This window comes from Cetorhinus maximus, chromosome 1 (genome assembly GCF_964194155.1).
Source record: "Cetorhinus maximus chromosome 1, sCetMax3.hap1.1, whole genome shotgun sequence".
Lineage (NCBI taxonomy): Eukaryota > Metazoa > Chordata > Chondrichthyes > Lamniformes > Cetorhinidae > Cetorhinus > Cetorhinus maximus.
Window position 1 is genome coordinate 47,312,693 of NC_135879.1, and position 288,358 is coordinate 47,601,050.

Sequence of the window (288,358 nt, forward strand, 5' to 3'; positions counted from 1 at the left end):
TTTGGGCGGTTGTTCTCACTTCCTCTGTGTGTCTCCTGCAGGCAGAGGACATCACACTGCAACTCATTGCATAATGTAGCGAGGATGTTTTGTTTAGCTACAGAGAACCCTTCAACGTTAGCAGATATAACAGTCAATGCCGGTCTTGAAAAAGACCCTTGTTTCTGACACCGACGACTTCCGTCTTCAGGCATGATGTTGGTACTTGATCAAATCAGCAGTACGAAAATGTTGTATACACTACTTGCTGTGTGTGGTGGTGGTAGAATTGGTTGAAACAGGGCCGCGACGTGAATGCTTCTACCTTGGCCCCGATGAGGAAATTAGGACAAACCATGCACCATTTTGCAAATGTCTGGAAGTTTTCTGCAACTGAGTGGGCGTCTCAACCACTGATGTGTGTAGGCCTAAATTTTTATGCTGACACCATCCGTTAACCATGTTATCAGACAAAAATATTTTAGTTCTGGATTCAGGGCCTGAGCCAGACTGTGAAACAAGCTCCCAATTATTGTGATAGAGGAACTTAGGCTTGGCTTATTGCTAAGATCATGGTTGATGGATGATTAATATTCAGAGAATTAAGAAGGTAATGTGTACAGAAGCCTTCATATTTAGGACAAGGCGAGCCCATTTTCCTTTTGTACAGATATGCTTCCTATCCCAGAGAGAGCTGAGAGCACGAATAATTCTCTGACAATACATACAGTTAATAAACAGGAATACTTATTTAAATTTATTCCTGTTCCAAATGTATTGGCCTATAAGTTGGTTGATGCCAGATGCATTTTAAAGGCGTCCATTCTGAGATGGATGTACACTGCCCACGGCAGTAAAGACTCAAAACATGGTTTCCAGAGCCTCTGCAATGATCTTCCCAGATTTGCACTAAGTGCAGTAGTGGGCAGGAAAAAGAACGTTTTTCGCACCATACCATTCCAAACCTGCCTCATTAATTATACATTCCGGGAAACACGCCATTTCGATGGCAGGTGGTCTCTCATTCGCCCACCATGCTGCCACCTCACCGCTTCATCACACCGGGAGCCATATTTAAAGTGCAGCCACGTGCACTCCTCACAATGCTTCTAGCCCAGGAGGGCACCGGTGAAGACATGGCCCCAAAAGCCAAGAAGAGTGCAGCCCTGATTCAGTGACTCATCCCTGGGACACCTTCTGGACACCGTTGGAATCCACCATGATGTCCACTACCCCTGCTCCAGCCACAGGAGGCCCATCAGTGTCACCACTCCAGCTTGGTGGCAGAGGTGGTCAGTGCCAATACTGCACAGAAAAGATTCACCATCCAGTGCAGAGAGAGGATGAATGATCTCATCTGTGCCACAAGGGTAATGCAACCATCTCATCACTCTATGCTCACACACTCACAAGCCCATCACACATTCACTGGCATCTCTTGCACTGCCAGGTCAAGAGATATCACCACTCCCTCTTTCTCACACTGTCACAACTCCATCTGGCCTCATTTGCTCTGGAGACTGCCTCCTTAGCCTTCACCATCTTGAGGCCACTTGCACAGATCAACATATGTCCCCACACACACCCTGGGATACCCCACTTCCCCAGTAATGCACTAGCCCTTCAGCCTCTTCCCTTGCCTGAGGCCATTTCTGCCCCTTCCCCAAGCAAGCCTCAGCCCTGCAGCCATTGAAAAGCCAATCCCGCCTTATGGCTGGTCTTGTAAGTACAGTATTGCCCGTGAGCCCCCTAAAAGTGATGTGGTGCTGCCTGCGAAGGCTGGCACTGATGTCCATGAGTGCTGCCCAAAGCAAGGTAGACAAACAAACCTTGAAGTTCCGAGTGAAGTGCAACCTGCCAGGTCCACATCGCTTATGTTCAGTTGTGAAACACACGCCGACGTGCTCGGATAATCCAGCGTGAGGGTGATTCTGATGCACTGGGCTTATAATGATATGCAGATGCATTACAATGAGGTTCCCAATGTCCGACAGCGGGAAACGCGGCCTGCCATTGACGGGTAGAGTAGACGATTGCAAACTGGTTTCACGGTGTCATGAAACCAATTTTTGGCCTTCTCACCATATTGTCCATTCACGCTGCCAAACTCGCCCGATGCCAGTATGCACGGAAAATTCCACCCCAGGGTTACCATTTTTGGAAAACTGAACCTAATGGCCACAGCACACCATACGCCCACCACCTCCCTCCTGTTACTCCATTTCCCCAGGGATTCCAATCAGGTCCTACAGTTACAGCAAGTGATTGGAACAATCATGGAAACAGCTGATTGAATCTTCGAAGGGGTGTACTCCCAGAGTGAAAGGAAATAGTGGAAACCATCAGTACTGAAGATTCGCACATATAAGGGACAATTTGCTGAATGCTCCAGAATGCTCCCAATGCAGCATTTTGCCCTCCAGGAGCACATAGGACGTAATCGTCCCAGATTTGCACAAAATGTGGTCACGGGGGAAGAAGGATGTTTTACCCGCCAGCAACAATGGCGGCTTTTCGAGCCAGATCATCCCATTCCCGGCATGTCCTACCTCATTAATAATGCACTCCCGGGAAATGCGCCAGGTCGCTGGCGGGGAAGTCTCTGATTTGTCCACCCTGCCATCACCTAAGGCCTTCCATAATCCGCGCGCCATATTTAAAGGGTGCCTTGCACAGAGCTAGCTCTCCCCAAGGCATCGGAAGCTGCTGGAAAGTCATGGCTGACAAAGGGAGGAAACATGCTGCCCCAAATTTAGCGATGCCTCCCTTGGGTAACTAGTGGACGTAGTTGGGGCCCACCATGAAGTCCTGTTCTGGGTAAAGACCAGCAAGCAAGGTCACCAATCCAGCATGGGTGGTGGTGGCAGCAGTGGTGAGCACCAACGCTTTGCAAAAGAGAACAGCCACCCACAGCCGAAAGAGGATGAATGATCTCTGTTCCACCAGGGTAAGTCACTCTTCTCATCACTCTCAACTTACACACTCATAAGCCCATAACATATCCATGATGATCTTACTCACTGCCAGTTCAAGGGACATAACCATTCACTCTCTCACTCACACCTTCACCTGCCCTGCGGATCGTGTCCTCATCCCGTCCATGGCACCACTCACCAACTACACATGCCAGACATCCTTCTCACCTGGCCCAGAAGGCCTCCTGCTTACATTCTCTCCATCTGTACTCATGCAGGACAAGCTGGCACACAACAAAAGGAGTGGTCGCAGACTAGTGTCTGATCCACAGCAGGAAGTAACAGGGACTTCCCAGGTTTCTGGCACTCAGAGGACCGCTGGAGGCCAGAAATCTGTTGAGTTTGAGTCAGATGAGGAGCCTCTGGACCTGGTCATCAAGGTCCTCACAGACTTTGAAAATAGGGTCATCCAGCTGGTTGACGACGATCTGGACTGTTCATGTGCTGACAGTGAGGTTGACCATGCTCATCCATGTGAGGATCCAGTAGTGCAACATCTATCAGATAACCATGCTGTGAGTGAGTTCCCCTGTTCCTCAGTCCCCTGCCATGCACTAATTATCTCTCGTTACAAACACATTTGGGAAGCAGCCGAGGGGACCATGACCCAGGTCCCCAGCTCAAGCCCCGAAGGCACTTCAGAAGAAGAATCTGATGACACCCTAATTGAAGACCCATCACAGTGCTCACCCACACCATTCACCAGTGCAGAGACACACGGTGGGACCTAGTTCTAGAGTAGCCTCGGGGTTACAATCTGGTGAGCACATCGCAGGAAGTGACAGGGACTTCCCAGGTTTCTGGCACTCAGAGGACCGCTGGAGGCCAGAAATCTGTTGAGTTTGAGTCAGATGAGGAGCCTCTGGACTTGGTCATACCTCAGTTGCTGGGGATGTAAAAGCAAGCTCGGGAACATCAGGAAGGGATGCCTACTGCACTGTTCAGATTGCAAGGCACAATGGAGGAACCCGTTCACCTTCAAACTGAGGTGATAGCGCCGACATGCCAATGCATGGAGGTCAAGACTGGTAGGATGGCAGTTGCCATGGAGATCTCAGTCCAAGACATTGGTCCTGCACTGCTGCCCAGGCTAAACTCCATCACTGATGCCATAGTTGGCCTTCAACATTGTCAACGCAAGAGGGGTGAGGGGCAGCTCGATCCCCCTCAAGATTCCCCTTCTCCTTGAGGAGTCAGCCAGTGTGGGCACCCATAGGGAGGAGGGTCAGCAAGTGCACACCCCAGGGCCATCCCCCCAGAAGACTCCACGAGTGTCCAGCCCGCCTGAATCCCCTCTTCCTGTGACCCCACCAACTCCAGTTCCACAGGCCAAGGAGGCCACTGCCACACAGCTGGACCCTGAAAGCAGGCCCAGGCCCTCCAGGTCTTGGTCCTCCAGAGGACACCTGTCAAGGTCATCATAGACAGGGCATATCAGTCAGTTGGCTGCCTCCACCCCCGCTGTGGATGTCGGGGGAACACCAAGACCCAAGGCAGGGTTAGGAAGGTTAAGAAGATGTAGTTGCACAGCCTGGGCACAGGTGTTAAATCACTTGTACTTAATGTTCACTATTGTAAATAAACTCCAAAGAATGTCTCCCTGCCTATGGCTCCTTGTTCTGATGAGCAGTGTTCATGTCACTCAGATTTGAAGCCTTGGCTCCTGCACAAGATAAAGGCAAGTGTCTCAGTCCAGGGCCTCTTCCCTGTGCAGTGTGTACCCTTCGGACCAAAGTAATGGTCCATCTTAATACTCATTGGACACATTAGTGATGCCTGCACCTAGATGGTGCTTGCCATTGTTGTCAGAATGTCGTGAGCAGGCATCATAAAGTTCCGTCATTCTCTCCGTGTGCTCTCAGCACCTTTGAGGTGGGGCTGGGCCCCCCATCTCTTCATCATCTGTGACCAGTGACGGTGTACTCCTGAAGGGAACAGGTGTTGAAGGTTGACAAAGGATCAGTTTCACGGCTGCGTCTCTATGATATGACCCTGATCACAGAGCACCAGCGAGCTTCCTTCAGCCAGACAGGAGTCAGACATTTACAGAGGCAATGTGAAGATCTATGAAGTGTCCTCACCACATGTCATCATCACCTCCTGGAATCTAGCAATTATTACGGCCTCCACTGTGTCTCCATGACATGAGCCTGAGCACTGAGGGTACGTGTGCTGCCATCAGCCACACAGGGAGTCAAACATTCACAAATACAAGATGAGGATGTCAGCACTGTCCTCACTGCATCTCGTCATCATGCTCCGCGAATCTTGCGCCTATGAGGGCCATCCGAGTGCACCTGCTTCGTCTGGCCAGTCATCGCTGGTATCCTAGCCTTCGAGGGCCTCATCACCGTCATCCCCTTTGATGTCCTCCTCATTGGAGGATATGTGCTGTTCCTCCATCTGCTCCTCAGCCAGGTCCTCCCCCGCTTTGCAGCACCAGGTTGTGGAGCACGCAGCAAGTGAAGATGCAGTGCTCCACCAGACCTGTCGAGGCACCGGAATCTCATTTTCAAAATGCCTATAGTTTTCTCCACCACAGTCCAGGCATGAGCCTCATTGTACCATCGCTCTGCTGCAATCTGTGGCTGCCGCACAGGCCTCATCATCTACATCCTCTGTGGGTAGCCCTTGTCCCCGAGGGGCCAACCCGGCAGCGTCTTTGGACTCTGGAAGATGTCAGGGATCTGAGACCTGCTAAGGATGTAGGAATTGTGGAAGCTCCCTGGGAATCATGTGCAGACCTGCAGGATGTGTTTGTGGAGGTCTCACACCAGCTGAACATTCAGTGAGTGGAAACCCTTGCGGTTGACGTAGTCGACTGCTTGTTGCCACTGAGATCGAAGTGCCACTTGGGTGCAGCTGATGGCACCCTGCATCTGTGGAAAATCTGAGATCTGCGCAAATCCCAGTGCTCTTGCTTCCTGGCTGTTCTGATCCTAGGGGAAATGTACAAAATTCTATGCCTTTGCAAAGATGGTGTCTGTGATGGTGGTGTAGTAGTAATGTCACTGGACTAGTAATCCAGAGGCTGCACTAATGACCTGGGTACGTACATTTCAAATCCCACCATGGCAGCTGACGGAATTTAAATTTGGTTAATAAAATCTGGAATTGAAAGATAGTCTCAGTAATGGTGACCATGAAACCCATCTGGCTCACTAATGCCCTTTAGGGAAAGGAATCTGCTGTCCTTACCTGGTCTGGTGACTCCAGACCCACCACAATGTGGTTGACTCTTAATTACCCCCTGAAATAACTTAGCAAGCCACTCAGTTCAAGGGTAATTAAGGATGGGCAGCAAAAGCTGACCTTGCCAGTGATGCCCACATCCCATGAAAGGGGGTGTGGCCTCCTTGAATCTGCTGGAGCTGCACTTCACTGAGGCCTGCGAGGAGTCTTTTGATGCAGGCCCCAAGTGGCTCTGGTGAATTGAAGGGTCAGCATAATTTTCAAGACCAGGTAAGTATCCTTTTACTTCTTCTAATTCCTGCGGGCCAGCACTTTCTGATGCTAGTTGGAAGTTACAGCCCCATGGTTATTGTTGTTGAATTACAAATACTGAACAGTTAGTACCTAGTTATCAAAAAATAGAAAATTTCCTCTAAATGTGCAGATAGACTTTTAGCAACTCAACATATTGTCACACGAAGCCTTATTTGAGGTTGTTAAGATACCTTCAAAGAACAATGGGAAGATATCCTTTATCTCAAATTGTAAACACAGATATAAAGAATGTGTTCCTCAATTTTGCTGCAAATAGCAAACAGAAAAATCTTCTTATCGACCTTTGACAGCATTATAACAACCTTAAATTAAACTTTTTATGACTAGACATTGGTTGTGAAAGCATACTTTGTGGGTTAGTGGTGTGATGGTAACACTACTGGACTACTAGCCCCTAGGTAGCAGCAACCATAAATGTTGGAATTTTACATTCAGTTTGAGGGAGAGAGGAGTGGGTCTGAGACTAAGGTTTTAAATTTAAATAAGGGCAATTATGAGGGCACTAAAGCTGAGCTGGTGAAAGTGAATTGGCAAATTAGGTTAAGGGATAGGTCAATAGAAATGCAGTGGCTAATATTTAAGGGGATATTTCAGAATACACAGAATAGACACATTCCAATGAGTAAGAAAAAGTTCACGGGATGGACATACCATCCGTGGTTAACTAGAAAGGTTAAAGAGAGTATCAAACTTCAAGAAAAAGCATATAATTGTGCAAAGTTAGGCGGAAGGCCAGAGATTGGACAGAATATAAGGAACAGCAAAGAATGACTAAAATACTAATAAAGGGGGAGAAATTATAGTATGAGAGAAAGCTAGCCAGAAATATAAAAACAGGGAGTTTTGTATAAATATTTAAAAAAGAAAGGAGTTAACAAAGTGAGCATTGGTCCTGTAGAAAGTGAATCTGGAGAACTGATAGTGGAAAACAAAGAGATGGCAGATGAATTGATCAGGAATTTTGCATCAGTTTTCACTACAGAGGCTACAAGTAACATCCCAGAAGCAGCTATAAACCAGGAAATAGAAGTGGGGAAGGAAGTCAGGAAAATTACAGTCACCAGAGAAGTGGTACTGAGTAAATTGTTGGAGCTGTCAAGAGCCCGGGACCTGATGGGTTTCATTCTAGAGTCTTAAAAGAAGTGTATAGTGAGATAGCTGATGCATTGGTTTTAATTTTCCAAAACTCCCTAGATTCAGGGAAGGTCCCATTATATTGGAAGATAGTAAATGTAACCCCATTATTTAAAAAGGGAGGGAGGCAGAAAGCAGGAAACTACAAGCCAGTTAGCTTTACATCTGTAATAGGGAAAATGTTAGAAGCTATTATTAAAAAAGTTACAGCAGGGCACACGAATAAGCTCAAGATCAGGCAGGGTCAGCATGGTTTTGTGAAAGGGAAATCGTGTTTAACCAACTTATTGGAGTTCTTTGAGAAAGTAACCTGTGCTGTGGATGAAGGGGAACCGGTGGATGTACTGTACTTAGATTTCCAAAAGGCATTTGATAAAGTGCCACATCAAAGGTTATTGCAGAAAATAAAAACTCATGGTATAGTGGGTGACATATTGGCATGGATAGAAGATTGGCTGGCTAACAGGAAACAAAGAGCAGAACATTGCAGTCGGCATGTGGGGGAGGGCCCGACATGCCTACATGTAAAATGGCACAGGATGACGTCGGGCATGCGTCCCAACTTCATTGCGTGTCATTTTGATATTTGGTTCAGCGGCCGTGCCAAACTGTCAACGGCCCATTAAGGCCAATTAAAAAAGTAATTAAAGTTGTTAGCAACTCTGCCCGTCCAACCTTAAGGTTGATGGGCAAGCTAAGAGCCCAAGCGGCCTTCATGTTTTTCAGGAAATCTCATCCAAGGGCGGGATGAGGTTTCCTGAAGGTTTTAAAAAACAAATAAATAAATTTTACTTACTTCACAAACATGTCCCAGCTCATGGGGCACTGTCACATGAGGGGACATGTTTCAATAAATTTTCACTTTATTTATCAAAAGGTTTTCACAACCATTCAATCTCCCCAAGGCAACTCCATGCCTCAGGGAGATTGCTGTGCTCTATTGCGCAGTTGCAGGCTCTGACTCTCCCTCCTCCCCCCACCCACACGGATAGCGCTGAGCGCTACCGGCCGCACATTACGCTGGGCGGGCCTTAATTGGCCTGCCCGTGTAAAATGGCAGCACGCAGCCAATCTCGGGCAGCAATCTGCACCCGCCCCTGCCCAGCCCATCCACCAAAGGAAAAATTCTCCCCAAAGAGTGGGCATAAATGGGTCTTTTTCAGTTTGGCAAAATGTAACGAATGGCATGCCACAGGGATCAGTGCTGGGACCTCAACTGTTTACAATTTATATAAATTACTTGGATGAAAGAATTGAAGAGATGGTTGCTAAATTTGCCGATGATACAAAGATAGGTAGGAAATTAAGATGTGAAGAGGACTTAAGGAGGCTACAAACAGATATAGATAGCTTAAGTGAGTGGGAAAAGATGTGGCAGAAGGAATTTACTGTGGGAAAATGTGAAATTGTCCATTTTGGCAGGAAGAATAAAACAGAAGCAAATGGTGAGAGATTGCAGAGCTCTGAGGTGCAGAGGGATCTGGGTGTCCTAGTGCATGAATCACAAAAGGCTAGTATGAAAGTACACCAAGTAATTAGGAAAGCTAATAGAATGTTATCGTTTATTGCGAGAGGAATTGGATACAAAAGTAGGGAGGTTATGTTTCAGTTGGGCAGGGCATTGGTGAGACCACATTTGGAGTACTGTGTACAGTATTGGTCACCTTATTTAAGGAAGGATGTAATTGCTTAAGAAGCAGTTCAGAGAAGGCTTACCAGGCCAATACCTAGAATGGGTGAGTTGTCTTATGAGGAAAGATTTGACAGACTAAGCTTGTATCTGCTGGAGTTTAGAAGAGTAAGAGGCAATGAGTGAAACATTTAAGATCCTGAGGGGTCTTGACAGGGTGGATGTGGAGCAGATGTTTCCTCTTGTGGGAGAATCTAGAATTAGGGCTCATTGTTTAAAAATAAGGGGTTGCCCATTTAAAACAGAGATAAGGAGATTTTTTTTCACTCAGAGGATCGTAAGCCTTTCAAACTCTCTTCCTGTAAAGGTGGTGGAAGCAGAGCCTTTGAATATTTTTAAGGCAGGGGTGGATAGATTCTTGGTAAGCAAGGGGTGGCAGGTTATTGGCGGTAGGTGGGATGCAGATTTCAGGTTATTATCAGATCGGCCACAATCTTATTAAATGGCAGAGCAGGCTCGAGAGGCTGAATGGCCAACTTCTGCTCCTTGTTTGTTTGTTCATTTGTTCATATACTTGCTCCAGGGCTGCGGACTCTTCTGCATTATTTCCTGCCCAACAGGGAGTAAAGCTACCAATCACAAAAACAAAAATACCTGGAAAAACTCAGCAGGTCTGGCAGCATCTGTGGAGAGGAGCACAGTTAACATTTCGAGTCCGAATGACCCTTCAACAGAACTAAGTAAAAATAGAAGAGAGGTGAAATATAAGCTGGTTTAAGGGTGGGGGGATGGTGGGACAAGTAGAGCTGGATAGAGGGCCAGTGATAGGTGGAGATAACCAGACAAGATGTCACAGACAAAAGGACAAAGAGGTGTTGAAGATGGTGATATTATCTAAAGGAATGTGCTAATTAAGGGTAGAAAGCAGGACAAGCAAGGTACAGATAGCCCTAGTGGGGATGGGGTGGGGTGGGGTGAAGGAATCGAAAAAGGCTAAAAGGCAGAGATAAAACAATGGATGGAAATACATTTAAAAATAATGGAAATAGGTGGGAAAAGAAAAATCTATATAAATGATTGGAAAAAACAAAAAGGAGGGGGATAAATCGGAAAGGGGGTGGGGATGGAGGAGAGAGTTAATGATCTAAAATTGTTGAACTCAATATTCAGTCCAGAAGGCTGTAAAGTGCCTAGTCAGAAGATGAGGTGCTGTTCCTCCAGTTTGTGTTGAGCTTCACTGGAACAATGCAGCAAGCCAAGGACGGACATGTGGGCATGAGAGCAGGGTGGAGTGATGGAATGGCAAGCGACAGGGAGGTCTGGGTAATGCTGCAAAGCGGTCACCCAGTCTGCGTTTGGTCTCTCCAATGTAGAGGAAACCGCATTGGGAGCAACGAATGCAGTAGACTAAGTTGAGGGAAGTGCAAGTGAAATGCTGCTTCACTTGAAATGAGTGTTTGGGCCCTTGGACGGTGAGGAGAGGGGAAGTGAAGGGGTAGGTGTTGCATCTTCTGCAGTTGCATGGGAAGGTCCGGTGGGAGGGGGTTGAGGTGTAGGGAGTGATGGAGGAATGGACCAGGGCGTCGTGGGAGGGGGCCGGAGTAGGACTGGAACAAGGAATGTTCCACATACCCCATAAAGAGACAGGCGTAGCTGGGGCCAATGCGGGTACCCATAGCCACACCTTTTATTTGGAGGAAGTGAGAGGAGTTTAAGGAGAAATTGTTCAGTGTGAGAACAAGTTCAGCCAGACGGAGGAGAGTAGTGGGGATGGGGATTGTTCGGGCCTCTGTTCGAGGAAGAAGCGGAGAGCCATCAGACCATCCCGGTGGGGGATGGAGGTGTAGAGGGATTGGACGTCCATGGTGAAGAGGAGGCAGTTGGGGCCAGGGAACTGGAAATTGTTGATATGATGTAGGGTGTCAGAAGAATCACGGATGGAGGTGGGAAGGGACTGGACAAAGGGAGAGAGAATGGAGTCAAGATAGCAAGAAATGAGTTCCGTAGGGCAGGAACAGGCTGACACGATCGGTCTGCCGGGACAGTCCTGTTTGTGGATTTTGGGTAGGAGGTAGAAGCGGGCCGTCTGAGGTTGGGAGACTATCAGGTTGGAAGCTGTGGAAGGAAGATCTCCAGAGGAGATGAGGTCAGTAACAGTCCTGGAAACAATGGCTTGATGTTCAGTGGTGGAGTCATGGTCCAGGGAGAGGTAGGAGGAAGTGTCTGCGAGATGACGCTCAGCCTCTGCAAGGTAGAGGTCAGTGCGCCAGACAACAACAGCACCACCCTTGTCAGCGGGTTTGGTAACAATGTCAGAGTTGGACCTGAGAGAACGGAGTGCAGCAAGTTCAGAGAGAGACAGGTTAGAATGGGTGAGGAGCAGAGAAATTGAGACAACTAATGTCATGCCGACAGTTCTCAATGAAAAGATCAAGAGAAGGTAAGAATCCAGAGGGAGGGGTCCAGGTGGAGAGGGAGAATATTGGAGGTGGGTAAAAGGATCCGTTGAACAGGGAGAGGACTCCTGCCCAAAGAAGTGAGCACGAAGACGAAGGCGGCAGAAGAAGAGTTCAGCATCATGCCGAGCCCGAAATTCATTGAGATGAGGGCGTAAGGGTATGAAACTAAGTCCTAACTAAGGGCGTAAGGGTATGAAACGAAGCTACCAATCAGGCTGGCTTCTGAGGAGCCATTAATAAAATACACCATGGAGTTAAAACTACATGGCATTTGGGAAAGTCAGATTGGAAATCCTGGCTCAGTAAATATAGGGGCCTCAATGTCTTGTAATAAGCTACGTGTTGGGAAAAGTCTGCATTTTCTTTTGTACATTGTGCCTAGGAGGAGAATAATATGAAAGAGGATTAATAGGTTTCCTGATTATGGCATTGGTAGGTTCCAAGAAATGCCCATGTAAGCTGAGGTTGCCATGGGGGTGAATAGCTAAGAAGCAAAGTGTAGATAGAAAGCTAATTGTAGTGGAGTTGAGTCAGCCTATGTTTTTTGTCTGGCAGTTCAGAACACATTGAGAATTTGTGCAGAGGAAACAAACAAGCTTCTCTCTGAAAGGAAAAGTTTTCTATTTGGCAGTCTTTGAACAAATCCTGGCATTGAAGCAGGTCTCTGAGAATAGAGCTGGGACAACGTTACTGTATGTTTCCCAGTTGGAAAGAGCAGAGAGCTGAAGATAAGAAGAGCAAGAGGTTGTGGGTTGGATAACACACATTGGTGCTTTTTCAGTGTTGCCAAAGCTCACGAGTTTATTTAAACGTAAAGAGAATGGAGTATCTTGGGATTCTGTGTCATCAGGACTGTTGTGACCTGAGTGAGTGTGGATTGGAACTGTTTGCCTGTCGGTGGTAACCATGTCCATGGACTTTGGATAGAATACAGATGATAGTGAATGCAAATCAAAGGCTGAGATGATTGTGTGGGTTAATGGGAGACCCTAGATAGCGGAAGCTGAGTTAGAAAGACTGTGAGATTGCACATGGTCCTACATTTGTGTGAAAAGTAATGTGAGTCCTTGCAGCTACGTGAGGCATTTCTTTGTTGTATCGACTATTTAAAGTGAAATTTACCTCTTTGTTTGAAATATCCCTTGCCTGTTAATTAATTTTGAATTACATTTATTTCAGTTGGTTTGTTACAGCAGAGGTCTTAAAAAGTGAAATCTCATCTAACAGTTTTCTTTCTGTTGGCATAGTGGGGATTCCTTCTTTTCACAAAGTCATTGGTCTCTACCTACAACTTAAAGGTCTAAATGGGGTACAGGGACAGAAGGATCTAAGCACAGATACACAAATCATTAAAAGTAATGCAGGTTAATAAACCCATTTTAAAAAAAGCTCCTGAATGTTGCATTCTTTGCTTCTGGGGTGGGTGCAGATGAAATTGGTCATGTCAATCCTGGGAGGAGCATAGGTGGCCACAGAGGAAGCCGAGTGCCGAGGTGGGCTGGTTTGAAGGCCCACCTCAGTTCTCTGGGGCTTTTTACCAGTTCTGTTATAAGATTTTAGGCCCTTTAGCCCTCATCCCTCACCCACCTCACATTCACCCACCCTCCCATGGCCCCTTACGCCCTCCATGTCAAATCATGCCAACTCATGCAGCCTCCCACACCCTCACCCCCCTCAATGGTCCCTTACAGCCTCCAGGCCAACTCATGCCCCACAGCCACCTCCATGGCCTCTTATACCTTCCATGCTAACTCATGCCAACTCAACCAGTATCCATAACAGCCAAATTCTTTAATAGGTTCCCTTTAACTGTAAATCAAACTATGAACTCAGCACCTCTGCTGAGATAACTGTAGCTTTTTGAAAGTCAGCTAAGCAATCATAAAGATTCCTTAGGGAAATGTCAACAAGTAACTATTGAAACTACTCAAACAGATATTATAATCAAAACAGTCTAGCATATTATGCTTTTTAAACTCTCACTGACAGCTGTAGCCAATTATTTTTTACAGCATAAAGAGTGAGCGATTTAAACACTTCAAATCCTGACAGTTAAACTTCCTTCAAGAATGTTTGTCTATTCCATAAATTTGTGATTCCCACATTACAGTTTAAGTCCCTTGCCAGAGTCAAATTGGAGTTAGTTGAACTCAGCACTAAGTTCAAATGGTCCTGCTTTGTTTGGGTTTCCCTCCTGTGTGATTTAAGCTCCACCCCTTTTCCCCTATGGGCAAAAATGGGACCTGTCTGAAATGTGGGCAGGACTTCTGCATCTGGATCCCGCCAGCCATTTTATAATGTCCCGGACGTCTTCCCAACTCTGTGGCAATCCAGCCCATTGTTCATAAATCATATTGGGATATAATAGCCCCATACAGTTGAAACAAGTCTTCCTATTTTTATAATCCACCCCCTTTGTAATTAAAGGCCAACATTCCCTTTGCCTTCCTAACAACTTGCTGTACCCATGCTGATTCATTTGATGGTACATTTACAAGGACACCGAGGTCACTCTGTACTGCAGCATTCTATGGTCTCTCTCCATTTAGATAATATTCTGCTTTCTCTTCCTACCAAAGTGGACAACCTCACATTTGCACACATTATGCTTCATTTGCCAAATTTTTGCCCACTCACTTAATCTATCCAAATCCCTTTGCAGATTCTTTGTGTCCTCCTCACAACTTGTTTTCTTACCGGTCTTTGCATCATCAACAAATTTGACTACAATACACACCGTCCCTTCATCAAAGTAATTAATATTAACAAAGTAAATTGTTGAGGTACCAGCACAGATCCCATTGACACTCCATTACTTAAGGTTTTCCAACCTGAAAATGGCCCATTTATTCTGACTCTGTTTCCTGTTAGTAAGCCAATCCTCTATCCATGCTAATATATTACCCGAACTCCACGAGCTCTTATCTTGTATAGAAGCTTTTCTGTGATACCTCATCAAATGCCTTTTTGCAATGCTAATACATCTACTTGTTCCTGTTGATCCACTTGCATGTGCACCCTCAAAGAACCTTAACACATTTGTCAAACATAATTTCCTATTAATAAAACCATGTTGACTCTACTTGATTGTATTATGATTTTCTAAATGTCCTGCAACTATATTCAAAATAATGGATTCTAGCCTGTTACCAATGACAGATGTTAGGCTAGCTAGTCTATAGTTTTCTGCTTTCTTTCTTCCCCCTTTCTTGGGTAGAGGTGTTACAGTTGCAGTGCTGCAAGAACTTAATGCAAATTCAGTTTGGGAAATTCCAATCCAGTTTATTTTATTTATTCTTTCACAGGATGTGGGTGTCACTGGCTAAGCCAGTATTTGTTGCCCATCCCTAATTTCCCTTGAGAAGATGGTGCTGAGCTGCCTTCTTGAATTGCTGCAGTGCATGTGGTGTCGGTATACCCACAACATTCTTAGGAAGGGAGTTCCAGGTTTTTGACCTAGTAGCAGTGAAGGAACAGTGATAAATTTCCAAGTCAGGCTGGTGTGTAGCTTCGAGGGGAACTTGCAGTTGGTGGTGTTCCCATGCATCTGCTGCCCTTGTCCTTCTAGGTGGTAGAGGTCACAGGTTTGGAATATGCTGTTGAAGAAGACTTGGCAAGTTGTTGCAGTGCATCTTGTAGATGGTACACACTGCTGCCACTTTGCATCAGTGGTGGAGGGAGTGAATGTTGAAGGCGGTGGATGGGGTGCCAATCAAGTAGCTATTTTGTTCAGGATGATATCAAGCTTCTTGAGTATTGTTGGAGCTGCACTCATCCAGGCAAGTGGAGACTGTTCCATCACACATCTGATTTGTGCCTTGTAGATGGTGGACTGGCTTTGCGAAATCGGTTGGTGAATTACTTGCCACAGAATTCCCAACCTCTGGCCAGCTCTTGTAGCTACAGTATTTATACAGCTGGTCCAGTTAAGTTTCTGGTGAATGGTAACCACCCCCACCACCACCACCCCCCACCCCACCCCCACCCCCCTCAGGATGTTGATAGTGGGGGATTCAGCTATGGTAATGCCATTGAATGTCAAGGGGAGATGGTTAGATTTTTTCTTGTTGGAGACAGTCATTACCTGGCACTTTTGTGGCACGAATATTACTTGCCACTTATCAGCCAAGCTTGAATGTTGGAGGGACAGCTGAAGATGGTTGGGCCTAGGACACTACCGTGAGAAACTCCTGCAGCGATGTCCTGGTACTGAGATGATTGACCTCCAACAACTGCAAACATCTTCCTTTGTGTTAGGTATAGCTCCAATCAATGGAGGATTTTCCCCTTGATTTCCATTGACTCCAGTTTTGCTAAGACTCCTTAATGCCACACTCGGTCAAATGCAACCGTGATATTAAGGGCAGTCACTCTCACCTCACCTCTTGACTTTAGCTCTTTTGTCTATGTTTTGACCAAGGCTGTAATGAGGTCAGGAGTCAAATGGCCCTAGTGGAACTTATACTGAGCATCAGTGAGCAGGTTATTGCTGAGTAAGTGCCAATTGGCGGCACTGTCATCGACAGCTTCCATCACTTTGCTGTAGATCGAGAGTAGACAGATGAGAGGCATAATTGGCCAGGTTGGATTTGTCCTGCTATTTTTGGATAGGACATCTTTGGGCAATTTTTCATATTGTCGGGTAGATTCCAGTGTGGTAACTGTGCTGGAGCAGCTTGGCTAGGGATGCGGCCAGTTCTGGAGCACAGGTCTTCAGTACAATTGCCAGGATGTTCTCAGGGCCCATATAGCATTTGGAGTATCCGAAGCCTTCAGCCATTTAGCACATTGAATTGGCTGAAGACAGGCATCTGTGATGCTGGGGACCTAAGGATGGCCAAGATGGATCATCTACTCAGCACTTCTGGCTGAAGATAGTTTGCAAATGCTTCAGCCTTATCTTTTGCACTGATGTGCTGGCCCCCCATCATTGAGAATAGGTAGATTTGTGGAGTGTCCTACTCCAGTTAGTTTTTTAACTGCCTACTACCTTCTATAACTGGGTGTGGCAGGATTGCAGAGATTTGATCTGATGCATTGATTGTGGGTAATGAACTGCTGCAACACAGTATGAGTTTGCAAGTCATTTGTGCAGGTTTAAAAGTTATCGGTGGGGCAAATGAAACAAATGCCACATTTGTGTCACACAGAGTGACTTTCCAAGACTGTGCTGAGGCATATTGTTGGAGCTGAATAGGGGGAACTTTGTTCTGCATTTAGCAATGCTCTATCCAACTTGGTGCTGACACTGGGAGCCTAAATTAGAAGGTTGCCCATTCAGCAGTAATAACATCCTTCATCTTGTCAAGCACAGGGAAATAAACATAGAGGAAAACAATTGTGCTAGACTTACAATGCATCAAGGTGCAATGGTATGCAATCTATAACAATTAACAACTTGGAATGTTTCATGCTTTGATCAAGGTGATAACTTTACATGTGTATGGTTCAATGGTTTCATCTAGGAATAAATGGAAGGTAATTGTGATATATTGTCATTCAGAAATTAAGTTTCACATATTTCTAGGTTCATCAATCTTAGTAGTACAACAGTTGCTAGTTTAAGAGCTGTGGTTTATGGTGATGGAGTGAGAATGAATGCTTTAAAAGTAGTGTTGAATCATTATATAACTGTAACTTTCACCATATGTGCTCCAAAAAGCTATGTTAATGGTGGTAAAAACTTAACATGTGAGAAAGAACCAGAGTTAACATTTCATCAGAACTCAACTGCTCTCTGAAATGGCCTAGAAAGCAACTCAATTATAATAAACCATGTCTACAATGAATAAAAAGGTGCGGCCCTCCCAGTATTGAACTAGGCATCGAATTTAGACATGACAAAGGTACTCCCTGTCCAATCAAAATCTAACTCACTAACACCTCACTAACTTATGTCAAAACTGAGGGAGATGTTGATCAGTCAAGCAATAAAAAGAATCAGCTAGACTCATAGATGTCTACAGCACAGAAGGAGGCCATTCAGCCCATCGTGTCCGCGCCGGTCCACAAAGATCTGACTACACTAATCCCATTTCCAGCGCTTGGCCCATAGCCCTGAAGTCTATGGCAACACAAATGAATATCTAAATACCTCTTAAATGTTACGAGGGTTTCTGATTCAACTATCCTTTCAGGCAGTGAGTTCCAGACTCCCATCACACTCTGGGTGAAAAAATTTCTCCTCAACTCCCCTCCTAGCCTTCTACCTCTTACCTTAAATCTTTGCCCCCTGGTTGTTGATCCCTCTACTAATGGAAAAAGTGCTTTCCTATCTACCCTATCTATGCCTCTCATAATCTTATACACCTCTTTCAGGTCCGCTCTCAAGCTTTGTTGCTCCAAGGAAAACAACGTCAGCCTATCCAACCTTTCCTCATAGCTCAGACCCTCCAGCCCAGGCAGCATCCTGGTAAATCTCCTCTGCACCCTCTCCTGTGCAATCACATCTTTCTTATAATGTGGCAACCAGAATTGCATGCAGTACTCCAGTTGCGACCTAACCAGCGTTTTATACAGTTCCAGTATACTCTCGCTGCTCTTGTATTCTACGTCTCAGCTAATAAAGGCAAGTAACGCATATGCCTTCTTAACCACCTTATCTACCTGCCCTGCTACCTTTAGGGGTTTATGGCTATGCACACCAAGGTCCCTCTGATCTTCAGTACTTTCCAGGGTCCTACCATTCATAGTGTCATCTGCGAACTTCTTGATCATAGCCCCAACATTTAAGTCCTAATCCTTTATGTACACCACAAACAGCAAGGGCCCCAGCACCAAGCCCTGTGGAACCCCATTGGAAACAGACTTCTAGTCACAGAAACATCCCTCTACCATCACCCTCTGCTTCCTGCCTCAGTCAATTTTGGATCCAACATGTCACTTTGCCTTGGATCCCATGGGCTCTTACTTTCTTGACCAGTCTGCCACGAGGGTCCTATCAAAAGCCTTGCTAAAGTCCATGTAGACCACATCAAATGCATTACTGTCATCAACACTCCTGGTTACCTCCTCAAATAATTCGATCAAATTTATCAAATACAACCCTCCCTTAGCAAATCCATGCTGACTATCCCTGATTAACCCATGACTCTCCAAGTGCAGCTATATTCGGTCCCTCACAATTCTTGCTAGTAACTTCCCCATTATCAAGGTTAGACTGGCTGGCCTGTAATTTCCTGGTCTAATCCTTCCTCTCTTTTTTAATAATAGGACAACGTTAGCAGTCCTCCAGTCCTCTGGCACCTCACCTATGAAGGTTTGAAAATTACTGCCAGGGCCCCTAATATCTCTTCCCTTGCCTCCATCAACAGCCTGAGATGCATCTCAACCAGTCCTGTGGATTTATCCACTTGTAAGGCCACTAAACCCACTAGTACCTCCTCTCCATTGTTGTTAATTTCCTCTAATATTTCACAGTCCTCCACCCTGATGTCTATAGCTAGAATCATACTTTTCAGCTATAGTCCCAGACTCCTACATGACCATCTTTCTGCGTGTCCTGTCCCATCAGCAGGACCGATGCACTAGAATGGTTGTACAGTGGTACAGTTGGCATGGAGGGGCTGGGGGAGCTCGCAACATTGACTTCTGATCCCATGAAGTCTTATGGCATTAAGTCAAACATAGAAAATGAAACTTCCTGCTAATTATCACTTATTGTCCTCACTCAACTGTTAAATCAGTTTTCCTCCATGGGCTGAATTTTACATTCTCCCACTGGTGGGTTTGTAGGTGGGGGTGGCCATAAAATTTGGATGGCCCTCCTGCCAGCCCTAACCTCTCCACAATTTTACGCTGGGACGGGCGAGACCTAGGCTGGACTGCCCACTCTTGCCCCAGTTGAGACCCTTAAGTGGGCAATTATTGACAACTTAAGGGCTATTTCCCGGCCAGCCTCAATTTTCAGACTGGCAAGAAGAGATCAGGGGCAGATGGGAAGCCCAAATGTTCTGGCCTCGGGCAGGAAGGTGGGGGGGTGGGGGAGGGTCACCTCCATCAGCAGCCTCCTTTTAACATTGGGCACCCCGCCCCATAAAAGATCTGGCCCCTGAAGCTCCTCCTTCTCACCTTGGCCTCTCCCCCAACATCCCAACCCCTGTGTCCAGCCCCCTGGGGCTCACCTCCTCAACCCATCCTAAGACCCCCAAAACTTACCTGGTCCTGGACCTTGGGACTTAAATCTCTGGGGGCTGCTTGCATTCCAGTCCTGTTCACTTCAGCTTCTGGCGCTGCAGGCACTAGAGAGCTGCTGGCTAATCAGATTGGCCAAACCGCAACCCACCACCCCCCTCCAACTCCAGTGAAGGGCAGCAGTCCCTCCTCCAGCCAATTCATGCTTGTTGGAGCTTTAAGCAAGGCAGGCAGTATCGGCGGAGATGTGTTCACAGCTGACCCCTCAGATGGCGGGATGGACACCATCTAAAAAAGCCCTGGCCTGTGTTACATAACATTTGGAAGAAGCACTGAGGGTAGCACCATTACAGATCAAGCTGGCTGAGTCCTGAAGGACATTGTTCCCAGATTGAGCCTGTGACAGGTGGTGAGAAAACAACACAAGGGAAAACCTACTTGACCTTGTCCTCACCAATCTACCTGTTGAACATCTGTAGTCCTTGTGGAGACAATTGAGGAGCCAATTGTCAGCGATTTTACTCGGCCTGTCCACTTTTACAGTTGGTGGACGGACCAATTGGCCAGGCGGCCTTCACGTTTTCACTACAAACTCCATCCAGGGTGGGATGCAATGTCCGGGGTTAAATAAAATAAGACATCTGAGGGTGAAGTGTAATGTAGTTTGCTGTCAGGTGCTTGAATTTGCAGTATTGACACAGATTGTAGCCGTTTATTAACTACGTTTCATTTTTACAGTGCTGCAGCTCCCTGAGGCAGCTCCATAGCAGCTGTCAGCCTCCAGGGAGCGCCTGCCTGCACCCTCACTTTTCTCGGCTCCCACTCTGTTCCCGCTCGGTGCCCACCCTCTTCCCGCACCCCCCAGCAGCACTGAGCCTTTCTCAGCGTGCATTTCACGCTGGCTGCCAGTTAATTGGGCAGCCAGCGTGAAATCGTGGTTGGGGGCGGATTGCAGCTGTAAGCGCATATCACATCCATTTTCAGGCCCACCGATTGCATGCGTCCGACAAGCACAAGGTTCAGGCCAATGTTCCATTTTCACACTGATGGCAACCTTTACAGTGTTGTTTGTCACTACCACTATGCTAAATGGAATAGATTCAGATCAAATCTATCAGTTTAAATCTGGGTATCCATGAGGCGCTGAGGGAATTAGCAGCAGCAGAATTGTATCCCACCACAATCTGTAACTCATGGCCCAGCATATCCCTCACTCTACAATTGGCAACAAGGCATATTTTGACTGAGCATGGCACCAAGCAGCCTGAATAAAATTGAAATCAATGGGAATCAGGGAAAACTCTCCCCTGGATAGAGTCATATTTAGTTCAAAAGAAGATGGTTATGATTGTTGGAGGCCAATCATCTTAGCCCCAGAATATCACCGCATGAGTTCTTCAAGGTAGTGTCCTCAGCCCAACCAGCTTCATCAATGACCTTCTTTTCACCATAAGGTCAGAAGTGAAATGTTCACTGATGATTGCATAGAGTTCAGCACCATTCATAGTTCCTCAGATACTGAAGCCCACCAAGGTCTGGGCAACTTTCAGGATTGCAATGATAAGTGGAAAGTAACATGTATGTGTTATAATCCTGGACTAGACCCCAAGTTTTTGGTATGATCCAGTTAGGGACTAGTAATTTTTAGTTTAATGTAGACAAAATTGGAGATCCCAGGCAAGAGAATGAAGACACAAGATTCCACGGTTTCTGAACAAACAAAATAATCCTTACTATACAAAGTCAGGAAATTTACAGTATCTATCTTATACTCTAACATTTAGAATTAACATGAGGTACATGTGAATTAATAGGCAAACTGCGGTTGAACACTCTACACTGCACAATACATGGCAAATGCGGCCAAGACAGATCCCGTGGATTTCTCAGCAACCCACCCAGATGTCAGTAACCACTATGAGTTACCCAATCCTGCTAAAACTCTGTCTCCCTCACAAGAGATTTCCAAACTTTTCACTTTCATACGTCAAGTCCCTGAATTCCCAAGTCTGCACTCTAGCACCACTCACAAGCACAACTCCAACTCTTCAGCTAAGCTGAGCAGAATATCACTGCTTCAAAAGATTACCAGTGGCCCAGAACACAGAGTCACCAATCTTCTGCTGCCTTCCCAGATCTCTAGGACCTCTCCTGAGCCCTCACTAATTGAAGCCTGCCAGCCTCAGCACTTTTACTTCTTGGAGCCTACTTCAACGCTCCTCTGCCCAATGATTTCTCTCCCTGGTTGTTCCAACCGAAGGCCTCCTCCTTATGGTGGCTTTCTCCCCGTGGCTTCTTCTCCCGTCCTTTCTCTCTCTCTCTCTCTCTCTGGGACCTCTCCCTGTTCCCTATCACAGGACTCCACAGTGTTATGGCGCCATACCTTGGGTTTTGTGATCGGGTTTTCACATCATTTTTCCACTTGACCCCAGCCCGAAGATCTCACAAAGGTGAACTGTGCATGCACCAATCCATGCATACACAAAAATCACAGGTGCATGTTGAGACTTGTAGGTGAATATCTGCTATCCTGGTAATGGTCATGGTGCATTGACACTGCATCACTCCACCTTTCCTCAGTTTTTGAGCCGCCACATCAAATCAGAGAACTCATAACTCCACTGCGCAGCCCAACCACATGTAGGCACCGTACATTATAATGAAAGCTATGCTGGCACACAAAACATTATAGAGTAGTCCATTGGGGTGCTCAAGGAATAATCCTGCTGCCTGGACTGCTCTGGAGGACCCTGCAATATTTTCCAGAGCATGTGTCTTGATTTGTCATCATCTGCTGTATCCTCCCTAACCTGGTCATCATGATGGCACAGTCTCTGCCTCCAGGGATACAGTGAGCAGCTGAGGAGCAATGGGAGGAAAAGGAGGTGGAGCTGGAGGAAGATGGGGAGCTGCAGGAATGGAACCAGTACCCACAACCATGAACCATCCCTCTTCCCCTCCCCTCACTGCAAACCTACCCTTGTGCCTTTCTCTTTTTAGATATCCAAGATCTCCCACCTGGTCTGGCATTGGTGCAGAGTTGTGAAGTCCAAGAGGAGCAGGACACTGATAATGAAGAAATACCATAATTTGATCTCAAACACAATAACAACATCCCCTTGCCAACCTGGCTCCCGTTCTTGGTCCATCCAGCTATGGTTCAATTAAACAAAATGCCCAATTCTCCATTATAAAATTATGCATACTTTAGCTTCCTCTGCCACTGACCATCAAAGCATCCACTCAGGCACAAATGCCTGAACTAAATGCCACCACAAAACAGCCATTTCAGACCATCTTTGTCAAACAAACCATCATATGCATATAAAAGCTATCTAATCACTCTTGTGTTTTCCCTTCATGCCTGTCATGCTTCTATGCAATGCTAGCCCAGTGGCTAAACCATTGCTGTGGAAGGTTGCTGACTTTCAGTGGCAGATAGCCTTGCAGGAAGCAGCTCTGGATGTAGAAGGCCTGGCTTTGGGCTGCATCATTTCGGCATGGGTGACTGACTAGCAACATCAAGCACACTGACAGAGTAGCAGCGCTGGGAGGACAAATGCTGCCACCCTGAAAAAGGGCAGCGGGCTCATGCTCCATGGAGCCACTGCCATACCTTTGGGGTGATGCCTCAGTAATCCTAGCCATCTGATGGAACATATATTACTGCATTGCTGTGGGACCCTGCAGGCTCCTTTGAGTACTGGCATCTGCAGCTATGATGGCTGCATGGCAGCAAGCTGAGATTTTATAACCTCAGTCTGAGCTTCCAATGCAGCTCTCAGAGGTGGGTGGCTCCTGCTTCTGTTTCAATGGAAGCTGAGACATCGACAATAAAATTCTGTATCACGGCTGGACACACAAGTGCCGTCATGAGGTTATCAACCGATTCCACACTGGAAAGAACGGGCTCCAAGCTCTGTGCAGAGCCCTGTGTCAGCTGGACTCTTCTATGCTCCTTGACAATGTCAGCAGGCTTTCTGGCTGGCCTTTCATTGTACAAACATATCATTATGCATAGCCATCAGCCTTTCTCTGAACGTTGCCCCTTCAAAGTCTTCAACTGAGTTGTTTGCAGCAGAACATGCGTGTGAGTTCATCTTCCAGAAACTGACACCTGCACAATCCTTTTCCCCTGCCCTAGTAGCAGTTTACTTGTGCCCAACTGCTCATCACAGATAGGTACCACCTCAGTGCTATCCTGGGAAGTTGAACTGGTTGTTGGGACTGTGAGAGCAAGTGATGGTGTTTCTTCATCATCGATGTCCAGCTCCTCTTGGACCTCACAGTCCTGTACCAGTTCCTGACCAGGTGGGAGTTCTTGGATATCTGAAAGGAGAAAGGCACAAGGGTAGGTTTGTGGTGAGGGGACTGGGTGGTGCACCACGGGTGATAGTGCAGGCGGACAGCAAGAGCTGCATGCTTAGACTGCCTTCAGCTTGTAAATCAGAAGAGATTGTGGAATAAGAGGGAAGTGGGATGTGAGAAGGTGGTTAGGCAGGAGCACAGTATCATCTTCTTTCATCTTCTTTGGTTTCAGCCTGGCCACATCCTCAGTCGAGGCTGCTCTAGTAATGGCCCAAACCATCTCCTCCGTTGGGTGAGAACATGCAATCATACATGTTCCTCAATGATTAAATGTTTCTGCCTTCAGTTATATGCCATCTTGACCTGAAACAGAAAGGGAAATATGCTAGTGATTGTACTGCAATGTGTTAAGAGGATATGCCTGTCATTGTTGAATAGCTAGCAGTGTGTGCAAGCTGCAGGATAAGAAATCAAAATATTGAACACTTACTACGCCAAAAGAGGCCATTCAACCCATCGTGTATGTGTCAGCTAAAAAAGAGCTATTCAGCCTAATCCAACTTTCTTGCTTGTGGTTCTTTAGGTTAGGGCACTTCAAGTGCCTATCCAAGTACTTTTTAAATGCGATGTGGATTTCTAACTCTACTATCCCTTCAGACAGTGAGTTCCAGCATCCTCTAGTTGAAAAAGATTCTCCTCAAATCCCATCTAATTTTTCTGCCAAATACTTTAGGAACATATGACTTTAGAGCAGGAGTAGGCCATTTGGCCCTTCGATCCTGCTCCACCGATAAGATCATGGGTAATCTGGTTGTGGTCTCAACTTCACTTTCCTGTCTTCCCCCCATAACCCTTGACTCCCTTGTCTATCAAAAATTGATCTAAATCAGCCTTGAAAACATTCAATGACTCAGCTTCCAGTGCTTTCTGGGGAAGAGAATTCCACAGATTATCAACCCTCTGAGAGAAAAAAAATTCTCCTCATTTCCATCTTAAAAGGGAGGCCTCTTATTTTGAAGCTGTGTCTCCTAGTTCCACACTTCCCTACAAGTGGAATCATCTTCCTGGTATTCACCCTATCAAATCCCCTCAGGACCTTATATGTTTCAATAAGATCAACTTTCATTCCTCTAAACTTCCATGGGTACAGGCCCAACCTGTTCAACCTTTCTTCATAAGATAAGCCCCTCATCCCAGGAATGAGTCAAGTTAACCTTCGCTGAACTACTTCTAATGCAATTACATTCTTTTTCAAATAAGGAGACTAAAACTATACACAGTACTCCGGATGTGGTCTCACCAAGGCCCTGTACAGCTGTAGTAAAGCATCCCTACTTTTATATTCAATTCTCCTTGCAACAAACACCAACATTCCATTTGCCTTTTTTATCAGTTGCTGCACCTGCATACTAACATTTCCTGATTCATGTACTCCCAGATCCCTCTGTCCCACTAAGTTCTGCAATCTCTCGTCATATAAATAATATACCACTTTTCTATTCTTCCTGCCAAAGTGGACAAGTTTACATTTTCCCACATTATACTCCATCTGCTAAATTTTTGCCAATTCACTTAACCTATCATTATCCCTTTGTAGACTCTTTACCTCCTCTTGACAACTTACTTTCCTACCTATCTTAGTGTCATCGCCAAATTTAGCTACTATACATTCAGTCCCTTCATCAAATAATTGATGTAGATTGTAAATAGTTGAGGCCCCAGCTCTAATCCCTATGGCACTCCACCAGTTACAGCTCGCCAACCTGAAAAAGACCCATTTATCCCTACTCTCTGCTTGCTGTTAGCTAACCAATCCTTTATCCATGCTAATATGTTACCCCATACACCATGAGTTCTTATTTTGTGTAGTAACTTTAGATGTGGCAATAGGTCAAATGCTTTTTTGAATCCAAGTATACCACATTTACAGGTTCCCCTTTATCCACCTTGTTTGTTACTTCCTCAAAGAAGTCGAATAAATTAATTAAACATGACTTCCCTTTCACAAAACCATGTTGACTTTGCCTGTTCTCACGATGGTTCTCAGAGTATCCTGCCGTAACCTTCTTCATAATGGATTCTAGCAATTTCCCTATGGCATGTTAGGCTAAATTGTCTATAGTTTCCTGCTTTCTGTCTGCCTCCTTTCTGGAATAAAACATTTGCTATTTTCCAGTCCGCTGGTACCCTTCCAGAATCTAAGGAATTTTGTAAGATTATAACCAATGCATCGACTATCTCTGCAGCCACTCCCTTTAAGACCCTAGGATATAAGCCATCAGGTCCTTGGGACTTGTCTGTCCAGGTCTAATAGTTTTCCCAGTACCCTTTACCGGGTGGTGGTGATTGTTTTAAGTTCCTTTCTCTCTCTCAGCTCTTAATTTTCAAGTATCTTTGGAAAGTTTTCTAAGTCTTCTGCAATGAAGGCAGACATAATCTATTCCCCCTTGTCATCGACCTCTCTGCTAAGGGAAAAAAGTTCTTCCCATCCACTTTATCTAGACCCTTCATAATTTGATATACCTCAATGAAATTTCCACTCAGCCTCCTCTGTTCCAAACAAAACAACCCCAGCCTTTTAAATATAAAAGCAAAATACTGCGGATGCTGGAAATCTGAAATATAAACAGAAAATGCTGGAAAAACTCAGTAGGTCTGACAGCATCTGTGGGGAGAGAAACAGAGTTAACGTTTTGAGTCGATATGGCTCTTCTTCAGAGCTGAAACCTTTTAAGTATTTCCTCATAACTAAAATTTTCCAGTCCTGAAAAGATCCTTGTGAATTTCCTCTGTACCCTTTCTAATGCAATTGTACTCTTTTTGTAATGCAATGACCAGACTCTAGCTGTGGCCTAAATAGTATTTTACACAGTTACGGCATAATCTTCCTGCTCTTATATTCTAAGCCCTAGTTAATAAGGGTATGCCATATGCCTTCTTAACCACTTTGTCTATATGTCCTCCTTTCAGGAATCTGTGGACATGCACTCCAAGGTCCTTTTGTTCTTCTACACTTCTCAGTATCCTACTATTTATTCTGAACGCCCTTGTATTGTTTCCCCTCCCCAAATGCCTTACCATATCTTTCACTGGACAGAATTTCATTTGCCACTTTCTGCTGACATGACTGTTTGACCATTCCATTAATATCCATTCACATTTAGCCACAGTCCACGAGGGCCATGGCCATCTCCCTCTGTTCACTGCAACTTTGCGTGCCACTGTCATTCCTTCATCCACCCAAAACCTTAAATCTGTCCCTGTTAGTCCTTGCACGATCAACTAATGGAAACAGTTTATCTTTGTTTACCTCATCAAAACCTGCCATAATCTTGTACACTTCCATGAAACCCCCTTTCAAGAAGAACAACCTCAGCTTCTCCAACCTAATATTGTAGCTAAAATCCTCCATTCCTGGAACCATTCTGGTAAATCTCACCATCTCACATCCTTCCTAATGTGTAGTGACCAGAAATGGATGCAGTACTCCAGTTGTGACCTAACCTGAGCTTTATAAAGATTCAGCATAACTTTCCTGCCATAATGCTTTTTGATGGGAAGAAAGGGGGAAAGTAATACAAACTAAATGGTACAATCTTAAATGAAGTATTGAAACAGAGGGAACTGGGGTTTTGCATATGCAAATCTTTGCAGGTGGCAGGACAAGTTGGGAAAGCCATTAAAAAAGCCAACTAGACTAATAGCTTTATAAACAGGTGTCGAGAACAACAGCAATAAATTATGCTAAACCTTTATGAAATACTGGCTATGCCCCAGCTGGGGTACTGTGTCCAAATTTGGGCACTACACTTTAAGAAGGATGTCAAGAGAGAATACAAAGGAAATTAATGGAAATATACTAGGGGTGAAAAACTTGATTTACATGGAGAGGCCATAAGAAGGTGAGTTCTATGTAGACCTCAAAAAATCAAGGCAAGGTTTAATAGAAGTGTTCAGAGTGATGAAGGATTTTGATAGAGTAAATAATGAGAAACCTTCAGTTGGCAGAAGGGTCAGTTACCACAGGATATGGACTAAAGATAATTGGCAAAGAATCAAAGCCGAGATGAAGAGACTTTGTTTTCCATAGTGAGTTGTTATGATCGGGGATGCACTGACGAATGGGTGATGGGATACAAATTCAGTAATAACTTTCAAAGAGAATTAGATAAATATTTGAAGGGGAATAAATTGCTGGGTTATAGGGAACAAGCACAGGCACAACATGATGAATGATCTCCTTCTGTGCTATAAGATTCTATCATAATGAAAAGCTAATACAGATCCCTGGGTGGCAGTCACATACTGCCAATTGAAATACATAACCATTATGTATAACCTGAAATGCATAACCATTACTCCTACTTTCTGCCACCTATCTCCAAGCCAATTTCCTACCCATGTCAATAGCTTGCCTTAAATTCCACCATGTCCGAATGGACAACTTTATTATCTGAGGAGTTGCAAATGGTACTGAATCAACACTGTGCAATTATCAGTGAACATCCCACTTCTGACCTTATGATTGAAGGAAAGACAGTGATGCAACAGCTGAAGATGGCTGAGCCTACACTGGGCAACTACCCTGAGGTACTCCTGCAGCGATGTCATGATCGTTAGGATGATTGGCCCCAAACAATCACAACCATCCTCATTTGTGCTAGATATGACTACAAACAGTGGAGAGTTTGCCCATGATCCCCATTAATTTTAGCATTGCTAGTGCTTCTTGGTGCCATACTTAGTCAAATTCTGCCTTGATGTCAAGGGCTGTCACTCTCACCTCACCTCTGGTGTTCAGCTCTTTTGTCCATGTTTGGACCAAGGCTGTAATAAGGTCTGGAGCTGAGTGCCTGGCGGAACCCAATCTGTGCTTCGTTCAGCCTGCTATTGCTGAGCAAATGCCTGATAGCACTGTTGACTGCATCTACCATCACTTTGCTGATGATTGAGGGTAGACTGATGGGGCAGTAATTGGTCAGGTTGGATTTGTCCTGCTTTTTGTGGATAGGCCCCGGTCAATTTTCCACATTGTTGGATAGATGTCAGTGTTGTAACTGTACTGGAACAGCTTGGCTAGTGGAGCCCCTTATTCTGGAATATACATCTTCAGTGCTACAGCCATGATACTGTCAGGGCCCTTAGTGTTTGCTATTTCCAGCTCCTTCAGCCGTTTCTCGATATCAAGTGGTGTGAATCAATTTCCTCACACGTCTTAATGGGCTCCATCCTGCGCTCAAATTCACCTATGAAATGGAGCAGTCAAATGAGCTCCCTTTTCTTGACATACTAGTTGAGAAATCTGCTAGGGGATTCTCTACCATGCACTACTGCAAGCCTGCCTTCACTGGTCAATATATGTGTTGGGATTCTTATAGTTCTGCATGCTATAAGATTGGTCTTATCGGCAACCTTGTAAATAGGGCCCAAGCCATTTGCTCACCATGCAAGCTTGGCACTGAAATAGGGCGCATCTAAGGCATCCTGCAGGATAATGATCAGATCGTTTTGCACCATATATCATGCAGACTCATGAACTGGCCTAAGGCCGTCACTTTCGGCTGTGAAAAGTGCCCAGTCTACCTCAGATTATCCTGGGAGGGCAAGGTATCTCAAAATTTTGAGCAACAGGTAAGCTAGCTGCTTCATTCTGCTACCATGCAGTAGCAATGTGAGTGGTATTCGCCACTAACAGGATGCTGTCGTCAAGCCAAAAAGACAATCTGCATAACACACAAATGAGTAATATGGTATTTGAATTTCAGTGCCAATGTAATGCTAGGTATGTAGGCCGTACGTCCCAAAGAGTGGTGGATTGTATCAAACAGCATGCCCCAGCCACTGTTCGCAATGGAGAGGGCACAGACCGTACCCAATCAGCCCATGCTTGCAAAACTCAAAATACAGTGTTCAACATTAAATGTAATTCTGTGATTGGACAACATAATAATCCTCTCTGTGCTAAGAATTACGCTGACAACCAATTTAAGATTATCAATCGGGCTTGCATTGTGACACATTTGCGTGTACTGAAAACTACATATATTAATGTACAGGGTCCTGTTCTTTGCAAACAGAAAGAACATGTATGCACATTGCGCCTGTTTCAGGTAAACAAAATAAGTGACAGTAATTCACTGGTTCATTCTCCATGGCAATGTCTCCACCAATCAGAGTCCACTTGCCAACTCTCTTCACGGCCTGCCACCACTGTGCCCCGACACCTGCCCTCATTAGTCCATCAGACGGGAAGCCCACCAGCCTCTAATGCTGTTGAACAGCAACCTGCCTGGCAGCCATTAATTGGCCAATTTGTGTATTCTGAGATGTTTTCAACACACATACACTGAAATTGCCCAGGATGTTTAAACTTCTGATGGACTGATGTGTGCTGCTTGGAACACTATGCAAAAGTCTCTTACGTTGATTTCAGTGTCAGAGTCTTGGGCCAGATACATGAGGCTTACCTGGATACTTACCCTGGAAATGTTATGCTGGTGAATACCTGGTCTAGCTCAGTGATTAGCCATTGTAACTGAACTGAGCACCACAACCGACCCCCCAATCAACCTCCCCCAATCTGAGCCAACTACTCCTGACCCAATCTGACTACCCCTCCAACCTGACCTGACTACCACCCCAACCCGACTACCCACTCACTCATCCGCTTACTAACCCACTCACTCATTGAAAGACTTGAGAGAGTCTGTGCTGGCCAAGACTTGAGAGAGTCTGTGCAGCCGGGATTGGAAGCCTTAGCTGATAAGGTGTAATATTGTCAGACTGCAGCATTGTCGCTGACAGACAGATCTGGACCTGTGTTTCTTTGGCTCTGGTAGGAAAATTCTGGTAGGAAGGCAAGGAGGAACTACGAAATTAAATTATCAAGGAGCAACTAAAAGAAAAAGTAAAATATTTTACCGACACTGAATAAAAATGAAGGCTATGATGGGAAGAAGACCATTAAGAAATAGACAGGATAATATCACCGGTAAAGGTAGAGAGATGACAGAAATATCAAATAATTGTTTTGCCTCAGTAGGGAGATGGAACACATAGACATGACATTGAATGATAAGGTGAGGTGAGTAATGGGATAAGTGCATTTAAAATAAAAAAATTCAAACTCAAAGAGGAAAAACATGATCCGTATGGATTGCAACCACATATTTTAAATAATCTAGGGAAGAGATAGCATTTCTATATGTAATTAATAATCCGTTAGAAAAAGGTGCAGTGCCAAAGAACTGGTGATCAGCTAATGTAATTCCCATATTTAAGAAGGGAGACAGAATATGTCCAGGGAATTATAGACCAGTTTACCTAACATCAGCGGTAGGAAAAATAATGGAATCCCGATTAAAAGAGATAACAGAAGACCATGTATAACAATAACAACAATAACTTATATAGTGCCTTTAAAGTAATTAAACCTCCCAAGGGGCTTCACAAGAGCAATACAAAACTAAGAAACACACCAAGACAAATAAGGAGATATTACGTTAGATGACCAAAAGGTTGGCCAAGGAGGAAGGTTTTAAGGAGAATGTTAAAGGAGGAAAGCAAGGTAGAGAGATGGAGAAGTGTAGCGATGTAATTTTAGAGCCTGAGAACTAGACAACTGAAGGCATGGCCACCAATGGAAATCATTTGGAAATGGGAAATATAACGATGAATACTCAGCGTGGATTTCAAAAGGGGATATCCTGTTTGACCAACCTTATTGAATTTTTTTAAGGAGATACAGAGTAGACAATGGTAATGCAGTAGATGTAATTTATCTGAATTTTCAAAGGCCTTTGATAACATGGCCCATAATAGATTAATGAATAAGGTTATAGAAAGTTGAGTCAGAGGACAAGTGGCAAAATGGATAGCTAGCTGACTTCAAGTCACAAAGCAGAAAGTGGAAGTAAAGAGTGGCAGAAGGTGAGAAGTGGTGTTCCATAAGGATCAGTGATGGGAGCACTGCTGTTTACAAAGTACATTAATGATTTGGACTTTGGAATCAAAAATACAATTTCTAATTTTGCAGATGACATCAAATTGTGGGATTGTGGGATGGAGGGGCAGTGGTCAGAATGGTCAATACTGAGGAGGATTGCAGAAAATTACAGGATTACATTAATAAGTGTGCAGGATGGGTAAAGAATTGGCAAATGAAGTTAAACAGAGATGAAAGTAGTAGTACATTTTGATAGGCAGAACAGGGAGGTTGCTTATTACTTGTAAGGTGCAAGTCTAGTTGGGGTGGATGAACAAAGGCTGTAAAAGTTTTGCCACAGGTTAGCTAGGTCATTAAAAAAATCTAGAGGGATAGAATTGAAAAGTAGGGAACTTTTTTTTAAGTGATATCTAACCTTGGTAGGGTATTGTATATGATTCTGGTTGCCATTTTATAAAAAGAATGTGAGGCACTGGGGAGGGTGCAAAGATGATTTGCAAGGATGATACCAGAAATGTGCGGGTATACATATCAGGAAAGGATTGGCAGGCTGGGACCCTCTTCTCTTGAAAAAAGGAGGCTGAGGGGTGAATTCATAGAGGTTTTTAAAATTGTGCAATGTTTTGATAGAGTGGATACAGGGTAATGTTTCCTCTTGTGAGGAAGGACATAACTGGAGGCCATCAATATAAGATAGTCACCAAGAAATCCAAAGGAAATTCAGAAGAAATTTCTTTACCCAAAGAGTGATAAGAATGTGGAACTCGCTGCCAGGGTGAGTGGTTGAAGCAAATATTATTATACATGCATTTAAGAGGAAGTTGGACAAGAATTTGAGGAAGACGGGTCTAGATGGTTACAATGGTAGAGTTAGATGAGAAAAGATGGAAGGAGGCTTGAGTGGAGCATAAACATTGGCATGGACTAGTTGGACGGAATAGTCTGTTTTTTGCAGTAAGTAATACATCCTAAGTAATCCCATGTATGCAATATACGTAATCCCTCACTCCCTTTGTTGCACCTTTGGTATCTGTCTGTTCAGCCCTATCAGCTCTGGAATTCTTTCTTTAAATGTTGGTACCTTTGTTTCCCCCTTTAGCACAGTCCTGAAAAGTGTCCCATGTGACCATCCTTGCAGCCACTCCTATTAATATTTCCTTCTTTGACTTGGTGTCAATTGATATCTAATTGTGTTACTGTGAAGCACATTGTGGTGTTTTAATATCTTAATGGCACTATATAAATGCTAATTGCTTTTGTTGCTATCCTTTCATTATTTTAAATAATTCTATCAAATCACCCCACCTCTTCTTTTTCTTGACTTTTTCAGTTTCCAATGCAAAATGCCACAAGTGCTCTACCTAATGCTTTAGATAAAGGAAAAATCTACCATAGTAGTGAATCTAACAATGTCTGCTGTTAGTCCGACTTGTCTTTGCACATCTGGGTTTTTAAATTTTACTGAAATTGTGAGCTGCTAACATCGCAGCGACACAAACCAGGCATCTAGGACCCAAGTCATCAGTGCAAACAAATGTTTATCTCCTTACACAATCAGAGTGAAGGATTCTAATATAAACAATGCAAGGACTGAGAACAGAGTGTAAATTAGAGTGAATGAATTCAATGTTAATGAGGCTTTGTGTTAAATTCCTTCGACAGCCTCAGGCTTGCTGGGTTTTTCAGTCACTTTCAGCTCCCCCACACACACTTCCCACCTCCCAATAAGATATGAGTTTACGATTCTTTGATTCATTCTGGAAAGTGAACATGATCGCCTTCCAGCTCCATTTCACTTTACATTCTTGTGATGAGTATTGTGGCTTTGTGGTATTGAAAATAGCCGTTATTGACTCAAAACACAGCACCATTCTTTTACAGCCATTGTTAGATAAATTGATCTATTCCATTCAATAAACTCGCAGAACAACTGGTGATGTTCCGCCAACTCCAGCATGATGCCACCACCAAACACATCTTCCCTTCACCCCCCCGGTGGCATTCCGTAGGGATCATTCCCTCCGGGACACCCTGGTCCAATCCTCCATCACCCCCTACTCCTCAACCCCCACCTATGGCACCTCCCCATGCCCACGCAGAAGATGCAACACCTGCCCCTTCACTTCCTCTCTCCTCACCGTCCAAGGGCCCAAACACTCCTTTCAAGTGAAGCAGCATTTCACTTGCATTTCCCCTAACTTAGTCTACTGCATTCGTTGCTCCCAATGCGGTCTCCTCTACATTGGAGAGACCAAACGTAAACTGGGCGACCGTTTTGCAGAACACCTGCGGTCTGTCCGCAAGAAAGACCCAAACCTCCCTGTCGCTTGCCATTTTAACACTCCACTCTGCTCTTTTGCCAACATGTCTGCCCTTGGCTCGCTGCATTGTTCCAGTGAAGCCCAACGCAAACTGGAGGAACAGCACCTCATCTTCCGACTAGGCACTTTACAGCCTTCCGGACTGAATATTGAATTTAACAACTTTAGATCTTGAACTCCCTTGTCCATCCCCACCCCCTTTCCGTTTCTTCCCCCTCCCTTTTGTTTTTTCCAATAATTTATATAGATTTTTCTTTTCCCACCTATTTCCATTATTTTTAAATTTGTAATGCCCTGAGCTGTACCTTGAGTGTCCTGCCATCCATTCTTAATTAGCACATTCTCTTAGATAATATCACCACCTTTAACACGTCTTTGTTCCTTTGTCTGTGACATCTTTTGATTATCTGCTCCTATCACTGCTTGCTTGTCCCTACTACCCCCCCGCCCCCACCCCCACCCCCCCCAAACAACTCCCCCCCCCGCACCACCTTAAACCAGCTTATATTTCACCCCTCTCTTAACTTTACTCAGTTCTGCTGAAGGGTCATGAGGACTCGAAACATCAACTCTTTTCTTCTCCGCCGATGCTGCCAGACCTGCTGAGTTTTTCCAGGTAATTCTGTTTTTGTTTTGGATTTCCAGCATCCGCAGTAGTTTTTTGTTTTTATCTTGGTGATGACAAGAAGCTTAGTTGGAATTTCCAGAGAGTGGTGGCTAAAATGTTAGATAAAGCATTGCACAAACACTGAATCATGTGGGGAATCAGTATAGGCAGGATTTTAAGTGTCACCTTATGATGCACAATCACAATAATTAGAACTTAAGTAACAGAATGACAAAATGCAAATGGAGTGACTAAATGGATCAAAGCATCACTTAAAAACCTTAAACAAAAACAGAAAGTGCTGGAGATGCTGCCAGGCCTGCTGAGTTTTTCTAGCGAATTGTTTTTGCTTCAGATTTCAAGCATCTGCCATATTTTGCTTTGACGTTAAAAATCTTGCCCTCCATCTTTCATGCTTAAAGTTGAAGACAGTTTCTACGCCTGGCCTCGTGAAAGTCTCCTCAATTTTGGTGATATCAGTCAGCAAACTGACTGAAACTGTGCTAGAATGTTGCTGAGGTCTGAATGGCATCATTACACTCTGACTTTTGCTTATCGATTAGGATCTTGTCTATTTGAAGATGAAGCCCAGCATACTAACCAAAGGAAATGGGGAGGGTACAGGCTCAACATGTTCCCTCCAGGGTGATAGGAAGGAGTAACAAGCCCAGAGAACCATGGATGACCAGAAATATTCAGGATACGACGAGAAGAAAAAGAGAGGCTTTTAGCAGGTACAAGGGGAGCAAATCAGCGGAGGCATTAGTGGAGTACAGAAAGTGCAGGGTGGAGCTTAAGAAAGCAATTGGAAAGCAAAGAGGGGATATGAGAAAACTCTGGCTGGTAAATGTAGGGAAGATCCCAAGGTATAGGTATATCAATGGGAAGAGGATAACCAGGGAAAGAGTCGGGCCCATTAGGCACCAAGGGGGCAATCCAAGGATGGAGTCGGAGGACATCGGTAGAGTGTTGAACAAATACTTCACATCTGTCTTCACCCAAGAGAATGAAGGTGAAGGTATGGAACTCGGGGAGAGAGACTGTGAGGTTCTTCAGCAAATTGATATAGGGAGTGATAAGGTATTGGAGGTGTTGGCAGGCTTAAAAGTGGACAAATCTCCAGGTCCGGATGATTTCTGTCCCAGACTGCTGATGGAGGCAAGGGAGGAGATCGCAGGGGCTCCGACCCAAATTTTTCATTCCTCTCTGACCACGGGGGAGGTGCCAGAGGACTGGAGAACAGCTAATGTGGTTTCGCTATTTAAGAAGGGTTGTAGAAATAAGCCAGGGAACTACAGACCAGTGAGTCTCACGTCAGTGGTAGCGAAACTATTGGAGAAAATTCTGAAGGAGAGAATCTAGCTCCACTTGGAGAGGCAAGGTTTGATCAGGGATAGTCAACATGGCTTTGTCAGAGGGAGGTCATGCCTAACAAATTTGATTGAATTTTTTGAGGAGGTGACCAGGTGTGTAGATGAGGGTAGTGTAGTTGATGTAGTTTATATGGATTTCAGCAAAGCCTTTGACACGGTCCCACATGGGAGACTTATAAAGAAGGCAAATGCACATGGGATACAGAGTAATTTGATATGGTGGATTCAAAATTGGCTTAGTTGTAGAAGACAGAGAATGATGACAGAAGGATGCTTTAGTGACTGGAAGCCAGTGTCCAGTGGCGTATCACAGGGATCTGTGCTGGGTCCCCTATTATTTGTCATTTATATAAACGACATAGATGTCTATGTGGGGGGTAGGATTAGTAAGCTTGCGGATGACACAAAGATTGGCTGGGTGGTTAACAGTGAGGTTGAGTGTCTTGGGCTACAGAAAGATATAGACGGGATGGTCAAATGGGCAGATAAGTGGCAGATGGAATTTAACCCTGAAAAGTGTGAGGTGATACACTTTGGAAGGAGTAATTCGACAAGGAAGTATTCAATGAATGGCATGACGCTAGGAAGTTCTGAGGAACAAAGGGACCTTGGTGTGTGTGTTCACAGATCTCTGAAGGCAGAGGGGCATGTTAGTGGGGTGGTGAAAAAGGCATATGGGACACTTGCCTTTATCAATCGAGACAAAAGTAGGGAGGTCATATTGGAGTTGTTTAGAACATTGGTGAGGCCACAGCTGGAGTACTGTGTGCAGTTCTGGTTGCCACATTATAGGAAGGATATGATTGCACTGGAAGGGGTGCAGAGGAGATTCACCAGGATGTTGCCTGGGATGAAACATTTAAGTTATGAAGAGAGGTTGGATAGACTTGGGTGGTTTTCGTTGGAGCAGAGAAGACTGGGGTGGGGGGGGGGGGTTGGTGGGGGGGCAACCTGATCGAGGTGTACAAGATTATGAGGGGCATGGACAGGGTGGATAGGGAACAGCCGTTCCCCTTAGTTGAAGAGTCAGTCACGAGGGGACATAAGTTCAAGGTGAGGGGCAGGAGGTTTAGGGGGGATGTGAGGAAAAACTTTTTTAACCCAGAGGGGGGTGACAGTCTGGAGGGTGGTGGAGGCAGGTTGCCTCACAGCCTTTAAAAAGTACCTGGATGAGCACTTGGCACGTCACAACATTCAAGGCTATGGGCCAAGTGCTGGTAAATGGGATTAGGTAGGTGGGTCAGGTGTTTCTCACGTGTCGGTGCAGACCCGATGGGCTGAAGGGCCTCTTCTGCACTGTGTGATTCTGTGAAATTAGTTTAACTAGTAACATTAGCTCAAATGAGATTTTCACCCTCTCCATTCTCAGCAGGTGCAGAAGATTAAAATCAAGGATTAAGTGTTAGATTTTCCACTCCTGCATATGCCCAAAAAAAGGAAAAGAATAACTAAAGTGAGAGTTGATCCCTCAGAGAGTGAGACTGGGGAATTAATAATGGGAAACAAGGAAATGGCAGAAGAGTTAAACAAGTATTTTGGGTGGAATCATCCAGTCCTGTTGGCAGTGGGCGTCATGGCAGGTGGGGTCAAGGGGAGGGACAATTTGACATGAGGGGCAGAAATCGGTTTCACCCTGGCGTGAAATCACAGCGGGATCATCCGATGGTATCGCAGGAACACAAATCCCACTGGAGGCCAGCGTGAGCCCGATTCAAAGTAAGGCCCAACCAGAAACATCTCCCCACGTTCTGATTTGCAGTTACACTGGTGGGAAAACATGCTGGCCCATAAAATTTCAGGACAAGTGTGAAGTACAGAAATCAGCCATTACTGTTAGTGCCTTGCTCACATCGCAAACATTGAGGAGAAGAGGATGCTGGAGTCCTACAGCTACCGGACTCTGGAGGAACATGTGCATCGCACGCTGGGTGGATCATCATGCACATGGCTCCGCCGTGAAGATGGGAGGTCTCCGTTGATGCTTCAGGTCTGCCTTGGAACATCACGATCTAGACCATGGGCTGCTATGGATGATCAGTGAGGCCGGGGGGAGGCCTAGCCTGTGAGTGGGAGAGGAAGGTGTACTGCCGGGGTGTGGGGGTGATGGGAGTGGGAGAGAAAGTCTAGGTGTGAGGAAGGTGGGGTGAGTTTGGGGGGACAATGAAGGTGTTCGGGGGTGAGGTGAGGGGGGAACGAAGGTGTCAGAGGTCTGTGAGGTTGGGAGAGGGAAGGGTGGTGTGCAGGAGGAGGGGGACTATGGGGGGGAGGGTGTAACGAGGGAGAATTGCAAGTAGCGAGGTAGCTGTAAGGAGGGAGGATGGTGTAAGAGATGGCATTCAGAGGGGAGAAGGTGTCCGGAGGTAAGAGGGAGTTCGGAGGGGGAAAGCATCCGGGGGGAGGAGGGAGTTCGGGGCGGGAAGGTGTCAGGAGGGAGGAGGGCATTCAGAGTGGTGAAGATGTCCATGGGGAGGAGGGAGTTCGAAGGGAGGAAGGTGGCCGGAGGGAGGAGGGAGTAAGGATGGAGAAGGGAGTAAGGGTGGAGGGAGGGAGTAAGGGGGGATGTCCAGGTGTACAGGCAAGGGAGCGGTGTGTGGAGTCAATGAGTGCCTCTTGGGGAGCTAACTGAAGGTGGACATGGTAGGAGGGAATGGTGAGTGTGAGAGGGGGCAGAGGGGGCCGGTAAGTTGGGAGGGTGAGGGTATGTAGGTAGCGGTAGAAGGGACAGTGAGGGCGGTTGGTGGGGACTCAGAGGCAGCCGCAGACCTTGGCAGTGGGAAGGAGGAGGTTAGGGAGGTCAATGTTGATGGGGGTGGGATTTTCAGGAAGGTAGGGAATGTGCAGTTTCACCTGGACATCCTGGAATGACAAGGGTTCGGATTGGTTGGTGACAGTTGGGAAGAGTGTCCTGCAGTCAGCATCATGGTGAGGCAGTCTGCGAAGAGTGTCCTGCAGTCAGCATCATGGTGAAGCAGTCTGGGAAGAGTGTCCTGCAGTCAGTTCTTGTTGAAAATAACAAGAGTGACAGCACAAGACAGCAAGAGAGAGCGGCAGAGAGATCAGAACCAGCGCGAGTGCGGGGAAGCTTCTAAAAGTGATGTCAGCACAAAGGTGGGAGCTGATTGGTGAGTAGTGGGTAAGTGGGTACATAACACAGGACTGAGCTGCCCTGCCATGCCTCTAATTGAAAAAAAAAACCCTCACTTTAAGTTAAATACAGTAAAAAAACATTAAATTATTTATGTACTTTAAATAAAAACTAGAACTCTTACCTTTCCTTAGCTTAATCTATTTTAAACTGGAGTTTTTCCAGTTTAAAATAGATTAAGCTAAGGAAAGGTAAGAGTTCTAGTTTTTATTTAAAGTACATAAATAATTTAATGTTTTTTTACTGTATTTAACTTAAAGTGAGGGTTTTTTTTTTCAATTAGAGGCATGGCAGGGCAGCTCAGTCCCGTGTTATGTACCGCCTGCAACATGTGGGAAGTCTTAAACGCTCCTTGTGCTCTGACTGACCACGTGTGCAGGAAGTTCCATCAGCTGCAGCTACCTGAGCTCCGGGTTTCGGAGCTTGACCGGCAGCTGGAGGCACTGAGGTGTATCCGCGATGCTGAGAGTTTTGTGGATTGCACGTTTTTAGACGTGGTCACCCCACAGCTTACAGAAGTGCAGGCAGAGAGCGAATGGGTGAGCATCAGTCAGAAAAAAGGTGTCAGGCAGGTAGTCAGGAAATCCACAGGGTGAATCTCGCTCGAGAACCGTTTTTCTGTGTTGGAAAACGGTGAGAGTGACAGTTCCTCTGGGGAGTGCAGCCACGCTGTGAGTGGCTCAGCTCCACAGTGGGGGAGGGAAAAGAGGAGAAAAGCAATAGTGGTAGGAGACTCAATACTAAGGGGAACAGACAGGCGTTTCTGCGGCCGTAGACGTGACACCAGCATGGTATGTTGCCTTCCTGGTGCCAGGGTCAAGGATGTCGCTGAACGGCTGCAGGGCATTCCAAAGGGGGAGGGCAAACGGACAGAGATCATGGTACATACTGGTACCAACGACATAGGTAGAAAGAGTAATGAGGTCCTGCAAGCAGAATTTAGGGAGCTAGGAAGCAGATTAAAAAACAGGACCTCAAAGGTCCTGTGGATTACTTCTGGTGCCATGCGCTAGTGAAAGAGCAGGGCCCATTAAGGACCATAGTGGTAATTTGTGTGTGGAGCCGGAAGACGTAGGTGGGGTTTGAAATGAATATTTTGTGTCGGAGTTCACAAGTGAGAGGGACGACATGGGTCTGGAAATCAGGCGGAAGGACTGATATAATTAAAGGGATTAGCATAGAAAGGGAGGAGGTTCGAAGTGGTCTGGCACGCTTAAAAGTAGATAAATATCCAGGCCTGGATAAAATATATCCCAGGCTGTTGAGTGAGGCAAGGGAGGAGATAGCAGGGGCACTGACAATAATTTTCAATACCTCTCTGGCCACAGGAGAGATGCCATAGGACTGGAGGACAGCCAATGTGGTACCATTATTCAAGAAGGAAGGAAGGGATAAACCAGGGAACTACAGGCCAGTCAGTCTAACCTCAGTGGTGGGGAAACTATTGGAAGCAATTCTGAGGGACAAAATTAATCTACACTTGGAGAGGCAGGGATTAATCAAGGACAGTCAGCATGGTTTTGTTAAGGGGAGGTCATGGCTGACCAATCTGATTTAATTTTTCGAAGAGGTGACCAGGTGTGTAGATGAGGGCAATGCATTTGACGTGGTCTACTTGTACTTCAGCAAGGCTTTTGATAAGGTCCCGCATGGGAGACTGATAACGAAGGTAAGAGCCCATGGGATCCAAGGCAATTTGGCAAATTGGATCCAGAATTGGCTGAGTGGCAGGAAGCAGAGGGTGATGGTCGAGGGCTGTTTTTGTGACTGGATGCCTGTGTCCAGTGGGGTTCCACAGGGATCGCTGTTGGGTCCCTTGCTGTTTGTGGTATATATAAACGATTTAGACTTGAATGTAGGAGGGCTGATCAGTAAGTTCGCGGATGACACGAAAATTGGTGAAGTGGTAAATAATAAGGAAGATAGTCTTAGATTACAGGAGGATATAGACGGTCTGGTCAGATGGGCTGATCAGTGGCAAATGGAATTTAATCCGGACAAGTGTGAGGTGATGCACTTGGGCAGGACAAACAAGGCACAGGAATACACAATGAATGGTAGGACCCTGGGAAGTACCGAGGATCAGAGGGACCTTGGTGTGCATGTCCTTAAGGTAGCAGGACAGGTAGATAAGGTGGTTAAGAAGGCATATGGGATACTTACCTTTATTAGCCGAGGCATAGAATATAAGAGCAGGGAGGTTATGCTGGAACTGTATAAAACGCTGGTTAGGCCACAGCTAGAGTATTGCATGCAGTTCTGGAATCCGCATTATAGGAAGGATGTGATTGCACTAGAGAGAGTGCAGACGAGATTTACCAGGATGTTGCCTGGGCTGGAGAGTTTTAGTTATGAGGAGAGATTAGATAGACTGGGGTTATTTTCCATGGAGCAGAGGAGATTGAAGGGGGACATGATTGAGGTGTGTAAAATTATGAGGGGCATAGATAGGGTAGACAGGAAGGAACTTTTCCCCTTGGTGGAGGGATCAATAACCAGTGGACATAGATTTAAGTTAAGAGGCAGAAGGTTTAGAGAGGATGTGAGGAAGAATTTTTTCACCCAGAGGGTGGTGGGAATCTGGAACTCTGCCTGAAAGGGTAGAGGCAGAAACCCTCATAACATTTAAGTATTTGGATGTGCACTTGCGATGCCATGGCATACAAGGCTACGGGCCTAGTGCTGGAAAATGGGATTAGAATAGTTAGGTACTTGTTTGACCAGCGCAGACTCAATGGGCCGAAGGGCCTTTTTCTGTGCTGTAGACTTCTATGACTCTATGACAGTGGGGAGGGGAAAGTGATGCCAGGGGATCCACAGCATTGGGGGAAAGGACATGGGTGACTGGGGGAGGGGAAAGGATGGGGGAGCTAACAATCAGCTTGACAACTACCATTTCTCAGAAATCGAAAGTGAGTGAAACCTTGTGTTGGATGGGCACAGGTGCTGCATGGTAATATAATCACTAGGTGGGCGGAGATGCAGGTCAGCTCAGATTGTTAACTGAAAGAGAACGGCAGAGAGCCAGTGAGATGCATGTGATGGATGAAGGCTCCATGTGCATGGGAGAGTGCTTGTACGAGGATCGAAAGGCCCTGCCACACACACGCTCTTCCCTGCAGAATCACTCATGGGCCAGCTGTGTGCAGCTGAACTGCTAGTGGGGGAGTGGTGGGAGATGCAGGGTGAGGACTCGCGAAGCCTGTCAATGAAGCTGAAGGACAACATTACACATTAGTCAGTGAAAGTGAATATATTTTCAGATTATAAAGTGACAAAATGTGTTCACAATGCAACCACCTGTGATCAGAATTTCTTATCTTTTCTAGGCCTACCATTTCTTCTCAGTGTTGCCCTAACATCCACAGCAAGGGTAGAGATGGCCTGCGAAATGGTTGGCCCTGTTGCCTCTGATGACATTGGCGTGCGTCCTTTGGAGATCCGAGGTCTTGAGGGCCCCGGCTTGCTTTGGCTGTCCTCCTGTGGGCCAACTGCTCCCTTTGCAGTGACAGAGGACAAGGTTCAGGGGGTTACAGGCGAAGGGGACTTAGAGGGAGTGGACAACCTCTGAGATTCCTGACTGGATGACCCATGCCACTCCACCTCCCTTTGGGTTCCCGAGGGACCTGGCCTGACTCCTTGAGAGGAAGAAACACTTGGAGGGACCTCGCGGAGCCCCATTTCCATCTTGCACTGCCACTTCAGGAACTCAACCTTGGCTACTGCGATGGAGTTCAGGTCTGCGCACATCTCCGCATGCTGGACCAGGGTCTCCATGGTGTCTAGCATCCTTTTCATGGACACTTCCATATGCACATATGTGGGCACCACTTCATCAGAGAGCAGGCAGTATGTACTCCTCTGGCTTGCGTGCCACACTGTTGAGGGCTTCAAACAGCTCTATGTGATGTTCCCCCGCCTTCTGCTGAATCTCCACGCTGAGTTGGAAGGCTGAATCCAGAGGTTCATCATCTAACTCGGACCTCACAGATGCCTCTTCCTCAGCAGTCCTCTGAGTTCCGTGAAGCTCGGCTGAACCTGCCTCCTCCTTCTGCAGACACATATCCATGCGGTGACCACCAGATCGCGAACTCGAGCCTGCTCTACACTTAGATCCAAATGAGGTGTGTGTCTCTGCGCTGGTGGAGGGTGTGGGTGAGCTCTGTGGCGGGTCTCCCAGGCTGCTTATTTCCAGCTCTTCAATGGAGTAGGTGTCCTCTTGGCTGGAGGCATTGACCTGGATGGAGCTGAGGGATTGGCTGACTGAGGGTGCCGGTTGCTTGGCAGAGCTCCCTGTGAAACAAAGTAGAGATAATTAGTAGATGGCAGCAGAGTCAAAAGCAGGAGAGGGAGCACTCACAGTTGCATTGAGAGAGGGATGATATGGTGCAGAATCCTCATGTGGGTGTTCACTGCTGACCTCACTGTCACCTCAGGAACAGTCCACGTCCTCACCAATCAGTGCGATGGCACTATCCTCAAAGTGAGTGAGGGGCCTAATGTGGTCCACTCCACCCCGGTCTGGGACCTCTCCCTGCTGCTGTGAGCCAGCTTCTCCTGCATGAAAACAGATGGAGAGTGTGAGCAGGACGCATGGCACTGCATGAAATGTGGTGAGCGGAGGCATGGATGGGATGAGGACGCGGGGTCTGGAGGATATGAGCCTGATAGAGATGTGAGGGTGTGTGTGAGAGTTAGTGGTGTTGTGCCTTGAGGTGTGAGATCCCTGTGGATGTACGATGGGTTTGGGAGTGTGTGTTGAGAGTGATGAGGTGATTGACTTACCCTGGTGGAATGGGTGAGAGCATTCATCCTCTTCGTGCACTGGATGGCTGACCTCTTCTGGGCTCTGGTGGCGCTGATTGCTGCTGCCACCACCTCCCAGGCCGGATTGGTGACTCTGGTGGATCTCCTGCAGCCAGAGCAGTAGAGGACATTTCAGCGGCCTTCCACTGCAACCAGCAGGCACCCTAGAGAGGTGTCACTAAATTTGGGGGCTACCATCTCCTTTGCTTTCAGGACCATCTGTCACCTCGAGTAGTCCTGGTCTGTAGACATGAAGTAGGCTTAGCTCTGGTGCACTTTAGATATGGCGCCCAGAGCGAGGAAGTGAGGTGATGGTGTGGCGGGAAAATCCAAGCCCATCCACCAGCAATCTGGCGTGTTTCCTGTGAATGCATTATTGATGAGATGGGATACCCTGGGAAGGGGACGATATGGCACAAAAATCCGCCATTGCGGCCAGCAAGTAAAACATCTTTTTTCATGCCCACTACCATGCTTAGTGCAAATTTGGGATTATACTATAATATAATATATAATAATATAATATCACTCATTTTGTGTCTATCTTTGCTGTAGAAGGCACATCTGAATGCTATGGTCTTATGCATCAGTTATGCAACTTAAGTAAGTTTTCATCAATTGTTCCTGTTTTAGGCTCTGACCCTCTTCTGATCTTGTTAAAATTTGGGAGTTCACAAAAGGTGGTAACTTGAGTCAGGAATATAATATATTAACTTGCGTCAGTGAAAGGGTCTTTGGAAATATCCAAACATTATAGTGTCATAAATCCCAAGCTCTTTCCTTTCCAAAGGAAAGCTGAATTTTTGTGGTTAGCAAGGTGAAGGCCGTTAGAAATTGAAACGTTTTCTATTTCAGGCACAATTGTAATCATTAAAGTACTCCCAAATCAGATATGACTCAGGCAGCTGTGGAGTGAGGCTGCCTCCTCCCTAACCCAACAATGGCCCTGAAATTAGAATGTGAGATACTAACATAGGAATGCTTAACATGTTTGTCAGAAATTCCTTTCTCTATGTTGAAGTGAAGGCATTAAGTTATCATTGGATCACAATTTGAGTGGATCAAGCACATTCAGGGTCCCTCCACATCCCTCTCATGACCCCTGCCTGCTGCATTAAAACATAAACAGTTTTACCAGGGTATCTATAATTGATTCCCTGGGCATGGGCTTCACTTCTGCAATAATTTGTCTCTGTCTAACGAGTCATGGGGCCACAGAAGTTTGTGAAACAGAAGAAGGCTATTTGGCTTATTGGCTGGAGTTTCTGGGTGCTGCAGGACACCCAACACGGGACCAAATGGGATTCCTACAACCACACTTGCCGGCTGTAAAACTGGCTCGGTGATTTTACCAGAGGCTGCCTCCTGATTGATGACCTTCAGGCCCACTGTCCAATTAAGGATGGCAGACAGACTCTTGATGCTGCTGGCTCAATCACAGGGTAAGAAGCTCTGAAGCCTTAGCAGCCCCACTGAGAGAAGTGGGTGCTGCTCAGGGGGCAGGAAATCTCAAGCCTCAGGCAGATAAATTCAAATAAAAATATTAAGAGATCTAGGAAGACCCCACTGATCAGAGGGGAAAGCCCGCTGTGGGAATCACTGGGGACACAGAGGCTGACTTTCCTGCCTGTGACCTCTGCTGTGGTGCTGTGAGCCATGGGGCTCCAATGGCACACCCTCCCAGCTCCCAAGCTGCTGCATGAAGGCCACCTCCATGAAGTTGGTAGTGTTCTCATGTGATGGGGGAATGGCTGTCCTGCTGATACCAAATCCTGGCAGCCCTGCTTAATGGCCTCTAATTGGGGCCTTTATAATAAAATATGCCTCCATGGAGGTGGGCAGCCAATTCGCACCCAGATCCATCTCCTGCCACTATTGGGAAACTTCTCCATTGGTAGGAGTGTCAGATGCAGTTCTGACAAGGCTCCCCACTGTTCTACCATGCTCCACACCTCCAATCCTTCCACCCAGGGGCCAGTAAAGTTCAGCCCATTAAGTCTGTTCTTTGCTAAATCAATTCATAAATAGACTGATGTCTAAGCTAAAGTAGCAGAGTGAGTAATTTCAAGTAAACGTAAGAGTACTGGTATGTCAGTAAGATGGTTTTCATGTGAGTTCTGAAAGTCATATCACCTGCAACCATCAGCTTGTTGAGGCTGTCAGTTATCAACTGAGTCAGTGGATGGAGTTTCAGCTTAGGTATAAGCGAGGAAATGAGAAACACAGTCGACATTGCCTTTCTCCCTCATCCCCCTACTTCCCCTCTTAGATATTCTTTGTGGGAGGCAAGAAAGGTGTGAGATGAAATTCATCTTGATCTTGCTTTGTATCTACCCACCAGCACTGGAATTATCTGCTTTTGTAAACTGTCCTTTCTTGACAAGTTATTATTGTACAGTTAAACCAAATGCCAGGGTGGCCACTGAGGGAGCTCAAGAATATCAAAGACTAGGCCAGCTGAAAACCAAACTGCCCAGTAGAAAACCAGATGAATGGCCACTTTAAGTCTGTCTCTGCCCATGTAGCCAGTTTACCCCATCATTCAGATCTGCCAATTTCCTGTTTTTTCTTACTCATTCAGGCCAGCATTTATTGCCCATCAATAATGCCTTTGAGAAAGTGGTGGTGAATTGCCTTCTTGAACTACTGCAGTCCATGTGGTGTAGGTACACCCGCAGTGCTGTTAGGGAGGGAGTTCCAGGGTTTTGACTCAGCGACAGTAAAGGAACAGCAATGTATTTCCAAGACAGGATGGTGAGTAGTTTGGAGGGGAATTTCCAGGCGGTGGTGTTCCCTTGTGTCTGCTGCCCTTGTTCTTCTGGATGGTAGTGGTTGTGGGTTTGGAAGGTGTTGTCTATGGAGCCTTGGTGAGTTCCTGCAGTGCATCTGGTAGATGTTACACACTGCTGTCACTGTGCCTCGGTGGTGGAGGGAGTGAATGTTTGTGGGTGGGGTGCGAATCAAGCAGGTTGCTTTGTCCTGGTTGGTGTCGAGCTTCTTGAGTGTTGTTGGAACTGCACTCATCCAGGCAAGTGGGGAGTATTCCATCACACTCCTGATTTATACCTTGTAGATGGTGGACAGACTTTGGGGGGTCAGGAGGTGAGTTACTCACCGCAGGATTCCTAGCCTCTGACCTGCCTAGATGTTATCCACAAAGTCACAGTAAAAGTCCAGGCATAAAAGAAAGATTGCTCGGCTTGGCTCAGGGTGGGGTCTTGGTCTAGCTGGGCAGGTTCAGGATTGTGGCTGGGACAGAGTGGTGGGCTCAGTCTTGGGCTAACACTAGCACTACTCTGACAAAAGCTCCAAATCGCCTGCTAACCGCAGCACTCAAACTGCAGAGTTTTCCATGCAACGGCTGTGACATGCGTGCATTCTCTGAGTCTCAGCAGCATTGTGGACCGACAAGGTCCAGGGCCAAGCCTCTGTGGATCTGGGCGGCAGGTGAGTGAGTTCAGTGTGCCAGACTTGCTGAGAAAGAGCACAGGCCCTTGCTGTTGTTTCACTGCAGCAGAGTGGGCTGCGTGGGGCTAAAGGAGAATCTTATTCAGGGCACCAACTGTTTGCATTGTTAGTGACCTCAAAATAAAAGTATTGGACATAAAGATGCCTGCTACAAGACAGTGACAGACTAGCTGAAAACTGGACTGTCATGTATAAACTGAATGAATCAACATCCTATCAACTGCTATTTCAATGTACGGTTTTCAGACTGAGCTAAAGAGCATCACAGAGCAATTTAAGAATCAATTTTCAAAAATGTTAATTATAAGTCTATTTGAAGAGCTTAGATTTCATTATTTTCTCTTGAGGGCTGTTTTGATGTCAGAGATACAATCTACATTTTCAGATACCTATATTGTACTGTTTTAATTCAGATATTGTAATTAAAACCCATCAGTGTAAGTGAACTGGTATTAAACATACGAGCATATGAATTAGGAACAGGAATAGGCCACTCGGCCCCTTGGGCCTGCTCTGCCATTCAAGAAGATCATGGCTGATTTGAATGTAACTTCAACCCCACATTCCAACCTACCCAATAACCTTTTACCCCCTTGTTAATCAAGAATCTATCTAGCTCTGCCTTAAAAATATTCAAAGACTCTGCTTCCACTGACTTTTGAGGAAAAGAGTTCCAAAGGCTCACAACCCTCTGAGAGAAATAATTTCTCCTCATCTCTGTCTTAAATGAGCGACCCCTTATTTTTAAACAGTGACCCTAGTTCTAGATTCTCCCACAAGAGGAAACATCCTCTCCACATCCATCCTGTCAAGACCCCTCAGGATCTTAAAGCTTTCAATTAAGTCGCCTCTTACTCTTCTAAATTCCAGTGGATACAAGCCTAACCTGTCCAGCCTTTCCTCTTTCCTCATAAGACAAACTGCCCATTCCTGGTATTAGTCTAGTAAATCTTCTCTGAACTGCTTCTAACGCATTTACATCTTTGTTTAAATAAGGAGACAAGTCATTTCAAGCCCTTATTTAAATTTAAAATACTAGTCTTGGACAGACTTGTTCTTCCCTCAAAATGAATGTAAAATGCAATCATATTATGATTGCTGCTACCTAGGGTTGCCTTTACTAGGAGGTTATCAATTAATCCTATCTTGTTGCTCAATACCAGGTCTAGTATAGCCTGCTCCATGGCTGGCTCCAGAACGTGCTGTTCTAAGAAACTATCCCGAAAACATTCTATGAACTCCTCATCTATGATACCTTTGCCCATCTGATTTTTCCAGTCCATATGTAGATTAAAATTCCCAATGATTATTGCTGTACCTTTCGGACAAGCTCCCATTATCTCTTTTATACTCTGTCCTACTGTCTAGTTACAATTAGAGTTACACCACTTATGGTTGGCAGGCAGGCGAAAAGGCCAAGCAACCATTGCACCTTTTAGGAAACTGCATCCACGGGTGGGGTGAGGTTTCCTAAAGCAAATAAAAATAAAATAAAAGTGTTAAAACTTAATTAATAACATGGCCCTGCTCACGTGACAAGAGTTACATTAGGGGACATGTTTCATTACATTTTTATTTTCTTTATTTTTTTTTATAGCCCTTTATCTTCCTGACGCAACTCTATCCCTCAGGGAGATTATGAAGCCTGCACTCGTGCACATGCATGAAGTTCGCGCTTGCCCTACTCGCACTCCCCCCGAGCGCTGTCGCTCACGTTTCATGCTGGGCGGGTCTTAATTGACCTGCCAGCGTGAAATCGCGGTCCGGCCCCGGTCGCAGGTGGCAGTCGGCTTCCCGACCACCCCCGCCCGCTGAATCCACCCGACATGGGTGAAATTCTGCCACTGAACTTAGGTCATCCCTTCTAATATGCTAATACCATCACTAATTAACAGAGCCACCCCTCCACCTTTTCCTAACTTCCTGTCCTTCCTAAATATCACATATCCTTGAATATTCACATCCCAATCTATGTCATCCTGTAGCCATGTGTCTGTAATGGCTATCAAATCGAACTTTGTTTTAGTCCTTTTACTATTTTTGCAGCATCTAGCCTGTCTTCTGATTTACTCTTAGATTTGTACTCTCTGGCCCTTCCTGTCACAGTCCGTTTATCATTTCCCAAAGAATACCTTTCTCTCTGGCCTTGTCTTTACTCTTTGATTTACCAAATCTTCCCAATCTGATCCCAAAATTGAGTGCAAATGGAATCAGTCAGCACATGTGGGCCATTCTCCTGGTATTTGAATTAAGCAAGTGCTAATGTAAAGCAGTTTAAGGGTCTAAGCCTGACAAAAGCAAAATAGATTGTTAACCGCATGCAGTGACACTGGATAGTGGCTAATATTGAGACAAAGAAGAAAAGCCCTATTAGCACTTGTCCACAAGGAAGTACAGAGTCATTTTTGTTATTGGCTCCATTGCCTGACAGTAACCATAGTGATAAGGCAGGCTGCTCCATGTGGCCACCGAAGGACTGTTGAAAATTTTGGTAAGAGGGGTCAGTGAGTTTAAAGTTTCTGTAGGGGACTAGTCCTCCAATCACAGCCTGTTTTTCTCCTGCGTTTTCTCCCGTCAATAGTGAGTCTAATCAGCAGCAAACATGGGAGAGAATCAGACTGTGATTGGAGGAGCAGCAAACACTGGCAACTGTGAGCTTGTGAACATAGAGAGACTCTAGAGCAAGCGGGGCCTCCGGTCACCAAATTTTCCCATGGCTCTGGCCACTTTTCCCCAGCTCTGGTGCTCTGGCCCAGTTGAGGCCACGTTCCCCCAGCTGTCTCTGGTTCTTCCCGCATTCCTCCAGCTATCCCTGGTTCTCCCCTCATTCCCCCAGCTATTCCTGGTCCTCCCCGCATTCCCCTGGCTGTTCCCTGCATTCCCCCAGCTGTCCCCCGCATTTCTCTGGCTGTCCCCAGTTCTCATGTTCCCCTGGTTCTTGGCCTTCCCCTTGGTGGGCACCCATGTTTGGATGCAGCTAGGCCTCAGGCCTAAGCTCTAGATCGCTCTTCCGCTCTCAAACTATTGTTTGCTCTATTCATTTAGGTCCTATATATCCCATTTATCTCACTGTCATTATCAGCTTACACCTTCAGTAACTTGTTACTTAGAAATGTGAACATAAATGGGCAGGTATAACTTATGTGTAACAGAGTTAGATACCCTGTTACAGATTCTGGGTCGCTATTATATATTGTGCCAAGGAAAGGCATGTGACAGCAGGGAATACAGGAAGAAAATACAAAGCAACTTACTGTGAAAAAGATGTATTGAAGTATAATTATCCTAGATTACTTAGTTAACTCAATAATATTTCCACATATTCCAATATTACTTTGAAGGAAAACTGCCTGTCAATATATTCGACATTTGTTGCTGTCCTATTTTGTTGACACTAATCAATGGATACTTTCTCAATGTAATGTTCTAACACTCTGGTTGCACTTTATGACTGGAGAACACCTGCCTATATTTACATTTCCTGTGCTGCATCGGGAACTGTTTGATTTGCTTTCAGCTGGCTTTCCCAATGGATTCTTGGCTCTGTTTACAAGCAAGACAAAAACATATTTCACCCTCATAAAAGAATTCAACACAATTTTCCCCTTAGTTTTAGTAGATTTGTTTCATAAGCGTTTACCTTCAAGCATCAAACTCATCTCCCAGGTCTCTGGCATTGACAGTACTGCCTGCTAGGGTTCTCTTTCAGTTGTCCAGCTAGGATGACCTGCATCTCCACCAACCCATGGTGGAGTCAATAGTTGACCCCACTGTGGGTGGGTTAACTCTACCGACCCCTCCCTGTGAGCTCCTTCACATGGACATAACCTTCCCACCCCTCACACACCTGGACATAACCCCCGTTCTCACCTGGCAACCAACATTGCCCTTTCCATCGTCCCCCCTTCATTCCCTCTGCCACCTTGCTACACCCCTGTAAAACCCTTTTCTGCGCCCCCAACTGCCAACGCCCCCCTCTAAGCCTCCACACCCCCATCGCATCTGCAGCGCTCATAGCCTTCTATAACACCCCCCAACACTTCATCACCACATAACTGTACCTCCTGCTGCCTTCTATCCTGCAGTTCGAGGAACTGAGCCCATGGCAAAGTCCCTGGAAGAAGGTCCGAAGCCTGAGCAATGTCCCTGAAAGAAGGCCCGAAGTGTGAGCGATGTCCCTGGAAGAAAGTCCGAAGCCTGAGTGATGTCCCTGTGAGAAGATCCAAAGCCTGAGCGATGCCCCTGGAAGAAAGTCCAAAGCCTGAGTGATGTCCCTGTGAGAAGGTCCAAAGCCTGAGCGATGCCCCTGGAAGAAAGTCCGAAGCCTGAGCGATGTCCCCGGGAGAAGGTCCGAAGCCTGAGTGATGTCCCTGGGAGAAGGTCTGAAGCCTGAGCGATGTCCCTGGGAGAAGGTCCGAAGCCTGAGCAATGCCCCTGGAAGAAGGTCCGAAGCCTGAACGAGGTTGTTGTGAGGAAGCTGCTTCACGAAGGAGCCACATGGATGAAGCTCCACCCACTCTGTGCTGCATGTGGTGCTCCAGGGTTCGGTAGCTGTTGGTTGTCCGTGAGCTGACCAAGGACATTGGTGCAGGCATGTTCTGGATCAGCATGTTTTCCCGCTGGTGTCACAGAGATTCGGATGTGGGGGAAGATTCTTGTCAGACCTTTATCTGCATCCCATTAACAGGTTGCAAATCGGTTTCACGCCTGCCTCTAGCGGGAATCATGATCCACCATGGTGGGCAGTATCGGAAGATCCCACTGTCATTTCACGCTGGTGTGAAACCGATTTTTGGACCTCCTGTCAAATTCTCCCTCCCGCCTGCCATTGATCCCACTGATAGGAGCATGGGGGGAAATTCCTCTCATGGGAGGTAAATAGAAGAGGGAGGGATTTTTGAAATGTCACTAGTTACATAAACTGATGTTTTTAAAATTCCCGTATACAAGGAAGCTCAATTTGCACACAAGAACAGCCCAATGAGTTAATAGTTGCTGTGCATTCATTATTTTATCAAATGCACAGCATGGAGCTCAGGGAAATGAAGCACAATTAACGTTACCATAGTAACACAATTTTCAAGTACAACTAGAATATCACAAGAGATATGTTTAGATTCCATGGGAGAGATAGTACTCACAACATGCTGAATAGCGCTTGTCATCAGTGTGCACTCGTGTAGCCTTCTTTCTAGAGAACAAATAGCAATTACACTTAGGGTTGTGGATTATTACCTTTATTTTGCGATTTTAACTATTAATGAGTAGCTGAATCATTCAAATGTTAACAGGGAAGAAATATGTGAGACCCACTGGATATTTATTCTTTCATTACTAAAAACAATGTAGATAACATTAACTAGAGTTTACAGGTTTTTTTTATTATTTATTCATTCATGAGATGTGGGTATCACTGGCAAGGCCAGCATTTATTGCCTATCCTTAATTATCCTTGAGAAGGTAGTGGTGAGCTGACTTCTGAAACCACTGCGTTCAATGTGGTGAAGGCACTCCACACTGCTGTTTGGAATGGAGTTCCAGGAACTTGACTAGAGAAGCCAATATGTTTTCAAGTCACAATAAAAGCAAAATACTGCAGATGCTGGAAATCTTAAATAAAAACAGAAAAAGATGGACAAACTCAGCAGGTCTGACAGCATCTGTGGAGAGAGAAACAGAATTAACGTTTCGAGTCCATATGGCTCTTTTACAGAGCTGAAGAGAAGTAGAAATGTGATGGAATTTATACTGCTGAGCGGGGCTGGAGCAAGTAAAACAGGATAGAAGGTCAGCGATAGGTGGGGACTAAGGCACATGGGCACAAGACAGAGGGGATATTAATGGTAGTTGTGAAGACTAAAGGTGCTGATAGTAGAATAGGCATAAGGAAGCAGAACGTGTTAACAGCAGAACAAGGGTCAGCACTCTGTGAAAGAACATAACTGGAACAAGTGACAGATGGCCGTTTTGTGGGGTGGTGAGGGGAGGGGGCAGTGGTTGGGGAAAAAGGATGGAAAAAGGGATTTAAAAAGGGATAAAACAACGAATAAAAATAAAAATAAGCGAATAACAAAGAAAAATACATTTTAAAAAAGGGGGGTTAAAAAGGGGTGAAAATGTGGAGAGCGTTCATGGTCTGAAGCTGTTGAACTCAATGTTAAGTCCGGAAGACTGTAAAGTGCCTAATCGGAAGATGAGGTGCTGCTCCTCCAGTTTGCATTGGGCTTCACTGGAACATTGCAGCAGGCCAAGGAAGGACATGTGGGGCACGAGAGCAGGATGGGGTGTTGAAATGGTAAGCGACAGGAATGTCTGGGTCATGCTTGCGGACAGACCGAAGGTGGGGTGTTCCGCAAAACAGTCACCCAGTCTGCGTTTGGTCTCTCCAGTGTAGAGGAGACCACATTAGGAGCAGCAAATGCAGTAGACCAAATTTAAGGAGGTGCAAGTGAAGTGCTGCTTCACCTGAAAGGAGTGTTTGGGCCCTTGGGTGGTGAGGAGGGAGGAGGTAAAGGGGCAGGTATTGCACCTTCTGCATTTGCATGGGAAGGTGCCTTGGGAATCTGTTAGGGGTGATGGAGGAGTGGACCAGTGTGTGACAGAGGGAACAGTCCCTATGGAATGCTGACGGGGTTGAGGGGAAGATGTGTTTGGTGGTCATGCTGGAGTTGGCGGAAATGGTGGAGGATGATCCTTTGCATTTGGAGGCTGATGGGGTGAAAAGTGATGACAAGGAGGAACCTATCATGGTTCTGAGAGGGAGGGGATGAGGTGAGGGCAGAGGCATGGGAGATGGGTCAGACATGGTTGAGGACCCTGTCAACAACAGTGACGGGGGGAACCTCAGTGAAAGAAGGTTTTGGAAGGTGGCATCATCAGAACAGATGCGACGGAGGTGAAGGAACTGAGAGAATGGGATGGAGTCCTTACAGGAAACAGGGTGTGAGGAGCTGTAGTCGAGGTAGCTGTGGGAGCCGGTGGGCTTGTAATGAATATTGGTGGACATTCTATCACCAGAAATGGAGACAGAGAGGTCAAGGAAGGGATGGGAATTGTCGGAGATAGACCATGTGAAGGTGATAGAGGGATGGAAATTGGAAGCAAAATTGATTATTTTTTCCAGGCCCAGACGAGAGCGTGAAGTGGCACCGATACAGTCATCAATGTACCGAAATAAGGTTGTGGGAGGGGGCCTGAGTAGGACTGGAACAAGGAATGTTTCACATACCCCATAAAGAGACAGGCATAACTGGGGCCCTTGCGGGTACCCATAGCCATACCTTTTATCTGGAGAAGTGAGACAAGTTAAAGGAGAAATTTTTCAGTGAGAGAACAAGTTTAGCCAGAGAGAGAAGAGTGGTGGTGGTTGGGGACTGTTTGGGTCTCTGTTCAAGGAAGAAGTGGAGACCCCTCAGACTATCCTGGTAGGGGATGGAGGTATAGAGGGATTGGGCGCCCATGGTGAAGAGGAGGTGATTAGGGCCAGAGATCTGGATATTGTTAATAAGATGTAGGGCATCAGAGGAATCGTGGACGTAGGTAGGAAGAGACAGGAAAAGGGGAGTGTAGTAATTATAGTTTTGATAAACGTAGGACTGTAGCTTTAAGAATAATCCTGTGCTGTAACATCTCATGATCTGTGTAAACCAATCAGTTTGCAGCACAGGGAACGTCTAAAATGGAGTTCTTTTTCAGTTATGGAGTTAGATGCACACATGTAGCTGCTGCTGCTATCTTGTAAATAAAGTTTAATGTTTCCACCAAGAAAAGTTGCCTGGAAAATCAACTGTATAACAAACTGGTGATGAGGATAAATCAGGTCCGGTGCTGTTCCTCGCCCAGCGATACTGCGTATCTAAGATAATTAAAAAGTATGGAAGATATACTCATCTGAGATGCCAGATTTTGGCAGAATTGATCTGTTTTGGCCAGCCACAGGTGACTGATCTCAATATATAGAACATCTAACCCAAACCCTCAGTCAGAATGCAGAGGGTAAGGTTCAATTCACAGAATAGAGCCCCAGGGGAGGCCATTCCTACCTACGTGGCAAAATTAAAACAACTAATGAAATATTGGTGATTTCGGTGAAACCTTGAATGATATGCTCAGCGATCATTTGGTCTGTGGTGTGCAAGATGATGCTATTCAGCAAAGGTTGCTAGCTGAAGTAGATCTTGATTTTAAGAAAGCGTTAGAAATAATGCTTGCGATGGAAAGCGCTGTAAGGGATTCACAAGTGGTTCAAACTCTTTCGAGTTATCAACAGTCACAGATTGCAACTCTTTCGAGTACAATCACAGTTCTTGGTTTTCCGGGAGTGGGACATGAACCCACAACCCTCTGATTCAAAGGCGAGGGTGCTATGAACTGAGCCACAGCTGACACCTCCCGCAAGTGGTTCAAGGTGCACAAAATGGCACCATTTTCCAATTGGGTTGGAACAGTCAGTCGAGAGTGGCATGAAAAGCCAGGACTCTGTCACGAAGCGGGAAACAGACCCTGCTAACTGAAAATTTAGAGAAAACAGCTCAGCAGCAAATTCAAAAACTAATTGCTATCAATGTGGAAACAATCATACTCCTAACAATTGGCAACTTAAAGAGGTGGAATGCTATTTTTGTCACAAAAGAGGGCACATATTGAAACGTTGCAAAGCGAGATTAAAACAGTCTTCCAGGCAACAAACGAAGTCAAATTAAGTATATACTGTGCAAGAACCAGAAACAACATTTATTCCTTATTCAACATGAAAGTAGGGAAGACAGAGCCAATCACTGTCACTTTACAGATGAATGGAAAATCCTTAAAAATGGAAGTAGACAATGGTGCTTCTTCCACTGTAATAGGAGAGCACACTTTCAGATATTTAAATAAAGGTGCTCAACAATTAAATTTGGAACAGACTTCTGCCAAGCTGAAAATGTATACAGGCAAAGAAATCCAGGTAAAGGGTATTACCGGTGCATCTGTTTATTAAAGATAATAAAGAGCTCAACTACCGGTGATGGTGGTAGAAGGCAAAGGATCAAGCCTTCTAGGTCGTGATTGTTTTAAAGAGGTTAAATTAACCTAGTCCGAAATCTTCCAGTTGCGAGTAGGAGGACAGCCAGAGCTGCTAAAAAATATGACACCGACTTCTGGGATGAATTGGGAAAAATCAAAGGCCTACAGGCCAAGTTTTACGTGGACTCAGAAGCAACTCCTCGCTTCTTGAAAGCAAGACCCGTGCCCATACACTCTGAGGGAGAAGGATGATGATGAGTTGAACTGGCTAGAGAGGCTGGGTGCCATAAAAGTGGTTCAGTTCTCGGAGTGGGCAGCACCTTTAGTCCCTGTCCTAAAACTGGGCCAGACCTTCCGGATCTGTGGGGACTATAAGCTAATGGTCAACAAAGCAGCCAAACTGGACTGGTACCATATTTCCAAGATTGAAGACCTCTATGTCAAACTAGCAGGAGGGACAAAGTATACCAATCTTGATATGAGTCACACATATCAGCAACTGGAATAGGATGATGCCTCCAAAGAATTTGTGACCATAAATACCCACAAAGGGTTATATCAATACACACACCTGCTCTTCGGTGTTTCTTCGGCCTGTGCCATTTTCCAGAGGAAGATGGAAAGCTTACAACAAGGACTACCTCAAGTTGTGGTCTACTTGGACGATGTACTAATAAGGGGATTCATGGAAATGGAACACTTGACTAATCTGGAGGAAGTCCTGAAACGATTTTTAGAAACAAGGGTGAGCCTAAAGAAGGAAAAATGTGCCATTCAGGCAATTGAAGTCATTTATTTAGGCCACTGGGTAGATGCCCAAGAGTTACACTCTGTTGAAGAGAAGGTTAAAGCTATCAGAGAGGCACCTGCACCTAAGAACATCTCTGAACTTAAATCATTTTTAGGGATGGAATATTATTATGGCCGTTTTCTGCCAAAATAATCAATGGTTCTAGTCCCTCTAGATTCACTGCTAAAGAAAAACCAGCATTGGGTTTGGAAGTCACCCCAAGAAGCCTTCATGAAAGTAAAACAGCTCGTGCACTCTTCGAATTTGTTAGTGCACTATGATCCGTCAAAGGAATTGGTGGTAACCTGAGATGTGTCCCCCCAAGGAGTGGGAGTGGTACTACCTCACAGGGTGGACAACGGTGCAGAGAGGCCGATATGTTATGTATTCAGGACACTTACCACAGCTGAGAAAGGATATTCTCAGATCGAAAAGGAAGGTCTGTTGAACATTTTTGGTGTAAACAAATTCCACCAATACGTGGATGGGTGATACTTCATGATAGTATTAGACCACAAACTACTCTTGGGTCTGTTTAGCGAAGAAAAAGCTATCCCTCCCACAGCTTCTGCACGAATTCAAAGATGGGCCCTAATTTTAGTGACATATGAATACACTTTTGTGCATAGAACAGGGATTCATATAATCAATGTTGTTGCCCTAAGTTGCCTTCCTTTGCAAGAGAACAATGAATATGTCGCAATTCCCCAAGAGATTGTATTAGTGATGAATTTCCCGGATCCTCACCAGTCTGTGTCAGGCAGATAAGAAACCGGACAAATCGTGACCCAGTCCTGTCTCGAGTGAGAGACCAAGTGTTAAATGGATGGTCCCAGGAACCAGTCTCTGATGAATTGAAGCCATTTTTCAACCAATGAGCAGTCAAGATGGTATTCTATTGTGGGGTGCATGGGTAGTAGTTCCTTCACAAGGAAGGGAACTGCTTTTAGTAGAGATACACAGTGCCCATCCGGGAATCTCAAGAATGAAGATGGTTGCGCAAAGTTATCTTTGGTGGCCGGGAATGAATGGCGATATTGAGAAGGTGGTTAACCACTGTGTGCAATGCAAACTGCTACAAAAGTTGCCAGTGGCAGCCCCATTACACCCATGGGAGTGGCCTGAGTGAGATTACACATCGATTACATCAGTCCTTTTCTTGGAATCATGTTTCTACTGATTATAGATGCTCATTCCAAGTGGTTAGACAAATATGAGGTTAAGTCGCCAATGTCAGCCGCTACTATAGACAAATTTCGCCATAGCTTTTCTATCCATGGATTGCCAGAAGTAATCATCTCAGATAATAGTGCTTCATTTACTAGCGCTGAATTTCAAAGATTTGTCAGCCTAAATGGTGTCAACCACGTAAAGAATGCACCATACCATCCGCCTTCTAACGGACTGGCGGAAAGAGCAGTACAAACTTTTAAGGCAGGAATGAAAAAGTTAACAGATGAATCGTTGGGAACTAAACTTGCTCGTTTTCTATTTCACTACAGAACAAACCCCCACACTACTACAAGTACAACAGCTGCGAGTTGCCATCTTCAAACAAGACTAAGCCTGATACTTCCCAATTTTGAGGGGAAGGTGGAGAAAAGTCAAGGGAATCAAAAAGCGACTCATAGTTTGCACAGTCGTGAGTGACATTCACTATTGGTGAAGCTTTATAAGTAAGGAGTTTCAGTGGAAGATTGAAGTGGTTAACTGATAAAGTAAGCTCTGTGACTGGACCATTGTCGTACCAAATAGATGTGGAGGACCTGGTCACCCATCAGCATGTGGATCATTTAAGAAGAAAGGGCACACACCAACAAAATGATGTTCCACTTGTAACAATTGCTGAGCCTGTGGTTCCTGTTGAAGGGGGAGGAATATAGCAATTATAGTTTTGATAAACGTAGGACTGTAGCTTTAAGAACAATTCTGTGTCATACGATCACATGATCTGTGTAAATCAATTAGTTTGCAGTGCGGGGAACCTCTAGGATGGAGTTCTTCTTTAGTTGTAGAGTTAGATGCACGCATGTAGCTGCTGCTGCTGTCTTGTAAATGAAGTTCACTGTTTCCGCCAAGAAAAGTTGCCTGGAAAATCAACTCTATAACAGGGAGAGAAAATGGAGTCAAGATAGGAAGAAATGAGTTCTGTTGGGCAGGAACAGGCTGACACAATGGGTTGACCAGGACAGTTCTGTTTGTGGGTTTTGGGAAGGAGATAGAAGCAGACTTTGTGGGGTTGGGAGACTATGAGGTTGGAAGCTGTGGAGGGAAGATCTCCAGAGGAGATAAAGTCAGTGACAGTCCTGGAAACAATGGCTTGATATTCAGTGGTGGTCCAGGGAGAGGTAGGAAAAAGTGTCTGAGAGTTGGCGCTCAGCCTCCGCAAGGTAGAGGTCAGTACGCCAGACAACAACAGCACCACCCTTGTTGGCAGGTTTGATAACAAAGTCAGGGTTGGAGCTGAGAGAACGGAGTGCAGCAAGTTCAGAAGGAGTCAGATTGGCGTGGGTGAGAGGAGCAGAGAAATTAAGAAGGCTGATGTCACTTCAACAGTTCGTGATGAAAAGGTCAAGTGCAGGGAAGAGGCCAGAAGAAGGGTCCCAGGTGGAGGGAGAATACTTCATGCAGGTGAAAGGATCCGTTGAACAGGGGGAGGACTCGTGCCCAAAGAAGTGAGCACAGAGACAAAGGCGGTGGAAGAAGAGTTCAGCATCATGCTAAGCCCGAAATTCATGGAAGTGAGGGCGTAAGGGTATGAAACTCAGTCCTTTGCTGAATACAGAACATTCAGCAGCAGAGAGGAGAAGATCAGAGGGTATGGTGAATACACAGCAAGGGCTGGGATTAGAAGAAGGGATAGGGTCAAAAGAAAGGGACGGGGTGGAGGGTCCTGGATGGGTATTGGTATCTATAAGTTGTTGGAGTTTGGGACCGTTCACTCTGTGACACACTGATCCACTCCTCCATCACCCCAACACCTCATCCCCTTCCCACACACCTTCACTTACAAGTGCAGAAGCTGCAACACCTGCCCCTTTACCTCCTCCTTCCTCACCATCCAAGGGCCCTAACATTCCTTACAGGTGAAGCAGTGCTTCACTTCCACCTCCTTCAATTTGGGAGCATTCAATGCTCCCAATGTTGTCTCCTCTACATTGGGGAGACCAAACGCAGACTGGGTAGCCACTTTGCGGAACATCTTCGGTCTGTCCGCAAACATGACCCAGACCTTCCTGTCCCTTGTCATTTCAACACACTACCCTGCTCTCATGCCCACAAGTCCATCCTTGGCCTGCTGCAATGTTCCGGTGAAGCCCAATGCAAAATGGAGGAACAGCACCTCATCTTCCGATTAGGCACTTTACAGCCTTCCAGATTTAAATTGAGTTCAACAGCTTCAACACATGAATTCTCTCCTGCCCCTTTTTAAAAAATTATTTTTATTTACTTATTTTTATTTTTATTCATTGTTTTATCCCTTTTTAAAAATCATTTTAAAATCCCTTTTTCTATCCTTTCTCCCCAACCACCACCCCTCCCTTCACCCTCCCCCAAAAGGGCCACCTGTCAGTTGTTCTATATTGTTCTTTCACAGAGTGCTGAACCTTGTTGTGCTACTAACACATTCTGCTTTCTTACCTTCATGCCACCATCAGCACCTTCTTTAGTCTTCATCAATATCATTAATACTCTTTGTTTTGTGTCCATGACGTCTTTTGTCAATCTCGCCTTAGCCCCCACCTATCGCTGACCTTCTATCCTACTTTACCTGCTCCACCCTCCTTCAACAGTGTCAATTCCATCACATTTCTACCTCTCTTTAGCTCTGAAGAGTTATACGGACTGAAAACATTAACTCTGTTTCTCTCTCCACAGATGCTGTCATGCACCTTGTAGATGGTACAAGTGGCAGGCATGTTGTAATAGCAGCGAAGAGTGTAAAGGTTTAAGTTGATGGATGGGGTGCAAATCAAGTGACCTGATATTTCTTGGATAATTTTGAGCTTCTATTGGACCTTTAGTCATTCTGGTAAATGGAGAGTATTCCATCGCACTTCCGACTTATGTTTTGTTGGTGGAATGGCTTTGGGAGGGCAGAAAGTGAGGCAATCAACACAGAGTACCCAGCCTCTGATCCTTTCTTGTAGTCACAGTATTTATATGGCTGATCCAGTTAAGTTGCTATTCAATGGTGACACCCCAGGACGTTGATGGTCAAATATTCAACGAGCCTAATGTCATTGACTATCAAGGGAGATGGTTATATTCTCTCTTGTTGGAGTTGGTCCTTATTGCTTATTGTTGGTCATTAATGTTACTTGCTGCTTAGCTGTCAAAGCATGAGTAATTTCAAAGTATTTTGCTGCATGTTGGCATGGACTGTTTCTCTGAGGAATTATGAATAGAATTAAACTGTGCAATCAGTGACCATCTACACTTCTGACCTTATCATAGAGGGCAGGTCATTAATGAAGCAGCTGAAATTGGTTGGGCCTACAATGCTACCCTGAGGAACTCCCACAGCAATATCCTTAGGCTGGGATGATTGGCCTTTGACAATCACACCCATCTTCCTTTGTAAGAGGCATGGTTCCAGTTAGTGGAGATTTTGCCTTTGATCCCTATTGACATAGGGCTTGTTGATGCCACACATGGTCAACTCCTTCTTGAAATCAAGGATTAGGTGTCAGCTGTGGCTCAGTTCATAGCACCCTCACCTTTGAATCAGAGGGTTGTGGGTTCATGTCCCACTCCTGGAAAAACTAAGAACTGTGTTTGTACTCGAAAGAGTTGCAATCTGTGACTGCTGATAATTCGAAAGAGTTTGAAATCAAGAATAGTCACTTTCACCTCACCTCTAGAAAGCAGGGCCAGAATCTTCTGTTCAGAATCTGGGCAGGCCAGCATGCCAATGTGTCAAATGACACGTGGTGACGTCGGGCATGCGTCCTGACATCACCACGTGTCATTCTGATCTTCTGTTTGGAGGGCACGCACCGGAGTTGGCTGCGTGCCTGCAGAACTGTCAAAGGCCTGTTAAAGCCATTAATAAAACAATTAACCTAATCACGGAAGCTTGGGCTTGGGTTGGTGGGCAGGCATTTTTCATGAAACCTCATCCATGGGCAGGATGAGGTTTCATGAACGTTTTATTAATTAACCAAAAATTTGGATGAAAATTCATAAACATGTCCCAGCTCATGTAACACTGTCACATGAAAGGACATGTTTGAATAATTTTATTTTAAAATTTTTTCCAACGTTGAAACTGAACTTAATCTCCCCGAGGCAGCTCCGTGCCTCAGGGAGATTTCAGCGCAAACCGCAACTCTACCTCCTCCTCCCGCCCGCACAGGTAGCACTGAGTGCTACCGGGCCCGTATCATGCTGGGCGGGCCTTAAATGGGCCGCCCACATAAAATGGCGGCGCGCAACCGAAAGCAGGCAGCGATTGGCTCCACGCCTGCTCCTGACCGGCCCACCTGACGGGTAGAAAATTCTCCCCCAGGTCTTTTGTCCATATTTGGGCCAAGGCTGTAATGTGGTTTGAAGCCGAGTGGGCCTGGTGGAACCCAAGCTGAGCATGGTTGAGCAGGTTATTGGTGAGTACGTGGCGATTGAATGCTCTGTTGGCACCACCTTCCATCACTTTATTGATGATTGAGAGTAAGCTGATGGGTCGAAAATTGGTTGTATCAGATTTGTCCTACTTTTGTGACATACTTGGACAATTGTCCACATTGTTCTGTGGATGCCAGTATTGCAGCTGTGCTAGAGCAGCTTGGCTAGGGGTACAGCTAGTTTTGCAGCACAGGTCTTCAGCACTGTAGTTAGGATGTTGTTGAGTTTCACAGCCTTTGCTGCATCCAGCTTGCTAGCTGTACCTTGATATCATGAGAAGTGAATTGAATTGGCTGGAGGCTCACATTTTGTATACTAGGACCTCAGCAGGACACCAAGATGGATCATCCATTCGGCATATTTGGTCAAAGATGGTTGTGAAATTACAAGATTGCAATTTAAACAACATAATAGTTAAGAAAAAGACTTGTATTTATGTAACATTTTTCATGGCCACCTGATGTCTCAACACACTTTACTTTTGCAGTGTAGTCACTGAGTAATTTAAGCAAAATGTATGAAAGACTATATAAACTGAAAGGAGAAACTTAAGCAATTCCAGACCAGTCCTTCAACTTCTTTAAATCTTCTGCCAATTTATTTTTGCTTGAATGGGTGAATTTAAGTTAATCAACATGGGGATATCGGTGTGAGGGGATAGAACATATTGTCTCTTTTTCTATAACTTGGTGAGGTGAAGTTTTTATTTTTGCACTTAGGTTGTTATGATCTCCATGGAGACCATTAACATTTAAAAAGAAACTCGAAGTCCCAGTTATGGGGAGGATTTTCCCCATGTCGGGCGGGCCATGCGGACTGGGCGCGGGCAGGCATGGACCCGATTGCTGTCCGCGATCGGGTCCGCGCCGCCATTTCATGCAGATGGGCCAATTAAGGCACGCCCAACATAGTTCACGACTCCCGAGGATAGCGGGAGTGGGTGGGCAGCGATGTGTGCGCACAGATTGCCGGGTCCAATGGCGACCCGGCGGCCTGTTTAAATGAAGGCTTGGCAGCCTTTGCGAGGCTGCTCAGAATGGCCAGGAGAAGAGCACATCAGAGGGGCAATGTGCATCACGCAAGATTGGAGGGTAGGTCATCAGGGCAGGCCAGGTTGGAGGGTAGGGCAGCGGGGCAGTGTGCCCCTTGTTTTCCCGATGAGTGCCTAGCTGCCCTCCTTGAGGGGGTGGCAGTGTGGCGGGAGGTCCTTCTTCCGAGGGACGGGAGGCGGAGGCCTCCCCACCTGACCAAACATGTGTGGGAGGAGTTTTAGCTCCTATGATGTGGTGCGGCTCACGTGGGTCCAGTGCCGCAAAAGATTCAACGACCTCCTGCGCTTGGGAAGGGTGAGTACCACGTTGCCTCAGGTCACTTAATGCAGCCGTCACCCTTTCCCCCCAGCATCCCCCCGCCAACACACCCAGCCCCGCCCACCCCCCCCCCCCCCCCCCCCCCACAAGCCCCCACCCCCCCCGGCAACTCTGAGTACAGTAGCAGCATTGAATTCTTCCTGGCATGTATCCCTCGCTGGGTGTGCCAGCAGATATTGCCCATGCCTAGTTCACCCTGAGAGGGTTGAGCTTGGGTGTGTTCTGCATCCGCAGCATGTGTGATACTGACACCCAAAGTATAGAATGGGGTTGAAAGTCAAGGATCTGCACCTAGGCAATGTGCTGAAACTGGAAAGCATGTCAAAGTCAGGGTGTTAACATGCTGAGAGGGGAGCTTCCAGTTGGTAGGGCACCAATCCATCTGCTGGTCTTTGCGCTCCACGTGCTTGTGCCTCCTTGCTTAGCAAAGTAACACCTTGTGGTGCCACATGTGAAGGAGGCAGCATTTGGGCATTGAGGAGGGTCAGCCCTAGCTTCTTTGGGTGAGTGTGCAGCAGTTGCAGGGTGATGAAGAACTGGAGTCCTGCAATGTCCCACTCTGGCTGGGTTGGCAATGGGAATTCAGGTGCAGGCTGGACTAAGCAATGCTCTTCACTTCTTTTCAGGAGAAGACTGCGCGCAATTCCGCAGAACAGATGCGGACTGGCAGAGGCCAGGCCCAGTTGGCGACCCTAACACCTTATAAGCAGCAGGCCATGGACCTAGAGAGGCGCCATGCCCCCAGGTCCACCGGTGGCGGTGAGGCTAGGGTGCTACGGGGACGTATGTTTGGTGAGCACTCAGGTCACCATGTGTGTCCCAGGAGCCATGGCACTGCTGAACGCTCAGTGATTGAAGTTAGCAACATGGGTTTACCATTGATTCTGGAAGGATGAGCGCATAGTGATCCAGAGGAGCGGCATGCAAGTTGACATTGTCTGCACTGTAACTAATGAAATGTCCATTTTCTTCCTTTCATCATCACTGGATCAGGGCTGGGAGGAGGGCCCACCTCTCACACCTGAGGCCCCAGAGGAAATCCATTCACCAGTATCACACCATCTCAGCCAGGCAGACACCAGCGCAGACACTAGCACCTCGGTGGGAATTAGATCTTTGGCTAGTGTCCCGGGGCATGGCGGTGAGGGTAATTCACACTTGCTTGAGGTTTGGGCAGACAGAGGGTGCCTAGGGCACTGGCAGTTGGAGGACTGCTGGGCACCAGGTACATGCTTGGTCAGTGACTGATGATGTGCCTCTGGAGTTGTCCCTGAGGCAGCAAATGCTGGAAGTGCAGCAGGGTCTGCGGGACGATCTGGCAGAGATACATGAGGCTATAGGTCGCATGGTGCCCGTGCTTGAGCAGTCCACGCGGAGCATCACCGATGCAATGAGCCTCATGGCTGAGCGCCATGCTTCCTCCCTGGACAGAGTGGTGACTCTCGTGGAGAGGCTCCTCCAGGAGTCCAATCAGGGCCTCCGGGGGTTGCGCCCAGACCTTCAACCCTCACAGAGGCATTGACCTCAGCTGGTCAGTGCCAGTGTGGGAGATGATTTGGGCACCAAGTATCCCAGCTCGGTGCCCATCCATCTACAGTGAGCAGGGAGGTCCAAAGCGACCTCATGTCAGCGCAGCAGCTGCCAGTTGTCTCTGTGGGCTCCTCTCAGGGCGCTCCGCATGAGGGCAGCAGCTCCTCCGCCCCTCTGCCAGTGACCGTGGCATCTGATGAGGCTGCGGCGACTAGGGAGAAGCCAGCTGTGGAACTGGCCGCTCCCTCCCAGGTGGAGCCATTAAAGGCTCCATGGCTCAGAGGACGTCTGCCAAGGTCATCGAGGCCAACAGGACAGCACAGTTAGCAGGCTGTCTCAGATGCCAGTGCTAGCGAGGAGACAGCATCTAGACGTAGCACCCGTAAGTGTAAATTTAAGCACCTTAGACACACCATGGGTTTCTCACTGGTGCTTTTATGTTGGCCCAGAGTAGTTTATTGAAGACTTGGTGTGATGTCCAGCACCTTTTTTTTGGTTTATGAAGTTACATTTGTTCCCTCAATAAATTAGTGACATGTTGCCATGCCTCAGGGTGATTCCTTACTTCTGCAAGTGGACAGGAACAGGAACCCATGGTGTTATGAGTGAGTTGTTTGACATTGAGCTTTATTGACAAGGGCCTTAGTTAATGTTAGTATCCAGGCAGATTTGGCACTCAGGTATCGAGTATGGATCCTGCAGCCCTGGCATGTGTTGAAAGTCCATCTGCGGTGGGCTAGCTGAAGGTTCTTTAGATTAAAGTCTCCTGGGTGTCCCTGCCTCCCTGGAGTATGCCCCAGTCAGCGTCTACCCCCTCACTATTCTCCTGTGCATGCTCATCCTCGGACTCACTGCTGGACTCATCGTGTGCATCCAGAGCAATTGCATCTACGTTTTCCTCGTCCACTGAGTCACCCCTTTCCAGTGCCAGACTGTGGAGAGCGCAGCATGCAACCACTATCAGCAACACACAATCTGGGGGTTATTGGAGTGCGCCCCCTGAGCGGTCCAGGCATCGAAAGCACATTATGGGAAGACCGATGGCTCTCTCCACCACAGCCCTTGTGGAGCCGTGGTTCCTATTGTACCGCTGCTCAGCCTCTGTTCTTGGACGGTGGAGAGGCATCATGAGCCACCTTCTGAGGGGATAGCCCTTGTCACCCAGCAGCCATCCATCCAGCCGGGCTGGAGCACTGAAGAGCTTCGGCAGCTCGAAGTGTCTGAGTATGTAAGCGTCGTAGGAGCTGCCAGGGTACCTTGCACAGACTTGCAGAATCTGCAGCTTGTGATCGCACACTATCTGCACGTTCAAGGAGTGGAATCCCTTCCTATTGAAGAAGGCACCGGGCTCATCTGCTGGCGCCTTGATGGCCATGTGTGCAGTCGACTGCACCCTGGATGCGGGGGAAGCCAGCAATTGCTGCGAAGCCTCTGGCTTGTTCTGTCTGGCTGGTCTCGTCCCAGCGGTGGTGGATGAAAGTCAATGCACGCCTGAATCGAGCGCCTGTCACCTGCTTGACACAAGTGTGGACAGCTGATAGTGGTCCGCAGGTTGATCACCCACCAACCCCTGGAAAGAGCCAGAAGCATAGAAGTTGAGGGCAGCTGTGACCTTTAGAGCCACTGGCATGGGGTGCCCACCCACACAGTTTGTGGAGATCTCAGAGCCTATCATCCGACAAATGGAGGTGACTCCCTTGAGAGAAGGAGCCTCCTTCGGCACAGGACCTCAGACATATTGAGGTAGCTGCTTCGCCACCTGTATACCCTGGCAGCAGGATAGTGGTGTCTTCTGCGGCCCCTTCCACCTTGGACTTCCTGTTGGCTCTGTGCCCCTTGTGCCTGCGCCTCTCCTCCCAAAGGTGGCTTCCCTGGAGGCTGAATGTGGCCTCCTCCCTCTTCTGGCCCTCCCTTCCTCCTCAGAGGAGGTGCCTCCTCCCATTCCAAGGCTAAGGGAAGGCTTCCTGAAAGCTGCAGGCCCCAAAAATGATCTTTATTGTAGAGTCCTGACCAAGGCTTTTACTCCTGTCCAAGCAGCTGGTATGAGTTTTGAAGTATTCCTGCTCACACAGGCAAGTATCAGTAACTTTCACACTTAAATACCTGAAAGATCACATTTGCGACACCACTTATCCCACCTGTGGATAAGGTTTATACAAATGTCTCCTACCCGCCTGCCTGTTGCGCCCTTGCGACATCCTGAAGATCGCACGGGCCGTGAAAAATCGTATTCAATTGCTGCCTCAAGGGCCTTAACTGGCCCGTTAATTAATGGCAGGCGCACCTCCGAACTCATAGCACGCCCGCCTTCCAAAATATCAGGATGGTGCACACCTGACGTCACCATGCATTATCTTACACGCCGGCATGCGGGGCCCGCCCCCACGCGCCAACGGGAAAATTCTGCCCTATGTCACAAGATTCCATTGTTTAAAACAAATGAATTTTATATACAAGAGTCAAGTAAAACAAACACTACTAAATAAACACTGTCTTAGGTAAATACTTATACTTTGTATCGAAAAGCACAGTAACACACCCAAACATATATACTGTAGATTAAAATCCTCAACTGAATCTTCCCTTTTCCACTATGACTCCCCCCAACCCCAGAAAGTCTTTGGCTATTTATTAGGTTCTAGAAAGTTATGCACTTTCTTGGGACCAGCTCCAACTTTTTCTACAGTTGCTTTGTAAGTTCTGGGACTTTTCAGCTCAAGCCTGAGCTCCACACACAATTTCTGTGTAGTGACTTAAACAGAAAATTAGAAACACCCCTGGTTTGTAATACATCTCTTCTCCTGGTCATCAGCTGTTGGAAAATTATCTTCCTCTCCTCTGAACTCAGGCTTACACGCACCAACTTGATTGCTTCCAACTCCAACTAAGCTGGCTGCTTTCACTATGAGGGTTACTGAAGATTTCTTCCTTTAGCTCCAAGCTAGGCAAATCTTCCAGCCTCTTTTCCCCTCACGAAGTCTCCAAACTAAGCACGTACTCCTACCCATATTCTGCGCGGTGAACAATAAAGTTAGTATTTTCTCTGCATAAAGTGCGGGCCTGGCTAACACATCTCTTTTGCTCCCTCAACTCTCAGAAGGATGCACAAGACCCAAGCTGCAACTGTCTCTGCTTGTGATATTGCTGTAACTTAATCCTAAAAATGGCTTCCCTTATCCCCTTCTCCATGGCAACAAGAAATACCTTAGCCCTGTCTCGAAGTAGAAATGTTAATTAGCTATCTCCGACCACAACGAGTTTTCATTTTAGAAACGAAGGGGCAGGTTTCAGCACAACCATTTACAATTTTGATACCAGTAACATCTTTATGCATTTCAGGAGACTTAAAGTCTTGATTGTGGACATAGCAACAGCTGTGATTGCCCTCAAATGTAAATATTGATCACCTCCCTTTGAATAGCACAATTTGCGTCTTCCCTTTGTTCCTTACTAATTACCACCATCAGCTTTTACAGGTACGTAGATACCAGCATTGATCACATGATCCCTTTTATTTACCCTAAATTTAAAGATACAGTCCCAAACTATAATCCACTTACAAACCAAAAGATACAGACCCGAAACATAATAATCATATAAGCTTCACCATTGTAACAGGTATAAACAATTGTCTGGATAGATCACAGAAAGAAAAATCAAGGAGGCTTCATTATGATTGTTGGTGCCTTTTCTTTGCTTCATGCAGTGCACAGTCATTTGTTTATCTCCATATGCAAACCATCAAGCATACATGACATGGAAAGCATATTCCGTGTACTCTGTAACATTTTTTCAACTTCAGTGGAATACTGTAAGAGTGTGGCATTTATTTTCCCATATCAGCTATCCTTGTGGTCTCTTTGAGAAAAATAATCCTAATGCCAACTTGCACTGAGTTGTGGATTATTTTATAGTATGGTTGCATTCTTACTTAAAGACTGCCCGAACTCATTTCATTTAAGATATCTGCAGCTGTCAGGGAGCAAAAGCTTTCATTCCATCAGTCTGGGTTGGATTTGCTGACAAGTCCCAGAGCTGTATCATATATTATGCATGTTAACATCTGAAATCATTTATAAAAGAAAATCTACACATCTTAGAAAGTCAAACTAAATTGAGAAAGTCCAGGTACAGACTGCAATCAGTCTTGGCCATTCAATTTTTTTCTTCAATGATGAAATTTGTTTCAGTTGGTAGCACTCTATGTGACCAGTGAATCACATGGTTGTGGTTAAAACATCGTTTGAGGAGTTAAGTACATAATCTGGGCTGACACCCAGTGAAGTACAGAGGGAGCACTGCATTGTAAGATGTGCTATCGTTAAGATGAGACATTAAATCAAGGTCCTTTCTACCTGTTTTGGTATTTGCAAGAGATTCCATTGCGCTATCTGACTACTGGCTAATATTCTTCCCTCAACAAACAGAATCTAAAACTGATTAACCAATCATTCCTCCCATTGTTATTTGTGGGGTAATATTCAATGCAGGATAGTTGCTGTGTTTATCACTGTGGGCCAGATTTTTGTCAAGGAGGCGAGTATCATGAATTGGGAAAGAACTCGTAAACCTATCTCTGTTAAGGAGACCCACGACCGCTCTACTTTTGTGTCAGGGAGATAGGGTTGGATGGAGTCAGGTCTGCGCCTCTGGAGGCAGGCCCATGGTGACAAAGGTGGCAGGTGGGTGGCGAGGTCAGCAGATTACAATATCTGCCTCCATTTATAGGGACACTGGCTCAGTTGTAATCATGACTGTTAGGCCCTCACTCCTCAGTGTCCCTCACACCCCACCCACCTGTCCCCTTATATCTCCTGCTCCCATGCTCATCCCATGCCCCCATATCTCCATGCCCCCGATGCCTCCTCATATCTCCCATGTGCCCTCCACGCTCCTCATATCTCTCATGACCCCCATATCTTCCATACCCTCTCCATGCACCCACATATCCATGCTTACCATGCATCATTATCAGAGGGGGAGTGCAGTCTTTGTTTGATTTACATCTCTATTACCATATAATAGTGATCCTTCTTTGTTGTGGTTTCTCAATGTCTGTGAGCTTATTTACCAAGTATTAATAATAATGCCATCTGAAAAAACAAGTACCTGCTCCTGTTGATTTAGCCGCTGGATGGCTTCATATGAATGTCTGGCTGAGTTCCAAGAATGATTAATTCACTTGGGTCAGCAGACAATGTTTACACAGCTTGATGGTGATGTGCCATAGTTCACTCAGGTAGTCCGAGTTGCTGTGTCAACATGAATGCATGTTGTAGCCTGGAGCTGTAGATAGTGATGGTAGAGGCTCCATTCTATTACATGGCTGACCAGGAATCTCTTTATTCTTAGCACCTGCCAATGACATGCATTTTAAGGATTTGCAGGTTGATATTGAACCTGTGTGACCATGTTACGTCCTTGGCCGTTAAGTCCTGAGGTGGGTCTCAAAACTGGAGCTTCTCACTCTGAGGCAGGGACTGCACCGCAAGACCTCCACATAAAGCTTCAATAGGAGTGCAATCTTTGTTTGAGTGACATCTCTATCACATTGCAATAATCTGATGCTTCTTTGATGTGTTTTTTCAATGCCTGTGTGTTTATTTATCCAAGGTTGCAAGGTCTAAAATTGATAAAAGTATTTTTGAAATTGGTACAATGAATGGTTGTGGTTGACTGACAGCTTTATGAGAAAGTAAGAGGGGAAATGTATTTCAAAGGAAATGTTGAATGGTTATTTTTTTATGATGACTTGGGACTGGGGTTCCGCCATGATTCATGAGTCCTCTGAGAAGCCATGAACCACATCTACTAACGGAATGGATCAACTCCATCAAAATTGTTTGGGGGGAGTGGGGAGGGGAAGAGGGGGAGATGGAGTGGGCAGTGTTTGAAATGCCCACCACTGCAACGGAGCTGGCAATGCCAGGAGTGATATATCTGGGCTGGCTACAAGTACCCTTATCCCATGCTGGTGAAAATTGCTAAAAACAAGAATTGGGAGGGCATCCTAGAATCAGATCCCACCCACAATTTTTAAAGGCCTCCAGACTCAGCCTGACTCCACAAAAATATAGGTCTGTGTTTCAAATTTGTTCATTTTGTATGAAGCACTTTGGGTTATTTCTGAGATATGCAATATGTTTTATAGCCCAAAATATCCAAGAGTATTCTATTAAACTCCTGGCATTATTCTGGTAGAAGGCAAGATAAACCCACCAGAAAATGGCAGGGACCCATTTGTAGCTTTTCTCTGCTATTTCTGCGAATGTCAGGCATGCTTTATAAGGGCAGAACCTCTGTCCACCCCATTCAAGGCAAATATCATAGGATTACAGAAAATATATGACACAGAAAAAAGACATGCATCTCAATCAGTCCATGCCAGTGTTTATGCTTCACTCGAGCCTCCTCCCATCTTTCCTCATCTAAATCCATCATTTTAACCTTCTACTCCTTCTCCGTCATATGCTTGTCCAACTTTCCCTTAAAAGCATCCATAATGTTCACTTCAACCACTCTCTGTGGTAGTGAGTTCCACATTCTCACCGGTCTTTAGGTATAGAAGTTTCTTCTGAATTCCCTGTTGGATTTATTGGTGACTATCTTATATTGATGGTGTCTAGTGGTGCTGTTCCCACAACAGTAAACATTCTAGCCTGCATTTTCGCTCCTGGTTAGGGAACTTGGAGCGCAGCTCCATGATCCTGATTCTTTGTTCAATGAAGAGTGCAGGAGAGCATGCCAGGAGCAGCACCAGGCATACTTAAAAATGAGACCACCTGGTGAAGCTACAACAGAGGACTACTTGCGTGCCAAACAGCAAAAGCAGCAATCCCACAACCAACAGATCTGATCATATTCTGGAGTCCTGCCACATCCAGTTGTGAATGGTGATGGACAACTAAACAACTGACAGGAGGAGCAGGATCCACAAATATTGCCATCCTCAATGATGGGCGAACTCAGCATATCAGCGAAAAGGATAAGGCTGAAGCATTTGCAACAATCTTCAGCCAGAAGTGCAAAGTGGATGATTCATCTCACTCTTCTCCAGAGGTCCCCAGCATCACAGATGCCAGTCATCAGCCAATTTGATTCACTCCACGTGATATCAAGAAATGGCTGAAGGCACTGGATATTGCAAAAGCTATGGGCCCTGGCAATATTCTAGCAATAGTACTGAAGGTTTGTGCTCCAGAACTTGCTGCGCCCCTAGCCAAGTTGTTCCAGTATAGCTACAACACTGGCATTTACTCGGCAATGTGGAAAATTGCCCAGCTACGTCCTGTAATGAAAAAGCAGGACAAATCCAACCAGTCTACTCCATCAGTCTACTCTTGATCATCAGTAAGGTGACGGAAGGGTCATCAACAGTGCTATGAAGTGGCACTTACTTAGCAATAACCTACCCATTGACGCTCAGTTTGGGTTCTGCCAGGGCCACTCAACTCCTGACCTCAGTACAGCCTTGGTTCAAACATGGGCAAAACAGCTGAACTCCAGAGCTAAGGTGAGAGTGGCTGCGTTTGACATCAAGGCAGCATTTAACTGAGTGTGGCATCAAGAAGCCCTAGAAAAACTGGAGTCAATGGGAATCAGGGGAAAAACTTTGTACTGGTTGGAGTCATACCTAGCACAAAGAAAGATGGTTGTGGTTGTTGGAGGTCAATCACCTTAGTTCCAGGACATCACTGTAGGAGTTCCTCAAGGTAGGATCCGAGGCCGAAGCATCATCAGCTGCTTCATCAATTGCCTTCCTTCCATCATAAGGTCAGAAGTGGGGATGTTCGCTGATGATTGCATAATGTTCAGCACCGTTCACGACTCTTCAGATACTGAAGCAGTCCATGTCCAAATGCAGCAAGAGTTGGACAATATCTAGGCTTGGGCTGACAAGTGGCAAGTAACACTCGTACCAAGCAAGTGCCAGGCAATGACCATCCCCAACAAGAGAGAATCTAACCATCACCCTTTGATGCCATTAGTGGTATTATCATCACTGAAATACAACTCTCCTGAGGATTATCATTGACCAGAAACTGAACTGGACTAGCTATATAAATGCTGTGGCTACAAGAGTAGGTCAGAGGCTAGGAATCTTGCAGTGAGTAACTCATGTCCTGACTCCCCAAAGCCTGTCCACTATCTACAAGGCACAAGTCAGGATTATGGTGGAATACTTGCCTGGATGAATGCAGCTCCAACAACACTCAAGAAGCTTGACACCATCCAGGACAAAACAGCCTGCTTGATTGGCACTCAATTCACAAAAATTCACTCCCTTCACTGCTGGCACACAGTGGCAGCAGTGTGTACCATCTACAATATGCACTGCAGGAATTCACCAAGGCTCCTTAGACAGCACATTCCAAACCCACAATCCCTGCCATCTAGAAGGACAAGGACAGCAGATACATGGGAGCACCACCACCTGGAAGTTCCCCACCAAGCCATTCACCATCCTGACTTGGAAATATATCACCATTCCTTCACTGTCACTGGGTCAAAATCCTGGAACTCCCTCCCTAACAGCACTGTGGGTGTAGCTACACCACATGGACTGCACTGGTTCAGGAAGGCAGCTCACCACCACCTTCTCAAGAGCAATTAGGGATGGGCAATAAATGCTGGCCTAGCCAGCGACACCCATATCGCATGAAATAATAAAAATTTAAAAATTCCTGTAAATAATGACCCGGAAGTTCGGGTCTTCGTTCTGAGGGGGAGTGGGGGACGGCTTTTCTGGAAGTCGTACTCACCGCCCCCAGAAAGAGTTCGGATGCAGCACAGGAGTTGCCAGGTGTGGAGGCAGGCTGGGTGGAAGGTTGGCCACGTAGCTCCAGCACTTTGGTGGCTGTGAAAAATAGAATGAAATTTAAAAAAGCCCTCCAGCATCCACCTCTCACACCTCCTCACCCCCCACACACTCCCCAGGCCCCATCCATGCCAACCCATGCCACCTTATGGCCCACCCCGCCCACTGCCCTTCATATCATCCATGCCAATCTATGCCCCCCACCCACCTCCCATGGCTTTTCATACCCCATGTGCCAACCTATGCTCCTCCACCCACCCCCATGGCCATTCCTACCCTCCATGCTAACATATGCCCCTCCATGACTCCTATGACTTTTTATAGCTGCTATGCGATCTTAGTTTCAATTCATGCCAAGCCATGGCCCCCCTACTCACCATCCTTTGCCCTTATACCACCCCCCACCCATGCCAACTCACCCAATATCCAGCATGGGAAGACTTCAGGACTCATACTAAGATTTTAAGTGTCTATTGCTGAATTCACTATTTTTTAAAAAACACTCTCATTGATATGAAAAAAATTCACAATATTTACCTTCCTTTAAACTCTTAAATGAATAATCATTTGTATTCATAGTCCCACTTCAAAGATTTTATATGCACTTGGAGCTGTCATTCAAGCTGACTGGCATCCCACTGTGCTAACGATAGGTTGTGAAATCTGTAATGGTAACCCTCCAGCTGATGTCAGCAGACAAAGTGAAATAGCAAGCACTGTTTTTTTTAAAACTGCAGACAGTCTTTACAAATATTTAAAGCGCAAGAGATTTACATGCCTTAACAGCTTGACAAGCTCCCTTTGACAGCTGCTTTTGACAGCTCTCTTTGATAGTTCCAATGAGCTTGATAGTTCCAATGGGTTTATACACTTTTTAGACACATTCGGGCACCTGACCTCTCCCAAAGTTGTTCTGCGAACATAGCCAAAAGGGTACCCTATCTCTTCAAAGAACTTCAGTCAGTTTAGAATTTCTTCTACCAGCTCTAATGAGCACAAGTCTTATTTCCCACTCCCTCCTTAAGAAAAACAGATCAGACTGAAGGCAGCTGCACTTGAACAAACGCAATTGCCTCCATGAACCACAGGTGTCCAAACCCCCAATCGACCAACCCCCAATCCCCCTGCGGAAATGGTGGAGGCTGGGTTCGGGTGCAGGACTTCTGGATGTGGGCCTCTGGCACCTTTTTAACAAAGATGGAAAGTCTCTCCAACTGCGCAAAAATTCAGGTCTCTCTGTGTAACTACTCTATCAAAATCTTCCATAATTTTAAAAACCTCTATTAGGCCACCCTTCAGCCCTCTTTTTTGCTAAGAGAAAAGATACTCCTGATATCTGTACCTGCACATTTCTGGTATTATCATCCTTGCAAATCTCCCTGCATCCTTCCTGTGCCTTTACCTCCTTTTTAGCATAACTTCCCTACTTTTAAATTCTATCCCTCTGGAAATAAATCCTAGTGCATGTTTATTTTTATGGCCTTGCTAAGCAGTGGTACAACTTTTAGTGATTGGTGCATTTGTACTCCAAGATCCCTTTGTTCTGACAACCCACCCCCAAACTCGCACCTTCCAAGTAATGTGACCTTCCTAATCTTTCTACCAAAATATGCCACGTCACATTTACCTGTGTTATACTTCATTTGACAATTATCTATCCATTCTGTAAGTTTATTAACATTCTCCTGTAATTTGTTGCAGTCCTCTTCAGCATTGACTATGTCCTACCCCCAATTTGGTGTCATCCACTAATTTAGAAAATTATCTTTTTGATTCTAAAGTCCAAAGTATAAATACAAATTGTGACCATCAATGGACCCAGCACTGATCCTTGTGGAACACCACTTCCCACCTTCTGTCACTCTGAATAACTGACTTTTCCTCCCACTCTCTGCTTTCTGTCTTGAAGCCAGCTGGTAATCCATTCTGCCAGCTGTCCCCTGACTTCACATTCTCTGACCTTATTCATTAGTCTATTACAGGGCACTTTATCAAAGGCCTTTTGAAATTCTAGATAAATTGCCATTATCTGTTATCTCCTCAAAAATCAATAAAGTTGATCAAACAAGATTTCCACTTTTGAAATTGTCATTAAGATGTGCTACATAAAATATTAATGTATAATATCATCTGCTGGACATACATATGTACTGAACTTTTTGAAAAGAACACATTCCCTAAACAAAGGACACTGGCTTACAGCAGCTACTGGCCAGAATCTTTGGGTCGGTGTGCGGGGGTGGGCTCCGCTCACCGACGTGTAAAATGATGCATGGTGACGTCGGGCATGCATCCTGACGTCACTGCAGGTCATTCCGATCTTCAGTTTGGCAGGTGCAGACTGGGGTCGGCTGCATGCCCGCCGAACTGTCAAAGGCCTATTAAGGCCATTTAAAAACTAATTTAAACAATTAACAGGGCTGCCCGTCCAAACTTAAGGTTGGCGGGCAGGCGAAGAGCCCAGGCGGCCTTCGCATTTACCATGAAACCTCATTCACGGGCAGGATGGGGTTTCATGAAGTGTTTATAAATTGAATAGAAGTCTTTATTAAAGTCCATTGACATGTCCCAGCTCATGTGACACTGCCACATGAGGGGATATGTCTCAAATTTTTTTTCTTTATTTAAATTATTGAAAATCAAACTAATCTCCCTGAGGCAGCTCTGTGCCTCAGGGAGATTTCCACGTTCTTTTGCGCAAAAGAGCGCAGGCCCTGACTCAACCTACTCCCCCTGCCCACATAGGGAGTGCTCAGCGCTTCCAGGTGCGCGTCATGCTGGGCGGGCCTTAATTAGCCTGCCCACATAAAATGGCAGCGTGCAGCCGATCACGGGCACTCTGGCTCCCGCTCAGCCCCCAACAGGGAGAAAATTCTCCCCACTATGTTGCATTTGCGAAGGACACAAGCTGCTTTATGGAGACACAGAGCCTCTGGAGCTATCAGAAAGAGGTCATATGATCAAGCTCTTGTGTGTGGAAAAAAATACCAGATTTATGTGTAGTCAGAGAGATTGCCACAGGGCCACAAACCCAAACTGGTTTCAGGATCTGCATCTTTATTCCCTCAGGACCCAGCAGATCCATTAGTCATCAGCCGGTCTACAAAACCAGACTCTGAAACTAGCTGAAAGTCATCAAGCAGCCAAAGTGCTTAACATGTTCCCGTTTCAAAGTACACCTGAGAACAAACAGTCCTAGAAATTCAACTACAAGGAACCACACAGCCTGCTGTGAACCCTTTGCTTTACAAGGCCCTCAGCTCAACTTTAATTAATCGAATTCATTCAAAAAACACAGGCCTGCCAAGTGAGACACTGGAAATCGTAAATCAGAGACTGAATTAACTATAAAAGTGCACTATCTTTATCTATTCCCAATCTGTGTGGGTGTGTTTGTGTATGTGTGTGTGTATGCATGTGTGTGTGTGTGTGTGTGTGTGCGCGTGTGTATGTGTCCATGTGTATGTGTGTGCATGCGTGAGAACGGGTGTGTGGCATTGTGTTAATTCGGGGTAAATGTGTGAGAAAAATAATCCTTATTTTAAAACTCACAAAAGCCTCCTGCTGAATTATTTCATTAGAATACACACTCCAAGGGTAAGAAACGACACACCTCTATCCACACAAAATTTACTGATTACAGGCAGTAAGAGAGCACAAAGGTTCTGACCGTGATACTATTTTTGCAACTATGACTTGTTCTGCTAAATCTCAGATAGATCAATAATCCTAGTTAATTTTAATCTGCTGAATATACTGGGTTTATTTCAATACATATCTGTGGTTTTTGTAGGTGATTCACAAGCCCTATGGAGGGTACCTACCTCCACTTCTAACAGTCAGTGCATGGGCTCAGAAGTGCCAGATCTCGGAATCAGAGACAATTCACTCACAGAATGGATTCTCTGAGATCTTATTGCAAAAGTTCTGTAAAGGATTAAAATGAACTTGAATCAAATGAACATGCTTTGCTTATATCAGCTAAATGACTTCAGAAGAGTTAATTATAACATATGAAAATACCTTCTATTAATTCAGTAAATATGAGTTTATTTATGATGGAACATTCTCATTTGAAATAAAATGAACTTGCATTGGTAGCTGAAAACAACTTGAATTATTTATGAGGATTTTGTTCTCACCATGAAACTGCACAAATTTGAGAACATTGTGGTTCATTTTCCCTTCCAGTTTGCCATGGAAACAAGCAAAAATTTGCCAACAACAAAATTATCCTTTCAACTTAAGCTGTTAAAATGTCATCATGCTTGTATCTTTTACAGAGGCATATATTAATGAAGAAACTGCACAAAGTGTATCTTGTGGCAGTGCATCTTTTACTCCATACAGTTCTGAACTCTGCACAAATGATTTGAACCTGCTGTCACTGATTATGCATTTAAGCAAAACATGTAAATTACTGATGTTGCAACTAGATAGGGCCTAAAGATCTCAAAGCATTCTCGAACAACAGTAATAATATACTGCATATTACTGATTTACTTAAAATTCCATATATTTTATCCAGTACATCTCAGCCCTAGGGATCCAGCACTTCAATTATTTCAAAATTCAGTACATTGTTTTTTGTTGGTGGCAAGATTGATCTTGGAGGATAGAGCAAAACAGGTGACACCAGATCTCCATGTCAATGGAAAAATATATTTTATAAAATATATCAGGCTGGGTATAAAATGGAATGCTCCTCAAAAGGTGGAACTTTGATGTTCCCATTAGCTTCATTCTCCAATATCTGAGAATTTTTGCAGAAAGTGAGAGAAGGACAAGAATCAGGTATACTGACATTATTTTCAAAGCATGGTCCATCTGCCAACAAAATAAGCTGGGTCTTCACCAGTTGATCTCCAACCCACACACAGGGTGGAATCGTCCCAGATTTGCACTAAGTGCAGAAGTGGGTGGGAAAAAGAATGTTTTACTGGCCAGCCACAATGATGACCTTTCATGGCACACTGTTCCAGTCCTGCTTCATTAGTTATGCATTCCTGGAAAACACAACGATTCTCTGACGGATGGCCTCCGATTCGCCTTCCAAGCTGTCACCTTGCTGCTTCCTTTAAATGCGCCATATTTAAAGTGCAGCCATGCCCACACCTCTCAGTGCTTCCAGCCCAGGACTGCTGCACAGAAGACTTGGCCCCAAAAGGCAAGAAGGCTGGAGCCCACACAAGTCAGTGATGTGTCCCTGGAATGCCTTTTGGACACCGTGGAGGCCCGCCGTGATGTCCTCTACCCCCACTCTGGCCACAGGAGGAGCAGCACCATCATCAGGCAGTGGCAGGGGTGGTCAGTGCCAACGCCCTGCAAAAGAGGACAGCCACCCAGTGCCTAAAGAGGGCGAATGATCTCCTCCGTTCAATCAGGGTAAGTCACTCTTCTCATCACTTTCAACTCACATACTCACAAACGCATCACACATCCACAGGGATCTGTCTCGCTGCTAGATCAAGGTACATCACCATTCACTCTCTCTCACACACCCTCAGTGTTCTCATCCCATCCATGGGATCACTTGCCACTCACACAAGCTAGGCATCCTTATCATTTGGCCTGGCAGGCATGCTTACACACTCTCCATCTCTATTCATGCAGGACAAGCTGGCACACAACAAAAGGAAGAAGTCGCAGACTGCTGGAGGAATGCCTGAAACCAAGATCCTCATGGATTTTGAAAATAGAGTCATCCAGCTGTCTGGCGATGATCTGGACCGTTCCTGTGGGGTCATCGGTCCTCAACCAAGTGAGGATCCAGCAGTACAACATCCATTAGACAACCATCCTGTTGGTGATCTGTCCTGTTTCACAGGCCACTGTCATGCACTAATTATCTTTCATTTCTTGCTATCTTGACTTCATTCTCTCTCCTCTTGTCCAGTCTCTTCCCACCTACATCCGTGATTCCTCTGATGCCCTACATCATATCAACAATTTCCAGTTCCCTGGCCCCAACTGCCTCCTCTTCACCATGGACGTCCAATCCCTCTACACCTCCATCCCCCACCGGGATGGTCTGAGGGCTCTCCACTTCTTCCTTGAACAGAGGCCCAAACAATCCCCATCCACCACCACTCTCCTCCGTCTGGCTAAACTTGTTCCTCATTGAACAATTTCTCCTTAAACTCGTCTCAATTCCACCAAATAAAAGGTGTGGCCATGGGTACCCGCAAGGGCCCCAGTTATGCCTGTCTCTTTATGGGGTATGTGGAACATTCCTTGTTCCAGTCCTACTCAGGCCCCCTCCCACAACTCTTTCTCCGGTACATCTCGCCTGGACCTGGAAAATTTATTAATTTTGCTTCCAATTTCCACCCCGCCATCACTTTCACATGGTCCATCACTGACACTTTCCTTCCCTTCCTTGACCTTTCTGTCTCAATTTCTGGTGATAGACTATCCACCAATATTCATTACAAGCCCACCGACTCCCACAGCTTCTCACACCCTGCTTCCTGTAAGGACTCCATCCTATTCTCTCAGTTCCTTCGCCTCCGTCACATCTGTTCTGATGATGCCACTTTCCAAAACAGTTCTTCTGACATGTCTTCCTTCTTCCTTAACTGAGGTTTTCCACCCATGATGGTTGACAGGGCCCTCAATCGTGTCTGACCCATCTCCTGCGCATCCGCCCTCACACCTTCCTTTCCCTTCCCGAACCACGATAGGGTCCCCCTTGTCCTGATTTATCACCCCACCAGCCTCCGCATTCAAAGCATCATCCTCCGCCATTTCCGCCAACTCCAGCATGCCACTACCAAATACATCTTCCCTTCACCTTCGCCCGTCGGCATTCCATCGGGACCCTTTCCCTCCCGGACACCCTGATCCACTCCTCCATCACCCCCTACACCTCAGCCCCCTCCTACGGCACCTTCCCATGCCACTGCAGAAGGTGTAACACCTGCCCCTTTACTGCCCCCCTTCCTCACCGTCCAAGGGCCCAAACACTCCTTTCAAGAGAAACAAAACTTCACTTGCACTTCCCTCAATTTAGTCTACTGCATTCACTGCTCCCAATGCAGTCTCCTCTACATTGGAGAGACCAAGGAACACCTTCGGTCTGTCCGCAAGCATGACCCAGGCCTTCCTGTCGCTTGCCATTTCAACACACCACCCTGCTCTCATGCCCATATGTTCGTCCTTGGCCTGCTGCAATGTTCCAGTGAAGCTCAACGTAAACTGGAGGAACAGCACCTCATCTTCCAATTAGGCACTTTACAGCCTTCCAGACTTAACATTGAGTTCAACAACTTCAGATCATGAACTGTCTCCTCCGTCCTCACCCCTTTTTGATCCCCTTTTTTCTGATAATTATGATATATTTTTTATATATATATTTTTCTTTTGCCACCTATTTCTATTATTATTTTTAAAATGTATTTCCATTCATTGTTTTATCTCCACCTTTTAGCCTATTTCGAACTTTTCCCCCCACCCCACCCCCACTAGGGCCATCTGTCATTTGCTCATCCTGCTTTCTACCCATAATGTCACCATTAGCACATCCTTTAGCTGATATCACCACTGTCAACACCCCTTTGACCTTTTGTTTGTGACATCTTTGGCAATCTCTCCTCTGCCTCCACCTATCACTGGCCCTCTATCCAGCTTCACCTGTCCAACTCCCCTTAAACAGCTTATATTTCACCACATTTCTATTTCTCTTTAGTCCTGATGAAGAGTAATACGGACTCGAAAGTTAACTCTGTCTTCCTCTCCACAGGTGCTGTCAGGCCTGCTGAGTTTTTCCAGCAATTTTTGTTTTTGTTTCAGATTTCCAGCATCCGCAGTATTTTGCTTTTATCTTTTCACTTTTAACGAATCATCTTACCTTGCTTTCACAGGCACATCTGGGAAACAGCCAAGGGAGTCCACGACCCAGGTCCTCGACTGAAGCCCCGAAGACATCTCAGAAGAGAAATCTGCTGAAAACCTCAGTGAAGGCCTGTCACAGGGCTCACCCACATCCTCCACCAGCACAGAGACACACACCTCGATGGGACCCAGCTTTAGAGTAGCTTCGGGATACGTCGCACTGTCTAATCCACAGCAGGTGGAGGCGGGGACGTCCCAGGTTTCCTGCACCCAGAGGACTGCTGGAGACCAGAAACCTGACTGTTCTGATCCAAGCTGAGGTTACCCCTGGACAAGCCTGATCCTTGAGTGGAACCCAGCTTGATAGGTCCTAACTTTTATTTTGCTTGTTTAGATACATGGAGTGTAGCTACTGAACAGAGAGGCATAGGAGTCAGCTGATGAATTTTTAACAAAAGAATAAAACATTTATTCAACAAGAAAAGGTGAACTAAATTAAATTACTCCCTCACCCACAACTATACCTTTACAGATGTATACAGATTTGTAAGGATAACACAAGCTACAAAAGCTAACTTAAACTCTAATGTTTACAGTAAGTACACCATCCATGTAAACCTATGGCACCCTGTGGTTGGACACCACACTCTGAAACCAAGTGACAGATGCCACCTCAAACAGATGCTATGGATCTCTCCTCAACTCCCCGCAAACAGTTGTCACACTGTGAGCCAACCAGTTTCACTGAATTCTATCCTTCACATGAGGGATTCAATCTCCATTCTCCAGGACCTTGCCTTGGAGTCTTCCCCAAACTAATGCTTTCTCTCAGACACCTTCCACAAGGGTTTGCCTCCAGGGTTTCAAACTCTCCTCCTGATGTTCCTCTTCCCTGGGTCACCACATGCACTCAAGCTGTCTTCCATGCACTCTCTCTCTCACCAACTCAGCCGTAACAGTGCACCACTGCTTCACGTGCCCATAGCAAAGAATTACAGACCTTCAGGTGTGTCTTTGAACCTTCTTGCATCTTGCAAGCTGTTCTTACTTTAAATCTGAAGCTTTACCCTCACTCTTAACTTTACTTAACAGGACCTTTTCCCAGGTTCCTGTCCATCCTTTAACTAGAAGGTTTTCTTTAGACTTTCTCTTCTTCCACTCCCCTGGACTTTTGTTTTTTTTCTTAGTTTGGGACTTGCTATCTGTTCCTTTTCACACCAACAAACAGCTTCACACCTTCAAACCAACAAACAGCTCCCAAAACAAACTGCTGTCTTTCTTCTTGTGTGTGTGTATCGGCCGGAGGAATCTGCCTAACAGGCCCCTGTTGCCGAGCAACAGCAGTGTTCTTCCTTCTCTTGTTTGTTTACTTTCACTTGTTGTAAACGTCTCATTAGAAATGCAAGCAGCCTTTTAAAGTGAAACTAAAACTCCATTTGACCTTTCTTAACATAGATAAAGAAATACAAATCAAACTTAAACTTTAAAGCTAAAACTCATTCATTACACCCACAAATGCAAGTGTACCTTACTTAAGCTATCTCCATTTCCTAACACCATCCCCTTTGCAGAAAAGAAAGCTTCACACAATGAAGACTTCTTTACAATGGACTTCCATCCTCCTCACACGAACTTAACATCATAAACCTCTAGCAATGGCTTATTATCCATTATACAAATAAAATTTCCATTTTGTTTCACCATTAGACATGTTATATCATACAATTACAAAAATGTATTAAAACAATGTCAATAAATGTAACAAGATTAGCAGGATTTGTACATCATTGTATTATCATAACTCAACTTCTATGTTTCTTTTTCCTCCTATTCCCTGTCTTTAACTCAGCAAAGAATGTTTCATTTATATCTGCAGCCCATTCGTCCTTTTTGTTCACTGTAGGTGTAATTTTCCAAACTCAAATGTGGTAAATTCTCATTTCGGTTTAACAAAGTCAAAATGACATTTTTGTGCGTTAACATCTTATTACTTCTCTGGTCAAGATCTCTTTTTGCCATTTCAAGGATGTTATTGGGATGCTTTTTATATTCACACAAAAGTGTTTTGTATACCTGCTTGGTTCGATCTTTAAACTTTTTATGATGTTGTTGTTTCTCCAGGTCCTATTTCAAACAGATCTTTTCCACTTCTTTTTGAGCAGTGTCAATTATATTCTCCCTGTGAAGTTTCATAGTGTGCTCCAACTCTTCAATTCTTTTACATAGTCCATGAACTACATCATTCCATTCTTTTCCAGGTTTTGAATGGTCTTTTGCAAACCATCCACTTGCCTAGATTCCAACTGCTATATTTTGTATATTAGCGTTGGCAAGCACTTATAAATCAGTATCTCTGGTCATTGATTTTTCCAGACCATTTTGTGTTTTCAGTTCTTTTTGTTGGCAGTTCTTGATTTCCAATTCTGCATGTACATTAGCTGTTTTCATATTTTCCATTACTGAGGTTGATACACCAGTAATTTTACTTGGGTCAGTTCTTTGCTCAAATGGATCATGATTCAGCAAAGAGTTTTTATTCACAGGAACAACTTTGGAAACACGAGACTCCATATCACACATCTTCTCTTTCCTTTCGTCCAGTTTACTTTGAAGTTCGAGAATCTCATTGCTCTTTTCCCGACAAAGTCCTAACAGTTCGTTAGTTTTGATTTTTAATTCTGCATTCAACCAATTATTCTGATTTACCAACAATTCTTTTTCTTGTTCAAGGCATTTTCCCTGATATTTCATAGCAACTATGGATGCTTGAAGTTCATCAAGCTTTAACTGAAGATTGACCTTTGTTAAATTTGCTTCTACAAGTTTATCATGTAGACAGTTTAAAGTCCTCAGTCAAATGTTCTACTTTCTGTGACTGGTTGTAGAGGTGTCAGCTGTGGCTCAGTTCATAGCACCCTCGCCTTTGAATCAGAGGGTTGTGGGTTCATGTCCCACTCCCGGAAACCAAGAAGAACTGTGATTGTACTTGAAAGAGTTGCAATCTGTGACTGTTGATAACTCTAAAGAGTTTCTGTGACTGGTTCTCAATTGCTCTCATCAATTCTTTCATTAGCAAACTCCTCTTTCACACATGAAAATTGCTTTTCTACACTAATTAGGTTTTCCTTCAATTGCTTGTTACCTACAATAAGTATTTCATCTTTGGCTACAATAGTTTCCTGAAGTTTGTTAAGATCAATATTATGAACCGCCTGCTGCAATACAGTCATTACCACAGTACTGTCTCCACTAGCCAAGTCATTATCCAAAATAAAATCCACCCCTTCAATTAGCAATTTAGGAATAATTCCCACCATAACAATTCCATTTACAAAGCAACTTTGTAGGTTAACTTTACACAAAGAAACAGGTTCATAAATTTCATTAATATCTCTTATTAATACTTTTTCCTTCATAAAACTATCCGGAACACAAATTGTATCATCAGCCACCGTCAATGATTAATCTGTCCCTGTATCTCTCAAAATTTTAATCTGCTTACTTATTTTGTTGGAGGAGTAAGGGAACATTTCTCTTTTCGACACAAAACATCCAGACCCTCTGTTAGCCTGACTTCCTTCACCAGTAATCAAAAAAGAATGCTCTGGACTATCCTGAACCATTTCCCCTTTCCCGCATGTTCTGAGGGAACACATTTCACCTATACTACTGCTACAGTTTTAACAACCATTTCCTTTTCTGATGCAGCCTTTCCTGAGGATTCCTTAGACATTCCTATTACTGCAAGAGGGCTACCATTTAACCTCCAGCAATCTGCCCTAACATGTCCCACCTTGGTACAATGAAAACACTTGGGCTTTTGAATTCCACTTCTACCCTCAGCACCTTCCTTTCTGGTCTGAGGGGAAACTTCCTGGGAATTCCCAGCCATTGCTCTTCCCTGACTACCTACCTTCCTTTCTATCCTTTTCCGATTTGAAAGGGTGACAAGAAAAGGTTTAGCTCCATGAACTAACTCATAATCATCAGTTATCTCTGCTGTTTGTCTTACAGTTTGAATCATCTGTTCCTCCACATGAGTTCTCACTACTGAAGGGATTGAGTCTTTAAATTCTTCCAAAATAATTACATTTCTAAGAGCTGCATACGTTGTCTCTATTTTTAACGCCTGTATCTACTGCTAAAATTACTGTTTTACCCTCTCAAACTCAATATAAGTTTGCCCAGGCTGTTTTCTCATATTCCTAAATTTCTGCTTGTATGCTTCAGGAACCAACTCATATGTGCTCAAAATAGCCTTTTTTACCACATCATAATTCACCGATACCTCTTCAGACAGCAAAGCATATACCTCATGCGCTCTACCCAGCAACTTAGGCTGTAATAATAACATCCAGTACTCCTGTGGCCATTTCATCTGTTTAGCTATCTTCCCAAATGAAACAAAGAATGCTTCAACATCTTTTTCCTCAAATCTTGGAAGAGCTTGTATAAATCTAAACATCTCCCCACTGGGTTTTAGGTTAAAGGTTTTTTCATCATCAGAAATCTCCTCAAAATCCGAGATCTCTGTTTTAACTTCCAGCTTTTTAAGCAGATATTCTCTTTCTCTCTTTCCTAAAATTCCAGTTCCAGCTTCCTTTCTTTCTCCTGCCTTTCTGCTTGCTCCCTTTGAAATGCCCTTTATTTTTCTAATGCCTCTAGCTCAGGTTTTTTCATTTCCTTTGCTTGTTCAAATTCAAGCTTCTTCATTTCAAACTGATGTCTCACTACCTCCAGCTGTGACTCATTCCCTGGAAAACGTGGTCTCTCTGTTATCTCTTCCAGTTTTAAATACTGTGCTATTATCTCAACTATGTCTGCTTTCCTCGCCCCCTTCAGGTAATTCTAACTCCAATTTATCCGCCAATTCCATCAGCTTACCCTTGGTTAATTTCTGTAAACCAGGTAGAGTTATTTTTTCCATCTGTAAAACAGTCTTAGCAACTTCCAATGCCATTTTGAATTCCAACCTGTGTAATATACCTCACAGCGACTCAAATTCCTATGTCCAGGAACTCTTTATTGCCATGTTCTTGTTCAAAAGGACACCAATGTCAAGGATTTCCAGACCCAGGCCAATTGTTATTCCATGTCAAATCACCGGCTGTCGTGTTTCAAATCCCGTAAGAGCCCCCACTTGCTATGATCCACAGCTCAATAGTTATTCCATGTCCAATCACCGGCTGTCGCATTTCAAATCAAGCAAGAGCCCCCACTTGTTATGATCCACGGCTGAGGTTACCCCCGGACAAGCCTGATCCCAGAGTGGAACCCAGCTTGATAGATCCTAACTTTTATTTTTGTTTGTTTAGATACATGGAGAGTAGCCACTGAACAGAGGCATAGGAGTCAGCTGATGAACTTTTAACAAAGGAATAAGACATTTATTCAACAAGAAAAGATGAACTATGTTAAAATACTACTTCACCCACAGCTATGCCTTTACAGAGATATACAGATTTGTAAGGATAACACAAGTTACAAAAGCTATCTTATACTCTAATGTTCACAGTAAGTACACAGTCCATGTAAACCTAAGGCACCCTGTGGTCAGACACACCACACTCTGAAATCAAGTGACAGATGCCACCTCAAACAAATACTATGGGTCTCTCCTCAACTCTCCCCAGATGCTTGTCACACCGTGAGCCAACCAGCTTCATTGAATTCCATCCTTCACATGAGAAATTCCAATCTCCACTCTCCAGGGCATCGCCTTGGAATCTTCTCCAAACTAATGGTTTCTCTCAGACACCTTCCACAATGGCTCCCCTCCAGGGTTTCGAACTCTCCTCATGATGTTCCTCTTCCCTGGGTCACCAGATGCACTCAAGCTGTCTTCCATGCACTCTCCCTCTCACCAACTCAGCCTTAACAGTGCACCACTGCTTCACGTGCTCATAGTAAAGAATTACAGGCCTTCACTTGTCTCACTGAACCTTCTTGCATCTTGCAAGCTGTTCTCACTTTAATTCTGAAGCTTGGAGCCTTCCTCTCTGCCCCTCACTCTTAACACTTAACATGACTTTTCCCCAGCTTCCTGTCTTTCCTTTAGCTAGAAGGTCTTGTTTGGACTTTTTCTTCTTCCAGTCCCCTCTACCATTGGGGTTTGTCTTAGTTTAGGACTTGCTATCTGTCCCCTTTTAGGCTGCTTCTGTTTCACAGCTGCCTTCAAACCAGCTGAACTCAAACAGCTTCCAAAACAAACTGCTGTCTTTCTTCCTCTGTGTGTGTGTCTGTGGGAGGAACCTGCCTATCTGGCCCCCTGTTGCTAGGCAACAGCACTGTTCTTCCTACTCTTGTGTGTTTACTTTCACTCTATAGGGATCGTAAACGTTTTATTAGAAATGTAAGCAGCCTTTTAAAGTGAAACTAAAACTCAATTTGATCTTTCTTAACACACAGATACAGAAATGCAAATCAAACTTAAATTTTAAGGCTAAAGCTCATTCATAACACCGACAAATACAAGTATAACTTATTTAAGTTATCTCTATTTCCTAACACTGAGTCAGATGACGAGTCGCTGGACTCGGTCATACCTGAGTTGCTGGAGCTGCAAAGGTAAGCTCAGGAACATCAGAAAGCACTCCTCTGATTGCAAGGCACGGTGGAGGAGTCCAGCCACCTTCAGTGTAAGGTGATAGCGCCGGCATGACAACGCACCGAGATCAACACTGGAAGGATGGCGGCCATGGAGACCTTGGTACAGGACACCAATCCTGCACTGCTGTGCTGGCTGAATTCCATCGCTGATGCCATAGTTGGCCTCCAACATTGTCTCTGGGAGTGTCCGGTCCATCCGAATCCCATATCTTGTGAAGAATTTGGTCAACTCCTCTTTGTTGTAATATTTCATCAAGGTATCGCTTCTGGAAAGCTAGTAGACACATCCGTGATTGTCAGCAAGTACTGATTTCCACTTTTGGTATTAGGGAGGGGCCCTATACAACCAATCAAGACCCTGGTAAAAGGTTCCTCAAATGCTTGAATCATAATTAAAGGTGCAGGTTTAATCATTGCTTGACGTTTTCCTATCACCTGACATGTGTGACATGATCTACAGAATTTGACTACATCTTTATGCAATCCAGACCAACAAAAATGTTTTTGTTTTTTTCGCCTAAGTTTTCCTAATTCCTAAATGTCCAGCTATTGGAATTTCATGAGCTACTCTCAGCATTTCATTTCTGTATCCAGATGGTATAATTATTTGATGTACTACCACCCACTTCTCATTTGCTGGAATATGAGACAGCCTCCATTTCATCATTAACACATTACCTTTAAGGTAATGACTTTCTGGAATGCATTCTGCCTCTGTTTCCAAATAAACTATCTGATATAACTTTTTTATTTGTGAATCCATCTGCTGTAGGTCTACCAATTCCATTGAGCTAAATGATTCCATCCCATTCTCTTCAACCATCTCTTCCAGAATATTCTTTTCAAAGATAGATCCAGCTAATTGGATGTCAGCATCCTTTACCTTTCTTTTAGACTCCTCCTCCTCCTGTCTCAACTTATGAGTCTGTGTCATTGCACAGCCTGGAAACAATTAGGATGTTCTTCCTGCAACTCTTCTGTGGATTGCTTTTCCACAGGCTGTTCAACTACAGTAGGCATTACCAACATCTGTGACTCAGCTATCTCATGCCCTAAGATAAACTGAACCCCTGAAATAGGCAATTTCTCCACTACTCCTACAATCACTTCACCAGTTTTCAAGCTACTTTTCAAATTCACCTTACACAATGGAATACTTCTTATTTCTCTATGAATTCCATTTATTAATACCCTTTCCTGCAAAATTCCCTCTGGACAACAAATATCACTATTCCATAACATTAAGGATTGACAAGCTCCTGTATCCCTTAAAATCTGAATATCTTTGCCAACTCCACCTTATACACATGAAGAGACCTTTCCCTCACAGAAGAAATCTTTAAACATATCTGCAACCTGCCTTTCAACATTCCTTTGAATAGGCTGTGAACCCATTTTTACACCTTAGGCTAATACTTGTGCTTCCTTTCTACTTGAACAAATCCTACCGGTTTGTTTTGTTCTTTACAGCACCATTTGTAGTTCCTACTAATCCACAAGGTTTCCCATGTAATCCCCAGCACATTGACTTTGTATGGCTAATCTTATTACAATCAAAACATTTAAGCTTTCTTACATCCTTTCCACTCTCAGCACCTTCCTTCCTAGTCTGAGGTGAAATTTCCTTAGAATCTCCAACTGTTCCTTCTCTTCCTTGACTACCTACCTTCCTCTATCCTTCTCAGATTTAAAAGGATGTAGAAAAAATGGTTTTGATTTATGGACCAGCTCATAATCATCTGCTATCTCTGCTGCCTACCTAGCAGTTTTAACCCTTTGTTCCTCTACATGGGTTCTTACTATTGAAGAAAGTGAATCTTTAAATTCTTCCAAAGAATTACTTCTCTAAGAACTTCATAGGTTCCCTCTATTTGTAATGCCCTTGTCCACCTGTCAAAATTACTTTGTTTGACTCTTTCAAACTCAGCATAAGTCTGTCCAGGCTGTTTTCTCACATTTTGAAATTTCTGTTTGTATGCCTGTGCAACCAATGCATAGGCACTCAAAACAGCCACTTCACTGCATCATATTCCCCAGATATTTCTTCTGACAGTGATGAATATACCTCATTAGCTCTACCTACCAACCTGCTTTGTAATTGCAATGTCCACATTTCTTTGGCCATTTCATCTGTTTAGCTATTGTCTCAAAATGCTTCGACATCTCTTTCTTCAAACATTGGAAGATCTTGTACAAATTTAAACATCTCTTCACTGGGTTCTGCTCTGGAAATAAGTCCTTCCTCACCTTCTGGTGTCTCTTCTTTAACTGTCAGCTTTTTAAGTTGGAATTCTTGGTCTCTCTCTTTTTCGCTTTCCTCCTTTTCCAACTTCGTCAATTCTAATTCCATTTCCTGTCTTCTTCCTTCTCGTTTTCTTGCCTTTTCTCTCTCCTGCCTTTCTCCCTGTTCCCTTTGAAATGTTTGTTCCCTTTCCTTTTCCTCCAATTCAATATTTTTCATCTGCAACTGGATTTGAGCCAGACGGGGGTCAAACGTTCACAGATGTAATGTCAGGATCTATGGTGTCTCCTCAATGCACGTCATCATCATCCACGAACCTAGCAGCCATGAGGGCCTCCCGAGCCGTTTGCCTTGTCTGGCCAGTGCGATGGCCTCACCGCCATCATCCTCGCCTTCGAAGACCTCCTCACCCTCATCACTGTTGACATCCTCTTCATTGGAGGAGACATCCAGATCCTCCATCTCCTCCTCAGCCAGTGCCTCTTCCCATTGCAGCGCCAGGTTGTGAAGGGCGCAGTAGGGAACGACGATGCATGACACCCTCTGTGGCCTGTATTGCAGACCGGTCCAGGCACCGGTACCTCCTTTTGAACATTCCGATGGTTTGCTCCACCAAGGTGTGAGTTACAGCATGAGCCTCGTTGTACCTTCTCTCTGCTGCAATCGGAAGCCGCCACATCGGTCATGTACTCTGCGGGTAGCCCTAGCCCTGAGCAACCAACCCTGCAGTCTCTGATGACCCTGGAAGGTGTCAGGGATCTGAGACCTACTGAGAATGGACGGTCATGGACACTCCCTGGGAACCGTGCACAGACCTGCAGGAAGCATTTGTGGTGGTCGCATACCAGCTGAACATTGAGTGAGTGGAAGCCCTTGCGGTTGATATAGTTGACTGCTTGTTGCTACGGAGATCTGAGCGCCATGCGAGTGCAGTCAATGGCACCGTGCACTTGTGGAAAGCATGAGATCTGGGCAAATCCCAATGCTCTTGCATCTGTCTTTCCTGATTCCGGAAGAAATGCACAAAGTTGTTTGTCTTCGTGAAGATGGCGTCTGTGACCTCATGGATGCATTTGTGGATAGAGGCTTGCGATATCCCAGAGGTCACCTGTGGAGCCCTGAAAGGAGCCACTGATGTAAAAATTGAGTGCTGCAGTCACTTTCACAGCCACTTGCAGTGGATGCCCTCCATGTCCCTATGCCGCCAAATCCTGCAGCAGGTGGCAGATGTGGCCGACCAGCTCTCTAGACATGCACAGTCTTTAGCGACCCTGGTTCTCGGTCATCTACAGGAATGACAGGTGCCATCTATAGACTCTGGGTCCAGCTAGTCTCCAACAAACGATGGCTCGCTGTGATCTCTTCAGCAGCATGCATGGGAGCCCCAGCCGCCCCTTATTCCCAAGGGAGCTGCTCCTCCCTCTGCCCATTCAGGTGCCTCCGTCACTCTCTTCTCCTTCATCTCTGCTCTCTGTAAGCCATGAGGCATACAGCTATGTCACGAGGCTCCATGTTCCTGATGTACTCCTCCTGCAGAAAGAAAGACACGTGCGTTAGCTTGGGTGTACTAAGAACCTCTCTTGGTTAAGGCTTAAGGCCCCTTAATGCATGCCAGAAAGTGCTGGCTGCCACTTAGATGGCCAGAGTTTAGTGCGTTGCATGGCTGCCTGAAACCCCACTCACTTACACCCCACCCCACCTGACCGATTGGCAGCAGCTTTGCCCACTGGACTGCATGCTGTGCTCTCAGCTCAGGCGCAGGCATTTTCCTAACCCGGACTGCAAGGCTGCACTGTTAGCTTGAACCATGGGGGCAGAGTGGTCCAAACCTGAATGATGACATTGCAGAGGTCTGTGAGCACCTCCACCAGTGATTGCTCCATGGCCAGCTTTCGCAAGAAGATTGTACAATATGCCCAGTCATCCAGTTGTTCTGCACTCCACTAAAACGCTCATCAGTTAGCAGTCTGTGCTCAAGGGTTGAAAAGCTCTGGAGCATCTGGTGGCACTTTGGTGGTAAAGGCAGATAAGCTAGAAGCCCAACTCCAAGCATGTCAGTGTGGCTGTGCATGAACTGTCTCAGCTGTGGAGAAATGGTCACTTTATACAAGATTTCCCTAACGCTTGGCCGCTTCCCATTGCCCCCTCCCCTCCCCCCCCACCCATCCCCATATGTGCTTATGCACTACCATCAACCGCAGGGCAGCCATTGCCCCGGCAGCGCACTGTCAGTCAGCCGAAAAATGCGACTTGCCTGTGCCCTCACCTGAATGCGTGGCACCTCAACCTTGAAGTCCAACAGGTGACCCTTGCGAGTGCTGCGCAATGTTACTATGCGCTCACCTCTGAGTTCCCCTGGAAGTGCAGCTTGCCAGATGCATGCTTTGTAAATGCGATTGTGAAACACGTTGGCATGCAAAGTTCCCAACATGTAGCAGTGGGAAATGCAGCTCGCTATTAATGGGCAGAGTGGATGATTGAAAATGTGTTTCATGATGCCCTGCCATATTGTCCACTCATGCCCACCATGATGCCTAATGCCAGCAGGCACAGAAAATTCTGCCCACAGTTCTGAGTTTGGACCATACAAAGCCAAATTTTGCATCGATTTTGAAATTAGCAGCTTTGTAACTGCTACAGAAACCACTGACAGGATCAATGGACTGAAACTTTAATGACTATTGCTTTTGTACCTGACAAACACATGCTGTGTGGCACTCAGATATTATTGGAGATCCCCTGGAGCTGCCTGAAATTACCCAGTGCCATTAAAGTTGAGTGCCATTGTCAACTGTATTGTCACAGAAAGAGCAGTATGGACAGATGATCATGGTTGCAACTTCTCGAGCAGTAGCTTGCACAACCCCCATAAGCTCCTTTGATGAAATAAACTCTTCTGATGCATGTCTCTTTACTAAGGTTCTCAATGGACCTGTGTTAATTATATATTCATTGTGGAGGGGTAATATCTTGGAGGGGTGGGAAGATGCATTTCTTTAAACTCTGTCACACTTTTCTGTCCTTCACCTCTCTTCCTAGTCCATACCATAATATTATATCTATTGGGAATGGGCTACCTGCTTCTAAAAAACCTTCATTGTTTGAGGAGCGGCAGTAATGGGGAACACACACATCAAAAGGCAGTCAGAAGTATATCCAAGGTGGTGTACACTGATTGTCAAAATAGATCATTCCAAAATGTATGCCTAGCTACTGAAATCAGCACTGAAACATTTAGTGGTTTTTTGGATCATAAACTCAGATCTATCGGTCTCAGTTGATCGTGGCAATGGTTGTGCCTTTTTTTTTAACTTACGCATACTGCATTGTAAGCCTAAATCCAGAAGGGCCTGGGACCGCAAGGACACACTTTCCAGGACTTGGAAACAGTGGGCGATGTGAGGAGTCACAGCATTTTGAATGAAACATAGGGGGAGCAGTTGTAGGTGTCAGAATCTGGCGGCGGAACTTTCCCAACTTTGCACTAAGTGCGGTAGCGGGCAAAATGGTGTTCTGCCCGCCGATGGCAATGGAGGGTTTTCACACTGTATCGTCCCGAGCCTGCCATATTACTTACGCATTCCCAGGAAACACACCTTTTCCATGGTGAGCGGGCTCTCATTCACCCGCCCACCATCACCCCGCCATTGCATCATGCTAGCTGCCATGTTTAAAAGACAGCTGCCAGCACAGTGCTCATCACTACCAGCTCACTGCCACTGCCCGGGAGTCATGGCCAGCAAAGGAAAAAAGACTGCAGTCAGCTGCTTCCACGAGGGGCCGCTCGAGCAACTGCTGGATGCTGTGGAGGCCCGCCGGGATGACCTATACCCCCACTCTGGACGGAAGATGGGTAGCAACGTGACCAATCCAGCTTGGGAGGCGGTGGCAGCGGTGGTCAGTGCCAACACCCTTCAGAGGAGGACAGCCACAAGAGGATGAATGATCTTCCTCAATCTGCCTGGGTAAGTCACTCTTCTCATCACTCTCAACGCACACACTCACAAACCCAACACACATCCACAGGGCCTTCACTTACTGCCAGTTGAAGGGACATCACCTTTCACTCTCTCACACTCACCGTCATTGTCCTCATCCTGTCCATGGGACCACTCACCACCCACATAGGCCAGGCATACTTGTCATCTGGCCTGGCAGGCATCCTGCTTACTCTTTTTCCATTTCTATCCATGCAGGACAAGCTGGCACACAACAAGAAAGAGAGGTCGCAGACCGGTGGTGGAATACCCGAAATCAAGGTCCTCGCAGACTTTGAAAACAGAGCCATCCAGTTGGCAGGCCACGATTAGGACAATTCCTGTGCTGGTGGTGAGGTCGGCTCTGCTCTATCAAGTGAGGATCCAGCAGTGCAACATCCATTAAACAACCATGCCGTGAGTGATGAGCCCTGTTTCACAGGCCACTGAAATGCACAAATTATCTCTCCTTGCTTTAGCAGGCACATCTGCCAAGCAGCCGAAAGAGTCCATGACCCAGAGCCTCCACTCAAGCCCCAAAGAAACCTCTGAAGAGGAATCTGGAGGCACCCTCCCTGAAGTCCCGTCACAGTGCTCGCCCACACCCTCCACCAGTGCAGTGACACAAACCTCAGTGGGACCTAGCCTTAGAATCACTCCACAGGCCGAGCAGGGTGCCCAGGACAACCATCTGGTGAGCACATCGCACTGTCTAATCCACAGCAGGCGGCGGCAGGGACTTCCCAGGTCCCTGGCACTCAAAGGGCTGCTGGAGGCCAGAACATTGCTGAGTCTGAGTCAGCTGAAGAGCATGTCACATGTCAGGCATGTCACATGTCAGGCATGTCACAGTTGCTGGAGCTGCAAAGGCAAGCTCGGGAACATCAGGAAGGGATGTCCACTGCACTCCTAAGATTGAAAGGCATGATGGAAGAGTCCGTCCGCCTTCAGTCTGAGGTGATGCTAATGCACCGAGGTCAACACTGGTAGGGTGGCGGCCGCCATGGAAACCTTGGTCCAGAATTCGCTCCTGCACCACTGCGCGGGCTCAACTCCCTCGCTGATGTGATACTTGGCCTCCAACACTGTGTACACGAGAGGGGTGCCGGGCAACTCAATTTCACTCCAGCTACCCCTGCTCCTCATTGAGTCAGCCTGGGGCTCCAGGGCACCCATGGAGAGGAGGATCAGGAAGTGCACACTCCAAGCCCATTCATCCAGGTGACTCTGAGAGTGTCCGGCCCATCCGACTCCCCTCTTCCTTGATCTCAGCAGCTCCGCTCCACAGGTTGAGGAGGGTGCCACTGCCATAAAGCATGACCCCAAAAGCAGGCCGGGGCCCTCCAAGTCTCGGCCCTTCAGAGGATGCTCGCCAAAGTCATCATAGACAGGGTGACACAGTCAGCAGGCTACCTCCACTTCTGCTGTGGATGTCCAGGGAGCAACAAGACGTAGCGGCAGGGTTAGGAATGTTAAGGAGAATTAGTTGCAGCCTGGGCACAGGTGTTAATCACTTGTACATTCTGTTCACTATTGCAAATAAACTCCCAAGAATGTCTCCCTGCCTATGGCTCCTTGTTCTGATGAGCAGTGTTCTTGTCACTTGGATGTGAAACCTTTCTGCACAAGATGAAGGCAGGTGCCTCAGTCAAGGGCCTCTTCCCTGTGCTCTGTGCAGCCTTCAGGCCAAAGTGATGGTCCAGCCTCATGCTTCCTGGAAACATTACTGATACCTGCACCTTGGCGGTGCTTGTCATTGCTGCCAGAATGTAGTGGGCAGGCGCCACGAAGTTCTCACAGTATGCTCTCAGCACCTTCAAGGAGGGGCTGACCCCCATTTTGTCAGCATCTGTGACCACTGATGCTTTGCTCCAGCTCCTGAAGGGCTCAGGACAAAGCATCAGATGCTTCTAAAGTTTCATGGCTGGGTGTCTATGATATGACCGATCACGGAGTGCAAGTAGCTACCCTCAGCCAGACAGGAGTCAGACATTCTCAGACGCTATGTGAAGATTTATGGAGTGTCCTCACTGCACGTCATCATCATCCTCCTGCAATCGAGCGACTATTTGGGCTTCCACTGCACCTCCATGGCAGGAGCATTCTCACAGAGGGTATTCGTGCTGCCATAAGCCAGACTTGATTCAAACATTCACAAATGAGATGTGAGGATCTATGGGGTCACCTCACTGCATGACATCATCATCCTTTACAAATCTAGCAGCTATTAGGGCCTCCCGAGTGCGCCTTCCTCATCTAGCCAGTGAGAGGGCTTCATCCCCAACATCATCTGCTCCGAGGATCTCCTCACTCTCATCCCCGTTGGTGTTCTGCTCATCGGAGGAGACATGCAGCTCCTCCTCAGCCAACTTGTCTCTCCATTGGAGCGCCATGTTGTAAAGGGTGCAGCAGATGATGACGATGCGTGACACCCTCTGCGGACCGTATTGCAGGGCTCCACCAGACTGGTCCAGGCACCGGAACCTCATCTTCAACATCCCAAAGGTTTGCTCAACCAAGTTGCGAGCTGCAGCATGAGCCTCATTATACTGTCGCTCTGCTGCAGTCGGAGGCTAACACACGGGTGTTATCAGCCACGGTCTCTGCGGGTAGCTCTTGTCCCTGAAGAGCCATCTCTGAAATCTCTGTGGACCCTGGAAGACTCCAAGGATCTGTGACCGACATAGGATGTAGGCGTTGTGCGCACTCCCTGGAAACCGTGTGAACACCTGCAGGATGTGTTTCTGGTGGTCTCATTCCAGCTGTACATTCCTTTGTGGTTGATGGAGTCCACCATGTGTAGCCACGAAGACCTGAGCGCCACATGGGTGCAGTCAACCACACCCTGCACCTGTGGGAATCCTAAGATCCGGGGGAATCTAATGGCCTTTGCATCCTGTCTATCCTGGTCCCAGGCGAAGTGCAGAAAGTTGTGTGCCCTCAAGAAGATGGCATCCATGACTTCATGGATGCATTGGTGGGTGGCAGCTTGTGATATCCCACAGGGGTCACCTGTGGAGCCCTGAAAGCAGCCACTGGTGTAGAAATTGAGTGCCGTGGTCACTTTCATAACCACTAGCAGTTATAACCCTCCATGTCCCCTTGGTGCCAAGTCCTGCAGAAAGTGGCAGATGTGAGCGACATCTAGGCTCCTAGACATGCAAAGTCACCGATGACACTGGTTCTCAGGCATTTGCAGAAATGACAGGCAGCATCTATAGACCTGGGTGTCACTAGGCACTGACCAGTCATGGCTCGCTATCACTCCTGGGCAGTGTGTGCGGGAGTCCCAGCAGCCCCTTCTTCTTCAGGTTGCTGTTCCTGCCTTTGCAGGGTCAGGAGACTCAGTCGCTCTCTCCTCCGGCTTCATTTGAACCATGCTGGGACCAGTGACCTGGTGAATTGTATAACTAGGGTTGTAGATAGGGTTTTAAACTAATTAGTTGGGGGGAGGGTTCAATTGAAGGGAAGTTTAAAAAATCAAAAAGAAACAAGAGGGCAGAGGTGCAGCGTAGTGAAGAGGCGAACGATAATCAAAGTATGACAGGAAGGGGAAGAAAATATAAGCAGAAGAGTGCAGCAGAAATTAAAACCAAAATGACTAATGATGGTAAAAAGTCAAAGCTTAAGGCTCTTTATCTGAATGTATGCAGCATTTGTAACAAGATAGATGAGTTGACGGCACAAATAGAAATAAATGAATATGACTTGATAGGTATTACAGAGACATGGTTGCAGGGTGACCAAGACTGGGAACTCAACAGTCAAAGGTATTTGACGTTCTGTAAAAATAGGCAAGAAGGAAAAGGAGGTGGGGTAGCTTTGTTAATAAAGGAAAGTATCAGTGCAACATTGAGTCGTGATACAGGAGCAATAGATCATGATGGGGAATCAGTTTGGGTGGAAATAAGGAATAGCAAGGGAAAGAAGTCACGGGTGGGAGTTGTCTATAGGCCCCCGAAGAGTTGCCTCACTGTAGGACAAAGTATAAATCAGGAAATTATGGAGGCATGTAGGAAGGGCGCTACAACTGTCATGGGTGATTTCAATCTGCATATTGACTGGACAAATCAGATTGGGTAACATGGAAGATGAAATTGTAGAGTGCATCAGGGATTGTTTCTTAGAGCAATACGTTGCAGAACCTACCCGACAACAGGCTATTTTAGATCTAGTAATGTGTAATGAGATAGGATCAATAAGAGATCTCGTAGTTAAGGATCCTCTAGGGGGTAGCGATTACAACATGGCAGGATTTCAAATTCAGTTTGAGGGTGAGCAACTCGGGTCTCAACCAGTGTCCTCAACTTAAATAAGAGCAATTACAGAGGTATGAAGAAAGAGTTGTGTAAAACAGACTGGGAAAATAGATTAAGGGGAAAGTCAGTGGATGAGCAATGGCAGACATTTAAGCAGATATTTCATAAAGCTCAGCAAAACTTTATCCTGGTCAAAAAGAATGAGAAGGATGAACCACCAGTGGTTAACAAAGGCGGCCAAGGAGAGTATCAAATCAAAAACTAAGGCATACAAAGAGGCTAAAACTAGCGGTAGGCCAGAGGATTGAGAATCTTTTAGGAACCAGCAGCAGATGACTAAAAAGCTAATAAAGAGAGAGAAAATTGATTATGAAGGTAAATTGGCAAGAAATATAAAAACAAACAGCAAGAGCTTCTACAGGTATATAAAAAGAGAGCAGCTAAAGTGAGCATGGGACCCTTGGAGGATGTGAATGGAGAATTGATAACGGGGATCAGGGAAATGACAGCTAACTTAAGCCAATATTTTGCATCGGTCTTCACGGTGGAGGACACGATAAACATCCCAAAGATATCAGATAAGCTTGGAGCTAATGGGAGGAAAGATCTTGTATAAGGTTCTATCACGAGGGACAAAGTATTTTGACAAACTAATGGGACTAAAGGCAGACAAGTCGCCAGGACGTGGTGGCCTGCATCCAAGGGTTTTAAAGGAAGTAGCTTCAGTGATTGGGAAGGCATTCCAGAATTCACTGGATTCCCGGAGAGTCCCAGCGGATTGGAAAACTGCTAATGTTCCGTCCCTGTTCAAGAAGGGAGGGAGACAAAAAGCAGGAAATGATAGGCCAGTCAGCCTAACATCTGTTGTTGGGAAAATGCTGGAGTCCATTATTAAGGAGGAAATAGCAGGACATTTAGAAAAGCTTAACACAATCAACATGGTTTTGTGAAAGGGAAATAACATTTGACAAACTTGCTACAGTTCTTTGAGGATGTAACAAGCAGAGTTGAAAAAGGGGAACTGATAGATGCACTGTATTTGGATTTCCAGAAGGTATTCAATAAGATGCCACATAGAAGGTTATTACACAAGATAGGAACTCACGGTATTGGGGGCAATGTATTAGCATGGATTGAGGATTGGTTAACACACAGAAGACCGAGAGTCAGGATTAATGGGCATTTTTCAGGTTCAAAACATGTAACTAATGGAGTGCCACAAGGATCAGTCCTAGGGCCTCAATTATTCATTATCAATATTAATGACTTGGAGGAGGGGGCAGAGTGTAATGTATTCAAATTTGCTGACAATACAAAAATAGTGGGAAGGCATCTTGTGATGAGGGCATAAGGAATCTGCAAGAGGACATAGATTGGTTGAGTGAGTGGGCAAAAACTTTGCAGATGGAGTTTAATGTAGGAAAGTGTGAGGTCATGCACTTTGGTAGGAAGAATCAAAAGGCAGACTATTATTTAAATGGAGAGAGACTCCAAAAAGCGCAGCACAGAGGGATCTGGGTGTTCTTGTGCATGAAACACGAAAAGTTAGCAGTTGCCCCTGGATACCCCTCCAATAACAGTCACCTCCATGGCAAGGCAACACGTCACCCTGGACCCCCGGCACTCCTGAAGCCTGCAAAACAATAGGCAACCCTGGCGAGCTCTGCAGGATGATGCTGTTCACTCACTTCCAGTTCCCCCAAAGTGAAGGCCACAAGTGCATGTCGCCTGTGTGCTGTTGTGAAACACGTCAACGTGCTTTCCCGCTGATGTGGACGGACAATCCGACAGGGGTCCAAGATCCTAGCAGGATGGCCTTATAACGATATGCTGATGTATTGCAATGAGCTCCCCGATGACTGTTAGTGGGAACCGCAGCTCGCTGTCAGCAGGCTGAGCGGACGATCGCAGCCTGCCTTCCCATTGTCGTGGAACAGATCACGCCATATTATCCACACACGCCACCTGTGGTGCCCACCGTCTGTGTGGTGGCTGAGGCGTACAGGAGGAATGGATGGGAAAAAGACAGACTGGTGGGATCTGGAAGTATTTTGTAGTTGTTCTATGACTGTGGGGCCACCCACAGTGGGGTTTTTCAGGACTGGGACCAATAGTAAAGGGGCTGAGGGATTGACAGTTTGAGACAGTGGTTCTAGGGCATAGGAGTACTGAGGTTAGGACCCAAGTGTCTGGGGAGGGGTTTGGGATGACTGGGAGAGGGGAGTGGTGGAAGGTGAGGGGCAGTTTGTATCTGATACTGTTTAGGAGTGCTGAAGGGTGGTAGGATTTGAGGGATGCCACCCCCCACACTGCTCAAAAAAAATTTTCAAAAGGTGTTTAAAGTGTTTTCCCATCACAAAACTGGAAACTAGCTGTTTGTGGTTCATAGTACTTAGCCCCAGATTTTCCTTCTTGTCTTCTCCACCAACAACCAGTCCCCTCTCTCAGCACAGGGCTGGGGCATTGCATCAAAGTAAGGGATTTCTTTATTGTGGACCATTAACACGGCATCTCAAATGCAAAGGTGCCCCTAGCAGGGCTTAGTGTTGACCAAAGGAGCAGGAAATTTTAAGTGCAGCTCTCTGAGAACTAAGGACCTCTTGGCTGCTGTTGGATAGGTCATTAGATAGTATCAAATGCACTTAAGAGCTGACGTGGGGTAAAAACACATACGAGACAGCTTACCTGCCAGCTTTCTTTCTGGTGTCAGAATCCCCACTGACAGGATGGTCAGCTGAAGCAGACTACAATTCTATGGGCTGAATCTTCGGCTCAGGGCCCGCTCACCAAGGTGTAAAATGACGCGGGGTGACGTCGGGTGTGCGTCCCGACGTCACTGCGCTTCATTTTGATTTTCAGTTTGGCGGGCACCCGCTAAACTGTCAAAAGCCTGTTAAGGCCATTAACAAACTAATTAAGCCTACTGAGAAATGGTATGGTATTGGGGAACACACGGTTTAGTGAGAGGAAGGAACTGAAAGAAATCAGTATTAGTAGGGAAATGGTGTTGGGGAAATTGATGGGATTGAAGGCCGATAAATCCCCGGGGCCTGATAATCTACATCCCAGAGTACTTAAGGAAGTGGCCCTAGAAATAGTGGATGTATTGGTGGTCATCTTCCGAGATTCTATAGACTCTAGAACAGTTCCTACAGATTGGAGGGTAGCTAATGTAACCCCACTATTTAAAAAGGGAAGCAGAGAGAAAACAGGGAATTAAAGAGCAGTCAGCCTGATGCTGGTAGTGGGGAAAATTCTCGAGTCCGTTATAAAAGATTTAATAGCTGAGCACTTGGAAACCAGTGGCAGAATTGGACAGAGTCAGCATGGATTTATGAAAGGGAAATCATGCTTGACAAATCTACTGGAATTTTTCGAGGATGTAACTAGTAGAATTGATGAGGGGGAGCCAGTGGATGTGGTTTATTTGGACTTTCAAAAGGCTTTTGACAAAGTCCCACATAAGAGATTGACATGTAAAATTAAAGCGCATGGGATTGGGGGTAGTGTATTGAGATGGATAGAAAACTGGTTAGCAGACAGGAAACAAAGAGTAGGAATAAACGGGTCTTTTTCCAAATGGCAGGCAGTGACTAGTGGGGTACCGCAGGAATCGGTGCTGGGACCCCAGTTATTCACAATATATATTAATGATTTAGATGAGGGAATTAAATGTAAGATCTCCAAATTTGCAGATGACACAAAGCTGGATGGGAGGGTGAGCTGTGAGGAGGATGCAGAGATGCTTCAGTGAGATTTGGATAAGCTGAGTGAGTGGGCAAATGCATGGCAGATGCAGTATAATGTGGATAAATGTGAGGTTATCCATTTTGGTAGCAAAAACAGGAAGGCAGATTATTATCTGAATGGCTATAAATTGAGAGAGGGGAATGTGCAACCAGACCTGGGTGCCCTTGTACACCAGTCTGAAGGTAAGTATGCAGGTGCAGCAGGCAGTAAAGAAGGCAAATGGTATGTTGGCCTTCACAGCCAGAGGATTTGAGTACAGGAACAGGGATGTCTTGCTGCAATTGTACAAGGCCTTGGTGAGACCACATCTGGAATATTGTGTGCAGTTTTGGTCTCCTTATCTGAGGAAAGATGCTCTTGCTATAGAGGAAGGTTTATCCGACTGATTCCTGGGATGGTGGGACTGACATATGAGGAGAGATTGAGTCGCTTAGGATTATATTCGCTGGAGTTCAGAAGAATGAGGGGGGATCTCATAGAAACCTATAAAATTATAACAGGACTAGACAGTTTAGATGCAGGAAGGATGTTCCCGATGGTGGGAGAGTCCAGAACCAGGGGTCACAGTCTGAGGATACAGGGTAGACCATTTAGGACTGAGATGAGGAGAAATGTCTTCACCTAGAGAGTGGTGAGCCTGTGGAATTCGTTACCACAGAAAGTAGTTGATACCAAAACATTGTATATTTTCAAGAAGGAGTTAGATATAGCTCTTGGGGCGAAAGGGATCAAAGGGTATGGATAGAAAGCAGGAGCAGGCTATTGAGCTGGATGATCAGCCATGATCATAATGAATTGCGGAGCAGGCTTGAAGGGCTGAATGGCCTACTCCTGCTCCTAGTTTCTATGTTTTTAACTTAGCTCAGTGGGTAGCGCTGTCACCCCTAAGACTGATGTGTAAATCAACTTGATTCCTAGAAGTGTCCTATGTAGACTATGGAGTATTCACACAAAATACTGTTCTCTACAATCAAGAGTGCAAGTCCAGATGACTGTGTTGCCTGCTCGGTGCCAGGGTTCGGGATATCTGCTCAGGGTTGGAGAGGAGCTTGCATTGGTGGGGGGAGGATCCAGTGGTCATGGTCATGGTCTGTGGCAGGACCAATGACATAGGTAAGACTAGGAAAGAGTTTCTGCATAGTGAGTATGAGGAGCTAGACACTAAATGAAAAAACAGGCCATAAACGATAATAATCTCTGGAGTATTACCTCAGCCACGTGCAAATTGGCATAGAATAAATAAGATTAGGGAAATGAAAGTGTGGCTCAAAGACTGGCGTGGGAGAAGTGGGTTCCGGTTTGTGGGGCACTGGCACCAGTACTGGGGAAAGTTGGGACGGTCTACACCTAAATCGTGCTGGAACCAGTGTTCTAGTGAATCACATAACTAGGGAAGTAGAGAGAATTTTAAACCAATTAGTGAGGGCAAGGGATCAAATTTGGAAGATGTGGTAAATCAAAGAGTAGAGACAAGGCAAGGGAGAAAGTTATTAATATGAGAAAGGATAAACAGAATGTGATAGGAATGGATAGAGAGTACAAATCTTAAGAGCCTATCAGCAGGTAAGGTTAGAGGTTACAAAAATAATAAAAGGACAAAACTAAAGGTTCTGTATCTGAATGCACATGGCACTCGAAACAAAACAGATGAACTAAGAGTGCAAATAGAAATAAATAAATATGATAGCCGTTACAGAGACATGGCGGCAGGATGACATAAATTGTGACCTAAATACTGAAGAGTACATGACATTTAGGATGGGTAGGAATCTAGGAAAATGTGGAGGGGTAGTTCTGTTAATTAATGGTAGAGAGGGATGACCTAACTTCAGGAAACCAGGATGTGGAAGCGGTTCGGGTAGAGATGAGAAATGATGAAGGCAAGAAGTTACTTGTGGCAGTGGTATCAGACCCCCTAACAGTAACCACACGGTAGGACTGGGTATCAAAGAAAAAATAATGGGAGCTTGTCAGAAAGGTACGGCAATAATCATGGGGATTTTAATCTACATATAGACTGGAAAAATCAAATGGGCAAAGGTAGTCTAGGTGAGGAATTCATAGAATGTTTTTGGGATAGTTTTTTAAAACAGCATGTTCTGGCAACAACCAGAGGGCAGGCAAGAACTAGACCTGAAATTGTGGAATGAAATAGGATTAATTAGGATCACCCATAGTGAAGGTGCTGCTAGTTATCAGCGATCATAATATGATTTAATTTTACATTCCATTTGAGGGAGAGAAGAGTGGGTCTAAGACTAGTATTCGAAACTTAAATAAGGGCGGTTATGGGGGCATGAAATTGGAGCTAGCTAAAATGAACTGGCAAATTAGGTTAAGTGATAGGTCAATAGAGAAGCAAAGGCATATATTTAAGAGGATATTTCAGAATACACAGAATAGATACATTTCAGCAAGAAAGAAAAGATTTCAAGGGGAGTACCCACCATCTGTGGTTAACTAAAAAAGTTAAAGATAGTATGAAACTTAAAGAAAAAGCATATAATTGTGCAAAGATGGATGGCAAGTCAGAAGATTGGACAGAATTTAAATAACAGCAAAGAATGACTAAAAAGGAGGGAAAAATTGGAGTACAAGAGAAAGCTAGTTAGAAATATTCAGACAGATGGTAAGTTTCTACAGCTATTTACAAAAGAAAAGAGTTAACTAAGTGAGTGTTGGTCTTACAGAAAGTTAGTCTTGGGAATTAATTATAGAAAATAAGGAGAAAGCAGATGAATTGAACAGGTATTTTGCATCAATCTTCTCTATAGGGGATAAAAGTAGCAACCTAGAAATAGATGTAAATCAGGAAATGGAAGGGAAGGAGGAACTCAAGAAAATCACCAGGGAAGTGGTACTGAGCAAATTGTTGGAGCTGCACTCTGACTTCATCCTGGGGTCAGAAAATAAAAGCTCATGGTGTAGGGGCTAACCATATTGGCATGGATAGAAGATTGGCTAGCTAACAGGAAACAGAGAGTAGGCATAAATGGGTCATTTTCTGGTTGACAAGTTGTAACGAGTGGTGTGCCATGGATTATCGGTGCTGGGGTCTCAACTTTTTACAGTTTATATAAATGACTCGGATGAAAGAATAAAAGGTATGGTTGCTAAACTTGCAGATGACACAAAAATAGGTGGGAAAGTAATTTGTGAAGAGGACATAGGAGGCTACAAACGGATATAGATAGTCGTTTAGTAGTATAGAACTTGAGTTTACATGACCCTGTTCTTTGCAGACAGAAGGAACATGTACATACATTTCCCCTGTTTCGGCTAAACAAAATAAGATACAGCCATTTGCTGACTTGGTCCTCAGGGCAATGCCTTGACCAATCAGGGTCAAGATGCCTGGTTTAAATTTCAAACAATGCTTGTTAGTTAACTGTCAGTCACCATCAGTGGTGCATTCTCCATGGCAACGCCACTTGCCAACCAATCAGCAGTCTCTTCACATGCAGTATAAATTGTTGCTTTCCCCCTTATATTGGTATTCTTGCAAGTGCCCTGATGAGTGCAAGACGAAAAGCTTAGACATGTCTCTTTCAGGATATAGATAGGTTAAGTGAGTGGACAAGGATCCAGCAAATGGAGTATAATGTGGAAAAATGTGAAATTGTCCATTTTGGCTGGAAGAATAAAAAAGAAATGTTATCTAAATGGTGAGAGATTGTAAAGCTTTGAGGTGCAGAGGGGTTGGGATGTCCTCATGCATGAATTGCAAAAGGTTAGCATGCAGGTACAGTAAGTAATTAGGAAAGCTAATAGAATGCTACTGTTTATTGCGAGGGGAGTTGAATACAAAAGTAGGGAGGTTATGCCTCAGTTATTCAAGTTATCGGTGAGACCACATCTGGAGAACTGTGTACAGTATTGGTCCCCTTATTTAAGGAAGAATGTAAATGTGTTGGAAGCAATTCAGAGAATGTTTATAGAACTAATACCTGGAATGGGCAGGTTGTCTTTTGAGGAAAGGTTGGACAAGCTAGGCTTGTATCTGCTGGGGTTTAGAAGAGTAGGAGGCGATTTGATTGAAACATACAAGATCCTAAGGGGTCTTGACAGAGTGGATGTGGAAAGGATGTTTTCTCATATGGGTGAATCCAGAACTAGGGATCACTGTTTAAAAATAAGAGGTCACTCATTTAAGACCGAGATGAGAAATATTTTCTGAGGGTCATGAATCTTGGAGTCTTTTCCTCAAAAGGTGGTGGAAGCAAAGTCTTTGAATATTTTTAAGGCAGAGGTAGATAGATTCTTGATAAACAAGGGGCTGTAAGGTTATTGGGGGCAGGCAGGAATGTGGAGCTGAGGTTACAATCAGATCAGCCGCAATCTCATTGAATGGCAGGCCAGGCTCAAGGGGTTGAGTGGCCTACTCCCCCTAACTCCTATGCCCGTACTTTCATACATATACATCGAATTCGACCCTCCAGCCGAAAAAAAAACGTGGCCAAATCTTCCGGTCTCCGGATCATTGGATACCAAATGTATGACTGAAGATGCACGTTGGGACCCTGTGTGACCTGTGTGCGAATTGCCTGGGAAGTTTCAGCTTCTGATGGGCAATTCCCCTCTCCCTGGGATCCTCCATGGATATAGCTACCCAGGAATTGTTAGACAGATTAAATCCTAGTCTAACTCCTGGGTAACCACAGAGGTGTGCTCCGCATTTTTGAAGAGGCCCGGTTCGGAAGTCTGGGCCAGAAATGTGGAGCTCCAGTGCTGTATATATTTAAAAAAAAAGTAGGAGTGGAGTAGCAATCCGACAGTGGTTGCTCGTCTTCAAGATTCGACTTAATGTGTATTAAATAGTTGTACCCTTAAAAAGAAACACACAAATACATAAGTACTGCTTTGTGGATCCTAAGAATTAATTAAGTTATACTTAATTTATCACAGTCTGGTGATGAGTATAGGATTTTGGATTCTCCAGCTGAACAAACTTTGTTGGAGAAGTTTCTAGCAATCCAGTGGAGGAATTGTAATAATAAAAACAGAAAATGCTGGAAAAACTTAGCCGGTCTGGCAGCATCTGAGGAAAGAGAAACAGAGTTAACATTTCAAGTCTGTATGACTCTTCTTCAGAACTAAAGAGAAGTAGAGGAATTGAAGTTTTTTTTTGCTAAGAAATAGTTTTCAAAACCCAGCCTTAGTGAAAAGGCTGTTTGTATACATGGGTGGACTGTCCTACTAAGATGGCTACATCAGTAGGGATTAGTGGGCAATTGTGAGAGTATAGCTGTGACTGAGAGCCTTTTGGTTCACTTGTGGAGCGGCTCATGATGTTTATCGCTGCTAATATTATCCTCTATGTTCCAGATAATCCGGCTGTTAATGAAACAGTGGGGGAATGGAAAAGAGCGATATTTCTGACTAAAGCAGGCCCAGGAATATAGAAAATACTCAAGAATTTGTTCTGACTTGCTAAGCTAATAGACACGCCACTGTCAGACATTATTGTGTAAGCTTGAGTAGCATGACAGTCCCAACCCATTGGAGATTGCAGAAAACTATCAGTTTGGAACCAGGAATCAGTTGTCCAGTGAGGACATTGGAGACTTTATTGTGGTTTTGAAAAAGCTGTCCGTCTATTGTAATTTTTGAGAATTTCAGGAGAGATCATTGCAGGACAGATTTGTGTGTAATTTAAAGAGTGAATGCATTTGCAGTAAGTTGCTAATATTGCCAAAGTTAATTTTCGGCATAGCTTGCCAACCAGAATTATCCATGGATATAGTAGTGTTCACTCTGTCTTTGAGTACAACTGACGTCTTACTACCGATAGTTTGTTTGTCGACTTTATTATATCACACAGATTTACTTAAAAACACGTTGCCAAAATAGCTCTAAAAGCTTACAGTTTGGAATGTAGTGGTACTACCCTTTCAATGAGAGGTGATCAGCCTCTGGCTTGGCAGTAGATCTTGTCGCTGAGCCCCTGACTCAGGGTCCACTTTGTGAGGGTTGTTTCTGCAGGTCTTCGCTGTCAATGTCTCCGAAGTTCCTTCTTTTATACAGTTGCATCCAGCATTGAGAACGTTCTTAATCACATACTCATGTGAATCGTGGTCATCCGTTTACTTAGCGATAAGCGTAAAACAGGTTACATCTGTTACATTGTTCCTAGTGATTAAGTTAGTTTCTTATTTGTGTTGATTCATCCAGTGTGGTGGGGGGTGGGGGGGTGGTGGTACCTTCTGTTGCCTGCAATCAACCGCTCCTTCCTCTTTTGCTGATAGTGCGCAGGAATGGAATGCGCACTGCTTCTATATTGACATCCTTTACCATCAAGCTCCATGAATGTTGCAGCTTGCTTAGCCTTTCTGGCTACAGTTCCCCACTTTGATCCATTGGAAGGGTACTGCAAATGGATCACTTATATACACCTTCTCTGAATAGGCAGTATCATTACCCTCCAAACTGCGCATGGTACATGGATGGTTTACAACAGTTACACGGTTCGTGGCTATTTATCGATAGACTAGACATTTTCGTTAATCAATTGCTCCCTTTTCCACACATATAATTCCATATCTAACTTCCTTTCCATTTCAATTTTCCACCGTTTGAGCATTAGTACAACATACGTTAAGTATATCAAAGTACAAAATACCAAGATTACAGCAATGTGAGAAACAAGTTTTATCCATGGATGAATCTACATTTGTCCCCCCAATCCCAAATATCATCCCACCAATTACTCTCCTTAACACTGCTAATATCTTTAGCTGTTCCTGCCGTATTTTGTTCAGCTTCTAGGTAGTTCGCAAAGGTTTTAGTTAACTCCTCCTTTATTCTCGTCAAATGTTCGGGCAGTAACTTGATTTCTGTCAATTAGTTTTCCTTATAATTTTTAAGTTTCCCTTTTTTTTTTTCCGTTACATTCACATCAACCTCTTGTCTTTTACGAATGTCTACTAACTCTATCCTCCCTATCCTAGTTGGGACTTCCGGTTGCAAACAGAAGGTGGCCCCATTAATTGGACAACTTAGGTGCCCATAATGAAATATTGTTTCTTTGGTGGTCACACAGTACACTCCTCTGATTTTCATTTAACCTTTCAAATACCCCTTTCACTTGCCTAGTCAACATTCTCAATTTAGTATCCAAATTTGCTAAGTCAAGGCTGTTTACAGTTGACATCCCGGCACCATAGGCTGACAGGCTAGTCTCTATTAGGCCTCGTCTCTTTCTGCTATGCCCTCTTGTCCCGTCAAATTCTTGTTCTATTTCTTGGCCCAATGGTATTTTAGTCAATGACAGAAACAGTTTCCTTTCAGTATCCGGACACCAGTCGGGCAGTTGGATAGCACTAATATTCAACACTACTGGTACCAATTCATGATGTACATTATCATACAACCTCTGTTCTGTTGCTCTTAACACAATACCACTGTCAGGTCCTGGAACGAGATCCGGGCATGACAATGAGTTTACGGGGGTTGTGGTCAAGACTGTGTCATGGTTGGTGCTGTGGTAGTCGTCATGGGAGGCTGATGAGGATTTGGAAATGCCTATCCTCTTTCATTTAAATAGCTCTAATTTTATAGCTTGTGCCTATAGTTCTGTCAACCAAGGAATAGCTCGCAAATCCAGTGGCAATATTAAATGGAAGGATCTCGGCTAAATGGGTTTCCAACTTTTTTTTCTTGATTTTGCTTCTGGGCAAATGCACAATGGTCACGAAAACCAACTCTTCAGTGTGCAGATCTGCCGAATTCCATCATTAATTTTCGTGGAGCTTCTTCTGATTGTCACTTGTAATGTTGCCCGAAGATTGGCAGAAATGTTGGAGAAACGGTGAAAATGGCTATTTGTGCTGTTTGTCCCTGGTTTTGCTGATCCTATGATGAAGCTGGGGGACCCCTGTGGGAATTCTATTCATGTATAATAATAATAATAAAACAAATAATCATGAGCAAATCAAACATTCTTTAAACAACAACTGTCAATCAATGACCCTGAGTGCAAGAAGTACTGCATGGCAAAAAGATGATAGTGATCGATAGATGTCGAATCAGTGAAGTCAATGGAAATTTAATCGGGTGAGGTGTAAATGGGATGGTCAATGTGACCCCCTCAGTTTCAAAAGTCTCTTCAAAATTCTTCTCTTTGATCATTACCTTGCTGTCCACTTTCCACCTTATCAGTCTCAATTTCCCTAAGGTGGCCAATTTCTTGTCCTTAATGTAACACACTTTGAAACTGTACCTTATATTACAACTGCACATTAGGAGCATTATAGAAATGGAAGCTGCTTTATCGGTTGGACATCCCTGACTCTCTGAAAGTACTAAATTGCAATCACTTCCAGCTCTCCAGTAATCATTGTAAAATATATAATCATGGAGATGTTTTGTTCATCAACCTTTCTCAACCAATCCATGGTAAGCCATCACAATCATTAATCCAACTGTTCTGAACACAAAAGCACTGACAGTAAAAGGGAATAATGTAATCATTGGCATCAGCAGCCATTTGCCAGAATAGAATAAGGCATACACGGAATAAAACCCCACATATAACTGAAATAGCAAATTTCATACACTAATAGACAGAAGGGAGTGATTTGAAGGGTACAATCTAGCCTTAAAATTCAGATGATAGGAAACAGCCCAAACTTTGCACTTACGGCTTATGATGCCAACTGAACCACTAAATAAGATTACAGGCTTGTAATAACTCCCAGAGATTCATCATTTTCTGGCATTTAAAGCATTGACTGTCAAGGGAATAATGTAAAACTGCAGATCTTCAATTGTGTGCTTTTAAAGCTAAAGTACAATTCAACATAAATATTGTAATAAAATGCAAAGAAAACTTGTCCTTGTTCAGTTGCAACCAGACTATTGAAAAAAATCATGGCAATGCAAATAACATTAGCAACTTCACTGAGGAGAATCTACATTGTTTTTAAGCAATGTGCAATAAGTTTTTTTTAGCCCTGAAACTAAGTCTGCTGGCCTGCAATTCACCACTTTTCTGTATACGGCATAAATTTCAAAAGTCTTGTTTTAAATGGGATGTGTTCCATATCAAGTTCACATAAACTGTTATTGTGAGCATAGAAACCTGCTGAATATTCCTTATTAAGGCAAGATATCATAATGGAGATACATTGTTAGCTACAAAGGCTTCTTGCAGACCAGAGATCACTTTAGAATAAAGTAAAAAAATTGGAATTGTTCTTGCACCAAATGCTGATGAATTACAAGACGCAGAGTACAAATGTATGAAACAAGGTCATTTCTTTCACTGTAAATACTTGATTCTCCTTGGTTTTTCTGCTCTTTGACTAACAATAATATATGGTGTTTTTAACAATCTCTCTGGAAGCCTATCAAAAATATCAGTGCTGGATTTATTCATATCTAGTGAAAGCTATATTTTATGTTTTAAATCACGGTGACCTAAACTTCCATGTGTGTAAGGGTGAAAGCATGTGCAAAGACTACAGATTTGTTTTCCTTAGATAATCAGTGCCAAGCCATGAGGATACTATTTTCCATGTTTTTGTGTGTTGATTTTTCGGTTGATAGTACATATTGCCAGGAAATTAAAACAGGTTTTTCAGGCAGAGAAAATGAAGTTGGAATTTAAGAGTCATGATTGATCTTGCTAAGTTGACAAAAACATGTACATATTTTGTACATTTTATACAATCTGTATATTCAGAATGGTTGCAATGAATCTTCTGCATGCTACAACATTGTGGGGAGAATTGTTAGCTTGTCGGGCTGGTGCGCGCCGACCCAACTGAGCGTAAAATGACGTGTGATGACAGCGGGTGAGCATCCTGACATCATCGTGCACTCGCCAGCGAGAAATCGCGGTCTGGCCCCGATCGCGGGCGGCGGTCAGCTTCCCAACCGCCCCCACCCACCCCTGCTGAGCCTGCCTGACAAGGGAAAAATCCTCCCCTGTGTGACACTGCATTTATCCCCATTTTTATAACTTCACTATACCCAAAACATTCTCTCATTAACAGTATACCCATGACATTGTGAATGTAGGTGGATGACATGAATTGTGAGATGCTAATGTATTGCTCTTTGGTAACTGGAAGACATTTTTAGCTACTGTTATTTTCACATATTCAGGTAGCAGAGCAACTATTAGTGAGGGTGAATCCAGGTCAACATTAAGCAGATGGTATTTGTCAGTGAGCATTTCTCTACTGAACTGAAAACATATACCATTGCCTTGTCACAATCAAGCGGTTGTTATATAGTGAAAAGGAAAGATGATTCAGCTCTGTTAGCACCTAGTTTTTCAATCCTATGGGTTCTGCTTGGCCTCCAAAATGGTGCCTGGACATGCTTCTGGTGCTAGTTGCACCAGATCATTTTGGGGAGGGCATGAGTGCGTATGCAGGAAGCATATGCTGGAATTATTCAGAGGCGACAGATAGTGGTGTCAATCCACATTTAACACTGATTTGATGCCAGTATGCAATTTTGACCCTCAATGCTCCAGCTATAACATCCTTTTGTAAATTAGAGATCCAAGGGATGAGGAAGAATGAGGAATTGAAGGAAATTGGTATTAGTAAGAAGGTTGCATTGGAGAAATTAATGGGACTGAAGGTTGATAAGTCTCCGAGGCCTGATATTCTACATCCAGAGTGCTGAAAGAGGTAACTGTGCAGATAGTGGATGCATTGGTGATCATCTTCCAAAATTCTATAGATTCTGGAATGTTGACGCACTATTTAAGAAGGGATGGAGAAAGAAAACAGGGAACTACACACCTGTTAGCCTTACATCAGTGGTAGGGAAAATGCTGGATCTATTATAAAGGATGTGATAAATGGATACTTTGAAAAAAATGATATGATTGGGCATAGTCAACATGGATTTATAAATGGGAAATCATGTTCGACGAACCTGTTGGAGTTTTTTGAGGATGTTACTAGCAGAATTGATAAAGCAGAGTTGGTGGACATAGTATACTGGGATTTTCAGAAGGCTTTTGATAAAGTCCCCTACAGGAGGTTGGTTAGCAAAATTAAAGCACATGTGAAAAGAATTAATATACAGGCATGGATTAATGTGTTGTAAAAGGTTCAATGATCTGCTGTGGTCAGCAAGGGTAAGTGTAGAAATGGCATGGACCTGTGTGGAGAACTTTAGTCAGGTGCCCATTGCTCAGAGCATTCAGGGGTATGCCAACTGACACTTAAGCCTGTCCTGCCAAGGCTGGTATGTCAGCATGACTGGCCTCAGTGCATTGCAGGGTGAGATGTGCCACAGTGATATGGCCCGCCTAAGGCCTGGCTAGGAGGGCGGGTGGGAACCAGGAGAGGACCTTCAGGGAGACAGAGCAATAAGGAGGCTGTTTTTCCCTGTCAGAAGAGCAGTCATAATGCTGCGGAGCACCACAGAACAGGTGGAGGAGTGCCAAATCTGTGCATCCTCACAAAGCACAAAAGTGATGCAGTGGAGCTGGAATGCCTTCGGTTAGCTCGCTCCTCCAGTCACGGAGAGGCAGGGGTCTCAGATGTAGGTAAGAATTCAGGTGACGGATGCATATGCGGTAGGTACTGGAAACATAATGGGCTCCTCTCATCAGAAACTGAACTGTCGCAGCCAGGGAGCCCATTGAAGTTCCAAAGCAGATGGCACCATGCATTAGGTCTCCACTGTCTCCTCAGCCCGCCTAGCATGCATAGTAATTTTGATGATTGAATGTATGGATCTTTTGCCTTCCTCCCGCAGATGTGCCATCCACAGAAACCACCGGTGACCCCAAGGACCCACCATTGAGCTCAAGGGAAGACATCACACATGCACCAGCATCACACCATCCCTCTGGACAAAGCTCCAGTGCAGATACTCACATGTTGGTGGGTATTAGTTATGCGGTTCCACAGGTAATGTACAGTGGTGAGGGCACATCATACTTGCATGAAGAGCTGGTAGAGACAGAGAGATCCCAGGGAGCCGACAGACCAGGACCTTGCTGCATCCGAGGCAGATGACGAGACTCTGAGTCGTCCATCAGGCGGCAGATGCTGGATGTCCAGCGGGATTGAGGGAAGAACTGACGGAGATCCATGATGGTCTGTGTACCATGGTCTCCGTCATGGAGGGGTCCATGAGGAGCATGAGTTCTGTGTCGATCCTTAGCGCACAGCCCCTCTATTGAGACAGTGGCAGCTCTCATGGAGAGACAGCTTCAGGAGCACACTAAGGGATTCCTGAGGTTGCACTCAGACCTGTAAGCCCTCACACAGGCAGTGAGTGACCTCATGAGGTCACTGCCAGTGTGAGAGATAGATGAGGCACCTAGTCTCCCTGCTAGGTCCCATCCATTAATGGTGAGCAGGGAGGTGCAAATGCACCTTACACTGGCAGACGAGTTGCCTATCATCTCTATGGGCTTTTCTCAGGGCACTCTGGACAAGGGCACCTGCTCCTCCACCCCTCTTCCAGTATCCGCTCCATCTGATGATGCCGCAATGACTGAGGATTGCCCAACCATGGGGCTGGATGCACCCTCCCAGGCAGACCCTACTCAGGCTCCAGAGGCGAGAGTACGACCACCAAAAACTCATCAGGCATCAGGGCCACCAGGACAGCAGAGTCAGCAGACTGCCTCCAACGCCACTGTCAGCGAGGGAGGAGGGGGCACCACCACCCGCAGACAGAAGTTGAAGACACCATGAGTACAACAGGGGCATGTACGGGTGACATTTTTTCCCTGAATTATTCTGACTCTTGTGTTAGGGATGGACACTTTGTTCTTTGATTGTTCATGTGAAGTAACATAAACATTTAGTTGATTTAAATGGGCTGAGTTGGCTGGAAGGTATGAATAGGTGCCAGATGCAGCACAGGCTTATAAAAGTATGGTGTTGTGTGGTGCTGGCGTACTGGGTTGGGTTCTCATTTATTGGTTACTAGCAAAGGAGACAGTGCCATTGGCTTGACTGCCATCACTGCCTTGGATGCTTAGCAGAAGGTTCGCTGGATCAAAGCATCCCTGGTGTCCCTGCCTCCTTGAAGGTTCCTCTGCCTCGAGTCCCCAGGCTCATCCTCTGAGCTGTCACTAGAGTCATCCTCTGTGCCTGTGGAGCTGCCTCGTTTCCTCAGCCTCCAGTGGGTCCCCCTTTGTCAGAGCCAGGTTGTGCAGGGTGCAGCATGCGATGACTATGAGGGAGACATGCTCTGGAGGATACTGCGATGCTCCCCCTGACCGGTCATCTTCAGCAGCCTGATGGTCCTCTCCACCACTGCCCTTGTGGAGGCATGACTCCTGTTGTGCCTCTCCTCAGCCTCAGTTCTTGGATAACAAAGTGGGGTCATTAGCCACCTCTGCAAGAGATAGCCCTTGTCACCCAGGAGCCATCCAACCATTCGTGCAGGAGCCATGAACAGCCTTGGTACCTGTGAGTGCTGCAAGATGTAAGCATCATGTGAGCTCCAGGGTAACGGGCACAAGCTTGGAAAATCTGTGTCCTGTGTTCACAGATGATCTGAACATTCATTGAGTGGGACCCCTTTCTGTTTACAAAAGCTCCAGGCTCAGATGCTGGTGCCTCGATGGCCACGTGAGCGCAATCCATTGCATCCTGGACATGGGGATACCCAGCCATCGCAGCATAGCCTTGTGCTCTCTCCACCTGGCCTGCCTCATCTGTCCGGAAGTAGATGAACGTGTGCGCGTGTCCCACTGTGATCTTCAAAGCCACTGACATGGGGTGTCTGCCCATGCAGTTGGAGGTGATTTCTGGATGTATCGTGTGACACATTGCTGTCATTGTGTCCCTGGAGAGGCAGAGTCTCCTGCGGCACTGGACCTTGGAAATCTGGAGGTAGTTGAAGCACTGCCTGAACACTCTAGACGCTTTGTAGTGGCGTCTTTGGAATGCCCTCCCACTTTGGCCTCCCTGCTGGCCCTGCACCAAGTGAACCCGTGCCTCTCCTCTTAAAGATCTATCTCTGGGACGCTGCCTGCACCCATCTGGTCTCCTCTCCCTCTTGCCCCTCTCATCCTCTTCAGAGGAGGTTTCAGCAGCAGAATATACTATCCCCATTAGATGGGATGCAGAGGACCAGTGCCTGAAAATGAAGGAGCTCTGTGCTGTGATACCCTGGGGAACCTCCCAGGGAAGATGAGGACCTGAGATGCTGAAAGGCAGGCTTGACAATCAAATGAGATGCCAAGAAACTTTGGGACAACTCTACTCACATAGCAAAGGACTGGCAATGAAAGAGAAAGTGCTGCTGCTCCGGGGGCCTTTTATCCCGCCCGTGGATGAGGAAATGATTAGAATGTGAATTCTGCCCAACAGTTTTGCCCGTGCAACGAGATAAAGATTGCACGGGCAACGTAAAATTGCAGTCAATAGACTTTTTAATGACCTTCATTGACCGGCGCTGCTCCGACTGCTGTGTGTGTCCGTCGATTTCAATATTGCACACATGATGATGTCGGGATACATGCTCGACATCTCTTCGCGCAATTTTACGTGTGCTCGGGTCAGTTGTGCTCCCGACCTTGGAAGGCAAGATTCAGGCCCAGGCATACAGACTCCTCCACCTCATGTGCCACTTTGTTGAATGCCTCTGACATCTCTGCCTGATGCTCCCCCACCTCTTGCAGCATTTCAAGCATCATGCATCCTGTTAGGACCGGTCTCAGAGATTCGTCATCTGATTCAGACTTTATAGGGGCCTCTTCCCCAGCAGTCCTCTGAGTGCCAGTGAGCTTGGCTACCCCTGCCTCCCCCAGCTGCGGAAACGTGTCCGTACAGTGACCACCAGAATGAGAGGCCCTGCCTGAACGAGTTCTCGTACCCACCGAGGTGTTGGTTTCTGGGCTGGTGCAGGGTGCAGGTGACTGCTATGGTGGTTCTAAAGGTGCAATCTCGTCATCACCCTCATGATCCTTGCTCCTCTGTGGGCTGGAGATGGTGGTGGAGTCTGGTTCGGGGTCTGGCCTCACCCTCTTCTTGCTGGCATCTGCAATTGTGAGAGGAGAGAATGAGTGACCGCATAGGTTGCCTCCACATGGCACCACGCATGACCCTTCAGTTTCTAGGTAGAGATAATAAGCATTGTTCCTTACTGGATGGAGGCTGGATGCCCAACATGCCATCTCCATATGCCTGGTCCTGGTCCTCCCCTGCCAGCTCGGCAGCCTGCTCTACATATGTGAACTGCTGGAGTTGAGCCATGCCCCCTCCTGTACTGTCTCTCTCATGCTTGTTGTGTGCCAACTTGTCCTTGCGCAAGGAGAGAGGATGGTTTGAGAGTGCTTGGGATGCTGGTACCGTTCACATGCCGCCAGTTGACACCAACAACCTACTCGCTGCTGTATGCAATGTGAAAGACGCACTGCAGCTAATCCAGTAGGATTCTTTGGCAGCACCCTCCAGACTGGTGAGCTCATGCAGAAAGAAGAAAAAGGCATGAGGAGGCATGGCATCAGCTGTACTTGCTGGTGCCCTCTATGCCAGACCACTCCCCCACATCCAGCCAACAATATGAGCTATCTGTGTGGCAGGGCCAATGACTTGCAGTCGTCTCTCTGCCTGCAGACTACATGGACTGCAGTGGGGCTATGGCATATCAATGCATCATGTTGAGAAGCCTTTATGCATGGGCAGCACAGATGGTGGCCTGGCCGCTGAGACCCATTTCCCAGTTCCCACTCTGTGCAGTGAGTTTGAGTAGAGTGTTCACTTATCCTGGTGGCGCAGATTACATCATTTATCCTTTTTCTGCACTGCAGGGTTGTCCTCTGATGTGTATTGTTGGCACTCACTACCCTGGCGACTGCCTCCCGTGCAGGGTTGGTGAGTTGGGTGGGCCTCCTCCTTCCATCCCTGGGGTAGAAGATGTCCCTCCTGTCCGCCACTGTATTCAGCAGTACTTCCAGAGATGCATAGCTGTATCTTGATGCCAGTGCCGCTTGGGGTCTCCAAGCCATTTTCCTGGACTGTTCAGAATGATATAAATATAGTTTCAATATGGTGCATGGATATGATGTTGGGGCACATGACTTCCTGTCCACCTTGATGCTAAGAAGATCAGTAAACTCCCGGCTGCATAATTAATGAGCCCAGCATCGCACAATCAGTGCAATTTCCCGCCTTCCGCTCCTGTCACGGGACTTATGCCTGCAGTGGAAAATCCTGGTCAAATGAACATACAAACAAGGAGCAGGAATAGGCCATTCAGCCCCTTAAGCCAGCTCCACCATTTAATAAGATCATGGCTGATCTGATAGTAACTTGAAATCTGCGTCCCATCTACCACCGATAACCTATCACCCCCTTACTTACCAAGAATCTATCCACCGTTGCCTTAAAAATATTCAAAGACTGCTTCCAACATTTTTTCAGGAAGAGACTTCCAAAGACTTATGACCAACTGAGTGAAAAAAATTCTCCTCAACTGTTTTAAATGGGCGACACCTCATTTTTAAACAGTGACCCCTATTTCTAGATTCTCCCACGAGGAAACATCCTCTCCACATCCACTCTGTCAAGACCCCTTAGGGTCTTATATGTTTCAATCAGGTCGCTTCTTACTCTTCTAGACTCCAGTGGATACAAGACTAGTCTGTCCAACCTTTCCTCATAAGACAACTGACCCATTCCAGGTATTAATCTAGTAAGAAAAACAGAAAATGCTGGAAAAACTCAGCAGGTCTGACAGCATTTGTGGAGAGAAAAACAGAGTTAACATTTAAAGTCTGTATGACCAGGTTTCCAGAATCTGCAGTATTTTGATTTTATATTAGTCTGGTAAACTTTCTCTGAATTGCTTCCAACGCATTTACGTCATTCCTTAAATAAGGTGACCAATACTGTACACAGTATTCCAAATGTAGTCTCACCAATGTCCTACTTTTATATTCATTCCCCTTGCAATAAATGATAACATTCTGTTAGCTTTCCTAATTACTTGCTGTACTTGCATACTAGCCTTTTGAGATTCATGCACTAGGATACCTAGATCCCTCTGCATCTCAGAGCTCTGCAATCTCTCACCATTTAGATAATATGCTTTTCTTTTATTCCTCCTCCCAAAATGGACAATTTCACATTTTCCCACATTAAACTCCATCTGACAGATCATTGCTCACTCACTTAACCTATCTATATCTGTTTGTAGCCTCCTAAGGCCCTCTTCACAACTTACTTTCCTATCTATCTTTGTGTCATCCAAGTCATTTATATAAATTGTAAACAGCTGAGGTCCCAGCACTGATCCCTGTGGTACACCACTCGTTACATCTTGCCAACCTGGAAAAGACCCATTTATTCTTACTCTCTGCTTCCTGTTAGCCAGCCAATCTTTCCTCCATGCCAATATGTTACCCCCTTTACCATGAGCTTTTACTTTCTGCTTTCAGATCGATGATTTAGTTCTGATGAAAGGTCACTGACCTGAAACGTTAACTCTGTTTCTCTCTTCACAGATGCTGCCTGACCTGTTGAGTATTTCCAGCATTTTCTGTTTTTATCCCAGGATTACCCTGGTGATTCCACAAAGAGGATGATTTCCTCAGAAGTCAATGGAGAAATATTTGACTTGAGTACAAAATGGTTGTCAATTTGCTTTTGCCCATTTTGCGCTACCTCCCAAGCTGAATTTATATCTCAATGTGTTTTCGTAATATTAGTTGAGAGATAAATGTGTATTGAACACCTGTCAATCTCCCTGCTCTTCTCTGACTTGTTTAGTTGGATTTCCTACATCTACCTAAGGGAAAAACTGAGGTTTCAGTTTAACTTCTCATCTGATGGATGGTATATCTGTCAGGCAGCACTCCTTCACTATTCCACGACATTGTCAGCCTTATTTTTTCATGTTTCTGGAGTGGGGATTGTGCCCCACAAATTTCTCAGAGGCGGGAGTGCTACCACTGAGCCAAGGAAAACCCCATTAATGATGCTTGAATGATTGTGGAGTGCTGATTCATTAGGGTTTACCTTTAGTTAGTTTGTGTGAATACAAGACGAGCAACCTTGACAAAACAGTCAGGATAAAGTGATATATTGCAAATCCCAGCGTCCCACTGCAAAATGATTCAAATTACATCGATGGGGCTTGTTGAAATTGAATATTCTGAGCCCAACTCCCTTCACAAAGTTCCAAACCACTAATTATGATGCTGCCTGGTTTGTGTGCTACTGCAGTTCAATGGAACAGTAAATTAAAATAGCAGTGGGGCTACATGCAGTTATTCATTTTATTATTTCCTGAATTGCATTGTTAAAAAAAATCACTAATATGAAACATGGATCCTGTGGACAATGACATTTTACTGCATACTTAATAAATTGCCACTTGTCACATCTGTCATAGGATATGGGAGTTGAAGCGGTCCAAGGTGACATTAATATGATGGTAATACAGTAGCTTGTGACCACACCTGTCCTATGGCTGCTCATTCACGTCAAGGAACAAAGTGCTATAATATTCTATTCCCAGCACCATTCTCACATTAATAAGCTCCAAAAATAAAACATAGCTAAACAACCTCAATTTATTCATAAAGAATTTCTCATATTGAAAATTGTTGTAACATGTTTATTATGGTAAAGATTGCCATGATGATTATGATGATGATTTAAAAAGTCAACAAACAACTAACAACTTTCACAGAAGGCACAAGGAATGAAAGGGAAGCCAAGGCAGATACAGGAATATTCGAAGGAGTAATCAAAAGCTTGGTCAAAGGATCTAATGGAAGGTCCTAAAGGAGGAGAATGAAAGCTTGGGAAAGGGAATTCCAGACAGTGAAGCCTTGGGAGTTGAAAGTGCAAGTACTCATGGTGGGACAAAAGGAGGGGATACTTTGTTGGCCAGAATCAGAGGAAGGGAAAGCTTGGGAACCGGTGTGGGTGGTGTACGGAAGGAGGTAATTGGAGGGTTTATAGGTTCAGATAAATTACAGAGAAAGCGAGATATTGAAGGATTTAAAGGTGAGGATGAGAATTTTCTATTTGCGGTTTTGGGGAACAAGGAGCCAATGTAGGCCACTAATGGGTGTACAGGATAGGTGTGTCTTAATGAACTGAAGTTTTTGGTGAATGTAAGGCTGACTGAGGGAAGAAAGAAAGACTTGTGATTTTCACCATTTGTGACCTCTGGCCATCCCAAAACCAATAGAGTACTTCTGATGTCTAGTTACTATTGTAATGTAGGAAGTGTGGCAAACAATTTGTGCACAACAAGAGCCCACAAATAGTAATATGATAATGACCAGATAACCTGCTATAGTGATGTTAGTTGATTGAGGGATGAATTTTGTCTGGTACACTGGGGATAACTCCTCAGCTCTTCTTCGAAATAGTGCCCTGGGCTCATTTACATCCACCTGAGAGAACAGATGGGGCCTTAGTTTAATGTTCTCATACAAAAAGTGCTCCTCCCAGATTGCAGTCTCTTAGTTCCTCACTGGAGTGTCATCCTAGATTTTTGTGTTCAAGTCTCTGGAGTGGGACATGAACCTTCAGAATCAGAGGTGAATGAGCTGCCTAATGAGCCACAACTGACAGCATTGGAGCTGTTAAGTTTGGAACAAAGGTGAGTAATGCAGACAGTCTTTTTTTTCACTCGATCATGCAGTGTCGACATCGCTGGCAAGGCCAGTATTTATTGTCCTTCAGGAGGTGGCGGTGATCCATCTTCTTGAACTGCTGCAGCCCACATGGTACATTCCCAATGTTTTTATCGAAGGAGTTCCAGGATGCTGACCCAACAATAATAAAGGAATGGCAATATATTTCCAAGTCAGAATGAGGTATGACTTCCAAGGAACTTGCAGGGCAGGTGATGGTGTTCCTTTGGGCAGAATTTTCCGTGCCCGCTGGCGTCGGGAGTGCTCGGCGGAGCGAGCGGACAATATGGTGAGAAGGCCATAAATCAGTTTCATGACGTCATGAAACTAGTTTGCGATCCTCTGCTCAGCCTGTCAATGGCAGGCTGCGTTACCTGCCATCGGACATCGAGAACCTCATTGTCATACATCTGCATATTATTATAAGGCTAGCCTGCCGGAATCATCCCTCCACACTGGATCTTTGAGACAATACGGCATGAGAAACGCCATTGCGGCCGGTGGGTAAAACATCGTTTTACGTGCCCGCTACCGCACTTATTGCAAATCTGAGGCAATTCCGCCCTATGTGCCTGCTGTCCTTGGTCTTTAAGGCAGCAGAGATTGCAGGTTTGTGAGTCGTATTGAAGAAACCTCGATGAGTTGCTGCAGTGCTTCTTGTATATGGTACACACTGTTACTACTGTGCACCAGCGAGAGAACATCTCTCAATTTGCTGATGATTGAGGAAAGGCTTATTAGATTTATCCTGCTTTTTGTAGATAAGGCACGCCTGGACAATTTTCCATATTGTTGGATAGATGTCAGTGTTGTAGAGAGGGAATGAATGTTTACGGTGGTGGATTGGGTGCTAGGAAAACAGCCTGCTTTTTCCAATTTGGTGTCAAGTTTCTTGAGTGTCATTGGAGTTGCATGCATCCAGACACATGGGGAGTACTCCACTACACCCTTGGCTTGCACCTTGTGATGGTGAAAAAGCTTTGGGAAGGAGGCACTCACCAAAAAGTACCAAACCGCTGACCTGCTCTTGTAGCCAGAGTATTTATGTGGCAGTTCCAATTAAGTTTCTGGTCAATGGTGATGCCCAGGATGTTGATGTTGGGGGATTTGGCAATGGCAATGCCCCTGAGTGTCAATGGTTAGACTTTTTCTTGCTTGAGATGGTCATTGGCTGAAACTTGTGTGACACGAATTTTACTTACCACTTATCAGCTCAAGCACGAATGTTGTCCATGGAATGCCACCTTATTTGAGAGGCTGTGAATGAAACTGAAGGCTGTTTTGAAATCATCAGTGAAAATCTCCACTTCTGCTTTCATTTCGAAGGGAAGGTCACCAAGGAAGCTGCTGAAGATAATTTGGCCTATGACACTGCTCTTAGTAACTCCTGCAACAATGGCCTGGCATTGAGATTGGATTCCTGCAATGACAACCTTCTTTCTTTGTGCCAGCTATGATTCCAACCAGTGGAGAGCATACTCCCTGATTCCCATTGACTTCCATTTTATTAGGGCTCCTTGATGTCATACTCAGTCAATTGCTGCCTTGATGTCAGGAGCAGTCACTTTCACATAACTGGAATTTATCTCTTTTGTCCATATTTTGTCTGTGTTTCAAATGGATCTGGAGCCGAGTGGTCCTGGTGGAATCCAAACTAAGCATCAGTGAGCAGGTTATTCGTCAGTAAATGCCACTTAAGAGCACTGTTGACAACATCTTCCTCCACTTTGCTAATGATTGAGAATAGGTTGTTTAGATTTATCCTGTTTTTAGTGGACAGGACATACTTGGACAACTTTTTACATTGTTGGGGAGGTGCCAGTGTTGTAACTGTACTGAAACAACTTGGCTAACAATGTGGCTTGTTCTGGAGCATAAGTCTTCAGCACTACAGCAGGGATATTGTCAGACCCTATAGACTTTGTGTATTTAATGTGCTGAAATTTTTCTTCATGTCACGTGGAGTGATTAAATTGGCTGAACACAAGCATCTGTGATGGTGGAGGCCTCAGGAGAAGACCAAGATGGACTATCACTTGGTTACTCTGGCTAAAGGTAATTATGAAAGCTTCAGTTGTAGTAGCGCTGTTGGTATGGGATTGCAAGCTCAGCTTGCGGTCACTTAGAATGCTGATATTGTAAACAGTCTGGTTCAACCTGGGAAATTAACCAGGGAGGGGAATTGAATTGGTGACAAGGGGTCAAAGCTTGAGGTGGGGGCTGAACGTGATGGCTTTGCTATTTCCAGCGTTTAACTGGAGAAAACTGGCTTATCCAGGACTGGGTGTCAGGCAAGTAATCTGGCAGCATACAGGCTGTGAAGAGTTGAGAGAGGTGTTGGAAAGGTAAAACTGGAAGTTGTCTGCTGAGATATAGAAGCTGACCTCAAATCGTATTGAATGGCGGAGCAGGCTCAAAGGGCCAATTGACCTGCTCCTGCTCCTATTTTCTATGCTTCTATGGGCAGAATTTTACGTCTCACGGGTGGGCACATGCCCAACCTAATCGGGCGTGAACATAGTGCGAGATGTTGTCGGGCAAGCGTCCTGACATCATCGCGCACTTGTGCAATATTTCATTCAGTGCCCATCATTAATTAACAGGCCACTTATGGCTATTAACAGTCTAATTGACGGCAATTTTTCATTGCCCGTGTGATTTCGCGCTCATCGCACAGGCAAAACCCGCAGGTGACAAGCTGGCATTTTCAAAAACCTCATCCAAGGGCAGGATAAAAAGGGTCAGCAAAATTGTCAGTGTGAGTAGTGAGGAGTTTGGTAGATAGTTTGCTGTTGGTAACTTATTGGTACTTGGCAGCTTCATCTCTTTTTGGGGCTTCATGCTTATCATTTCCAGGCTTCATTTCAGGACTCCTTGGTATCTGGAAAGCCCCCAGAGGATTCAGATTGTGTGGACCCTTCCAGATATCAGACAGCCTTTTGTTACAATGGTAATGGGGATTGTGGTCTCTGCTGGTGGCACTTGCTTTGAGGAGGAAGAGAGGAGCGGGAGGGAGAGGAGGCCAGGTGTCCCAATGCAGCTTCCAGGAGAGGGACCTGTGGGAAGAGAGGTGCAGGCACAAGGGGCGCAGGGCCAGCAGGAAGTCCAAGGCAAAAAGGGCCGAAGAAGACAATACTATCCTGCTGCCAGGGTTTACAGGCAGCGATGCAGCTACCTTAATATGTCTGAGGTGCAATACCGAAGGAGCTCCGCCTCTTAAGGGAGAGTGTGACCTTGATATGTCAGGTGATTGGGCCTGAGGCCAGCTCCGATTATGTGGGTGGACACCCCATGCCAGTGGCTCTGAAGGTCACAGTGGCCCTCAACTTCCATGCCTGAGGCTTTTTTCTATGGCTCAGTTGGGAATCTGTGTGGAGTCTCCCAAACAGCTGTCCACAGTTGCGTCAAGCTGGTGACAGAAGCTCTGTTCAGGTGATACTGACCTTATTCTTTACCATACGGACGAGGCCAGCCAGAGGCTTTGCAGCGATTGCTGGGTTCCCCCAAGTCCAGGGTGCCATCGACTGCACAAATGTAGCCATTAAAGCGTTAACGGGTCAGCTGGGTGTCTTCGCCAACAGGAAGGGATTCCACTCCATGAAAATACAGATAGTGTGTGACCACAGGATGCAGATTCTGCAAGTTTGTGCAAGGTACCCTGGCATCTCCCATGACGCTTACATCCTCAGACACTCCCAGGTGCCGAGTCTCTTCAGTACTCCAACCCGACTGGATTGATGGCTGCTGGGTGACAAGGGCTATCCATTGAAGGGGTGGCTCATAATGCCTCTCCGCCACCCAAGAACAGAGGCAGAGAAGCATTACAATATGAGTCATGCCTCCACAAGTGCGATGATAGAGGACCTAAGTCTTCTCAAGATGCGCTTCCGATGGCTGGACCGTTCAGGGGGTGCACTACAATACCCCCCAGAACGGGTGTCACTGATCATGAGGGGTGTGCATGCTGCACTCTCCACAATCAGGCACTGGCAATGGGGGGGACCCACTGGAGGAAGGGGATCTTGACACAGCTGCACAGGCCACAGATGATGAGTCCAGTAGTGAGTCAGAAGAGAGGCATGGTGAGGAGAACGCTGAGGGCATGGAGGCAGACCTCAGTAACCTCCAGGGAGGCAGGGACGCCTTGATCAAATGCTCCTTCAGCTAGGCTACCAAAGATCAGCTTCAACCGCATGCCAGAGCTACCGCCTCCATCCTGGATGTCTGAAAGGACCCTTTCATTTGAACACAAAGAACACTCAGTGCCTGTGCAATAAAGTTCATGGTCACTTACGTCCAGCATTACACACTGGCGTAACCTGCCCCAATAAAACAAAAAGTTGAAGCATATTCAGGCAAAAACAAAATTTATCTTTTTTTTAGTTCATGGGATATGGGCGTCGCTGTCTAGGCCAGTAGTTATTGCCCATCCCTAATTGCCCTCATTCAGAGGGCATTTTTAAGAGACAACTACATTGTTGTGGGCCTGGAGTCACACATAGGCCAGACCAGGTAAGGACAGCAGATTTCCTTCCCTAAAGGATGTTAGTGAACCAGTTGGGTTTTTACAACAATCGACCATGGTTTCATAGTTGTCATTAGACTTTTAATTCCAGATTTTTATTAAAATTCAAATTTCACAATGGGAACCCAGGTCCCCTGAACATTACCCTGGGTTTCTAGGCCAGTGACAACACCACTATGCCACCACCTTCCCATATCTTATTTTGACAATTCCAAACTGTTTACATAAACTTCTCTGGTCTTCATTCCCAGACCAGTATAGATAAAGTAAACATAAATTAACATAAAATCACCTGTGACCCGTCCCTTTTGTGCTCATGGTGCCTTTAACTTAGGTTTGCGAGTGCTATGTCTTGGTGTCCCCCCTTCGCTGGCACTTGCAATGGAGACAGCCTGCTGACTCTGCTGTCTTGTTGACCTTGACAACCTTGGCGGTTGTCCTCTGGCCAGTGGAGCCTGTGCTGGTCCCGCTTCGGAGGGAGCAGCAAGTGCCAATACATTTCTTGCCACCGCACGTCAGGAACTTCATTGTAATACATCTGCATATCATTATAACCCAGCTCACTGGAATCAGCCCCCCCATGTTGGATCATCCGAGAACATGTTGACATGTTTCACAACTGTACATAAGCAATGTGCACCTGGTGAGCTGCACTTGGCTTGGGACTTCGAGGTTTGCTTGCCTACCTGGCTTCGGGCAGCACTCGCAGTTGTCAGCGCCAGTCTTTGCAGGCAGCACTACATCACTTTCAGGAAGGCCCACAGGCATATTTCTACTTACTAGACCAGCCGTAAGGCAGGGGGGGCTTTTCTGCGTGGCTAGGGCTTTCTTGGGGAAGGGGCAGAAGTGGCCTCAGGCAAGAGACTGCAGGGAGAGGGCTGTACTGGGAAAGTGGGGTATCCCAGGGTGTGTGTGGGGGCATTTGTTGATCTGTGCAAGTAGCCTCAAGATGGTGAAGGCTGAAGAGGCCTCCAGAGAAGATGAGGCCAGATGGAGATGTGAGGGCGTGTGCTACACTGTGAGTGGTGATGTCCTTTGAGCTGGCAGTGAGTGAGATGCCAGTGAATGTGTGATGGGCTTGTGTGTGAGTTTTGAGCGATGAGATGGTTGCCTTACCCTGGCGGCACGGATGAGATCATTCATCCTCTTTCTGCATGGGATGGCCAACCTATTCTGCGCAGCATTGGCACTGACCACTAATGCCACTGCCTCCCAAGCTGGATTGGTGAGATTGCTGGACCTCTTGTGGCTAGAGCGGGAGTGGAGGACATCACAGCGGGCCTCCAAAGGCATTCCAGTGATGGGTCACTGAACTCTTCTTGGCTTTCAGGGCCATGTCTTCACTGGAGCAGTCCTGGGCTGCAAACATTGAGAACTGTGTGGGCGGCTGCAGTTTAGATATGGCACCCGGAATGAGGAAATGGCGAGGTAACAGCGCGGCGGGCAATTCAGAGGCCGCCTGCCAGCGAGGTGGCGTGTTTCCTATGGCTGCATAATTAATGAGGCGGGATTGGGACGAGACGACGTGAAAAGCTGCCATTGGGGCCGGCAGGTAAAACGTCCTTTGTCCTGCCCACTACCGCACTTAGTGCAAATCTGGGACGATTCCACCCCCAGTCTCAGTTCATTGTAAAAATCTCAAACCCAACTCAACTTACCTCAAATCTGCTCATTTTTGCTTTTCACAGAAGCAGGCCAGGGAGGAATGTACAACCAACTTGCTCACAGGAGATGGGTTGCTCATTTAAATATTTTAATTAGACTACTTGCCTCTGATTCTATCTTTCCTCCAGCTTTAACACTGGCCAGTTGGATTTTTAGGGCTTCGGGAGTCCCAACAGCTAAAGGTAGGCAAGGACTACTGCGTGGAAAAGTTAAGCACTGTTAAAGTTAAGTTCTGCCATCAGATGAACAAATGCTATTATACTCACTCACAGGTCTGTTCATTTCCTCATTTTAGGAGAACAGAACACAGATACGAAAGACAGGGAGAGAAGTGCAGTTGGGCCTCCATGCATTTCCCAGTTAACAAATGCAGAAGAGGACGCACTGGAGATCAGTGGAGTTTCAGCACGGGGAGTGCCAGAAGGAACAAGGTCACCTTTCTCCACGCTGCCATTGAGCACCCCCTACCCCCCAGCCCAAACACCTGCTTCCCTCCCCGTGATCAGGCTCCCTCCACAATCAGAGCCACCTCACGATCAAACACACCCCACCCCCTAGTGATGGGAACCTGTGATTGGAATCCTCCCACAGTCAGACCTTCTCCCTGATCAGGCTTCCCTATGATTGGAACCCCTCCATGATCAGAACTCCCCATTGCAATCACCATCCTATCCTCATTAACTGATACCCCAAATGCCCCATCTCTTCCCCTAATCTCTCTGCCCACCACCTCCCCCTTGTCCACAATCAACCCCAACCCTGAAAATTACCATGTACCCACACCCTCCTTGTGACACCTACCTGGAGGAGCAAGAAATCTAACTCTTCTCGGTGCTTCACTGCCAACAGGGACCCAACCTGTTAATCGACTGGCTTTCACATGGGGAACCTGTTTAAAAAAAAAACAAGCATGCTAAAGCTCCCCAGCATTTGAGGGACTAGGTCTCCTCCCTTCACTTGGAAATCCTGCCCCAGTAAACATCGAAGCCTATACCCTCAGTGAAAATCAGATGGAAGGAGTGGTTTGAGAAACATTTTGAATTATGTGGAATCTCATGATGGACTATGGGGAGAACTGCACAAACCTTTGTCAGGAAAAACTCAGCAGGTCTGACAGCATCTGCAGAGAGGAACACAGTTAATGTTTCAAGTCCGGTGAAGAGCCATACGGACTCGAAACGTTAACTGTGTTCCTCTCCGCAGATGCTGTCAGACCTGCTGAGTTTTTCCAGGTATTTTTCTTTTTGTTTTGGATTTCCAGCATCCGCAGTTTTTTTCCTTTAACCTTTGTCAGGTTGTGTTTATGCCCCCAAAACAAATCTTTCCTTTCACTTTTGAAAAATAAATAATTCTAACATACTTGTTTGCTATTACTGCAAAACTGCAAGTTATTCCTGCAAAACTGGTTAAAATTGTTTTCTACGTTATAGTCCAAATAGGCTAGTATGATTGTCAATTGAAATTGTTTCCACCAGTGCATTGGACAGATTTTCCATATGGTATATGTCTGAAGTGGTAGCATACAATTTAATGTTAACAATAAAGGGATGCTTAGCCTCTGAGCTGAAAAATACATAGAATCATAGAAATCATAGTCATTTACAGCACAGAAAGAGGCTATTTGGCCCATTGTATCTGCGTTGGTCGACAAGTAGCCATCCAGGCCAATCCCACATTCCAGCTCCTGGTCCTAGCCAAGAGGGTAACTTCAAGTGCAATTCCAAATAATTTTTAAATGTTTGGAGGGTTTCTGCCCCACCAGCTTTTCAGGAAGTGATTTTCAGAACCCACATCACCTCAGTGAAAAAAATTACCTTTGAATGCCCTCTAAAACTCTTACCCGCTCGACCTTTATTATTTGTTCATGGGATGTGGGCGTGCTGGCTAGGCCAGCATTTAATGCCCATCCCAAACTTCCCTTAAGAAGGTGGTGCTGAGCCTTCTTGAACCGCCGCAGTCCATGTGGTGTAGGGATGCCCACAGTGGCTGTTCCAGGCTTTTGAACCAGTGACGGAGCGGCAATATAGTTCCAAGTCAGGATGTTGTGTGGCTTGGAGGGGAATATGCAGGTTGTGCTGCTCCCATGCATCTGCTGCTCTTGTTCTTCCAGGTGGTAGAGTTGCGGGTTTGCTGTCGAAGGAGCCTTGCTAAGTTGTTGCAGTGTTAATGGTTCCACTAACTTTACACCCCGGCAAGGTAAGCCTATTCCCTCAAACTTATTGCTATCTTAGAATCTCAACTGAAAGAAATTTCCAAGCATGAAAGGAACATAGGACTGAATTTTACGCACGTCGTGCGCACGTGATGGGCAGACCTGGAAGCAAATACGTTATCTGCTCTGGCCCGCGATCGCAACCTGGATGCAATTTCTCACTGGCTGGCCAATTAAGGGCCGGCCAGCGTGAAATGTGCATGGACATTGGTTTAGTGCAGTAGGCGGGGGTGGGAGCATGGCGGGCGCCGGGTGCAATGGTGACCCGGAGAAGGCATTTAAAAGAACAGGCAGCTCCCTGAAGGCTGCCAGGAGTTGGGGAGGACCCTCAGAGATCTGTCGACGAGACAGTGCAAGATCGCAAATGGGTGATGGGATCCCCAACATACTGATACTTTCCAAATACTTTCCAAATTCAAGATGGACACCCTGGACATGGAATGAAAGTGTGGAGCAAGGTCCATGGATCCAGGGGAAAGGTGAGGGACTGGGGAAGTGTGTAAGAGCTATAGGATCATGGCATTTCCAATGAGAGCATCTAACCAACAGTTCCCATTGCTCATCCAATCACAGTGCCTCAGTGAGGCAGTTGTCCATTCTGACAAATAACCATAGTTTATGCAATCACTTTGTTAGAATTAAATCAACTGATATATTCTGTTCCTCCCTCAGTAGCATCATTCTCACAATGCCCAAAAGACCCTGAGGACCCTCCCTTGACACCTGGTGAGGACCTGCGGACAGATGCACCCTCGTCACATCATCACTCTGAACAGTGGCAACTCTCGTGGAGAGGCAGCTCCAGGAACATAATCAGTGCTTTCTGGGGCTGCGCTTGGACCTGCAAACCCACACACTGGCAGTGACCTCAGCAGGTGAGAGATCGATGAGGCATCTAGTCACTCTGCAGGGTGCCCATCCATCAATGGCGAGCAAGGGGTTTTAAATCAACCTCACACTGGTGGACCAGCTGCATGTCGCTTCCGCGGGCTCCTCTCAGGACGCTCCAGACAAAGGCAGCAGCTCCACCAGTGTCAAGTGTCACTGCCAGTCTCCGTGGCATCTGATGAGGTCACAACGACTGAGGAGTGCCCAGCATGGCACTGGGCACTCCCTCCCAGGTGGTGCCTGAACAGGCTCCACCGGCCAGAGGATGTCCGTCAAGTTCATTAAGGCCAAAAGGACATCACAGTCAGCAGGCTGCCTCTAAAGCCGCTGCCAGCGAGGGGGGTGTGGGGATCCAAGACACAGCACTTGCAAGTGGAAGTTTGCAGCACCATAGACCCAAGAGGGATTGTCGCGGGTGATATGTTACTTCAGTTGAAAAGTGTTCTATGTTCAAATTGTGTAAATATGACCGCCATTTAAAGATGTTATTATGATGTTTCATGGCCTGAATGTGCTTTATGTTTCTCATAGGTGTTGGGCATGGGAGTGGCTTGTGACAGACAGGAAAGGCTGCAAACTTTATTTCACAGGTAGTTAGTTGACATAGGGGCACAGGATTGCCTCATCAGGAACGTTCTGTAAGGAGGTGTCATCCTTGCCCTCACTTTCAAGCCATGCCTAGCTGAATGAATGGAGAATCAAGGCCTCCCTGGTCTCCCTGCCTCCCACAAGGTTCATCACTTCTGCAGCCACATCCTTATCATGGGCCTTCTCCGGCTCCTCATCAGATCCATCAGTTGAGTCATCCTGTGTGGCCTGGGGAGCTGCCTCACTTGTTTCATCCTCCAAAAGGTTCCCCCATGACAGAGCCAAACTGTGAACAGCACAGCACACAACGACATTAAGCGAGACACGCTCTGGCGGATATTGCAGTGCTCCCCCTGATCGGTCCAGGCAGCAGAACCTCATCTTGAGCAGGCCAATGGTCCTCTCAATTAATGCCCTTGTAGAGGCATGACTTCTATTGTAACTCTCTTCTGCTTGGGTGTCTGAGTGGTGTCATAAGCCATCTTTTCAGGTGATAGCCTTTGTCACCCAGGAACCAACCATCCACCTGAGTTGGAGTGATGAAGGGCCTTAGTGCCTGGGAGTGCCACAGGATCTACACATCATGGGAGTTGCCCAGGTGCCTGGCGCAGATACACAAAACCTGTGTCCTGTGGTCGCAAATAATCTGGACGTTGTTGGAGGATGCCCTTTCTGTTGGCGAAGGCACCTGGCTCACCCACTAGCGCCTTTATGGCCACATGAGTGCAATCTATGACACCCTGGATGCGGGGGAACCCAGCAATGGCAGTGAAGCCTCTGACTCACTCAGCCTTGCTGGCATTGTTGGTCCGGAAATGAATGAAGTTCATGGCCCATCTGAAAAGAGTGTAGGTGATGAGCTTGACACAGCTGTGGGCAGCAGATCGGGAAACACCACACAGATCTCCCGCTGACCCTGGGAAGGAACCGGGAGGTGAAAAAGTTCAAGGTCACTGTCACCTTAAGAACCTCTGGCGTCGGGTGGCCACCGACATAGTTTGAGGTGATCTCTGGGCCAATCATGCGGCAAATGGAGATCACAGTGTCCCTAGAGAGGCGGAGCCTCCTTCAGCACTGGACCTCAGACATGTCCAGGTAGCTGGAGCACTGCCTGTAGACTCGGCCTGCAGAATAATGGCATCTTCTGTGGACCCTTCTGCCTTGCACTTCCTGCTGGCCCTGCACCCCATGTAGCTGCACTTCTTTCATAGGAACATAGATACATAGAAAATAGGAGCAGGAGTAGGCCATTTAGCCCTCGAGCCTGCTCCGCCATTCATCATGATCGTGGCTGATCAGCCAACTCAATAGCCTGCTCCCGCTTTCTCCCCATATCCTTTGATCCCTTTTGCCCCAAGAGCTATGTCTAACTCCTTCTTGAAAACATACAATGTTTTGGCCTCAAAACTTTCTGTGGTAGCGAATTCCACAGGCTCACCACTCTCTGGGTGAAAGTATTTCTCCTCATCTCAGTCCTAAATGGTTTACCCTGTATCCTCAGTCTGTGTTCCCTGGTTCTGGGCTCCCCCACCATCGGGAACATCCTTCCTGCATCTACCCTGTCTAGTCCTGTTAGAATTTTATAAGTTTCTGAGATACCCCCTCATTCTTCCGAACTCCAGCGAATATAATCCTAACTGACTCAATCTCTCATATGTCGGTCCCGCCATCCCAGGAATCAGTCTGGTAAACCTTCGCTGCACTCCCTCTATAGCAAGAACATCCTTCCTCAGATAAGGAGGCCAAAACTGCACACAATATTCCAGGTGTGGTCTCACCAAGGCCCTGTATAATTGCAACAAGACATCCCTGTTCCTGTACTCGAATCCTCTCGCTATGAAGGCCAACATACCATTTGCCTTCTTTACCGCCTGCTGCACCTGCATGCTTACCTTCAGCGACTGGTGTACGAGGACACCCAGATTTCGTGGCATATTCCCCTCTCTCAATTTATAGCCATTCAGATAATAATCTGCCTTCTTGTTTTTGCTACCAAAGCGGATAACCTCACATTTATCCACATCATACTGCATCTGCCATGCATTTGCCCACTCACTCAGCTTGTCCAAATCACACTGAAGCATCTCTGCATCCTCCTCACAGCTCACCCTCCCACCCAGCTTTGTGTCATCTGCAAATCTGGAAATATTACATTCATCTAAATCATGAATATATATTGTGAATAGCTGGGGTCCCAGCACCGATCCCTGCGGTACCCCACTAGTTATTGCCTGCCATTCGGAAAAGGACCCGTTTATTCCTACTCTTTGTTTCCTGTCTGCCAACCAGTTTTCTATCCATCTCAATAAACTACCCCCAATCCCATGTGCTTTAATTTTACACGCTAATCTTTTATGTGGGATTTTGTCAAAAGCCTTCTGAAAGTCCAAATAAACCACATCCACTGGCTCCCCCTCATCAACTCTACCAGTTACATCCACGAAAAATTCCAGTAGATTTGTCAAGCATCATTTCCCTTTCGTAAGTCCATGCTGACTCTGTCCGATCCTGCCACTGTTTTCCACCTGCTCAGCTATTAAATCTTTTATAATGGACTCGAGAATTTTTTCCACTACCGATGTCAGGCTGACTGGTCTATAATTCCCTGTTTTCTCTCTGCCTCCCTTTTTAAATAGTGGGGTTACGTTAGCTACCCTCCAATCTGTAGGAACTGTTCCAGAGTCTGTAGAATCTCGGAAGATGACCACCAATGCATCCACTAGTACGCAATTTCCCCAAAGGTCTCTCTCTGGGATGCTTGCCTCTGGACACTAACCCTCCTCTCCCTTCTGGCCCTCTCCACCTCAGAGGGGGAAGTCCCTTCAGCAGTGTAGACAATCCCAATTTGCTGGAATACAAATGGTACGGGATAGTACCCTACAGGCTGTAGTCAGCAGAAAGCCTCTAAGAAAACTTATAAGCCAAAGGGTCCTCCAGAAAACAGAGAAAAAGTAACTAACTGTCAGAGAAGCACCTACAACTAACTCTAACCTAAAATCCTGCCTACTCACAGGGCCATGGCTCAGGTTGACTTTTATCCCACCCTGGACTGAGTTTCACTTAAAAACGGGATGGTTGCCTGGCCGTGTGCAGACCGCAAAATCGCACGGGCCATGTAAAATTTCAATCAATTGCTTTTTTAATATGCTCAATTGCCTGTTTAATTGTTGGCAGACGTGCTTCCAACTCCCATGTATGCTCACCGGCCGTAAAATGCGCAATGGCCCGATGACGTCAGGATGCGTGTCCGACATTTCCTCACGCAATTTCACACGAGGTCAGGTTGGCCGTGCATCCGATCTTGCAACATATAATTCTGGCCATAGTTCCAAGGTGACTCTAGACTAGGTCCTCAAATACAAGGTCCTCCCCACCAGGAGTCTCTAACATTTATCTTCGGATGGAACATACATTAAGGCATGTCTTAGCAGGCCAAACTTCTTTAAAGTTTCCCTGTACCAGCCCATAGCAGTTTAACTTAGATTCCTAGAGTAGTGCGATTATATATGTGGACTCTGGAAAGAATATAGATTTGAGACTGCAACTCCTTGTATGCTTCATTAATACATGTTTTTTACTGAAGCCAATTATAGATTACAGCTTATACATAAGGATTATAGATGGTGCCTAAAGCTAATCATAACATGCCAATAATGTTTAAAATGCATGCAATTTTTGAATCCACCATTGTCAGCAATGTAATTGGATAGTCAAACAAATATTGATTTAAAAAGATTATACGCAATCCAATATAATTGATTAGTTGGAAGTGTCTTAGCCTCAAGAAGAAATGGGGTCTGAGCTAAGCTAGGACTCAACCTATGTCCAAAGAAGGCTGAAAGATGGTGGACTGACTGTGTCTGCTAGCCATTTGTCTTTCTGAAGAGGAAGCTCAGCTAAATTAAAAACAAGCTTCCATTATGCTTTGTTTCTTCAAGAAAACTAATTTCTTATCAAATTTGAGGTCATTTAGGAGTATACTTGTTTATGTCTCGAAAAAAAACCCAGCTGTATGGCATGCTTCCAATAGTAAGCTACCCAAGGTCTTCTCTATTCGCTGGCTCTCTGGCTATGGTCCAAATACTGCAGCATATTTCTAACTTTTTATGTCATATTGCTATTTCTAATTATGTTTGCTATTAATGCCAATTAGCAATTAACATTTTAGATTCGTCATCAAATGAGTGAGTTTCGTAACAGCAGTGCATCTTGTAGATGGTTCACAGTGCTGCAACTCTGTGTCTGTGGTGGAGGGAGTGAACGTTGAAGGGGGTAGATGGGGTGCCAAATCAAGTGGGCTGGATGGTGTCAAGCTTCTTGAGTGTTGTTGGATCTGCACTTATCCAGGCAAGTGAAGAGTATTCCATTACACTCCTGACTTGTGCCTTGTAGATGGTGGTCAGGCTTTGGGGAGTCACTTGCACAGGATTCCTAGCCTCTGACCTGCTCTCGCATCCACAGTAAGCAGGATATTCCCCTCGTTGGGCAAGCGTGACGGATGGGCATAGGAGCAGACGCGAAACCGACCGGTGCCTGCAATCGGGTCCCGACCACGATTTCATGCTGGCAGGTCAATTAAGGCCCACCAAGCGTGAAACACAGTTCCGCACTTGCAGGGAAGGGCAGAGTGGAGGCAGGGGCACGTTGGCCACCGGGTCCAATGGCGACCCGGCGGCTGGTTTAAAAGTGGCCCAGGCAGCCCCTGAAAGTCTGCCATGGAGGATGTTTCCTGAGCAATAGACATGGCAGGCAGGGGGGCAGGTCTGGTGGGCACTCAGCCAAATGCTTCCCTAATGAGTGCCTTGCTGTCCTCCTAGAGGAAGTGGCTGCCAGAAGGGAGAGCCTTGTCCTCAGGGATGGGTGAAGGAGGCCACTGCACCTCACCAAGAAGGCATGGGAGGAGGTGGCAGCGCTCGTCAGCAGCCGTAATGTTGTGTGACACTCCTGGGTGCAGTGCCGGAATCGCTTCAATGACCTGCTACACACAGGAAGGGCGAGTACCATGTCGGCATGGGTCTGTGTGCAGATCTGGCCATCCCCCTGTGGGCCTCAGGGGTGCTAGAGTCTGAGCACCAATTGTCAATTGCGCCGGAGCTGGCCAAGGGGTGAGCCCTGGTTGCTTGGACTGAGTGCCTTGCAGCTCAAGGGCCATGACTTGGAAGTGCCCTGCCAGGTGCTCCTCAGCTGGGGTTGGCCAGGTGCATTGGGGCTGCACGTACACAGTGGACTAATCAATGTTCCTCTGTTGTTTCAGGAGAGGACTGCTCATAACAATATAGAAAGGTTGCGGACTGGTGGAGGCCCCGCTAGCCTCCTAATCCTTGCGAGGTATGAGAAAGATGCCCTGGAGCTTGAAAGCTGGCACACCCCACGTGCAGCCGGGCATGGAGAGGCGGGGGTGCCAGGCGAAGGTAAGAGTGCAGTGCACAGAGGTGAGAATTTTGACTTGTGCAGCCATTCTAGTGTAGTCTTTTCATTGATCTGAGTCTCGAACCTGGAGTTCCCATTGATCATTGGAAGATGAGGGCACTATGATGCAGGTTTCTGTTGTCTCACCAGGGTGCCTGGCATGTGCAGTGGCAGTGTGATGACTTTAACTAGTGACATGTCTTTCTTCTCCCTTTTAGGTTTGCCAGCAGGCATCCGAACTTCATGCTCCGAAGGGCCACTCCGACACTGGAGGACCACTGGGCGTCATTTGCACCTGCGTCATACTTGCTCTCTGAAGCGGGCACCAGCACAGATACCAGCACCTCAGTGGGCATTAGAGTAGCGGCTAATATATTGGTGCACATTGGCGAGGGCACTTCACAATTGCTTGTGGTGCAGGTGGAGGCAGGGAGTGCCCAGGGCACAGGCAGTCGGAGTGCTGCAGGGGACCAGGTTGATGCTCAGTCGAAGGCAGATGATGAGCCTCTGGAGTCATCCATTAGGTGGCAGATGCTGGAAGTCCAGATGTGCGGGAAGATCTGGCAGAGATCTATGAGGGTCTGCATGCCACAGGCTCTGTGATGTCCATGTGGAGCGTGAGTACTGTGTTGACCATCAAGGTCGATCATTCAGAGTGGTGACTCTCAAGGAGAGGCAGCTCCAGGTACAGGATGAGGGGTTCCTGGGGTTGCGCTCGGACCTGCAAGCCCTCACACAGGCAATGACCTCAGGTGGTCAGTGCCACTGTGGGAGATGGATGAGGCACCCAGTATCCCAGCTAGGTGCCCGTCCATCAATGGTGTGCAGGGAGTCCACAGTGGGCTGCCTGTCGTCTCTGCAGGCTCCTCTCAGGGTGCTCTGGATAACGGCAGCAGCTCCCCCGCCCCTCCGCCAGTGACCGTTGCATCTAATGAGGCTGCGGTGACTGGAAAGATGCCAGCCATGGCACTTGCCGCTCCCTCCCAGACGGGGTCAGCACATGCTCCACTGGCCAGAGGTCATCAAGGCCAACAAGACAACAGAGTCAGCAGGTTGTCTCCAATGTTGGTGCCAGCGAGGGGGGAGCACCTAGACCTAGCACAGGCAAACATAAATTAAAGGCACCATGAGCACAAGAGGGACAGGTCTTGGGTGATTTTATGTTCATTTATGTTTACTTTAAGTATACTGGTCTGGGAATGAAGACCAGAGAAGATTATGTAATTCCAAATAAAGATAAATTTTGCTTTTGTCGTCACAGCCTGAGTATGCTTCACCTTTTTTGCTTAATTGGTGCAGGGTATGCCAGTATGTAATGCTGGATGCTGAACTTTATTCCACAGGCAATGAGTGTTATTCGTGTTCAAATGAAAGGGTCCTCTCAGACATCTGGGATGGAGGCGGCATCCCTTGCATTCGTTTGAAGCTGACCTTTGGTAGCCTAGCTGAAGGAGAGTTGGATCAAGACGACCCTGCCTACCTGGAGGTTCTTGAGGTCTGGCTCCACGCCCTCAGTGTTCTGCTCATCATGCTTATCTTGGACTCATCATCTGTGGCCTGTGTAGATGCATCAAGATCCTCTTCCTCCAGTGGGTCCCCCCTTGCTAGTGCCAGATTGCGGGAGAGTGCAATATGCAACCATGATCAGTGACACCCACTCTGGGGAGTATTGGAGTGCTCCCCCTGAACTGTCCAGGCATCGGAAACGCATCTTGAGAAGACCTATGGTCCTCCCTACCACCGCCCTTGTGGAGGCATGACTCGTATTGTAACACTGCTCTGCCTCTGTTCTTGGATGGCGGAAAGGCATCCTGAGTCACCTATTCAACGGATAGCCCTTGTCACCCAGCAGTCATCCATCCAGTCGGGCTGGAGCACTGAAGAGCCTCGGCACCTGGGCGTTTCTCAGGATGCACGCATCGTGGGAGGTACATTGCACAGGCATGCAGAATCTGCATCCTGTGGTCACACACTATCTGCATGTTCATGGAGTGGAATCCCTTCCTGTTGATGAAAACACCTGGCTGACTTGCTGGTGTCGATGGCCACATGTGTGCAGTTGATTGCACCCTGGATGCAGAGGAACCCAGCAATCGCTGCACAGCCTCTGGCTTGCTCAGCCTGGTTGGCCTCGTCCGCTCAGTAAAGTATAAAGGTCAGTACCCTCCTGGTCAACTGTGGACAGCTGATTGGAAGACTCCATGCAGATTCCCCACTGACCCTTGGAAAGAGCCGGAGGCATAGGAGTTGAAGGCCACTGTGACCTTCAGAGCCACTGGCATGGGGCGTCCATCCACAAAGTTGGAGCTGATCTCAGACCCAATCATCTGGCAAATGGAGGTCACGCTCTCCCTTGAGAGGTAGAGCCTCCTTCCACATTGCACCTCAGACTTATTGAGGTAGCTGCATCGCCACCTGTAAACCCTGGCAGCGGGATAGTGGTGTCTTCTGCGGCCCCTTCCACCATGGACTACCTGCTGGCCCTGCGCCCCTTGTGCCTGCGCCCCTCCTCCCACAGTTCCCTCCCCTGGAAGCTGCATAGGAACACATGACCTGCTCTCCCTTCTGCCCCTCTCTTCCTCCTCAGAGGAAGTGCCTCCAGTGGAAACCACAATCCCCATTTCCAGGGTAAGGGAAGTCAATCTGATACCTGGAAGGGTCCACATGGTCTGAATCCTCTGGGGGCCTGGCAGACAGCAATGATTCCTGAAATGAAGCCTGGAAATGCTAAGAATGAAGCCCCAAACAGAGATGAAGCTGCCAAGTACCAATAAGCAACCAGCTGCAAACTATCTCCAAAACACCCCACTACTCACACTGGCAATGCTGCTGACCCTTTTTATCCTGTCCTTGGATGAGGTTTGTGAAAATGTCGGCTGGCCGGCTGCCCATTTTACCCGTGCAGAAAATCACACGGGCAAGGAAAAATCACAGACAATTGATCTGTTAATGGCCTTAAGTGGCCGCTTCATGGCTGGCGCCGCTCTGGCACCAGTGCGCACTCGCCGAGCAAAATATCAGTTCAGTTCAGTTTCTAGTCAATGGTAACCCCCAGGATGTTGATACGGGGGGATTCAGCAATAGTAATGCCATTGAACGCCAAGGCGAGATGGTTAGATTCTCTCTTGTTGGAGATGGTTATTACCTGGCACTTGTGTGGCCTGAATGTTACTAATCACTTATCAGTCCAAGCCTGAATATTTTCCAGGTCTTGCTGCATTTGGACACCACTGCTTCAGTATCTGAGGAGTTGCGAATGGTGCTGAACATTGTGCAATCATCAGCGAACATCTTCATTTCTGATCTTATGATGGAGGGAAGGTCATTGATGAAACAGCTGAAGATGGTTGGGCCCAGGACACTACCCTGAGGAACTCCTGCAGTGATGTCCCAGGACTAAGATAATTGACCTCCAACAACCAACTTCCTTTGTGTGAGGCATGACTCCAACCAGTGGAGAGTTTTCTCCCTGATTCCCATTGACTTCGATTTTGCTGGGGCTCCTTGATGCCACACTTGGTCAAATGCTGCCTTGATGTCAAGGGCAGTCACTCTTAACTCACCACTGGAGTTCAGCTCTTTTGTCCATGTTGGAACCAACGCCGTAATGAGGTCAGGAGCTGAATGGCCCTTGCGGAACTCAGACTAGAAACGTTGTAATCTTTTATCTGTATTTTCCATATATGCATCTTGTAATAATGAACTAAAGACATGAATTTAGCCAGCTGTTGCAGATGTGAATCCAATTAAATTTAGCCACACTTCAAATTCCAAATTGCTAAATGAGCTTGGCATGTGACCATTGAGGAACACCAATCTAGTTCACAGGTCACACTTTTGCACCATATGATCCCCAAGAGAAGCACTGACACACTCTTCATCGTTTCCTCTTTTTCCTTTCTCTTCTTGGAAAAAATATAAACAAAGAAAAATTTGCTCTGTGTTGGCCCCTACTATGCTGTCTTGACTGTGCAAATACGATTGGTTAAATAGCAACTTACTTATTTACTGAAGTTACAGGCATGCCCTTGGCACTTATGCCTTCTCAAGTTATGTTTCAGGCCTCTAGGGCTAACACCCTATGAGCTCTCTCCTTTCCAGTTACCACCCCTTGTTGGCCTTTTTCAGGGGGCTGGAACTGATGGTGGTGACCCTTGTGGTTGTCCCTCTGATTGTATACCCTCATCTCCCATGGTCCACCATTTTATGATGATCATAAACATAAAAACATAGAAAATAGGAGTAGGTCATTCAGCCCTTCAAGCCTGCTCTGCCATTCAATATGATCATGGCTGACCCTCTATTTCAACGCCGTATTCATGTGCTCTCCCCATATCTCTTGACACCTTTAGAGTCCAAAAATCTATTTCTTTCTTAAATATATTCAGTGACTTGGCCTCCACAGCCTTCTGTGGTACGGAATTCCATAGGCTCACCACCCTCTGCATGAAGAAGGTTCTCCTCATCTCAGTCCTAAACGGTCTACCTCGTATTCCGAGACTGTGACCTCTTGTTCTAGACCCCCAGCCAGAGGAAATTATCATCCCTGCTTCCAGTCTGTCCATTCCTGTCAGAATTTTATGTTTCAATAAGATCTCCTCTCATTCTTCTAAACTCCAGTGAATACAGGCCTAGTCAGCCCAATCTCTTCTCATACGACAATCCTGCCATCCCAGGAATCAGCCTAGTGAGCCTTCGCTGCACTTCCTCTATGGTAAGTATATCCTTTCTTAGGTAAGGAGGCCAAAACTGCACACAATACTCCAGGTGGTCTCACAAAGGTCCTGTACAGCTGCAATAAGACATCCTTGCTCCTGTACACAAGTCCATTCACCATGACAGCCAACGTATCATTTGCCTTCTTAAATGTTTGCTGTACCTGCATGCTTGCTTTCCTCTATTGGTGTACAAGGACACCCAGGTCCCTTTATACATCAACATTTCCCAATCTATCACCATTTAAATAATACTCTGCCATTCTGTTTTTCCTACTAAAGTAGATAACTTAACACTTATCCACGTTATACTGCATCTGCCATGTATTTGCCCACTCACTCAACCTGTCTAAATTGCCTTGAAGCCTCTTAACACCCTCCTCATCACTCATTCCCACCAGGTTTCATGTTGTCAGCAAACTTTGAAATATTACATTTGGTTCCCTCATTTAAATCATTGATATTTGCTGTGAATAGCTGGGGTCCCAGCATTGATCCCTGCAGTACCCCACTAGTCACTGCCTGCCACACCAAAAAAGACCCATTTATGCCTACTCTCTCTTTCCTGTCTACTAACCAATTCTCAATCCATGCCAATATATTACCCCCAATCCCATGTGCTTTAATTTTACACCCTAACCTCTTATGTGGTACTTTGTCAAAAGTTTTCTGAAAATCCAAATACACATCCACAGGTTCTCCCTTATCTATTCTGCTAGTTACATCCACAAAAGAACTCCAATAGGTTTGACAAACATGATTTCCCTTTCGTAAATCCATGTTGACTTTGTCTAATCTCGTTGATATTTTCTAAGTGTTCTGTTATCACATCCTTAATAGTCCCTTCTGCTTTTGTTGTTTCTTTTTAGGGTTTGCACAGTTTTATTTGATTGATGTGGAACCATTTTACCTTCTTGGATAGTTGAATCACATATACCATTGGGACTGGACCAATAAGTGTGCCTGTGTTCGCATAGCTCTCCCTGTCGTCAACTCATGAGGTGAATACTCAGTTGTATGAGAGGTAATTCCCCTAATATTCATAAAGATCAGTGGTTAACACTTCATCCCATTTCTTCATCTGTATATCCAGTTCTTTCTTTTAGGGTTCTATTCATATGCTCAACAGTTTCCAAGGACGGCGGATTACGTAACGAAGATGTGCTTTTTAAAGATACAATTTCTCATTTTTCTATTTCTGGCTGGATTTAAAAAATAAACTGGAACCCTCTGGAGGCAATGACAAAACTGTTCAGGCTACTACAATACACACAGTTTTGCATTCCACCAAGTGGGATGAAAGAAACAGACACTCAGCCTCCTGGGGTGCTTGACATCATCCTGAGGCTTGCCAAATGTTTCTGAGATAAGACTTCAAAATGCAATTACCTATTCTGAAACAATAACTTCATCAAACATGAACCAATAAAATTTCTCTAGAATATACAGCCAGCAAGGTACTCTGAAGGACCCATTACCGAGCAGGAGAGAAGGAACAAAAAACAATACTGTACTGAACGCAGGCTTCTGAAGCTGTGTACCTCTCTGTCTCTCTATCTTGTGTATTGTGTTAGTATAAGTATATTAGTTATAAGTATTGCGCCTGTCTTTGCAAAGTAACCAGCCTGAGAAGAAAAATCTACTGCAAACCTAGACCTTTTGGGAATAAAGCATGGAAATGTGCTCCATACAACTATACCCAGGAAGACAATTGAATAAAACAGCAGCAACGTGGAATCATCGTGTTGAGACCAGCCAAGGAACAATAACCATCTAATCCTCTGTTTTATTTTTCATGTACTGTAAAAATCATATAAACCTATTCTCTTACTCTGCCATCTGTACCAGTGTGAGTGTGTGGGCCCAGAAAAATGCGTATGATGTATGAATGGTGATTGCAATTATCCTAGCTTTTTTTAGTTTGGAAAATAGTTTCAATAAACTTATCTTTTTCTTTGTTTAACCTAAGAAAACCTGAATGACTAATGCTTTACAGCCTAAAAGTGTAAACAGTGGGGCTCTTACAGAACTGACAAAGCACATCCTCTCTAAATTCACAAAAAGTCCTGTTACGGTCAAACCTGGAGTGGGGGAATAGGGGAGTTATTTCACCCCTCCTTCACATAATTGTAACAACTTATGTCCCAATTCCCTTCAATACCCAGCAGTTTCAAACTTGTTTGCCTTACTAGTCTACCTGCTCACACTGCTAGGGCCCTTCTGACCTTCTGGTGTGCCCCAAAGGTGCCTTTCTCTTCTGTGGGTCTGGATTATTAGCTGCACACATCATACAATTATGACAAAAGTCCCCACATCCTCTCTCTAATGAGGCCACCATCCCACTGCATTCATTCTTTCTCTGTATTTCTTCTGCAGTAGGATGTCCTGCCCTGGTCCCCATGTAATAATCGGAGAAAATCTTCCCTCTTGGCTGTAGGAACCACTCATTTGTCATTCTTAAGCAACATTCCTCCTTTAATTCCCATTTCAGGACTTCCATAGGATCCCTCAATAGCCTTCCCATTTTTTGATTTGCTTAACAGCTGTCTTTTGCACTTTCATGAGTTCATTCATTCTCACTGGCTCAGCGGCTGCCATCACTGCTATTTCTCCCATTCCTTCCATGGGATCCCAAGGCACTCCTCTTGTAGCACCTTTCTTTGCTAGCTTGTCTGCTTTCTCATTTTCTTCCATTTCAGCTCTGCCTTAGACCAAGCCTTCACTTTGTGTATTAAATAATCATATCTTCCTTCATTGTTCCTGATCACCTGTCTTCAGCCTAGGGACCCTTAAGAATGATTTCCTGTCTGTTGATCAAAATGCTCACTTTTCCCAAATTGCTAGAAACTGTTAGTGAATTACAAACAAACAGAGAATCCGAACAGATAGTATATGATGGTAGAAATTCTGTTGGGTGGGTTACTACATAAGCTACAGCAGCCAACTCTGCTTGCATTCAGTTAACTTGGTAATTTCAGTGACACAACTATCTCATTATTTGGATCCCAGATTCCACATCCAGTCTGCTTCTCCCTCCTTTCCATAAAACTGGATCCATCTACAAAGATGCCTCTCCCTTCTCAGTGAATACCCTTCTTAAATCCTCCTTCTACTTTGCACACCCCCTCTACTGTACAATGGCGTGGTTTTCCCATATACCCCGTATTTAGTGCAAGGGTCAGATGGTTCAATGGTTCCACCTTCAGATCATATGATCCCAATAACACAGTCCCTCTACTAACAGTTGAGCTGGAGACCATCCCTTCTTTAATTCTCCTATCTACCATTAATCATGTTGGAGTATGTCCCGTTTTCAGAGTTATCGTGGCAATTCCCATAGAGACAGTGAAGTGTTTAGCCACCCAGTAGGTAGCTAAAAGATGTCTCTCACAGCATGAGTATGCCATTTCTACTGGAGTTAATGTCCAAGAAGCATGCATTACCAGCTTATGTTTCCCATGGGCTCATTGTAACAGTACTGCGCTTAAATTATCTTCCATGCTGTGCACTCTAGTTAGAAGCTCTGCGAAGGGCCTATTGTTCCCAAAGCTGGGGCTGTTTGCAGTTTCTCCTTAAGTGTGTGAAAAGCTCTCTCACATTCCTCTGCCCACTCCCATTCTGTGTTAATGTGTACAACAGTCAAGCTATACCTACATAATTCTCTATAAATTCATGGCAATATCCCGTCAGTCCTAAAAATGGTCTTAAAGCTGAAACATCCTCTGGTATCGGTAACTCTTGTATCATTTTCCTTTCTGCCTCATCTATGCCCCTCTCTCTGTGCCCCAAATATTGTACCACTTTTTGCCCAATCTGAGCCTTTTTAAGATTTACCTGTTTACTATCAACCTGTTTCATGTTAAGAGCTGTAACAGCTCTTTCAGCAACAGCATATGTTCCTCAAATATTTGTGTAAATAGTAACAAATCATCCACATACTGAAATCAGCTTGTCCCTGCCAGAGAACTCTTCTAAACATTAGCCATTTGTTGATGGAATATTGGTAGGCTGTTATGAAAACCTTGTTGCAGACAGGTCCATGTGTACTGCTGCACTTTAAAGGTAAAAACAAACTTGTACTAATCTTTCCTCATCGGAATAGACCAAAGCACATTAGAAAATTCAGTACAGTGTATGCTTACATGCAACTTGGTATACTGCCAATCAAATGGGCGACAGCAGCAACCACTGGAGCTATGCTAGAATGTTCCTATTTAATATCCTATGATCTATTGTCATCCTTCATGATCCATCTGGTTCCTTCACAAGCCAAATTGGTGAATTTACTTGTAATGCCAGGGACCTTAAGGCCCCTCGATCCATGAGGGACTTTACTGCTACCTCTGATTTTTGGGAAAATAATATTGCCTCTGCGGCGTTTTCATGGAATCTCCTTCTAATATCACCTCTACTCCTTGTATTCTTCAGCAGTCGTGTTTGTGTTGGGCAAAACATTCCCTTCTCCTGCTCTATAATGGCCTTACTGCACTCTGGGTTTCTTTTCACTAATACTTCCCAATCAGGTGCTTCCTTTCCTGAAACAACACACATCTTTCTTTGCGGAGAGGGATACAGTTAACAGTCATTCGGACTCGAAACGTTAACTGTATCCCTCTTCGCAGATGCTGTCAGATCTGCTGAGTTTTTCCAGGTATTTTTGTTTTTGTTCTGGATTTCCAGCATCCGCAGTATTTTGCTTTTACACACATCTTTCTTTGTCCATCCAGCAGAATGCACTGTCCTTCGTTCCCTTTCCATAAACGGTGATTAAATAAATCTATCACCAGCCCATTTGTTATGACACAGTCTGGTCCCAATACTCCTCTCTAATCATCCCAATTCATTAATATGCATACCCAACTTGTCTCGAGTGGTCCCACCTGTATGCGAAGAGATTCCATGCCAGCCAGCAATTTTCCCGTAAATCCTTCCTAAACATAGGGTTTACCACTAGGACACTTGGACCCCGTGGATTCTTTGCATGGACAAAGTATGTGGTGCCCCTGTATTTTACAAGTATTCTCCTTTCTTTCTTTCCACTATTAAATCTCAGGTTGGTCTTCTGTGACTGGCATACCTGAGCAGACACAGGTATGATAGCTAACTGTTATGGCCCCTTCATTGCTCAGAGTTCCAGCTAAGCTTCCCCTCCATCTCCTCTCTTGGTGGAATTACATTTCCCTCCAGCCTGCCTTACTACTTTCTCCAAAGCCTGTGCCAGAGGCACTTTTGCATCCTGAGATGCCCACCCTGAGATCCCCACACCTTGGTCCTTCTCTATTCCTTGGCACATGACACTCCCTTGCTATATGACCAAATTTTCTGCACTAATAGCATTTCCTGCTATCTCTACCTGACTGATTACCTATATTCTCTTTTCCCACAGGTTTTGCTCCTTTGTATCTCTACTGTCTCCCCTGGCTTTGTTTAGAGGCTGGTCTGGAGTTACCTGGGGTTTAATTTCTTGTACTTTTCCTTTCTTCCACCTTTCTGCCCTGTCGCTATCCTGTCGTCCTGTTTATCTTCCCAAAACCTCCTCACCTTTGAGCTTCTGTCATGCCTGTATCTCCCAAGTCAAACCCTGACATAGCTGTATAAGTAACCAGTTTCATGCAAGCTCTAACAGTTCTTAACCATCAGTGGAGATCATCTCCTGCCACTTGATTCCGATGAACCCTCCTTGTGTTTCATTATAAACAGGCCACAATCTGCTAGTAAATGCTTCTGGGTGTTCGTCCTCTCCCTGTAGAGTTTTTAACCATGATTTTGAATGGGTCACCCCTTCTGTATCCACACGCTTTTCTAACGTGACTCTTAGTATTATCCCAAGTTACCATCAATCGGGCATACTTAGTGTCTTGGGGCATCCCAGCCAGAACCTCCCCATCCAGACTGAAAAGCAAACACCTCTTTTTCCCACATTTGCTGAAACCCTGCATCACATCCATCATCTCTAAATGCAAAAAGTGACCTTCCACATCTCCCTCTTGTCCAAGGGTTTCTAAGTCCCTTGTTGCTTCCTTTAAATGGTGATGGAATATAAGTTTCATCATGATTCAACACCACAGGGCCTCCTCCAGCTAGTGATGTAATTTTGTGAGCCATACTGGGCACATTGTACCTCGCCCCATACTGCCACCATCTTTCTCCTCACTTTCTATGACTTCTTTTTCCACCTCTCCCACCATTTATCTAACACATTCCCTTTGTCCACATCCCCTCCTATAGCACAGACAATACCTCCCTCTCTATGTAGCTCGTGCTTGGGCCATTCAATTTCTTCCTTGCATGCTGAATGATCAGCACAGTTTTCCACTTCCTTGTGCTATTTTTGCAGCACTTGGAACGTTGCCTTTAAGTCACTACACTTCTGAGACACACGACTATTTTTCCCGTTCACTATCCACTTCTTCCCAGTTATCTGTACTGGTATTGCAAATCAAAGGTGCTAGTAGCAGGGCCTTGTTTCTATCTTTTTCCTGTCTTCTTCTCTCTCCTGTATAGCCTCTGACACTTCTTTCATTAATCTTGATATTACAGCATCCTTTTTCTGCAGCCTTTCATCCTTCTTCTGTGAGCTTTCTTCATACCGCTGATGTCCCTGCACTGACTGTTGTATTTTTTTCTCTGTATACCAACAGCCACACATGATGTACACATTTTCCCCTATCAGGCCCCATGTTGAATGCCAGAATCTGTAGATAGGTACAACTCACACCTCCCCTCTTATACTCCTAACTCTAAGGTTCAGCCTAAACCTGTCCAGGTGAAGAAAATACTCAATGCTCACAACTCTTCTTCTGAATAGTTTATTGTAACATCGATCAACTTACAAACCTCAGTACCCTGCTCCCCTTAAGTTAGATCAGTGCTTAGAAATGCTGTTTACCATCGATAACTTAGAAATGTCAGTACACTGCTCTCTTTTAAGTTCAATCAATACCATTCTCCCACTGTTCCCTTAAGTTCTGAGCTGCAATGACGCTGTTGACCCAAGAGTTGCTGTTTCTGAAAGATTGTTGCTTCTGCTCCAGCTGTTCCTATAGCTTAGTTGTCCTGTTTTAGTTCATCCAATCTCCTTATTAAACTTATTTTCTGAGAGCTCAATACCATGCAGTGCTGCCACTGCTTTTACTGCTGTTACTACCATACTCTGACTGCTAAACACAGTTTTTAAAATTACCAAAAAAATCACACCCATGACAATGATTGCTGTAAACCCCTCCACAAATGTGTAACAATCTCACTGAGTTCATGAATAAGCCATTAACATATGAAAGAGGTTTCGGTGGGGAAGATCTTGGTTATCATATCAGCTAGGTTTCACTCTAATCAAAAAATTCGCTGGTATTAGCATTTCCAAAGAATGTGGCAGCACATTCAGATGCAGTGATTCCAAATCTGGAGTTATTATTTACAGTTCTACAGTTTGTAGACGCATAGCCATTGTGTGGTCTGATGGTTTTGTGAACTGTCCCTTCACTCGTATTTTGAAAAAGTCATGAATTGTGTCTATGTCAGGTTTTCAAGATCCTGTGGAATGCGAGGAGGCAGAGTTTAGCCAATTTCTGAAAATTGTCCTTTACAAATGGCCTATTTACAGTACCTTCTTTTGGGCTTTTATATGTTGGCTTCTTTTAAGTTGAAAGGGTTCTTGCTGAAGGATCAGCTACACAGCTGTCCGTAACTGTGAAAAAGTCTCAAGCAGGCGTACTGTGGGTGCGAGACAGATGAGAATCAACACGGCTGTTACGTACTTACGTACAAATGAACACACGGATTAGGAGCAGGAATTTGGACCCTTGAGCCTGCTCTGCCATTTGATAAGATCATGGTTGATCGGATTGTGGCCTCAACTCTACTTTCCTGTCTACTCCTATACCCTTTGACTCCCATGTCAATCAGAAATCTATCTAATTCAGCCTTAAAAGTATTCAATGAGCCTGCCTCCATTGCTTTCCGGGGAAGAGAATTCTGCAGAATAATGCCCCTCTGACGGAAAAAAAATTCTCCTCATCTCCATCTTAAATGGGAGACCCCTTATTTTTAAATGGTGCCCCATGTTCTAGTTTCTCCTACAAGGGGAAACATCCTTTCAGCATCCACCCTTTAAATTCCCTCAGGATCTTATATGTTTCAATAAGATCACTCTCATTCTTCTAAACTCCAATAGCTATAGGCCCAACCTGCTCAACTTATCTTCATAAGATAAGCCCTTCAACTCAGAAATCAGTCGAGTGAACCTTCTCTGAACTGTTTCAAATGCAATTATATCCTTTTTTAAGTGAGCAGACTAAAACTATATTCTGAGCAACAACTGTATCGTACAACTGCAGCAAAACTTCCCCACATTTACATTCCATTCCTCTTGCAATAATTTGGACAATATTCTATTTGCCTTCCTAATCACTTGTGTATCAGCATCCTATCTTTTTGTGATTCATGTACCAGGAAATCCAGATCTCTCTGGACTGCAGAGTTCTGCAATCACCAGATAAATGTTGTCACAATAATTCTCAGTATTAATTATACATCCCGATATTGTGTAGCATGCAAAATTTTGTATTTAACTTCAAATTCCTGAGTCAAAATCATATATGTAAATAGTGAACAATAATATTGGTTTTCACAGAATCACAGTGCAGAAGAGGCCCTTCAGCCCATCGAGTCTGCACCGACATGTGAGAAACACCTGACCTACCTATCTAATCCCATTTACTAGCACTTGGCCCATAGCCTTGAATGTTATGACGTGCCAAGTGCTCATCCAGGTACTTTTTAAAGGGTGTGAGGCAACCTGCCTCCACCACCCTCCCAGGCAGCACATTCCAGGCCGTCACCATCCTCTGGGTAAAAATGTTTTTCCTCACATCCTCCCTAAACCTCCTGCCCCTCACCTTGAACTTATGTCCCCTCGTGACTGACCCTTCAACTAAGGGGAACAGCTGCTCCCTATCGACCCTGTCCATGCCCCTCATAATCTTGTACACCTCGATCAGGTCACCCCTCAGTCTTCTCTGCTCCAACGAAAACGACCCAAGTCTATCCAACCTCTCTTCATAACTTTAATGTTTCATCCCAGGAAACATCCTGGTGAATCTTCTCTGCACCCTCTCCAGTGCAATCACATCCTTCTTATAATGTGGCGACCAGAAATGCACACAGTACTCCAGCTGTGGCCTCACCAAGATTCTACGCAACTCCAACATGATCTCCCTACTTTTGTAATCTATGCCTCGATTGATAAAGGTTAGTGTCCCATACACCTTTTTCACCACCCCACTAACATGCCTCTCTGCCTTCAGAGATTTATGGACACACACGCCAAGATCCCTTTGTTCCTCAGAACTTCCTATTGCCATGCCGTTCATTGAATACTTCCTTGTCAAATTACTCCTTCCAAAGCGTATCACCTCACCTTTTTCAGGGTTAAATTCCATCAGCCACTTATCTGCCCATTTGACTATCCCGTTGATACCTTCTTAAAGCCCAAGACACTCAACCTCACTGTTAACCACCTGGCCAATCTTTGTGTCATCCGTTTTGAATTATGGGATCTGCTCCACTCTCCAGCTCTTTTATAACTGTATTCTGCGCCTAATCTTTGCACTGCCGTGTTTTCTCATTCTCTTTCTCACACATATCCATTTTTAAAATAGTGTTACATCTCAACAGTTATTTAGTCAAGCTCTGAGTTGCAATTTATACTGTATGAGAAGAAAGTGCTGGTTGGTCAGTAAGTGGATTCTGACTCTGCCCTGGAAGGGCAAGGTACCTCAATAAGTTTGAGCAACAGGTGAAGCTAGCTGTTTCATGCTGCTACTGTGCAGTCGCAGCACAAGTGGTATTCGCCGCTAACAGGATGCTGCCGTCAAGCCCAAAAAGACATTTTCCCTATTATGCAAATGAGTAATGTGGTATATAAATTTCAGTGCCAGTGTGACACTAGGTATGTAGGCCGTATGTCTCAAAGACTGGTGGATTGTATCAAATAACATGTCCGTTTTGCTGTTTGCAACAAGCAAGACATATGTCGTACCCAACCTGCCCATACTTGCAAAACTCAATATGGTGTCCAACATTAGATGTGGTTCTGTGATTGGACACCATTTGCTAAATAATCCTCAGTGTGCTAAGAATTACGCTGACAACTGATTTAAGGTTGTCAGTCGGGCTTGCAGTGTGGCACTTTTGCTACATATATTAATTCACAGGATGCTACATATATTAATTCAAAGACTCTGTTCTTTGCAGGCAGAAAGAACATGTACACACATTGCGCCTATTTCAGTTAAACAAAATAAGTGACAGCCATTTGCTGCTTCATTTCTCAGATCAATGCCTTGACCAATCAGAATCAAACTGCCGAGTTTAAATTTCAAACAATGCTTGGCAATGCATCTACCAATTAGCATTTTCTTCTCAAACCGTTTAAATTGTTGTTCCCTTTATATTTGGTATTCCTGTGAATTGTCCTGAGAAGTGCCAGACGAAAAGCTTTGACAATATTGTCTCTTTTTTCAGCAATTTGCAATTTATTTCCCTCAATTTTCTGACTTATCACTTTATCATCCACTGATTATATTTTATTCCTGTTCAGTGTTATCACTACCTTCATATTTGCCGTAATAGCTTTTACTATAGAAACAGAATGACATTTATAGTGTTGAAGCACCATGATAGATGTATTCTGTAAAGGGGCAAGACAGGGGAATTTTCAGATTAAGTGCTACTGTTGGATGCTTGCTCCACTCATCACCCTACATAACAAATAATCATAGTTGATTACTCTTCTCACGAAATAGCCACAAGTGCCTCAGGTTTCAATGGAAGGAGCTGAGATTTCAATTATGTTTTCTGATTCAAATTATAGGTGACATATGCATAGGACAATTAATAAAAACCTTCTCATTGCTGATTATAATAAAAATAATTTGCCATTATTCTTTTGAGCACTACGGTGAGTAACACTGAGGACATTTGGACATGACATTTTTAAGCTGTATGCACTCCTAACATACCTCAGTACCATATAATGTACAAATACTGAAAGGGTCATATCCAGCTTTGACATTTAATAGAGCATTTTTCCTGTCTCGGATAAATTGCAGTGTATTAGCAGATCTTGCGCTGCATCACATATGGTGATTCAGAAGGTTACTCTGTTGCAAGCGAATGCATACAATTCAAGTGTAATGGGCAGAAAATTCATAGAATGATAGAATTGTTATAGCACAGGAGACCATTCAGCCCGTCGTGTACGTGCCACTCTCTGGAACAGCAGCTCATCTAGCCCTACCCACCTCCCCACCTTTTCCCTTTAGCCCTGCAAATATTTACGCTTCAGATGATTATCCAACTCACATTTGGAGGCCTTAACTACTGTTATGGCACAGAAGATGGTAAATGCTGCGCTGCTCAAATCCCAGAGGGATACTTGAAACAGATCCAAAACGGTTTTTGCAATTTGTATAGTATGAGGAGTGGTTCTGAAAGCAGGAAATGATGTCCCTGACTACTTGTGATGACTTTATAGTAAAGTGAACATTTATTAAAAGAATAAAAAGATAAAACACAATTATACATAAACACACGAATAGCTTCACACAGTAAACAGTACTTTAAAGCAATTCCACAAGTCTTAACTTAACTACCCTTAGAGCTAACCTTTCCCTTTTCTGTTCAGCAACTATCCTTATAGATTTTAGAATCTATGGAAGCCCAGTAATTTTTACCAATACAGTGTTTTTTCCTTGGGGTGTCCTCTGAGGCTGGCAGCAACTATTTCTTTTAGTCTGGCCTTGTTCACACTGTTTTCTGGGAGTTCTGACCAGCTACCCTGCTTATCCTGCTGTCTTCTGGGAGATCTAAGCAGCTACCCCTCACATAGGCTTCAGTATTTCCTTAAATGCATTCTTTCCCTTTCATCTCTCAATTATCTCAAACAGTCTCTTCAGAAATGCTTTCTTCCCAGAACTGATTAGACTATTCTTTCCTTTAGCTCTAAGAAATTGTAATATTTAGACTTGTAATAACAAACTTACCCTAAGTTCACCTTACTTACACTGTTTACAACCTGCATATCCATCCCCCTTTGAACTGCAACAACTGAATTAAAAAACACGTTATTGCTTGATGTAAAACTCTGATTGAAGTTCCTCTTGGTTCATTAACATATCAAAACAACTTCTTAGTGTTGACTTTAGCGCCTTGCTGTCTCTCTAGCTCTTAATCCAATTACAGCCTGATTGCCAATGCATAAGAAAATATGCCAGGGTTATTACCAGAAGAAAAATATTACAGTTTTCCTCCTACCACCGTTGCTTCTTTTATCAATCACCTTAACTCAGTGTCCTCTGGTTCTTTACCCCTCCGCCAATGGGTAAAGTTTCTCCCTATCTATTCTGTCCAGACCCTACATGATTTCGGACATCTCCATCAAATCTCCTCTCAACCGTCTCTTCCCCAAGGAGAACAGTCCGACCTTCTCCAATCTATCCATACAACTGAAGTAATATGAAAACTGAAAACTCCACATCATATCCCTTTTGTTCTTGAAAGATTCTCTGCAAGGAAGATAACCGGATGAGTAGGCTATTTCTGGGCAGGTGGCGTAGGGCCAGATAGGATAAGGTAAAAGAGGCTAAAACAGCGGCTTTCTGCTTCTTCCCTGAACTAAGGCCTAACCAGCACCACTCTCCTCTGCTTGGATGAACCTGTTCTCACATTGAAGAACTTCTCCTTTAAATCCACTAGCTTCCTCCAAACAAAAAAAACATTGCTACAGGAACCCAGAGTCCCAGCTATGCCTGCCTTTTTGTGGAATATGTGGAACATTCTTTGTTCTTGTCCTACTCAGCTACCACCCCTGCAAAACCCCCACCAGCCCACCATTACCTCTTTTTCCAGTACATTGATGACTGTAACAACTCATGTCCTGCTCTCACTCTGAACTGGAAAATTTCATCAACTTTGTTTCCAATTTTCAACCTTCTCACTCAATTTGGCATAGTCTATCTCTATCTCTTTTCCTTGGCTTTTTGGTCTCCCTTTCTGGGGATAGGTTATTAATTAATATTCACAATAAGCCCACAGGCAGCTACCTTGACTACACACCATCATACCCGCCTCCTGAAAGGGCTCTATTCCATTCTCTCAGTTTCACTGTCTCCATCACATCTGTTCTGATTATACAACTTTCCATAACGGTGCTTCAGATATATCTTCCTTTTTCCTCATCTAATCTGAGGATTCTCCCCAATCTGGTCGACAGGGATCTTGATAATTTCCATTCCATTTCATACACATCTGCTCTCACCCCTTCCCCTCCCTGCCAGCCTATCAATGTCCTCTTGCAGTTTATCACTATCCCCTCACAGTTCACAATAATTCCAACCATTGTGTCATCCACAAATTTGAAATTGTACCCTGTATGCCAAAGCCTAACATAGATCAAGAACAGCAGTGGTCCTAACACCAACCCTTGGGGAACCCTATTTTATAGCTTTTCCATTCATCACTACTCTCTGTTTTCTGTTACATCTCTTACATTCCCCAGTTCTGATGAAAAGTGATTGGCAGAATGTTATCTCTGTTTCTCTCTCCACAGATGCTACGACACCGCTTGAGTATTTCTAGCACTTTCAATTTTCTTTCAGATTTCCAGCATTGCAGCATTATGTTTCTGCTCAAAGCAGAGGATGTCAACCTCATTAAGACATTTAAATTGCCAAGCCTCTTCTGTTATCCAGAGGTAGGCATGTTGGAGGTGTGTTAGGGTTAAATTTGAGATTTTTAAAATGTTATCTTCTGACCTGACTCCCAACACTTAAAACTTAATTTTGGGTGTTAAAAAACAGCCCAGAGAGTGGCATTTTGGTTTTGAACATCTGTCTCTCCAGCTCTCTATAGATCAATCGAAAACCACGACCAGGATATTTCAGATGGCGGGTTTTCCTGTCCCACCATCCAAAGAATGGGGACTGCTTGCCCCGCAGCCATTTCACGCTGAAATGAGTGTTAATTGGCCTCAGGCGGGACTGCTGCTCCTCACTTGGGAGGAAGTCCCACCTTAGAAAGCTGCAGTGGGCAGAAGTGGAAGTTCATGCAGTCCACAGGGCCTAAGTCCTGAAGTGCACAGAAAGGCAAGTTTTCGGTGTCTCAGCGTGGGGAAGGAAGGGAAGGCCTCGGGTGGGGGGCTGTATAATGGGGATTGCGCTATTGGGGAAGAGGTGGGAGGGGAGAGGGTCAGGGATGAGGAAGGTCCAGTGACTACCAGACCTTAAAGGCCTGAAGTTAGATGGGGGTTTCTGATAGAACCCCCCAAATCTTTCTGCCTGAGGCCTAAAACCTATCATTTTCAAGCTTCCCCCACACCTGTGAAATCCTCCTGCTATTAGGAAATAGAGATAGTTTAACTAAGTTATGTTTGTATTTGTAGGTGTTAGGAATGAGTTTTAGCTTTAAAGTTTAAGTTTGATATGTATTTCTGTATTTGTGGGTTAAGAAAAGGTCAAGTTGAATTTTAGTTTCACTTTCAAAGGTGCCTGCATTTCTAATGAGAGTTTTATGACTCTAAGCTAAGTAAAGCAACAAGAGTAAAATAAAACTTAGGTTGTTGCCTAGCAATAGGGGTCTAGAAAGGCAGGTTCCTCCCACAGACACACACAGAAGAAACTAGAAGCAGTAGTTTGATTTGGATGCTGTTTGAGTTCAGTTGGTTTTGAAGTAGCTGCCAGGAGAGACTGGAGCAAAGGGGGCAGATAGTCAGTACCATGCCAAAGAAAAGACCCCAAAATCCAGGGGAGTGGAACTGGAGAAAGTCCCAAGCAGACCTTCTAGTCAAAAAGGACAGGAACCTGGAAAAGGTCCTGTTAAGTGAAATTAAGAATGAGGGGCAGAGAGAAAGGCTCCAAGCTTCACATTTAAAGAGGCAAAAGCTGCAGAAAGCAGATTTAAAGAGAGAACAGTTTGCAATAGGCCAGAAGGTCCAAAGAGACAACTGAAGGTCTATAACTCTTTGCTATGGGCATGTGAAGCAGTGGTACCATTGATGGCTGAGTCGGTCAGGGAGAGTGTGTGGAAGACAGTATTGTATATAGTTCAACTTTTCTTGTTCAATAAATGTTTTCTGCTTTTGTTAAAAGTTCATTAGATGACGCCAGTGACTCTGTTCAGTAGCCCCTCTCCACATATCTAAACAAATAAATAAAAGTTAGGATCTATCAATCTATCAAAAAACTCAATCAAGTTAGTTAAACATGATTTTCCCTTAACAAGTCTGTGCTGGCTTTTTCTTAATTAATATATATTTGTCCAAGTGACTGTTAATTTTGTCCTGGATTATTGCTCCTAAAGTTTTGCCACCATTGAGGTTAAACTGATGGGCGTATAGTTGCTGTGTTTATCCTTGCACCCTTTCTTGAACATGACAAGGCTTATGACTCTTGTCAGGAGCCTATCCACAAGGGGTCTAAAATGAAAGCCATGCCGCCAAAAGGAATATTTTGGAGCACACCATCAATGTCCTCAATTCCCTGCCTGGACTGCTCTGGAGGAGCACTGCAGGGCTCAACTGAGTGGGTATCAAGATCTGTAGTCATCTATTGCATACTTCACAACCTTATCATTATGAGGGAGCAGCCTTTGCCACTGCCTGTTAGGTAAGAAACTGAGAAGCAGAACCATAAGGAGGAGGAATTGCAAGAAGTAGAGGAAGAGAACAAGAAAAGGAGACTCATATGTGGACAATCTCCATTAGATCAGATTATTCATGAGCAATGCCAGTAACTTCAGCCATGCCTCCCTATTCACCAAAAGTCTATGTTCCCCACCTTGCCAATATCATTGACACTCACAATGTCCTCATTCTGACAACACAAAAATAAAAACCACTATAGTGTGCAAATTCAAATTTATAATTTCACTTATTAAAATAATTCATACAAGATGAAACTGATAATCTTATGCATTCCTTTAATTCCTCCTGTCTGCCTTTGCCTATCCTAGTGCTCTTACAGGTGCTTCATGATGGTGGAAGCATAGATGTTGGAAGTCTACAAATGGCTTTGGAGGATATAGCAGTCGGGGCTGTCTGCCTGGCACCCAACAATAAGGGCACTGCAGTAGTGGCAGGGGTGGGAGCAGCACTGCTGTCATCCTGAGTGAAGACTTTCATGGGGTGGCACCTCAGCAGTCCTGCTAATGTTTTGGAGAACAGATCCACTAATGTGCAGTAATACCCTGGAAGCCTCTTTGAAACAGTGGTATCTAGGGTTATGGTGACAGCCGTCTGTTCTTCCACTGGTGCATTCAGATCTTTGATGGCACTTGTTTGTGCTGCAATGTCACCAGTCATCAGACATTTCATCATGGTTCCACTAGTTTATGAAGAGAGCGACCACCCATTCCAAGTTGGAATGTTACACATTGCTCTGTGCCAATTTGGTACTGGACTTCTCAATATTCCTTGACATTATGCACAGGTTTCCTGGCTGGCTTTCCAGTGGATCAAGCACTTGACTGTGTATGACCCATCTTTGGCAGCCATCAAAATCTTCATCTGACTTTTCTGCAGCAGAAAAAGTCAGCAACCCTCCCCTGGTGAGCTGGCAATGCAGCTATCCTTAACCCTCCCCAGGCCCACCTTGGCTCCTGTGTATTCATGCTGTTGTCTTAACTTGTACAGATCCCTATTTCCTCGTCTCTAAAATAGGTGTAAATATCTGAGCTGGTGGTTGCAAGTTTCAGATCACATGATGGTGTCTCTTTATCTTCACTGTCTTCTTCCTCTTCCTCCTCTGAATGGTAAGGTTCCAGTTTTTAGATAGCTGAAATGAAAAAGGGACAAGGATTGGGATGTGGTGCAGGTTCTGTCAGAAGAGATTGAAGGATGAGGGAGAAGTGGGAAGAAAGAAAGAGGATTAAATTGGCACATGCCCTTATCATTCAGCCTTCTGGCACCACCAGTGATCACAACCTCAGATATGATGGTGAGCACTGTATCCTGCATATGAGTTAAAACAGGGTGGAAGCATCCCAGATTTGGCATAAGTGTGGTAGCGGGCAGGAAAAAGGACGTTTGAACCGCCGGCAGCAATGGCAGCTTTTCATGCCGTATCGTCCCAATTCTACCTCATTAATAATGCATTCCCAGGAAATACATTGTTTTGATGGAGACCTTGGTCCAGAACATCGGTCCTGCACTGCTGCCTGGGCTGAAATCCATCACTGACGCCATAGTTGGCCTCCAAAAGCAAGAGGGGTGCAGGTCAGCTCGATGTCACGCCAGCTACTCCTTCTACACAAAGGAGTCAGCAAGGGGCCCTCGGGCACCCACAGGGAAGAGGATCAGCAGGTGCACACCCCAGGGAATCCACCCAGATGACTCCAGGTGTATCTGGCCCATCTGAACACCCTCTTCCTGTGACCCCAGCAGCTCCAGCTCCACAGGCCAAGGAGGGTGCCACAGCCGAACAGCAGGACCCCAGAAGCAGGCCAGGGCCCTCCAGGTCTTGGCCCTCCAGAGGATGCCCGCCAAGGTCATCACAGACAGGACATAGCAGTCAGCAGGCTGCCTCCACCTCTGCTGTGAATGTCACAGGAGCACCAAGACATAGCGGCAGTGTTTGGAAGGTTAAGAAGATGTAGTTGCACAGTGTGGGCACGGGTGTTAATCACTTGTACATAATATTCACTATTGTAAATAGACTTCCTTGAATGTCATCCTGCCTATGGCTCCTTGTTCTGATGAGCAGCGTTTGTGTCAGATGTGAAACCCTGTTTCCTGCACAAAATAAAGGCAGGTGTCTCAGTCCAGGGCCTCTTCCCTGGGCTTTGTGCAGCCTTCAGACCAAAGGGATGGTCCGCCCTCACACTCACGGGACACATTACTGATGCCTGCACCTCGATGGTGCTTGTTATTGCTGCCAGAATGTCGTGGGCAGGCATCACAGAGTTCCGTCATTCCCTCTGTGTGCTCTCAGCACCTTTAAGGTGGGGCTGGCCCCCCATCTCGTCAGCATCTGTGACCAATGACACTGTGCTCCAGAAGCGGTCAGTTGCTAAAGGTTGACAAAGGATCTGGTGCATTTAGATTTTGACGGCTGCGTCTCTATGATATGACCCTGGATCACAGAGTGCAAGCAAGCTGCCCTTGGCCAGACAGGAGTCAGACTTTCTCAGAGGCTATGTGAAGACCTATGGAGTGTCCTCACTGCATGTTGTCATCATTCTCCTGGAATCAAGCGACTATCAGGGCCGCCGCTGCATCTCCATGACAGAAGCCTTATCACAGGAGGCTTCCATTAGCCAGATGGAGTCAAAGGTTCGCAGATGTAATGTGAGGATCTATGATGTCTCCTCACTACATGTCGTCATCCTCCACAAATCTAGCAGCTATGAGGGCCTCCAGAGCATGTCTTCCTTGACTGGCCAGTGCGATGGCCACATCACCATCATCATTGCCTTCGAGGACCTCGTCACCCTCATCTCCGTTGACGTCCTCCTCATTGGAGGAGACATCCAGCTCCTCCATCTCCTCCTCAGCCAGTTCTTCTCCCTATTCAAAAGCTAGGTTGTAAAGGGTGCAGCAGGCAACGACAATGCATGACACCCTCTGTGGACCATATTCCTGGTCCAGACTGGTCCAGGCACCGGAACCTCATTTTCATTAATTTGCTCCACCAATCTGCAAGTTGCAGCATAAGCCTTGTTATACCCTTCGCTCTGTTGCAGTCTGAGGCTGCCACACTTGTGTAATCAGCTATGTCCTCTGCGGGTAGCCCTTGTCCCTGAGGAGCCATCCCTGCGCCCTTTGTGGACCCTAGAAGATGTCAAGGATCTGAAATGGATTGAGAATGTAGGAGTCATGGATACTCCCTGGGAACTGTGCACAAACCTGCAGGATGTGTTTGTGGTGGTCGCACAGTAGCTGAACATTCAGCGAATGGAAGCCCTTGCGGTTGACATAGTTGACTGCTTGTTGCCACGGAGATCCGAGCACCGCGTGACTGCAGTCAATGGCACCCTGCATCTGTGGGAAACCTGAGATCTGGGCAAATCCCAGCACTATTGCATCTGGCTTTCCTGATCCCGGCCGAAATGGACAAAGCTGTGTGCCTTCGCAAAGATGGCATCCGTGACATCATGGATGCACCTGTGGATGGAGGCTTGTGATATCCCACACAGGTCACCTGTGGAGCCCTGAAAGGAGCCACTGGTGCAGAAATTGAATGCTGAGGTCACTTTCACGGTCATGGGCAGTGGATGGTCTCCATGTCCCCATGGCGCGAAATCCTGTAGCAGGTGGAAGATGTGACCGGCCAGTTCCCTAGGAATGCACAGTCTTTGGTGACACTGGTTCTTGATCATCTGCAGGAATGAAAGGCAGCAACTACAGACTCTGGGTCTAGCTAGGCTTCAAACAGCGACGGCTTGTTGTGGTTCTTCAGTGGCATGTGCGGGAGCTTCAGCTGCCCCTTCTTCCTGGGGGTGCTGCTCCTCCCTCTGCCAAGCCAGGCACCTCCGTAACTCTCTTCGTCTTCGTCTCTGCTCTCTGTACGCCCCGAGGCATACAGCCAGGTCACCAAGCTCCATGCTCCTGATGCACTGCTCCTGCAGGATCAAAGAGAGAGACGCGTGGGTTAGCTTGGGAGTTCTGAGAACCTCTTGCAGTTAAGTCTGAAGGCCCCTTAATGCATCCCGGAGAGTGCTGGCTAACACGCGGATGGCCAGAGTGTTGTGTGCTGCAAGGGTGCCTGAGACCCCACACAGCTCTGCCCCACTCCACCTGACTGATTAGCGACAGCTTTGCCCAGTGGACAGCATGCTGCGATCTCAGCTCAGGCATTCTCCTAACTCACGCTGCAAGGCTGCATTGTTAGCTTGAGCCATGGGGGAGACTGGTCTAAACCTAAATGATGACATTGGAAACAGCTGTGAGGAACTCCACCAGTGACTGCTCCATTACCAGTTTTAGCAAGGAGATTGTGCAGCGTGCCCAGTCGTGCAACTGTTCTGCAGTCCACTAAAATGCTCATTAGTTTGCAGTCTGTGTCCGGGGGGTGATAAGGTCAGGAGCATTTGGTGGCAATTTCATGCCTCTGCGTTGCTTGAGTGGGCAGATAAGCTAGAGGCCCGATTCCAAACATGTCAATGCGGCTGCGCTTGAACTGTCTCAGCTGCGGAGGAATGGTCACTTAATACAAGGTTTCCCTAACACTTCCCTCCCCGCGACTCCGCATGTGCTTGTGCACTACTATCAACCGCAGAGCAGCCCTTGCCCACCCCAAATCACCTCAACCCCAGTGCAGCCCTTGCACCTTCCTGCCCCCCCACAACTTGTCTCCACCGCAGGGCAGCACTTGACCTGATACCACACTATCAGCCAGCCAGGAAAAAGCATCTTGCCTATGCCCTTGTCTGAACGCACGGCGCCTCAACCTTAAAGTCCAACAGGCAACCTTGCCGAGCACTGCGCAATGTTACTGTGCACTCACTTCCGAGTGCCCCTCGAAGTACAGCCTGCCAAGTGCTTGTATATGTTGTGAAACAGGTTGACATGCAATCACACTGACGTGCTTGGATGATCCAGAGTGGGGGGATGATTCCGATATCATGAAACCGATTTTTGGCCTTCTTGCCATATTGTCCGCTCACGCCGCTAACCATGCCCGATGCCAATGGGCACAGGAAATGCTGCCTACAGGGAGGCTCATGTGGAGTATAACCATTGGCATGGGACATGTGCTGTTTCTGTCCTGCAAATTCTATGTAATTTTATATAATTAATGCTACCCCTCAGTCACATAATCTGCAGGCTCAGGATCTGCTTCCACTTCCAGTCCTGCACTTTATCCTTTCGCCGTTTATCCTTTCCTCACTAGTCTACACAGGCTCCCTGTCCTCCACATAGAATAAAATTTAAAATTCTAGTACTTATCTATAAATTCCTCAATGGCCCTGCTGCCACTCTGACTCTGCAATTTTAGCCAGTCCAATCTTTACATTCCAAATACTCCATTCCTTTGAACCTAGTCTTCTAAGCATTTTTCTATCCACAGTGGAACCCAAATTCCATCCTTTCACTTAAATGGACACAAATCAAATAAGCTTTGTTACACACGTGCAATCTTCTCCTTCTGATTCTCCCCTATGCCAAGGAAATTGTCTCTTTCCAAATGCAATATAAGGAAAACCTAACAGATATTTTTGTCTGCAAGCAATGTGACAGGAGAATGGACTAGTATACTATATTAAATAGAATGACACTCCTTTCATTATAATGTATATTAAAGGCACTCTGCCTCACCATGAGCAATGCCACAGAAGATCTTATAAGTATATAGAACATGATCTGTCTGTATCACTTCAGGTATCACACTAGCATACTTGCATAATTAGTTTTAAATGCCAGGCACTCTGGTGGCATTAACCTAAATTTCAGGCCTGCAGTGTCATTTTTTTTTAATGCTCTCTCATTATCTTGGCTTATGAAACAAAGCTGAAAAAGAGGAAGTTATTTTTCATCATTACAAATAATTTTCAGGAATTCATAGGGAAAAATTATCAGTATTTTAAAGAAGAGTCAATAAAGAAAAATAAAAACAAGCTTTTAGATCACGACTCCTAAAATCACCTTCTTTGGTTTGGTGTCATTTTTTTGCCTGATCATGCGTCATGCAGCCTCGGAACATTTCCCTCCAATAAAGGCACTATATAAAGAGAAGTTATATTGTTTCTGTAATGTTTCAAGTAGATGCTGGAAGAAGTGCATGGCATGCTAATTTTGGATATGCACTGTCAACTGATGATGCTCCTTCCCTTCCCATCAGCACATATTGGGAAATGAGCTTCCATCTGGACAAAAGAATGAATTAAAGGGGAGTGCCTGACCACAGAATCACCCCGTGTAGAAGAGCTTCAAAGCACCGGACTGCAATTTAATCCAATTTGGCATATACCTGGACTCACAGATGAGGTACATGTCACGGGGTGAAAATCCTGGAACTCCCTCCCTAACAGCATTGTGGGTGTACCTACACCACAGTACTGTGGCGGTTCAAGAAGGCAGCTCACCACCAAGGGTCACCTTCTCAAGGGCAATTAGAGATGAGCAATATATGCTGGCCCAGCCAGCAACGCCCAAATCCTGTAAATGAAAAAAAAGCGATACTATAATCAGGTAAGATCGAAGGTACTCACCCCTTAAATTACCAGCGCTATTACGACCAGTCCCCAGGCGAGGTCCCCCAATTTGTTATGATCCTGGATGAGATACCCCAAATTGTTAACTTCCTGAACGGGGCCCAAATTTTGTTATGCTCCTGGGTGAGGAGGAATAAGTTGGCTCGCCTTCTTTATTCAACCCTCTCAGTCGGTCACAACAAGCTTTAATTTAAAAGGGATCCCTTCCCTCGTGGGCACCTTTTCCCAGTCCAAATGCAGGATATTTAGATCGGCATGCGGGTGTGATCGGCGGGCCCAGGAGCTCCAGGCAACGGACCGGCGCCCGAGATCAGCCCTCAACCATGATTACCATTAGCCAATTAACGGCCAGCCAGCGCAAAGTGCACGCTGAAATGCTCAGCGCTGCTGGGCTGGGGGCGGGGAGAGAGTGGGCGCTGACGTAAAGCGCAGGCGCGGGCAAGCGATGAATGAAAGCTCAGCCTCAGGGAGCTGAAGGCTTCAAAACAATTAAAGATTTTAAAATCACGAAAAAAATGTCCAAGCATCACAATCAGTTCCCTGAACATACACGTTAAAAATTCTGTCCATAGAATGTAACTTCTTTTTTTATTTAATAACGGAAACCTCATCCTGCCCTTGAAAGAGGTGCCATCAAAAATGCTAAGTCCACCTGGCAGATTCGCCTGTCCACCAACTGTAAGGTTGGACGGACCATGAAAAAAGGGGGACAATTGGAACTTTAACAAATTTAATTGTCTTCTCAATTGTTGGTGGACGCGCTTCCGACATTCGCGTGTGCCTGCCCACCGAAAGATCGCGAGAGCACAGGATGACGTAGGGACGTTCGCTGGATAGGGTCAGGTGTGTGCCCGCCCACTGACCTAAAATTTCTGCCCCAAGTTTCAGAAGGAGCCAATTTAACCAGGCATTCTTGAGTCAAAAAAAATTAAGTCTTTTCGTTACTAAAAACCCAAGGAAAAATAATGAAAACGCAACACACATACACATAGATCAGAAATGAGAAGTTGAGTCCAAAAATAAAAGTTAAAAAAATACACGAATCAGTCTTTGTCTTGTCTGTGAGGAGTAAATGACAAAACTGTTAAGTTGGGTGATTCCAGTAGAGCTGACTTTGGCAGTTGAGCAGTTGGTTTGGAGACACATGGTTCTGCAGGTTAGCTAAAGAAGTTGTCCTGTTTCCCTTTTGCCTGTGGCTTTGCTGACTTGCTTCCAGCCAGAGACAGAGACAGAGGTAAGCTGCAGGGGTGTCTAGTTAATGTTCTTCTGATGAGACCATCACAGCACAGATTAGCACACCAGAACAGAAGAACTAACACACAAATGAGCTTTGCATCTGGCTTTTTAACCCTTCTTCTTGTGTATTCCTGGGAGGGAAAAAAACAAACATATCGTTCGCCCAGAATCTGCTTTCTTTCAACTCAGATCATGTCCACATTCTGAGATATAACTCTACAGGAGATGATTTCTGCTGAGATATGGTAATGTCTCCATTGTCTCCGTAAACATAGGATATTAAAGTTCAGTCTTTTGCATTGCATCTCTCTCTTTCAAGTGTCTCTGCCTAAAGTGGGCATTGACACCTTTCTAGGTGTCACATTCCAGGGCCTCTCTGGACTAGTCAGTCAAGTATAACCCACATAGGAATTTTCCAGAAAGTGATCATTTTACATTCTCGGCCAGCTTTTGCTTGTAAGTCTTCTTTAAAAACACGTCTTACTTCAAAAGTTCAATATGTCCATAAGTAATTCAGGGCTGTGATCCGCTGTCATGACACTTCTCTCACATGACAAATTAAATGAGATTCATTCCCATTCCATTACAAGGGGAGAATAATAATTATAAAACAACAAACTTACACACACACACACACATTCATTTTCCTAGCCTTGGTCAATATTATCTCTTCCGTTCTACATGGGCCTTTTTAAGTTCTGGACAGGGTGTCTGCAATCGCATTTGATTTCCCAGCAATGTGGGTGATTTTTAGGTGGTATGTTTGGAGAAACAAACTCCAAGGGAATAATCTGCATTCTGAGTCTTAAACTTTTCCACAAAGGTAAATAGATCGCGGTCAATATAGACTGTGGTCTCTCTGCATCCATTTCGGACATATGTCTCAGTGTTTGAAAGTCAAAAATACACCAAGGTTTCCTTCTCAACTGTGGAGTACTGTTTCTGATCCTTCGTTCATTTTTGGGAGAAGTACCCAATTGGTCTGTCTATCCCTGATTTGCCATCCTTCAACTGATGAATCAGTGCTCCTCTATGTTGAACACCACTTGGAGGAAGCACTGAGGGTGGCAAGGGTGCAGAATGTACTCTGGATGATAGACTTCAATGTCCATTACCAAGAGTGGCTCGGTAACACCATTACTGCATTACTGACCGAGCTGGCTGAGTCCTAAAGGACATAGCTGCTAGACTGGGTCTGAAGCAGGTGGTGGGGGAACCAACAAGAGGGAAAACATACTGAACCTCGTCCTCACTAACCTGCCTGCTGTAGATGCATCTGTCCATGACAGTACTGGTAGGAGTGGCCATCACACAGTCATTGTGGAGACAAAGTTCTGCCTTCACATTGAGGGTACCTTCCATCATGTTGTGCAGTACTACCACCATGCTAGATGGGTTAGATTTCAAACAGATCTAGCAACTCAAGGTTGGGCATCCATGAGGCACTGTGGGCCATCAGCAGCAGCAGAATTGTACTCGAACACAATCTGTAACCTAACGGCTTGGCATATCCCCCACTCTACCTTTGCCATTAGACAGGGGATCAACCCTGGTTCAATGAAGAATGCAGGAGGGCATGCCAGGAGCAGCACCAGGCATACCTAAAAATGAAATCTCAACCTGGTGAAGCTATAACACGTGCTTGCGTGCTAAACAGCATAAGAAGCAAGTGATAGACAGAGCTAAGCGATCCCACAACCAACGGATCAGATCTAAGCTCTGCAGTCCTGCCACATCCAGTCGTGAATGGTGGTGACAATTAAACAACTCCACAAATATCCTCATCCTCAATGATGGGGGGCCAGCACCTAGGCTGAAGTATTTTCTACAAACTTCAGCCAGAAGTGCCGAGTGAATGACCCACCTTGGCCTCCTCCGGAGGTCCCCAGCATCACAGATACCAGTCTTCAGCCGATTCGATTCACTCCATGTGATAGCAAGAAATGGTTGAAGGCACTGGATACTGCAAAGGCTATAGGCACTGACAATATTCCAGCAATAGCACTGAAGACTTGTGTTCCAGAACTTGCTTCGCCCCTGGCCAAGCTGTTCCAGTACAGCTTCAACACTGGCATCTACCTAGCTTTGTGGAAAAATGCCCAGGTCTGTCCTGTACACAAAAAGCAGGACAAATCCAAGCCAGCCGATTACTGCCCCATCAGTCCACTATCGACCATCAGTAAAGGGACGGGTCATCAGCAGTGCTATCGGGCAGCACTTGCTTAGCAATAACCTGCTCACTGACACCCAATTTGGGTTCCGCCAGGGCCACTCAGCTCCCGACTTCATTACAGCCTTGGTTCAAACATGGACAAAAGAGCTAAGCTCCCAGATGAGGTGAAAGTCAATGCCCTTGACATCAAGGCCACATTTGACCGAGGGTGGCATGAAGGAGCCCTAACAAAACCGGAGTCAATGGGAATCAGGGGAAAACTGGTTGGAGTCATAACTAGCACAAAGAAAGATGGTTGTGGTTGTTGGAGGTCAGTCATCTCAGCTCCATATCACTGCAGGAGTTCCTCAGGGTAGTGTTTTCGCCCAACCATCTTCAGCTGCTTCATCAATGACCTTCCCTCCATCATAAGGTCAGAAGTGGGGATGTTCGCTGATGATTGCACAATGTTCAGCACCATTGGCGACTCCTCAGGTACTGAAGCAGTCCATGTCGAAATGCAGCAAAACCTGGACAATATCCAGGCTTGGGCTGACAAGTAACATTCACGCCACACAAGTGCCAGGTAATGACCATCTTCAACAAGAGGGAATCTAACCATCGCCCTTTGACGTTCAATGGCATTTCCATCACTGAATACCCCACTATCAACATCCTGGGGGTTACCATTGACCAGAAACTGAACTGAACTAGCCATGTAATGCGGTGGCTTACAAGAGCAAGTCAGAGGCTAGGAATCCTGCAACAAGTGACTCACCTCCTGACTCCCCAAAGCCTGTCCACCATCTACAAGGCACAAGTCAGGAGTGTGATAGAACACTCTCCACTTGCCTGGATGAGTGCAGCTCCCACCAACACTCAAGAAGTTCGACATTGTCCAGGACAAAGCAGCCCGCTTGATTGACACCACATCCACAAACATTTACTCCCTCCACCACTGACACACAGTAGCAGCAGTGTGTACCATCTACAAGATGCACTGCAGGAATTCACCAAGGCTCCTTAGATAGCATGTTCCAAACACATGACCACTACCGACTAGAAGGACAAGGGCAGCAGATAGATGGGAACACCACCACCTGGAAGTTCTCCTCCAAGTCACTTGCCATTCCTTCACAGTCGCTGGGTCAAAATCCTGGAACTCTCTTCCTTAAAGCACGTGGCGTACTTACACCACATGGACTTGAGCAGTTCAAGAAGGCAGCTTACCACCACCTTCTCAAGTGCAACTAGGGATGGGCAATAAATGCTACCCCAGCCAGCGAAGCCCACATCCCGTGAATGAATACAACCTTGCGGTAGAACCCACACATCCGCTAGAACCTCAGGATTTCCTGTTTCATTGCGGGAATGGGGATATGTGCTACAGTGTCTCCCTTTTCAGCCCTAGGCAGTATTTCTCCTTGACCCACTACGTGACCTAGACAGATCATCTGAGCCTTACTGGACCCACTTTTTGCCAGATTGACCACTAGGTCCGCTGACTGTACTTTCTGGAAGAGGGTTTACGGTTGCTCTAACTGAGTTAAGGTGTCGCTGTTCACTTGGCAGTCATCTAGGTACACTATGCAATTCGATAAGCCCGTCACTACCCTGGTTCATCAGTCTTTGAAAGGTGGGTTGGGCATTTCAGAGTCCAAATGGCTTGGCTCGATACTGGTAGAGCCCATCTGGGGTTCTGAAGGTGGAGATTTCCTTTGCATGGGCAGTCAAGGAAACCTGTCCCTTGAGTACATCTATCTTTGTAATGTAGGGTCTTTCACCTACCCTATCTATGAGTCTTCCAGCCGGGGTATCAGGTCGGAATCGGCTCTGCTTACTGCATTAACTTTTCGGCAGTCAATGGAGACCCTTGTGGAGCCTAGCAACAGCTTGGGCACAAGCACAACAGGGAGGTCCAGTTACTGTTGCTAGGCTCCATTAGTTGGTGCTCCAGCATGTAGTTAATCTCCTCCTGATCCTGGGCCAGCTTTCCTGAGCCTGGACAATAGGGATGCTGCCTTATGATATCTACATTATGTGGTGCAGCCTGGCTTGTCTCTGCATAAGCCTTGAAATGCAGTGAGCAGCCTTGTCAAGGCTGCTCACTGTTCTGTACTCAGGGGTGAATAAGGAGTCTAAGTTTGCTAGTATCTCTCTTTTGGCCAGCCAGGCAGTAGTGGGTTCAATGAGGGCCTCCCCCACAGCTCCCTCCAATTCATTACCACTGCTACCGTCATCTTCTGGGTAGGTGGCAATGGGACAGACCATTACCTATTGTCCCCTTCTCAGCAGCAATATTGCTTTATCACATTGCCTTGACAGAGCTGTCATTTTTTTCCCCCGAACTGTGGTCTCAATTAAATAGTTTACTTCCCCGCACTTCTATGCTACTCTGAACGGGCCACTGAACCGGCCTTTTAAGGGTTCACCTGGTATAGGTAGGAGCAGTAGCACATAGGGCAGAATGTTCCATGCTCGCTAGCATCGGGCACGTTTGGCAGCATGAGCAGACAATACGGCGAGAAGGCCAAAAAACAATTTCACGAACCAGTTTGCAATCGTCTGCTCTGCCTGTCAATGGTGGGCCACGTTTCTCACCATCGGACATCAGGAACCTCAATGTAATAGATCTGTATATCATTAAAAGACCAGCCCGCTGGAATCATCTGCCCATGCTGGATCGTTCACCCACATCAGCGGGTGCTGAACATGTCTTGATAAGTGTGATGTGCAGAAGTTGGAACTTATCGCCAGGACCTTGCTCACATCGTGGACATCCGAAGAGCAGAAGATGCTGGAGTTCAATAGCAATAGGACCCTGGAGGATCATCCATGGCATCCTGGGTGGACTCTCATGGGCTTGGCTCCACCGCAAAACAGCTCACGGGAGTTGGAAAGTCACCGTTGAGGGTCTGCTGGTTGAGGAGCTGGAGATGAAAGACCAGCTGTGTTTGGGAGACCATGATTTACTGGGGAGTGGGAGAGGAAAGTCTAGGATCGACTGGGAGAGGAAGAGGTGATAGGGGGGAGATGGGGAACTAGGAAGGGGCGGAACATAGGTGTCGTGGGATTGAGGTTGGGAGGGGGGGGGACAAAGGTGCCAAGGGGGTTAGGTGGGGGGGAGGGAGATTGAAGTAAGGGGGGGGGCAACGAAGGTGTCGAAAGAGTGGTGTAGGTCGGGGGAGGAACAAAGGTGTCAGGGAGTGAGGTTGTTGGGGGAACGAAAGTGTCAAGGGATGAGGTTCGGAGGGGACAGGGACTACGGGGGAGAAAACGGCAACTGGGGAGGTCGGTGTAAGTGAGGTGGAATGTATAAGGGAAAGAGATTAGAGGGAGGAGATGTGAGGAGAGTGGAAGGAGTGCAAGGGGAGGAAAGAGTCCGGGGGGAGGAAGGAGTGCAAAAAGGAGGAGTCCAGGAGAGGAAGGAGTCCAGGGGGAGGAAGGAGTGCGGAGAATGGAAAGAGAGCGGAAAGGAGAAGGAGTAAGGGTGGAGGAAGAATTAAGGGTGGGAGAAGGAGTCTGGAGAGGGGAAGGAGTAAGGATGGTGGAAGAATTAAGGGTGTCTGAAGGAGTAAGGAAGGGGGAAGGACTAAGGCAGGTGTGGGAATCCTTGGGTGGGCGGAAGGACTAAGGCGGGGTGGGAGTCCAGGTGGGGGCAGGAGTTCTGGGTTGGAGGTTCCAGGGGCTGAAGGGGTTTCAAGGGGGAAAGGAGTTCCAAAGGGGGAATGAATTTCAAGGGGGGTAGGAGTCCAGGGATGGGGGGTGGATGTCCAGGTGAACGTGCAAGAGAGGGCTCTTATGAGTCCATGACTGCCTCTTGGGGGGCAAATTAAGGGTGGCCTTGGTACAAGGGAATGATGAGAATGACCGAGGGCAGAGTGAGGTGGTAGGATGGGAGGTTTAGGATATGACGGTATCAAAGAACAAAGAAAAGTACATCACAGGAACAGGCCCTTCGGCCCTCCAAGCCTGTGCTGATCATATTGCCTGTCAAACTAAAACATTTTGCACTTCCGGGGTCCATATCCCTCTATTCCCATCCTATTCATGTATTTGTCAAGCTGCCTCTTAAACACCACTATCGTACCTGCCTCCACCACCTCCCCTGGCAGCGAATTCCAGACACTCACTACCCTCTGCGTAGAAAACTTGCCCCGCACATCTCCTGTATAGTTTTCTCCTCTCACCTTAAATCTATGTCCCCTAGTAATTGACTCTTCCACCCTGGGAAAAAGCTTCTAACTATCTACTCTGTCCATGCCACTTATAATTTTGTAAACTACTATCAAGTCGCCCCTCAATCTCTGCCGCTCTAGTGAGAACAGTCCGAGTTTCTCCAACCTTTCCTCATAGCTAATAACCTCCAGACCAGGCAGCATCCTGGTAAACATCCTCTGCACCCTCTCCAATGCCTCCATATCCTTCTGGTAATGTGGCCACCAGAGCTGCACGCAATATTCCAAGTGTGGCCTAACCAAGTTTCTATACAGCTGCAGCATGACTTCCCAGCTTTTATACTCAATACCCCTGCCGATGAAGGCAAGCATGCCATATGCCTTCCTGACCACCTTATCCACCTGCATTGCCACTTTCAGTGACCTGTGGACCTGTACACCCAGATCCCTCTGCCCGTCAATGCACTTAAGGGCTCTGCCATTTACTGTATAATTCCTACCTGTATTAGACCTTCCAAAATGCATTACCTCACATTTGTCCGGATTAAACTCCATCTGCCATCCCTAGAAGGGACAGTGAGGATGGTTGGTGGGGACTCGGAGGCAGACACAGACACTGGGGGTGGGAAGGAGGGGGTCGGGGAGGCTAATGTGGATGGGGGTGGGGTTTTTGGGAAGGAAGCATGCACGTTCACCTGGACATCCCCAAGAGAAAAGGGTTGGTTGGTAGCTCACAGTGGGGAGGTGCAAGGTGATACAGGGGGATCGACAGCGATGGGGGAAAGGAAATGGGTGACTGGGGGAGAGCAAAGGATGGGTAGCCTGAAGCAGACGTTTAGATGTACCATGCTTGTCAAATAACAAGTGAAATGAGAGTCTTGGGGGGGGCGGGGGTGAGATCAGGTGCTGCATGGGAACGTAATCAGTGGGTGGGTGGAGATGCAGGTCAACTCAGATGGTCAGCTGAAAGCAAACCCCAGCAGACAGCATTGAAAATGCTCAGGGCATTGAGATGAGTATGATGCAGGAAGAATTCGCATGCATGAGAGAGTGCTTGCACGGGGCTTCGAAAGGCCCTGCCACACACACACTTCTCCCTCCAGAATCACTTGTGGGCCGGCTAGGTACAGCTGAACTGCTGGTGGGGGGTGGTGTAGGATGTAGTGGGAGGACTCGCGAAGCCTGTCAATGAAGCTGAAAGACACATTACACATTATTCAGTGAAAGTGAACATATTCCGAAATTGTAGTGACAAAATGTGTTCACCTATGCAACCAACTGTGATCAAAATTTCTTAACTTTTGAATGCCTTAGACTTCTAGTTGCCGCCCTGACATGGCAGCAGGGGCAAAGACTGCCTGTGCAATGACTGGCCTTTTGCCTCTGATAACTTCATCATCGGTCCTCTGCAGAGCCGAGGCATTGGGGGCCCTGGCTTGCATTGGTTGTCCTCCTGTGGGCCAGCTGCTCCCTATCTGGTGACAGAGGATGAGGTTGAGGGGGTTCACAGGCAAGGGGGCTCAGAGGGAGTAGGCAGCCTCTGATATTCCTGAGTGGATGATCCAGGGGTGTCAAGCTGCCGTTCATCCTCCCTTCGGATGCCCCAGGACACTGGCCTGACTCCTTGAGGGGAAGGATTATGTTGAAGGGATGTCAAGGGGAAAGGAAATGGGTGACTGGGGGAGGGGAAAAGACGGGTGGCCTGAAGACAAATGTCAGTCGCACCGTGCTTGCCAAATAAAAAATTTCCCTCTCACGTCACCACTACAGGAACTCACCCATGGTTACCATGATGGAGTACAGGCCTGCACACATCTCCACATTCTTCTGGACCAGGTCTCCATGGTGTCTGCCATCTTCGCCATGGAGACCTCCATTCGTGCAGATGTGGGCACCACTTTATCAGAGAGCAGGCAAACGCACTCCTCTGATTTGCGTGCCACTCTATTGAGGGCTTCAGACAGCTCTGTGTGATGTTCCCCTGCTTTCTGCTGACTCGTCAGGGTGAATTGGAAGGCTGAATCCAGAGGCTCATTATCTGACTCACACCTCACAGATGCCTCTTCCTCAGCAGTCCTCTGAGTGCCGAGGAGCTCAGCTGAACGTGCCTCCTCCTGCTGTAGAAACATGTCCGTGTGGTAACCACCAGATTGTTGACCCAAGCTTGCTCTAGTTCTAGGTTCCACCGAGGTCTGCGTCCCTGCGCTGGTGGAGGGTGTGGGTAAGCACTCTGATGTGTCTTCCAGGCTGCTTATTTGCAGCTCTTCAATGGAGGAGTCCTCTTGGCTGGAGGTGAGGACGTGGATAGAGCTGAAGCGACTGGCTGGCTAAGGGTGTCAGCGGCTTGGCAGAGCTCCATGCGAACCAAAGTAGAGATAATTAGCACATGGCAGCACAGTCAAAAGCAGGAAAGAGAGCATGCACATTTGCGATGAGAAAGCGGTGATGTGGTACAGGATCCTCACAAGGGTGTTCGCTGCTGGCATGGTCCACATCCTCACCAGTCAGTGCGATGGTACGTTCCTCAAAGTGAGTGGAGAGCCTAATGTGGGCCACTCCACCCCCAGTGTGGGACCTCTCCCTGCTGTTGTGAGCCAGCTTCTCCTGCACGATAACAGGTGGAGAGAGTGTGAGCAGGGCACATGGCGTTGCATGAAATGTTTGTGTGGTGAGCAGAGACATGGACGGGATGAGGAAGCGAGCTCCAGAGGGTATGAGCCTGATGGAGATATGAGGGTGTGTGTGAGAGTTTTGGTGTTGTCCCTTGAGGTATGAGGTCTCTGTGGATGTGTGATGGGTTTGTAAGTGTGTGAGCTGAGAGTGATGAGAACAGTGACTTATCCTGGCACAATGGGTGAGACCATTCTGGCAATGGATGGCTGCCCTCTTTTGCAGGACATTGATGCTGACCACTGCTGCCACCACCTCCCATGTTGGATTAGTGATGTTGCTGCCCCTCCTGCGGCCAGGACGGAGGGTAGAGGACATCATGGTGGGCCTGTGCTGCATCCAAAATGCGCTCAAGGGATGCGTCATTAAACCAGGGGGCTGCAGTCTTCTGGCCTTTCGGGACCATGTCTTCTGTGCAGCAGTCCTGGGCTGGAAGCACTGAGGTGTGCACGTGGCTGCACTTTAAATATGGCGCCTGGCGTGATGAAGCGACCAGATGATGGTGTGGCGGGTGAACGAGAGCCCGCCCACCATCGAAATGGCATGTTTCCCAGGAATGTATGATTAATGAGGTGGGATTGGGACAAAATGGTGGGAAAAACCCACCATTGCAGTCAGCGGCAAAAAGAATGTTTTTCCCACCAGCTACGTAGTGCAAATCTGGGACAGTTCTGCCCATAGCCTTCTGGCTGAAATGTTCGGGCATTCGCACACTTATCTGTCTGTTTTCTTCATAGCTGTCTTGGAGATTTTCATGCGTTCCTGGGCCACATCACAGGTTCTCATGAGTCACTCCTGGAACACAGTTACATTGTCCAATGAGGAGACTTCCACCTTCTGTTCTAAAAACCTCTCCTTGATTAGTTTCAACAGCCCTCGCACTTGATGCCCATAAACTAATTCAAACTCAGTAAAACTGGTGGACTTATTGGATGAACAGAAGAAAACCTAGTCCTTTATCCCAGTCAGGGGAATACTCACGGCAGTATGCCCTGATCATTGTTTTTAGGGTCTGGTGGTACCATTCTAGCAGCCCCTGCGACTGCGGATGATACACTGAAGACTTCAGCTGGATCACACCCAGGTACCCAAGACTTCCTGGAATATTTTGGACATGAAATTTGAGCCCTGATCTGACTGGATCCCGGTTGAGAGGCCATACCTGGTAAAGAATAGGGTCAATTCCCTCACCACTGTTTTGGTAGAAAGGTTCTCAGGGGAACAGCCTCTGGGAAGCCGGTAGTCACGCCCATGATGGTAAGGATATACTGGTAGCCCCCTTTTGTATTGGGCAAGGGCCCCATACAGTCCACTAACATCTTGCTGAATGCTTCCCCAAAAGCTGGCACGGGAATCATAGGTGCAGGTTTTATTGTACGCTGGGTTTTCCCACAACCCACCAGATGTGGAGGTGTGGCCAGTAAAAATGCTGGGTGAAGCGGGCTTGGGTTTTGCATATACCGACATGCCCAGCCATCAGAGTTTTGTGAGCTAGGCGTAATATTTCCCTACGCTATCTCAGTGATGCCACTACCTGTTAGATCACTGTCTACTCCTCATTTGCAGGTCTGTGAGGGGGTCTCCACTTCCTTATTAACACCTAATTTTTAATGTAGTAGCATTCAGGGACCACTTCTGCCTCAGCTTCAATGTGCGCAGTCTGAGCTAATGTTTTTAACAGTGGGTCAGCTTGCTGGGTTGCTACCAAGGAAAATCTATTTATTTATTACCTCCTTTAGGTCTTCTAGACTCCCAAGAAAGTTTTCAGATCACCAGGCCATAGGGTCTTCTGTCTGCAGTGCCACTTCAGCCTCCACTGACAGAATTTGTCTGGTCATAGACCACATTACCACACAGTCAGGGAAAATGCCAGGCACTTTCTCCTGTGGTTATTCTGTCTCCCTGACCTCAGATGGCTTCTCTGAGACCAATGGGAATGCCATTACCTTTGATCCGGCCAGGTCACTGCCAAGGAACAGGTTAACCTGGTCCACAGGCTAACTGGGGATGACTCCTACGGTCACTGGTCCTGACACACAGTCACACTCTAGTTGGGGATGGGCATATACCTTCCTTCAATCCACTTTACCAACACCTTGGTACTTACTGCACTCTCTGGTGGAAAGGTCATGCCTTTTCCCAGCAGTGGTGTTAGGCTGGCCCCTGTATCCCTCTGTATCACTACAGGTTTACTCACCTCACCCTCAGGAAATGTGGTCACCCTTCCTCCCAATACAAAAATCCTTGTAACTCTCAGGGATTTGTTTAACCTCGTCCACACTCTCAGGAGTGCTTCTACAGGGATTCACAGCCACTGTCTGAGACATAGCCTGGTCTGCAATGTTCTCTGACTGACTCCCATTCTCTGCGCAGGGTGCATGTGTCCTGATAAATCCTGCCGATTTTTCCCATAACTTCCAGCAGTTGGCCCAGAGGTGCCCTACCTTTCAGTAGTTAAAACACACAGGCTTCTTAGCCTCACTTTTTGTCTCAGCACCAACCTTTCTGCTTTGAGAGCCCCCAGCATTTCCCTCTCTCCCATGGGTGCTCCATTTCCTATCACTCTCTCCACCTCTATCCTTTCCAGTTGGTTGGGGGTGACTAGGGGAGGGTCTCTTCTGGGACAAAGGTTTGTAGATCACAGCTCATAATCATCAGCCAGTTTGGCTGCCTGCCTGGCCCCTGTTGCCTTCTGTTCCTCTAGGTGTTTTCTTATTGGGAAGGGTATGGAATTTATAAACTCCTCAAGGAGAATTATTTCATGGAGGTTTCCATAAGTGGCTTCTTTTTTAAGTACCCGCACCCACTAGTTAAAAGCAAGTTGGTTAAGCCTTTCAAAGTCCAGGTACGTCTGGTCAGGCCAGTTTCAGAAGGTAAAGAACTTAAAGGTACGCCTCCGGCACTAACTGGTATGCGGTTAAAATAGCCCTTTTTGCTGCCTCATACTCAGTGGCACTTTCCTCAAGCAAGAGGGAGTAAACCTCATGAGCTTTCCCTCAAACTTTACTCTGCAATAAAAGCGGCAATGTTGGACTGGCCACCTTAACTGCTCTGCTAACCACTCGAAAGAGAAGGCTTCTGCCTCAGCTTCATCAAGCTTAGGAATTAAATGAATAAACTGGATTATCTCAGCCCTTAGGTCTGAGCTAGAGGTATCTTCAAGGGACACAGTAGGATTTCTGCCCCTCAGATCGAGCTGTTTTAGTTTAAACTCCCTTTCCCTCCCGCTGTCCTGAAATTCTATCTCTTCTCTTTCTCTTTCCCTTTACTTTTCCCATTCCTGAAATTCTAATTTCTGCTGCTCAATAGTAATCTCTCTCCCGCTACGGTATCCATTTCATCCTCTTCAATTTCCACATGTAGACCGTTGGCCACCCCTTTAAAAATTTTGGGTTTTCTGGCTTTCGGGCAAAGTTCTAATCCTAAATGCCTCGATAAATCTCTTAACTGTTCGAGGGACCGAACTTTTAAATCCTCAGAAGTAATTTCCCCTAATTCTCCTAGGAAAGCACCGGCAGCAAATGTGAATATTTCTACACTTTAGTAGTACAGACTCAAGAAAACCTTTTTTTAGTTTATAAAATTGGTTTCAAAGGGACAATTTACTTACCCCACTCTAATTCTTCTGTTTCATCTGTGGGAACTATTCCGGCACCAAGCCCCAATTTGTTACAACCGGTCCCAGAGTGAGGTCCCTCAATTTATGATCCCAGACGAGCCTCCAATTTGTTATGACCAGTCACCAGATGAGGTCCCCCAAATTGTTAACTTCCCGAATGGGACCCAAATTTTGTTATGCTCCCTGGTGAGGAGGAATGACCTGGCTCCCCTTCTTTATTCAACTCCCTTGGTTGGTCACAAGTTCAATTTAAAAGGGATCCCTTCCTTCATAGATACCTCTGCCCAGCCTAACTGTATTTATGTTTTAGAAGGAGCCAATTTAACCAGGCTTTCTTGAGTCGAAGAAAGAATAAGCTTATTAGTTACTAAAAACCACAGAAATAATAAAAATGCAACACACAGATCAGAAATGAGAAGCTGAGTCCAAAACTAAAAGTTAAAAAAGATATACAAATCTGTCTTTGGGCTATCTGAGAGGAATAGTTGGTGAAATGTTGCAGCCATTAATTTGGGTGATTCGGTAGAGCTGACTTTGGCAGTTGAGCAGTTGGTTTGGAGACATTTGGTTCTGCAGGTTAGCTGAAGGAGTTGTCCTGTTTCCTTTTTGACTGTGACTTTGCTGACTTGCCTCCTGCCAGAGAGAGAGAGAGAGAGAGATAGACTTTTACCTGCAAGCTGCGGGGATTTCCAGTTGGTGTTCTTCTTCTGTGACCTTCACTAGCACACCAGAACTAGCACACACAGGTGAGCTTTGCTGCTGGCTATTTAACTCCTTTTCCTGTGTAATTCTGGAAGGGAAAAAACAAACACGTCTTTTGCCCAGAATCTGCTTTCTTTCAACTCAGATCATGTCACATTCTGAGATATAACTCAACAGGTGATGGTTTCTGCTGAGATGTGGTAATCAGTCTCTGTTGTCTCCGCAACTACAGGAGATTAAAGTTCAGTCTTTTGCACTGCATCTCTCCCTTTCAAGTGACCTCTGTCTGAAGTGAGCCTTGACACTTTTTAAGGTGTGACATTCCAGGGCCCCTCTGGACTAGTTGGTCAAGTATAATCTACATAGGAATTTTCCAGAAAATGGTTATTGCACATTATCAGCCAGCTTTTGCTTGTAGGTCTTTTTAAAACAATACGTCTTACTTCAAAAGTTCGATATGTCCGTAAGTAATTCGGGGCTGTGATCTGGTGTCATGGTAGTATAAATAAAGTATAAACATAGAACAGCAGTTTCTGCTGAGTAATGGTAATTAATGAGCTTGTGTTAGTAGCAGCAGAACTTACCAGCCAACAGTGGATACCAGAAATTCAGGTGCATGCAGTATGTCACTCCTTCCGGTCTGCATTAGACAATTGAAATGACAAAATATAAATTTCTAGACTACATCTTTCCTCCTCAGATGGCCAGTAGTCATGCAAATGAAATAGTATTCCTGGTAGCATATTAATGCAGTTTATTTTAATTGGACATATGTTGGATCCAATCGTAAATTACACTTCTGACAGGAAAATTATAATCAGTTAAAATCTAATGCAACCAAAAGTAAGATGGATTCTGGTTCAGTATAATGAAATCGGAAGATAGATTGAATACAATTCAATGCAGTGCAATCAATATCTGGATTAGATTCAGCTCAATGGACTTCTAACAGTGGACAGATTGGATTCAGTTTAATGGAATGTAATAAATCAGCATTTTGGATTCAGTTCCATATACTGTTAACTATCAGTAGACCAGACTGCATTCAATGTAACTGATAGATGATGCTCAGTATAGGAGTGTGTAACTAACAGATAAACGTTAATTCAATGTATTGATGCTGGCAAGTACATTAACTCCATTCAAGGTAGCATAAATAATACAAATATTGGATGCGGGGTAATACCATGCGCCTTATAAGACCATAAGGCCATAAGACATAGGAGCAGAAATTAGGCCATTCGGCCTGTCGAGGCTGCTCCGCCATTCAATCATGGCTGATAAGTTTCTCAACCCCATTCTCCCGCCTTCTCCCCGTAACCATTGATCCCCTTACCAATCAAGAACCTATCTATCTATCTCGGTCTTAAATACAGTCAATGACCTGGCCTCCACAGCCTTCTGAATTCCATAGACTCACCACTCTCTGGCTAAAGAAGTTTCTCCTCATCTCTGTTCTAAAAGGTCTTCCCTTTATTCTGAGGCTGTGCCCTCGGGTTCTAGTCTCTCCTACTAATGGAAACATCTTCCCCACGTCCACTCTATCCAGGCCTTTCAGTATTCTGTAAGTTTCAATCAGATCCCCCCTCATCCTTCTAAACTCCATCGAGTATAGACCCAGAGTCCTCAAACGTTCCTCATATGTTAAGTCTTTCATTCCTGGGATCGTTCTCGTGAACCTCCTCTGGACCCTCTCCAGGGCCAGCACATCCTTCCTGAGATACGGGGCCCAAAATTGCTCACAATATTCTAAATGTGGTCTGACCAGAGCCTTATAAAGCCTCAGCAGCACATCCCTGCTTTCATATTCTAGTCCTCTCAAAATAAATGCCAACATTGCATTTGCCTTCCTAACTACCAACTCAACCTGCAAGAATCCTGGACTAGGCTCCCAAGTCCCTTTGCACTCCAGATTTCTGAATTCTCTCCTCATTTAGAAAATAGTCTATGCTTCTATTCTTCTTACCAAAATACATGACCTCACACTTCCCCACGTTGTATTCCATCTGCCACTTCTTTGCCCATTCTCCTAATCTGTCCAAATCCTTCTGCAACCTCACCGCCTCCTCAATACTACCTGTCCCTCCACCTATCTTTGTATCATCTGCAAACTTAGCCAGGATGCCCTCAGTTCCTGCATCTAGAACATTAATGTATAAAATGAAACGTTGTGGTCCCAACACTAACCCCTGCGGAAATCCACTAGTCAACGGCCGCCATCCTGAGAAGGACCCCCTTATCCCCACTCTCTGCCTCCTGCCAGACAGCCAATCTTCTATCCATGCTAGTACCTTGCCTCTAACACCATGGGCTCTTATCTTACTGAGCAGTCTCCTGTGCGGCACCTTGTCAAAGGCCTTCTGGAAGTCCAAATAGATAACATCCATTGGCTCTCCTTTGTCTAACCTACTCGTTACCTCCTCAAAGAATTCTAACAGAATTGTCAGGCATGGCCTCCCCTTGATGAAACCATGCTGACTTTGCCCGATTTTACCATGCACTTCCAAGTATTCTGAAATCTCATCCTTAATAATGGACTCTAAAATCTTACCAACGACCGAGGTCAGGCTAATCGGCCTGTAATTTCCCATCTTTTGCCTCACTCCCTTCTTAAACAGGGGGGTTACATTAGCGATTTTCCAGTCCTCTGGGACCCTCCCTGACTCCAGTGATTCCTGAAAGATCACCACTAATGCCTCCACTATCTTTTCAGCTATCTCCTTCAGAACTCTGGGGTGTAATCCATCTGGTCCAGGTGATTTATCCACCTTCAGTCCTTTCAGTTTTCCTAGCACCTTCTCCTTGGTAATGGCCACCATACTCACCTCTGCCCCCCGACTCTCTTGAACTTTGGGGATATTACTCGTGTCTTCCACCATGAAGACTGACGCAAAGTACCTATTCAGTTCCTCCACCATTTCTTTGTTCCCTACTACTTCTCCAGCGTCATTTTCCAGCGGCCCAATGTCCAGTTTTGCCTCTCTCTTACCCGTTATATATCTAAAAAACTCTTGCAATCTTCTTTTATATTACTGGCTAGTTTACCCTCATATTTAATCTTCTTCCTCCTTATTTCTTTTTTAGTTGTCCTCTGTTGGTCTTTGTAGGCTTCCCAATCTCCTGGTTTCCCACTGCTCTTCGCCGCATTGTATGCTTTCCCTTTAGCTTTTATGCTGTCCCTGACTTCCCTTGTCAGCCATGGTTGCCTCGTCCTCCCTTTAGTATGCTTCTTCTTCCTAGGGATGAATTTTTGCTGTCTCTCCCAAATTACTCCCAGAAGCGCCTGCCATTGCTGTTCCACTGTCTTTCCTGCTAGGCTCATCTCCCAGTCAATTCTGGCCAGCTCCTCCCTCATGCCTCTGTAGTTGCCTTTATTCAACTGTAATACAATTACATCTGATTCCAGCTTTTTCCTCTCAAATTGCAGGGTAAATTCTATCATATTTTGGTCACTTCCTCCTAAGGGTTCCTTCACCTTAAGCTCCCTTATCAAATCTGCCTCATTACACATTACTAAATCTAGAACTGCCTGTTCTCTAGCGGGCTCCACCACAAGCTGCTCCAAAAAGCCATCTCGTAGACATTCTACAAATTCTTTTTCTTGAGATCCACTACCAACCTGATTTTCCCAGTCTACCTGCATATTGAAATCCCCCATGATCACTGTAACCTTGCCTTTCTTACACGCCTTTTCTATCTCCTGGTGTATCTTGTGCCCCACATCCTGACTACTGTTCGGAAGCCTGTACATAACTCCCATTATGGTTTGTTTACCTTTGTGGTTCCTCAACTCTACCCACACAGATTCTACATCATCTGACCCTACGTCATTTCTTGCTATCGATTTAATTTCATTTCTTACTAACAAAGCAACCCCACTCCCTCTGCCAACCTGCCCATCTTTTCGATAGGATGTATATCCTTGGATATTTAGTTCCCAGTCCTGATCCTCTTGCGGCCATGTCTCCGTGATGCCCACCACATCATACCTGCCAATTTCAATCTGCGCCACAAGCTCATTTACCTTATTTCGTATACTGCGTGCATTCAGATACAACGCCTTCTGTCCCGTATTTCCCGTCCCCTTTCTCATTGTCGGCCCTTTATCTGATGTGCTTGAAGTTAGATTCCTAGCCCTTTCCAAACACTCTGTCCTATTTTGTGTTCTGGGGACTTTAATAGGCTCTCCTTTCTTTTCAGTTTTTTCATAATTTTCCATGAAGTTGAATCCACCCCCCCACACGCTAACCTGCTGCTTTGTTTCCCATTAGTCATACTTCTTGGAGTTTTACCCTCCTCTTCCCCCCCACTTTCTAGTTTAAAGTCCTGTTGACCACCCTATTTACCCTTTTCGCTAGAACATTGGTCCCAGATCGGTTCAGGTGGAGACCATCCCAACGGTACAGATCCCTCCTGTTCCAATACTGATGCCAGTGCCCCACGAAATGGAACCCCTTTTTCCCGCACCACTCCTTTAGCCATGTGTTTACTTCTCTTATTCTTGCGTCCCTATGCCAATTTGCACGTGGCTCGGGTAGGAATCCTATGTAGATTGTATTTATAATACAAATAAAATTACTCTAAATAACCTTGAAAATATACAGTTATTCTTATCATTATTTCTGTAACGTTGATGGAAGTCAGCCAGGATGACTGAAAACTAGGGAGGGGTGGAGATGGTATATGGTCTTGGCATCTGAAATATTTTCCTTTAAGTCAATCGATTAGATGAAATTGGTAGTGGTGGCAAATATTTGCAGGTTCAAGTCTCAGTCCAGAATTTGGTTGAGTCGTTTATGCATCAAAGTTAACACTTAGAGCGGTATTTTCCATGCACGCTGGCATTGGGTGTGTTCTGTGGCGTGAGCGGACAATACGGTGAGTTTGCGATCGTTCACTCTGACATCAATGCGGGCCATGTTTCCCGCCATCAGACGTCATGAATCTCATCATAATACATCTGCAAATCATTATAAGACCAGTCCACCGGAATCATCCCCCCACGCTAGATCGTCCACCCACTTCAGCAGTAAAAGACATCGGTGCAGAACACTTCCTGACAAGTGTGACACGCAGGGCCTTGCTCACATCCTGGACATCCAAGGAGTTGAAGATGCTGGAGCCCGACAGCAATGGGATTATGGAGGAAAGTCCATGTCATGCTGGATGGATCCTCATGGACATGGCTCCGCTGTAAAGCAGCTCATGGAAGGTGGGAGGTCACTGTTGAGGGTCTGCTTATGGCAGATGATGCTCGAGGGGATGGAGAAGGTCCAGCTGTGTTTGCGAGAGGAAGGTGTACTGGAGGGGGGGCGTGGAACAGGAAGGTCTAGGATCAACTGGGAAAGGAAAAGGTGTTGGGAGGGGTGAGTTAGGGAGGGGGGAATGAAGGTGTTAAGGGGGTGAAGTGATGTAGAACCATAGAAAATAGGAGCCAGAGTAGGCCATTTGGTCCTTCGAGCCTGCTCCACCATTCATTATGATCATGGCTTGCTCCCGCTTTCTCCCCATATCCTTTGATCCCTTTTGCCCCAAGAGCTATATCTAACTCCTTCTTGAAAACATACAATGTTTTGGCCCCAGCTACTTTCTGTGGTAGCGAATTCCACAGGCTCACCACTCTCTGGGTGAAATTATTTCTCCTCATGTCAGTCCTAAATGGTCTACCCCATATCCTCAGCCTGTGGCCCCTGGTTCTGGACTCCCCCGCCATCGGGAACGTTCTAGTCTTGTTAGAATTTTATAGGTTTCTATGAGATTCTCCCCTCATTCTTCTGAACTCCAGCAAATATAATCCTAAACGACTCAATCTCTCCTCATATGTCAGTCCCGCCATCCCAGGAATCAGTCTGGTAAACCTTCATTGCACTCCCTCTATAGCAGGAACATCCTTCCACGGATAAGGAGACCAAAACTGCACACAATATTCCAGGTGTGGTCTCACAAAGGCCCTGTATAATTGCAGCAAGGCATCCCTGCTCCTGTACTCGAATCCTCTCGCTATGAAGGCCCACATACCATTTGTCTTCTTTACCGCCTGCTGCACCTGCATTCTTACCTTCAGCGACTGGTGTACGAGGACACCCAGGTCTCGTTGCACATTTCCCTCTCTCAATTTATAGCCATTCAGATAATAATCTACCTTCCTGTTTTTGCTACCAAAGTGGATAGCCTCACATTTATGCACATCATACTGCATTGGCCATGCATTTGCCCACTCACTCAGCTTGTCCAAATCACACTGAAGCATCTCTGCATTCTCCTCACAGCTCACCCTCCCACCCAGCTTTATGCCATCTGCAAATTTGGAGATATTATATTTAGTTCCCACATCTAAATCATTGATATATATTGTGAATAGCTGGGGTCCCAGCACCAATCCCTGCAGTACCCCACTAGTTACTGCCTGCCATTTGGAAAAAGACCCATTTATTTCTACTCTTTGTTTCCTGTCTGCCAACCAGTTTTCTATCCATCTCGATACACTACCTCCAATCCCATGCGCTTTAATTTTACATGCTAATCTCTTATGTGGGACTTTGTCGAAAGCCTTCTGAAAGTCCAAATAAACCACATTCACTGGCTCCCCCTCATCAAGTCTACTAGTTACATCAGGTAGGGAGGGAGGCAACGAGGGTGTCAGGGGGGGTGTGAGGTTCGGAGGGTGGAACAAAGTATCGGGGGTAAGGTCGGGGATGGGGAACGGAGGTGTCGAAGGGAGGTTGGGAGGAGGGGATAGATTGGCGGGGAAGGAGAGGGTAACAGGGTGATGGAGGCAACTGGGGATGTATGTGCAAGGGGGGTGAAAGGTGTAAGGGAAGGAGTTCGGAGGGTGCAAGGAGTCCAGAGAGGGGAAGGAGTCTAGGGGGAGGGAGTCCGGGGAGGAGAAAGGAGTCCGAGGGGAAGAGGAAGTCCAGAGAGGGGAAGGAGTGAGGGTGGAGGAAGAAGGGTGTCTGAAGGAGTCAGGAAAGGGGATATCTGGGCTGTGGGGGAAGGAGTTCCAAGGGGTGAAGGAGTGTGGAGGGGGGGATGTCCAAGTGAACGTGCAAGGGAGGGCTGTGATGAGTCCATGGCTGCCTCCTGCGGAGTAAACTGAGGGTGGGCTTGGTACAAGGAAATGGTGAGAATGACCAAGGGCAGAGTGAGGCAGTGGGGTGGGAGGGTGAGGGTTCAACAGTATCGGTAGAAGGGACGGCGAGGCTGGGGGACTGAAAGGCACACACGGACCCTGGAGGTGGGAAGGAGGAGATCGGGGAGGTGAATGTGGATGGGGTGGGATTTTCGGGAAGGGAGGGAATGTGTGTGTTCACCTGGACATCCCCAAAACGAAAGGGTTGTAGCTGGTAGGTCAGGGAGGGCAGATGGAAGGTGGTGCCAGGGGGAGTCGACAGTGATGGGGGACAGGAAATGGGTGGCTTGGGGAGGGAAAAGGATGAGGGGGGAGCGAAAGAAAAACTGTATTACCACCATGCTGGCTAAATTGAAAATGAAACGAGAGTCGTGGTGGGGGAGATCAGATGCTGCATGGGAGTGTGATCGGTAGGTGGGTGGAGATGCTTGTCAGCTCAGATGGACAACTGAAAGCAAACCCCAGCAGGCAGCACTGAAACATCTCATGACATGGAGATGAGCGTGATACAGAAAGGATCCGCATGTTTGCATGGAGTGTGTTTGCATGAGACTCCGAAAGGTCGTGCCCAACACACACTTCTCACTCCAGAATCACTCATGGACTGGCTGCGCGCAGCTGAACTGCTAGTGGCGGAGCGGGGCGAGGAGGGGAATGCAGTGGGAGGATTCACGAAGCATATCAATGAAGTTGAAAGACACAATTACACATTATTCAGTGAAAGTGAATACATTTCCAGATTGTAAAGTGACAAATTGTGTTCACCCGTGCAACCAACTGTGATCAGCGGGGTGGAGACAGCCTGTGCAATGGTTGGCTCTGTTGCTTCTGATGCCTTTGGCGTGGGTCCTCTGGAGAACTGAGGAATTGGGGTCCCGGCTTGCTTTGGTTGTCATCCTATGGGCCAGCTGCTCCCTCTATGGTGACAGAGGACAAGGTTGAGGGGATGCCAGGCAAAGGAGACTCAGAGAGAACGGACAGCCTCTGAGATTCCTGAGTTGATGACCCTGGAGTGCCCAGCTGCCGCTCCTCCTCCCTCCTGCCCCACCTGGGGGGATGTCGAGGTGTCCCATTTCCCTCTCATGTCACCACTGCAGGAACTCACCCATGGCTATCGCGATGGAGTGCAGGTCTGCACACATCTCCGCGTTCTGCTGGACCAGGGCCTCCATGGCATCCACCATCCTTCCCATGAAGATTTCCATACGCACACATGTGGGTACCACTTCATCAGATAGCAGGCGGGTGCACTCCTCTGAGTTACGTGTCACTCTGTTGAGGGCTTCCAACAGCTCTGAGTGATGTTCCCCTGCCTTCTGCTGACCCGCCAGGATGAGTTGGAAGAACAAACCCAGAGACTCGTCCCCTGACTCCGATCTCACGGATGCCTCTTCCTCAGCAGTTTTCCAAGTGCCGGGGGCTCGGCTGAACCTGCCTCCTCCCGCTGCGGACACGTGTCCATGCGGTGACCATCAGCTTGTGAACCTGAGCCTGCTCTAGATCTAGGTCCAACTGAGGTATGTGTCTCAGCGTTGGTCGAGGTGGGTAAGCGCTGTGACGGGTCTTCCGTGCTGCTCATTTGCAGCTCTTCAATGGAGGAGGAGTCCTCAGGACTGGGGATGAGGACATGGATGGAGCTGATGGACTGACTGACTGAGGGTGTCGGTCGCTTGGCAGAGCTCCCTGTGAAGCAAAGTGGAGATAATTAGTGCATTGCAGCACAGTCTAAGGCAGCACAGAGAGCACTCAGATTTGCGTTGAGAGAGGGATGATGTGGTGCAGGATCCTCATGAGGGTATTCGCTGCCGCCCTCACCATCACCACAGGCACGGTCCATATCCTCACCAGCTCCTCAGAGTGAATGAGTGGCCTAATGTGGGCACCCCACCCCCAGTCTGGGACCTCTCCCTGCTGTTGTGAGCCAGCTTCTCAAGCATGAAAACAGGTGGAGACAATGTGAGCAAGGCACATGGCACTGCATGCAATGTTTGTGCAGTGAGCAGAGACAACGACAGGATGAGGAATCGAGTTCCAGAGGATATGACCCTGATGGAGATGTGAGAGTTTGTGTGAGAGTTAGTGGTGTTGTCCCTTGAGGTGTGAGATTCCTGTGGGTGTGTGATGCATTTGTGAGTGTGTGCGTTGAGAGTGTTGAGAAGAGTGACTTACCCTGGCTCAATGGATGAGAACATTCACCCTGTTGCGGCACTGGGTGGCTGTCCTCCTTTGCAGGGCAGTGGCGCTGACCACCGCCTCCCATGCTGAATTAGTGATGTTGCTGCCCCTCCTGCGCCTAGAGCAGGGGTAGAGAGCATAACGGCCGGCCTCCACTGTGCCCAAAAGGCTCTTGAGGGATGCGTCATTAAACTGGGGGGCTGCAGTCTTCTTGCCTTTCGGGACCATGTCTTCTGTGTAGCAGTCCTGGGGTGGAAGCACTGAGAGGTGTGCGTGCAGGTGCATTTTAAAAATGGTGCCCAGCCTGAGGAAGCTGCGAGGTGATGGCGTGTCGGGCGAATGAGAAGCCGCCTGCAACCAAAATGGCGTGTTTCCCGGGAATGCATAATTAATTGGGATTGGGGTGATACGGCCAGCAAGTAAAATGTTGTTTTTCCCACCACTGCACTTCGTGCAAATCTGGGACGATTCCGCCCTTAGTGTAGTACAGTGGGAATGCTGCATTACTGGTGTGGCTTATAGATGAGCTGTTAATCTGAGGCCCATCTGCCTGTTTGGTATACGTGAAAAAGCCCCAGGCACTATTTTAAGAACAGCAGGTTCATTTGTCAACATTAATCCCTTCATCATCATTTTTGAAAGGAGTTGAAGTGATCATTTATCTAGTCATTATTGTTTGTGGGACATTGCTGTGCACCTACAGAACACTGGTGATGACACCAAAAGTAATTGGGATTTTTGGCCTTTCAGCAAATCAATGGGTGTGGGGAGCAAGCGGGAAAGTGGAGTTAAAGCCAAAGATCAGCCAAGGTTGTATTAAATGGCAGAGCAGCTTGATGGGCTATATGGTCTACCCCTGCTCCTATTTCTTATGTTCTTATATAACACTGCCAAAATGATATAAATTGAGCAGCCCTGGTGAAGAGGTTTGCCTTGTAGAGGAATGCACAATAAATTGATCTGACAAAAGTTTCATGGAAGGAATCTGAGACATAAAAGTTGATGGTTGTCGATCTATGCAGCAAAGAAGCGATCTCCTCCAGGCTGTAGAGCTTCTGGTAGTCTGATTAGGCCAACAGCATCTATATCCTGCCGACAGTCCTGAATTGGACAGCAAGCCTGGGGACAGTCAATTAGAAGGCTGCAAATCAGCCCATTCTTCAAGGTGAAATCTAGTTGCTGTAAATCGCCATGCAAGTTTGCAAACTATGCAATATCAACTCTGGGAAACAATAATTGATTTCCCCCTGATCTTTGTTTATGGAATACTAGTTCTTTTACTTCTGGCTCTGTAACCGCAATTTAATATCATGCTTATATCTCTATCATCTATTCCTCACGGTATTTAAAGAGCTGTAACATGCCTTTTGTCAATTTGTTTTCCTACTTAAAATCTATTTCAGTTCTGTGCATCTTTCCTGATAGATTTTGAACTGTAAAAACAATTCTGGGCAGCTTTATTGAGAAATCTTTAACAGATCAACATTCTCAATTTTTAACATTCTCTACCCCAAAGCCTTCTTGCAACAAGTTCATTTTTTAATTAGCAGAAACTTGAAAATTCAAGTTAAACCCAATTTTGAAAGAAGAATTAACACATTAATTAGTAATTCACTTCACGGCTGCTCGTGGCATCTTACTGCATGTAAAATGTCTGCTCTACTTGTCTCCATAATGGATAGAGTAGTATGATGATTATGTTACTGGTCTAGTAATCTTGCATGTTGGCCTCAAGATCCAGTAATCTGAATTCAAATCTGACCATGACAGCTGGGGAATTTAAACACAACTAATTAAATAATCTAGAATAAAAAAACTCCTCTTAATGCTTAATGATGCCCATGTAGCAGCTTATCATGAAAACTCATTTAGTTCACTAATGTTCTTTATGAAAGGAGAGCTGCTGGCCTCTGGATTACTGGTCTACTAACATAACAGACTGGCTCATTCCAAATTCCAAGACTACATGTCAAGGGATACACTAAATCTTGGGGCAGCCACTGCAAAGGCAGAATGGGGAAAGGCAACTGTATAAGGCCTTTAAGTCATTGTGCACCAAGGGGCTGGAAAAAAACCCTTGGGCTACATGTTTGACAGGTAATTAATGTTGTAAATATTAACTGCAGCTGTAAATGTAGTGTAATATATAACTTTGAAAGAAACTGATTTACTTGCAATTTTATGTAATGTCAACTTTAAACGAACATGTAATGTACTTGTATAAATTTTATTAACCAAGTATATTTTTGGGAATAAAAAGTAACCACTATACCACCTGGAGTTCCCCCTTAATTTAGTATGTTATTTCAGGTATGCTGCAACTTCAAACATCACCATTGGAATTTTAACTCAATATAGGGCTGGATTTTTCCGTCGGTGGGCTGGGGGTGGGGCCCGCTTGCCGACGTGAAAATGACGTGGGATGACGTCGGGCAGAACCCCCGACCTCATCCCATCCCATTTAAATTTTCAGGAAGGCGGGGGGACAGTGCGATCAGCTGTCTGCCTGCCGACCTGTCAATGGCCAATTGAGGCCATTGACAGGATAGTTAAAACAATTAAAGGACCTGCCCGTTCAACCTTAAGGTTTTTGGGCAGGCCAGGAGCCCCAGCGGGCTTCTGAAAAAATATGAAACCTCATCCACTGGTGGGATGAGGTTTCATGTCGGTTTTTAAAAAGTTTAATAAAGTTTTTGTACACTATTAACATGTCCCATCTCGTGTAACATTGTCACATGAGGGGGACATGTTAATGATTTTTAAATTTTTCTATTTTTAAACTTTGAAATCCTTTCAGCGATCTCCTTGAGGCAGCACTTAACTTCAGGGAGATTTCGCACGCATGCGTGAAAGGGCGCACTCTCGCATTTGGGGAATCACCCCACCCTCACAGGAGCACATCGCGCTTCCCGTCAGGCTTCACGCTGGGCGTCCTTAATTGGCTCGCCCACGTAAAATGGCGGCGGGGCCCGTTTCGGCGGCGGCGATCAGCTGCCCGCCCACTGCCGAGTCGGTTGGGCCCACCCGCCTGTCAAGGGCAAAATTCAGCCCATAGATTCTTGTTGGGAATATTTTAAAATAGCATGTCTTGTGGACCTGCTTTTTTGCTCATTATGAAGTAGAGTTACATCAGAAATAAAAACAGACAATGCTGGAAATACTCAGGGGGCTAGGCAGCATCTGGGGAGAAACAGGGCAGAATTCTCCCATCACGCCTGCAACAGGTTTTGTGGTGGGCGAGAGCAGAGAATCCAGCGGCAGGCAAAAAATTGGAAAACTGCCGTCGTAAAAACAGGTCGCAATTCTCCCAACAGTGTTTTCATGGCAGGTCGGCTATCCTGCCGATGAGTGGCGCGAATGCCATTTGCATTCATTAGCATGTCATAAATTCTCATTAAAACAGCTGCTTGCTGGAATCTTGCCACGCCTCCCAATCTTCTGTCATGCAAGCGGAAAATTACGTCGGCGTCAAACCCATTTCAAAAGGGTCCTCAAGTCAGACCTCAGTTCACTAGTAACTTCAAGCTGAGTGGAACATACCTACCATGGTGCTGCCCTGGTTTGTTGCGATGAACGCCACTCTGCTGTGGTTCTATAGTTGGGCCGCTCCTTCTTTTTGCTTTCTTTGTCCCGAGGAACACCACCGTGCTGTGGTACTCATGCAGGTCTCCACTTTCAGAGACTAGCACTTCAACCGGGGGTGGGCTGTGAGGCGAGGGATCAGGCTGACAAACACGAGGGGGCAATGGGGAGGGAAGGCTGTGGAATGGCAGTCAGGGGAAGGGCGAACACAAGGGGGGCCTTTCTGGGGTTGCCTTCTAACCTCTTGTTGCCCCTGAAATGAGCAGGAGTCTGCTTAGAAAGAAAGAAGATCTTGCAATGAAAGCCACTTAAAGCCAATGGATTCATTAGCACTGTTAAAGGGCTACTCAGAACCCAATGGCTACACATCATCATAGTCGCTGCATCTCAAGTATAACACATATGAATGCAGAATTTGGGAATGCAGGCAATAGTGAAGATACAGCTGTATCATGTATGGCATTTCATCAATGGAGGCCTGTCTCCTGTTCACCAGAATTGACACTCCTAACGGGCCAATGGACATCCACTCAGTGACCATGAGCAACTGACTTGTCATTAATATGCCACATCACAGATTGGAGCAGAGAGCTAGGTTGGGTCAATCATTTCACTTAAACCTTAGCATCCCACGCAGGGCTCAAGATGTTATATACCTGCGATGTCATCTTGGTCACCTTGATGTGTGTGCTAGTGTCTCAGGAACAAGGCAGCATCAGCCACCATGCAAGTCGAGCAAGAAAAAAAATGAACCCTTACAGTCTCCAAACATGTCATCCTCTGAGATTCGTTTTCTTGCCCCTTGAATCATTGAAGTCTTCAATGTTTACCTTCAGACAGAAGGTATAAGCAGGTATGGATCCTGGGCTGCCTTTGTCAGGGTCTGAATGCAATGAGGAGGTGAAGAAGGGAGAGGCGACTCCGCGCCCAGCTTCAACATGAGGGACATGGCCTAGCAAAGCCACAGCATGAACAGGAGGGTCAGGAGGAGCCCCCTGGCAATGGGGGAAACTCGCCAGACCTAGGGTTTATCGTCCAAGAGTCTCTCACTTACAAATGAGCGAGAGGCAATGCCGTGCAACTCTGCGCTTGTTCCGAGATCTGGTACATCACATGTGCCACCTTCTTTGTGAAGACCTGACGCCACGTAGAGTTGGAGGGTTTCCCCTGCCAGTGGCTTTGAAGGTGACCTCAGCGCTCAATTTCTTCGCCTCTGGTTCTTTCCACGGATCAACAGGTGACCTGCGTGGCATCTCTCAGTCCGCAACACATCGACGCATAAAGGAGGTCACATTTACAGGAAGGTTCATCATCATGTCAGGTTAGCTCTGGACGAAGATAGCCAGGCTGCATGATTCACCGGCTTCGCTGCCACCTCAAACTCCCCAAGAGCGCAGGGTGCAATAGACTGCACCCACTTGGCTATACAGGCTCCATGGAAACAGACTCTAATGTTTATAAACTGCAAAGGCTAGCATTCCATCAATGTACAACTGGAGTATGATCACCAGAAGCACATACCGTGAATGAATGAAAAAAATCGTGCAGTATGTGGGCTTCGCTGGCTGGACCAGCATTTATTGCCCATTCCTAGTTGCCCTTGAGGTGGTGGTGAGTTGCCTTCTTGAACTGCTGCAGTCCATGTGGCGTAAGTACACCAACAGTGCTTTTAGGAAGGGAGTTCCAGAATTTTGACCCGGCGACAGTGAAGAAACGGTGATATATTTCCATGTCAGGATGGTGAGTGGCTTGGAGGGGAACTTCCAGGTGGTGGTGTTACCATTTATCTGCTGCCCTTGTCCTTCTAGATGGTAGTGGTCGTGCTATCGAATGTGCTAAGGAGCCTTGGTGAATTCCTGCAGTGCATCTTGTAGACAGTGCACACTGCTGCTACCGTGCATCAATGGTGGAGGGAGTGAATGTTTGTGGATGTGGAGCCAATCAAGTGGACTGCTTTGTCCTGGATGGTGTCAAGCTTCTTGTGTGTTGTGGGAGCTGCACTCATCCAGGCAAGTGGAGAGTATTCCATCACACTCCTGATTTGTGCCTTGTAGATGGTGGACAGGCTTTGGGGAGTCAGGAAGTGAGTTACTCGTTGCAGGATTTCTAGCCTCTGACCTGCTCTTGTAGCCACAGTATTTAAATGGTTAGTCCACTTCAGTTTCTGGTCAATGGTAACCCCCAGGATGTTGATAATGAGGGATTCAGCGATGGTAATACCACAGAGTGTCAAGGGGCGATGGTTAGATTCTCTCTTGTTGGAGATGGTCATTGCCTGGCACTTGTGTAGCGTGAATGTTACTTGCTACTTGTCAGCCCACACCTGGATATTGTCCAGGCCTTGCTGCATTTGGACATGGATGCTTCAATATCTGAGGAGTCGCCAAAGGTGCTGAACATTGCGCAATCATCAGCGAACATTCCTACTTCTAACCTTATGATGGAGGGAAGGTCATTGGTGAAGCAGCTGAAGATGGTTGGGCCGAGGACACTACCCTGAGGAACTCCTGCAGTGATGTCCTGGAACTGAGATGACTGACTTCCAACAACCACAACTATCTTCCTTTGTGCTAGTTATGATTCCAACCAGTGGAGAGTTTTCCCCTTGATTCCCATTGACTCCAGTTTTGCTAAAGCTCCATTGTGCCACACCTGGTCAAATGCGGCCTAGATGTCACCTCACCTCAAGCATTCAGCTCTTTTGTCCATGTTTGAACCAAGGTTGGAGTGAGGTCAGGAGCTGAGTGGCCCTGGCGGAAACCAAACTGAACGCCAGTGAGCAGGCTATTGCTAAGCAAGTGCCGCTTCGTAGCACTGTTGATGACCCCTTTCATTACTTTACTGATGTTTGAACATGGTACCCTGGGAGTTGCCATGACTCCTACATCCTGAGTCACTCCCAGGTGCCTGAGATTTTCGAGCGGTCATTACATCTGCAAGCTGGCTGCTTTGGGGATAAGGGGTGATGACACCGGTGCGTCGCCCTCAAGAGCCGTTCCGAGGAGAGGTGCAACGCTGCTCACACGTCCACTCGTTCCCTCAATCTTCTTTTAACTCACAGCAGGTCCATCCACTTGGAGCAAGAACATGTCCCGCATTCACACTTGTCGCATGAATCACCAGGCAATGATCTTTGCTTTGGTCCGTGGGGCCCTGTGAGTAAGCTCACTCTGGGAACTGAGAGCCCACTTAGAACAAGATCAATGTGAGAGAAGACTTGAAGTTGTCGCTGCCAACACTGCTGCGACTAAATTATGGACATGCCTAGGGGTCTCCTCCTCCTGTGCATGCCTTTTCTTCTACTACTACCACTGAGGAAACACATTATCAATGCTGATGAAGCATAGGGCTTCTGAAGATCTGTTTCAGATGCCTGGACCACTCAAGTGGCTCACTCCAATACACTCCTGACAGGGATCCCTACATCATTGCAGTGTGTTGCACCCTTCACAATCTGGCTATGCAAAGAGGTGGCCCCCTGCCAGAGGATGACCTGAAGGAGAATGAGAGCTCATCGGAGGATGAAGATCTGGAGGTCCAGGAATCTCAGGAGGCTGCTGTGAGTCAGTATGAGTGCGATCACGCTATGGAGAACACCACTGTGGGTGTACCTACACCACATGGACTGCAGCGGTTCAAGGAGGTAGCTCACCACCACCTTCTCAAGGGCAAGTAGGATGGGCAATAAAATGTTGTCCCAGCCAGCAAAGCCCACATTGCCTGAAGAATTAAAAAAATTTGCCCATGATAGTTAATCACTGACAGGTTCCTGGAAGAGTAAAGTCAATGACGGAACATGGCCACATCTCTCCTAGCCTTCAATCTTCTTTCAACTCACAGCAGGTCCATCCACTTGGAGCAAGAACATGTCCCGCATTCACACTTGTCGCATGAATCACCAGGCCATGATCTTTGCTTTGGTCCGTGGGGCCGTGTGAGTAAGCTCACTCTGGGAACTGAAAGCCCACTTAGAACAAGATTGATGTGAGAGAAGACTTGAAGTTGTCGCTGCCAACACTGCTGCGACTAAATTGTGGACATGCCTAGGGGTCTCCTCCTCCTGTGCATGCCTTTTCTTCTGCTACTACCACTGAGGAAACACATCATCAATGCTGATGAGCTGCCCTCACTCAGTGGTGTTCTTTGAGGAAGAATGGTGAGAAATGTTTAATCTCACACTTCCAATAAAGATTTAAACACAGCCCCCTGACATCACACAAGGGGTGCATATATTAGTTCAGCTGAAGTTGACATCACAAGAAAGTGAATTTCACAGTGGGACACCATCACTGAGTGGGAGCAAGGATAAACCTCAAGAGGACTCCAAAGTACAAAATCACAACATCTTCAGTTGACAGGAACATTCACATAACCATCAAATTAACAAACGTGAAATTTAGTTACATGTCTAGCACACCTGTGATCCAAAAGTGACGTCAATTTTTCTTAACATTCCTATCTCTAGCGCTACGCCTGGGTTCAGCCCCGACATCCACAGCAGAGGTGGAGGCAGCCTGCTGACTGCTAAGTCCTGATGTCTGTGATGACCTTGGCGGACGTCCTCTCATGGCCCGTGGACTGGAGGGCCCGGCCTGATAAGGTCACCTGCTCAGGGGCAGAAGCACCCTCGGTGGGCTGAGAAGCTGGAGTGGATGGGGTCACAGACAGAGGGGCCTCTGAGCAGCTGCACACCATTGGGGTGTCCTGCTGATGCTCATCCTCCCTGCGGGTGCTTGAGGGCTCTGCCCTGACTCCTGCAGGAGGTGGTGCACTTAGAGGGAGGTCAAGGTGCCTCATCCCCATGTCACCTACAGCCTGATGGTGCCCACCAGGGTGTGTGGACACGGAGTTCAGGGCCGAGCGCAAATCTGGCAAGACCTGCTGGACCAAGGTCTCCATGGTGGTTTCCAGCCTTCCCATGGTGATGCCGAGGCGTTCACATGTCGAAGCCACGACATCAGACAAATCACGGATGCTCTACTCTGAGTGACTGCCGAATCTCTGCCTGATGTTCCGCCGCCTGTCATTGCATCCCCAGCATAGATTTGACGGCCACTTCCAGAGGCTCATCATCTGACTTGGACCGAGTGGGTGGTTGGTCTTCAGTAGCCCTCCGAATGCTGGAGACCTAGGCTGTCCCTACCTCCGACTGCTGCGGGGACGTGTCAGTGGGGTGTTCCCAGAAAGCCTAATCTACATTTCTGCCCCACTGACATGTGTGTCTCTGAGCTGGCGGAGGGTGCGTGTGAGTGCCGAGATGGTTCTTCTGAAGCTTCCTCCTTGGATGAGGTCTGGGAGCTCACACTGGTGGTGCTGGAATGGCTTTGGGGCTTCGATGTGCTTGCGCCTAGAAAATAGAAAAGAGAGTTTCAGTTAATGAGCATGAGCTAGATAAGACTGCACACGACTCACTGTGAATGTTGGGATTTGGTGAGGTGAGGGAGCTGTGATCCGTACTAGGTTGGTTGGAGAGACTGATCTTCCCTTCCCCACAGGAGTGATCCCTGTCGTCCACATCCAGCTCGGCTGCAGTTTCCTCAAATTCACTGAGGGCAAGGATGTCGGCTGTCCCTCCCTATTGTGTGCCAGCTTGGCCTGTATGAAGTATAAAGAAAGGTATGTGATGAGAAGGGATGGAGCAAAGGTTGGGTGAGATGCATATGCCCTATGTATGCTGAGTCCTCTCCAGAAGGGTCAGAGGATAGAGCGAGAGCAACATGATAGATGGGACAGTGGTGATGTGAACGTCTCGGTGAGAAAATTAGTGTTGATATGTGTCCCCCACTAATGGTTGGGTAAGACGCCTGAAGAGAGTAGCTATTTGAGTGCATGATGCCATGATGAGAGTTTGATATTGCAGGGAGTTAAAGGTTGGCTTACCCTTGCAGAGCAGATGAGATCATTCATCCTCTTCCTGCACTGGGTGGCACTTCAGGCACGGGTGTCAGCCGCACTGGCCTCCTCCGCTACGGTGTCCCAGGCCCAAGCAGTGAGGCAGCTGTTGTTCCCGCATGGGGTGCAGGATTCGGGCTGAGGCTCTTGGCCTTTCTCTTATGGGTTGCATACATCTCTAGTAGGCTGGAGAAAATAAGATTGTGTGTTCAGCTGGTGTTTAAATATGAAGGCTGGACCTCCGAACCCGCCAGCTGACAGCGGGCGGACGAATCAGCCCCCGACCCATCAGATGATTCGGAGTGAAACACACCTCTGCATAATTAATGAGGTTCCAAGCACAGAATCGGGCGCAAGTTACCGCCATTACAGAAAGTGGGCTGGGCACCACCGAAACTGCCCGCCACTGCACTTGTTTTCCCAAAATGAAACTATCGCCCACAAAGTTCAAGTCAATGACCTTGCTTTTGAATTAGAGTTGTTTTGGGCTGACAGCAGATAATAGGCTGTACATTCACTGTACTATGATAAAGTATATGCTTTCATATAGCACATTCTACAGCTCTTCCTTACTATGGGTTAGTTATTAGGTTAAAATTTTCTCTGTGGATTAATAAAACTTATGAATAATCACATAATTTCAATCTTAAATTCCCAGTCCATGCATCCCCTTTGGACTCAGGAAAAGACACGACCTTTCATCAATGATGATCACCTTTCATGTAAGGGAAAATTTTACTCAATCACTTGAATAATTTTAGATACTACGGTGAGACACTTCATCCACTGCCAGCATGTATTGATGCTACACTGCCTCAATTTTCTTATGCATGCTGGCAGCAAGCAAGAACACTGAAAAGTTGCACTAAAATGACTGCTCCAATTCACTATTATAACTGAAAAGTACTAGCAAATAGCTTCCTTTATACCAATACAAGATTATAGGATAATTCAGGGCAATACACTTTGCCTCTGCAAATGCGGTCTACAAATATTATGCAGATGCTATGAAATATATATTTGTTAGCAGTTCCGTAAGAGCTATTTTGAATCAAAAATATATACTACTACTAAAGATCTATTTGGATTGTAAATATTACAATTTTCAATCGTCGCTGCAGTTCCTTAAGATAAGAATTCCTTGGCTGGTACAAATATTTCTACATTAATTCATTATTTATCTCTTATCACAGTGAACCTAAATTATAACCCTTAAATCCAAAAATGCATTCATTATTTGACTAATTTTATGGATACTCTGGCTTGTATATTTCTCACAGCTGCTCCCACTCAATTGGCATTACTAGCCAGAAAAGTGGTGGACACCCTGTTTATGTTTGTAAAAAAGTTTGACAATGCACTTCCTGCAAAGTAATGCCCATGGAGCCAGTACAGATAGGAAGCATTTTCAGCTCTTTCTTGTTTTCAATGAGGTGCAAATTCTGCAGAAAATGACCTAGGGAAATTTTGACCTCAATGGAAAGAAAAGTCAAGCGTGTTTGTAAAACAAGTCGCAGTTCTACACTCATTCAAATTGATAATAACCTACCTTGTTTCTACATTAATATTTAGCCCCATAATTGTGATAAATGTTTTCAGGGTATACTGTATACAATTGTTGGTAAACTATGGATTCCATAACATCATACAGAAGAAAGCCATTCAACCAATCTATGAAAGAGATGCCCAATTAGCTTCATGCCCTTATACTTTCCCCTTAGATCTGCAATTTTTTTTCCTTTATCATTGCATGTCTAATTCTGTTTTGAAAGTTATAATTGGATCTGCTTCCGCCAAACTTTCAGGCACGGCATTTCAGATCATAACAACTCGTTGAGTTGCTGAAAAAGATCTCTGCATCCTTCTCCTAGCTTTTTGGCCAATTATCTTAAATCCAGCTCATCTGGTTACCAACCCTCCAGCCACTAAAAATAGTTTCTCTCTATCTACTTAATTGAAACACCTCAAAATATTGCACATTTTATATTAAATATAACAGAATTAAATAGAATATTAGATAGAATAAAATAGAAAACTGAAATAAAATTTGTGGCTATAACAGAGAACTGGCTCAAAAAAGGATGTTAAACATTCCTGGATATAAGATGTTCAGCAAATATAGGAAAGGAAGAAAAGTGGGAGGGATGGTGGTATTGATTGAGGAGATCATTGCAGTGCTGGAGAAAGAGGGTGTCGTAGAGGGCTCAAGGACAGAATCTATTTGGCTAGAGCTAAAGAATAAAAAAGGTGCGATTATATTGCTCGGTGTAGTCTATGGGCCACCAACTAGTGAGAAAGGTGTAGAGGAACAAATTTGCGAGAAAAATACAGAGGTGCAAAAACTATAGTGTAGTTATAATGGGGAATTTTAATTATCCAAATATAGACTGCTAGTGTAAAGGGGAGAGAGGGAAAAGAATTCCTACAGTGCATTCAGGAAAATTTTCTACAGCGGTATGTTTCCAGTCCAACGAGAAAGGAGGCACTGCTAGACCTGGTTCTTGGGAATGAGGTGGGCCAAGCGGATCAAGTGTCAGTTGGAGAATATTTAGGGGACAGCAATCACTGTATCATAAGGTTTAGGTTGGCTAGGGAAAAGTACAAAGAACAATCCAGAGTAAAAATAATTAACTGGGAGAAAGTCAACTTCAATGGGGTAAGAACGGATCTTGGTCGAATAAATTGGAGTCAAAGTTGACAGGAAAACGGTAGCTGGTCTACTTTCAAAGGAGTTCAGACACAGTCAAAGTATATTCCCTCCAAAGGGAATGGTAGGGCAAACAAATCAAGAACTCTATGATTGATAAAAGAAGTAGAGATTAAGATGTAGAAGAAAATGTGTGCTTTTGGCAGGCGACAGGTAGAAAATACAATGGAGAACCAGGCTGAACATAGAAGGTCCAGAGAGGAGGTGAAAAAGCAATTAAGAGAAGCAAAGAGGAAGTATGAAAAGACACTGGCAGCTAACATAAAAGGGAATCCCAAATTCTTTTATAGGCATGCAAATAGTAAATGGGTGGTAAATGGAGGAGTAGGGCTGATCAGGGACCGAAAAGGGGGTTTATGCATGGAGGCAAGGAGTATAGCTGAGGTATTAAATGAATACTTTTCATCTATCTTTACCAAAGTAAAAGATTCTACCCAGGCCATGGTGAACGAGGAAGTAATTCAGACAGTTGAAGGATTTAAAATTGATAAGGGGGTAATGGATAGGCTATCTTAAAGTTACTTAAAGTTGATAGGGCAGCCGAGGAGCCAATGAGATCTATCCAAGTGAAGAAAGTGAGAGTGGAAATTGCGGCAGCACTGGCCATAATTTTCAGTCTTCCTTAAACTCAGTGGTGGTGCCAGAGGATTAGAGAATTGCAAACACTACACCATTGTTCAAAAAGAGTGTGGAGATACGCCCAGCAAGACTACAGGGCAAAAACAAAAATAGCTGGAAAAACTCAGCAGGTCTGACATCAGAACTAAGGAAAAATAGAAATGAGATGAAATATAAGCTGGTTGAGGGGGGTGGGACAGGTAGAGCTGGATAAGAGGGCCAGTGATAGGTGGAGGGAAAGAAGAGATTGCCAAAGATGTCATAGACAAAAGGACAAAGGGGTGTTGACGGTGGTGATATTAGCTATGGAATGTGCTAATGGTGACATTAGGGTAGAAAGCAGGACGAGCAAGTGACAGATAGCCCTAGTGGGGGTGGAGTAGGGGGAAGGCATCAAAATGGGCTAAAAGGAAGAGATAAAACAATGAATGGAAATACATTTAAAAATAATAGAAATAGATGGGAAAAGAAAACTATATATATAAAAATATATATTTTTTAAAAATATGTATTATTGGAAAAAGGGGGATCGGAAAGGGGGTGGGGATGGAGGAGAGAGTTCATGATCTGAAGTTGTTGAACTCAATGTTAAGTTCGGAAGGCTGCAAAGTACCTAATTAGAAGATGAGGTGCTGTTCCTCCAGTTTGCGTTGAGCTTTACTGGAACATTGCAGCAGGCCAAGGACGGACATGTGGGCATGAGAACAGGGTGATGTTTTGAAATGGTAAGCAACAGGGAGGTCTGGGTCATGCTTACGGACAGATCAAAGACGGTTAATGAAGAAGGAAGACATGTCAGAGGAACTGTTTTGGAAATTGGCATCATCAGAACAGACGAGACCAAGGCGAACGAACTGAAAGAATGGAATAGAGTCCTTTCAGGAAGCAGGGTGTGAGGAGCTGTAGTCAAGGTAGCTGTGGGAGTCGGTAGGCTTGTAATGAATATTGGTGGACAGTCTATCACCATAAATTGAGACAGAGAGGCCAAGGAAGGGAAGGGAAGTGTCAGTGATGGACCATGTGAAAGTGATGGAGGGGTGGAAATTGGAAGCAAAATTAATAAATTTTTCCAAGTCCAGAAGAGAGCATGAAGCAGCACCGAAGCAGTCATCGATGTACCGGAGAAAGAGTTGTGGGAGGGGGTCTGAGTAGGACTGGAACAAGGAATGTTCCACATACCCCATAAAGAGACAGGCATAACTGGGGCCCATGCGGGTACCCATAGCCACACCTTTTATTTGGAGGAAGTGAGACGAGTTTAAGGAGAAATTGTTCAGTGAGAGAACAAGGTCAGCCAGACGGAGGAGAGTAGTGGTGGATGGGGATTGTTCGGGCCTCTGTTCAAGGAAGAAGAGGAGAGCCCTCAGACCATCCCGGTGGGGGATGGAGACATAGAGGGATTGGACGTCCATGGTGAAGAGGAGGCGGTTGGAGCCAGGGCGTCAGAGGAATCGTGGATGTAGGTGGGAAGAGACTGGACAAGGGGAGAGACAATGGAGTCAAGATAGCAAGAAATAAGTTCCGTAGGGCAGGAACAGGCTGACACAATCAGTCTGCCGGGACAGTCCTGTTTGTGGATTTTGGGTAGAAGGTAGAAGCGGGCCGTCCAAAGTTGGGAGACCATGAGCCTGGAAGCTGTGGAGGGAAGATCTCCAGAGGAGATAAGGTCTGTAACAGTCCTGGAAACAATGGATTGATGTTCAGTGGTGGGGTCATGGTCCAGGGGGAGGTAGGAGGAAGTGTCTGCGAGTTGACGTTCAGCCTCTGCGAGGTAGAGGTCAGTGCGCCAGACAACAACAGCACCACCCTTGTCAGCAGGTTTGATGACAAAGTCAGGATTGGACCTGAGAGAACGGAGTGCAGCAAGTTCAGAAAGAGACAGGTTACGGTAGGTGAGAGGAGCAGAGGAACTGAGACGACTGATATCACGAGGACAGTTCTCAATGAAAAGATCAAGAGCAGGTAAGAATCCAGAGGGAGGGGTCCAGGTGGAGGAAGAATATTGGAGGCGGATAAAGGGATCCGTTGAACCGGGAGAGGATTCCTGCCCAAAAAAGTGAGCACGGAAACAAAGGCGGTGGAAGAAGAGTTCAGCATCGTGCTGAGCCCAAAATTCAATGAGGTGAGAGCGTAAGGATATGAAACTAAGTCCTTTACTGAGCACTGAAAGTTCAGCATTGGAGAGGGGAAGGTCAGGGGGTATGGTGAAACCACGGCCATGGCTGGGACTGGAAGACGGGATGGGGTCAGAGGGAAGGGCAGGAGTGGAGGGTCCTGGATGGGCGTTGAAGTCGGTGAGTTGTTGGAGCTTGCGTTCCTTTGCACCTGAAAAAAAGAGACAAAGTTTCTTGTTGAGGCGTCGGATGAGATGAAGAATAAAGTGAAACTGGGGGCAAGTACAGCTTAGAGATAGGGTGAGTCGGTGCTGCTGGAGGGAGAGGTCGAGTGTGTTCATATGGCGGTGCATGGCACTGAGTGTGGATCTCAGGGTGCGACTAGAACAGCAGTCCGAGGAGCGTTGTATGTCCCGGAGATACCTGTAATCCTGGGTGGGTTCGAAACATGAGGGATGGAACTTCAGATGGAATCCACATGGGGTAAGTCGGAGACGGAGACAGTCACTGAGGAAGGAAATATGGCTGTGAAAGCGAGTTTTAGTAAACACCTTGTCAAACACCAGGAGAGAAATGGAAAGCAATGAAGATGAACATTGCAAAAGAGACAAGCGGAAATCCTGTCGGAGAGAAGAGCAGTACTTCTTCAAGGTAGGCATTCCTGGAAGAGAAGTGGCACTCAATTAAACACCAAGATAAAAGCAAAATACTGCAGATGCTGGAAATCTGAAACAAAAACAAAAATAGCTGGAAAAACTCAGCAGGTCTGACAGCAACTGCAGAGGAATATAGTTAACGTTTCGGACTACAGGGCAGTCAGCTTAACTTCGATGGTGGGCAAACTGCTAGAAACAATAATTAGGGGCAAAATTAATTGTCACATGGACAAATATGGGTTAACTAAGGAAAGGTAGCGTGTATTTCTTAAGAGAAAATCATGTTTAAGGTGATTTAAGCACGATGCTGATGTGGTATACTTGGGACTTCCAAAAGGCATTTGATACAGTGCCACACAAGAAACCTGTGAGCAAACTTATAGTTGTAGGGACAGTAACAACATGGATATGGAACTCGCTGAGTGGTAGGAAACAGAGAGTAGCAGTAAATGCATGTTTTTCGGGTTGGAGGAGGGTTTGTAGTGGAATTCCCCAGGCGCCAGTGTTGGGACCCTTGCTTTTTCTGATATATATAACCTAGCACAGAATTTTCCGGCCCCACCACGGTGGGTTCCCGCACGGCGGATGGAGTGAGCCATTCAAACATTCATTGACTTCTGAGGGACCGGAAGATCCCGCCGGCAGGAGGGGTAGGAAAATTCTGGCCCTAGACCTTGGTGCATGAGGCACAATTTTAAAATTTGCAAATGATATGAAACTTGGAAGCATTGTGAACTCTGAGGAGGATAGTATAAAACTTCAAAAGGACATAGGTAAGTTGGTGGAATCAGCACAGGTGGCAGATGAAGTTCAATGCAGAGAAGTGTGAAGTGATTCATTTTGGTCAGAAGAACATGGAGATACAATATTAAATAAAGCGTACAACTCTAAAGGAGGTGGAGGAACAGAGGGACCTGGGTGCATATGTGCATAAGTTATTGAAGGGTGACAGGAGAGGCTGAAAAAGTGATTAATAAAACATAAAGTATCCTAGGCTTTATTTGTAAGTGCATAGAGTACAAGAGCAAGGAGGTTATGTTGAGTTTGTATAAGATACTAGTTCAGCCTCTGCTAGAGTTTTGCGTCCTGTTCTGGGCCCTGCACTTTACGAAAGATGTGAAAGCATTGGAGAGAGTGCAGAAAAGACTCATGAGAATAGTTCTAAGGAGTAGGAACTTCAGTTATGAAGATAGATTGGAGAAGTTAGGACTGTTTTCCTTGGAGAAGAGAAGTTTGAGAGGAGATCTGATAAAAGTATTCAAAATCATGAGTGGTTTGGACAGAGTAGATAAGGAAAAGCTGTTCCGACTCGTGAAAGGATTGAGAACGAAAGGGCACAGAGTTAAAGTAATTTGCAAAAGAAGTAAAAGTGATATGAAAAAAACCTTTTTCACACAGCAAGTGGGTAAGGTCTGGAATGCACTGCCTGAGAATGTGGTGGAGGCAGGTTCAATCGAGGTATTCAAAAGGGAACTAGACTGTTATTTGAAATAACATGTGCAGGGTTATGGGGAGAAGGTGGGGGAATGACACTAACTAAACTGCTCGTTTGGATTACTGCTACAGACACAATAGGCTGAATGACCTCCTTTTGCACCGTAAAAATTCTGTGAAATTCTGATTCTGTGAAATTAAATCTCACCATAACCCTCTTTGCTTTAATGAGAACATTGCTAACTTCTCTAGTCCCCCGACACAACAGAATTCCTTCATCCTTAGCACCATACTGATAAGTCTCTTTTGCATTGTCTCCAACGCCTTCACAGCTTTTCTCTAGCATAGTGCCCAGGTAAAGAAACAATAATCTAGCTGAGGTATAATGAGTGATTGGTAATAGTCTAGCATAACTTCCTTGCTTTTGTACCCGTTGCCTCCATTTATAGAGCCTAGGATCTCACTTGTTTTTTTTTTAACAGATTTATCTACTTGTCCTGCCACCTTCAAAGAGTTGTATCTGTACACCCTCAGTTCTCTGTTCCTGCACCCCACTTAAAATTTTACCATCTAGGCTATCCACTATCTCTTCAACTATCTCCTTCAGAACTCTGGGGTGTAATCCATCTGGTCCAGGTGATTTATCCACCTTCAGACCTTTCAGTTTTCCTAGCACTTTCTCCTTGGTAATGGCCACCATACTCACCTCTGCACCCTGACTCTCTTGAACTTTGGGGATGTTACTCATGTCTTCCACCGTGAAGATTGACGCAAAGTACCTATTCAGTTCCTCCGCCATTTCTTTGTTTCTCACTACTACTTCTCCAGCGTCATTTTCCAGCGGCCCAATTTCCATTTCTGCCTCTCTCTTACCCGTTATATATCTAAAAAAACTCTTGCAATCTTCTTTTATATTACTGGCTAGTTTACCCTCATATTTAATCTTTTCCCTCCTTATTTCTTTTTTAGTTGTTCTCTGTTGGTCTTTGTAGGCTTCCCAATCTCCTGGTTTCCCACTGCTCTTCGCTGCATTGTATGCTTTCTCGTTAGCTTTTATGCTGTCCCTGACTTCCCTTGTCAGCATGGTTGCCTCGTCCTCCCTTTAGCATGCTTCTTCTTCCTAGGGATGAATTTTTGCTTTGTCTCCCAAATTACTCCCAGAAACTCCTGCCATTGCTGTTCCACTGTCTTTCCTGCTAGGCTCATCTCCCAGTCAATTTTGGCCAGCTCCTCCCTCATGCCTCTGTAGTTGCCTTTATTCAACTGTAATACCGTTACATCTGATTCCAGCTTTTTCCTCTCAAATTGCAGGGTAAATTCTATCATATTATGGTCACTTCCTCCTAAGGGTTCCTTCACCTTAAGCTCCCTTATCAAATTTGCCTCATTACACATCACTAAATCTAGAATTGCCTGTTCCCTTGTGGACTCCACCACAAGCTGATCCAAAAAACCATTTCGTAGACATTCTACAAATTCCTTTTCTTGGGATCCACTACCAACCTGATTTTCCCAGTCTACCTGCATATTGAAATCCCCCATGATCACTGTAACCTTGCCTTTCTTACACGCCTTTTCTATCTCCTGGTGTATCTTGTGCCCCACATCCTGACTACTGTTCAGAGGCCTGTACATAACTCCCATTATGGTTTTTTCACCTTTGCGGTTCCTCAACTCTACCCACACAGATTCTACATCATCTGACCATACGTCATTTCTTGCTATCGATTTAATTTCATTTCTTACTAACAAAGCAACCCCACCCCCTCTGCCAACCTTCCTAGCTTTTCGATAGGATGTATATCCTTGGATATATAGCTCCCAGTCCTGATTCCCTTGCAGCCATGTCTCCGTGATGCCCACCACATCATACCTGCCAATTTCAATCTGCGCCACAAGCTCAATTACCTTATTTCTTATACTGCGTGCATTCAGATGCAACACCTTCAGTCCTGTACTTCCCGTCCCCTTTCTCATTGTCGGCCCTTTATCTGATGTGCTTGAAGTTAGATTCCTAGCCCTTTCCAAACACTCTGTCCTATTTTGTGTTCTGGGGACTTTAATAGCCTCTCTTGGGCTCTCCTTCCTTTTCAGTTTTTTCATAATCTTCCATGAAGTTGAATCCACCCCCCCACACGCTAACCTGCTGCTTTGTTTCCCATTAGTCATATTTCGTGGAGTTTTACCATTCCCTACCCCCACCACTTTCAAGTTTAAAGTCCTGTTGACCATCCTATTTACCCTTTTCGCTAGAACATTGGTCCCAGATCGGTTCAGGTGGAGACCATCCCAACAGTACAGATCCCTCCTGTTCCAATACTGATGCCAGTGCCCCACGAAATGGAACTCCTCTTTCCCGCACCACTCCTTTAGCCACGTGTTTACTTTCCTTATTCTCGTGTTCCTATGCTAATTTGCACGTGGCTCGGGTAGTAATCCGGAGATTATAACCCTTGAGGACCTGTTCTTTAATTTAATTCCTAGTTCTTGATAATCCCCAAACAGATCCTCTTTCTTAGTCTTACCTATGTTATTTGTCCCGACGTGGACCACAACAACTGGATCCTCCCCCTCCAATATCCTTTCAAGCCGGACAGAGATGTCCCTCACCCTGGCACCAGGCAGGCAACATACCATGCTGGACTCTCGATCCTGCTTACAAAGGATGCTATCAATTCCCCTAATTATAGAATCCCCTACAACTATCACTTGTCTTTTTGCTCCCCTCTCTTGAATGTCCTCCTGTGCCACATGCCGTGGTCAGCTGGCTCATCCTCCCTACAGCCCTGTTCCTCATCCACACAGGGAGCAAATACCTCGTACCTGTTGGACAAGGTCAAGGGCTGAGGCTCCTCTGTTCCTGAACACAGGATCCCTCTACCTGCTTCACTTGCAGTCACACTCTGCTGACCCTGACCACTGACCAAACTTGAGGTACTTAATCTACCGGGTGTGACCGCCTTCTGAAACAAAGCGTCCAGGTAACTCTCCCCCTCCCGGATGTGCCGCAGGGTCCGGAGCTCAGACACCAGCTCATCAATTCTGAGCCGGAGTTCCTCCAGCAACCAACACTTGCTGCAGATGTGGTCACTGCGGCTTGCAATGGGATCTGCCAGCTCCCACATCATACAGCTACAGCACATCACCTGCCCAGCCATCTCGACTTAGATAATTAATTTATTAATTAGCTTTGCAGTGTTTTTTTTTTCAAATTTGGTGCAGATTTCCTACCAACCAATCAGGTCACAGCTTTCCTGTGTTCTCACTTTTTCAGTTTTGGCTTCAGTTACTCTGTGCCCCGAGGTCACCGCTTCGGTGCTCCTCCCTCCGAGTCTGCTCCCTGGAGACAAGGTCGCGAATCCCCGAGGTAAGCTAGATTTATACTCACCGCTCCGGTGCTCCTCCCTCCGAGTCTGCTCCCAGGATTTACTCACCAATCAGCTGCTTTTTCTTTAAAATCCACTTTCAGAAGAGTGTCCCTCGCAGGTCTGGTGCACTCCTGAAGGCACTGCCTCTTCCTCTCTTTTTTTTAGGTTTGAGGAGGCGGGAGGGATGGAAACACTACAGCAATGTAATGTTTGGGGTTATTCCGTTCTTTGACAGTGGGTCCTCCTCAATTCCCTCCTGAGTCGCAGTGTCTGTGGTGACTTCTTCCAGAATGCTTCAGTCACTTCTCACCAGCACCCTCTGTTGGATGCTCTTCCTCCTGTTGAGTGCAAGTGTCCTTCTCCTCGATTACCTCCTGAGTCGCAGTGGCTGTGGTGACTTCTCCCAGAATTCTTCAGTCACTTCTCACCAGCGCCCTCTGTTGGATGCTCTTCCTCATGTTGAGTGCAAGAGTCCTTCTCCTCGATTCCCTCCTGAGTCGCAGTGGCTGTGGTGACTTTTCCCAGAATTTTTTTTTTTTTTTTTTGTAAAAATATACTTTATTCATAAAATATCTTCAATCACATTCCAAACCATTTCAAAAACACCATTACAAGGGTACAATCCAGGTTAAACTTTTACAAAATGTATCACCAGGTGCATCAGTACAAACAATATTACAATCATTTACAGCCTTTCATTTTGAGCTGTACAGCCCGAGGGGCTCTAAACAGTTCCCAGTCTCTCGGTGCGCTGTGGCAGAAAGGTCTTAGACAGCGACCCTTCCCCATTGCGCCTTTGCGGCAGCTGCCCCAAGCTTTAGTGCGTCCCTCAGCACGTAGTCCTGGACTTTGGATTGTGCCAGTCCGCAACAATCGGTCGGGGACAACTCTTTGTGCTGGAAGACCAACAAGTTTCGGGCAGACCAAAGCGCGTCTTTCACCGAGTTGATGATCCTCCAGCTGCAGTTGATGTTTGTCTTGGTGTGTGTCCCTGGGAACAGCCCGTAGAGCACAGAGTCCTGTGTCACAGAACTGCTCGGGATGAACCTCGACAGCAACCACTGCATCTCTCTCCAGACTTTCTTTGCAAAGGCACAATCCACAAGGAGGTGAACAACGGTCTCTTCCCCACCACAGCCACCTCGAGGGCAACGTGCAGAGGGGGTGAGACTCCTGGCGTGTAGGAAGGATCTGACGGGGAGGGCCTTTCTCACCACCAGCCAAGCTACGTCTTGGTGCTTGTTGGAAAGTTCTGGCGATGAGGCATTCTGCCAAATGACTTTGACAGTCTGCTCGGGGAACCATCCCACAGGGTCCACCCTCTCCTTTTCCCTCAGGGCCTCTAGGACGTTACGTGCTGACCACTGCCTGATGGACTTGTGGTCAAAGGTGTTTTTCTGCATAAATTTTTCCACCAGGGACAGGTGGTACGGCACGGTCCAACTACTTGGAGCGTTCCGCGGCAGCGTGGCCAGACCCATCCTTCGCAACACCGGGGACAGGTAGAACCTCAGCACGTAGTGACACTTGGTGTTTGCGTACTGAGGGTCTACGCACCGCTTGATGCAGCCACGCACAAAGGTGGCCATCAGTATGAGGGCGATGTTGGGCACGTTTTTTCCCCCTTTATCTAGAGGCTTGTACATCGCGTCCCTGCGGACACGATCCATTTTCGACCTCCAGATAAAGCGGAAGATGGCTCGAGTGATCGCCATCGCGCAGGAGTCTGGAATGGGCCAGACCTGCGCCACGTACAGCAACAGCGAGAGTGCCTCACACCTGATGACCAGGTTCTTACCCGCAATGGAGAGGGAGCGTCGCTCCCACATGCCCAGTTTCCTTTTCACCATAGCCACTCGCTCCTTCCAGTTTCTGACGCATGCCCTGGTCCCTCCGAACCATATCCCCAGCACCTTCAGGCCGTCAGCCCTGACAGTGAAGGGGACAAAGGATCGGTCAGCCCAGTTCCCAAAGAACATGGCTTCGCTCTTCCCACCATTTACCTTGGCTCCCGAGGCCAGTTCGAACTGGTCGCAGATGTGCATCAGTCTGCGCACCGACAGCGGATCCGAGCAGAAGACGGCGACGTCGTCCATGTACAGGGAGGCTTTTACCTGAGTGCCTCCACTGCCTGGGATCGTCACTCCTCTTATGCCCGGATCCTTCCTGATGGACTCGGCAAAGGGTTCTATGCAACACACGAAAAGAACAGGCGAGAGAGGACAGCCCTGCCTGACTCCAGATTTAATCGGAAAGCTATCTGTTTCCCACCCATTGATTGAGACTGCGCTACTGATGTTAGTGTAGAGCAGTTGGATCCAATTTCGAATTCCCTCCCCAAACCCCATTTTGGAGAGCACATCCCCCATGTAGGTGTGCGATATTCTGTCAAAGGCCTTCTCCTGATCCAAGCTGATGAGGCAGGTATCCACACCCCTGTCCTGTACGTAGGCAATCGTATCCCTGAGCAGCGCGAGGCTGTCAGAGATCTTCCTGCCTGGCACAGAGCAGGTCTGGTCAGGGTGAATCACCAATTCCAGAGCGGATTTGACCCGATTGGCGATGACCTTGGACAGGATCTTATAGTCCACATTCAACAGTGAAATGGGTCGCCAATTTCTAATTTCCTCCCTTTCCCCCTTGTGCTTGTAGATGAGGGTGATGATGCCTTTCCTCATGGATTCTGACATACTACCGGCCAGGAGCATACTCTCGTACACTCCTAGCAGGTCTGGGCCGATCAAGTCCCACAGAGCCGAATACAACTCCGCCGGCAAGCCGTCGCTTCCGGGAGTTTTACTCTTCTCGAAGGACTCAAGGGCCTTAGTCAGTTCGTCAGGAGTTAGCGGTTTGTCCAGGCTCTCCCGCGTACTGTCGTCTAAGACCTCCGTGATAGAGGACAGGAAGGACTGGGAGGCCGTGCTGTCCGTGGGCTTCACGTCATACAATCCGGCATAAAAGGATTTGCTGATCCTCAAAATGTCGGACCGTGATGACTTTACTGAGCCGTCTTCTTCCTTCAGGCTGCTGATCACAGAGCTCTCTCTGTGTACCTTTTGGAAGAAGAAACGTGAGCACGTCTCATCCTGCTCCACGGAGCGGACTCTGGAACGGAAGATGATCTTGGAGGCCTCCGAGGCAAAGGGCGAGGCTTGCTGGCTCTTCACCTCTTGGAGCTCCTCCTTGACATCGACCCCCATCGACTGCAGCCGCAGCAGATTCTGCATGTTTTTCTGGAGTCGGGACATTTCCCTCTGTTCCTTTCTAGCTTTCTGGGTGCCTTTGAGGATGAAAAACCTCTTGATGTTTCCCTTGATCGCTTCCCACCAGTGTGTCAGGGACTCAAAGAGGGGTTTCACGGTTCTCCAACCTTTGTAATCCCTCTTGAGCTCCTCAATGTTCTCTGGGGTCAGCAGTTGCACATTTAGCTTCCATGCCCTGACTTTTCCCAGAATGCTTCAGTCACTTCTCACCAGCGCCCTCTGTTGGATGCTCTTCCTCCTGTTGAGTGCAAGAGTCCTTCTCCTCGATTACCTCCTGAGTCGCAGTGGCTGCAGTGACTTCTCCCAGAATGCTTCAGTCACTTCTCACCAGTGCCCTCTGTTGGATCAAAATTGGTGTTAATGGGCAATAAGTACGCTGACCTCATTTTGAGGCTGTTACCAGACTGTTAATTTCGATTATTACAATCCCCGTAGAGACCGATAGCTTTTAACAAGGCATTTAAATTCCCAGTAACTAACTTAAAGGAATTACAAGATTTCAAGTTTTAAGGCTTTTACTGTAACAAGCCAACTAAAAGCAACATAGACTAAAAACACCAATACCACACTGACTAAACACTACTTGGTAGGCAACTGATGCACTAAACTGCAGAAAAGATATCCCCCCCCTTAAATTTTAACACGACCGAAAACCCCACACTACAGTTTTACTTTACATCCCACTCTCTGCAGAATAAGCTTGCACAAGAATCAGTCCAACATCACTCCCAGCTTCCAACAGGTTTGCTTCTCCCGGTTTCACTGAGTCGTAACATCAAGATACCAACAAAATGCACCTCTTTTAGTTTTTGGAGAAGTCGTCCTGAACTGAGTACCAACAGTAAGACGCATATCAGTGATTCTTTCCCCCATTGGCCATGCCAGGGTGAATCTTCCAAATTCCTTAAATTGCCATGGGTTATATCTCTTTGCCCAGAAGCTGTCTTTCCTCCTGCATTACTGCTTGGTAGCTCGCAGCAAAAGGAACACACTCTCCTCTCTGCTGACCACACCAGCTGCCGTACTTGTCTCTCTGTGAGATCTCCCTCTCTCTCCTACTGTGCAAAATCTCTGTCTTTCAGTCTATCCATAGATGGCACAACTGCACTTGTCTTTGTATTCAGGTATGAACATTTTACACTTCACCCCCAGTAAGTCTCACCCTGGGCCTCCCTGTCCCCATAGTAACCAAGCCACCCAGGCTTGTTGCCAGAAAGAATTCAAAGCAGACAACATGACCTTCTTCACAACAGATTTACATTGTTTCATTCAGCCCAACTGGTCTATGTCAGTAATTATGCTCCACACAAGCCTCCTAGTAATTCCCATCAGTATATCTTGAGGACTATGTATTTGATTTTAAAACCACATAATTATGTATTAATGTCATCTTAGGTGTTTAATTATGGAGAATGATCTCCATATTGGTACTGGTGAATGTAGTACAATATATGAATGCACCTTCAGAGCAACCAAAATGATCAGTCTAACGTTGAACTGCACAAAGAAATAGTTAAATGGCATCAGGTAGGAACAAAGCATCCGTTCTGATCTTCTGTGATTGGTGGGAATGTTCAGGACAGACAAAGGCAAATATTTAGAATAACATTGGATCTTATCAAGATGTGCGTAAGTGCAAATCAGGAGGTTATTAAGGTGAAAGGAAAGATTTACAAGGAAGGGAGCACAGGTCATCAAATTATCTGGTTAATGATACTGAACACTGCCCTAGTTTCTAGGCATTGACGTTTTTAGTTCTGTTCAGCTGTTTCACATTTCATGCAAAGTTGTACCTGAGAACCTGTCCTTGGATGTAACCTTGTTCAAGATATCAGGAATTATAAAGAATGGATTTATAATTAGCTAATATGCTGTTCCTGTACTTTTCCCATGAGAAGATTGTCATTGCAGTGCCTGCCTGCGCAGGTGTGGCATTAAACCGCTGAATTGGCAGAAATTGATTCGAGTCTGAAGCTCAGTGACAGGTGATAATGCAACAAGAAGTGATTTCAATGGAATCTGAATAACAACAAAAAAAATAGGAGGTTAAAACATTTATCAAAACAAGTCCCATGAATACAACTACAATTAAGATTTCACAGTCATAAAGTTGGTATCTGCAGCTGCCATAATATCTTAAGCAGTTTTCACATTTTTTTTTACTAGCAAGTGTTTTAGATGTTGGACTAGATTTCCATCTTCAAAATGAGTAGCAGGAGTCGGGAAATTTCCCAGCTCCGCGCGTCCACCTCGGGAGAAAGTGCCAGCAAGGACAGGATTTTCATTCCAGCAATGTGGACGATAACAGGAGTCAGGCCCACTGCCCCCAGAAAGAGTTTGGAGGCAGCCACAGGGGCTGGTGAGTGACAAGGTGGGCTGTTTAAAAGGCCAGCCTCAGTTTTCTGGGACTTTATAATGTCAGCAAAACAAAGAACAGCCCTCTAGCCCTCGCCCCTCACACCCCATATGGAGTATATGCCCCATCCATGCCACCTCATTCCCCCCACTTACCCCACATGGCATTTCCATGCCCATTAACCCACAAAGCACTTTGTACAGAGCTAATGGAGCCTATAATGACACTAGGATGTTTTTAAAAAGCTTTAAAAATCATTCATTCATAAATTTCCACTTTGATAAAAAAAACTTCTTTTACTAGAGCCCTACAAAAGTGTCAATCATCCAGACCCTTTAAAGTGTCGGTAGCAGAAACTACAAATACTTGAGGTCTTTATCTTGTGTAAATAAAGTCAGCATTAATGGGGCCATAGGGGGTCAGTGGGGGGTATAATTTAACATGGGAGATATGAAAGGCCATGAGGGAGGGTAGGTGGGGGTGCATAGCTTGGCATTGGGTAAGAATTTTTAAACTTACCCTTCAAAAGGTTTCCTCATCCAAACTTTGGTTCACAATATCTCTTGTGTGCCATGAATCACAAGTCCTTAAAAAGCTGCCCCAACTCCATGAATATTGCAGAGGCCTAGGAGATGCCTATCCTCACAATGGAGCTGGCTTGGTGGTGCGTGCAAGGTGCAGGCTTGCAACCCACACCAGCTCATGCTTCTAACATACACTGGTGAAAATTGGGTGTGCTGGGAATGGGGTAGGGAATCCTAGAATCGGGTCCCAGCTGCCATTTTTACACCTGCATGGAGTCACCCCAACTCCATGAAAATCCAGCCTGTTGTCTTTCCATAAGTAAAAATGGCAGCTGTCATTTGCAGGATGGTTGTTGATAGTGTATGGAGATGTAAAAAAAAATTTTTTCATTCTTTAGTCAAAATGTAGGAAAAATGACTTGGATATTATGCGAAATAGCAATGAGTCCAGATGGCTTGACAGTGACTCAGCAATGCTGCATTACCAATTACCATACCCTCAAGAAAAGTTGTTTTCTTCATTACATAATCTTACACATTCTGATTAAGAAATAAAGGGCCAATGGCCTCATCTACAATAGTGCCAAAATTTTTACCCAAAGGATACAAATAGATATGAAAAAGCAGATCATTGCATCTGTACAGCAATGATTCCTCCTTTCCCAGTGCTTCCTAGCTCTCTCAAGTGAAGTTATTTTTTCAGATTACAATCCTCATTTTTCTTTCAATTTATATGTTGAATTTTTTTCATGTGGCGAGAATGATTTTTGATCCTTGTATAGCACGTTGTATTGCATTGTTCATTATCATTTTCACACTGTACTCTTTCTCATTTCATCCCTTTCGGGAAAGTGTACTAAAATCATTTTTATTTAACAAGTTAATTCATCATAATTGTTTGAATAAATGCATACCCACAAAACATTAAGCTACCCATCAATATGTAATTATATTTTAACAAAAAAGATAAAACAATTAAGAATGTCATATAACACAAGGCAAAAAGCCACTTGAGCATCAAATTCAGTCCATCCAAAGACCATGTACGATGGATCAATTAATATTAATGAAATTCCAAAAATCTACCTAATACAAAATGTTCACTAGTCAAACCTTAATTTATACTATAGCTGAATAAATACAATGCATGGTTGGTACTGAGCCATATAGGCTAGGCCTAATTTCTAATTATTAATGTATATGGGTAGAAATTAAAAAGAGGATGAAAAAGTGTGCTTATGACAGATGTCAAGTAGAGAATGCAATTGAGGACCAGGCTGAATATAGAAAGGTGAGAGAGGAATTGAGAAAGCAAATAAGAGAAGCAAAGAGAAAGTAGAGAAGAGTCTGGAAACTAAAATAAAGGGGAAAAAAAAGATAAAAGCAAAATACTGCTGATGCTGGAAATCTGAAACAACAACAAAAATAGCTGGAAAAACTCAGCAGGTCTGACAGCATCTATGGAGAGGAAGACAGGCTCAACGTTTCGAGTCCATATGACTCTTCATCAGAACTGAAGAGAAATAGAAATGAGGTGAAATATAAGCTGTTTAAGGGGAGTGTGACAGGTGGAGCTGGATAGAGGGCCAGTGATAGGGAAACCAATCTATAGGCATATAAATAGTAAAAGGGTGTTAAAAGGATGAGTGGGCTGATTAGAGACCAAAATGGAGGCAAAGGGCATGGCTGAGGTTTTAACTGAATACTTTGCATCTATCTTTACCAAGGGAGAAGATGCTGAACAGGTCATGGTTAAAGAGAAGGTAGTTCAGACACTTGAAAGGTTTAAAATTGATGAGGAGGTGGTATTGGATCAGTTGTCCATACTTAAGAGTTGATAAGGCACTAGGACCGGATGAGATGCATCTGAGGATACTAAGGGAAGTGAGTGGAAATTGTGGAGGCACTGGCCATGATTTGCTAAACTTCCTTCGACTCAGGGGTAGTCCGAGAGGACTAGACAATTGCAAATGTTATACCCTTGTTAACAAAAAGGGTTTAAGACCCAAAAACTACAAGCCAGTCAATTTAATTTCAGTGGTGGGGCAACTTCTAGAAACAATAATTCAGGACAAAATTAATCGTTACTTGGGAAAAAGTAGGTTAACAAAAGAAAGCCAGCATGGATTTGTTAAGGGAAAATCATGTTTAACTAACTTGCTTCAGTTATTGATGAGTTAACAGAGAGAGTTGATGATGTGGTGGACTGAACTTCCAAAAGACATTTGATAAAGTCCTTTAGTCTTGCATGGGATGTGGGCACCACTGGTAAGGTCAGCATTTGTTGTCCATCCCCAATTGCCCTTGAACTGAATGACTTGCTAGGGCATTTCAGAGGGCAGTTGAGAGTCAACCATATCACTGTGGGTCTGGAGTCACATGTGGGCCAGAAGTGTGGCAAATTTCCATCAATTAACATCCAGCCAGCATGAATCGCACACTGCAGCGCTGCCTGTTCGAGGGGAGGGGGGGGGGGGGGGAACTCCCTGAGGCACAGAGCTGCCTCAGGAAACTGAAGCTTTTTGAACATAAAAAAACAAATAATTTTAAAATGTTAATAACGTCCCCTCATCTGACTCTGTCATGGGCATGCTACAAGTCAGTTTGAGAAATTTTTATAATTTTTTAAAGCATTGATCAAAACCTCATCCCGCCCGTGAATGTGGTTTCACAAAAAATCCAAAGGCTGCTTGGACTTTTCACCTGCCTGCCAACTGTAAGGTTGGACGGGCAGCGAAAATTTTCATTTAATTAGAACTTTAATGGCTTTAATAGGCCTGTAAATTGTCAGCGGTGCGCTGCCGCCTCCCACACGCGCCCGCTGACCGTAATATCGCGCAAGTGCGCGATGCGTCAGGACGCTCGCCCGGCATCATCACGTGTCATTTTACATTCATTCGGGTCAGGCGCATGCCTGCCTGATGTGCGCAATATTCTGCCCACGGATACAAAATTGGCTGAGTGACAAGAAACAGAGATTATAGTTATAGAGTCTTCAGACACGATAGAGCAGGAGTTAAAAAAAAGAGGGGGGTAGCACTAATGGTTAAAGAATCAATTCCAGTTGTGAGAAGGGATGATATACTAAATGGGTCAACAAACAAGGCTTTATGGATTGAGCTTAGAAATAAAAAAGGGGCAGTCACACTACTGGGAGTTTACTACAGACCCCCAAATAGTGAAAGGGAGATAGAAGTACAAATATGTAGGCAAATTTCTGCTTGTAAGAACAAGAGGGCAATAATAGTAGGAGACTTCAACTATCCTAATATCAACTGGGATTCAAACAATATAAGGGGCACTGAGGGAGAAAAATTCATTGTGTGTCCAGGAAAATTTTTTCAACCAATTAGTGACAAACCCAATGGGAGGAGATGCAATTCTAGACCTAGTCTTGGGGAACGAAGAAGGGCAAGTGGGTGAAGTGACAGTTGGCGACCATATCGGGGACACTGATCACAATTCAGTTAGATTTAGCATTACCATGGAAAGGACAGAGATAAGGCAGGAGTAAAAGTCTTGAACTGGGGGAAGGCAAATTTTGCAGAAATGAGAAGGGACTTGGCTGAGGTGGACTGGACAGCACTGCTGGAGGATAAAACAGTGGAAAACCAGTGGGAAGCACTAAAAAGCGAGATCCTAATTGTACAAAGTAGACATGTCTCCTACAAAAATAAGAGTGGTACTGCCAAATCTAGACCCCCCTGGTTGTCTAGAGGAATACAGGGGAAGATCAAACAGAAAAAGCGTACGATAGGCACAAAGAACTAAGCACTGCAGATAGCCTAGAAGAATATAGGAAGTGCAGGGACGAAGGAAAAAAGGAAATAAGGAAATCAAAGAGAGGGCATGAAAAAAGATTAGCAAGTAAAGTTAAAGATAACCCAAAGATGTTTTACCAATATATTAATGCTAAAAGGCTAGTTAATGAAAAAGTGGGCCCTATCAGAGATGAAGATAGAAACTTGTGTGTAGATGCAGAGGCTGTGGGAAGGGTTTTGAATGAATATTTTGTCTCCTTGTTTACAAAGGAAAGGGAGGATGTAGATATAGTAGTCCAGGAGGAACACTGAGATATTGGACGGGATAGTCATAAAGAGAGAGGAAGTGCTCAAAGGGTTGAAATCCATAAAAGTTGATATGTCACCAGGGCCAGATGGATTGTTTCCGAGGCTGCTAAAGGAAGCCAGGGATGAGATAGCAGATGCTCTGAGGATGATTTTCCAATCTTCACTAGATACAGGGGAGGTACCGGAGGACTGGAGAAATGCAAATGTAGTTCCATTGTTTAAAAAGGGATCAAAGGAAATGCCAAACAATTATAGGCCAGTTAGTCTTACATCGGTGGTAAGCAAATTAGTAGAATCAATCCTGAGAGATAGGATTAACTGTCCGGTGGAAAGGCATGGACTAGTCAGGGATGGTCAGCATGGATTTGTTAAAGGAAGGTCTTTCCTCACAAATTTGATTGAATTCTTTGAGGAAGTGACAAGAAGGGTTGATGAAGGTAGTGCAGTGGATGTTGTGTACATGGATTTTAGCAAGGCATTTGACAAGGTCCCACATGGCAGATTGGTCAGGAAAGTAAAAGCCCATGGGATTCAGGGTAACGTGGCAAGCTGGACAAAAGGTTGGCTTTGTAACAGGAAATAAAGGTTAATGGTCGATGGATGCCCTTGCGAATGGAAAGTTGTCTCAAGTGGTGTTCCACAGGGCTCGGTGTTGGGACCCTTGCTGTTTGTGTTATATATTAATGATTTGGACATGAAGGTGTGGGGCACGATTGGGAAAATTGCAGATGCCACAAAGATTGGCCGAGTAGTGGATAGTGTAGAGGTTAGCCATAATCTCCAAAATGATATAGATGGGTTGGTGGAGTTGGCGGTAAAGTGGCAGATGGATTTTAACATAGAGAAGTGTGAGGTCATACATTTAGGGAGGTCAAACAGTTATAGGGATTACACAATAAATGGGAATATACTAAAAGGGGTAGATGAAGTGAGAGATCTTGGTGTACAAGTACACAGGTCCCTGAAGGCAGCAGTTCAAGTAGACAAGGTTGTAAAGAAGGCAAATGGAATGCTCTCCTTCATTGGCAAAGGTATAGAATATAAAAGTAAGGATATAATATTGGAATTGTATAAAACACTGGTGAGGCCACAACTGGAGTATTGTGTGCAGTTCTGGTCACCGCATTACAGGAAGGATTTAATAGCTCTGGAGAGAGTGCAGAGAAGGTTTACAAGAATGGTGCCGGGGTTAGAAAAGTGTAGCTACGAGGAGAGATTGGACAGGTTGGGGTTATTTTCCTTACAGCAAAGAAGGCTGAGAGGTGACTTGATTGAGGACAAAATTATGAGGGGAATAGATAGGATAGAATGGACAGGATGAAATTGTTTCCCTTGGTGGAGAATGGCCTCCTTCTGTGCTGTAACTTTTCTATGGTTCTAATTGTGATTTACAGTTGTTTTTCTGACTGGAGGAAGGTTTATCGTGGAGTTTCCCCAGGGGTCAGTGCTAAGACCCCTACTTTTACTGATATACATTAATGACTTAGACCCTGGTATAGAGGGCACAGTTTCAAAATTTGTGGACAATACAAAAATTGGAAGTACTGTGAACTGTGAAGAGGATAGTGTAGAACTTCAAAAGGACATACATTTTGGCGGAATGGGTGGACAAGTGACAGATGAAATTTGATGTAGAGAAGTGTGAAATGATTCATTTTAGTATGAAGAACATGGAGAGAGAATATAAAGTAAAGGGTACAATTCTAAAGGAGATGCAGGAGGGACCTGAGTGTATATGTACATAAATCAATGAAGGTGAGAGGGTAGTTTGGGGGACCGGTTAATAAAGCATATGGCATTCTGGACTTTATCAATAAGGGCGTAGAGTACAAAAGCAAGGAAGTTATATTAAACCTGTATAAAACACTGGTTCAGCCTCAACTGGAGGAACACGCCTAGTTCTGGGCACCACACTTTATGAATGATGTGAAGGCATTAGAGAGGATGCAGAAAATATTCACAAGAATGGTTCCACGGATGAAGAACTTCAGTTACTGAATTAAAGGGACAGTAGCATCTGGAGAGGGCTGTTCTCCTTGGAGAAGAGAAAGTTGAGTGGAGGTTTGGGGGTGATATTCAAAATCACGAGTGGTCTGAACAGAGCAGTTCGGGAGAAATCGTTCCCATTGGGGGAAGGATCGAAAACCAGAGGGCATAGGTTTTAGGTAATTGGTGAAAGAAGCAGTGATGACAAATGTTTTGACGTAGGAAGTGGTTAAAATCTGGAATGCATTGCCTGAGGAGTGCCAGTGCACCAGGAGTGGTGGAAGCAGGTTCAACTGAGGCATTCAAGAGGAAATTGGATTATTATCTGAAAAGGAAGAATGTGCAGAGCTACTAGGGAGAAGGCTGGGAAGAGACACGACGTGACTTGCTCCTTCAGAGAGCTAGCACAGATGTGATGGGCTGAATGGCCTTCTTCTGTGCTGTAACTATTTTATTATTTTACATCTTACATAAGTTCATGCAAATTACATGTGAAAAATTATATCTATATGTTTGGGACATGGTTTTGCCCTTGTGATAGGATGTACTATAATGAATTTCTGCACAAAAACTCTTCAAACACACATTACAAAGGTAGAAGTTTAGTGTGTAAGATAGTACAAAAAATTCATTCAGCTTCTGCAGATCAGGATGAAATGAATTAATAGAAATAATGGAATAATGTTACACCGAACAGTAAACACAAATATGTTAGAATTAAACAACAGGTCCTAGTAAGTTAATGGGTGTGACAGTGCAGTTAATTTATATCCTGTCAGAAAGAGTTAAATTATCATGCAGAAACTGCATTCAACTAACGTCCATACATATATGAACAATATTAACAATGACCTGCCCTTTCTATGTATAGTTTCACAATAGCCCTTCAGACATTTTAGCCTCAATAATAAATCAGATGTGGGAAGGGTTGGGGGGGGGGGCAGTGGGGGGAGGGTTTATGTTGACAAGCTCAGAAATAAAGGTTTCCTGCTGAATCAAACTGCAGGATCTATTGTAATTTTTTCAATAGGTTGCCTACCGACAGCCAGACAGATTGATAAGCTGGTTGTCTGTCAGGCTGGAAAGCAGCCAGCGTGCTGATCTAAAATAAATTCCAACATTGTGGTAGGAGTGGGAGGTGGGCATTCAGATACAATGGTTGAACACTGTGGGTGGATAGTGGGATCAGCATTACGAGTTAAAATAGTCAGATATCAAGGTGGAGTAGGACGGTCAGACACATCATTGGAATGAGGGAGTTGAGCATCAGGGTTTGAGGAGAGTCAAACATCCAGGGCTGGAGGTAGGCGGACAGAGTGGGGATGTTATCAATCGTGGCAGTCCCATGTGGCAAGAAACATTTACATAAAAGTATGAGAAATAGCAGCAAGGTTAGGAATTCAACCCTGGAGCCTGTTCCACCATTTAATAAGGTCATGGCTGATCCTCAAACTTAACTCCACTTTCCAATCTGATTCCCAATTGAATCCTTACAAATCTAAAAATCTATTGATCTTAACCGTGAATATACTCAACAACTGAGCATCCACAGCTCTCTGATGTAGATAATTTAAAGGATTCTCCAAGAAGAAAATGGCCACCTCTGATCCTGAGGCTGTGGCCCTAGTTGTAGACATTCTAGCCAGGAGCCTTTCTGCATATGTCTTATCAGGATTATAGAGCTCCAATCATAGAGAAAAGCAAGGAAATTCTGTGGGCCAGAAGGAAGCACTTCTCTACTCCTCCAGACCCACAAGAAATACTATATCCATCTTGCCTCCCTTCAATTATCAGTTTCCCAAGGTCCTGAAAACCCTGCCTGCAATGTTAAAAATAAAACTTTACTTGAGCTGACAGCATGCAGCCCCTTTAAAATATTTTTATGACAATCCCATATCATGACAGCACTTTAGTTTCCTCCTCCCCACCACACCCCAAGACATGCCTCCATTAAAACTGTAGGTGGGTGGGAGGTGGAGTTACTCATTTAAAAATTTTTAATGTCCATCCCAATCAGCCTCATCCTGTCTTGTTATTATGATATAATATCTTGGTCTTATTTACTGAACAAGACACAAGGTACCAATCACTCATGCGGATTTGGTAAAAATGTTGTGGGTTTATTTATTAAGACTAGGAACATGAGAACAGTTATACATAGGTGTGAAGCTTGAAGACATCAGAGCTGTGTGTGTGCTCTGCTCAAAGCAACAGTGGAACTAAGACTGGATCACATGACACATTTCTCTTCTAGTGATGTCATGCTGATATCCCTTAAAAGCATAGCAACATTCCCCTTTCTTTTTAAAGATACTTTCCCACCTTCCAAAGAAATATAACTGTTTACAATACATGTTCATATTTTGTTACCATTACATAAGTGCATAGAACTGATGAATCTATGAGACTCTTAAAATGTAAAGTTAATTTGCTGGTATGCCCAGATATTGTGATGGTAACCTTATCTGGAGGTTTTTTCAATTACTCACTGATTTGTGGGATTGTCATTCTTGGGTGTTGATCCTGGTTGCATTTGGGATCTTGTGCTAGATGCAATAGGACTGTAAAGTGGTTGAGGACCTGGAATGTATCTGATTTGACCTTGTTTACACCTCATCATTGTGCCTTTGTATGTAATAACTTCATAAGACCTTGGTTCTGGACAAATGCCTGTCAGCTCAGCTGGTTACCACAAACCTCTGTGCGATACTGGATGTCAACTTGTTGTCCCAACTATAAACCTGGCAACTCTGTACTTGCATTATCGTGCACATTTGTCATGTTCTCTTGTAGTTTTAAAAGTTGCTCTCTAGTTTCTAAGAGAGTAGCATGGGTAAGGATTGGTATGCACTGTTCTGTCGGCGATGGAATAGTTGCACTTAAAGGTGTCATTCTCAGATATAACATTGCAATGTGTAAATTTTGCTTGGTCTGTCTACATTTGAGAATTAGGGATTTCACCATGCAAATCATTCATTTGGCTAGGCTGTTAGATCTAGGGTAATGGGGACAAGAAGGAGTTTGATTGATATTCCACTTCTCACACATATCCTTAAATGGCTTACCTATAAATTGCAGACTTTCATCCATCATGATCTCTCTAGGAACGCCAAATAAACTGAAGATCGCACTTAGTATGCAAGAAATGTGTTTGACATATTGTGCAATTGTCGAATAATGGGATACTTGGTAAAATAGTTGACAATGACGATGAAGTCAGTGCCATGGACATGAAAGAGGTCAGATGCAATTTTGGACCAAGGACAGGTAGAAACTTCATGTTGAATCAATGTTGCTTTGTGCTGACTTGGCAAATGCTCTTGACTTGCCTCGCACTTCTTGACGATGACTTCAAAGTCATTGTTCATGCCTGGCCAATGGACTGCATCTTTTGAGAGTCTTCTCATACAGTCAATGCCCACGTGTGAGTGACAAAGTTGTTGAAGAATATCAAGTCACAAAGATTCTGGTATGATGACCTGCCTGCCTTTAAAAATGACTCCCCGGGTGATGCCTAGCTTGTCCCAATAAGTCCAAAGTGGTCTCACATGTTCGTGTACATGCTGAATTGAATCAGGCCAATGTTCAATTATGGTTAATCACAGTTTCTATTGTGTAGAATCCTTTGCTATTTTTTCTTGTAGCTGCTGGCATCTGAGTTGCACAAAATGTACCAGATTAATTTAGAGAGCATCTTCAAGTTCGACATCAATTAAGTCAACTTGTAGATCTAAGGATATATCTTCTGTTTTCACTGGGTGAGGCAACCTGCTAAGTGTATCTGGTGTGATCAGGTTACCTGGTTTGTAGCTGATCTCATAGTCATAACCTAGAATCTTTTATCAAGATGCATTGCAATCCTGGTGGTGCACTGGTCGATGGTTTCCACCAAATCATTTCCAGTGGTTCGTGGTCGGTTTGCCAAATAGATAGACATGAAAACGCATGATTCCAAACACTAAAGCTAATGTTTCCTACTTGATGCTGGAGTAATTGGATTGCATTACAGACATATGCAATCAGTTTGTCTTTTTGTAGTATGCATGCTCTCAGAACCTTCTGTGAGGTATCTATCTCCAGGGTTATTGTCTCCCTAGGATTATAAAAGTGTAATGTAAATGCTTTTGATAATAACTGTTTCAGTGGTTCAGAGGTATTGATGGTCTTTGTGCCACAGGAAAGGCACATCCTTTCTCAATAATTCCCTCAGCAATGAAGATTTTAAAGCAAAATTGGGAATGTATGGAGACAAGAAGTTAAAGAGACCTAGACATTTTCAACGATTGTCCTTTTCTTGAGAATTTGGCATGGCCTTAATATCCTCTATTTCACTTAGATCGGGACATATGTCAGCACTGGAATAAATAGAACCAAAGAAATTGACCTGCTGCACGTTGATGGCATATTTCAGACTGTTGAACATCAATCCTTCATTATGTGCCGCTTGCAACAAGTTCAGATTATGGTCATGTTCTAGCTTTGTTCTTCCCACAACAGCAATATCATCTGTGATACAGATGTATACTGGCACAGTGCATATATTGTGGTCCATATGAGCTTGAAAGAGATCCTGGCTGACAGATAGCCCAAAAGGAAGTTGTGAAAACAGTATCGCCCAAATGAGCTAAGCAGTGTAGTATGCTCTTGGGACTTCTCCATGAGATGTACTGACCAGTAGCCATGCTTGGCATCAAACTGCGAGAAGATTTTTGCACCTACAAGTCTTGGATTTACCTCTTCTAATGAAGTATTTTATAAGGACAATGTTTCAAACCTGCATTTAATTGTTGTGGATCGAGGCATACTCTCAATTATTCAACCTTCTTTATGACACATGGGTGAGCTGCACCAGTCTGTGTGCTCTTGTATTCTTCTAATGATTCCATCTTTCTCCATTGTGTCTAGTTTCATTTTAATTTGTCTTGTATGTGGATGCTGCACTTAAATGGTGGATCAATTGATGGACTTGCACTCTCCTGTAAGTGTAATTTTGCAGCTCCCTTGAAATTGCCAATTTTGTCAAAACATTCTGGATATTTTGATGTTAGGTCATGAACTGAGGTGATAGTAGTAGTTTCTGAGGTTTACCTGCCTTTTGATGCCTGACTAATTCTAGGGATTGTCACTAGTTGAGATCACGTCATGCCAGTTGACCTGCAATCACTGAGCCTTTAGTTTCCATGAGGTAGAAAGTCTGTGACACCCAGGAGGGTTGACTATACTTGCACTCCAGGACTATGGATCGTGTATATGGAAATAGTGGACTGTTGTATGCTGAAGCTTTCACAGCGGTAGGTTTCGCCATGGCCTTCCATATCTGTAAATGTAGATGTAGTATGTTGGCACTAGCCTCTGCGTCAATTTTGGTCAATGACAAATAGTTACCAACTTTCTTAGGGCTGATAATTTGAATCTTGACAAACCATTTCGGACAGTGTGATGGCATCTATGTTTTCCATGAGATCGACGGTGTGAAATATGTGTTCACTGCTCTTTGTCTCATTGTGCACATCATTATCATACTCTGGTTTGTCAATCACCTCATGTATATGCTTCTGACGGGGCTCCGGATGTCTATTCTTATTGCTTGAAGGTACTCATTGTGTATGGTCCATCTGGATCGGTGCGTGGTTCTTTATAGCTGTATCAGCTTTGTTCTAGTGCACTGCTGCTGCCGAAGGCCCTTTTTGCCACATGCCTTGCAGGGTTGATGAAAAGCTGAGCTTCTCCTTGGTGCATGCAAAGGCCACATCTTCCACATGTCTTGCTAAGTTTGGAGGTTCTAGTAAGTGTCTCAACAATAGAGTCCAATGTAGCCCATATCTTTTAGAGATCCTTTAGCTCTTCCTCTGTTAACCCTGACTTCTTCAGCCTGTGAGACCTTCATTCCTAACTGCTAGGCGAATTTTTATGGCTTGCTTATCTGGTTCGGACAACACCTGAATAAGAAACCACAGCTCTCTACGCTGTTTAAACATTTTGAAGTCAGATAGTAGGTCAATTGCATCCCAATTCAAATTGGAGAATTTTGCGGACATTCTGACAATACCCCTTTTAACTTCCTTCTTCTGCAGTACCTGGAATGCGTGTTGGTGTAGCCACTTTCGCACGCTTTTCCGAAACTCCGCCAAAGAAGGCGAGTTGTGGCTGGAACGCACCACGGAGTAACGGCGTCTTTGCTTTTCATTCAAGTTATTGTTTACCAGTTCTTAAAGCCCCTCACTATAATCACAGCCCTCTCTGGCCTGACTTATACATTTTTTTTTGTTTGACTCTCCTTTGCTCTATCTCAATCCAGCCCACACTGTAGTCAGTCATCTTTCCCAACTGAGCTAACCTAGAGCTGGTCTTCTTGATGTGTTGTCCCACGCACAGAACTGACAGGCCATGTGCGATACCATAGGGGATCCATCTTATCAGCTCTTTACTTGAGCACTAGCTCGGCGCTGTATCTCCAAAGCTATTCTTTGTAGTCTCCTACTGCATTGTCAACACTCTGACCCTACGACTTTGTTGCGGTCTGACCAAAGCCACACATCAAGTGTCTTCTCATGCCATGTAGCACGATCGAAGACTGTTCACCATGTGATACCTGTACTCTATCTTATTGCCACCTGTCTCACCAGCGTTGATCACCATGATATGTTATTATAGTGATATATTTACTGAACAAGACACAAGGCACCAATCACTCATGACAGATTTGATAAACACGTTGTGTGTTAATTTATTAAGACTAGGCACATGAATACAGTTATACATAGATATAAAGCTTGAAGACATCAGAGCTATGTGTGTGCTCTGCTCAAAGCTAAAGTGAAACTAAAGCTGGATCACATGTCACATTTCTCTTCGAGTGATGTCATGCTAATACCCCTTAAAGGTATATTATGACACACCATGTCCTTATCATCCTCGGGCGGAGTTAGAATTCCCCCTTTATTACTAAAGGAAATTTAAAAAGAGTTTGAGAGCGAGCTACAGGGAAACTAATAAACACTCTGTGAATCCATAATAACGAATCCATCCAGATATTCAAAATATATGTAAAATTGTAGCTCTGCATTAATGAGATATTCCATGCAACCATCTCGCTCTCTATATTTAATTACAAGTTACTCAAAATGCATATTTAAGGATGTGTTAACAACTGGAGTTCTCTGTCTTTTTATTTTTATTTGATGTTTGCACATATATGATGACAGTTATAAGGGCTATCAGCTAAAAAAAGCTATCAAGCAAGGGCATTGGGCTTAAGCCATTAACAAAATATGAATGTAATTTACCATACATTTTTCCTATTGAAGTTTCTTCCTTCTACTTACAACTTGTTAAGCTAATGTTTGCCCTTGACATGATCTATTGTAAACATACATCCAGATTCCATCAATCATTGTCAAGCATGGAGCTCAGCAGAGGACCTGGAGACAGAGAGCAGAGGGCGGGCTGCTGAGTGCATGTACGTACCACATGACCCAAGGCATGAAAACAGACCCCAAAAGACGTGGTGTGCTAGAGGACAGGTTGTGGTGCAGTTTTTTTTTTAAAAAGCGAAAGCTGAATCTGGGATTGGAGATAATGGGAAGACAAGGTTACTGCCACTGCTTCAGTTATTTTATAGGAACTGATTGACCAGCACTGACCATATTGTGCAAGGGTTGTCACTGAGGATTCAGATGAAGATACACTGGTGCAGCGGAATCAGACTTGGTAATTAAATATTCATGGGCTTAAAACTTTTAGGAAATTCTTCTTTAGGAAGAAGCACAGAAGGCGACTAATTATATTAGAGCCAATGGGGATGAGTTTCTTTGAAAGTTTTCTTGCTTGTCCACTGTAACTTTGGTGGAAGAGCTGTGGAAACTGCAGGTAAATAGCATAAACTCCGCAGCACCACTGGCATTTATCTTGGCAAACTCTTATCAGGAAGAACCCTGGTTAGAGCTTGCCCTTCATTAATAATAGGTGCTAACCGAAGGATATAGGGGAAGGGTCAGGATTTGGAAGGGAACAAATGTCCTTTCCCAGCTGAACTCTGTCTAGGTGAGGATAGTCCTGGCTAACACTTTACATACCCTCCAGACCAGGCATGTGTCCCTCATATCTGATATAATATCTGACCAATTAATTTGGCTTACTCTGCTGCTGACAGTATGCCTCCTTTCTCAGCTGGCGGCCTTAGAAATAGACAAGCCTTGATTGTAACATTAGCCACTTCAGAAAATAGCATTTCTCATATAATTCCCTGACCCTTGTTTGTATGTTACACCTAAAATCTATCCTGCTTCAAATTACAAGGTTACACTATTATTGAGAGCAGACCCACATGTCCGTCCTTAGCCTGCTGCATTGTTCCCGTGAAGCTCAACGCAAACTGGAGGAACAGCACCTCATATTCCGACTAGGCACTTTACAGCCTTCCGGACTGAATATTGAGTTCAACAATTTTAGATCATGACCTCTCTCCTCCATCCCCACCCCCTTTCTGATCCCCCCCTTTTTTCCCAATAATTTATATAGGTTCTTCTTTTCCCACCTATTTCCATTATTTTTAAATGTATTTCCATCCGTTGTTTTATCTCTACCTTTTAGCCTTTTTCGATTCCTTCACCCCACCCCCACTAGGGCTATCTGTACCTTGCTTGTCCTGCTTTCTATCCTTAATTAACACATTCTTTAGATAATATCACCACCTTCAACACCTCTTTGTCCTTTTGTCTGTGACATCTTTTGGTTATCTCCACCTATCACTGGCCCTCTATCCAGCTCTACTTGTCCCATCCCCCCTTAAACCAGCTTATACTTCACCTCTCTTCTATTTTTACTTAGTTCTGTTGAAGGGTCATTCGGACTCGAAACGTTAACTGTGTTCCTCTCCACAGATGCTGCCAGACCTGCTGGGTTTTTCCAGGTATTTTTGTTTTTGTTTTGGATTTCCAGCATCCGCAGTTTTTTGCTTTTATCTTAGTACTGAACAGATTCCACACTGTCTATATTTCGCCAGGCTAGAAAAGGTGAGTGCACAGCGGGAACTCATTGTAAAGTGAAACTGATACCAACAATATAAGGGCTAAAACTGGCAAGTCTGTGGTCAGCCAGTGAAAAGCTTGCGCTGACAGGAGTTCTTGCAGCTTAAATTTACTGATCTCGTTGGGAACAGCATCTTTGCGCAACTATTATAAAATGCCTTGGAATCCACTGAGGTTATTTCACCTTGTTGTCTCTGAGACTTCCCTGTAACTTGAGGGCTACATTTTCTGCAACTGCTTGGATCTCCAAGTAGGAGCTGCAGAGTGCTCCCCCTCAGCAGCCACATCGACAGAAACAGCAGCATCAGCCTTCTCCACAGCCACATGGAACTGGACAGAATAGAGGGGATAGACACAGAGCAACACCTTGCAGGAGGCAATACTCTCAATGTTCTGAGATTGGGTCCTTCTGTCCTGGACTCTAGGCGCAGGACTTGGTTCTTAGGCTCTAGGCATACTCTGGTATCTGCTTAACATTTATTTATTCGTACTACTTCTAAACAAGTTACAGAGTAGGAATGCATCTCTCCAACCTCTCTCTCTCTTCAAGAGTCTAACACATGACTGGCTAGTGTCAGTGGTACATCATTATCTACTTCATACATTAGCATATCCCATCTGTTAACACTTTACGCCACACGCAATACAGGTTCTATAGGTTAATGCCAATGGAGGTGCCATCAGATCAGCCAGATGCACTTGTTAATTGGAAGGGTTTCTGCTCCTTTAATGTGCAGCTTGTATTTGACCAGTGCAAAAGGGTAATGCAAGTGTGCACCAGGTATTCAGCGAGCTGCTAGGGCTCTTTCATCCTTTGGCAGACTCATGTTCCGCAGGTGTTCTCTCCACCAAGCAGCCTCAGCAGTTGGCTGTGGGGTCCAAGGCCTACTGAAGACCTGACCGATGACTCCAGTGAGAAGCCGAACCACAGAGGAAGAGGAAAGGTATAACAGGAGCCAAGTCACCACCAGGGTGACATTGCCTTGCTCAAAATGAAAATCCATTGCCTTGACAGATATGGAGTCACGTTTCAGTACACTCTATCAAGTTTCTCCTGGATAACAGTGGTCTACTGTGCCCTGCACAATGGCATTTCAGAGAGGACTGGAGCTGGCACCAGAGGAATGTGGATAGCAACCTGCAACCTGGGAGAAGGCTGAGGAGAAGCATTAGGGCCTGCAGCCACAGACCTGCCTGCCTGAGAAGTCTGCGACATCCTCACCAAGACACCCTTCACTTGGGCAGTGTGCTTGCAGGATTGCAAGCTTCCCATCGCAGCACCTGTTCAACCCATTTTTACCACTGTAGGTTAATATGGAAGTATGAATTTGGAAAATGCATAGAAGCGAGGTGTAATTTTTAAATAATTTAGTCAATGCAAGATTCCAATGAATGGAGGGATGGCGGAAAGAAATGTCGAGCTGTTACAAAAGCTTAGGCCAGGAAGTATTCTGATTTTTGGCTGATTGGAAGCTTGGAGAAGCACTTTCATCTGCTGAACTCTATAATAAGACAAGAGCAAAGCTAAAGAATGATGTTGTGTTAACTATGTCAGCTAAAGGGTCTCCTGCTTAAAAAACAAGAACGTCATGCATGAGGGATATGCAAGTTTATAATACAGTAATGAACAAAAATAAGATAATGGTAAACTAATCAGATCAATAGCAAAATAATAGTAATCAGGTTGGCTGAGATGAAATTTCACCATACTCAAGGGTAAACTAATTAGTCACCTAATACAGAACAAGGCTAGATTCAGAAAGGGTATAAGGGTCTTGTGACCCTCAGCACCCAACCAAAAGAAGAGATAGACTATGATCAACAAGAACACAGCAGCAACAAGAACAGAGCAGGAAATAGTGCCCCAATCAACCGGACAATACGGAGGCAGTGTTCACAGGAACAGAATGTGACTACCACCTTGCTAAATAACATTTTGTTACATTACAGATCCTTTCACCTGCCTCCAGCATTCTCCCTCTACCTGGATCCCTCCCTCTGGCCTCTTACCTGCTCTTGATCTTTTCATTGAGAACTGTCAGCGTGACATCAGCCGTCTTAATTTCTCTGCTCTTCTCACCCAGTCCAACCTGTCTCCTTCTGAACTTGCTGCGCTCCATTCTATCAGGTCCAATCGTGACTTGGTTATCGAACCTGCCGACAAGGGTGGTGCTGTGGTTGTCTTACGTACAGACCACTACCTTACAGAGGCTGAGCACCAACTCTCAGATACTCCTTCCTAGCTCCACCTGGACCATGACCCCACCATCGTACATCGAGGCATTGTTTCCAGAATCTCATCTCCTCTGAAGACCTTCCCTCCACAGCTTCCAATCTCAGTCTCCCAACCCCGTACAGCCCGCTTCTACCTCCTTCCCAAAATCCACAAACAGGACTGTCCCGGTAGACCCATCATGTCAGCTTGTTCCTGCTGTACGGAACTCATTTGTTCCCATCTTGCTGCCATTCTCTCTTCCCTTGTCCAGTCTCTTCCCACCTACATTCGTGATTTCTCTGATGCCCTACGTCATATCAACAATTTCCAGTTTCCTGGCCCTAACCGCCTCCTCTCCGCCACGGGCGTGCAATCCCTCTACACCTCCATCCCCACCAGGATAGTCTGAGGGCTCTTCCCTTCTTTCTTGAATAAAGACCCGAATAATTCCCATTCACCACCACTTCATCAGTGTTCAGCTGGTTACTGACCGCTGAAAGACTTTCTTACATGCCTGTGAAAAACATGCTGGAAACTGCCATGATTCCTTCATTCTGCGCCAGTCACAAGTCCCAGAGATCTTCACACCTCCACACAGATTTAGCAGATGGCTCCTTGGAGAGGGTCACCCTCTAAAGATATGGCTGATGACGCCAGTGAGGAGTCCTACCACTGATGCAGAGGGAAAATACAGAGCCATATGAGCATGAAGGCCCTCATAGAAGAAGCCATTATGTTGCTGAAGACATGATTCAGTTGCTTTGACAGAGCTGAGGGCACCCTTCAGTATGCTCTAAAAAGGACCTCAAGAATGATAGTGATCTCCTGTACCCTGTACAACATAGCACTGAAGAGAGGACTGAAGCTGAAGGAGGTGAAGGTGATGACATCTGTGCAAGCTTGGAGGAATATGAACAAAAAAATAGACAAGTTGCAAAAAAATGTTTTGGATTGGGGGAGAGTGGATTTTAGTAAAATAAGGCAGGATCTGGCCAAGGTAGACTGGGAACAGCTACTTGTGGGGAAATCTACAGAGAAGTGGGGGACGTTCAAAAAGGAAATGGGGAGGGTACAGGGTCAACATGTTCCCTCTAGGGTGATAGGAAAGAGTAACAAGCCCAGAGAACCATGGATGACCAGAGATATTCAGGATACGATGAGAAGGAAAAGAGAGGCTTTTAGCAAGTACAAGGGAAGCAGATCAGCAGAGGCATTAGTGGAGTACAGAAAGTGCAGGGTGGAGCCTAAGAAAGCAATTAGGAGAGCAAAGAGGGGATATGAAAAAGCTATGGCTGGTAAAAGTAGGGAAAATCCCAATATATTCTATAAGTATATCAATGGGAAGAGAATAAACAGAGAAAGAGTAGGGCCCACTGAGGACCAAGGGGGCAATCTATGGGTGGAGCCAGAGGACATCGGTAGAGTGCCGAATGAATATTTCACATCTGTCTTCACCCAAGAGAATGAGGATGAAGGCATCGAACTCGGGGAGGGAGACTGCGAGGTTCTTCAGCAAATTGATATAGGGAGTGACAAGGTATTGGAGGTGCTGGCAGGCTTAAAAGTGGACAAATCTCCAGGTCCAGATGATTTGTGTCGCAGACTGCTGAGGAAGGCAAGGGAGGAGATCGCAGGGGCTCTGACCCAAATTTGTAATTCCTCTCTGGCCACGGGGGAGGTGCCAGAGGACTGGAGAACAGCTCATGTGGTTCCGCTATTTAAGAAGGGTTGTAGAGATAAGCCAGGGAACTACAGGCCAGTGAGTCTCACGTCAGTGGTAGGGAAACTATTGGGAGAAAATTCTGAAGGAGAGAGTCTATCTCCACTTGGAGAGGCAAGGTTTGATCAGGGATAGTCAGCACGGCTTTGTCAGAGGGAGGTCATGCCTAACAAATTGAATTGAATTTTTTGAGGTGGTGACCAGGTGTGTCGATGAGGGTAGTATAGTTGATGTAGTTTATATGGATTTCAGCAAAGCCTTTGACAAGGTCCCACATGAGAGACTTATAAAGAAGGCAAATGCACATGGGATACAGGGTGATTTGATATGGTGGATTCAAAATTGGCTTAGTTGTAGGAGACAGAGGGTGATGACAGAAGGCTGTTTTAGTGACTGGAAGCCAGTGTCCAGTGGCGTACCACAGGGATCTGTGCTGGGTCCCCTATTATTCGTCATTTATATTAATGACATAGATGACTATGTGGGTGGTAGGATTAGTAAGTTTGCAGATGACACAATGATCGGCCGGGTGGTTAACAGTGAGGTTGAGTATCTTGGGCTACAGGAAGATACAGACGGGATGGTCAAATGGGCAGATAAGTGGCAGATGGAATTTAACCCTGAAAAGTGTGAGGTGATACACTTTGGAAGGAGTCATTTGACAAGGAAGTATTCAATGAATGGCATGACACTAGGAAGTTCTGAGGAACAAAGGGACCTTGGCGCATGTGTACATAGATCTTTGAAGGCAGAGGGGCATGTTAGTGGGGTGGTGAAAAAGGCATATGGGACACTTAGCCTTTATCAATCAAGGCACAGATTACAAAAGTAGGGATGTCATGTTTGATTTGTAAAGAACCTTGGTGAGGCCACAGCTGGAGTAGTGTGTGCAGTTCTGGTCATCATTACAGGAAGGATGTGATTGCACTGGAGGGGGTGCAGAGGAGATTCATCAGAATGTTGCCTGGAATGAAACATTTAAGTTATGAAGAGAGGTTGGATAGACTTGGGTTGTTTTTGTTGGAGCAGAGAAGACTGAAGGGTGACCTGATTGAGGTGTACAAGATTATGAGGGACATGGACAAGGTGGATAGGGAGCAGCTGTTTCCCTTAGTTGAAGGGTCAGTCACAAGGGTGCATAAGTTCAAGGTGAGGGGCAGGAGGTTTAAGGGGGATGTGAGGAAAAACTTTTTTACCCAGAGGTAGGTGACGGTCTGGAATGTGCTGCTTGGGAGGGTGGTGGAGGCAGTTGCCTCACATCCTTTAAAAAGTACCTGGATGAGCACTTGGCACATTATAACATTCAAGGCTACGGCCCAAGTGCTGGTAAATGGGATTAGGTAGGTAGGTCAGGTGTTTCTCTCGTGCCGGTGCAGATTTGATGAGCCGATGGGCCTCTTCTGCACTGTGAGATTCTGTCATTCTGTGAATAGGAGGAAGAGGAGTAGGAGCCTAACACAGCCATGGTTCCTGCAGCCACACATCCAGAAAATCCCTTCCACTATCTGACTTAAGGTGGCAGCCTGAGTGTGCAGGCAATTGTTCAGGGCCAACATGCATTTCACTGCTGCCACATCTGATGCCTCATGCAGGTGGCAACTCCTTCCACTGAAGTGGACATAAGTGCAAATGCCTGAGCCTGGAAAGAGGATTGGCTAATGAACAGGTGACATAGAGTTGGAATAAGTGGATTATTTTCAGGTTTACACACTGCAACAAGTGGAGTGCCACAGATATCAGTGCTTGGGCCTCAACTATTTACGATCTATGTGAATGGCTTTGATGAAGAAACCCACTGGATTGTAGCAAATTTGCTGCTAGTACAAAGACAGGTTGGAAAGCAAGTTGTAAGGAGGATACAAAGGGATAGTGATCAGTTTAAATGAGTGGGGAAAAATTTGGCAGATGGAGCATAATGTGCGAAAATGTGACAATGCCCACTTTGGCAGGAAAAAGAGAAAAGCAGAATATTATTTAGTGGTAATGTAGTAGTGGTAAAGTGGTGAGTAATCAGAGACTTTGGCTAATGCTCTGGGGACACAGATGGAATTTAATCCAGTTAATAAAATCTGGAATCGAAACTAGTTGCAATGATAGTGAAACCATGGTCGATTGTTGTAAAAACCAATCTGGTTCACTAATGTCCTTTAGGGACAGAAATCTGCTGCCCTTACCTGATCTGGCCTACAGGTGCTCCAGACCCACAGCAATGTGGTTAACTCTTAACAGCTTTCAATGAGGTGTGGGGAAAATGACCTGGCCTTGCTAGCGATGCCCATATCCTCTGAATAAACTTTTAAAGAGAGAGACTGCAGCATTCTGCAGTACAGGGGAATTTTGGTGTCCTTCTGTGAATCACAAAAAGCTAGCATGAAGGCACAGCAAGCAGAAGGCAAAAGGAATGTTGGCCTTTATTGCAAGGGAGATGGAGCATAAAAGTAGGAAAGTCTTGCTAGAACTAAACAGTGTATTGGTGAGACCATATCTAGAGAACACTGTACAGTTTTGGTCTCCTCACTTAAGGAGGGTGTTACGGCCATGGCAGGGGGTAAAATTGACTCCCCTAACGTGCCACTTTAAATCTGACTTTAACATGGTTTTCTTTGTGAATTGAGAGAGGAAGAAGGAATTTATTCAATATCTGTGCTTAACCATTGATATGCTGATTGCAAAGACGCTAGGTTTTCTTGAATTTAAAACAAAAAGGGGTTAGTTTTTATTGAGTTAAAAACCCACCCAGATAAAGACATTAAAATACTTTAAAAGGTAAACCTGCAGCCGACCTTCACAACACACACACATACATACACGCACAAGCACGCAAAATTACAAGCTCTACAGTGGGTAGTTACTTTCTTAGCCAAATTAAAGTTCAATGCAAAAAGGAAAAAAAGAGTTCACTGTTTATGAGTCCTTGCCTGCGGCAGATTTTTCTCCATGGTGGTCTTAAGATTCCAGGAGTAGGAGCCCATGTGAACCACAATTGCCAGAGAAAATTTCTCTTTGAAAATTAATCTGTCTTTTCCAGACGTTGATGATTTTTGTATCTGATGTTCCTTTCGATCGGAATTCACTATCTCTGTGCTGGATTTTTAAACTGTAAGAGACAGGGTCTTAACTTGAGAGGCGAAGAGATGGGTGAGAATATTACTGCCCCACTGGCATGCTTTTCCAGACTCCCTGTTGCAGCAGCTTGCAGGCTGTATTAAAGAGATTTCAAAAATGGCTACTTCGGTCACATGGCCTCTATCCCCGTAATGATTTCAGGTGTTTGTTTAGCTGATATCTGGATAGGCTGTGGCTTTTGTTTCATGGCCTATAATATCTCAGCCTTTAGGTTCTGATTGATTCATTATCCATCTCGATGAGATAGGAAAAACACCTTTCCATGTAACTATTGTCCTAGTAGATTTTTTGTCTCCTCTTAAGACATAGCCTTATAGAAATGAAAATGTGAGGCCCAGTGCTATTTTCAGTAAATCCTTTTGAAGGAGTTATTGACATCAGCAGGTGTGAAATTCCAAAGAAAGATGATGTGGCAAGTCTGAATTGTAATTCGCATTGCGATTTTCCAGAAGATAGTCAACTTGCAATACCAGATGTCAGGTGACTTGTGGTAGCCATCTTAAGTCGGTGCCTTTTTAAAAGGACTTTTTAAAAACAAGAAGAATTCAATATATGTTTGATCAGCCGATGAACTTACAGATTGATATCACTCATGCACAAGTCACATCATCGTGACATGGGATATATTTGCATTAGAAGCAACTCAGGGGTGGTTCACTAGGCTAATTCCTGGGATGAAGAGGTTGTATTATGAGGAAAGGTTGAACAGGTTGTGCCTTTACTCAATTTGACTTTCGAAGAATGAGAAGTGATCTTATTGAAATTTATAAGATTCTGAGGGGACCTGACAGGGTAGATGCTGAGAGGATATTTCTTCCTGTGGATGAATCCAGAACTAGGAACTGCTAGAACTGCTGGCCAATCGGATTGAGGGATGAAAGTCCCACTCTCAGCTAGTTTAGCCCGCCTAAAGCATGTTATGTCTGGAGGGAGGGCGCGCTTCTTTCCAGCATGTCGGCTGTCAGCCGACATTTCTTCCAGGCAGGGAAACACTCTAAAATCCAGCCCATGGATTAGAATTGACAAGCGCTCAAAGCCAACATTCTGCAGAAGTTTATGTTTCAGATTGATGGCAACAAATGAAAATGTGTTTTTTATGTGACCATATGATGCCATTGCCAATGGCCATGTACTCATCTACCCTGTCAATTTCTAAGGTCTCTTCCTTCACAGTGGTCAGGATGGCTATCAATGGAGGGCCATACCCGGTTCTCTGTCTCTGCATGGAAATCTGCACTTTATTCTCCTGCAAGGAGAGAAAGCAAAGAGTTACAAGTGTCAGAAATGGATTGTGTGGAGTGGAGGGAATGGCAACATTTGTAAAGGATGACTATGAGCGAGAAGTGAGAGATGGCAAGAAGATGAGGGTGAGAGTCAGAGTGGTGGAATGGGACTGACTATATTGTTCTACAGGGAACTGGTATGGACTCGATGAGCTGAATGGCTTCCCTCTGTGTTTCAATGATTGTATAAGAAAAAGGGGCAGGAGTAGGCTATTCAGACCTTTGAGCGAATACCACCTTTCAATACAATCCTGGGTGATTTTTAAAATCAGTTTCACATTCCTGCACTATTCCCAAATGCCTTAATTCCTTTCATACCCCTGAAAATGTACCAGTCTGACTCTTGAATATACTCAATAACTGAAGACTCACAGTTCTATAGGTAGAGAATTTCAAAGATTCCCAACCTTCTGAGTGAATAAATTCCTCCTCATCTCAGTTCTAAATGGCCAACCTCTTATCCTAAAGCTATGTATTCTGCTAACATACTCCCCAGCCATGGGAAGCATCCTTCCATCAGCTGACTTGTCAATAATTTTATATGTTTAAGTGAGATCCCATCTCATTCTTCTAAATTCAAGGGAATATATGCCTAGTCTACGCAATCTCTCCTCAGGACATTCCCCTCATTCCAGAAGATCTTGGCCCCTTGCAATTTCCCATCCAACAACAAAACATTGGGTTCCACATGTGTGCTGAAGGTTTCCAACTCTACTGTTCCAATACCACCCTAGGCTCCTCCATTGTCTTTAATTTGTCACATTACTTGTCTGATATTCAAGACTGGCTGAGCAGAAATTTCCTCCAACTAAATGTTGGGAAGACTAGTCACTGACTTTGGTGCCGACAGCGAACTTTGTTCCAAGGTCACCATTTCCACTCCTGGCAACTGTCTGAAGCAGAGCCAGGCCATTCGCAATCTTGGTGTTCTGTGTGACTTAAAGATTAGATTCTGACCATATACCTGCTCCATCAGTAAGCCTTCCTCCTTTCACCTCTAGATCATTGCCTGAATCTGAGCCTGCCTCAGCTTATCTGCTGCCAAAATCCTCATCTTTGTTAACTTTAGATTTGACTATTCTAATGCTCTCCTGGTCAGCCAACACCCACTCTCCATAAATGACTGTTCATAGATGAACAATAAATGTTCTGATGAAGAGTCATACAGACTCGAAACATTAACTCTGTCTTCCTCTCCACAGATGCTGTCAAACCTGCTGAGTTTTTCCAGCAATTTTTGCTTTTGTTTCAGATTTCCAGCATCTGCAGTATTTTGCTTTTATCTCCATAAAGTTGTTCTCCAGGCAAGATTTTCCCTTTAGAAATCTATGCTATTCATTATTATATTTTTATTTTACAGATGTGCTTCTATTCTCTCCTTTAGTGGGAATTCCATTATTTTTCCTAGCACTGATGTTAAGCTAACTATAATTCTCTGTCCACCTTCTTAAATATAGGAATTAAGTTAACTATCCATCAGTCCCCTGGCACTACACCTTTATCTAACAAATTACATGTGTAGCAATGCTCCTGCTATCTGCTCCCAAGGATGTAATCCATCTGCACCAGGGGTTTTATTATCTTTGCATTTGATTATACTAATCAATACATCCCGTTTTTTACTTTCCAAATGCACTTATGTCATTACTCATCTCATCATTCAGCATCATGTCTGCCAGTTCTATCTCCCTGGTAAATACTGAAACAAAATAATTATTTAATATTTCTGCCATCTCTTTATTGTTACCTTTGGTATTATCCTGTTTAACCCTTAATGGTTATGTTCCCATCCCAGCATTCTTTCTGTATTGATGTGCTTGTATTTTAATATTTTGTTTTATTTCCTTTGTTAATTTATTCCCATAGTTCCTGTTTACCTTGCTAATTGTTTTTTTGTTACTTCTCTCCTAATCGTTTCGTGTTCTCTCCCATCATTCACCTCTTTGCTGTCTATGTACTTCACATACACATCTTCCTAAGCGTCAATGTTTCCCTTATCACTTTATTCATCCATGGAGTATCACTAGTGTTTAGTTTGCTCTTTCCTTTTAGTGGAATGTATTTTTCTGCACTCTGAAAAAGGAAGAGTGTGCAGGGTTATGGGGAGAAGGTGGGGGAGTGGCATGAGGTGAATTGCTCATTCAGTGAGCTGGTGCAGGCATGACAACCAAACATAAAAACAAAAAGCTAAAAGTTACTGCGGATGCTGGAAATCCAAAACAAAACAAAAACAGAATTACCTGGAAAAACTCAGCAAGTCTGGCAGCATCGGCGGAGAAGAAATCAGTTAACGTTTCGAGCCCTCATGGCCGAAGGGCCATGAGGGCTCGAAACGTTAAATGACAACCAAACAGTCGTCTTCTATGCTGTAACAATTCTGTGATCTGTTTAACACGGTTTTAAATGATTCCCATTGTTGTTCTACACCGTTGTTTGCCAATAGGCAAAATAGACAAGATAAGGGCTCGTGGAGTTGGTGGCAATATATTAGCATAGATAGAAGATTGGTTTATTGCTAGGAAGCAAAAAGTAGACATAAATGGGGCATTTTTAGGTTGGCAGGCTGTGACCAGTGGAGTGCCACAAGGATCAGTGCTGGTGCCTCAGCTATTTATAATCTATATTAACGATTTATACAAACAGACAGAGAGTGATGTATCTAAGTTTGCTGATGACACAAAGCTAGGTGGAAATGTAAGCTTTGACAAGGACACAGGTTAAATACTTGGGCAACAGGATGGAAAATGAAATTTAACGCGGGAAAGTGTAAGATTATTCATTTTGGTCCTAGGTTTAGAAAAGCAGAATATTTTTGAAAAGGCGTGAAACTTATAAATGTTGATGTTCAGGGACATTGGATGTGCTTGTACAAGTGTTACGAGGATGAGGTTTTTGATGATAACATTTCTAATTTTTCTTTTTCTGGCTGGATTTTAAAAATGCTGGGACCCTATAGAGACCAAAGGTAAATTACTCAGACTGCTATAATCCACACAATTTCACATTCCACAAGTGGGATGAAGACAGACAGTCAACCCCCTAGGGAGTGTGAAAGACGCCATTCCCTGTCGATTCACGCCATCCTGAGACTTTTCAAATGTTTCTGATGAGACAGCAAAACGCAATTACCTCTTCTGAAACAATAACTGCAGCAGATATTAACTAATAGAATTTCTCTGGAAATTCCACCCAGAGAGGTACTTCAAAGGCCCTTACCATGCAGGAGAGAAGGAAAAAAAAGACAATGCTCTACTGAACACAAGCTACATCCAGAAAGGTACTCCAAAGGCCTTTCCAGGGAGGAGAGGAGAGAAAAGAGACAATGCCGTATTGAACACAGGCTGATAGAAGTTGTGTGCTCTCTCTCTCTCGGACGTGCTATGCCCGGTGTGCAAAGTAACCATCCTGAGAAGAAAAACCAACTGCGAACCAAGACCTTTTCAAAATACGTGGAAATCTGCTCCATACAACTACACTCAGGAAAGCTGAACAAAACGGCCGCAACATTGAACCACCGCACTGAGACCAGCCAAGGAACAACTAACTACGTCTTCCTTTGTTTTTCTTTCACAAACTGTAAAAATCCAAAAAGTCCATCCTTTTACTCTGCCATCTGTACTGGAGTTTGTGTGGGCCCAGACAAATGTGCGTGACTGTATGAATGGTGGTTGAATTTTACCTAGTTTTTTATGGTTTGGGAAATAGTTTTAATAAACTTATCTTGTTCTTTGTTTAACCTAAGAAAACCTGTCTGAGTAATTCTTTCTAGCCTCAATGTGTAAATAGTGGGAGTCTTACAAAATCAGTGAAGCACATTCTCTCTAAATGATCTGGTTATGGTCAAACATGGAGTGGGAGAATAGGGGACTCATTTCACCCCTCCTCAAGTGATTGCTAAGCTTTTAATTTCTGATTTTTAAAAATTTCCAGCTCCCTGAGGCAGCTCTGTGCCTCAGGGGCTTTCATTGTGCACACTTGTGCACATGCGTGAACTTCCGTGCTCGCCCTCCATACGCCCCACCCCAGCAGCGCTGAGCACTACAGCACTCGTTTCATGCTGGCTGGCCGTTAATTGGCCAGCCAGCGTGAAATCAATGTTCGAGCCTGATCGTGGTCAGCGGTCGGTTTCACGGCTGCTCCCAGACCCACCCGCCACACCCACCTGATGAGGGGAAAATCCTGCCCCATGTTTAAGAAAGGATATGCATTGGAGGTGGTGGAGTGAAGGTTCATTAGTTTGGCCCATGGGGTGAACAGGATGTCCTATGATGAAAGGCTGAGTAAGTTGAGCCCATATTCTATACAGTTTTGAAGAGCAAGAGATGATCTAATTGAAACATAGAAGATTCTGAGGAGGCTTGATAGGATAAGAACATAAATAGTAACAGGAGTAGACCATTCAACCCCTCAAGCCTGCTCCACCATTCAATGAGATCATGGCTGATCTTCTTGTGTTATGATTTCCACCTTCCCATCTAACCTCAATAACCTTTGCCTTGCCTAACAATAATCTATCTACCTCTGTCTTAAAAATATTCAATGACCCCGCCTGCACCACCTTCTGAGGCAGAGAATTCCAAAGTCACATAACCCTCAGAGAAAAAAATTCTCCTCATCTCTGTCCTAAAAGGGCGACCCCTAATTTTAAAATAGTGCCCCCCTAGTTCTGGACTCACCCACAAGAGGAAGCATCCTTTCCACATCTACCTTATCGAGGCCGTTCAGGATCTTGTATACTTCAATTAAATCACCCCTCACTCTTCATCACCCCTCACTCTTCTAAACTCCAGTGGAAACAAGCCCAGTCTGTCCAACCTTTCCTCATATTCAACCCACTCATTCCAGGTATCAATCTAGTAAACCTACTTTGAACCGCCTCCAATGCATTTGCATCCATCCTTAAATAAGGTGACCAAAACTGCACATAGTATTCGAGGTGCGGTCTCACCAATGCCCTGTATAACTGAAGCATAACATCCTTACTTTTATGTTCAATCCCTCTCATAATAAAGGATACACAGTTTTTTTTCCGCTGGCTGTAAAATCTAAAACACTGGCGCATAGTCTCAGGTAAGGGGCAGATCATTTAGGTCTGAGGTGAAGACAAATTTCTTCACTCAAAGGCTTGCGAATCTTTGGAATTTGGAATTATCTGCACCAGAGTGTTGTGGATGTTCCATTGCTGAATATATTTAAGGTTAGAATAGACAGATTTTGATCTTTCAGGGACTGAAAGGATGTGGAAAACAGGCAGGAAAGTGGAATTGAAGCTCTAGATCAGCCATGATCTCATTGAATGACAGAGCAGACTCAATGGGTCGTATGGTCTTCTCTTGCTCCTGTCTCGTGTTCCTGTATTGTTGCTGGTTTTATATTTCTATTTTCAGCCCCTCAAAATCAGTTTTTCTCCAATCTATTAACCTGGCTTTCATCATGCATAAGTCCTGCTCTATAATCACCTTGAAACATATTATAATATGGTCACTAATGCTTAGATATTCCCCCTATTTTTACTTCTCTTATTTGCTCTAGTTCATTCCCCATTACTGGATCCAAAAGTGAACTTTGCCTTGTTGGTCCTTTCACATATAGGATTATAGGAGTCGTGTACATATTGCAGGAAAGCTGTTCCTTTAACCCCTTTACCTATCTCTTCTGTCCAATTATTATTAGGATATCTCCTATAATTATTATTCCATGTCTTCTTTAACTCAATTCCCTAATTTGGATGCATATTTTTTCCTCCACATCACTTCCACTATTAGGTGGTCTGTAGACTGCACCTATTAGTGATTGTTAGCTGGCCCTCCAACGGGCCTGCCTTTGAACCTGCACTCCTCATGCACTCCATCAGTTTGCAGGAGCACCACAATCCTGATCCCTGTGTGAAAAGATAAAAATCCCTCAAAGTCACACATCAGTCAGGTGTGTATTTTGAGAGCCATAAAAGTGCACAGGTTGGGATTTCCTGAGTCCAGACCAAAATTCAGCCACTGTTCTTTATCTCTTTTTATTCCCTTGCCATGAATGTCCTCCCTTAGTTTATCATTTCCTATGCTTTCTTGTTTTATTTACATCTAGACTGCTTATATTTCTCGTATATCCTCCCTCGACAACCTTACTAGTTTAAAGCCTTTGCCACCTCTCTAGGCTTTCCAATAGGATATGGACCCCATTCCAGTTCAGGTGGACCCTACAAACATACGAATTAGGAGCAGGAGTAGGCCACTCAGCCCTCAAGCCTGCTCCGCCATTAAATAAGATAATGGTTGATCTGATTGTAACCTCAACTCCATATTCCTGCCTACCGCCAATAACCTTTCACCCCCTTGCTTATCAAGAATCTGCCTTAAAAATATTCAAAGACTCTAGTTCCACCACCTTTTGAGGAGAGTTCCAAAGACTCACAACCCTCTGACAGAAAAAAATTCTCCTCATCTCTGTCTGAAATGGGTGATCCCTTAGTTTTAAACAGTGACCCCTAGTTCTAGATTCTCCCACAAGAGGAAACATCCTCTCCACATCCACCCTGTCAAGACCCCTCAGGGTCTTATACGTTTCAATCAAGTCATGTCTTACTGTTCTAAACTCTAGCAGATACAAGCCTAGCCTGTCCAACCTCTCCTCATAAGACAACCTGCCCATTCCAGATATTAGTCTAGTAAACCTTCTCTGAACTGCTTCCAATGCATTTACATTCTTCCTTAAATAAGGAGACCAAGACTGCACAAGGTACTCCAGATGATCTCTCACCAATGGCCTGTATAACTGAAACATAACCTCCCTACTTTTGTATTCAATTCCCCTTACAATAAACAATAATATTATATTAGCTTTCCGAATTATTGGGTGCACCTGCACACTAGTCTTTTGTGATTCATACAACAGGACACCTAGATCCCTCTGTATCTCAAGAGCTCTGCAATCTCTCACCATTTAGATAATATACTTTTTTCCCCTGCCAAAGTGGACAATTTAACATTTTCCCACATTATACTCCATTTTCCAGATCTTTGTCCACTCACTTAACCTATCTTATCCCTTTGTAACATCCTTATGTCTTCTTCACAACTTACTTTCCTACTTATCTTTGTGTCATCAGCAAATTTAGCAAGCATGCCTTTAGTCCCTTCACCCAAGTTATTTATATAAATTGTAAAAAGTTGAGGCCCCAGCACTGATCCATTGGCACACCACTCATTACATCTTGCCAACCAGAAAAAGACCCATTTATCCCCTGTTTTCTGCTAGCTAGCCAATCTTCTATCCATGCCAATATGTTAGCACCTACACCATGAGCTTTTATTTTCCGCAATAACCTTTGACACCTTATCAAATGCCTTCTGGAAGTCTAAGTACAGCACATCCATCAGCTTCTCTTTATCCACAACATATTCCTCAAAGGACTCCAATAAATTGGTTAAACATGATTTCCCTTTCAAGATACCATGTTAACTCTGCCTGATTATCTTTACTTTTTCCTAGTGCCCTGCAATAACGTCTTTAATAATAGCTTCTAACATTTTCCCTGTGACAGATGTTAAGCTAACGGGCCTGCAGTTTCCTGGTGCCTTCCTCTCGTTTTGAATAAATTCACTATTTTCCAATCTAATGGAATCTTGCCCAAATCTAGGAAATTTTGGAAAATTAAAACAACTCATCAATATCTCACTAGCCACTTCTTTTAAGACCCTAGGATGAAATCCATCAGGATCCGGAGGCTTGTCAGCCCGCAGCTCCAATTTGCTCAGTACCACTTCACCGGTGATTGTAATTTTCTTGAGCTCCTCCTTCTAACCATTTCCTGATTTACAGCTATTTCTGGGATGTTACTTGTATCCTATATAGTGAAGACCGATGCAAAATACCTGTTCAATTCATCCACCATCTCCCTATTTTCCATTAATAATTCCTCAGACTTACTTTCTATATGACCAACGCTCATTTTCTAAACTCTTTTCTTTTTTAAATATCTATAGAAACTCTTATTATCTGTCTTTACATTTCCAGCTAGCTTTCTCTTGTACGCTAATTTTCCTTGCTTATCAATTCTTTTAATCATTCTCTGATGTTGCTTATATTCTGTCCAATCTTCTGACCTGCCATCCATCTTTGCGCAATTATATGATTTTTCTTAAAGTCTGATGCTCTAACTTTTTTAGTGAACCACGGATGGAGGGCCCTCCCCTTGGAATTTTCCTTTCTTGTTCGAATGCATCTATTCTGCTTATACTGAAATAACCCCTGGAATGTCTGCCATTCCATCTCCATTGACCTGTCTCTTAACCTAATTTGCCAGTTCTCTTCACCGAGCTCTGCTTTCATGCCCTCATACCCTGTCATATTGATACAGCTCCTTCCTGTCCCAAATCTGATGCCATTATCCTAGTATCTCCCCTCTTTCCGACACCAGCCTGTTAGGGATGTCTTAATTCTCCTGATTTGTCTGCTCATATGCCAGTTTGCATATGGCTCAGGCAATGGTCCAGAGATTTTTACCCTCGCGATCTTGCTTTTTATATGAAACTAAACTTTTGGTATTCTTTCTGCAGGATCTCCTCCTTCTTCCTGCCTATGTTATCTATTCTAACATGGACAATGACAACTTTATTTACTCCCTCCCTTTCCAAGTTTCTCTCCAGCCATCATGTGATATCCCTTACTCTGGCACGGGGTAGGCAACAACCCTTAGGGATTCTCATTCTTGGCTGCAGAGGATGTTTTCTACCCTCTTAAACTATACAATCCCCTAATATTATTACATTTCTATTCTGATCTTCTCTTCTGCATTGGCTTGTCTTCTGAGCCATGGTGCCTTGCTCTGCATCATGGCTGTCTTCCACTGCCCTTATTTAGAGAAAAAAACCCAGAAAACTCAGCAACCAGTCACCTACACACAACCCTAATTAATGCCTTTAGATTTCAGCTCTCAGGTCTTGCTGTCTCCTGCTCCCTATTCCTCTTTTGGATCGCTCATTGTTTTATAAATTGTGCATAAACAAAACCTCCTCTATGCATACTAGCTCAAAAATTTTAATTCCCAAGTCAGCCCATGCTAACTAGCCATCTAATTGTGTAGTGGCCACTAGAAGACGGTGTTTATCAGTTGTAAACAAGCTGTGAAAGAAACTACAAATTAATGTTAAAGTTAAATGCCAAATGGCAATTTTAACTAGATTTTAGAAAGAGATCAACATTTAAAATTCCCTCATTCACCAATTTCCTTGGATTAAGTATTCTGTAGCAGTACTTTAGCGAGCTAAACTTTGTGTTATTTACTTCAAGTTCAAAAGGAAAGTTAGTGAAAATGATAGAATGCGAGAAGTAGCCTGAGTGATTAAGGATTAACTCACTTTAATGTAAGAGAGGATATAATGGGAGGTAAGCAGGTAGTAGAGATTTTACGGGTAAAATTAGGAAATAGGAAATAGGCATTTAGGAATATAGTGGAGGTTATGTATGGGGGCTCGCTTGGCGACTGTGAAGAAGTAGACAGCATAAATGCAGAGATTCAACAAGTATATAGCAAAGGCCAAGTGGTATAAATGGGGAATTCTTACTTTCACATAGATTTGGATAACCAAATCGGAAAGGTAGTGTATTTCTTGAGTGTGTCCAGGATAGTTTTCTGTGGCATAATGTCCTGGAAACAATAAGGGGCCATGCCATATTAGATTTAGTAATGAGCCAGATTTAGTTAACAGCTTAATATCTAAAAGTGATCATAATGTGATTGAGTAAAATGTAATATGTTTGAAAGGGGGAAATAAGAAACAGTTACTAAAATTCTAGATTTAGATAAGGTTGGCTTAATGGGATGAAAGAGGGATTGTAAACTGGGCAAACCTGTTAATAAGCAAAATAAAAGGAGAACAGTGGGAGGTGTTCAAAAAAAAATTTAATGTGATGCAGAAGCAGTTTATATCCGTAACACGCAGGAGCTCTACTTGCCAGCAAGGAAAGCCATGGACAACCAAATAGCTAAGAGACACATGGAAGAAAAAGCATACTAACATCCAAAAACAAATTGCACAAATCCTGGTGAATGGGATATAGAGCATTGAAACAAGACATTCAGTCCAACCAGTCCATGCTAGTGTTTATGCTCCACATGAGCTCCTCCAATCTTTCCTGATCTAAGTCTACCATTGTAACCATATATTCCCTTCTCCCTCATACACTTGTCTAGTTTGCTGTTAAATAGATCTATATAATTTACTTCAACAACTACCTGTGGCAGCAGGTTTTACATTCTCCACCACTCTGAGTAAAGAAGCTTCTTCTGAAATTCCTGTTGGATTTCTTGGTGACTATCTTATATTATTGGTCTCTAGTTATGCTCTTCCCTGCAACAGAAAAGATTCTCTCTGTATGTTACGATCCCCGTGGAAGAGCCATAAACCAAAATAACCAAAATTACTGAATTACCCCAAATGAACCAACAATGTTCCACTTTTTGAAGCTTTTAACACGAACCAGAATCCACATAAATTAAACATGAATTAACAGGCAAATCATGGTCATTGCAAACAAAAATTACACATGGAATAACAAAGACAAACCACGAGGTTACAAACACGCAAATCACTCCCTGCACAAATGTGGCCCACATGCAATCTCAGTCTTTCCAACTTGTCCTCCAGAAAATACGATCTCTCACTTTTCTCACTCAATGGATTTATCCTCTAGTTACCTGAAATGGTAGCCCCACTCCATATGACCCTGGAGACAGTTGTCAGCCAAATTGTACATTCCTGCAAAGCCTCCTTAGCTAGACTCATGACAGTCTTGATGGCACAGACTCCCCATGACTCCCTTGATAAACCTTGTTAAACAATGTGGTTGGCTCTGGCAAGACTGAAGCATAGTCATAGAATTATTTGAGTCACAATCTCTGCTCTAACCCCGTCTTCAGATTTCTGTCCTTTTTAAAATTACACATACAGCTCCTTGTAAATGTGCTTTCTCTGTTCTTGCCCGCTACAGCTCTTCTTTGTGCCTGCCAGATACTGTACGTGGCTTTTGTATATTAATTCCCTTCCTGTAGGTACTGCTTCCAGGTCAAGTGTCACAACGTCACATGGACCAGTATTTCTAATGATTCAAGAAAATTATAATTGATCCCTTTACAATTGATACAAACTCTTCAAAGTCCTTTACAAACATTCTTTAAGCGAATTGCAGATTCCACAGGCAGTTCAAAGAAATTATAAATTTTCCTTACTGTAGTGCTTCCACTCAATCAAAACCTTGCAGCATTTTTTTTTAAAAGAAAGAGACCCTGCCTGTCCATCCTTTCCCAAAATGTACACCCACATATTTCTAGCATCATTTTAAATTTTTTCTACAATACCTCCAGAGACTTCATATATTTTTTTAAATATGGTGACCAGAACTCACATCACATTTGCTTCTCTTGCAAATCACTTAAAATCTGTGCCCCCTCGTTCTCGATCCTTTTATGAACGTGAATAGGTTCCCCCTATCTACTCAACCCAGCCCCCTCATGATATTGAACACCTCTATCAAATCTCCTCTTAGCCTTCTCCTCTCCAACGAGAACAGTCCCAACCTCTTCAACCTATCTTCATAACTGAAGTTTCTCATCCCTGAAACCATTCTTGTAAACCTCTCCTGCACTCTCCCCAATGCATTCCCATCATTCCTATAGAGTGGCCCCCAGAACTGTACACAATAATCCAGCTGAGGTATAACTAGTGTCTTCTATAAACTCAGCATAACCTCCCTGCTCTTGTACTCAATGCCCCTCCCTATTAAAGCCCAGGATACTGTTTGCTTTAATAAACTGCTCTCTCCACCTGTCCTGCCACCTTCAATGATCTATGCAAATATACACCCAGGTCCCTCTGCTCCTGCACACCCTTAAGAATTGTACCCCTTACTTTATTATTGCCGCTCCATGTTCTTCTTACCAAAACAAATCATCTCAGTTCTCCGCATTGAGCTTCATCTGCCACCTACCTGTCCATTCCACCAACTTGTCTATGCCCTTTTGAAGTTCCATACTGTCCTCCTCACAGTTTGCAATGCTTCCAAGTTTTGTATTTTCCACAACATCTATATCATTAATATTTATCAGGAAAAGCAAGGAGCCCAATACCGACCCCTGAGGAACTCCACTACAAACCTTCCAACAACCCGAAAAAGATCCATTGACCATTACCCTCTGCTTCCTATTACTCAGCTAATTTTGTATACACGTTGCTACTGTCCCTTTTATTGCATGAGCTATAACTTCTCTCACAAGTCAGTTGTGTGGCACTGTATCGAATGCCTGTTGAAAGTCCATGTCCACCACATCAACAGCATTACCCTCATCTACACTCTCTGATGCCTCTTCAAAAAACTCCAGCAAGTTAGTTAAATACGATTTCCCCTTTAGAAATTTTCCGGTCCTGCTAGCATTGGGTTTCGTGGTAGGCAGGAGCAGAAAATCCAGAGGGAGGTCAAAAATCGGAATCCCACTGGTGGGATACAGGGTAATTTGATAAGGTGGATTCAAAATTGGTTTAATTGCAGGAGACAGTGTGATGACAGAAGGGTGCTTTAGTGACTGGAAACCATTGTCCAGTGGCGTGCCAGAGGGATCTGTGCTGGGTCCCCTATTATTCGCCATTTATGTAAATGACATAGATGATTATGTAGGGGATAGGATTAGTAAGCTTGCGGATGACACAAAGATTGGCCGGGTGGTTAACAGTGAGGTGGAGTGTCTTAGGCTACAGTAAGATATCGACGGGATGGTCAAATGGGCAGATAAGTGGCAGATGGAATTTAACCCTGAAAAGTGAGGTCTTTGGAAGGAGTAATTTGACAAGGAAGTATTCAATGAACGGCATGGCACCAGGAAGTTCTGAGGAACAAAGGGACCTTGGTGTGTGTGTCCATAGGTCTCTGAAGGCGAAGGGGCATATTAGTGGGGTGGTGAAAAAGGCATATTGGACACTTGCCTTTATCAATCAAGGCATAGATTACAAAAGTAGGGAGGTCATGTTGGAGTTGTATAGAACCTTGGTGAGGCCACAGCTGGAGTAATTGTGTGCAGTTCTAGTCGCCACATTATAGAAAGGATGTGATTACACTGGAGGGGGTGCAAAGGAGATTCACCAGCATGTTGCCTAGGATGAAACATTTAAGTTATGAAGAGAGGTTGGATAGACTTGGGTTGTTTTTGTTGGAACAGAGAAGACTGAGGGGCGACCTGATCAAGGTGTACAAGATTATGAGGGGCATGTACAGGATGGATATGGAGCAGCTGTCCCGCTTAGTTGAAGGGTCAGTCACAAAGGGACATAAGTTCAAGGTGAGGGGCAGGAGGTATAGTGGGGGGATGTGAGGAAAAATTTTTTTGCCCAGAGGGTGGTGACTGGCATGAGCTGCCTGGAATGGTGGTGGAGGCGGATTGTAGATAGTCCAACTAGGGAAGGGGCAACACTGGACCTGGTATTAGGGAATGAACCCAGCCAGGTGGTCGAAGTTTCAGTAGGGGAGCATTTCGAGAAAAGTGACCATAATTCAGTAAGTTTCAAGGCACTGGTGGATAAGAATAACAGGAGTCCTCGGGTTAAGGTGCTTAACTGGGGGAAGGCTAATTATAACAATATTAGGCAGGAACTGAGGAATCTAGACTGAAGGCAGATGTTTGAGGGCAAATCAACAACTGACGTGGGGAGCTTTAAAATGTTAGTTGATAAGAATTCAGGACTGGCATGTTCCTGCTAGGATGAAGGATAAGTATGGCAAGTGTCAGGAACCTTGGATAGCTAAGGATATTGTGAGATTAGTCAAAAAGAAAAGGGAAGCATTCTTAAGGGCTAGAAGGCTGGGAACAGATGAAGCCTGTGGAGAATATAAAAGTAAGTAGGAAGAAACTTAAGCAAGGAGTCAAGAGGGCTAAAAGGGGTCATAAAAAGTCATTGGCAACCAGGATTAAGGAAAATCCCAAGGCCTTTTATACATATGTAAAAAGCAAGAGGGTAGCCAGGGAAAGGGTAGGCCCACTCAGGGACAGAGGTGGGAATCTGTGTGTGGAGCCAGAAGAAATGGGAGAGATACTAAATGAGTACTTCTCATCAGTATTCACCAAAGAGAAGGACTTAGCGGTCGATTTGTCTAGGGAAGAGTGTGTAGATAGCCTGGATCATGTTGAGATCAAAAAAGGTGTTAGGCATCTTGAAGAATATTAAGGTGGATAAGTCCCCAGGGCCAGATGGGATCTACCCCAGAGTACTGAGGGAGGCAAGGGAGGAGATTACTGGGGCCTTGACAGAAATCTTTGTATCCTCACTGGCTACGGGTGAGGTCCCAGAGGACTGGAGAATGGCCAATGTTGTTCCATGGTTTAAGAAGGGTAGCAGGGATAATCCAGGAAATTACAGGCTGGTGATCCTTACGTCAGTGGTAGGGTAATTATTGGAGAAGAGTCTTCGTGACAGGATTTACTACCATTTGGAAGCAAATGGGCGTATTAGTGAGAGGCAGCATGGTTTTGTGAAGGGGAGGTCATGTCTCACTAACTTGATCGAGTTTTTCGAGGAAGTGACAAAGATGATCGACGATGGAAGGGCTGTGGATGTTATCTACATGGATTTCAGTAAGGCCTTTGACAAGGTCCCTCATGGTAGACTGGTACAGAAGGTAAAGTCGCACAGGATTAGAGGTGAGCTGGCAAGATGGATACAGAATTGGCTTGGTCATAGAAGACAGAGGAATGGAATGGAAGGGTGCTTTTATGAATGGAGAGCTGTGACTAGTGGTGTTCCGCAGGGATCAGTGCTGGGACCTTTGCTGTTTATAGTATACATAAATGATTTGGAGGAAAATGTAACTGGGCTAATTAGTAAGTTTGCAGACGACACTAAGGTTGGAGGAGTTGCAGAAAGTGAAGAGGATTGTCAAAGGATACGACGGGATATAGATCGGTTGGAGACTTGGGCGGAGAAATGGCAGATGGAGTTTAATCCGGACAAATGCGAGGTAATGCATTTTGGAAGGTCTAATACAGTTAGGAATTATACAGTAAATGGCAGAACTCTTAAGTGCATCGACGGGCAGAGGGATCTGGGTGTACAGGTCCACAGGTCACTGAAAGTGGCAACGCAGATGGATAAGGTAGTCAGGAAGGCATATGGCATGCTTGCCTTCATCGGCAGGGGTATTGAGTATAAAAGCTGGGAAGTCATGCTGCAGCTGTATAGAACCTTGGTTAGGCCACACTTGGAATATTGCGTGCAATTCTGGTCACCACATTACCAGAAGGATGTGGTGGCATTGGAGAGGGTGCAGAGGAGGTTTAGCAGGATGTTGCCTGGTCTGGAGGTTATTAGCTATGAGGAGAGGTTGGAGAAACTCGGACTGTTCTCACTAGAGCGATGGAGAAATTTGGTAGAAATTTACAAAATTATGAATGGCAAGGACAGAGTAGATAGTCAGAAGCTTTTTGCCAGGGTGGAAGAGTCAATTACTAGGGGACGTAGATTTAAGGTGAGAGGAGAAAACTTTAGAGGAGATGTGCGGGGCAAGTTTTTTTATGCAGAGGGTATTGCGTGTCTGGAATTCGCTGCCAGAGAAGGTGGTGGAAGCAGGTACGATAGTGGTGTTTAAGAGGCAGCTTGACAAATACATGAATAGGATGGGAATAGAGGGATACAGACCCCGGAAGTGCAAAATATTTTAGTTTGACGGGCAATATGTTCGGCGCAGGCTTGGAGGGCCGAAGGGCCTGTTCCTGTGCTGTACTTTTCTTTGTTCTTCTTTGTTCTTTGAATGAAGATAAATGGAATGGAAAGTGATGAGAAGAGATGGACAAGAGGCTGGGAAGCATGCACATGCGGACAGTGCATCAAATACTTTGGGCAGGTCAATGAATGCAATGAGAGTTCCTGGTGTTGTTTTCAACATTTTTTTGGTTTTGTTTCGCAACAAGGACCATTTCAGAGTGTCTAAAGCCATACTGTGTCTCTGGGAGGACTTCGTCGGCCAAAGGAAGTAGGCGATGCAGAAGAATGCTTGTCAGGAATTTCCCTGCAATGGACAAGATGGAAATCTGCATTAGTTTACACAGCATGATTTATCTCCCTTCTTGAAGATAGTTACAATTGTCGCATTCCTGTAGTCAGGAGGAGGGTGTGTTCTTTTTCCTCCCAAATCCATAAGGATCAGTGCATGGAGCCTTGATGTGAGCAAAAGCCCACCAGCTTTGAAGACTTCAGCTAGAATTCAACTGGGCTGCAGGTTGTTGTTGTTTTTCATCTGTTTGGTTGCTTGTTGAGGCTCTCCCACCGATGGTGGTTCACCCATGAATTCTGCCACAGGGCACTGGGGAATAGCCTGGAGAGTATCAGTTGCCACTGTAGAGTCACAGTTGAGGAGCTGTTGAAAATTATCTTTTCAGTGTTAGCGGATGGCATCATCATCCTTAAGAAGAGAGATACCATCCCGAGAGTGAAGGAGATTTTATCCATTTGACCTTGGTCTATCGATGGCCCTCATGGCTTCAATAAAGCTTTCCATGTCATGATGGTAAGCATATGTTGGATCACTTGAGCTCTCTCTTCCTACCACTTGTCCTTTATCTTCTGGTTTAGTCTTTGGGTATCAGCCTTGAACTGTTGGAGTGCTGCCTTCTTGACTTGCGAATTTGAATTGTTCCACCAGGCATTGAAAGCTGCTCGTTTTTGTTCCAGGAGGTCACATACTTCAGCACCATTTTAATTGAACCAGTCGTGGTGATGATGATGCTCGAAACCATTGGTCTGGACACAGGAATCTAGTAAAGCTGACTTTGTTTGATCCCACTGTTTTGGAATTGAGTTGAATGTGTGAAGATTTTCCAGATTGTTCATGAGCTACACTTGGAATTCCTCTCTTTGGTCAGACTGCTTTAGGGCTTCCTCTGAGACTTTTAGACATTGTGATGTCTTGGTGCTAGGTAGATGTTCATCACCAATTGAACAAGTCGATAATCTGTCCAGCAGGCATCATTCCCTCACATGGATTGAGTGATGGAGACATCGCTTAGATCTTTGACTTGAACAATGACATAATCCAGGGGGCGCCAGTGCCTTGAGCTATGATGCCTCGTTGTGGTTTTGTATTTGTCCTTATGGTGGAAGAGGGTGTTTGTTATAATGAGGCCATGCTGAGCACTCTGTCAGCAGGAGAACACCATTTGTATTGGGTTTTCCCACTCCATTTTTCCCAATGGTTCTTCTCCAGACATTGGAGTCACGGCCAACCGTAGCGTTAAAATCCCCCAGAAGGATGATTTTTTTCTTCTTTTGAAATAACAGTGAGGACTTCTTCAAGGTCAGAATAGAACTTTTCCTTAAGTTCTTCACTGGAGTCAAAGGCTGGGGCATAAGCACTGATGGCAAGCGGCATATTGATTACGGCTAATTGGTGAGTTTTGATAACGTATCCAAGATCCTATTCCAGATGGCAAAACCAACTCCATTAAATCAAGGGTCACCATCAGCCTTTCCTTTCCAATAGAAGGTGTATCTCCCTGATTGTTCCTTCAGATGCCCCTCCCCAGAAAGGCAGGTCCCACTGAGGGCTGCCATGTCAATTTGGAGTCTTGATAGCTCGCTCACATGATATGATTGCAGCTCTTCTTTCTGGATAGTCACACAGATTATCCATGAGTGTACGAACATTCCAAGTTGCAAAATTTAACATTTTCTCCTGGCTGGGGAACCACACCCTGAAGGTGTTGGTCAATGAGAGAAAAAGCGGAAAAGCCTATTTTTAGGGCACTTTTTCTAACCCTCTCCACATTTGGGGTGAGCAGAGGATATAGGGCCGCTCAGTTACAGACACTGCTGCCCAAAGACACCTCTCTCCCAATATATGTGTCCAATGACCTTCACTCATCTGTCACCTGCATGCACATTCTTGACCAGGGAATCCCAGGTTCACAGCCCTGCCCCATCGCCAATTCTCCATCGGCACAGGACTTGGTAAATAGACCCTGATAGAAGCCTACACATGACTGTGTTTAACAGGGGGTCTTAGAACACCGTCACTGTCAACACGGTCTTGACGGGCTGGTGGGCAGGTTTTGGTGACATGTTGAACCACGATGACTGCTGTAGCCGCCTTCTACCTTCGCAGCCTCAAATGCACAGCCTACCTTTGCCTGTTCTGCCATTGAGGACTTTTGGGATTGCACATTGCCTAGCACCTCCCCCAACCTCACCACCATGAATGTCCCTACCAGGAGCAAGGAACCCCTGAAGGCATCACTCAAGGGATCATCAGAGTGCACAGGCCTCTCTACCACATCAAGGTGGCAATCCAAGGAGAGGGAACTATATATCAACCTTATGCATGTAATAACATTAGCTTTTAGCTGCAAAGCCAAAAGTTTTGAAAGGCAAGGTTCCTCAAGTGAGAACCACATAAAACAGAAGCGTAAGTTTCTGAAACCATATGAGAAGATTTTGAGACAAGAGTCATCAAGCTTGGGAATGGCCACACAGTTCAGTTATGCCTCCCTGCAGGTTTCCTTCCAGGCAGCCCAAGATATGTATAATAAATTGTTCCCTGCGGATGGAAAGTAAAAGCTATCATGCAGCAGCAAGGAAACCTGTTTGGAAGTTGCAGCAGAGCTCAGCAGTTGTGCGCAGCTGGGTCCAATGCTACAAACGGGTCAATGATCTTGTGTGAATCGCAAGGATGAGTCTGTGGTGTGCCAGGCCTTAAAATCTTGATATCCGTAGAGATGGAGGCTCTGGATCTGATGAGGGAGTAGGGCAGCCAGGGCATTGTGAATGAAGAAATCAGAGTCATAGGTGATGAGAGTCAGAAGCACTTGTAAGTGGTATCACGCTCTAGTGGTAAAGGAGATGCAAGACACAGATGAATGGGTGGAGTGATTGCCAAGGCTTTTTAACTAATTGTTTGTCTTTCTCCATGCAGCTGTCTGGACACTGGAGAGATATGTAGCTGCCTCAGTGGAAACCCTGGCATTTCACCTCCAGGGAGGAATGTGCCCATGCCTCAGAGGATGTAGCGTCACATCTTTCCCCCGCACCAACCACCAGCATAGATATATTCACCTCAGTGGTGACATTCTCGATATAGCTTAGGATCATAATCTGGTGAACACATCACTGACATGCAGAAACAGCTGACAGAGGCTGTAACAGCCGAGGACCCGACAGTCGGAGGGCTATTAAAATCCAGACCCATGTTAATTCCCGAGCTGATGACAGGCCTCTGGTGTCAGCCACACTGAAACCATGGGAGTTACAGCAAAGAACAGTGGAACATCTGACAAAGCTACCAGAGTCCTCTATCCGGGCCATGAATCCTGTTATGTCTCCTCTTATGTCAGGTGTGTGAACTCATGGCTTCCTGAATGAAGACGTTGATCATCTTGGAGAACCAGGTCCAGACACTCAGTAGCTGCCGGGTTTGTACTCAGACCTGCATACTACAGCTTCGGCCATCAGCTCAATGCAGCAGTGGCTAGGAGAAAGAGTGGGATGGTGAGCCTGGAATCCTATCCAGGTCAATGTCCTACTCCAGCATCTAAGGAGGGCTTGTCACATACCGAAAGAGAGGAGGAACTATCACAACTGAGGACTGTTCTACTGGCACTCCAAGGTTGGATCGGCTCACCTTTCCCCTCGGTCAGTGACTCAATTGCCTCCAGTGGATGAGGCCATAGATGCAGCCTGTCCACCATCTACAAGGCACAAGTCAGGGGTTTGATGGAATACTCCCCATTTGCCTGGATGAGAGCAACTCCCACAACACTCAAAAAGCTTGACACTGCCAAGGACAAAGCAGCCCACTTGATTGGTACCACATCCACAAACATTCACTCCGTCCACCACCGATGCACAGTAGCAACAGTGTGTACCATCTACAAGATGGCATTGTAGAAACTCACCAAGGCTCCTTAGACAGTGTCTTCCAAACCCATGACCATTACCATTTAAAAGGACAAGGGCAGCTGATAGATGAAGTTCTACCTGACCATCCTGACTTGGAAATATATCGCCGTTCCTTCACTGCCACTGAGTCAAAATCCTGGAACTCCCTCCCAACACCACTGTGGGTGTACCTACATCCCATGGACAGTAGCGGTTCAAGAAGGCAGCTCACTAGCACCTTCTCAAGGGCAATTAGAGATGGGCGATAAATGCTGGCCCAGCCAGTGAAGCCCACATCCTGTGAATGAATAAAAACCTTGTTGTAGCACTCGGGAGCAATTCTGAAGATCACTTGGTTGCATCATGGTGGCACGGATATATAGTGTGCAGCTGCTGTATGTAATTACATTGTGATGGCTGTTATCTTTCTGCATTATTTATTCATTTTTTTGTGGCCTCTAATTAGAAATGACAGGCTTTGTCCCTTAGGCTTCTGTCTGTGTTGGTAACTTAACTCTATGATCATCTCCATTAATGAGCACTGAGCATGGAGAGAGTATGATAGCTGCTGAAATCATTGGTAATGTTGGTGTGTGCTCGGTATTTCAGAAAACTCATGGATGGAGAAATCAACTCTGAATAAGGTTCTCATGAACCCCTCTAGCACACTGCTCCAGGGCTCAGACTTCGGGTGCAGGCACCAGGTGATGTTGTCCAGCTTCCTCAGCCTCCTCCTCAACATCCTCCTAGCATGAGGAAGAATCATTCTTCTGCACTTCATCTGGATGCAAGGCCTCCCCACTTTTCTGTGTGAGATTGTGAAGAGCGCAACAAACAACAATAATCCTGGAGACTCTCGCTGATCACACTTTAGAGCTCCCCCGGAATGGTCTAGGCAGCAGAATCTAATTTTGAGGCATATTGTTTGCTCCATCATGACCCAGGTGGAACTATGGCTGGCAAACATGCCCCAGCTTCAGTGCTCTGGTTTCTTACTGGTGTTAACAGCCAAGCTTTGAGAAGATACTCTGTGTTGCCAAGAATCCATCCATTCAGTCATGTGAGAGGCTCAAACAGCTGCAGCGGTTGGGAGTGCCAGAGAACAAAAGGATCGTGAGTGCATCCTGCAAAACAGGCACACACCTGCAGGATGTGCTTCCTGTGGTCACTTACCAGCTGCATGTTAATTGAATAAAAGCCTTTCCTTTGATTAAGGCTGCAGGCTGGCCTGACAGACCTTTGACAGCCACATACGTGCAATTTATCAGTCCCTACAAAACATGGAAAGTCTGCATTGGCCCTGAAGCCTACGGACCTCTCAAACCTGGATATCAGGGTCAGTTCAGAATAGCACAAACTCTCCAGCCCTTTTAAACAGTGCGTTGGTGACTTCTCTGTTGTAGCAAAGTGTGGCTGCCTGGAATATCCCACATCTGTCCCCAGTGGATCCTTGAAAAGATCCAGAAGTGTAAAAGTGTAACAGTGCTGTGGTCTTTATTGTTTCTGTTGCTGCTTCTGCTTTGGTTATGTCAGCATCACAGACTAATATCCATATTCCACCAACATTTAGTCTGAGTTAAACCAGATATGATCTGCTGAGATGGTAGCCCTGATAATGAAAAACGTATAAATGGAAATAATTTAAAGATGGATCTTGTGATTTCAAACTTTGGGGCTGTGACTATTTCCTTTGGTGCTTGTTCCACTGTCAGAAGAAAGATCATTGATACATTGTCTTGGAAACAAATGGTCTTTGTAGTTTGTGTGCTTGGCTATCTTGTGTTTTGTTATTGCCAGAGGACACCAGGTATTTTCTTTTGTCAATTCCCACTAATCCATTCCATATTTAATAGAATATGGCATCAGGTGCCCACCCAGACCCATTGAATGCAGGTCATCCTGCAGCATCATGCAAAGGTCAGTGACAGACTTTCTGGAGAGGCACAGTCTTCGCTTGCACTAATCGCTCAGACAACTGCAGGTGGTTGATTTGACTTCTGAAGACTCTGGAATGAGGGGCTTTCCGTCTTCTACCTCTTTCCTGTATCCGCTCCCCATGGCCCCCTGGTGGTTCTGCCCTGTTGTGAGCTGCACCTCTTGGTGTTCCTGCTGCTTCCGTCTTGCAACCTCTGTTACCTGGAGCCCACATCCTCTGCGTTTTTCCTCCAGCACTTGTATGTCCAAAAATATTGGGTGTATGATTCCCATTCTCTGCAGATTCTCCCATCACTGGCCACTTTCCTTGGATGCAGTGCCCAGGTTCAGATCCTTCATTTCCCTGAGCAAGGCCTCACCTACAGATGTTTTCCCCTCAGATTCTGTGAACTGCCCCTTCACTTCAATGCTTCCTGCACCTTTTCGTTCCTTTCAACCAGATTACAGACACCCCAACTGCAGCTGTACAATGGCTGACCTTCCAGTCAAGGATTGAGACCTTGCCTCAAAACCTTTCATTGGCCAGGTAACGGACAGCCCATGATCTTCAATCAACATGCGTTCAATTTGGGAGGCATCGTTTGATTGCATTTAGAGATATGTAAATTACAGTTGGTGCCTTTTCAATTACCTTAATTACCCGCTGCTTCCATGCAGCTTTGCCATCTTTCTGCCTTCCTGCCACCCACATGATTCATTCCAGAATTCCCAACATTTCAACATTTGGAAAATCAATCCCCCCCACCCCACCAAAGCCCCTCCCAATCCTACAATGTTTCCTGCTCTTTCATGTTTCATTAAATTCCGCCCCCAATGGCCTTTCGATTTGGGAACTATTCCTTTAGTTTGGAAAATTGTGCACATCATCTGCTATTTACAAAGACGAAAGAGGGAAACTAGGGAGTTATAGATGAGCTAGCCTAACATTGGTTGTCAGGAAATTACTCGAGTCTATAATTAAGGATGCAGTGCCTGAAAACTTTGAAACTTTTCAGGAGATCAGAGAGCCAGGAGGGATTTGTAAAGCTCAAGCTATACCTGACATATAAGAACTAGGAGCAGGAGTAGGCCACTCAGCCCTTTGAATCAGCATTCAATAAGATCATGGCTAATCTGACTGCAATCTCCCGCCTACCCCAATAACCCTTCACCCCCTCATCTATCAAGAATCTATCTAACTCTGCCCTGAAAACATTCAAAGACTCTGCTTCTATTGCATTTTGAGAAAGGGAGTTCCAAAGACTCAATACTCTGAGAAAAAACATTCTTCTCATCTTAATGGGCCACCCCTTAATTTTAAATAGTGACCCTTAGTTCTAGATTCTCCCACGAGAGGAGACATCATCTCTACACTGACCCTGTCAAGGCCCCTCAGGATCTTATGTTTCAATCAAGTTACTTCTTACTCTTCTAAACTCCAGCAGATACAAGCCTAGCCTGTCAAATCTTTCCTCGTATGATAAGTTGCCCATTCCTGGTATTAGTTAGTAAATCTTCTCTGAACTGCTTCAAATTCATTTACATCCTTCTTTAAATAAGGAGACACATCTGATGGAATATTTTGAAAAAAAATGATTAAAATGGTGAAGAGAGGAATGTCTATGGATTTTATTTCTTTGGACTTTGAGATATCTGATAAAGTCCCTCATAAGAAACTGCTAACTAAAGTTGATGTCCATGGAATTGATGGGAAATTATTACTCTGAGGAGTTACTTTAGGAAATTGGCTGAGTGACAGGTGACAAAGTTGGGCAGGTACTCTAATTGGCAGGATGTTACGAGTACTGTTCCACATGGATCTGTGTTGGGACCTCAACTATTCAATGTTTATTAACAACTTAGATAATGGGATAGAAAGACATATCAAACTTCCATTTGCAGCAAGCAGTGTTGATGAAAGCATAAAATTACAAAGAGATATTGATAGATTAAGTAAATGGGCAGAACTGTGACAAATGGATTTCAATGTCAGCAATTGTGAGGTCATCTACTTTGCACCTTAAAAGGATTGCTAAGAGTATTTTCTAAACGGTGAAAAACTGGAAACGGTGGAAGTCTAAAGGGACATGGGTACCTAGATCATTAAATTTCATGAACAGGTGCAGAAAATAATCAAAAAGGCTAATAGTATGCTGGCCTTTGTATCTAGAAAACAGGGATATAAGGAGGTTGAAGTCATGCATCAGCTATATGAAACCCTGGTTATAGCACACCTAGAGCACTGTGAGCAGTTCTAGGCACCACACCTTTGGAAGGATATGCTGGCCTTCCAGAGCGTGCAATACAGATTTACCAGAATGCTACCTGGAGTCCAAGGGTTAAGTTATGAAGAGCAAATAGAGTAGTATTGCATGGAATTTTGAAGGTTAAGTAGTGATTTCATTTAAGTTTTCAAGCTGTTAAAGGAAAAAGATAGAGAAGATAGAGAGGAACTATTTACGCTGGCTGAGCAACCTGGGAAAAGGGAGCATAAACTAAGAATTACATCCTGGCCTTTCAAGGAGTTAAATTATAAAACACTTCTGGACAGAAGGGCTTGTGAAAGTTTGGAGCTCTCTTCCACAAATGGCAATTAATGCCAGGTCAATTGTTGATCTTAAATCTGAGATTGATAGTTTTTTGGGAACTATAAGTATTCCAGGATATGGGTCAAAAGTGGGTTTATGGAGTTAGGCCACAGATCAACCATGATCAGGCTCATAGGTGAAATGGCCTACTTCTGTTCCTATGTTTTAATGTTTCTATGGAGTCATAAAGGTCTACAGCACAGAAAAAGGCCCTTCAGCCCTTCGAGTCTGCGCCGGTCAAACAAGAAGCTAACTATTCTAATCCCATTTTCCAGCACTAGGCCCATAGCTTTGTATGCCATGGCATCACAAGTGCACATCTAAATACTTCTTAAATGTTATGAGGGTTTCTGTCTCTACCACCTGTTCAGGCAGAGAGTTCCAGATTCCCCTCTGGGTGAAAATATTCTTCCTCACATCCCCTCTAAACGTCCTGCTCCTTACTTAAATCTATGCCCCCTGGTTATTGATCCCTCCACCAAGGGGAAAAGTTCCTTCCTGTCTACCCTATCTATGCCCCTCATAATTTTATACACCTCAATCATGTCCCCCTTCAATCTCCTCTGCTCCAAAGAAAATAACCCCAGTCTATCCAATCTCTCCTAACTAAAACTCTCCAGCCCAGGCAACATCCTGGTAAATCTCCTCTGCACTCTCTCTAGTGCAATCACATCCTTCCTATAATGTGGATTCCAGAACTGCACGCAATACTCTAGCTGTGGCCTAACCAGCATTTTATACAGTTCCAGCATAACCTTCCTGCTCTTATATTCTATGCCTCGGCTAATAAAGGCAAGTATCCTTTATGCCTTCTTAACCACCTTACTTACCTGTCACGCTACCTTAAGGGGCCAGTGGACATGCACACCAAGGTCCCTCTGATCCTCAGGACTTCCCAGGGTGCTACCATTCATTGTGTATTCCCGTGCCTCGTTTGTCCTGTCCAAGTACATCACCTCACACTTATCTGGTTTAAATTCCATTTGCCACAGATCAGCCCATCTGACGAGCCCGTCTATATCCTCCTGTAATCTAAGGCTATCCTCCTCACTATTTACCATGCCACCAATTTTTGTGTCATCCGCAAACTTACTAATCAACCCTCCTACATTCAAGTCTAAGTCATTTATATATACCACAAACAGCAAGGGACCCAACACCGATCCCTGTGGAACCCCACTGGACACAGGCATCCAGCCACAAAGACAGACCTCGACCATCACCCTCTGCTTCCTGCCACTCAGCCAATTCTGGATCCAATTTGCCATGGATCCCATGGGCTCTTACCTTTATTATCAGTCTCCCAAGCGGAACCTTATCAAAAGCCTTGCTGAAGTCCAAGTAGGCTACGTCAAATGCATTGCCCTCATCTACACACCTGGTCACCTCTTCAAAAAATTCAAATTGATCAGGAATGACATCCCCTTAACAAAACCATGATGACTATCCTTGATTAATCCCTGTCTCTCCAAGTGTAGAGACTTGCTTCCAATAGTTTCCCCACCACTGAGGTTAGACTGACTGGCCTGTAGTTCCCTGGTTTATCTCTTCCTCCCTAACAGTACCACATTGGCTGTCCTCCAGTCCTCTTGCACCTCTCCTGTGGCCAGGGAGGTATTGAAAATTACTGCCAGTGCCCCTGCTATTTCCTCCCTTGTCTCACTCAACAGCCTGGGATACATTTCATTTGGGCCTGGAGATTTATTAATTTTTAAGCTTGCCAGGCCACTTAGAACCTCCTCCCTTTCTTTGCTAATTTCTTTAATTATATCACAGTCCTTCTGCCTGATTTCCACACCCAGGTCGTACCTCTCACTTGTGAACACCAACACAAAGTATTCATTCAAAACCTTACCTACATCTTCTGGCTCTACACACAAATAGGCCCTACTTTTTCCCTAGTTATCCTCTTACTCTTAATGTACTTGTAAAATAACTGGATTTTCCTTTATTTTACCTGCCAATGTTTTTTCATGCCCCCTTTTTGCTCTCCTAATTTCTTTTTTAAGTTTCCCCTTACACATTCTATACTCCTCTGGGGCTTCCGCTGTTTTGAGCCCTCAGTATCTGCCATAAGCCTCCCTTTTTTCTTTATCCAATCCTGTATATCCCTTGACATCCAGGGTTCCCTGCATTTGTTGGTCCCACCCTTTATCTTTACTGGAATATGTTGGCCCTGTACTCTCCCCATTTCCTCCTTGAATGAGTCCCACTGCTCTGACGCAGATTTACCTAAAAGTAGCTGCTCCCAGTCCACTCTGGCCAAATCATACCTGATATTATTAAAATCAGCCTTCCCCCAATTTAGAACTCTGATTTCTAGCCCATCCTTGTCCTTTTCCATAACAACCTTGAATCTAACGGAGTTATGATCACTATCTGCAAAATCCCCCACCATTACTACCCTATTATTTTTACACTTCTCTGAAATTTGCCTACATAGATGTTCTTCTATTTCTCTGACTGCTTGGGGACCTATAGTGCACTCCCCAGTAATGTAATTGCTCCTTTTTTGTTTTTAAGTTCTACCCATATGGCTTCATTTGAGGAACCTTCTAAGTTGTCATCCCTCCTTACTGCTGTAATTAATTCCTTGATCAAAATTGTGATACCCCCTCCTCTTTACCTCCTTCCCTCGCCTGTAGACCCTATATCCTGGAATACTGAGCTGCCAATCCTGCCCCTCTCTCAACCATGTCTCTGTGACAGCAATGCCATCATGCTTCCATGTTAATTTGTGCCCTCAGCTCATCTGCCTTATTCGCCATTTGCATTAAAATAAATACCATCCAACCTTGCCAAACTCCCTTGTGCCTTAACTGGCCTATAATTTCTATGCCTTCCAGACTCACTCTCTCTTCTAATTTTGGCTGTGCATCTCCCCCTGCAACCTCCTCTCAAGATCTCATTCCCCCTGCCAAGTTAGTTTAAACCCTCCCTAACAGCACTAGCAAACCTCCCCACAAGGATGTTGGTCCCATTCCAGTTCAGGTGCAACCCGTCCGCCTTGTACAGGTCCCGCCGCCCCCAGAAACAGTCCCAATGTCCCAGAAACCTAAAGCCCTCCCTCCTGCACCATCTTTCCAGCCATGCATTATAGCCTTTTGCACATCGCCGATTTTAAGTGCTTCACTACTGATGGCGTGGTTTCAGCTGTCTTGGTCCTAAACTCTGGAATTCCCTCCCTAAACCTCTCTGCCTATCCATCTCTATTCTTTACTTTAAGATGATTCTTAAAGCCTATCTCTTTGACCAAGCTTTGGTCATCTATCCTATCATCTCTTTCTAAAGCTTGGTCTCAAAAATGTTTTGTTAAGCATCTTGGGGCATTTTGCTATCTTAAAAGCTGTTACAAAAACGCAAGTTGTTGTTTCTGTGACAGTTACATAGGGTTAAACGGTCAAGAATTGCAATTCTTCTGCCAAAGGTGAGAACTGTGCAAATGTGAATTATATAGGTCAAATTTCTTTCCTAGTCAAAACTGTTTGCAGCAACACTAAATTTGCAATACAAAGATAATTTTGATTTTCAAAATGAAACACAGAACAACTTGTCCTCTTCCATTCTATAGTTCATGTTTTGAATAAACATGCAACACTTGATGATGTAGTCTATCGAACAAACTTTATTGACATCTAGGATGTGATCAGAGAGTGACTTTTCAGCTTCAAGTTTTATCTTTCAAGGCCTCTGAAGAACAACTGCAAACCATGCTCCTTTGTACACCATATTTTGCCTACATCAAAGGTACGCGTCACAGGTGAGAGTTTATGACGTATCTGCTCCCAAATCCTTTGAAGACAGTTACTGATGTAAAGAGTTGTACTTGTTTACTCCGGAGCAGCTTCCAATAAACAAGATTTTCTAATGTTCCTAACCTCTTTGAAGAACAGATTTCATAAACCGTTATCTTTCTATGCTCTAGCTGATGAATCACTTTAGCTATGCTTATTACACTAACCAAAGTCATACATTAATTACCGATGGCTGATGTTATTACTGGCACTTATTGCCTTGTAAAAGCATTTCTCATATACGATACTCAAATTCTAAAGCATAAGACAAGCTACGCATTTCTCTCTAAACACTTCAAAGCCATCCTACTCGAAGACACAACAAAGTTTAATTGTTAACCCTTAACTCTCCAAAGTATCCAACATGCATTTCTCCAGAATATCCAACACTTTGTTTGCCTTCATGCAAAAAGTGCCATTAGTCCCAACATCAACTGCTAGGCTTTCATCCATGCTCTCCAGGCCCAATTGCAGTATCTTTACAGTGCAGGTGGTGGTCATTCGGCCCATCAAGCCTGCATCGGCTCTCTGAAAGAGCCTTTCACCTAGTCCCACTCCCCTGCCTTATCGCCATAACCTTGCACATTCTCTTTTCAGATAGCAATCCAATTCCTTTTTGAGTACCTCAATCGAACCTGCCTCCACCACCCTTTCATAGAGTCATCCAGCACAGAAACAGGCCCTTCAGTACATCATGTCCATGTCGGCCATCAAGCACCTATTCTAATCTCATTTTCCAGCGCTTGGCCCGTAGCTCTGTATGCTATGGCGTTTCAAGTGCTCATCTAAATACTTCTTAAATGTTGTGAGGGTTCCTACCACCCCCTCGGAGTGTATTCCAAATTCCAACCACCCTCTTGGTGAAAAAAAATTCCTCAAATTCCCTCTAAATCTCATGCCCCTTACCTTAAATGTATGCCCCTGATTATTGACAACTCTGCTAAGGGGAAAAGTTTCTTCCTATCTATGTCCCTCATAATTTTGTATATCTCTATCAGGTCCCCCCCTCAGCCTTCTCTGCTCTAAGGAAAACAACCCTAGCCTATCCAGTCTCTCTTCATAGCTGAAACGCTCCAGCCCAGGCAACATCCTTGTGAATCTCCTCTGCATTTTCTCCAGTGCTTCTATAGTCTTCTTATAGTGTGGCGACCAGAACTGCGCACAGTACTCCAGCTGTGGCCTAACTAGCATTTTATACAACTCCAACATAACCTCCCTGTTTTTATATTCTATGCCTCGGCTAATAAAGGCAAGTATCCCATATGTCTTCTTAACCACCTTATCCACCTGTGCAGCTGCCTTCAGGGATCTATAGACATGTACACCAAAGTCCCTCTGATCTTCTGTACTTCCTAGGGTCCTACCATTCATTGTGTATTCCCTTGCTGTGTTAGTCCTCCCAAAATGCATCACCTCACACTTCTCAGGATTAAATTCCATTTGCCACTGCTCTGCCCATCTTACTAGCCCTCCTATATCACCCTGTAATCTAAGGCTTTCCACCTCGGTATTTATGACACCACCAATTTTCGTGTCATCTGCGAACTTACTGATCATACCTCATAATATTCACGTCTAAATCATTAATGCACACTACAAACAGCAAGAGTCCCAGCACCGATCCCTGCGGTACACCACTTGTCAGAGGCTTCCAATCACAAAAACAGCCTTCGACCATCACCTTCTGCCTCCTGCCACAATTTGCCAAATTGTCCTGGATCCCATGATCTCTTACCTTCTTGACCATTCTCCCATGCAGGACCTTATCAAAAGCCTTACTGAACTGTAGGCTACATCAACTGCACAGCCCTCATCAACACAACTAGTCACCTCCTCAAAAAATTCGATCAAATTTGTTAGTCATGATCTCCGCCTGACAAAGCCATGCTGACTATCCCTGCTTCTCCAAGTGAAGATTAATCCTGTCCGTCAGAATTTTTCCCAATAGTTTTCTTACCACTAACGTCAGACTCACTGGCCTGTAATTACTTGGTTTATCCTTACTACCTTTCTTGAATAATGGCACCACATTCGCTGTCCTCCAGTCCTCTGGCACCTCTCCTGTGGCCAGAAAGGATTTGAAAATTAGTGTCAGAGCCCCTGCAATCTCCTCCCTTGCCTCACATAGCAGCCTGGGATACATTTCATCTGGACCTGGGGATTTATCCACTTTTAAGCCCACTAGAACCACTAATACCTCCTCCCTTCCAATGCTAATTTGTTCAAGTATATCGCAGTCCCCCTCCCTGATTTCTACACCTACATTATCCTTCTCTAAAGTGAACACGGATGAAAAGTAATCATTTAAAACCTCACCTACATCCTCCAGCTCCATGCACAGATCGCCACTTTGGTCCCTAGTGGGCCCTACTCTTTCCCTGGTTATCCTCTTACCCTAAATATAGTTATAAAATGTCTTGGGATTTTTCTTTACCTTGCCCGCCAGCGTGTTTTCATGCACCTTCTTTGCTCTCCTAATTTTTTTCTTTAAGTACACACCTGCACTTTCTATACTCCTCTAGGGCTTCCACTGTTTTTAGCCCTCTGTATCTACCATAAGCCTCCTTTTCTTTCCTTATCCAATCCTCTATATCCCTTGACATTCAGGGTTCACAGAATCACAGAGTGCAGAAGAGGCCCTTCGGCCCATCGAGTCTGCACCGACACGTAAGAAACATCTAACCTACCTATCTAATCCCATTTACCAGCACTTGGCCCATAGCCTTGTTCCCTGGACTTGTTGGTTCTACCCTTCACCTTTACTGGAACATGTAGGCCCTGAACTCTCACTATTTTCATTCTGAATTGCCCCACTGACGTAGACTTTCCTACAAGTAGCTGCTCAAAGTCCACTTTGGCCAGATCCTGTCTTATCATATTGAAATCAGCCTTCTCCCAATTCAGGACCCTTATTTCTGGTCCATTTTTGTCCTTTTCCATAATTACCTTAAAGCTTACAGAGTTATGGTCACTATCCTCAAAATACTCTCCCACTAACACTTCTACCACTTGCCCAGCCTCATTCACTAAGATTAGGTCCCCTTCTCTTGTAGGATTTTCTACATGCTGTCTCAAAAAGCTGACCTGGATGCACTTTAAGAATTCTACCCCCTCTCAGCCTTTCACATTAAGGCTATCCTAGTTAATATTGCGGAAGTTGAAATCCCCTACTATTATTATCCTATTATTTTTGCACTTCGCTGAAATTTGCCTACATATCTGTTCCGCTATCTCCCCCTGACTATTTGGAGGCCTAGAGTACACTCCCAGCAAAGTGATTTTCCTCTTTTTTGTTTTTAAGTTCTACCCATATGGCCTCATTTGGGGAACTTTCTAAGATACCATCCCTCCTTACTGCAGTAATTGACTCCTTGATCAATAGTGCAATGCCACCCCCTCTTTCACAGCCCTTCAGTCCTGCCCTTGCCTCAACCATGTTCCTGTGATAGCAACAATATCATATTCCCATGTGTTAATCAATGCCCTCAATTCATCTGTCTTATTTATAATACTCCTTGCATTAAAATAGATGCAATCCAGCCTTGCATTATTCCCTTGTGCCTTAACAGGTCTATATTTGTTCTGCCTTCCAGATTGACTTAGTTTCTCTTCTATATTTGGCTGTGCGTGACCCCTTACTGTATCTCCACTCTGTATCCCATCCCCCTGTCAAATTTGTTTAAACCCCTCCAACAGCACTAGCAAATCTCCCCACAAGGATGTTGGGTTCCGTTCTGGTTTAGGTGCAACCCATCCAACTTGTACAGGCCCCACTTTTACCAGAAACAGACCCAATAATCCAGGAAACTAAAGTTCTCCGCCTCCTGCACCACCCCTTCAGCCATGCATTCATCCTCTATTCTCCTATTCCTATACTCACCAGCACGTGGCACAGGGAGTAATCCAGTAATCAGGAAATTTGTTCCAGACTCCAACAATCCTCTGGGTGAAAAAATTTTCCTCTCATCACATTTATTCCTTTTGCCAATTATTTTGAATCTGTGCCCTCTAGTTCTTGATGTTCTCTTGAATGGGAACAGTTTCTCGCTACTTATCCTGTCTATACCCCTCAGGATTTTGAATACCTCTATTAAGTCTCATTTCAGCCTTCTTTTCTCCAGGGTAAAAAAGAGTCCCAACTTCTCCAATCTATCTTCATAGCTACAGTTCTTTATCACTGGAATCATTCTTGTGAATCTTCTCTGTACTCTGTCCAATGCCTTTAAATCCTTCCTCAAGTATGGCACCTAGAACTGGACGCAATACTTACTCTTGCACACAATGCCCCTATTAATAAAGCCTAAGATACAATATGCTTTATTAACTGCTCTCTCAACATATCCTGCCATCTTAAATAACCCATGTACATATAAACTGAGGCCCCTCTGTTCCTGCACCTCCTTTAGAGGTTCTCCCTTTATTTTATACTGCCTCACCATATTTTTCCGGCCAAAATGAATCACTTCACGCTTCTCTGCAATGAACTTCATCTGTCACTTGTCTGCCCAATTCACTAACATGTCTATGCCCTTTTGAAGTTCAAGACTATCCCCAGCACAGTTGACAACATTTCCAATTGTCATATATTTTGAAATCATGCCCTGCACACCACAGTCTGTGTCATTAATATATATCAGGAAGAGCAAGTGTCCCAACACTGACCCCTGGGGAACTCCACCACAAACCTTACTCCAATCTGGAAAACAACCATTAATCATTACTCTCTGTTTCCGGTCACTCAGCCAATTTCTTATCCAAGTACCTACTTTCCCTTTTATTCCATGACCTATAATTTTGCTCACAAATTTGTTGTGTGGCCCCGAATCAAATGCCTTTTAAAAATCCATATATACCACATCAACAGCATTTCCCTTATCAACCTTCTCTGTTACCTCCTCAAAAACCTCCAGTAAGTTAGTTAAACATGATTTTCCCTTAATGAATCCATGCTGGCTTTCCTTAATTATTTTGCACTTGTCTCAGTGACTATTGATTTTATCCCGTACTATAGTTTCTAGAAGTTTTCTTACCACTGAGGTCAAACTGACTGGTCTGTATTGCCAGCTTTATTCTTGTATCCCTTTTTGAACAAGGGTGTAACATTTGCAATTCCCCAGTCCTCCGGCACCTCCCCAGTGTCTAAAGGAGACCGAAAGATTATCACTAGTGCCTCTGCAATTTCCACTCTCACATCCCTCGGTGCCCTTGGATGCATCTCATCTGGTCCTGGCATTGGGAGAATTTTTTTCTCAGTTTGACTTCTGTCAGCAGTTGTTCTTTACCAATAATTTTTCTTACCTTACAGGTTGAACTCAATCGTCCTCTTGCAATTTTGTTCATACAATTTCTGTCTTCTGTTAGCTCAGTGGTTATAAACACAAAAAGGTATCTCCTTCCAGCCCCACACCCCACCCCTTCCACACCCCCTTCTGCGTGGACTCAGTGAATGGAGTCATGCTTAAATATTTCAGCCTGAGATAAGGGCTACCTTTGTGTTGGTGAATTGTGCCTTCCTGGTCTTCTGCACCCAATGTTTAATTAAATTGCCAAATATCTCATTAACTAGTTGTTACATGCAGTATTGTGACTGTGCTGATTTGGCATCTTAATTTGTTGTTAGTCATGTGTTGCGATTCTACATTACGAGAAATGGAATCTCATGTCTTGCAGGAACATGAAAGAATTTTTAACTGCCTGAAGGGCCTTAAATGCTCACACATCAGAATGTCATCTTCGGAATTTTTGTTATCTCATAGCAGTATGGATTGTAACCGAATGGAGTTTCAGCTATATTAAGTTAGTTCCTATTGATTAAATTAACCACAATCCAATAGTAATTGGGAAATACTGTGGAAGGCTGTTTTTGTAATTCTTGAACTGGTGTTGGTGGTCAGTCAACTCAACTCCAGGACATCACTGCAGGAGCTCCTCAGGGTACTGTCCTTGGCCCAATCATCTTCAGCTGCTTCATCAATGACCTTCCTTCCATCATAAGGCCGGAAGTGGGGATGTTCGCTGATGATTGCACAATGTTCAGCACCATTCGCGACTTCTCAGATACTAAAGCAGTCCATGTCCATGCAACAATATCCAGGCTTGGGCTGACAAGTAGCAAGTAACATTCATGCCACACAAGTGCCAAGCAATGACCATCTCCAACAAGAGAGAATCTAACCATCGCTCCTTGACACTCTGTGGTATTACCATCGCTGAATCCCTCATTATCAACATCCTGAGGATTACCATTGACCAGAAACTGAACTGGACTCGCCATATAAATACTGTGGTTACAAGAGCAGGTCAGACACCAGGAATCCTGTGGCAAGTAACTCACCTCCTGACTCCCCAAAGCCTGTCCACCCCACCATCTACAAGGCACGGGTCAGGAGTGTGATGGAATACCCTCCACTTGTCTGGATGAGTGCAGCTCCAACAACACTCAAGAAGCTCGACACCATCCAGGTCAAAGCAGCCCACTTGATTGGCAACCCATACACAAACAAACATTCACACCCTCCAACACTGATGCATAGTGGCAGCAGCATGTACCATCTACAAGATGCACTGCAGGAACTCACCAAGCCTCCTAAGACAGCACCTTCCAGACCCACAACCACTACCATCTAGAAGGGCAAGAGCAGCAGACAGATGGGAACACGACCACCTGCAAGTTTCCCTCCAAGCCACTCATCCACCTGACATGGGACGATACTGCCCTCACTATCACTGGGTCAAAATTCTGGAACTCCTTCCACAATGGAACTGTGGGTGTATCTGCACTACAGAGACTGCAGCAGTTCATGAACATAGCTCATCACCACCTTCTCAAGCGCAATTAGGGGATGGGCAGTAAATGCTGGCCTAGCCAGCGAATCCCACATCCCTTGAATGAATAAAAAAAAGAACTTCCTGGAACCATACATTCTGAACTTTTCTGATAAAGCCTCGTCATTAAGAGAGCTACTGCAGAAAGACGTTCATGTGTGTGGCAAGAGGACCACCAACATATGTTTGAGTCTCTCAAACGATCATCAGCAGATACCTGCACTCTACAGTACTACCACCCAAGGAAAACGACAATCCTAGAAGTTGCCACTTTGCAGAACGGACTAGAAGCGTGTATCATGCAACATGGCAAACCAAACGCATTCAAATCCAAAAGACTATCTCAAGCACAATCCAATTGTTCCAGCAACAGAGCGTGAGACACTCGCTCTGGTATCTGAGATCACAAGATTCCACACTTACTGGTTCAGTAAGCTGTTCACTGTAGAAACCGATCACAAGCCACCGGAGATGATCTGGCACAAAACAATGACAATTGCACTACCTTGACTACAACGAGTCCTTGTAAAAGTACAGAGGTACAACTTCGATGTCTGCTACAAACCTAGCACCAAAATGGTCACCTCAGACCATTGTCTGTGAAGATTGTCAAATCCGAACAAGAATGCAGACATTCCGCTGGATCTACAAGTAGACAGCGCGGACATTGAGGTGGAAGTTGTGCTCAAAAATCGATCTACTGCATTTTGGTCAGCACAAGTGCGACAGACTTCAATCAGACACAGCCAATAACCTGCAACTGAAGGCACTGTGGAAAGCTATCATAAAAGGATGGCTCAACAATCTCAGATGCTTCTGGTTATACAGGGATGAACTCAGTATCTTGACAGGCATAATTCTCAAAAGGAAACAAGTACCTGTGTCTGAAGCTCTCCGAGAGAACATATTGTCACAACTACACAAAGGACATATGGACATAGAGCGGCCAAGATGACTGGCAGAGATGACCATCATGTGATACGGTCTGTTGGCCAGGGATTAACAGTGACATTGAGAAGTTAGTGAGGATGTGAGAGGCATGCTACAGCCACCAGCCACAGCAATGTAAGGAACCTCTACACCCTCACGAGGTTCCATCAGCTCCTTGGTCCAAAATTGCCACCGATCTATTTACCGTAAACGGAGACAACTACCTTAGTCACCGATTACATCTTCAAATTTCCAATTGTCAGGCATTCAAGGAAAGTGTTTGGAAGGAAGTGAGAACGATCTTGCCAAGCCATCACCTATGCAAATTTTCTGAGATGCAGGGCACATTGCTCAAAAAACAACAAGGAGAGGATGAAGATGATGTATGACCAACATGTAGGTGTGGAACTACCTCAGCTACATGTAGGACAAAAGGCCAGGGTCACACATTCCACAATGGGAACATGGTTACCCGCAGAGGTATCCAAAGCGTGCAGTGAGCCCAGGTCTTATGAAGTCAAAATATCCAACGGAGCAACATGGAGAAACGGAAGCCAGCTAAGAGAAATGCACAACATGCCAACTGTGCACAGCCAACACGAAAGAACATACCCAGGCAATGACAATGGGATGGAACAAAGAACAACAACCAACACACCGACAACACATCTGCAAATCAAGAACAGCCGCGGGCAAAACCTACATCTCCAGGAGGTTACATCATAACAAGATCTGGAATAATTGTCAAACCTCCAAAACGATATACGGACTCCTGGACTTCCAAACACGTAAATTTTACAATCATTATTTCTGTACACGTAGAGCTTACAATCCCTACCTCTGTATAACTAAGTTTGCTATTACTCAGTATTCATGTGTATTCACATATGAGATTTACCTTTGGGAAAAAAAGGGATGTTGTAATATCGCTTTAAGTGTGATGTCACTTTAAGCAGCTCAACATGCAAATGAGCCAGGTGCCTGGATGTCATCATGTGACCAGGAGCCACAGTCTCTCTCTGCACTGTCGCACCCTACGCAACAGGATGTGTCTACAGATTGCTCTACTGCTTGTGCCGATTTAGCTGTAAACCTCACCAGACACCATCGAGCAAAGAGAATCCATGTACCTCATTTGTGTTACATATAGATAGCACAAGGATATCACTACACAGCCTCTGCCACACTCTAGCTGGCCATTTCATGGTTGCAAAGGTACCGATGGCAACTTCTCTTCTACTACTTGACACACCCTACATTGTTTCAACATGTTTTCTATGTCTTTATCTAACCCGGCTACCAAAGATAGACTAGACTTTTTGTCAAACTCATTGCTAAGTGTTGATCACGAAGATCACATAGCAACTTCAATCTGTACCAGAGGATTATCTCTGGTTCCTCACGTAACACAGCCTTTATCAGCTGACAATTAATTCTTACACATAAAAAAAAGGCCTGATTTCTAAATCTAATATCTGATAGCTACGCATTTGCGATATTGTTGAATACCCTTGCCAATACAGGGTCCCTGCGAGTTTCTCTACCAATGTCATCTGCTGTCACTGGCAACTCATCTACGTGTGAAAAGTAAAATACATCCTTCCTGTAGGACTCTATCTCTGAGGGGGTTGGCAATCTAGACATCGCGTGGCACGACAATGATCTTCAAGTCGTCTATACTTTAATAATATATACTTTACCTAATAAGCAGACAAAATCAAAGTCCATATCTGCATTCGGGCTGCAGCTGAAGTGGGTACTGAAGATTTTGGATTCTTGTGATCAGTTGCTATTGTGAAACTATGACTATACAAGTTTTTATGAAATCGTCTTACTCTAAAAATCAAAGACAATGCTTCACATTCTATTTCAGCATAATTCTGCTCGCTGACACAATGAGGCAAGTGCAATCTGTCTCTCCTCACCATTATCTAACATATGAAAGATCACAGCACCTACTCCGTATGGAGAGACATCACATGCTAGTTTAATCTTTTTGGAGACATCATAATGTACAAGCACTGTACCATCTACCAATTTACTTTTATACAAAGTATAAGTTTATGGAAAGCCTGGTCACACTTATCCAATTTCACAGAACATCCTTCCTCAAGAGTTCATCAATGGATGCAATAAGGTTTCCAAATTTGGTATGAATTTGCCATACTAATTCACTAAGCCCAAAAGAGAAATGAGCTCAGAGATATTCTGAGGGTGTGGCCCATTTCTCATTGCTTGAAATTTACTCTTGGTAGGCTATAACTCATCTTTGTCTACCCTGTGACCCAAATACTCTACAGAGTTTTGAAATATTTTAGATTTGTGTGCCTTCTCCCAAATTCCATGCTTTTCAAAGCACTATTCAGCCTGTCATCATGGGTTGCCTGTTTGGGGATGAAATAAGTGTGTCATCCAAATAGCACAGTACTCCCTGAATTTCTTGTAAAATTTGGTTCATTAGCCTTTAAAAAATTCTGGGGGCTGAAGAAGCACCCAGTGACAGCTTATAAAACTGCAAAATAACCGTGTGTCTATAAATAGTTAAATATGACAGAGACTCATTATCTAACTCAAGTTGCAGATCGGCAGTTGTCAGGTCTAACTTTGAAAGAATCTGGCTTCTTGGCAATAACATTGTGAACAGGTCATCCATGTTTGGCAAAGTATCAGGTGGATTACATTCCAGTACCTGATTTACGGTTACCTTATAATCCCCACATATCCTTACACTATCATCTGGCTTTGGTACTACCACTATAAGAGTGTCATGAAGAGATATTAATGTCTACAAAGTTATTGGGAATTATTTTTAAATTGGAATTATAGTCGGGTCTGTGTCTGTGTGTGTGTCTGTATGTGGCTTAATAGGATTAAAGCCAGCTAGCCTGGCTGCTTTGATGTATAGAAGTTTGAGATGTTAATTAGATAAACATAAGGAAGTTAAAAAAAGGTTAAGTATAAATCTCCGTTTGTTGAATAAACCATTCAAAAAAAAAATGGGTAAAATCTTGCACCTAGCTGGGAGATGCCAAGCAATGTGTTTATATCACTAATAAAATTAGTGGGATGAAAATATTATTGTTAGAAGATGTGACGTTAAAAGCCTAGGATACAATGGAAAATTTACGATGGAAAAGGGGGAGCAGAATTCAAAGGTATAAACAGAAAGGATGTGTGTGTGTGCAGGTCAGAGGCATGTAAGATCTAACCAGCCTGCAAGACTACAACTGTGTCTACAAAGGAACCAAATTGCAAGAAACCTCATTTTGAATTTATATGATCAAATGTGCTTTGCCTGGTGTCTGTTTAAAGTCTGTGGGTTATTGTTGCCTTGATGAAGATTTACCTGGGAGTGATTAATTTGGGGATTTGTTCAAAAGTTATTATGGTAGTACTTTGTAGACATGTGTTTAATTTGTTGTTAAATTAATAAATGTTTAACTTAGTTTAATATAAAAACCTCTGGAGGCTCGGTGGCCATATTCTTGAATTCAGAGCTGCATCTCAAAACATACCAATTGAAAATGTAGGTTATGACAGTTGTTCAAGTTTCCCTCTGGGATTTAAACAACTCAGCCTTTACCAATTGCTGTATCATAACAGGGAGTAGCCCAATTACTCTGTTCTACTTCAGAGATAGTGTTCTCAGTCTCAAATCTCATGTTCTTGCTCTTCTTTCTCCTTTAGAGCATAAGACACTGGAAGAGGCCTACGATAACCCGGTCATGCGTTCCTCTGGACCCATATAATGGCCTTATATCGTTGAATCAGTTTGCCAGTTTCATTAAACATATTAGGGTACTTTGCAGTCACGTCATCTTGCGTTGTGAATTTCTCTTCTACACAAAAAGCTCATCTCAACTAAACTTAAGTGCTGTTAACCAGTTTCTTATTAAGGTTGGTTTTTCACCCTTCATCACCATGATGGGCAATTTTGCACTTTGCTTTTTGTATGTGACTGGAACTGACACACTTCCAATGTGGGGATTTCTCTCCTCCATAACTTTGTAATACTATGCATGATTTCCCCAGGTGATGCTGACCCAACTTTTGATAGTATAGCAATTCAGGAATTGCACTGATTGAGCACCCGTATTGGCCTCCATATTTACCAGAGCTCCATCCAGTGTTACTTGGACAACAATGCCCTGTGAATTTCCACTGGGCATCCTTGTGCTTCAGATCATATGGGTCTCAAATGACCCCTCATTGACCTGGTGCTATTCAATACCTGTACACCATTTCCTCCAGCCAGTGTTTTCTCCATTTAGAGTATTTCACTTCTGAGGCTGTAGTGTTCTATCTTCAGAAATGGACAATTCAGTGCCTGATATTGGCCTAGTAGTACCTCTGCTACTACTAACTGTTGTTGCTGGGGTCCTACTCAGCTGCAGTTTATTTACTTCAGCAGACGACTAGCAGTTGTTGACTCTGACTTCTCTTAGTTACATTCTACTGTAGCCGGAAAGACTAAGCAAGCTGCAACATTCATGGAGCGTGATGGTAAAGGATGTCAACATAGAAGCAGTGCGCAGGAATGGAATGTGCACGATCAGCAAAAGGGGAAGGGGTGGTTGATTGCAGGGAACAGAAGGTACCACCACCCCGGAAGAATAAACACAAATGAGAAACCAACTTAATCACTAGGAACAATGTAACCGATATAACCTGTTTTACACTTATCGCTAAGTAAACGGATGACCACAACTCACACAAGTACGTGATTAAGAACGTCCTCAATGCTGGATGCAACTGTATAAAAGAAGGAACTTTGGAGACATCGAAGCGAAGACCTGAAGGAACAACCCTCACAAAGTGGGCCCTGAGTCAGGGACTCAGCGACAAGATCTACCGCCAAGCCAGAGGCTGATCACCTCCCCTTGAAAGGGTAGTACCACTACATTCCAAACTGTGTAAGCTTTTAAAGTTATTTTGGTAAAGCGCTTTTAAGTAAATCTGTGTGATATAATAAAGTTGACTTAAAATGAACTACCAGTAGTAAGACTTGTTTGTCCGTACATCAGTTGTACTCAAAGACAGAGTCAACATTTTGGCGTCCCTGGGTTGGTCCAGTTAAGTGATTGCCTTAAAGTCACTACCATGCTCGAACCACCGACATGGTGGACAAACGGAGGGAAAATGACCAGTAAAATGCCATGAATGGGAGAAGGTGCTCCAGGAGTACCTAAACCACAAATGGCCCAAATGGGTCGAATATGCCGATAAGGCATTGGAGGGTCCGGGACCCGCTGGACAGAAGCACTGGGAAGAGGCCAGAAAAGGACAGACAAAACATTTTGCGCCTCTAAGCTCAGTAAGACTACAGCGATAGCCAGTTGCATGAGAGAATTATGTGAAAGAGAAATAGAAAACACAAGGCTAAAACAAAAACTAGAAGCTGCAAAGCAAGCAATAGTTGAGCTACAGAAAGAAGAGTTGGATGAGAAACAGAAAAATCAGATCCATATGTTACATATGAATCAGTTCCAAGCGCAGTGTGAAAAGGCATACCAGGAGAAGGAACAGGTCGCCAGAGAATGTGACACCGCCCATAGGGCGATTGCAGAAATGACCGAAAAATGCGCTAATTTACAGGCGGCTGTAAAGGTTGTACATAAGTCAGGCAGAGAGGATAGACACCAAGCTGCCGACCACACCAAGTGTCAGCGGGAATCGACAAATTAAAATCACAACTCAGTTCGGAAAGGTATAATGGGCACGTTCGGAACTATAGAGCCGGATGGAAACAATGACGACATTGATTGGGGTAGTTTAGAGGAAGCAGCTCACAAATATGGAGAAAAAGAGGAAGAAGGCTCATGGGATTGGGAACCTCCACTTCCCTGGACGGAGGGTCAGATACTCTCGGCCAACCAGAGCCAATCCCCATGAACCCAGTCACTGCAGAACAAAGAGATCCGGCCGCAGCTACCAGACAGGGGCCAATAACCTAGAGTATTCCCTTCACTCAGATCACACAGTGCAGAAGAGGCCCTTCAGCCCATCGAGTCTGCACCGACGTGAAAGAAACACCTGACCTACCTACCTAATCCCATTTACCAGCACTTGGTTCATTGCCTTGAATGTTATGACGTGACAAGTGCTCATCCAGGTACTTTTTAAAGGATGTGAGGCAACCCGCCTCCACCACCCTCCCAGGCAGTGCATTCCAGACCATCACCACCCTCTGGTTAGAAAGGCTTTTCCTCACATCCACCCAAAACCTCCTGCCCCTCACCTTGAACTTATGCCCCCTTGTGACTGACCCTTCAACTAGGGGGAACAGCTGCTTCCTATCCACCCTGTCTATGCCCCTCGTAATCTTGTACACCTCGATCAGGTCGCCCCTTAGTCTTCTCTGCTCCAACAAAAACAACCCAAGTCTATCAAACCTCTCCACATAACTTAAATGTTTCATCCCAGGCAACATCCTAGTGAATCTCCTCTGCAGCCCCTCCAGTGCAATCACATCCTTCCTATAATGTGGCAACCAGAACTGCACATAGTACCCCAGCTGTGGCCTCACCAAGGTTCTATACAACTCCAACATGACCTCCCTACTTTTGTAATCTATGCCTTGATTGATAAAGGCAAGTGTCCCAAATGCCTTTTTCACCACCCCATTGACATGCCCCTCCACCTTCAGAGACTATGGACACACACACCAAGGTCCCTTTGGTCCTCAGAACTTCCTGGTGCCATGCCGTTCATTGAATACTTCCTTGTCAAATTACTCCTTCCAAAGTGTATCACCTCACACTTGTCAGGGTTAAATTCCATCTGCTACTTATCTGCCCATTTAACCATCCTATCTATATCTTCCTATAGCCCAAGACACTCAACCTCACTGTTAACCACCCGGCCAATCTTTGTGTCATCCGCAAACTTACTAATCCTAGCACCCACATAGTCATCTGTGTCATTTATATAAATGACAAATAATAGGGGACCAAGCACAGATCCCTGTGGTACGCCAATGGACACTGGCTTCCAGTCACTAAAGCATCCTTCTGTCATCACCCTCTGTCTCCTACAACTAAAACAATTTTGAATCCACTTTATCAAATTACCCTGTATCCGACGTACATTTGCCTTCTTTATAAGTCTCCCATGTGGGAAATCCATATAAATTACATCAACTGCACTACCCTCATCTACACACCTGGTCACCCCCTCAAACAATTCAATCAAATTTGTTAGGCATGACCTCCCTCTGACAGAGCTATGCTGTCTATCGCTGATCAAACTTTGCCTCTCCAAGCGGAGATAGATTCTCTCCTTCAGAATTTTCTCCAATAGTTTCCCTACCACTGACGTGAGACTCACTGGCCTGTAGTTCCCTGGCTTATCTCTACAATCCTTCTTAAATAGTGGAACCACATTAGCTGTTCTCCAGTCCTCTGGTACCTCCCCCGTGGCCAGAGAGGAATTAAACATTTTGGTCAGAGCCCCTGCGATCTCCTCCCTTGCCTCCCTCAGCAATCTGGGACACAAATAATCTGGACCTGGAGATTTGTCCACTTTTAAGCCCGCTTTAGATCCTGCCTTATTTTACTAAAATCCACTCTCCCCCAAACCAAAACATTTTTTTGCAACTTGTCTATTTCTTTGCCCATAACAAGCTTAAAATATACCATGTTGTGGTCACTATCACTAAAATGCTCCCCCACCACCACCTCAGCCACCTGTCCGGCTTCATTCCCCAGAAATAGGTCCAGCACTGCGCCGTCCCTTGTTTGACACACTACATATTGACCTAAAAAGTTCTCCTGTACACATTTCAAGAAATCCACTCCATCCAGGCCCTTAACACTATGTCTATCCAATTAATGTTGGGAAAGTTGAAATCACCTTATATAATTACCCTATTGTTATTGTTTTTACACACCTCCGCAAATTGTGCACGTATTTGCTCCTCAATTTCCCACTGACTATCTGGGGGTCTATAATAAACACCTAACAATGTGGCTGCCCTTTTTTTATTCCTAAGCTCTACCCACAAAGCTTCATTCGATGCCCCCTCCAAGATATCATCTCTCCTTCCTGCAATAACTGACTCCTTAACTAATAACGCAATGCCTCCTCCTCTTTTACCTCCTCCCCGTCTCACCTGTAGTTTCTATATCCCAGAATGTTGAGCTGCCAATCCTGCCCCTCCCTCAACCACATCTCAGTGATCGCTACTATATCACAATTCCACGTGTCTATCCTCACCTTTAACTCATCCGTTTTACCTGGCATTAGAGGCCATCCAGCCTTGCCTTACTCCTTTGAAACTTAATGCAGCTGTACTCCCTCTGACTTGATTGCTTTACTGTGTTATGTTGTGTCCTTATTCTGCTAACATTCTGTGTCCCCTCCCCCTGCTGAATTAGTTTAAACTCCTCCCAACAGCACCAGCAAACCTGCCCGCAAGGATGTTAGTCCCGCTCTGGTTCAGATGTAGACCAGCCCGCTTGTACAGGTCCCACCTTCCCCAGAAATGGTCCCAGTGATCCAGGAATCTAAAACCCTCCCTCCTGCACCAACTCTTAAACCACGTATTCATCTACGCTATTCTCCTATTTCTGAGCTCGCTAGCACGTGGCACTGGGAGTAATCCAGAGATTACAACCCGAGAGGTCTTGCTTTTTAGTCTACTGCCTAACTCCCTGAATTCTTGATGCAAGACCACATCCCTTTTTCTACCTATCGTCACTGTGGCTCAGTTGTCGGAAATAGCCAGAAAATTAATCCGTTCCCGTGTACAGATGACCCTCATGATTTCTTTGACTGCGTACATCAGCAGAGGACCCTGCACGGCCTAGGCGACGCAGAAGGGCAAAAATTCCTCAATGTGTCTGAGCCCTGCAGTGCACTCTGCGCTACCAGACCCTCAGAGCACTGGGGGAGGGACTCCCCCACAAATGAAGAATGCCAATTTGGCGGCGGTAGGTAGTGACAAAGGGGACCCAGTTGAGTGTCTAAATAAATGTAGGCAAAAGAAAGGGGCGCATCCATCGGCTTTCGCCAGCCATCTATGGACAAACTTCAATGGAGTATACGGACCAGGATTGAATAGGCAGGGTTTGCAGGCACCCCACACCACTAGATGGACCAGAACCCTAGTTTCCCATTCCACTGAGGGAAGTAAAAAGGCGTGCCAGGCATTTGACCCTACAGGTGCCACGCACACGGAAGCCTGGGTATTGAGACATATGGTACAGGCCAGGGAAAAGGAGGTCCAGGAGATCGGGAAATCAAAAATGAACAAAGAAGGGCGAATGAACCCGGTTAACAATCAAAGTCAAGGTCCAATATGGAGAAATGAAGGATGGGGTAAGGGCAGGAGAAGAGGAAACTCTCCTCGGGGACCCCCACCTCCATATGTGACTACCGTGGGGAGGGGCCACGGTCAGGATCAGAATCAAGGGAGAGGAGGAGGAGGACAGTGAAATCGAACCAGTCAGGGACAGTGTTATAATTCTGGTCAGGTTGGACATTATGCAAGGGAATGCAGGGCACCACGTCAGAGACTGGAGGGGACAGGGCCTAACCAGAACCAGGTCTTGCCCTTAGAAGGACCCCAAGGGAGGAGTCCAATGCACAGCCTGAAGATGGTCCCACCAAGGAAACCATCTATACCCTCAGCGCCCGGACCAAGGTCCGACTGCATGATGGCGTTAGGCCTCTCCAGTATGGGTATGCAGCGCCAAGTGGGATGGTGTAGGATGACCTCTAGTGGAAGGTGAGGTAGGAGACCGCCCCGCCGAATTTTTGTGGGATGCTGGAGGCTCCCGCAACATCCTTAACATATCCAAAGGAATAGAATTCTCGTGGCGCACTAAAAGAACAATCATCTTGAGTGGTTTCACCAGACACACTCAGAAGGGATTCGAGACAAGCCCTATAGAATTCAGGTTGGGGGATTTGTCTTGTTATCACTCAACAGTATTAGTGAATTTACACCCCGAAGCAGAGCACATTCTCGGCTCTGACCTAATGAGAAAGTGTAATTTGTCATTTGATCCAGTAAATTGCTGCATTTGGCAAATGGGCGAAGTAGCGGGGCGTACCCCAAGAGAATGAGCACAGTCGGGGAACTTTGGGTTAAACCTACAGACATGTCTGATGATCCCAAAGGTACAAGAACTTATTGGCAAGCATATATCTGTCTTTGCAACCCATAAACACGACTGCAATCAAATGATAGGTGAGGTGGTCATAGACGGCCCCAATCCAAAACCGCAGAAACAATACGGGTTCCCCAAGCAAGCAGAGAATGAAATTTCGAAAATAATAACAAGTCTGTTACAACATGGAGCACTGCGACCCGTGGCATCAACAAACAATACACCAATTTGGCCAGTTAGCAAGCCAGACAGCTCTTGGCGACTAATGATCAACTACCAGGAGTTAAATAAGGCTAAAAACAAAAAGCTAAAAGCTACTGCGGATGCTGGAAATCCAAAACAAAAACAGAATTACCTGGAAAAACTCAGCAGGTCTGGCAGCATCGGTGGAGAAGAAATCAGTTAACGTTTCGAGCCTTCACGGCCCTTCGGCAGAACTGAAGCATAGTTAGGAGAAAGGTGAAATATAAGCTGGTTTAAGGTGGGGGGGGGGCGGGGGGGGGAGAGAGAAGTTGAGGGTGTGGTGATTGTGGAGATAAGCAAGCAGTGATAGGAGCAGATAATCAAAAGATTTCACAAACAAAAGGATCAAAGAGGTGTTGAAGGTGGTGATATTTGTCTAAGAAAAGTGCTAATTAAGAATGGAAGACAGGACACTCAAAGTACAGCTCTAGTGGGGGTGGGGTGGAAAAGACTAACAAGGTTTTAGTTTTAGATTTAAAAATAATGGAAATAGGTGGGGAAAGAAGAATCTATATAAATTATTGAAAAAAAGAGGGGGGGGGGAGAAACGGGGTGGGGATGGGGGGAGGAGGAGTTTAAGATCTAAAGTTGTTGAATTCAATATTCAGCCCGGAAGGCTGCAAAGTGCCTAGTCGGAAGATGAGGTGCTGTTCCTCCAGTTTGCGTTGGGCTTCACTGGAACAATGCAGCAAGCCAAGGACAGACATGTGGGCAAGAGAACAGGGTGGAGTGTTAAAATGGCAAGCGACAGGGAGGTTTGGGTCTTTCTTGTGGACAGACCGCAGGTGATCTGCAAAGCGGTCGCCCAGTTTGCGTTTGGTCTCTCCAATGTAGAGGAGACCGCATTGGGAGCAACGAATGCAGTAGACTAAGTTAGGGGAAATGCAAGTGAAATGCTGCTTCACTTGAAAGGAGTGTTTGGGCCCTTGGACGGTGAGGAGAGAGGAAGTGAAGGGGCAGGTGTTGCATCTTCTGCGTGGGTATGGGGAGGCGCCATAGGTGGGGGTTGAGGAGTAGGGGGTGATGGAGGAGTGGACCAGGGTGTCCCGGAGGGAACGATCCCTACGGAATGCCGTCAGGGGGGGTGAAGGGAAGATGTGTTTGGTGGTGGCATCATGCTGGAGTTGGCGGAAATGGCGGAGGATGATCCTTTGAATGCGGAGGCTGGTGGGGTGATAAGTGAGGACAAGGGGGACCCTATCATGTTTCTGGGAAGGAGGAGAAGGCGTGAGGGAGGATGCGCGGGATATGGGCCGGACATGGTTGAGGGCCCTGTCAACGACCGTGGATGGAAAACCTCGGTTAAGGAAGAAGGAGGACATGTCAGAGGAGCTGTTTTTGAAGGTAGCGTCATCAGAACAGATGCGACGGAGGCGAAGGAACTGAGAGAATGGGATGGAGTCTTTACAGGAAGCGGGGTGTGAGGAGCTGTAGTCGAGGTAGCTGTGGGAGTCGGTAGGCTTGTAATGGATATTGGTGGACAGTCTATCATCAGAAATTGAGACAGAGAGGTCAAGGAAGGGAAGAGAAGTGTCAGAGATGGACCATGTGAAAATGATGGAGGGGTGGAGATTGGAAGCAAAATTAATAAATTTTTCCAGGTCCCGACGAGAGCATGAAGCAGCACCGAAGTAATCATCGATGTACCGGAGAAAGAGTTGTGGGAGGGGGCCGGAGTAGGACTGGAACAAGGAATGTTCCACATACCCCATAAAGAGACAGGCATAGCTGGGGCTCGAAACGTTAACTGATTTCTTCTCCACCGATGCTGCCAGACCTGCTGAGTTTTTCCAGGTAATTCTGTTTTTGTGTTAAATAAGGCCACCCCACTGACCGCGCCTACGGTGGCGACCAGCCCTGAGTCTATGATTAAACAAGCTTCACAAGCCCGATATTTTACCGTTCTGGATATTAGTAATGGTTTTTGGTCCATTCCTTTGCAAAGGGACTGTTACTACAAACTCGCTTTTACATTTCAAGGTCAACAATACACTTGGACTTGTGTACCTCAAGGGTTTCATAACTCCGTCTCAATCTTCCATCAGAAATTAACGCAGGGGCTCACTAGCTTTTCTCGATCCGAATGTTTAATTCAATACATTGATGATCTCCACCTCCCGACAGCCACTTAGGGAGAACATCTCCAGCTCCTGAGTAAATTGTTAGCCCTCCTCACCTCTTTGGGGCTCAAAGTTAACCAAAAAAAGGCCCGGATTATGAGATCCCAAGTTACGTATTTGGGAACGACGATAACCTACAGGAAGCGAGAGATTGAGACTAAATGTATCAAGACAATATTACAACTACCCCTCCCCAAAGATGTGAAATCCCTCAGATCCTTTTTAGGATTAGTAGGATTTTGCCGGAACCATATCGATGGTTTTGCCACCAAAGCCGCCCCATTGTCAGACCTTCTAAAGAAAGATGCCCCATGGCTGTGGACAGAACAACACACTAGGGCCATTCTAGGACTAAAACAAGCCCTGGCCAAGGCTCCAACCTTGCAGGTATCAGACCCAGCACTCCCCTTTGCACTGGAGGTTGCTGCAACAGAACTCTACCATCTCGGCGGTCCTCTTGCAGGAGCGCCATGGGAGACTCGGACCAGTTGCATATGCATCCCGGCTCCTAACCCCTGTATAACAAGGGTTTTCTGTCTGTGAGGGATACTTTCTAGCGGTCTACTGGGCGGTACAATATTTCGCGTACATAATTGGCCTGAGTCCCTTAACGGTCCTCACAGAGGATACACCCATCCAGCTGTTGCTTACGGACGAATCAAGGACTGTACTGTTAGCCAAAATCGTAAAGTGAAGCCTGTCGAATATCATATTGGACAGAGTTATGTT